This window comes from Mesoplodon bidens (assembly GCF_964165515.1).
Source record: "Mesoplodon bidens genome assembly, contig: HAP1_SCAFFOLD_231, whole genome shotgun sequence".
In the NCBI taxonomy this organism is placed as follows: Eukaryota; Metazoa; Chordata; class Mammalia; order Artiodactyla; family Ziphiidae; genus Mesoplodon; species Mesoplodon bidens.
Window position 1 is genome coordinate 414,792 of NW_027671346.1, and position 269,650 is coordinate 684,441.

The 269,650-nt window shown below is 39.7% G+C and overlaps 1 protein-coding gene, 1 long non-coding RNA gene and 1 pseudogene across 12 annotated transcripts; all 3 read right to left on the reverse strand.

Annotated features, from left to right (window-relative positions):
* Nucleotides 1-8,197: 8,197 nt before the first annotated feature.
* Nucleotides 8,198-10,219, reverse strand: LOC308611534 (spermatogenesis-associated protein 31A6-like). Its single transcript, XM_081260266.1, has one exon. The coding sequence runs from the start codon at nt 10,212-10,214 to the stop codon at nt 8,322-8,324; it is 1,893 nt and encodes a 630-aa protein (XP_081116392.1). The 5' UTR covers nt 10,215-10,219; the 3' UTR covers nt 8,198-8,321.
* A 12,615-nt stretch (nt 10,220-22,834) lies between these two features.
* LOC308611536 lies at nt 22,835-208,159 on the reverse strand. 10 transcript variants are annotated; one of them, XR_014014947.1, is made up of 6 exons: nt 207,781-208,159; nt 168,479-168,543; nt 62,096-62,201; nt 31,609-31,830; nt 26,132-26,399; nt 22,835-23,776 (listed from the first exon to the last, which is right to left on the reverse strand). It is a non-coding gene; the product is annotated as an uncharacterized lncRNA (long non-coding RNA). The 10 variants fall into 10 exon arrangements; XR_014014948.1 differs by lacking the exon at nt 22,835-23,776 and having other exon boundaries at nt 25,467-26,399; nt 31,609-31,827; nt 207,781-208,153; XR_014014949.1 differs by lacking the exon at nt 22,835-23,776 and having other exon boundaries at nt 25,467-26,399; nt 207,781-208,153.
* Nucleotides 176,608-177,868, reverse strand: LOC308611538 (3-hydroxyisobutyrate dehydrogenase, mitochondrial-like; annotated as a pseudogene). The gene has a single exon. The product of its transcript is annotated as a 3-hydroxyisobutyrate dehydrogenase, mitochondrial-like (transcript).
* Nucleotides 208,160-269,650: the final 61,491 nt, after the last annotated feature.

The window sequence follows — 269,650 nt, forward strand, 5'->3', positions numbered from 1 at the left end:
GAGAAAAATTATCTTTCAATAGAAACCAAAATACGTATTGTGGATATTAGATTCTAGTGCTATTAATTTTCCTTGAAGTTTTGTTAATTACCTGAAAACTGGACTGTATCCTGAATTTTTCTAGTTTCCTCCACTACCTGACTACAACTCTCCAAACTAGTGTTTCCAAATTTTCTCCCACCCTTTTGACTTGGAACCATTGAAACTAAAACTGCCTTTTTTTCTGAAGTCCTGCATACTGAAGGTAGATATCTTAATATAAACTTCAGAGAAATCTCCACAGCAGCTCATGTTTAGACAGTCTTCTTCGTTCCTGTTGCTATATGGACCACTCAGAAAGCTTACCTGAACATCTGATGGACATTCAAACTACAAAAGATGCTTTAACCCTGACATTTAGAGATCTTCTCAACTGTCTACCCTCAGAACTCAAAAACTGATATGAAATTTGCCTCAATTATTAACCATTGTTTTTTTGTCTCCATAGCAATGCCTCTTTTTAAATACCTGATTGCTTGTACAGTAAGCTTAACTTCTACTTGGAAATACTGCTTTGGAAGAGAAAATTAAGGTAAAATGATCATATGGATGGACTCTAATCCAATATGACTTGTATCTTTATAAGGAGGGAATATTAGAACACAGACATGCACAGACTGAGGGGCAACCATGTGAGGACACAGCGAGAAGGTAGCCATCAAAGGAGAGAGACCTCAAAGAAACTAAACTTGATACTTTGATCTTGGACTTCTAGCCTCTAGAGCTATGAGAAAATATGTTTTTGTTGTTTAAGCCACCTAGTAGCCAGTGCGGTATTTTGTTATGGAAGCCCTAGCAAACAAATACAATCACTATTAGGGAAAAAAAAATCATGTGCTTTGTTATTCCAGTAGAATGATTTTAACACTGATTACTTCTTACCTTGAGATTATAAAAGACAGTGATAAACATTACTGTAGAGTATATATGAGTTGTGCCCTATGAAACAAAGGAAGTTAACAAACACCTCTCAGCTGTAGATGATGCCATGTGTTCATCTGATCAGCAAGAGGACATGAGTGGAAGGGAGAACCTTTTCTGCTTCAGACAAGCAACTTCCTGGATTACCCTGAGTATGACAAAGAGGGCCATTGCTTGGGGACCAGGTCTCCAAGCAGTCACAACAGGCCTCAGGAACCCACAAGAAAATTGTGAAGGAAGAATATTACTAGCCAGGCCCATATGAATCTTTTCCTCCCATCACTGTTCTTTTGTGAAAAATTCTTCCAAATACACATTTTTGTCCCAAAATATCATGTTGGACACTCGCTACTAGGAGCAAATTTTTCTAGCATCTCTGTTGGATGAATTTTCACACTTGCAAAATCACTCAGAAAAGAGTTCATCCTCCCAACACCTCCCTTGCACCAGTGTCCCCCTAAACAGCATCTGACCACAATATGAAGGAACTTACCTCCCAGGTAAACAGGTGCTTGAATGTGATTTAATTATCTCTGCATCCTCTCCCTGGTCTCCCTGTGAAATCTAGTCACCTCTTTGCATTAAAGCATTTCTGTGAGAAGCCCTGTAAGGTGTTGGCTATTCTCAATTCTGTCCTGCTGGTTTCTCTGAAGTGCCCAGAAGCTGTCCTCTCCACACACAAACTGTTCTGACAAACTTCATTTGAATGATTTGGATTTTAATTCTCAATTTGCTTCTGTTCCTAAGCCTTAAGGCTTTTTTTTTTTTTTAACCAATTCAGAAAAAAGCATCATTAAAAAAAAGACAAGGTTGGGCTTCCCTTGTGTCGCAGTGGTTGAGAGTCTGCCTGCCGATGCAGGGGACACGGGTTCGTGCCCCGGTCCGGGAAGATCCCACATGCCGTGGAGCGGCTGGACCCGTGAGCCATGACCGCTGAGCTGGCGTGTCCGGAGCCTGTGCTCTGCAACGGGAGAGGCCACAACAGTGAGAGGCCAGCGTACCAAAAAAAAAAAAAAAAAAAAAAAAGACAAGGCTACTCGCAGATCTAACATGCTAAGGTTTAACTTAGTACGTTCTTAGGACTGATGTTTTCCAAGTAACAAACTTTCTTGTTTCCTGTGCAATAATAAAGGTTTGTTATAAAAGTTAAGTACAAAAAGTGAGAAAAAATAAAAATAGTGGTATCTTCACAGTTGAGTTCTTAACATATTTTCTGATACATGTAAAAAGAGAAAAATTGGCAAAATGAGTACCAACATTTTTAAAAATAAGAATTAAGCCTAAATCCCTGGATTTACCAATTTTATAAAATAAGAAAGTAACATTTTATAAAATATAATTTTATGAAATATGATTTTATAAAATTTGTTTAGCTAAGTAACAAATGATTTCCCCACAAAACAGATTTAGCTGGTGGAGTCCAGGGGGCACATTCTACAAAATAAATTTATTGACACTGTAAAGGGTTACTAGCATAAAATTGTGGTGGGAATAAAAAGGGCAGTGACCTTCGTCCTGAAGTTTAGGAGTGATCCCTGAATTGAGAGATATCTGAGTTGAAGTGGTCACTGGAAACAAATGGTAGAGACAAATCACAGAGAGCAGACTGTATCAATTCCAGCTTCTGGACTCAGAGAAGGAAGGAAGAGCTTCAGATTTCATTGCAGAGAATGAGGCTGAGAAACTTTAAAATCAGATGCTTTTTCCCAGATCCAGGGGGCCAGCTAATGCACAAAAATGCTTAAAGCCACATAGGTATGTCACCTTTATTTCCTAGAGAAGATGTTAGCATTTTCTAAATCCTCATCTACCGTGCCTGGCATGCATTATTTTATAGCTTTCTGGAAGTTTCATCAGCACCACTGGTATATCTGTAGTACGATGTGTCTGTGGAGAGTAGAGAATTCAGGTCCGGGCTGGGGGCAACGGACTTTTCTAGCTACCACAGTGAGTGGTGCCCCTGCAAACCTGAGTAAGGAAGACAACTTGCCTTTGGGTGGGTAGTGTTACAATCTGCATGTCTAGGGGCACAAATGTAAAGACCGACCCTGTTCTGGGAATGATTATGATTCTGACTGACCTCAAAGGGGTAATTATGAAACCCCTGGATCATCAGGATCTGGATGTTCCCTACTTTTTCCATGGTGTGATCATGACAGAAAGTGTGGCTGTAGATATCTGGGAACATTTCCAGAAATGTCCTCCTGTAGGAGTTAATTATAAAGTAAATGTGTATAAAACAGAAAATAATATTGAAACCTATCAAGGGGAGTAGATCTTAAGGGTTAATATTGTAGATGGACTACTTTGGAAACAATCTTTTTCCCTTGGAGTATTAAGAAGTCATCGCATAATTGCCATCTCTCCACATTTTGTTCTAGAGTGCCTGGTTTCTTGATATCAGTGTGAGACCTGTTTTAAATAAAAATCTATTTGTAAAAATCCAGATCTGTAATATGTTCTAAATATCATTGTAGTGTCTTTTAACTATAGATTAAAAATCACTTCATTTTCAACAAAATATTTTGATGTAAACATCAAATGTTTTGAAAACAAAGGGGATCTGTTTTTGTTGTTTTCTCTTTTATCTAATTTTTGTATCCATTTTGTCTGGGCATATTAAATGGTAAAAATATTTATAAGATTTGCACTAGGTGAATCTTCTTAAAAAGAAAATACGGAAGGTCACAGAGTCTGGGAATATTAATATCTTTTTAATAGATTGATCCCCGTTGATTTCTTATTCTGGAGTAAAGGTACAAGTTTTTCCATGAAAATTAGACACACAAATCATCTGACACAATGTATGACAGATGGAAAATGGTTGATGGGAATTTTGCTTTAATGCACATTGTTCATTGTAATTTTGCCCAGCTTAATGAACTGTGAATTAATAATGAGGAGCAACACATTCAACGTATTATAGTAATAAAGTGCTTTTATGGACATTTTTCATGTTTCCAGACTTTCTTGGCCACCCTGAACAATTTTAACTCAAAGGATTAAAAAATAATCGCTTATTTAACTGTGTTAAAATAGTCAACTTTGAAAAGGATACTTTCCTGTATGAACTTTTTCCTAATTGATCCCATTTGGTTCTGATCAGTAAACTTACCTGAGTAAGCTGCACTATTGAAACAAAAGTGATCTGATAGAGTCTTAGATGACATACGGGACCAGAGTCCATTGCTTTCTGATTCAACGACATAAAGGAGTAAAGGGAAAAATTAATAATTGTACATTGTTTAATTAGGAGAATAGAAAAACTAAATTTCTTGTAGAAATAAGCCCAAAGAGTCCTCGTGTCAGCCCTGTTCCTCTTAAAAGACCGTGACGCTGTAATACCAATGGATAATCTGGGAGACAACCAGCTGTCATTAAGATAGATTTTACCAAGGCAAGGGCAATAGGTTGCTTATTAGCAGTGAGAAATCAGTAGTCTTTTCGAAGTGTACCCTTTGGAAAGTGTGAGATATATAATAAATGAAAGCCTTTCATTATTCATTGTTATAAGCCAAATGTAGATTAAATGTACACTACCTTCAATTCAGATATTAAGATATCCTTACCTCAGTAATTTTATGAGGTAACATGTAGAATGTCAAGCATAGGCTAAGTCATATATTTTATAATCTTTCAAAAATTTTTTAAGCAATGTGTTAACCCTATAATGAATATAAAATGGATCCTAACTGCATGTCTTAGAAAATGTGCATTTCATAGAATTATTTAAGAATGAATCCTTAATAGCCCATCTTTTTAAGTATGTTAGCTGAACGTTATGATTGTGTAATATCATTTTAGGGCATTACCACATTTTAAGAAATAAAATAATATTCAGAAGCATAATTTTGCCAGAATGTAAAATTTAAAAGCAGAAATTTGACTTGTGAAAAATCCTCACATGATTATTGGCCTGTTAAAAAATAAAGCAAACCTCACAAACCTAATGCAAGCTATTATGTGCAAAATAATGTGCTAGTTACACAGCCCTCTGGGAAGTGAATGTGAGTCCGGATGCTTCTTTCTTGGTTTATTTCATTCCTAGAGTACCTTTGTTGCAGTTTTTTCTTATGTTCCCAAAGGAAACAAGTAAGCCATCTCAAGTTTAAGCTTTGTCCTCAATAAAGTAAAAAATGTGCCAGATACCATTTGACTGGATGATAACTAAAACTGGACAAATATTTTCTCTCACTGGAGACTGACAGTGTTTTAGTTGTGCTTAACATTTGTGATTCTCCTAAAAAAAGGGTACAAATGAAAACTTATGGTTACCAGGAGATAAGGGGGGAAGGATAAATTGGGAGATTGGGATTGACATATACACACGACTATATACAAAATAGATAATAATAACCTACTGTATAGCACGGGGAGCTCTACTCAATACTCTGTAATGGCCTCTATGGGGAAAGGATCTTTTAAAAAAGTGGACATATGTATATGTATAACTGGTTCTCTTTGCTGTACACCTGAAACTTACACAAATTTGTAACTCAACTATACTCCACTAAAAATCTTTTAAAATAAAAAAATAGAGTACTACATGCATTTCTAAGAAATAAACATTATTTTCTTCATTCTTCTAAAATAAATAAAAATAAAATAATGTAATATGTGATTTTCAAGCTAATGAACACCTAAGAATGAAATTTGAAAATCTACATTTGGAATGTATAATTCCTTTGTTCAGAGGAAGTGACATTACAAAAGAACAAAACTTCTCAAACATTTCCCCATTTAGAGTAATGCTGACAGTGAGTGTCTGGTGGATCTTAGAGGGGCACAACTGATAATATCTTTATCATGCTGCCAGTTTGCTAAGTGGTTTCATATTCACTAAGAAAGACTTGTCAATGGATACTGAAGAATAGATGTGAGGTCTCTGTGAGGTCTTTGTGCCAAGTCTCTGTGTGTTGTCTCTGGGTGAGATCTCTGTGTGAAGTCTCTGTATGCGGTCCCTTTGGAAGGTATCTCTGGGAAATCTGTTAAATCTGGGCTAGGTTTCTGTCTGAGGGTCTGTGAAGCAACATGAGGTCCCTGTGTGAGGTGTCAGTATGTGATCTCTGAGAAAGGTGTTTGCGTGAGAAGTCTCTCTTGGGAGGTGTGTCTGTGAAGTCTTTGTGTATTGTCTCTGGGTCTCTCCATTTCTTTTTTTCTTTTGGTCTCTCAATTTCTTGTCTTACTGTACCTTATGGAAGACGGAGCAGCAAGAGAAGGGCAAAGGGACTTGCTTCTTTCTGTTTTCTTGCTGTTCCATCAGCATCACCTGTCTGTGGCACCTTCCCAGCAGGAGCCAGAGGGGTCCAAGTCCAGCTTCCCCATATTCCCAGAACTCACTTCTGGGTGCCCCTGAGAGCACCCAGCAGCAGCCAGTCTCAGGTCCCAGCCCTGTCATCTCTTTCCTCTGGGTACCGACCCCTCCCACAAGTCCTGGCTCCACTCTCACTGCTCTGCCTATTCTGGAGGCTGCCTTGGGAATTGGGGCCCAGAGGTAGGGCCTGGCTCCAGGGAGAAACCAGGGGTGTGAGCAGTCCTGTGCTCACTCTGCCCCCTCCACCCCAGGTCACAGCAATTCCACGTGTTGAGGGGCCTGACAGGGATGGGAGATGGGGTCCATTTCTGTTGTCATCTGGATCAGGGGCATCAGCTAGAACAGAAATCTCCACAATGAGAAAGACACCACCTGGAGCTGTGTCCACCATGAGCCTTGCACATGGCAGGAAGCACCAAATCACTCTAGAGAAATTCTTCCTCGTCTCCCTGCTTTTCCATATGGATGGGGGTCAGGAGACAAGAAAAGCTGTGCCAGAAGCAGATCAGTGGAACACCCCTGGATTGCACCCTGCCCCATCCACTTTGCACAGGTCACCTCCACACCACCACAAATCCTGTCTGATTGCTTCTTCACCTGCCAGGCTCTGGGGTGATCAAGGACTGGGAGACAGGCAAGGCTTACTACACAATCACAGGCCAGTCCCCACCTCTCCCCTGGAGCAGTCCTTGGGCCATGTGTTTATGTGAAGGTCACCAGACTAGGAGTCACATCCCAAGTTCCCTAGTCCTGGCTTTTACACCTATTGTTAACTTATCCTTCCTAAAAGTCAAGAGGTGAGGATGTGTAAGCTTATTAAATATAGTGTTAAGAGATTAACCTTCCCTGATTTGCTTTACTTCTATAAGTTTGACCTTCTGTTTTGACCTAAAGGTGGTTTCTCTAGGTCTGTGATCTTAGAGTTGGAATAGGGTAGAGACCCTGGGGTGGGGCCATGATGAGCTACTGGACCCTTAACTTTTCCTCCCCTTTAGGCCTTTAGATGGTGGTTGTATGTCAGGGGGCTGCTCTTTCACAACTGCACATTTATGGGAATCTGGTACCACTTTGCCTCCTTCCTTCGATCCAGGGATTTTTCTACACCTACATCCCACCCTAAATTCACAGTGTTTGACCATCAGATAGTTACTACCCACAGTCACACCCCTATTCCATTCATCCAAAACTCCTTCTCTGGGGTTAACATAGAGTGGAAGGTAGGTGACCCATGAACATAGCCATTCATTTATATGGGACTGGACTCAACACAGCTCTCAGCAGCCTCCCTGATACTCCTCCCACCTACACACACAGAGCTGGAAATGCCATCCTTGTTGCTGCTCTAAAGTCTAGGAAAAACAGAGGTGGGGGAGGGTGATGCTGTACATTTTATTATGCCTAAGCTAAAAGGGGTTCATAGGGCATATCTCAATCCCAGCCTTCAGCAGAGAGAGAAGGAACTCTTAAGAGCAGATGTTGGATATTCCCTACCAAGAGATCCAGGGGCAAGATTTCTCCTGTTTCTGAACTCAGAGCCCATACTCTATTCCCCCCAAACTTCCATCCACTTGGCTCTGACACTTCCTGGAGCCTGAATTGCAATGTCCGGCCCTATCGTGTAAACCTATCCACTACAGTTGCATAAAGTTCAAAGTAGCATAGAAGAAGGAGAAAGACTGGTTGAACCAGGTCCTTGGGTGTGGGTTTCATAGGTTTTTTCCATCTCATTGTTAGAGTAATTTTGGTTTGTGTAATGACAGTATCATAAGGTGCAATGAAGGGACACGAGACAAGGAGCAAGCTTGTGATGCTACTGTCCACCTCCCTCCATGCCCCTCCCTTCTAGAAGACAAAGTGCACAGCACAGACAGCAGCCATTACACTATGTTTTTATTAGAAAAAAAAAATGTATATATATATATATATATATGTATTGGGGAACATTAAATATCTTGGATGTGCTAATGAGAAAATCATTTTCTCTACATGGACTGAATTTTTACTTGGAGATACGTTTTCCTACTAAAGGGAAGACTAAAGAAGGATTTTACTGTCGACCAGGCAAGACACCTCCCCAAAGATGACAATGCCTTGGACAGTGTTGATGGCGGGCTGGGGCACCTGGAATCTTTGGCCCATACTGGCAGGTACTAACTGGAAACAAACTCTTCTTGGGGGGCAAGGATGGGAGGCACCTTAGGCCCAGCTGCTCATCGTCGAACCTTACACTTTTCAAACTATGTTGGTGTCTGACTTCCCTTTCCCTGATAGAACAACTCTGGCCCTTGGAGGTGGCTTTATGACCACAGGCTGTAGAACCCATCATTCTCCCTTGCTCTGGGTAGGAGGTAAGCCTATGGTAGCAGAAGCACCCACATACTGGGACTTGGAATTCCAGTTTGTGTTCATTTAACTTTGTGGCATGAAGTCCATGGTGAATTGCTCTTTTTTCTTCTGGGATCTGTCCAACAGCTCTCATGCGTGCCTGACCCTCAGCAGTCTCACTCTTCAAGATTGATCTGCTTTTGACTGATCCGTGACTCTGGGCAGTGGCTGATATGGGCTTTTTTTTTTTTTGCAGAGCATCTCGACCATTGACTTTTTTCTTGGGGAAAATCCACTTTAAAAATAGCCTCATCCTTTTTCTGAAGAGGCTTTCTGTAGGGTTATGTTTCTTCTCTGGCATGAGCTGGAGACATCTGCTCCCAATAGAGTCTGTTATTCCCCTGACCTGGGCAGGGCGGCTCATACTTCCAGCTTGAGAGGTCCCTAATTCTTTAAACCTTTCTTCATGCTCTCCTGGTTTATGCCTCCTACAGTCCTCTCTTTTGTAAGTAGGGGCAATCATCTTGCTCTGGCTCTTCCATGAGTCTTGGAGTTTTGAAGTTTTGGGCTCCTGCTGCCCTAGGTGGCTCCTTTGGGCTTCCATAAGGCCACTTGGCTCCTGGGAAGCTAACCTGTCTCTGGTGGGGACTCTCTGGGGATGGCACTGAGGCACCTGAGAAGCCAAGTTGTCTGCAGCAAGGAACCTGTGTTTGGGAAAGTCCTGAAGCTGGTTGTCTGACTGTACCTTTACTTTGGAGTTAAACTCACTAGCAACCTCCATGTTAAGGCATGGCTCACCTGGATGTTGGAAAACAGACAGTCTAGGTAGTAGGAAACTTCTACTGGCCCCTGGCACCTCTAAACTCCTCATATGTACATTTGTGGTTTGGGATTTTGTCAACACTTTGGTTTCCAAGATAACACTAGACTGTGGTTGAAGAGCAGGAGACTCCTTGGCCTCCACAGCCTCCCTGGCCTCTTCACCTCTCAAAGATGGGGATCCTAAGTTCACCTCCATCACTGTTACCCTATGGCAGGGGTCTCGTGAGGCCTGACCACCACTCTCCTCTCTTGGCTCATTCCTGACCATTGCTGAACTTGGACCTGGCTCTAGGCTGTCCCTCTTGACCCCTTCCACACTCTCACTCTTCCAGGTTCTGCCCACAAGGCTGAGTGTGAGGGACTGAGAAGGTGGCCTGTCCTCCTGTCCAGTCAGAGAAGCCTTTGAGGGCCCATGGTAGTCAGCAGATGGAATCGCTCCCAGGGCACTCTGGATTTCCTTACACACAGCTGAGGGGGCAAGGAGAGGCCTCTTCACGGTAGGAACTGACTCTTCTGTTATCACCTTCTCTCCTGAATGAGCCTGAGGAGGTTTCTCCAGGAACTCAGCACACTTGACTTTTGAGTGGGACCCAGATACACAGGTGGCTGAAGGGGAAGTGGCAAACTGTAGAATGGTGGAGGGTTGGAACTTTTTCGACTTAAAGAGATTTATGGGCTTGAGGACCTTGAGGGGTCGGGTCCACCTGTGCTTTACCCAAAACCTTTTAATATGTGCTTCCAGTACCTCTCGAGTGTCTGGATCAGGGAAGGAAACCCTACAGGAGGTGTTCATGCAGGGTTCCCAACCCTTCAAGCAGTATCTTCCACAGGCTCCAGCAGGCACTGCTTTGCACGTCTCATCAGGAGGGTCTGGACATGAGAGCTGATGAAAGTTGCCCTTGCCAGGAAGCCTCCCCAGGCAGCTGTAGGAGAGCAGATGGGGCCAGGATGGCTGGACAGGACAGGCACGGGTGGGCACCTGCAGCCCAAGAACCCTCCTCTGCCCCCACACTGACTTCATAATGCCCCTGCTCTCCTTCACCCTAGGGCTTTAGCCACGCCCTCCCATGGCTCCCCCTTCCAGGGCTGGGGTCACATTAGAGGCTCGGGGAGGAAGGACGACCCAGGAGAGAAGGGGAAAGATTCTTTACCTTTGCAGAAGTGAAACCAGGTCGTGAGTCCCCTCCAGTTCTTCCAGGCAATCTCTGAAAGCTGGAAATCAGGAGACTGGGTCATGGTGGTGAAGGCAGAGGCCTAAGAGCCTTTCAGGAGGCTGAGTGCAATGGCCCTTTAAGGGAAATCTTTGGAGGATTAGACTCTGGAGCCCAAGTATCAGTGTCCAAGGCCACATGTCCCTGACAGTGATGCTAAGTCTCACTTGAAAAGGGTTTGTCCTTTGCAAAGTGCTTCCACGTTCATTAGGCTCTGTTAATTAGGCTCAGGCTCTGTTTCCTGAGGAATAAGCTCTGCCACTGGCATTCTCAGAGACCGTGAAGCTGGGGCCTCAGGACTAGGAGAGATGGAAGCTAACTCTCGGGTCACACAGGGCTGAATGGCAAAGGCTTACCTTTCAAAGATCCACTTTTCTTCCTACTCCTGCTCCTCCCCTTCAGCTTTACTTGATGCTGAGAGATAAGAAAAAGTGAGGGGCTAACACCCAACTCTCACTGTCCTCTATCTAGGCAAGCTGTGTTCATGAACAACATGACTTTCTACATTTAACTAAAACTCTGTGGGGTTTTTTCCCCTTTTACTTATTTTTAAAGTGGATAACAATCTTTTCAGTTTTTCTTCTTTGAGGAGTGCAAAGAAGGTTTTTTTTTTTTTTTTTTTTTTTTTGGGCAGGGGAGTATTCGGGCCTCTCACTGTTGTGGTCTCTCCCATTGCGGAGCACAGGCTCCGGACACACAGGCCCAGCGGCCATGGCTCACAGGCCCAGCCACTCCATGGCACGTGGGATCATCGCGGACCGGGACACGAACCTGCGTCCCCTGCATTGGCAGGGGGACTCTCAACCACTGCACCACCAGGGAAGCCCAAGAAGGATTTTTTAAGTTTTAATCACCATAGATTTCTTCTGTCACTGTTCCTCTGATCAAGAAACACACACATTCTCAGACCTAAATGCCCACGTGAGCTTTGTCAGATAGGATTCTGCTTCCCAAGGCCAGACCTCTAGTCCAGCCTCTTCTCTCAGGCTCTCAGGGGCTCAGCCCCAACACAGAGGAAGGTCTCACTTGAGACACCCGCTGTGGGAAGGTGGCTGGTGAACCAGGGCTCAGGGGTCAGCCTTCCTGCAGAGATTGAACTCTTCGTAATCCAGTCCTTAACCATTAGTCACTGCATTTGGGACTTGCCCTGGAGCCCTCTACCATACCTGAACTCCTGGTCTAAGATCTTAGGCTAGAAATCCTCATGCCCACTCTAACCCCTCTCTGGCCTGGCTTTTCCCTAGAAGGATGATGTTCTATACTTTTCTGAGAGTTCCCATCTCAGGAGTCTCTCTACGTGGTTTAGAAAAGTGGAAATAAGAATAAGAAAAAAAGAGAGAATCTCTGCTGGGATTAAGCCAAAGGTTTCTTACCTTCCTGATGTTTCTATGTTTCCTAGGTGGTGCTAAGAATAGATTACTCTGGAAGCAGTGGAGTAACATTAGGAAGAGCCCCAGTCCACACAGGAACCCAAGGATGATATCAATCACCCAGGAAGTTGGGCTGGATCTCAGCCAGATAGCAACAATGTCTTTCAACGAAAAGAGATTCTCCATCTTCTGAACTGCATTGCTGCCCTCAGGCAACAGAGCACTGGGAGTTCACTTGATGGCAGAACCCCAGGCCTGCATCACAGAGCTGTGGCCTTGTCACAAAGGGCTCCTGAGTGTGGGGGAGGGGCAATACGAGAAATAGGCTGAATCACTGCCCCTCCTTCCCATCCAGACCCACAGACACCTGCACCATCCTGGGGCTTCCAGATCCCTCCTTCCAACTACTCTCATCCTGTCAGAGAGACCTTAGCCAATTTTCTCTTCATTCCATCTGGAACCTGGTTCCTTCATCCATTAGAGACCTTTACTTGAGGCCCACCAACTTGATAACTCTTGAACATCTTAAGCTGACCCTGGAAGACTGGCTGTTTCACAGACATTTTTACTCAGGATTTCCTTTGTCCTCAGCTCCAACTTTCCCGCATCATGTTTGTGTCTTGTGTAAACCCAGGGATAGAACTTGAATTTCTTTTACACTTATTTAGTTTTGTGAATTTTGAATAGTGTATGTTTTGCCTCATTTTCTATCAGAGGGAACTACACACAAAAATTAAAATAATTTATTTTTCAAAATTCATAAGTATGAAAGAATTATAAATAACTATGTAATAGGGAAGAACAAATCTGCCTCCACATGAGATGTTTTTTACTTTAATCTTTATGCTTTGTTGCCTGAGCTAACTCTGTCCATCCCTGTGATCCAGGCTGGCTCTGCACTTTTTGTAAAACAATGTTGCCTAGAGCCTGAAATATACAGGATAGACTATTTCTAAGGCTCTGACTTTTAAGAGCCCATTCATGGAGATAAAAAGTTGCAGAACAGAGAATAATAATTGTTTTCTTGGAGGTTTACAGGAACACATGACCTGACCAGGATCTGACCCATCTGGCCAGCCTCTAGAACAAAGGATCCAACACCAAGATATTTGCAACAATTAGTCATGCCCCTCCCTCACCTTGCCTTTAAAAAGGCTTTGCTGAAAGCCTTCAGGGAGTTTGGGGTTTTTCCTGGGCATGAGCCACATGTCTTCTTGCATGGCACTGTGTAAACCTTTCTCTGCTTCAAACTCTGATGTTTCAGTATTTAGCCTCACTGTGCATCAGGCACACAGACTTGCATCTGGTAACAGTTAAACCTTCAAATGATGTTTTTGTAAGTTTGTAGTGTTTATAACTCTGGAGTTAGTAAATCTTTAAACTGCACAAAAACTTTTGGGACACACTGCAAACACGCACACACACACGTACTCATTTTCCTTAGCCAATCTAGTACTTTCAAATCCAATAATCCATACTTTTCTACTTAAAAAAAAATCTTTCATATGTTGTCTCAACCCAACTTCTTAGTTTGCAATGATAAGACAGTCCCCACTCTCCAGATAAATTTTGAAATATGTGGTCTTAATCCATTAGGGCTGCTATAACAATATACCATAGACTGGGTAGATTAAAAACAACAGACATTTATTACCACAGTTCTGGAGGCTGGGAAGCCCAAGATCAAGTCACCAGTATGGCCACCTCGTAGTGAGAGCTCTCTTCCTGGTTCACAGCTGGAGCCTTCTCTCTGTATCCTCATATGATGGGAGGAGGCTAGAGATATCTCTGGAGTCTCTTTTATAAGGCACTAATCCCATTCATGAAAGCTCATAAGCACTTTTGCACGGCCCCGCCTCCTATCTTTAAGAGGTAGGATTTCAACATGTAAATTTTGAGAGAACATTAACATTCAGACATGTGCACTCATTCTATACCCGGAAGCTAGGAATGGGTTAGGGTGAGCCAAGGTCCTGACCCTAAAGGGCTGTAGGGTGAAGAGTAGGACTAGGGGTCAACCCTTGGGGCTGAGCCAGGTCTTGAGCAGCCTCTTCAGATATTCCTAGTGTGTTATGGATGTATTCTCTTTTCTGAGTGTGCCTTGACTTTCCTGCCCCATCCTCCCAGGGCCCTGAAGCTTCAAGTCCAGCCTGAACCATATAGAAAGGGAGCTTTGAGTCTTACACAAAATCCCCTTATGACATCCCTTAGCAGTAACACAAGATTCACTGAAGGATTCACATGGTAAATATGTCTTAATGCCCCATGAGGGCTTTAAAATAATGTGTATTCTCTGCTTGTTGGTCATAATTTTATACAGTTTTAGTGGGAACGTGGGCATGTGAGGTTATTTGGCTATATTGCCATGAATGTGCACTTTCACAAACATATCTCCTACATCTACTATTTTTCCTACAGTCTTTTCCTCCCATATGATATTCTCACCTTAATTCAACCTTTTATCAAAATTTAGACTTAGGTCTGTCGCCATGTGGACATGCTTTGTAACAAAATAGCTTCAACCGAGGAGGTCAGTGGAAGGCCTGGACCAGCTATCTTGGTTCCATGATAGTAAGCAAAGGATCGCAAACTACCATGTTAAGCTTAAGCACAAAGCAAAGTTGATTTAAGCATAGGTACACTCTCAGAGAGGGAGAGAGAGAAGGAGAGAGAAAGAGCAGGCTGTTTCTGAGAACAGGCTATTTCAGCGAAGTGAAGCAAGCCCAAAGCAAAGTATATCGAAGCAAAGGTACACTCTCGGGATGGCGGGGGGTGATGGGTGTACTGTTTCTGCAAATTGAAAGCAGCATTCCTATAAAGGCTTACGAGCACTTTTTTTTTTTTTTTAAAGAAGATGTTGGGGGTAGGAGTTTTTATTAATTAATTAATTTATTTTTGCTGTGTTGCGTCTTCATTTCTGTGTGAGGGCTTTCTCTAGTTGTGGCAAGCGGGGGCCACTCTTCATCGCGGTGCGCGGGCCTCTCACTATCGCGGCCTCTTGTTGCGGAGCACAGGCTCCAGACGCGCAGGCTCAGTAGTCGTGGCTCACGGGCCTAGTTGCTCCGCGGCATGTGGGATCCTCCCAGACCAGGGCTCGAACCCGTGTCCCCTGCATTAGCAGGCAGATTCTCAACCACTGCGCCACCAGGGAAGCCCCTTACGAGCGCTTTTAAGGAGCATTTTGCAGAGAGGCGGGGGTGAGTGACAAGGATCATTATTTGACTGACAGTCCTGAGCTATGTAACAAGTTTCCTGCTGCGCATGCTCTTATCCTTGAATCCTCAAGAAATTCCTACTGGGTGGGGGGAGGGGCAAAACCACATGTAATTTATGGTAATTATGGTATAATGAGTTTGGATTTACTATAGGGTATACGCCTGTCTGGTCTGGGCATGCACAGCCTGGAGAAGTCCCCTTGTGTTACTGTGCCTCTCTTTATCAGGATAAGCTGCCCACCACCCGACCACAGTCTCTCCCGTTCTGGGTGGAGTCAAGGGAGAGTCCCCAGACGGCTGCGTGTGACTCAATTTCTTCTGCTTGTCTTTCTCACCACCGTCACCTCCTTGCTGCTAATGTCTGACTAACTACCTAACAGGTCTTCTTTGCATTCATATTTGCTCCCTAAATTTTCTCTATTACTTTATTTTCAGTATGTTTTGTTTGGTGGGGTTTTTTTTTGGAAATTTAAAAATCTTATGATAACATTTACCTTGATTTCTTTAATTATTGTTCTACTGTTATTGATTTCTGCCATCTTATTTTATGCTTTATTTTCTACATTTTCTTTATTGTTTCTTTTTTTCCCTTCTTTGGCATCTTCCATTGTACAGGTCAAGGGTACTTATGTTTGTTTGACATTTGGGAATTTTTAATATTGTAATGGTTTTATATCTTGAATTATGTTAATTTTCTCCTCAATTTCTTACCCGTGGATGAAAAATGTTCCCTGCCATATCAGTAGACAAAGGATGTTGCAGTCATCAAGTCAGATGTCAAAGCAGGAACCCTCAACTGTGCACCTTGAGGGGATTCGGGATGGAGAAAAACAGGGTACTGATCCTAGAGTTAAGGTGCATATCAAAGGAATGATTTCACGGAGCCCAGATTCTTTCATCTTCTCATACATAGAAAAGTGCTACAGTCCTTAACTTGAGATGTCTAGTTTTCTTTAATTAATAGTAACCTTTTGATGTTCTGACTACCTGGTTTTGGTTGACTCCTCCCTTAGGTCTTCTGAGCAGTTCCTCAGAGTGATCTGACAGGCTGTGTTCTGGGCTTAAGTCCTCAGAAAATCTGCCAAATAAAACATAATTCTCCTTTTGGGTTGTGCATAGTTTTCAGTCAGCAGTCTTGGCAACCAATGAAGGGGCCCAGAGCAGACTTTTCTTCTTTGCCTGAACTCTATGAGGATCCAGAGTCCTGGCACCAGCAGAGGCTTCTTGGGCCTGTCCGCTTTCTCAGAGAGTCCAGGCGAATTTGGGTGAGTATCTCCTGGTTCTTGGATCTCCAGTTTTGGTTGATGATCCTAAGTTTTATTCAGTGGTGTTCAACTCTTCTCTTGAGTAGTAGGTTATCCTTGAAACTTGGTTTCAAGAAGAAGTACTTGGGTCATCCTCAGTGAAAGACACTGGGAAGATTTTTACTCAGTTTAAACACTGAGAGCTTATCCTCAGTAGAAAAACACTGGGAAGACTTCTGCTCAAGTGGGTTAGCCTCACTTAAAAGACACTGGGAAGATCTTGCTCAGTGTAGACACTGTGGTTTATCCTCAGCTGAAAGACTGGGGAGACTTTGCTCAGGTGAAAGACACTGAGTAAAAGTTGGACTGGGTAATTAGGTGGAAGACTAACCTGTCTTCCTTGAATTGGCTACTTTAATAGAGTTTGTCAAAATAAAAGTGATCTTCACAAATTGAACTCAGAATGGGGAACTTAGCTTTCAATACAAAAGAAAAGGGAACAACAGATTTCCAGCCTCCAACGGATATCCTGGCCAGGTTTATGTCCATACAAAATTTACATTTACAAGTGCTTACTTACTTGGGACTTAAAGAAAATCTTGCCCTAAAAATGACTAAGATAGGACTCTTTTATTGCATATGCAGTTAAGTTAGAAAAAGCTGGCTCGATAAAAACATCTTTTCAGAATTCTGACTTCAAAAAAACAAAAGGCTTTCTAGGGGAAACTTGCATTTCTCTTCCTGTGTCTTTGAAATGTAAGTGTTCTGATATTCTTCTGTGTGTGTGTGTGTGTGTGTGTGTGTGTGTGTTTTGAGAACTTGGTCACTACCATCCAAAAGTACTTATATGGTGTACATTTGGCAGCCAGTCAAATAGACTGGGATTCTGAGCAGTCTTTTGTCTGACTGTACGACTCTCAGGGGCTTTTTGCCATCTTAACCTTCATTGTGTCAGCCTGTACAACAAAGACCATTACTTTCTTAAACTACTTTTGGGAGTAAACTTTCTGCATCTTATTTAGACAGCATCCTTTACACTCTTTTGTGGGGAAGCCTCTTGCGTCTTATTGGTTTGAGTCACTATTAAGGTATACCTCATTTATGGCCAGATGATGGATCCTTCAAATTGGAGAAACTTCTAAATTGGTAAATTTTTAGAGAGCTCTCATTATAAACAGCTGTTTCATTGGTTCCTATGGGGGGGCGGAAATGCTGGAAATTAGTCATATAATGGTTAACCTAAAAACTCCTTTAGTTTCAAACAAACCCAAAAAATTGGTTTGGGAAACCTTATTTGTGGTCTCTGCTTCCCCTAAATGGGTCTTACAGATGCTAATAAAAACATTAGAATAATTATTGTTAATTAGGTTAAGTAACAGGGAAAAAAACTGAAGGAAAAGCCTAAAAACTTTTTCCCAACAAGGTGGAAATTTTAAAGGGACTTCTCCTAAATGAATAAGAAATCTTTAGATGGTTATTTTAAAGTGGGATAAATAAAACAGACATTAATGAGATAAATCAAAGATTGGATACAATACTACCTAAGATTGGATGGGCCAAAGGGATCTCCTACTTGTCATCAACATTAAAGGGCCAGACCCAAACAAGTCTGCTCTATTTACCCCAGTTTAAAGTACGTATATTTTATTACATGTAAATTTTATACACGTAAAATTACACTGAGATACCTGACCAACAATTACTTGGGGCAAAAGTTAGACCAATTAATCAAGTTAAAAGATTGACAAAAGTGCCTGAGTCCCTTGGTTCAACCACTCTCTGGGGACCCCAGAGTCTTTATAAAAATTGGTATGTTTAATGGGCATTGTGTAAGATAATGACCTCTCTTTTGCCTAATTATATTGTGTGGGATAGACATGTTTCACTGGGGAATTCTTCCCCTGCCTGATATTATAAGACGGCATATGAAGGAAATATTAATTAAACATACTAAAGGAAACCAGTGGGATTACCTGAGCCTATACAATATAAAGTAAGAACTGACAGCTAATATTTAAGGGATAATAAAAATAAATAATGGAGACTTTACTCTGGGTCTAACCTGTGCACTCAGAAAGAGGGTCTTTGTTGAATGCCTTATGCAAGTTTAGAAGGTATGATCAATTAAACCATAAAGTTCTAGACTATAGAATTCTGAAATTTCAGTCTAGTTGGAAATCTTCTCACTGAGACAGAAAAGCAAGTTAAAGAAAACGTAGTTGGGCAAATCAATCTTTTAATATTATTTAGGTGACAGGCCAGTTCTTTGGGGAATTAAAAGCAACTGTCTTTGTCTCGCAAATCGGTACAAATCAGAAATGTAAATACAGACCACAATGACCTGAGACTGAGCCTAATTAGCTAAATTAGGTAGAACCTGAAACCAAGGTTAAAAAAGGGGAAAAAGTGGCCTTTTAAAACTCAAACTGCTGATTAGTCAGTCAAGAAGACGGAGGAGTAGGAAGATGTGGAGTTCATATCTCCCCACAAATGCATCAAGAATACATCTACAAATGGAACAATTCTCCCAGAGCACCTGATAAACACTAGCAGAGGACCTCAGGCACCTAAAAGGACAAGAAAGATCCCCACGTAAGCAGGTAGGACGAAAGAAAGAAGAAGGGAAAAGGAAGAGCAGATGAAGTGGGACGTGACCTGTGACCCTGGGTGGGGGAGCGGAGCTGAAGGTGAGAAGAGGTTCCCCGCATCTGGGGAAGCAGCGGGGAGAGAAGCTGGGGCAGAAGGAGAAATTTGGTGGCTCAGAGAACAGTGCAGCAACCAGTCTGTGGCAGGCAGGAGAGAGTGAGGCCTACACAAGTGGTCTGGCCACAGCTCTGCATGCCCCGGCCACTGGGGACCACTGGTGCACACGGGGGCTGAGTGTTGGAATGTGGGGTTTGAAGAGCAGACCCAGGAAGGGGAATGATGTTGGCTGTGAGGAGACAGCTCAAGGGGATAGGAGTGAGGAGCTCCACAACAAGGAATGCTCCTGGAGGAAGCCCAGACCAGCAGAGAAGCAAAGTGCCACTGCTGCGTGATGCACAAAGGGCGGGGCCCCCATTGCAGCCTCTCTCCTCACGCACTGGCCCCTGCCTCCACAGGCACTAGGAAGGGCTCCTGCCAGAGTGGCTCACGGGCCCCCAGCCATCATCACCTCAGCACTCTCCTGCTTGGGTGGCCCATTTGCCCAGCTTGCCACCTTGACTCCCTCCTGCCTGACAGGCTCGTACATCCCATAGCCACCCAGCACCCTCTCACCTGGGCAGCCTGCCTGCCCTGATTGCCGCTTCTACATCCTCCTGCCTGACAAGCTCGTGTGCTCCAGCAGCCTTGGGAGCAGACGCCAGTGGGTGGCCCACATGCAGAGATGGGGCTGAAGCCACAGCTGAGTTCCAGGGAACATGCAACTAAGGAAGAAGAGCTGAAATCTCTCCTCATGGCTGTGCAAATCATGGCATTACACTTCCTCTGATGGCTTCCTAAATTCAGCACCTGGGAACATCCCAATGGACAAGTGCTCCTGCAGCTGAGACAGGTCTGGCTTTAGCAGCTGTGGGTTTTGTGGGCACATACATGCTGGGGTTTGGCCAGGCCAGAGTCTGAGCTGCCTCCGTATCTCACATAGTGGGTCCAGGTACATAATTACTGCAGTCCTGGGACCTGACCTCAGTGGATCTGGGCCAGTGGCCTGGTGAAAATGATGCCTGAGTCACCAGGGCCAGTTGCCGCCATAACCATGGTTAAGGTGGGACTGAGAGCAGTACCAACAGCAGTGTACTTTGTAAGCCTACACAATGGGCGGAAAGGAGACAAAACAGAGCATACCCACAGGTGAACACCTCCAGAGGAGGAATACTCAATGGCTTCTATCCCAGTGGGGGTGCTCCAGTCCTCCCGACCTCACACCGCAGATCAGAAACACAGCTAAGAAACAGACCTGAGGGCCTCTGCTCCAACGACTAGGGATCAGAACCCAACCCTGACAAGGCAGTGACAGCCACAGAGGAAAGGGAAACTTCTGCTGAATAAAAATCAAAATTAAGAAAATCAACAGGAAAGATCAAACTTGGAAAAGGTTTGCAATATCAATATCTGGCAAAGAACTCATATACAGATTAAAGAATTTTTACACTTCAAAAATAAAAAGACAATCCAATGGGAGAAAATGGCAAAAATATATTTATGGATATGTTTTATATATATAAATGTAAAGTATATGTATCCATGAATATATGCCTATTGGCTATTTGCATGTCTTCCTTTTATTTTTAAGTGCCTAATTACATTTTATATATATATACACACACTATTACATATAAAATAGGTAACTAATAAGAACCTACTGTATAGCACAGGGAACTCTATTCAGTACTCTGTAATGACCTATATGGGAATAGAAACTAAAAAAGAGTGGATATATGTATAACAGACTCACTTTGCTGTACAGCAGAAACTAACACAACATTGTAAATCAACTATACTCCAAAAAATTAATTAAAATATTTACATATATTGTATACAACATATATATTAACTATATATTATTTATATATATTAGAGATTGCTCCATCAAAGACGTACAAATTATAATTATGATGAGATACCACTACGTACCACTATAATGTCTAAAATTTAAAAAACTGTTAATATCAAGTTTTGGTGTGGACCTAGAGAAACATGAATACATTGTTAATGGGCTTGTAGCATGAAAGCTTTAAAGTTAAATATACATTTACATATGACCAAGCAATTACCTAATAGTTCATACTTATCCAAGAGATATGAAGTCTTAGGTCACACAAATTTGTTCACAAAAATGTGTAACACCATTATTCATAATAGGTAAAACTGGATATGACCACAATATCCAAGATTTTTTTTTAAACATCTTTATTGGAGTATAATTGCTTTACAGTGGTGTGTTAGTTTCTGCTTTATAACAAAGTGAATCAGTTATACATATACATATGTTCCCATATCTCATCCCTCTTGCGTCTCCCTCCCTCCCACCCTCCCTATCCCGCCCCTCTAGGTGGTCACAAAGCACCAAGCTGATTTTCCTGTGCTATGCGGCTGCTTCCCACTAGCTATCTATTTAACGTTTGCTAGTGTATATATGTCCATGTCACTCTCTCACTTTGTCACAGCTTACCCTTCCCCCTCCCCATATCCTCAAGTCCATTCTCTAGTAGGTCTGTGTCTTTATTCCCATCTTACCTCTAGGTTCTTCATGACCTTTTTTTTTTTTTCTTAGATTCCATATATATGTGTTAGCATACGGTATTTGTTTTTCTCTTTCTGACTTACTTCACTCTGTATGACAGACTCTAGGTCCATCCACCTCACTACAAATACATCAATTTTGTTTCTTTTTATGGCTGAGTAATATTCCATTGTATATATGTGCCACAACTTCTTTATCCATTCATCCGATGATGGACACTTACGTTGCTTCCATGTCCTGGCCATTGTAAATAGAGCTGCAGTGAACATTTTGGTACATGACTCTTTTTGAATTATGGTTTTCTCAGGGTATAGGCCCAGTACTGGGATTGCGGGGTCATATGGTAGTTCTATTTTTAGTTTTTCAAGGAACCTCCATACAGTTCTCCATGGTGGCTGTATCAATTTACATCCCCACCAACAGTGCAATAGGGTTCCCTTTTCTCCACACCCTCTCCAGCATTTACATGGTACTGGCACAAAAACAGAAATATAGATCAATGGAACAGGATAGAAAGCCCAGAGATAACCCCACACACATATGGTCACCTTATCTTTGATAAAGGAGGCAAGAATATACAGTGGAGAAAAGACAGCCTCTTCAATAAGTGGTGCTGGGAAAACTGGACAGGTACATGTAAAAGTATGAAATTAGAACACTCCCTGACACCATACACAAAAATAAACTCAAAATGGATTAAAGTCCTAAATGTAAAGCCAGACACTATCAAACTCCTAGAGGAAAACATATGCAGAACACTCTATGACATAAATCACAGCAAGATCCTTTCGGACCCACCTCCTAGAGAAATAAAAACAAAAATAAACAAATGCGACCTAATGAAACTTAAAAGCTTTTGCACAGCAAAGGAAACCATAAACAAGACGAAAAGACAACCCTCAGAATGGGAGAAAATATTTGCAAATGAAGCAACTGACAAAGGATTTATCTCCCAAATTTAGAAGCAGCTCATGCAGCTCAATATCAAAGAAACAAACAACCCAATCTAAAAATGGGCAAAAGACCTAAATGGACATTTCTCCAAAGAAGATATACAGATTGCCAGCAAACACATGAAAGGATGCTCAACATCACTAATCATTAGAGAAATGCAAATCAGAACTACATTGAGGTGTCACCTCACACCGGTCAGAATGGCCATCATCAGAAAATCTCCAACAAGATTTATATGGGTGAACCAGTTGTGGTCTATCCATACAATGTCATATCATACAGCAGTAGAAGGATAGAATTATGAGGAATGCAAGAAGGATGAATCTCAGAAACACTATGCTGAGAAAAAAGCTAGACACACAAGAGTATGTACTTTATGTTTCTGTTTATATGACTTTCTAGAAAAGGAAAAATGAATCTATGGCGACAGAAAACATATCAGCAGTTGCCTGTATCAAATATGGAGTAGAGAGTGACTGCAAAGAGGAAAGGGAAAACTGCAAAGGGGGGTAATAGGAAAATTGTCTACCTTGATGGAAACAGAGTTACAAAATATTTACATTTGTCAAAATTCATTAAAGTGGACATTCAAGTTAGTATATTTTTTATATTATACCACAATATATTTCTTTTAATAAAATAATTATGAAGAGTAGGTAAGTGGGCAAAGGACCTGAACGCCAGCTTTAGCTATGTTAGAGCTGTCAAATCAAAAAAAGATCAAGTTGCCCCTAATTTAAAAACCAAGAAAATGCATAGAAGTTGAGGAAGAGAGATTTTAACTTATTTTAAGAGTGAGTTTTCTAACAATTCGAGCTTCCTAAAAATGAAACAAACTGATTTTGAGTTGGCAATTTCTTTCTCAGTGAGGACATTCAAGTACAAGATGACGATCATTTTTCAGGTATGTTGTAGAAGTGCCTTAGAGATTGAAATTTGCATTAACCAATATTTAAGATGATTCAATAACATCAGAAAATATGCTATATTTATATATGCTCTTTTATGGTAGAGTTCTGTCTATAATGTTTTCTAAAATATCCTTTGAATTAATATTTCAATAGTAGTCTCCAGTGCTGCAAATGTAGGCCAGAAGGTTAGATCTGTGCACAGTCTATTTTTTAAGAAGCTTGTAATCTGGAAGAGAAGATAGACAAAAACGTTGTAGCAAAATGCAGTAAGTTTCATAATAGAGATATCCTCATGCTCTTATATGACATGGAAGCAGTGTCACATTCTTAATATGTCATTTTTCTGAAATACTTCAGTATTAATTTCTAACAATGATAATAATTAATTAAGGCATAAATTATTTACGGAGAGATACTAGTTATTCCTAAAATATTTGGAGATTGTTTTAACATGAAGGTATTTCTTAGAATACCTCCAGTAAAGTTCCAAAACGTGTCTTTCAAAGCCTAAATGTGTTTGTACGATCCTGAAAACCTCAAGGAAAAATGTGAATGTTGCCGATTATCCACCATTTAAAGTTTTCTAGGCTTTGGCATTTTTCTGTAAGTATAAATAATTGACTATGAACTATGCAGAGAGTTGTTTTACCTGAATTTCTTTGAGATCCATCAGATGTGGCCATTAAAATGAGCCAATCTCCTCCATTACAACTACTCACTGTGCAGGCTTCTAGTCAAGCATTGGTGGAGATAGCGCAGCTCAATTTAAATGTAAAATTCAAGGTAATGTAACTAAACAAGTTAGTCCTATCCTTTTCCCCTTACTTTCCCTTAGAGAGTTTCTGAAGTTAGGGATTTGTAAAATGAAAGTATTAAACCAAATTTAATAGCAAAATGTCATTGATATCATGAGTGAAACCAAGCCCAGTTTCCATTTACCCCAAAGTATAAATTGCCTATCTGAGAAGCAGTTCAAATTTAAGTCATGTCAGATTGGTGGTCTTTCTGAGTTTCAGTTTGGAACTCTTATTTGAAGTCATTGTTTCATTCAAGAGCATCTCAATATCAATAGCAGGTTTTCTACTTCAGCAAAAGCCTTGATGTACATCAGTGCCATTGGGTCCAGAGGATAGCCTCTTTGTACGTTTTTTTCTCCCAGTCTCACTGCAATGTTAAAGTCACTGATATCACAGAGCACATTTCTAATCCTAACTATATGCCCTAATTTGGGCAGAAATCCACTCCTCCACTTTTATGCAATGTATTAACAACCAGAAATTTAATTGTATTTGTTGAGACTGTAATATCAACGTGAAGCATTCCTTTTTTGAAGCTCAAATTCTTAACACTTGCTTTCCCCTTTGCAAGAAATACTTACTCCTTTACTCCCTTGTCCCCTTAGGCTACCTATGTCATAGTTCAGTTAAGAAGACATTTCACAAGGGATGCCTTTCCTCATCCTTCCAGGTGAGAAAGGCTCCCTGTTCCATGGCTCACAGTACCCTGTCTATATTTACTACAATTAGTAATTCTTCTTTAGACTGCAGGCTCTAAGAAATATGGACAATGCTTGCTTTTCCACACCTTGTATTACCAGCACCTAATGCAGTGCCTGGGACCTAGTAGAAGTTCTATAAATATGTAATGATTGCTGAATGAATGAATGAATGAATGTGTTAGTAACAAGATAAATGCATAAATCGTATTTGTAAAGCACAATACAAAGTAATTTCATGAATATTCACCCACTTATTTGTACCTTTATACCCTTCTCTTCATTTATATATCTTAGAATTACTTTTATCAGCAGGGATACAGGATTTAATGATGAAATTTTGAGGAAATGTATTAGAAATATTTGTGAGTGAGTAAGCACTATGCCATGGTGAGAGAGAGAAAAAAATAAAAGCTATTGCTATATTCTTGACTCAAGTCATACTCAATATTATTTGTTACATATTATATTACACACACAAATGCATTCTCACTGGCATGGTATCACCTACATTATTATAATTTCCATTTCCTTCCCAATCCCTCTAAAGCCCATACCTGACCCTTAGACTTATTAAATTGCATTGTTTTAAACCACTTCTCCAATTTGTCAAGGTCATATTACGGTCATGTTGAATTTTGATCTTGACAAAGTATTAATCAGTCTTATCAACTAAAGAGAACTGTAAATGACTAAATCCACATGCTTTTCTATCATCCTAGACTTGATGAAAATATTAAATAGCCTCTGGCCCAGGATTGACCTCTACATATAAAACTTCTGTCCACTTTGGTTGAGGAGGAACTATAAATGAGTTTCATTGTTCTACCTACTTTGTTTCCAATAAATAGGTCTCTGGTGCTGATCTATTTTTATAAATTTGTGAATGAATTCCATTTGTAATATTTTTATAATATTAATATTTAATGTCTGATTTCAAGTCGTGGATGAAAAAATGCTAACATCAATGAAAACTACCACTTGCCCAAATAGATTAATAATAGTAAGAACAGGTAAAGTAGATTTAAAACCTACTGTCATCTTTATTTACTTTCCTGAATTGTTCCCACTGTGCCACTTCCTTACTTTCTGAATATGACAGGTTCATGCATGACGTCCTCCTCTAGATGCTGTGCCATTAAGAAATCTCCCTGATTATAATAGGTGATCATCTATGATGGATAATAAATATGCTTGTGCATTTTCAATCACAAATCCACGTCTTGCACACTGAAATGATTTTACTTGTTGCTTGATCACGGGGACTTCTTCCTCTGAATAAATAAGACTTGACTTTGCCTCTTTATGCAGTCATCTGTTCACAGTTCTGCCTCTCTCCAGTAGACTGTGTCTCCTTAAAGACAAATGAATATTCATTCATCTTTGATCCCCTTTGCTTAGCATGCATAGTAATTGTTCAACAAATATTTGTTTAATAAGTTAAACACCAATATGCCGTGAAGTAGGAAAATCTGGAGATGTGAGTGGTCAAGATGGGGGGTGTGATTAAAGGACCCCTCTGAATTCTAAGAACAACATACTTAGGAGGGAATGCATGAATAATCAACGGGGCTGACTACTTGACAACTAGTATGTATTCAACTTTCAAATTCTATATTATAAGCATCCCTGAGTGTAATTTGAAATGGATAGACAGGAATTTTTATTTTATTTTTTCTAATGAGGAAGCAGTGTAGGTCTCTATTCTCATGGCCTCTGTTGCTTCCTATGAATATTTCTCCAATATCTTGGCATAATCATTTTCAGGAAGCCAAGAGAGTCCAAAAGAAAATGACAAACAACAGAAATTGCTTTCATTTTCTAGTGTTTGGAAAAACATAAAAATAGGTTTAAGTTTTTCAAACATACTTAGATTTCATGAGATTTTACTTGGTTTATAATCAATATGATAAGATGCATATATATGTGTATAGAATCATCATTCATTTTAAATTGGAAATAATGTGTATCCCCATGGCTGATCTGCAAACTGTCCATAATAAGAACCAAGCTTATGTCCTCCTAAGTCTTTTGTAGCCCCATTTTAACACATTTTCTGAAAGTTATTTCACTTCAACCACTCTAGATACTTTCTAAAAAAACAATAGATGACTTTTTAAAATTTTCCTTTCAAAATGAAAATATTAAAATATGCTACAAATTGGTGCAATAATGGAAGCTACAACTTACCATGTAAGTTTGTTTGTAATTGAGCAAAATATGTTCCAATAATTTTTGCATTGTATTTGCCTTTCTCTCTGTAATTACTAACCCTTTTTCTTTCACTATGGAATGTGAATTTTGATTTCTCATCTTCAAATTTGCCTTTAAATACATTTCTACCCTTATTTTTCTTCCATCTGGAAGCTAAGTTTTCAAGAGAAAATTTGTTGCCACAAATATTGAATGTCTTCATATTAGGAATAATTCTAATGCAACTACTTTGTACTTGGAAATGTGCCACTGTGTTTAGGAAGGCTAAACACATACTTTTGGGTAAGTTCAAAAAAGATTACTCCAATGATTCAACCAAGTATATTTCAAGCATATTGATAAGAAATTTCAAACTAATTGTGTGTGATAGCCATCAATTAAAGACGTAAAATGAATGCCTGCTATTTTAAAACATAGTTAAGCCAAGGAAAAGCTGTGCATAACTAGCATGTTCTGTAAAGATAATTGGCTCACTAACTAAATTCTAACAGCCCATTCACATTTCTAGATTTTAATTGAAGAATGGATGGAAATAGTAAGGTGAGCTCATTGCCCAATACACATAAGCATGGGACAATTTTAATTTCTGCAGAGATGCCCATATTGTGTGAAATCTTATTAATATTGTGATGGAATACAGTGAATCATGCTGTGAAAGAAGCACACATTTGCTGTACGTGTGTTCACACACACACACACAAACACACAGATACACACACATTTCTTTTCTCTCCTCTCTATTCTCATTTCAGTCCCATTTTTCCTCTTCTTAGATAACTGGTATCATGAATTGAATATAAATACTTTGAATCCATGCTTGAACTTTTTACTATATGCAAATGAATCCATGAAAAACACATGATTGCTTTGAGTTTTAAAAATTTGTAGACATGTCATCATGCCAAATATGTAATCTTAAAAATCATTTATCATGTATATAATTAATTATTTCGAGTGAAGTATTGCATTGCATCTTAAAAATAGTTTATATATGTCTTTTGTAAGCAGCATAAACTGGAATTTTTAAATTTATTTTTATTGTCTCTGTGATCAAATGTATTGTGATTATTGATCTATTTCTCCTTTATTTTTCCATGTTTCATCCCTCCCGGTACTAACTTCGTTTAAACACATTTTTCATTCTCTTTTTATGGTCTACCTTTTTATGAATCATATATGAAGTATTCATTATTAGTGTTTTCTGAAAAATTTGACATATATTTCTAACTTGAAAAAGTCTAAAACTAATTATCTCATCTTCCTCCTAAGCAGTTCATGGACCCCTCAAATTTTAAATCTGATCTCCAGTATTTCAGTATATTATCTAGTGTTTTAGTTTTACTTTGTACATACCCCCATTGGCTATTATTTTTTACACTCAACCGTTATTCAGATTCATTCCAACATTACAAATTTCTTTGCTGGTCACTGTTCAGTGCACCTTCCTACTTCTTTTTATTATGCTTATTTTCTTTCTTACTGAAGAACATTCTTTGTACAATGGTCTCCAATCTTGCCTAAAACACATGAGAATTATGTGAGAACTTTTTAAAGCTCCCATTATTGAAACACCGCCTAGATCACTGGTTAAAAAAAAAAAAATCTCCAAGTATTGGCTTCAGGCATCAGAATATTTTTTAATGCCTTCAGACAATTCCAATAGCTGCTGCTACTGCTTTAGTCATTTTGTTGTTGTTGTTGTTACAGTTTGTGGGTGGTAATTCCTCTTTGTCTATGAATGAAAATTTCTTTACTTCTTGTTCTTGAGTAGTTTTTTAAAATGAGGTGTAGAATTTTAATTTGGACAGCTATATGTGCTCAGTACTTTGAAGATATTATTCTATTGTTTTCCAGCATCTACCTGTTTTCTGATAAGACAACAGCATCTACCTGTTTTCTGATAAGACAACAGATATTTAAAGCCAGCCCTCAAAAACAAGGCTTATTATTTCCAGGGCCCCCTTGAATTTCTTGGTTTCAACTCCTCCTCACTATTCTAATGTTGAATTTGTTTTTTCTCCTTAAATCCTGAGACTGGGGATCCCCCCCCCCATTTTTTGTAAGCTTGTTCATTTTCTTTTTATGTGTTGCTACATGTAAAAGCAACATATAAAAGAAAACACAAGTATAACAAACTGTGTGTTCAGATTGCAAGAAAGGATTCTCAATATCAGTTCAGCCTATCCTATTGACTGAAAGCATTTACCTTGTTTCTTTTACAACTAACTTGAATATTATGAGTCTTACATCTAATATACAGTACTCTTCACCCTTCTTGGAACGTCTATGCTCAATAAGGACATTAGTTGATTTGTCACTAATATTGCTTTCCCTACATGTGAGTGCATTCAGAGTTCTATCCTGTCCCATATACATAGCATAATCTTATAGTTTGTATCTAACTGGCATCAGTTTTCCTTTTTTTTTTTCGATTTACTTTTAAGGTTTACTTTTAGCAGGACTGTACTGAAACACTCTTACACCTTAATAGATCTAATTGTCTGGACTTAAAATAATAGATTTCTCTATCACAGGGGCATTTGTCTGTACAGATACTGATTTCTGTTCTCTGCACATGTTTTCATGTTATATGCCCAGTGTAATATGAAGCGAGTTAATTTATTGTGTTGCATATAGTAAAGAATCCAGCAGAATAATGTTATTTAGGGTTTTTTTTTCATTATTTCTATGAATAACAACAACATCAACAATAATAGTAATAGAAAAATAATTTCTACCTATAGCAAGTCTCAGTTTTTTCTTAAATGCAGTAGAAGGCCCTTCACACTCTATTTGTCAGCTTGGCTTCAGGTTTTCATATTGTTGGCTAGAAGACAGATAAAGGGGATTATGGACAGAACTGAGCCTGGTTTCTGCTAATCTCCAACTTGAATTCTTTCAAGGGTTGCAAAATATGTTTCAAGTATTTCACAGGCCTTTATAACCTTTGTCATCTGTCTGGTATATGTGCCATCATGGGTGGATTTGGAACTGACATTTTATATCTCTGATCTCAACTGTATAAATATTTGTTTAGACTGACTATCAACATAGAACACAGACATTCTCTTCTGATGTATGGATGATAGAATAGTCCTTAACTGGGCCCCTAAGGATGGGGCAGGCACAAACTAACAGAGGGCAATGAGGCAAATTTTCAATGAACTCAGATTTTATATTTTCCTTTAGGTAAAAGAGTGGTTGCTTCTATACCAAAAAACTATTTCTTATAATTTGGGTTACATTAAAAATATCTCAGATATACAACCATTTATCGGAATCTATAATAGTGACTTGGTTTTCTCAAATACATTATATATGGAGTCCTTTAGACTGGAATTAAATTAATCATGGTTGTTATTATTTTTTTTTCTATAGACTTCCCAGCTATTTTCCCCTAGGAAAACTCTCTTAAATAATCAAGAGAAATATTTTAGGCAACATTATGTAAATCATCACCCTTATTAGATGAATTAATATTCTTGAAGTTATAGCTCATTTCATGGAAATCAGATTAACCTGATGTTATGGGCATTGTCATTTATCAGTAAGTTATTTGTTAATATGCTCAGTATGTGACATAAAATATGTAACTTTAATAAGAGAATGGATCACCTCAAATAATTTAGCAAATCTTGAAAATGATAAGGATTAAAATTGTGGATGTATAAAGGACACAGAAGCTTGGAGAACTTTAAAACCATCTATTTCTCTCCTGTTTCCCTCACACAAGGAAATGAAGGCTGACACTTTAGCATGGTTTGGAAATCCTTCTAAAAATTATCTGACTTTCTCTTAGAATTAACAAGTAATTTAAAGTTTTAAGAACTGCAGAACTGATCACATGAATTACCATAATTTAGTCAAGAATGTTTTTGAATATCCACCTTTTGACAAACATTGTACATATATATATACCAGGTTGTAGAGATGAATAAAATCATCCTTAGTCTCAAATAACTGAAAGAAAAATCCCCCAGTATTAGTGAATACTGAGGAATTAAGGATGATGCTATGAGAAAATTTTTATAATGTGAAATTTATTAAGTTAAATAAAATATTGTGCTTTTGAGATTAGAATGACTTGGTTTTGTTCTAATGATACTGATGATAGACAGTGGTTGTATTTTGCAGAAGTTTTATGGGAGCAAAATAAAAACTTGATAATGTGATATAAATTTGGTCCCCCAAGGCGATTTTTATTGTTATTTCTATTGGTGTTGTTAATGAGAGAAATTTCTGTGAGCTATTAGAAAAAAAATGTGGATATCAATATCTAATCAAAAAGAAGGACAAAATAATGGATAATTAGAGAATATATATAACCAGTAAGTTAAAAATATACTCACATGCTAAGGAAGCACAGTGGTGGAAGTTTTGCTCATCATAAAGCTTTAACAGTGAGTAGAAGGTATCTTGGTGTCTTGGGTGTGGGAAGATATGCTAACAACCAGTGATAGATCCGTTGTAAAATTTGGAACTGTTCCTTTGGTATTAAATTTCACTTAAGACCTGTGCTTCTGGACAGGATGGAGTAACAGGAACTGGATTTACTCTCCTGGCTTAAACTGCTAAAAGTAAAAAAATATATATACATTAAACAATACTTTTAGACATTGAACAACAAACAGCACAAGACAACGGTTGTATAAAGCTGTTAATTATAATGATAACCCATAAAAACCAGTGGCATAATGTTTTGTGTAATACAGTTTAATGTTAGTGTTTGAACAAGTCCCTGGTCACCTGTGAAAAATAAAGGTGGATTCTCTTTTCATATTTATTAACAAAATGAATTTCATAGGGATGCAGTATTTAAATATGTTAAAATACTACAATTACTAGAAGAAAACATTTTTGTTTTATTTAATAAAAGTTAATTTTTAAAATTTTTTATATTTTTATGTGTTGCATTTATTGCTTTAAGATTATACAAATATGTTTTGATATAATTTAATACATGCAGCATCAACTAGAGTATTCAGTACACAGAGTATTCAATGGGTATAGGCTTAGTAGTGGGACCAAATTAGCCCTAGACTAAATTGTTTCACTTGCAGCCTAATAAGGCTTACAAGGAAGCCTCAAAATGATCAAACTATTTCTTAACTACCTCTTTGAGCAAAGTTACAAATATTTACAAAAATACAAATACGCCCTGCAACCAGTAAAGTAAAATTCACAATATCTGACATGCAATCTAGAATTACTAGGGATGCAAAGACGAAGGAAAATATAACCCATAACAAGGAGAAAAATTAATTAATGAAAACAAACTGAAAAAGGGTACAATCAGTAAACAAAGACATTCAAACAGTTATTATAACTAATTTTCATAGGTTCAAAAAGTTTAAAGGAAAGCGTCAACATCTTAAATAGACATACAGAGGATATAAAAATAACCCAAATTGAGTTCCTAGAGATGAAAAATATAGTTTCTGAGATGAAAAATAAACTGGATGGGATTAAAAGAGATGAGGCAATGCAGAAGCAAAGATTGACCTCCCTGCAAAAGCAAAATTTTGTTATTATAATCTGTCCCACTGAGTAGTCCAAATATAAAGTCTGAAATGCAAAATGCCAGCTTGGTCATCTTTTTCCATTTCAAGTTTGCTTTACCCTTTCTGGTTTGTGCTTCCAAAAATAATTAAAGTATAAAATTATGAAAATTGTATTCAATGGTATTAAAATTAAGCATCTATCCATTTTATGGATTGCCCTGCATAATGCAAATATCTAAAATCTAAATATTATGTGTATATAAACATATATGTATACATACATATATGGATATATATCTCACTAGCAGAATGAAAAGAAAATATCAAAGTACAACACAGGTTGTGGAGGAATATAGTAAAGGAAAGTAAAATGATAGTATTTTTGTTTTTAGATATAGTTGCCCTACGCAGTGGAAAAAGGATATACGGATTAGCATATTTTATTTTCTGAGAAGCATGAATCAATTTAAAAGATGAATTTAAAGAATCATTAATTTAAATACATAATCAGTCTTCAATTTTTTTGTTACTGACAACATCCCCTTTAAGATTTTCAAAATGCTGAAAGGTGGGATTCCAAGATTTTTAGTTGCTATAGAAGCAATTATTAGCAAATCCTTTCTTCTAATCTCATTACAGAAAATAGTGCCCTTTGTGCCCAGAGAACTCCCATTAGAACAGATAGCTAGTGGGAAGCAGCCACATAGCACAGGGAGATCAGCTGGGTGCTTTGTGACCACCTAGAGGGGTGGGATAGGGAGGGTGGGAGGGAGGGAGACGCAAGAGGGAAGTGATATGGGAACATGTGTATATGTATAACTGATTCACTTTGTTATAAAGCAGAAACTAACACACCACTGTAAAGCAAGTATACTCCAATAAAGATGTTAAAAAAAAAAAAAAAAGGAACTGCATTTCGGAGCAGCTCAGAACATAGGGTGTACCACTCTGGAGCTATCCGACATTTCCTGTGTCTGATTAAATATTGTGTATATATGCTATGTATTTATATCTCCATCTAAATATACATCTGTATCTCCTAAAATACTCTCTCACATATAATGAAGTCACAGTTTCCAGATAGTTGTTCTGGTAGTCATTAGACAAAATATAGTCTCATTTATTTAAAAAATGTGAAATGAGAGAAATGTATGAAAAACTTGATCCATCTTCTGACTGAATTTGTGGTATCGGTACCTTCAGAAGAGGAAATAATTAATTTATTGTAAATTATTTTATTCCTCATTTATTAGAGAGGAAATTTATAAACTGAAACTGTTAGGGCTTAAAGGGTTTTTTTCCAGAAGATAATATCTGTGGTTCTCACCTTACACTGAGCAGTATATCACTAGTAAACAATCAGACAAATAGGTACATTATTAAGTTATTTTATTTTCACCTGGCTTTTTAATACTATCATCTGATATACATCATATTAATTGACACTGCAATTTCTTCCTTGATTTGTATATTTTTTTCTACAAACACTTTGCATTCCAACTTCCACGTATCTGATTTACTCATCCCTGTGATGGTCTTCATCTTCAGACATCTTGCTGTCTGGGCTGTTCAACCCTGTGACTGTAAAAGCACACTCACTAGGGACTAGGAGTTTGAGAAGGACTTAGAAAATTGTTTGGAACCTGAAAAAAAGGGCTCCAGAATATGAAAACAAATCTGCAAAATGGAGATCAAAACTTGTGTAATTAATATTTTCAACTAATATTACTACAACAGCAATGTTACTCAGCTTTCATATAGTTATCTATAAATTATATTGGATATGTGACTTGGGCACATTTTAATGCATTTGATAACATTTAGGGTAAAGCTTCTAAAAGGGCAATTGCCTAGGACTGAGGAAGGTTTAAAAATGGCCCTGCACAGAATGAACTAGAAGTGACTTCAATGGGAGGCTGAGGCAGAGATGCTGGACCCGGAGAGTGACAGAGCAGGCGTACATTGGAGAGAGCTTTCCTATATAGGAGAGCCAAGAATGTGTTACTTATTGAGGGGGGAGCATGAGGGTAGTGGACCCTATAATGAGAATCCTAGGATTGCTCCTAGATTTCTAACTTGGATAAATGACAGGACGGTACTCTTTGGTGAATACTAAAGGAACAGCAACAGCAGCAAAAGTCTAAGAATGGAACTTTAACATATCACAATGCCACCTTTAAAGTAAATTTGGCATTCTTCCCTTTTTGAATGAATGAAAATACATTAATTAAAGACATACACGGGCTTCCCTGGTGGCGCAGTGGTTGAGAGTCCGCCTGCCGATGCAAGGGACACGGGTTTGTGCCCCGGTTTGGGAAGATCCCACATGCCGCGGAGCGGCTGGGTCCGTGCGCCATGGCCGCTGAGCCTGCGCATCCGGAGCCTGTGCTCCGCAACGGGAGAGGCCACAGCAGTGAGAAGCCCGCGTACCACACACACACAAAAAAGACATACACATTCACACACCTGCTAATATCTGCTCTTCTGCAATCGTGTTTTCTGTATAGTGTCTAAATATCTCTTCCAGTTGAAGTAGTGCTTAAACACTTCAATATGCCTCTTTTCAGCCAAAAAGAAAAACTGTCTATGACTGTTTCAACATATTTTAAATATATGTATAATCATTGCCAACTTGTCTGCTTTGCAGATTCTAGTTTCCTATACAATATTTAATATCTCCCTTTATTGAAAATGTCATTGCTCAGTATTATGATTGTTTTTCATTTTGATTATATGTCTGAATATTAGAATTATTGATTAATCTCTTTATTAATGGAATAATCTCAGCACAATGTTCAATACACTTCTTCTCTACCATTATTATATGTTATTTTAAAGATTTTCCATACAGTTACTTTAAATGGGATTTTCAGATTTTTCAGGCTTTTTGAAGTCAGTAGGATAGGCTCCAGTGAGTAAAAGAAATGCTGAAGAACAACAATATGAATTAAACAAATTTAAGTAGTTAAGAAAGCACTAATCTAGTCATTGGGAAATGTATACTAATATTTACATAGTATGTATATATAAATCAATAGTTTCTAAATGAGATAATCTACTGAACAAAATATCTTAAAATATGAATGAAAAGATGTTGTAAAATCTCTATATGATTAAAGTACAAAAATTTTTATAAGCTTGGAAGATAAATAATAAGTGCATTTTTGTCTGGGAGACAAGTTGTTATCTGGGAAACCTCAAGACATTTTGTAGATTATTGAAATCACTTTACTATCAATCTTGAGCATTTCTCCTATCAACTCTATAATTAGTATTGGAAATTACCATGATGACTCTATTTCACTATCAGGAACATTGAGGAAACTATTTCAAGTGCTAAACATTGGTTTTAACAAATAAAAAACAATTCATCTGAAGAAGATGTTACAATGAGCTGAGGAATTAAAAGATCTCAAAGTAGAGAAATTTCACTGACTGCAGTATAAACAACTTGAGGGTAGAGAGTGTCTGTTTTTCCTGTTTGCCCTCCAAATTTGGGAACAGTTTTATATGCACGGTGCAGGGTAATAAGCAAATGTTTAACAAATGAAAAGTAGTGAATTCATTACCTTGTGGTACAAATTAGGATTTCTTTTGTACTGTAACTAGAAGATTTTAACTTCAGCATTATGAATTATTAATGTCTTTATCTGATTCCCAGCTCTGTGTCAACCAAACTTATTTGAGTGATAATTAGAGGACTTCATGTTTATCCTATCTTCTAGGATTTCACTTCTGCATATCTGTTAATTCATAATTTTGACATTTTTATAGCACAACCAAAGACTATAAAAACACATAGAGCAAGCACTTGCCAAAGAACTCTAAATAAAACACATCTCAGATATGAAATTAGATCCATGCTTGGTTCTACTTCTAAGTGCTTCATCTAAAGAGAGACGTGCAACACTGCTGCATGAATTAATCACCTAGGGTGACTTTTAAACCTACCAACAGCTGGCCCCTCTATCATATCTGATTTTATTCAATAGTCTAAGTGATAATAATTTCTGGATCAAGAACTTTATTTTACTGGTTGTAAAGGTGGGCACATGCACACGCACACAATCCCCAGTGCTTTTAAAAATTGTGGGACAGAATTAATCATAACTATTGAGTTTAAATGCCATTTATCAACTTATTAAAGTGCAAGCATGCAGGGAAAATAAGCTAAAGACAAGACTTTCGTTTTTCAATTTATTTTTTAAAAGTCTTGTAGAAATCTTTATGAAATTAACACAAAATGGTGGTACCAAAAATCTTTTTGCTTTGTTTATTCCCTAGTCTGTGGCAATGTAAAGAGTGGAAGTTAACCCGGAATTTAAGTTAAGGAAAGCTATATTGTATTAAGTTTAACCAAAATTCTCTAACTTGCCATATTTTTTCAAATAAATAAACTTTCTATTCTCTTCCCTTTCTCCTCATCTCCCTTAAGGTATGTCAACTCTAACCCCGCCCCCCCATACACACACCTTGTTGCCTCTGATATTATCTCCTCTACTAGAGGCGCTTTTGTACTTATTGCTACACGATAGTTCAACAATAAAATGTGATAAATGCAGGCAAAGGTGTTTCAAGAAAGAAGGTAAATGTCCTTACACGTTTTCAACATAGAAACAAAAAGTTTACAAAACAGCAAAATTAAAAAAAAAATAGTTATAGATAAAGTTTGCAGATAATGTTGTCATCCCTCTTAAAAGAAGAGGGATAAGGCACAGAAGAAATGTAGTGTTGAGGACAATGAAAATCAGCAGTTATTGAAATCTATTTATGCTGCATTCAATGGATTTAGAAGACAGAGGCTTGAGTGCTGTCGTTATTACTTGTTTGCCATTTGATGGTGGGCAAAATATTTAATTTCATTGGGTTTCTCTTTCTATGCCTCTAAAATGTGGATTCCCAGGCTAAGAAAATATTTCAAATCTTTTCTAGGTCTAAAAGTCACAGACCTTAGTGTACCCTTTCTAAAGGCCACATTTTTACAAAAGATAGCATTCTTGTAAAACACCTTCATAGAAAGAAAAAGCTATAGTTAGAAAGCCCACTCAGTGTCCAGGGTTTTCTGAAGTCGTACTGCTGTTTGTAACCAGGTGTAGGCCAGTAGGACAACACATTTGCTTTAATAACTGTCCAGATTTCTTGGAGTTAAAGATAAGTCTTTCATTATTCTAAGTGTTGACCTAAGAAATTATTGAAAATAAGAATTGTTCTAATTTACTTCTTGAATTGCCCAGTTCTTACATGGCCTGACACGAAAGGCGATTTAAAAGATTGCATTTAAGTTTGGACATATAGCCTTCATCCTGCTATTTCATCACAGACCTCTTACAAGATAAACACGTGCAACCATTTTGAGTTTCTGAATGGGAGTGCTCCTTATAGTATTTTCCCCTTATAAATTTCTTGCCAACTTACTCCAATTTGAATGCAGGTAGAAATTTATAAATTTCTCCAAGAACTTATTTTTATTTTTATGAATCTTACTGATTTTGTGTTAATACCGAGGACTTTATCAAATTCATAGACATTTGATAGAATAAAAAGCAAAAGCATAATTCGGAAAAATCCAAAAACCTCAAATAGAAAATAAGATGCTATGTTGTTAGTAACAGAAATTAGCACAAATAGACTGAAAAACTGACCACCATTGTAAACTGAGCTTTTAACTATGGCAGTCGCCAGGAAAAGGAGGGTTACTCCTCTTTTTTTGGCCTTCTTTTAACAATCTCGAAAATTAAAGAAAGATTGAAATGACAATAAAAATAATTTATTTCCCAAACCATTTGAGAGTAGTTGCTAACACAATGCAATGTCTCCCCCAAATCCTCTAGTATTTCCTACAAACACATATCCAAATATAATCATGAAAATAAGGAAATTAACACTGACACATGACCACAGAGCTACTAATCCTCAGACCCCTTTCAAGTTTTGTCAATTATCCCCATCATGTCCTTCATAATAAAAGGATCAGCCCAGTGTCACATGTTGCATCTAGTTGTCCTGTCTCTTTAGTTTTTTAATCTGGAAAATTTACTCAGGCTTCCCTTGAATCTCATGAACTAGAAAGTTTTAAAGAATATGGATCAGTTATTTTGTAGGATTTAGCTGTTTGTATTTGTCTCATGATTATTCAGGATATGTGTAGTTGGCAGGAATAACACAGTGGTGAAGCTCTGTTCTTCTCACTGCTTCCTATCAAACAATTTTGGCAAACTTTTAACCTGTAACCTTACTGGAATATCATGTGACTCATTTGATTAAGGTGTATCACCCAGTCTTCTCCATTGTAAAGTTATTTTTTTCTCCTTCATCATTAATAATTTTTGTGGTAAGGCACTTTGTAATTATGTAAATATCCTGTTCCTCATCAAACATAATTTACTCAATTTAATTATTTAAATCAGTATGAACTCATAGACTCCTATTTTATTCAATTGAGTATAATACATTTCTGCCATTATTTATTTTGAGGCTGAGATTGTTCAAGATTTGTCCAGTGGAAACCCCTTCAGTTTGGCTTCTATATCCTTTGATGTTTCCCAATTATTCTGTGATAACTCCCTTCTTTTTTTTTTAACATCTTTATTGGAGTATACTTGTTTTACAATGGTGTGTTAGTTTCTGCTTTATAACAAAGTGAATCAGTTATACATGTATCCTCATATCTCTTCCATCTTGCATCGCTCTCCTTCCCACCATCCCAATCACACCCCTCTACGTCACAAAGCACCGAACTGATCTCCCTGTGCTATGCGGCTGCTTCCCACTAGCTATCTATTTTACGTTTGCTAGTGTATATATGTCCATGCCACTCTCTCACTTTGTCACAGCTTATCCTTCCCCCTCCCCATATCCTTAAGTCCATTCTCTAGTAGGTCTGTGTCTTTATTCCCGTCTTACCCCTAGGTTCTTCATGACATTTTTTTTTTTTTTAGATTCCATATATATGTGTTAGCATACGGTATTTGTCTTTCTCTTTCTGACTTACTTCACTCTGTATGACAGACTCTAGGTCCATCCACCTCACTACAAATAACTCAATTTCGCTTCTTTTTATGGCTGATCCCTTACTTCTTGAAACAATAATATGTTCTAGGGTCATCTTATATTTTCCCTGTAGCGGTTCTAGAATCAGCCATTTCTCCAAAGACCTTTAGTTCCTTCAGTTGGAGAGCTGTATTTAGAAACCAAGATCTGGACACTAGGTGTATTCATTGCTCTTGGGAAGCAGTGGTCCCAGGTACTCTCAATAGGCAGAGCTAGGGGATTTATGTACATATATACATACACACATATGAAAACACATATTCATAACCATTTACACATATTCACAAACACATTCATAAACATATGCATACATATAGTCTATGTTTTTTCTATAATGTCTCTATATTGAAAATCATGTGTTCACATTAACATCCTCCATTCCCTTTCAACACCCTTTCATTCTAGTTTTTGCCCTTTTCATATTTTAACTCCCTCCACAGATATTAAAATAACACTGATTACCATATTCTTAATATCCTTAATTATTTGATCAATCTTCCTGTATTTAAGTAAATTCTTGTAGCTGCCACTTTCCCACCCACACATTTTCTCCACCTGGCACGGGTTAGGACAATCTGTACACAGTGGTTGCCAAGGCCACTTCCTCATGTGGATGCCCTTTCACACGAATCAGACTTCAGCAGTCAACTCCAGGCTCCCTTATGCAGACATCCTCTCCCCTTTCGCAGACTCTGAGACCCAATGCCAAGTCATTTGGTTCCTTGAATGCCCACCTCCCCCATGCTGACAAAGGGTTATTTTACCTCACTTAATGGACTAATTTGTTCAAGAAGGGAAGGGATCACAACACTATAAAGCAGTTATACTCCAATAAAGATATAAAAAAAAAGGGAAGGGACAAGGAAGGGGATGAAGAAAGGGAGGTGGACAGGGATGAACAGGTATCTTTCCTTTCTAAACAATATTTGAAGAGGCCCTTCATTTAGAAGTTGCAAAGACATTATGAAGTAGCAGCTGAAGAACTGAAACAATGACATATATTTACACATCTGTATCCCTACATCTATGACACACAATGTACACCTAATTTTATAGCAACCAAAATATAATTTAACAAAACTTATGATGCTTAGCCATACACTTTAATACTCAGCAACTTAAAAAAATGTGCAGTGCCATTTGGCTGTTAACTATCATCCATTTATATGAATGGATGTGTAAAACTCCTAGCCAAGAGTGCTTGGGATAGCGTCTCTACTGATCCTTACTGGATCCTCTTCTTCTTTTGTCACTCTTTTCAGTCATTTGTTGATTCTCGATTGTATCTCATTGGTGACTTGCATGACCATTGGTAATCATATCTGGGCAAATACCCCAGCTTGGTGTCTCTCAAAGGGCTGACTGAAAACCACCTGCAACAGAATCAACTGTAGTACTAGATAAAATTCAGGTCCACAGGCCCTGTTCTGATTTCCTGCTCAGAAGCTCTTTAGAGAGTAATGAGTATTTGGAAAATACCTTAGCTAATTCTCACACATTAACACTGAAACCATGGTGGAGTTTGCATGTCTACAATTCCTCAAAGTTCACGGTTTAAAACACATAGGTCTCACCAACTACAGTTCTTTTATTTTAGCTTCATCAATTCACATTTGTTATTTAACCAACTTGGAAATTGCCAGATGTGTGAATAGCCGCCAAAGTAAAATGTATCTATCTTTTGCAAAAATGTCTTCTACCAAATGTCTCTACAAAATGAAATGTAAATATCTTCTAAGATCTTGCTTGGAGGAACCTTACAGATTTTTTAAATCTTCCAGGTTTTAGGGAATAGCAAGTGCAAAGGCCCTGATGTTGGGAAAGCCACTGCAGAAAGAAAATCTGGATGTGTGTGTGAGAGAAGAGTAGTAGTAAACGAGCTTGGAGAGTAGGGCAGAAGAAATACTGAATAAAGCATGTGGGACAGGTAAAAAGTTTAATTTTTATTCTAAAGTGATGGGAACAGGTTTTGGGAAATAATGTGATATGATTCATGTTTTTTTTTGTGATTATTCTGGCTATTGTATTGGTTATAGACTATAAGGATTGGGGCAAGAGGGGAGGAAGCAAGGAGGTTGTGGAAGAGGCTGCCTATTGCATTAGATGAGGCAAGCAATGATGGCTTGGAGTAAGTAAAGACGGCAAGAGTAAGGTGAGAGGTAGGTGGATTCAGGATGTATTTTCAAGTTAGACTGGCAAGAATTTCTGATGGACTGGACACAGGAATTGTGGGAAAGTGAGAGTTCAAGGATGAATCTAACATTTTTGGCCTGAGCAACTGGATGAGTTATGGAGCCAGGAAAAACGGGAGTGCAATGGATGGATCAAAGCAAAATATTGAGTTTTATTTGCTAAGTTTGAAATGTCTATTATGCATAGATTGGAGATATTTAGTGGGAAATTGGAATTAGGAGTCTGGAGGTTAGGTGAGTGCTTAGGGCTAGAAGTACGAATTGGGGAATCATAAGTCATCTTCCCATTCAAGTAATGGGACTAGATTAAAACTCATGAGTAGTTAAGGTAGATGGAGAGTGAAGGGGGCCAGGAATGAGCCTTAGGGCATTCTAAAAGACATTGAGGGATGGGAGGCATCACCAAGGGAGACTGCCAAGGAATGGTGAGTGAGGAGGGGAGAAATCTAGGAGAGGATGGTGTCCTGGTAGCCAGTGAAACAAAATATTCATTCTGGAAATGATGAGGTTCATTTCCCAAAGTTTCTTGAATTGATGATCATTTGAAACTTGGTATTTTAAAAAGAGCTTTAGCAAACAGAAAAGAGAATAATTTTCTATCATGAGTGATTGATTGCAGTAGCATGGGGAATGGAAAAGTTGTGAAAAGGGAATCAAGAATCTATGTAAAAGACAATTTTAAACAAAAGTATTCATTTAAAAAACAAGTACACAATATTTAGACATTATATTTTGTCTTTGTGTCAACAGCAGCTACAGCATGCTGTAAGTGAAAGATGAAGGATTATAGTTTAATATCAAATCAGGGAAAAAGGTGAAATAGTTGAATTCTTTGTAGATTTTTAATAGATTTCAAACCTCTATTGGTTTTGAATAATGCCATATTTCAAACATACTTTTCTAAATAATCATAACAATTTTAGAATCAGAATAAACCTTATATAACCTTATATAAAACTTATTTAAATGCACATATAGTTCATTTTTACGGGTAAAACTAGGACTCTGGTCTTCTGATTACCAGTACTATTTCTTATTGCAACACACTGTTTAAATGTATAGATGATTGAAAAAAAGAGCATACCAGTGATCTCTTAAATGTTTTACAAAATATTAAGTAATTACAATTAGGGGAAATAAAGCTCATGAGGATTAAATTACAGGAAGAGTTTATAAGAGGGCAAACAAGTAGGAGATGTTTTTCCACACAGATAAATATGAGGTTTTAGTAGAAAATGACCAAAACTGCATTTATAAGGTCATGATACTAGCTAAATGAAATAAAGACAACCATCATGTAAATAACATATAATTTTGAAGGTGAATTTTGAATATGGAGACTGGTACAGATTAACATCTGATTATAATAAAAATCAGACAGGCAGGGTAACAAGGTCTTCTTCATCCAATCACAGCTTATCAGGAATAAGGGAACCTCTTGATACTTTGGTATGTGCCATTTTAGGACAATGAACTTGGTACAAAGTGAACACCTGATACAAGAAATAGTTTAGAAACATAAATATGATTCAAGAAATTCATGGATGGTGAAAGCTATGTTGCATTATTTCAAAAAGTTTTAGACAAGAAATATGCTGTCATTGGAATTGGTGTTTCTCAATAAGTAATGCATCGTTTCTTCCTGTCCACTTTCGAGATTTTTTTTGTCTCTACTTTTCAGAAGTTTCGTTGTAACGTGTCTTGGCAAGGATATCTTTGCGTTTTTCCTCTTTGGGTTTGTTCAGATTCTTGAATTTGTGTTTATGTGTTCTAAAAAATTGGGAACTTTTTAGCCATGATTTCTTTGAATACTTTGTCAGTCCTACTTGCCCTCTGTTTTCATTCTGGAACTTTGATGATATGAATGTTAGTGCTTTTGTTACTGTTTACAGGTTCTTGAGATCCTGTTCTTTCTCCCATCTTTACCCCTCAGTCTATTTTTCTCTGTACATTTGGTACATTGTATTGATCTCTTCTAAGTTCATGATTCTATGCTTTGTAATCTCCAGTCTACTCTTGAGCAAAGTTTTTTTTTTTTTTTGAGCAAAGTTTTTTGATTGTTGTATTTTTTAGTTGTACTGTTCTCATTTGTTTTTATTGTTATAGCTTCTAGTTCTTTGTTTACATTTTCTATTTTTCCCATTTCTGTCAAGGAACACATAATTGCTAATTGAAGCATTTATGTGACAGCTTATTTAAAATCCTTGTCTGATCATTTGAATAGATGTTTTATCTCAGTGTTGGTGTATGTTTATTGTCTTTTCTCATTTATTCTGTGATTTCCTGGTTCTTGGTGTCATAAGTATTTTTCCATTGTATTCTAAACATTGTGAGTTATTATATGACTCTGTAACCCATTTAATTTTATTATTACTTTTTAGAAGGAAGTCATCCTATTTGAGGTGTAGTATGAGGACTGGGGGATTACGTACAGATTTCCATTGGGCCCTACTGACAATACCCCAGCAAAAGTGGGCACTTACATTGTCTCACTGCAGACAGATCAAGTAGAAGTGCAGCTATCCTACTGGCCCTTCTGACACCTTCCTCCCAAAAGTGGGAACATTAGTATCATTGTGTTGCCTTTTAGTAGGAGTGGAAGTTCATCTCCCCAGTAGATTTCTTTTTTTTTTTTTTTTGGCAGTACGCGGGCCGCTCACTGTTGTGGCCTCTCCCACTGCGGAGCACAGGCTGCAGACGCGCAGGCTCAGCGGCCATGGCTCACGGGCCCAGCCGCTCCGCGGCATGTGGGATCCTCCCGGACCGGGGCACGAACCCGCGTCCCCCGCATCGGCAGGCGGACTCTCAACCACCGCGCCACCAGGGAAGCCCTCCCCAGTAGATTTCTTGACATAGGGGAGGGGAGAAGTGAAGTGTTTGCTGTCCTTCCTCCCACTTCATTCCTTCTTGTTGATGCCGGGTGTGGGTAGAGGGTCAGCTACGTGCTGGCCCCACTGACACCAAGGTAAGAGGAAGAGAACTGCCAACTAGCCCTGCCTCAGGATGGTTATGGGGATTCAGCACCCCACTGGGTCTCACTGACATCATGTGTTGGGGGTTAGTGGGGTGCCTACTCCCTCCAACCTGTAACATCCTATTCTTATTGATGTCAGGGAGAGATGGACGCTATGTCCCACCATTGGACCCCACGACTGTGTGAGGGCAGCCCAGTGTTTACAAGCCTGTCAGGCACCACCTTTTTTTTTTTTTTAATAAGTAAATTTATTTATTTATTTGGCTGTGTTGGGTCTTCATTTCTGTGCAAGGGCTTTCTCTCGTTGCGGCGAGCGCGTGCCACTCTTCATCGTGGTGTGCGGGCCTCTCACTGTTGCGGCCTCTCTTCTTGCGGAGCGCAGGCTCAGTGGCTGTGGCTCATGGGCTCAGCTGCTCCGTGGCATGTGGGATCTTCCCAGACCAGGACTCGAACCTGTGTCCTCTGCATTGGCAGGCAGATTCTAAACCACTGCGCCACCAGGGAAGCCCAGGCACCACCTTTTAAAGTCTGTTTGCTAATGGAAAGGCATGGAGGCTCAGCTCACCACTGGACCACACTGAAACAACCCTGGTGGGGAATCAGAGCGCTGGCTCTTCTGGAGGGCAGGAGTGGGGTGGTGTGGAAGATCAAATCCTACCTTGGCCCAACTGAAACGACAGGACATAGGGGATGGGTGCAATATTCCACTGGCACTTGGCTCGAGTAGTGTGTATATTCCACTGGCACTTGGCTCGAGTAGTGTGTATATTATTGCCCAAATGGTCTTCTGTCTTTAGCAACCCCTTTCCTCATACTTTGGCTAGGGGGAACAGGGTTTTGTGTTTTTTTCGGAAGCTTTTTTGTCTGTTGTTCTGTTGGTGGTTATTGATTGGGGGTTCCTGTAATACCCTCTCCAGGATGTATGGGAAGCAACAGGAAACACAGGGGACTCATCACCATGTTATTCCTCAAGTCCCAAAGTCCCTAGTTAAGTCTGCCTTCTCATTTCCACCTTTCAGCGTCTTCCTATGTTTGTTTGTTGTTATGTTCAGGGTTTTAGTTTTTTTTTTTTTTTTTTTTTTTTTTTTTTTGCTGTACGCGGGCCTCTCACTGCTGTGGCCTCTCCCGTTGCGGAGCACAGGCTCCGGACACACAGGCTCCGCGGCCATGGCTCGCGGGCCCAGCCGCTGCGCGGCATGTGGGATCTTCCGGGATAGGGGCACGAACCCGTGTCCCCTGCATCGGCAAGCGGACTCTCAACCACTGCGCCACCAGGGAAGCCCAGGGTTTTAGTTTTAAGTGGGAGAACCTGGGAGAAATGGGCTACTTCATCTTCTTGGAAGCAGAGGTCTGGAGGCCTACTGATGTTAAAAAGTACTGCTGACTGTAAGTTAAAATTTGATGATATACACCTTGCCCTTTAAGAATTATTCTGCTAGATGATGTGGCTTCCCAAAGTTGCTACAATTTGATTTTCATACTTCTAAAAGCCAAGTGTTTTGCTGGAGTTGAAATTTAAAGATAAGCAAGAGATGAGGCTAAGATGATCTATGTGGTAACAGATTAAAGTTGGAAACATCAATATACGTTCATGTTTAGCTTAATATTGCTTCATATTACCTTAATACACATGGTTATGTAGAGAGATACTTATAGATATGTGCCTATACATGGGTCATGTACACACATATTATCTCTTTGCTCTGTCAGCTGAGAAGATCTAGAAGCAATGACATCCGAGCAGCAATTAGCACACCCCACACCCAGATCCTGCTGTCTAATACCGTTCTCCACTAAAAAGACCTAGTTATCCTTGAAGAAATAGCTGATTCTAGGACTAGGGCAGTAAATATACAAGATTTATAGACAAGACCATCTTATAGTGTCAGAAAGGAAGGAAGTTCCAAAAAAAAAAAAAATACAGGATGGGGATACCTCAGAGTGGCACAAGAGCCAACTGAAAAGAGTTCTCAAGGGTCAGGACTAGAGCAATTTGAGGAACTAATTCTACTAAAGTAGAATTAGATTATAACCCAAAGTATAAAATAAAAATCCATGAGTTCTTCTGATATAAATAAATAATTGGATACATAAATAAATGCAGGAGAACAGATAAATCTCCAGTGCAAAGGAATTCCAAATAGTTTATGTAGTACTCCATCTGAAGCATAACTCCCTATTCCTTAGTTGTGGGCTGAGCATATTGACTTCCTTCCAAAAAGTACAGCATGAAAATGGGAAAACAGTAATCTTACGATGGAGAAACCTGAAAAACACTACCTCAGCCTGGTGATCAAGGTCGACCTCAGCATTCAAAATGCATATTGATACTTTGTACACTTGATGTGATCTGACAGAACGACCCTTCTACTCTGTGGTCTTCCTCCCCAAAACACATAATCCCAATATTATCATGAAAAATGCATCAAGCAAATTCTAGTAGTGGGCATCCTACAAAAAACTAACTACTCAAAATTGTCAAGGTCATCCAAGGAAACTATGAGAAGCTATCAAACCCAAGAGGAGCCTAAGGAAACATGGCAACTAAAGGTAATGTGATGTTTTGGATGAAATCCTGGAATAGAAAAAGGACATTAGGTAAAAACTAAGGAACTGGACTAATGGATGGGCTATAATAAATGATAATGTATCAATATTTGTTAATTGATTGTAACAATGTAACATACTAATAGAAGTGGATCATCATAGAGGGAAATGGGTATAGTGTATATGGAAACACTTCTTCTCAATTTTTCTGTAAAATTAAAACATTTCTAAAAAATAAAGTCTATAAAAACATCGTGTTTCTTGTTTTATGAGTATGTGCCTGTACTTCCTAAAAAATATGTAAATTTGCTTTACCTTCCTTGATACTCATATTAAAGAAAATACTAAGTAACCCTGAAAGAATTTGTAACTCCAATTCAACAAGCAATAATTCTTGGTATTAACTTTTTGGAAGAACCCACTGAATAAATCAAAGCAAATTGTCTTTAAAGGCTGAATTTCTTTTCAGTGTTTAATCTTTTATATGATTAATGCATACCACAAGCATGATTCTGTTTCAAAGGGCAGAAAACGTTGATTGTAGGCAATGTCTAAAGTACAGTGAAATATTAACGCCTGATGCTATAACAACTTTAATGTATTTAATGTTTTCAAAATGATGAATTGTTATTTCAGTCAACAAAGTATTCACTTTTATACATTTCCTACCCACCTTTTCCGAAAACACCCACAAGAAATGATACTATCCTCTGACATTAGGTTCATCAAGTTAAATTAGCGTTTTTGGTAGCTGTGGTTGCCAATGGTACTGGAATGTGTGATACTTTTACAAAGCCTCTCCATGGCAAAATCTGATCTTCACAAGGTAAATCACAGTAGGTGCCTAAAGCCAAATGACATATAGCCAAATGACATATAGCTTTGTAGCTAGATTACCAAGCATTTTACTTAGAGGCACAATAGAATGTAGAAAAGGCCATTTCTCTTTCTGTCTTTTTCTGCTCAAAGGTCACTCACCATCTTACTTTTTATCAGCCATCTCAGAAGTTTTCCACAAAATTAGACTATATAATGTCACTTAATTCGAATGTAGCTCAACATTCTGTTTTAGTACAGCTAATCTCACATTATTTTATTGGTGCTAAATATGTAAATCATCAGCAAATTTTTGTACTTAACTTTTCTTTTGATGTGGACCACTTTTTAAAGTCTTTATTGAATTTGTTACAATACTCCTTCAGTTTTATGTTTTGGTATTTTGGCTGCGAGGCATGTGGGATCATAGCTCCCCGACTAGGGATTGAACACACACCCCCTGCATTGGAAGGCGAAGTCTTAACCACTGGACCGCCAGGGAAGTCCCTGTACTTAACTTTTAAAAATAATTAAAATAAGCTATTCAACACATTTTCCCTTAAAAAAAAAAAACGCAATTCTTCTTAGGCTGGCCCTGGGCACATATGTGACTTTGCCATTTTTTCCATGGACTATTTTCTTATCTGTTCTACTGTGTCACATTTCTTCTACCTTCTCAAAAAGAAGCATTTAAAAATTCATCTATGCATTCATGCATTCATACATTTATTAAATAAATCTATTGAACACCTACATACGGCACAGAAAAAAAGGCAGAAAACTAATCTGGGTTGCACAGAAAGTAATGAACTCAGTTAAAATTTTTGGTGAAAACAGGTGTTAATCTACTGGAAATTACGTTTCATTATGGGGACTCACAGACTCAAGGAAAATCAAGACCTAAATAATAATAAAGTGATAAAAGCACTAGCCATTTACTGAGTGCCTGCTTGTACCTGACTCTGAAACTCTAAAATCATTACGGATGTTTTGAGGATTGTCTGATATGATTATAATGTCCATTTTACAGATGAAAATAACAAGGTTCAGAGACATTAGGTTACTTGCCTAAAGTGAAGTGGCCCAGAAACTACAGAACTGGAAATTGAACCTTAGACTTCATAATGCCAAAGTCTGTGCTTTTAATCACTGTGTGTGTGTGTGTGTGTGTGTGAGAGTGAGAGTGAGAGAGAGAGAGAGAGAGAGAGAGAGAGAGAGAGAGAGAGAGAGAGAATGTGTTTAATAGAGAACTTCTGAGTAATGGCAAGAAAACTGCCAGGTATCCATAAAACAATAATTTAGGAGCTTCTTACTATACAAGTAATTGTTAATCATATGGCTGGATTAAGCATCTCTCACTTTTGAACTAAGAAATGAAAAGCTTCCAGAAGTTGAGTCTAAATTTTACACTTACATAAGATACTTCATACAGAATGCTCAAGTATAATAACTAAAGAGCTCTGAAAATACTGGAAGCATTCATATTAGTATGGTTTCATATTGTGGATAATAGAGGATTTAAGAAATTGGCAGAGGCAACTGCAGACTCATTGGTTATCATTTCTGTGAATAACTGAATAAAATGCCAAAAATGAAAAAAGAATGGCTAGCAATTTTAGGTAGTTTGCTTAATCTCCATACTAGGAAAGACTGAGCAAAAAAAAAAAAAAATTCTCGAAATTTTATTTTGAAAGCACCTACAAGTGTATATGGTCTTTTTAAACCAAATAACTTGGAATTATGAACTGTCAAATAAGTCTAATCTTCTCTGATGATAAAATTGCTGACTTTATTTGAAACTATGAAATGAAAAATGAGGTAATAATCAGAAATTCTTAAGAAAAGGAGTAGAAAAAACAAAATTATAAGAGTTATGTTAAAAAATATTTTGAAACAAACATAAAATCCCCATTACTGGTACAGAGCTTTTAAAACCTTATTTTGGTTTTAAGTTTTAATAAATATTTATATGTTTACATAATTACTGTCATAAGGAAGACACAATTTTAGGTCAGCTTTCTTCATTCTTTCTTTATTAAGCATTATTCTATTTGGCTCCATCATCTTGTAATTATACTATAGTAACTGTGTAATTTTCTACTAAGTGGATATAATTTCCTAAACTGTTTTCCTACTGTTAACAAGTAAAGGTGTTTCTAATTTTTTGTTATTGCAAATGACATGACAATGAGCATCTTTATATAATAATTTTCTGGATTATAAAGTATTTATTGGCATAAGCATCCAGAATTAGAATTAATGTGTAAAAACCTATTAACATTTTTATCTTGCTAGACATTGCCAAATTACTTGTCAAAAGATGGAACCAAATTATATTGCAAACATCTTTGCCAACAGAAGACATTATATAAAATTTTTCATTTTGCTAAATTAATAAGTGGGAAACCTATGTTCCATTTCTTTGAATTCTTTGATAACAGAGTGCTGCTGGAGGCTGGGAGGGCAGCCATGTCCATGAAGGCTCCCCAGAGTTGGAGCGGGGAAGTAGAAAAAGGTAAAAAAAATACTAATTGTATTTTCCCTCGATTGTTATCTCTCACTCTCTTCTGCCTCTGTGTAACTTATATCCAGGTAGCTGGAGAAAAATCATGTGGCAGGGCAAATTGGTATTCCAATAAATTAATAATCACCAGCTTCAAATGGATTTTCAAGACTGGAAATAGTGCTCTGACTTATAGTACGTTCTTTCTAATTCTCCTTAAGGACTATTTTCTGAGAAGCTTTACCTGCCCTCCTCAAATGTTCCTCCATCCTCTCTACTTCCTTCATTCTGAGCCGGTGAGGTGCTTCATAACTCATTAAGAACACAGAAGTCAGTAAATAGTCCACTGCCAAATCCATTAATCCATTAGCATTTGCATTGATCTTTGTATTCCCTTTTACTACAGGAGTTAAAGTTAAAAGGCCATGTGCACTACAGATAGCATTTCATTTCCTCTCATCTTCTCAAGTACTTCACAGCACTGCATTTTCTACAACCCATCTACTCCTTATGAATGATTCTTGCCAAAATTCAACCTCATTCTAGACTAGTAACTCCAACTTAAAATGTTAAAAACTATACGTGCAACATGAAAGCCTCCCTCCTCCCCTAATCCCTGCATATCTTCTTTAGCCAATTCATGTCTGAGCTTTTCAAAATTGTTATCTTCATATATTGTTTCCATTTCCTCACGTCCCATTTACTCTATAAGTTACATCCATCTGACTTCTCTCACCGTAATCTCTTTGCCCACTGTCCTGAAATTTTACTTATGGAGGTCACCAGCGATCTCCATGTCAGTATAGCCAACGAATAGTTTTTGTCCTATTTCTAGGCTTTTTCCTTCTTTAAAAAAGAAAAACAAAAACAAAAACCGTTTTTTTTTCTTCTATGCTTTTACACTCTCATCATCTTCTGTCTTGGTATATTTTACTGGCTTTCTGTGTTTAATCTGATTTCTAATATTCTATTAGTTTCCTTTATCTTGAGTGGAATAAACCAGTATATGAAGGATTATTCTCAACAGTTAGTTCTCATAATAACAGTACTAGTAGCAGCAGTCAATACTCTGTAATGCTTATCATGTGCCAGACACTATTCTAAGACACTGTTTAAATACATATATATAGACACACACAAATATATATGAGGTTTTCCTCCTCATAGGCCTATGAAATAAGCCTATTATTATACCCATGTTACAAATGAGAAAACTGAGGCAATGAGAGGCCAAGGTCCCATGATCAGTACATGGTGAAGCCCCGCCTGCGTTGATGCTGGAACTTTAGAGTAGACAGGATAAATAATGTCTCACAGATTGGCCTTAAAAGTGAGCAACATTCAATTAATGACTTGTTAAGTATCAGAAAAAAATGGAACATTTTAAATTGAATGGGAACTACTGAGTCATGTATCAGTAACTAAGAATGACTCTTATTGAATGAAATTATTTTTCATTATTCTTTTGAAAGAAGAATATTCTTGTGTAAGTGTTTCACACTTGTTTTTTCATTCACATATTTATTCATTTATTGGACCCACATTTCCTACACACCTTCTATGTGCCAGTGTCTGCTGCCAGCTGTTTTGCAAAATCAGAAGAAAAGGAAAGGTAATTCCTTCTCACCATTGCCTCAGCCAGTATTTCTTCTGTAATTAAAATTGAAAGCTTTCCCCAACAGGTTCTCAGAGGCTCTCCCAGAGGAACAGATTTCTCTTTTCCTGTATAATTAAGCACAAATTGTAAGGTGCAGGGCTTGGCCATAGAGGGATGGATGGTCAGAGGTGTTCCGTGCAAGGCTGGGGGACGCTTTTGTGTTTGGTTAGCTGTTAGGAAGTGCTAATTTCCTTTTCTCTTGCCATTAGGCACTAATTCCCTGCTGTGCCAGAATTTTTTTACAGGCTGGGGCCAGAAAGGTGAAGGGAGCTGTACAGCACAAATGCCAGAGAATCACCTGCACCAGGAAACTGCTGCTGGGCCAGGAAGGTGATTGTTCACCCAGCGTTTGTGCCAACAATGTACCTCAAAACTCCTTTTCTTCTCGTCCTTGGGAGCAGGCCTAAGAGTAGGTACTAAATTCGGTCTCTGACTGTCTCAGGTCGCTAAGCGTGTACCCTACACACGAGGTTCCAATAGCAATTAAGCACCTAATCAAAATCTCCTAGCTCAGGAACAAAAGCCAAGGCTTAACTCTTTCCTGGGCTGCTGACTGCAAGGAGATCCGTGTTGCCTGCCCGTCAGAGCCACGTGGCTGCGTCCCCACATCTACTGCTCTGAAGGGGAGACAGCCCACAGCAAGCTCCCAAGCCCTACAGCACAGATACCCTGAAAGCTCGGGGAGGCCAATGTGTGTTCCTTCTGCTTCTCACAAACACAAGGCAAAACGGGCTGCACCCACATCACCCTAACACCTCTGCCTCTGCAGGTCTCATCCCAGAAACGCCCTTTCCTTTTAAAGAACCAGGTGGCCAGAACTGTGACCACAGATGACAATTTTTCTGCCATTTTATTTTAGCCCTATGCAAAGAGCCTCTAGCGTGGCCCTATGACTCTGTTCGCCTGGTGTTGACACCTTGTATGATCACCACCTCCCTCTGAGCATAGACAGGACCTGTGACTTTTTTCTAAACAATTGAGTATGGCAAAGGTGAAGGGGTTTGGCAGATGTTATAAAGGTCCCAAGTCAAAAGGGTAAATCAAAAAGGAGATTATCCTGTGTGGCCTTAATCAGGTGAAAGCTCATAAAAGAGGCACCGGGCCTTCTACAGGCCAGAGACCCTCCTTGCTGGCTGAAGCAAGCAGCCACACCGAAGCAGCCCACAGGGAGGAACTGCATTGCCTCTAGGATCTGGGGTGGCCTCCAGTGACAATCAGCAAAAAGCTGGGGACCCCAGTCTTGGAGCAACCAGGATATGAATTCTGCCAACGACCTGAATGAGCATGGAAGTGCATTCCCCCCCAGGCTGATGTCCACATGAAAATGTGGTCCACCCAACACGTTTATCAGAGCCTGGTGAGACCCCAAGCAGAGGACCCAGTGCCTGGACTCCGGACCCATAAAACCTGGGTTGTTTTAAGCCACTCATTTGTTACTCAGCAAACAGATAACTAATACAATTCCTAAGCATTCAGATCCTACATTTTTAAATGACTGGTGACTCAGCTGTATTGCAGCCATGGTCTTCATCATTAATATCTTCAAATCACCAGCCAATTAATATATTCCTTCTATGCATTGCCCCTTGGGTCCATGGTGCATATTTTTTGAGACCATTGAGCTCTTGAGATCTTCTGTCAATCATTTCTCATTTCTTCTCAACCTTGCCTTTTTAGTCACTGAGAGCCCATATTGCAAAGAAAGATCTTAAAGTGAGTAGAAAACTACATTAAACAAAAAGATATGGATCCTATGCTTGACACACAAATATTACAAAAATATATTCTTTTTCTTTTAATCAAGCCTTCACATGCACAAAGAGAAAATCATATTTTATTCCTGCTTGTCTTAAGCCTCATGAAGCCTTCAGTTCATAAACTTCTAGAAAACTTTCAAAGTTCTCAACAAATATGTTTTGTAGTTCAGATCATTTTAGAAATCAACTGCCATAGACCAATAGGATTTTTTCCCCATGGAGTTTGACAAGCTGAACCTATTTATATGGAAGAGCGGGCCAAGAAAGGCTAGGATACGTCTAAAGACTCCAAACGCCAGATATGAAGAATTATTATAAAGTGATACTTTATAGTATATTATAAAGTATGATGTTGGCACAATGATTTAAAAAAATAATAAACCAACAGAATAAAAAGAGGTGCCCAACACAGGCCCATGCATGTATTGAAATCTGATATATGGAAGATGGGACATTACAAATCAGAGGGGAACAATGTTCTATATACTGAATGGTACCCCATGATAGTTTCCCAATATAGGGGTGGGGGATAAATAAAACGGAAGAAATCGTCATTTAGGAATTTAGTTAACTACCAAACAATGAAAAGAAAAAGAGGTAAAAAAAAAGGTATAAGCCAGTATTTTTAAACTATAACACAGTAAACAGTTATATAAATCATGTTATTCATTGTGTTTTGCAATCATTTATCATTTTAAAACAATCTAGGATTAAGAGAGGCTGACTGACCTTTTAAAATATATTAATTACTGACTATGATTCAGCTCTTAAAAATATATGCTTAATTTGTGATTGAGAAAGGGGATTCATTTTAAAAAATAGCTTTAACATGCCTTTGGCCTAACAAAAGCCAAACATGGGATGTATTTCAAAATCATAGGATTATGAAGATTGGACGCGAGCATGATGAAACAAGATTGGTCATGAATTGATAAGTACTAAAGCAAAATAATGGGCATCTAGGGATTTATTATGTATGTGTGTGTTTGACATTTTCCATAACTAAGAAAGTATTTTAAAAAAGGAAAGAAAAAGAGTGTTTGGTAAAGCATCTCAAGTAAGAAAGTTAAACAATAAGTCCCCTACATACAAATGAGTTCCATTCCGAGAACGCGTTCCTTAAGTCCAAATTGTTTGCAAATCCAACAAAGTTAGCCTAGGTACCCAACTAACAACTCGGCTATATAGTACGGGACTGAAATAGGTTTATAATACTTTTCACACAAATAATACATACAAAACAAACAGAAAAAATAAAGAAAACATTTTTAATCTTACAGTACAGTACTCTGAAAAGTACAGTAGTACCAGCTACTTTACCTATGCTTTTACGCTTGCTTCTGGACAGCCTGGGCTTGAAATAAAGATACTGTACTACTGTCCTCTATACAGTTCTGTAAACTACACAAAAGCACAACCACTCGTAGAAGATGCATGCACGTGACAATTTACCCCAGACACTTGAACTTACGTGATTGGACATGCGAATGCATGTTTGCATCTTTGAAAGTTCACAACTTGAAGGTCTGTATGTAGGGGACTTACTGTACAGAACTTGTGTGCTATTATTTTAAGAAAACACACATGTATATATGTGCATATATATGTGTATATATAGGCATAATAAAATGTGCATAAAAAGTTATGTTATATATATATATACACACACACACATATATATACGCATATATACATAATTAACATAACTTTTGGGGGCAGGCAAGTCTACATTCTTACACAGTCATGTTACAGGTGAGGATCCTGATCTCTCCTGGGTGGTTATCTTCTGTTTGCCCTCCCAGGTCCCCTCTCCACCCTTCTCTGGTGAACTGGAAGGGTGAGGTTGACAGGATCCCAGCCCCTGAGACTTCTAGCTGGGTCTGGGCCATGGAGAGTATCAGAGAGATGTGAGGGAGGGAGGGAGGAGGAAAGTGAAGGCAGGGGATTTGTTTCCCTGGCTTTCTCCCTGCTAGATAGCCTCCAAGTGGGCTAACTATGACCTTTTACTGAAGGTTACTGTACCTCTCAAGAAGACCAATTCTCCAGGGGTCCTTTTTCTGCTGGGGTCCTGAAACTGATCCCTCTCTTCTTCCCTTTGGACATAGAGATTGTCTCAGCTCAGCTGCTCCTAGCCCCAGATTCCTGCACAATCCCTCCTATGGGGCTGTACTCACACCCTTGTAACAGTTTTGTGTGCCATCTGTTATCTATTAGGACCCTAATTACCACCCTCTTCATTAAACAATAGATGGTACACAGTTATTATAAATAGAGATGGGGAGATTATTATTCTCTACATTTGCAAATCTTTCCAGTATTGCAGTTATGTCCTAGGTGATTCCCAAACTGGACACAGCAGACACAGGAATAAAGGAAAAGAGAGATGTGCAATTGGGGGTTATCAGCTAGATACTTACTGGTCCACAAACCAGTTCCTTTTGCTAATAGACATGGAGGCAACTGAGAAGACAGTCCTTTCTCTGAAAAGCCCCAATTGTGAGAGCAATTCAGCTCTTCTAACTTTCCCTATATCTGAACCTAGACTCAGTGCTATAGGACTATTAGAGCACATCAAATATTGCACTATAGTTACCTGGATACATGTATTTATCTCCTCCAGTAGGCTGTGAGCAATTCAAGGAAAAGAGTCCGTCTCATTCAACTTTATATCCTTGCCATCTAGCACAGTGTCTGGCATATAACAGACACAGTAAATGTTAATTGAATGAATAAATGCCTGCTTGAATAAATGAATGCCAGTGGGGCCAGTGTGTTCCATAGCAGGGCTCTAAACAGAGGCTCTTCTCACCTTCCAGTCGCCATCTGGCTTCCAAAAGCAGCACCAAATCCAAATGTGACCTTGGTACCATGGAATAAAGAATCTTTCTCATCTGAATCACGCTGGCTACATCTGCCTGGCTACAGTCAACATAAGGTCTTGAGGCTGAGACACACCTTCATTTGTTAAAAGGGGGAGGGGAGCAGATGGCAAATGAAGGTACTCAAGCTCATTAATTCCTAATGGAGTTGTCCTCCTGGATGTAATTAGAACAACAAGAAGAGCCAAAGGAGGAGGGTTTGGGGAATAAAGTAGGCAGCTGGAAGAGGTTTATGAACGGTATAAACCCTCAGGGAGCTTTCCATTAGAGAGAATAATAATGTCCACACTTCACAATGGCATAGTTCTCCTCAACCAGCAAAACACATCTGCATACATTATTTCAATAGCGTCTCAGGAAATGATTGTAAGACACAGAGGAGAGTTTTATTTTTCCAATTGTGTAAATTTAAAAAGTTAAACTTCTCCTCAGAGAAGTTAAGCCACCTGCCCTGAGTAACATGGCTAGAAAGTTATAGAATAAGGATGGATTTCAAACATTCTGACACTGAATTTGGTCTCCATCCGTTCCATGGCTATAAATGGAGAGAGTGACCTTCAGACCAATTCTAAAAAGCATGTGACACTCCACCCAGCCCAGCTATTCCACAGCATGCTCCTTTCTTCCATGCCCACTACCAATCACTTAAAGACAACCAGTTGCCTTCTATTTTTGATTGGCAAGTGGGACACAGAAGTTCTTATGAGCCTAGAGTTTTTATTTCTTTATGTCCCCATGGAAGACCTCAAGCCAAGAGAGAAGGGAACTCTTCCTATTAGACCTGGTTAACTGATTCCATTTCTTCCCACTGTTCCCAACACAAAATAAATTTATTCAAATATGTAGTTGCATTGAAATTGAGAATTACATATTGTACTTTGATCTTATAGGAAGTGTGCAGCATAAATCTGAGATATCAGCATTAAATGCAGAGACTTTATAACTAAGGGCTTGCTAGTAAGCCTGGGTTTTCATACTCAGGTCAGTCTACCCAAAAAGAAGTACGTTACTTGAAAATTGACTCTTTGCATTAAAGTAAACTTGCCCCTTAAAGTCTTCTTCTTCCTCTCTCAAAGACACACAGCTGACTTAGTTCAGAAGCAAGCTGAAAAGAGTAAGGAAGATGTTCTATTTAACCAGCATCAATTGCTTATAACTCTCCTGTTCTCAGCATCTTTTCCCCCCAAGGAAGCATTCAGCCAACATTTTTATTGGACTGATGCCCAGATTGCTCCATTAATTCATGCAACTACCTTTGTTGGAGTGCTCCAGGCATTATTACTCATGAATCCTACAGAGCACAAATATATCTCTAGAAATAATGTCATTTGTGTTACATATGACCTTAAAGCATCTTCATAAATTATACCTTCAAAGCAAACTAGAGAGCACTGAAGTCTTTTGCTATGTTAGTCATCTTAGTTTCACTAGACCCATTGTCTTTTCTTTACATATGCAATGTGACTAAATTGGTTTTACTGATCTGGGTCCTTCAGATTCATCAACTTTATCTTAAAGTGTATAAGATATATGATCTTTAAATCAGTAATGGTATCTTTCTGCTCTGTGGGTTTCATTGGTTCAAACTTATCTTCCAATTATGTCTTCCTGAGACGTATTCTAGCTATGATGGGGGCTTCTAGGCTGTGGTTTGTTTCTGGTACTGTATCTATTAAGTAATCAAACCAGAAAAACAACAAAAATTGTGCTTTGGCTTCATATACATTAGACCATTTAACATGAAACCTGTCCATTTTCAGAGATTTGGGCAACAAATATAGTCACTTAATTATTAGTTACCTTATCCTAAACAATTGTCAGTAGCCCACCATGGTAATAAGAAAGTTCTTTCTCAAAATAATTACCATTTGATTTCCAATTGCTTATAAAAGGAGCACTGTTTTCTACCCCAAATTTCCATGAAATCTTTTAATAAATATTCTTGTTTCATATTAGGAGTTTAAATGTATAAAGCATTATTCACATAAAAGAAATAAGTACTTTGATCTACTACATTATTTTCAAAAGGAAAGTAGAACCACAGTGTATGATGATATCCTGAACATGATCTGGGACACCAAAAAATCAGTATTATCCGTGAAACCCTGAGCAAAATTTCTCTCCTTTGCGGACAGAAAGCAACAATGTCATTCAGCTATTTACATATGGCCCAGATACTAATGAGGAACTGTTTCCTGCTTTCTGTGAAGGAAAAGTGAACTATGAATAAATATCACTGGGGTCATTATCACCTGCACACACAGGTAACTGGTGGCTTGCAACAAAAGAGTGTCAGAAGCAAAATGGATCTGTAGCAGGAAAATCTGTCTTAAGGCATGATTGGGGGTAAAAGACTAACTGTGGATAAATATTTGTGGTGCCTGGCAAAGCTCTCCAAGTTCCAAGATGACGAAAGACCTTTCACACATATATGGAACTTTCCATGAGAGTTCTAGAGCCTTTCAACCTCAGAATATATCTGGCCTATCCTCTTTTCAAAAGGTAAACTGACAGGATCTTGGAGAAATGGGAGTTGAACCTGCTCTTAGAGATCTTCAGAGAAGAGGAATTTCAGCTTCCTGGCTTAACTATGTTGCTTCTATCTAGTTTATTTTACATGGCACACTTATCATGCTTAAAAATCAGCCCAAGTCCACCTGTTATTTTTTTTTTAGCAGCATTCACTCATTTATTCAATAATTATATACTGAGCACCTCTTATAGTCCAGGCACAACTTTACTAGCTGGGATTCAAGAGAGAACAAAAGAGACCATAATTCTTCCTCTTGTCGTCTTTATTATTCTAGCAATAAACTGTTCAATTCCCAGTAACATCCTTATTTCTTGTATGAAATTGGGTCAACTTCTTTGACCAAAGCTAGTTTTGTTAGAATTTAATTCCTTTAACAAAAAATTCAGCGACATGAAAACCAACATTAGTTTTGTACTCACAATTTGACAGCATTTGGGGCTGGTTCTTTTTTATTATTTGTCATTCTCATGTTTCCTAGAGGTGTACCCTGAACTGAAGAACAGTTTCCCTCCATCCTGGAAGGATACCAGTTCAACCGCATACACATCCCTGAGGGACACAGGCGGAATGTGAAGAAAGAGGGGGCCTAGCCAGCCATATGGCCCATTCAACATTGGGGAAAAATGGAATTGCCTTTACATCAAGTTTCCTAGGGAGGATATAGGGAAAGCTTGTACAGAATTACTACTCCAGCTAATCTGTAGCTCTTGCTACTACTACCATTGTCCTTTGACCTCACGTACATTAGAATACTTGGTCCTCACAGCAACTCCATGAGGAACAGATGAGAAAACAGGTTGGCAAAGGTAAGTGACTTGTCTACAATTAACAGCTCTGACAAATGGCGGTGCTGAAATTCAAACTTATTTCAGGGGTCCGTCTCATGAAAAACCTATGATGTTAGTTATCTAATAAAACCATAGAAAGGGAGGAAAACCTAGGCAGAACACTCTATGACATAAATCACAGCAAGAACCTTTCTGACCCACCTCCTAGACAAATGGAAATAAAAACAAAAATAAACAAATGAGACCTAATGAAACTTAAAAGCTTTTGCACAGCAAAGGAAACCATAAACAAGATGAAAAGACAACCCTCAGAATGGGAGAAAATATTTGCCAATATTTGAAGCAACTGACAAAGGATTAATCTCCAAAGTTTACAAGCAGCTCATGCAGCTCAATATCAAAAAAACAACCCCATCCAAAAATGAGAAGACCTAAATAGACATTTCTCCAAAGAAGATATACAGATTGCCAACAAACACATGAAAGGATGCTCAACATCACTAATCATTAGAGAAATGCAAATCCAAACTACAATGATGTATCACCTCACACCAGTCAGAGGGGCCATCATCAAACAATCTAGAAACAAGAAATGCTGGAGAGGGTGTGGAGAAAAGGGAATCTTCTTGCACTGTTGGTGGGAATGTAAATTGATACAGCCACTATGGAGAACAGTATGGAGATTCCTTAAAAAACAAAAAATAGAACTACCATATGGCCCAGCAATCCCACTACTGGGCATATACCCTGAGAAAACCATAATTCAAAAAGAGTCATGTACCACAATGTTCATTGCAGCTCTATTTACAATAGCCAGGACATGGAAGTGACCTAAGTGTCCATCGACAGATGAGTGGATAAAGAAGATGTGGCACATATATACAATGGAATATTACTCAGCCATAAAAAGAAACGAAATTGAGTTATTTGTAGTGAGGTGGATGGACCTAGAGTCTGTCATACAGAGTGAAGTAAGTCAGAAAGAGAAAAACAAATACCATATGCTAACACATATATATGGAATCTAAAAAAAAAAAAAGGTTCTGAAGAACCTAGGAGCAGGACAGGAATAAAGACACAGACGTAGAGAATGGACTTGAGGACACAGGGAGGGAGAAGGGTAAGCTGGGTGAAGTGAGAGTGTGGCATGGACATATATACACTATCAAATGTCAAATAGAGAGCTAGTGGGAAGCAGCCGCATAGCACAGGGAGATCAGCTCAGTGCTTTGTGACCACCTAGAGGGGTGGGGAAGGGAGGGTGGGAGGGAGACGCAAGAGGGAGGAGATATGGGGATATATGTGTACGTATAGCTGATTCACTTTGTTATAGAGCAGAAACTAGCACACCACTGTGAAGCAATTATACTCCAATAAAGTTGTTAAAAAAAACATAGAAACGAATTAAACTTTAACCATCATTATTTCATCCTATAGAATGACATAACCCAAGAGAAAAAGATAGAGGTGTTGAATATCACTCATGCATTTTCAGTTCCTTCTGTGAATCTTAGCTACTGTAATAAAAGCATTGTTTTGAGCATTGTTTTATATGCATCCTCATATAAGACCACACATGCCTGTGTCGATTAAAATTTAAAAGAAACAAATATTAACTGCAGATATCTAGTTCACTTACCTTGAACAAAGTAGCTTCAGGTGCTTCCACTTTTGAAGCTGGATAAATATCAGACAGGAACGAAGTTCACTTTAGTTTGGTCCAGGAAGAAAAAAGATTCACAGCTCTGAGAATAAAGAAAGAATCAGACCTTGTCAGGGCATTTGGTTCTAATTAACTAGTGACAAAATGGTTCTACACTGCAACTATGTAAAAGTGGCTGAGTTATTTGAGCTAGGAAAGGTCAAAAACAATGATTATGATCAAGATGTTGTTATTGCATATACTTTTGATTATTGGGAGTGAATCTTCCTCTCTCTTTTCCTCATTAAAATTTTATGGTTTATCAATTTAAAGTTAAGTGAACAAGATAATTTAACATTATTTTGATAATGGAGCATATTCCTTGTAAAACATAAATCCCTGGAGGCTTTCTCAATTCCCCTTCTTCTATCCCCACAAAGCTGCCTCTGTCTAGTATTGAGCCATGGCTTTGCTCAAGAAAGCAAAACAAAACACAAATTATCTAGTGGTAGCAATCTGAATGAAGACCTGGCCCAGAGGACAAAAAATGTGATTTAACATAAAATAGGATGTCATGATCTAAACTACTCATTTGGCATTTACCATAAATCCCTGAGTACCATTAGTTGTCTTTTCAGATAAATTCAATAAAAATTTATTGACTATTTTCCATGTACAAGCACTTTGCTAGATATTAAGAAAAAGGAGGTGAATAGAAGACCAGGCTCTCTTCTCTGCAATCTATCTTTGAAGAAAGGAATATATGCAAACAATCCTGAATAATTTCAGGGATAGAGAGAAAAAATAGCATACTTTTGAAGAGTAATGCTAACTTGATATGATTCTATTTTATTCTTTCTGATCTATTGTAAACCCTTGGAAACCAGAAATTTGTATTTTTCAGAATCTTTGCACATGTGAGCATTTTAATCAGTAGTCCTTTTTAGTGAAGGACAGAAATTGTGTATGTTCTAAGGTACACGTGTAGCCTGATATCAGCTTCAGACACAGTTGGATCAGGCTTTTTTGTTTTTTGTTTTTTTGCTACGCGGGCCTCTCACTGTTGTGGCCTCTCCCGTTGCGGAGCACAGGCTCCGGACGCACGGGCTCAGTGGCCATGGCTCACGGGCCCAGCCGCTCCGCGGCATGTGGAATCCTCCCAGACCGGGGCACGAACCCATGTCCCCTGCATCGGCAGGCAGACTCTCAACCACTACGCCACCAGGGAAGCCCGGATCAGGCTTTTTAAAGGGACATAAGAATTTCTTTCTCCATTCCTTGGGTCTGGTTTTCTCTATATTGGCTTCCTTCTTCAAAGATCCTCTAATAGTGGGATTAAAGATAGCCCCAGAAATACTGCACCTGGTTAGTAACCCTGGGAGAAAGACAGCTTCTCTTCCCAACAGTTTTAGTCCAAAGTCATGGAATTCATTCCTAATGGACTGTTTCATGTCGTGTGCCCATCACCACACAATTCACTGGGGCCAGAGAAATGGACTACACTGATTGGCCAGTCTGAGTCATGTGCCCACTGCTGGAGCTCTGCTGCTTCCAAAGCACATGACTGAGAGATGTAGGGAGAGACGCCCCAAAGGGAAACCTAAATGTAGTTACCATAGGAAAGGCAATGTCTCCTGGGCAAGATAAATATCATGTGCCACCACAAAAAGAACTCAGCAAATATTTGTTAATTGATGTATTGATTAGTAAGTCTGGGATAAGTGAAATGATGATAAATACAATGTGTGAAGGGAAACACAGCCAAGATCAATTGTGAAATGGAGCTACAGAGGTGGGCAGTATCCTACGAGGCCTCTTGGAAACAAATCAACAAAAAGGAGCTGACCTTGACTGTTTGCACTGTTTGAGAAGAATTAACTGAGTCTATAATCAGTAAACAATCCTGAGGGCTTGGTAAGGTGAGTTCTGCCTTCTGTGATATGAAAATTGTGTCATAGGTATCAGAAGGTGAACATGGCTAACTGTCTGTGATTGCCACAAAACAAGAAAAATAAAATGAAATAGAAATCTTAAATCAGTCCTTGAATCACAACAGATACAATTATGAAAACTAGATTATATATTAATCAGATTTTCATGTATTACTTTAAAAGACTTCCCTAAAAAGCCATGAGGAAAAGGGACCTCTTATTTGAACTATGGAATGATCTGAATTGGCAACAATATACCAGTGCTTCAAAAGAAAGTCAATTAGTCCTATAAAAACAGTGTCTAGGGCTTCCCTGGTGGCGCAGTGGTTGGGAGTCCGCCTGCCGGTGCAGGGGACACGGGTTCGTGTCCCGGTCCGGGAAGATCCCACGTGCCGCGGAGCGGCTGGGCCCGTGAGCCATGGCCGCTGAGCTTGCGCGTCCGGAGCCTGTGCTCCGCAACGGGAGAGGCCACAACAGTGAGAGGCCCGCATACTGCAAAAAAAAAAAAGAAAAAGAAAGAAAACAGTGTCTATAAAATATGTGTAACCTTTGATAATTCATTATATTTGCAAGGCAGAGGAACCTTTAAAAATGCATCATTTTTTTCCTAAATGACTTAATTTTCATTATTATACTACTTTAAACAAATTTTAATGAATGCATTAAAAGCTTTGAGTAGTTCTTACTTTAACCAACCAGCAACTAGAACAAGTTTCAAGAAGACTTCAAGTCCAGCCACATGCCTCCAAGAAAAGCTACACCTACAGTATCACAGACATATGGCCTCATGTGTCCATCTTGGCATGTCAGAATTCATGTCACTTGCCCAACTCCTTGCAAAAGTCCGTTTTTACATGGTAATGATTCATTTAAGATCATTAGAAAGCCATAAGTTTTCACTTATTCATTCAGAAGCAATTTTTAGTTCCTACAAGCACTGTGCTAGGAAATAGGATACAAAAATGAATATGTCTCTTGCTCCTAAGGAACTCACAGACTGAAGACACCCAGGGGAGCCAAAATTTTCCATACAATCTCATGAGCATGGGGACAGGGGGACATGCAAGGTAAGAGGGGCTACAAACCTTATCTGTACCTGATCACACTATTTTAAAAGTTGGCCATTCCGAACTAATTCGGAGTACGTTATCTCCAAAAGTTTATATGTTCCTAATTTCTCCATCATTTCCACTCTTAGGCATTCCCTAATTGTACCAAAGGTAGAGTGTGTTTTATATGAAAAAAACTGCTACAGGGCAATCATTGACAGCGATGTACTAATATAATACCCGACCAGAGAAAGCACGCTTTGCCATGATAAATTGTTCAAACTATGAGGAGCAGTAGGGCTGAAATGAATCTAGTCGTGAACAAAAAAAAAGATTGAATGGAAACAGTTTGTATAAAAGGATACACTTGATATTTTCACTCTAGACATACAGATTAAGAGGCTGTCTATCAAGGTAAATCAATTTGCAATTTGAGACTGATTTTCTCCACCCTCAAGAAATGATTTGCAGGTATTTGTGGCTTTTCGTTTTGGTTTGACTATTATTTCATATTTTACTTGTAATTCTTCTTATGGAACACTAAGAACATTTATTGGTTCTTCGGTCAGGTTTATTGAGGTATAATTTACAGCCAGTAAAATTCACCCTTTCTAGCGTACAGTTCTAAGAGTTTTGACAAATGGATATAGTCTTACAACCTCCACCATAATGAAGATAGAGAATAGTTCCAGCATCCTGAAAATTTTTCCCTGCCCCTTGGAAGTCAACCTGTAGCCCCCTGACAATCACTAATAAGTTTTCTGTCCCCATAGTTTGACTTTGTCCAGAAAGTCATATAAATGTAATCAACAAGTATGTAACATTTTGAGTTTGGCTTCTTTCACTTAGCACAAGGTAAGTGAGATTATCCGTGTTGTGTGTGTCAGGAAATGTGGACTGGCATATTGTCCTTTAGAGTTTCCCTTATTTTTCCAAAGCCAAAGTCAATATGCAAAGCCTGGATCTCTTGCCATTTAGTTTGTCCATGGTTAGGAAGAAACCGAGTTTTTACTATGGCTGTTTGTTTTCAGCAGAGCAGGGAAAGAAGAAACACTCTCAGGGAATAATCATAATCTGTGGTTATTATAGGCACTAAGTCATATGTTTGTAAGACCCAAACTTTTGTTAGTCAAATGACTGGGCACTAAAATTAATTCGGAGACTCAAGGCAGAGTTTAAGTGTGGTTTTCCTTATCTTTTCATTATTGCAATAGCAACGGAATACATATTTGTGACTTAATGGTACAACACATTAGTTTTCTTATCTGACCCATCTTTAACAAAGTGGAATTACTGTAGAGGCAAAGGAATCAAGAAGGTAAATCTCTTACCAGGAGTAGGAGAGAACGGATAGAGGCCCCTGTGACCTAAACCTTAGTCATTCGAGTGCCACCTTCATAATTGTGCCTCTACCCACACGTTACCCATATCATTATTTATTTAACAATTATATGGGTCACAGTTTTACTTAGATAAATTTATTTTCAACAGGACATTCTTATTCCTTACTCTTTTAAATGGAAATCCCTTGCCATAAATAAAACTATGAAAAATATCCAACAGTATAAAACTCTACCTATATGAGTCAATGTACCTCCCCAAATCATCCTGAGTTCTTGAGTATCACTGGTGGAGCCCATGTACACACCCACACATGCTTTTGGAAACACAGCAACGAGAGTAGCTGTCCCATGCTTTAAATGCTTTCTCCTTGACCATGTATTCTGTGCACACCAAGGCAAAGAGTCTGCTCAGAGATAGAGTAAAGCATTAAAACCTGTTTAAAATAACAAAGTACGATATGTCTTTCTACCTATGTCAGGCATTGGAAGCCTGCAACTTATTTGCCAAACAGGTTACCAGGGCTGATTTTTATGGAAAGACGGACCAGATGCACCTTCTTCCTCATCTCTTCAAAGTGGCCCTTCTGAGCAAGGCCAAGGCCAGTGTGATTCAGCAACACCCACGTTTGTTAGGGTATCTCCTTACCCTAGACTAAAAAATGGAACAGAACCTTGGCCCCAAAAGACTTAAAGAATTTATTCACCAATTCATATCTTTATGCTAGTATAATCATGTATTTGATGGTTGCTATAGAAATCTATGTAGACAATCATCACATTTTTAAAGGAAATACATTACTGAAATTTCTTCTGACCCGTGGTCACTATGCTCTTTGACAAGACAGTTGACCTTCACGATGTTAATCATCTCATCTGTTTGAAAGGGACTAAAATGTTTGCTCTGCTTCCTGTTTAATAAAGCTATCAAGAGGATTAATGAGAGAAAACCTCTAGAATACTCCAAGCTCTTTCCAAAAAGGCAGCAGTAAAACAGCAGGTGCCTCTTGTGAACATACACTTGTCTTCTTCACGGAAACTCATCCTGAAGGACATCGGGCTTCCAGCTTATATTTAATTGGCTGATTATGTTGACACTCTAGAGCTCCTTGCCAAGTTACAGGGAAGAGTTTTCTTGGAAACCAGAGTTCCCCAACTTTCTCCAGCTATGCAGTTTAATTACATCTAGCAAAATGACAACAGAGCTCATAATTAGCCTGGAGATTAATTACTGCTGAATCAGTCCAAACACCACAGCTACCAAATTCAACACAGGTGCTTAGATGAAGAGAAAAGAGTTTTCTCAATACCCAACAGAAGGTGGATATGGAAGATGGGCTTTATGACTGTCTTCCCATGAGCTTAAACAACCTGTGCAAAATGCCTTGTGTCTTTACAGCCAGGATGCCCCTAAGTATTTTAAAAAGAACCAGACTCAAAAACATTTCAAATACTGATATCACATATCTTGAAATGTGCAGTGACTGGGGCATACTTTCTTTCTATGCAAATTTCTTCAACCTAGAGCTCCCTTTCCCCTTCTCCTTTTATTGAGGAGTCTAAAAAGCCTACATAATTCATCTACTGTTTCTAAACTATGAATGAAAGAGTGATATAGAGAAAATTATAAAGCAAGCGAAAAATCACGCTGTACCTCGTGTTCATCCTGTGACCTCTAAGAGTGACTATAAGCCTGTAGGGTGGGTACCACACTCCCAGAGAGTTATGAATGCATTGTCAGATCAAAGGCTTGAAAGCCAACAACCGCCCAAGGGAACCCCCTATTTTCTCTCTGAGAATCACCAAAAGAGGAAGAAGCTAGATTAGGTAGGTAGAAAAAGGAAGGAGTTGATCCCATTTAACAGATGTTATCCGTTTCTTACCCCCTCTATGTACAGGTCACTTAAGGTATGTTTAAATATATGCACACCTAGAATCCAACAAAGACAAATTCAACCCCCAAGTGATTCTAACGTGCAGCCAGAGTTGAGAACAGCTGGTCTGGAGTAACCAAAAGGTCGGCCAGATGGTATAATTGCATGAGACTCAGGGAATGGACAGAACCAGGTAAAGGAGAAGGAAGGAGGCGGCCAGAAAGAATGAAGTGACAGATCAGCACTCCAGAAGCTCATGTTCCAAAGAAGCTAAAGGTGTGGGGCAACAGACGAGCACTCAATTCTTAAACCGCGTAAGAAACAAGCACACCGTCCCCTAACTAGAGGCTGATGAGATTGTGTTGAAGAAGCACTTTTAATGGATTTGTAGGATGCGTCTGTTTGCTGGTTTGATTTTCTGTTGGCTTGTTTGTTTGTGTGTTTAGAGGAGTTAGGGGTTTTGCTGCAAATTTTTAAAAGTCATCCTAATATTGACTAAAAAGAAAAACCGTGTTCATACAACCCAAAGGGAAATCCATGGAAAGGAAGGAGAAAATTGACATCTAGGGAAGGCCTTGTGGAAAGATCCAAATAAGGGAAATGTATACAAAGGCACAGCCCTGATGCTTGTACCTTGCTTACACCAGGACTGAGGGGAGCCGCTGCAAAGCCATTTGCTTGCACAAGGCTGGAGGAGAGATTACATGGCTGCCAGGAGAGGAATGTTGTCAGAGCGAGTTCGGAACCAGCTCAGCCATGCTCTCCAGTGCTGGGAGGCCCGACCACTGTGCACGCAGCCGCACCACCATCTGTACAGGGCTGCTTCTCAGTGCTGGGCCAAAGCCGAGCTACACCCCCGCCCCCGCCCCACGAGAGGAGGAGCAGGCAACGTTCTAGAACACAGCTCTGTCCACTGGAGGGCAGGCGTATAAGAGCCACGAGGCGACCTCCTGGGACAGCCTCTGTGTGGGGGCACACGTGCCCACGTCCACACATGGTAGGAAATGGCTCTCAGAGAGATGTGTCCCCTTCACTCTCAGTTCTTGAGGTGGCATTGCTCAGGTTGGCTTGGTGCACCTGTGATTTGAAATCCTAAGACACGTGTTCAAGACTCAAGTCTACATCTCACTTCCTGGATGACCACTGGCAAATCATTTCTGTGAGCCTTAGTGTCACCATTTTGTAAGTGGAGGTAACAGAATTTTATTTTATTATTATTATTATTTTTTTGCGGTATGCGGGCCTCTCAGTGTTGTGGCCTCTCCCGTTGCGGAGCACAGGCTCCGGACGCGCAGGCTCAGCGGCCATGGCTCACGGGCCCAGCTGCTCCGCGGCATGTGGGATCTTCCCAGACCGGGGCACGAACCCGCGTCCCCTGCATCGGCAGGCAGACTCTCAACCACTGCGCCACCAGGGAAGCCCGGTAACAGAATTTTAGAGTTCATCTAGTCTAAGCATATCATTTTACAGTTGAAACTGAGAACCAGAGAATGTGAAGTGAATGCCCACCTTCAGCCAGCTAATGGATGGCTAAGCAGAATTCACACTCAAATTTCCCAGCTTAAGTTCAGTTTTCTCCCTAAGCACTGCAATCTTCTGCCTCAATACTTCCCCTGACTCATAGGATGGGTTTAAGAAAGGATGTTAGGAGGGTAAGAGCTTCTGATTCAAGATGACGGACTGAAGACACACATCACGTCCAATGCCTCCCGAAAAGCCCACGGAACTTATGGAAAAGATTTTTAAAAGAAGGAGAAAGGGGAAGAAGAGGATGAGAAGGGAGAAAAGGGTACCAGCAGTGAACTATGAACTGTGAACAAATCCTGGAAGATTGCGAGCACATTGGGATCCGATTGGTAGAGAAAATTTTTCAAAAATAAAAAACCAGTTTAAGTTAAAAAGGGTGCCTTCATCAATAAGAACATTATTAAATATATTATATTATAAATAGGATATATAATATTAAATTTAATATGAATGTATTAAATATATATTTATAAATAATATGTAATATTAAATATATTTTAATTCATATATATATAATAGACTACTACTATGCAGCCTTTGGAATTCCCAGAAGTAGGGAAGATCTTTATATACTGACATGGAAAGATATTAATTATGTAATGTCAAATGAACGAAAGATGTCAAAACGATACAAATACAAACCGATTTTACGTGTGCATGTCGTATGTTCCTATAGTAAAAATGGCAAATGCTTACAGTGCTTGTTATGTAAACAAGCTATAAGCACCATTTTGTACATAAGAAAGAGAAACATGAGAAACAGAGAGGTTAAGTAACTTGCCCAAAGTCACAAAGCTACAATTAAGTGGTGGGGCTGGGACAAATCAAGGCCATGTGGCTCCTGAGTTGATGTCTTTCCCAGCAACTCTCAGCCTGTCAGAACAGCATAGATAGCTCTGAAAGGATACACATCCAGGTATGAGTTAGGGAGGTGAGGAGTGAAGACTCCATTTTACTTTTACGCTTCCTATTGTTTAATAGTCTTCAATAAGAATGTATATTTTTTCACTTTGTTTTAAAACTTATCATACCGGGGCTTCCCTTGTGGCACAGTGGTTGAGAATCTGCCTGCTAATGCAGGGGACACGGGTTCGAGCCCTGGTCTGGGAGGATCCCACATGCCGCGGAGCAACTAGGCCTGTGAGCCACAACTACTGAGCCTGCGCGTCTGGAGCCTGTGCTCCCCAACAGGAGAGGCCGCGATAGTGAGAGGCCCGCGCACCGCGATGAAAAGTAGCCCCCGCTTGCCACAACTAGAGAAAGCCCTCGCACAGAAACGAAGACCCAACACAGCAAAAATAAATCAATTAATTAATTAAAAATTTTGTTAAAAAATTATGATACCATAAAATTGGCTCATTTTTGAGGTACACTTTTATAAATTATAGCACATGTATGGGTTCATGTAACCATCAGCACAGTCAGGATACAGAGCAGTTTCATTACACCCAAAAAAACTCCCCATTGCTCTCACTTTATAGTCACACACTCTCCTGGCCTCAAACCCCTAGCAACCACTGACCTACTCCCCATCACTATACGGATGACCCTTGAACAACATGGGTTTGAATGGCGCAGGTCCACTTATATAGGACTTTTTTTTCAATGGTAAATTCTACAGTACTACACGATCCAAGGTTGGTTGAATCTGCCAATGCAAAACCGTGGATGAGGAAGGCTAACTCTAAAGTCATATTCTGATTTTTGACTTGTGGGGGGTTGGCATTCCTAATTCCCATATTATTCAAGGGTCAACTGTAGTTCTGATTCCTTGAGAAAATCATGCTCTATGTAGTCTTTTGAGGTTAGCTTCTTTCACTCAGCATAGTGCCTTTGAGATTATCCAAGTTGTTATGTGCATCAAAAATTTGTTCTTTATACTGCTGAGTAGAATTCCATCACATGAATGCAGCAGTCTGTTTATTCACTTGCCCACTGAAGCCCACATTTAGGCTGTTTCTAGTTTAGGGTGATTATGAATAGAGCTACTCTAAGCATTTGTGTAGAGTTTTTATATCAACACGAATCTTCATCCCTCTTGGGCAAATACCTAGGAGTGTGCTTGCAGAGTCTTATGATAAGTATCTGTTTACCTTTATATGAAACTGTCAAGCCGTTTTCTAGTGTTGCTGTACAATTTTGCATTCTCACCAGCAATGGATGACAGTTCCTGTTGCTCTACATTCTCACCAGCATTTGGTATTTTTAATATTTTAATTTTAGCCATTCTCATAGGTGTGTAGTAAGAATATATCACTTAAATTGTTAAAAAAAGGAAAAGAATTGAACAACATTGGCAAGTATAAAACAAATAGGTTATCTCCTAAGCTGACGGTGAGAAGAAATACAAATAACTGTTTTGGAAAATTCCATTCATCCATTAAATATTTCTTGAGCACCCAATATATGTGTCTGCTGGTCTCCTCACAGGCATGTTTCAAAGCCTTAGGAATGTTCATGTACTTTATGAGTTTACTTTTCATTTTGTCATCCCTATTTTCTATTTACTTATAATACCCACAGTTTCTGTCACACAACACAAATGTAGTTTTAAAAAAGTAGAGATAAAAAAAGATAACATATTTAAATTAATTATTATTTATATTAATAATATGGCATTTGGGAAAACATCGTCCTCTAGAGTTACACAAGATAAAAGGAAGTCCAGATAGAGTGTACTCAGCTATAGAACTTTACCTGTTTGTTCCACCCTGAATCTACCTATGTCTTGTCATCTATCAAAAGCACCGTAACAGGTAGAAGAGTTAGTTTATTCCCTACAAATGCCTTGCGAATGCTTGGCAATGAGAAATTAATTAGAGAAGATATAAGGGCCAATTGATTTTCTGGCCGCCAACTGTCTACTTTGCGGATTATTTATGGAAGCCAGAAGATAGATAAAAGGCAAAGACGTGTGCCTGGGCTGGAAGGCAGCAAGGGGCTGCCCAGGAATTCAATTACAGTAATCCCTGCTGGCTCAGGACTTCCTTGCATCTTTGCCATGTCCTCCTCACCAAACCTGGGCCACCTGGGCCAAGAGACTGAGTGTAATGCATTAGCGTCCCAAAGACCTCTTTCTCCTGGTTTTGTATAGATTGTCAACATCTTCAGTAGTACAGAGAGAGATGTGAGAAAGTCCATTTTGAAAATAAAAATTCATATTACGAAAAGGCTGACCGGGCTTCCCTAGCGGCACAGTCTGCCTGCCGATGCAGGGGACACTGGTTCGTGCCCCGGTCCGGGAAGATCCCACATGCCGCGGAGCGGCTAGGCCCGTGAGCCATGGTCGCTGAGCCTGTGCTCTGCAACGGGAGAGGCCACAAGAGTGAGAGGCCCGCGTACCGCAAAAAAAAAAAAAAAAAAAAAAAAAGGCTGACCAACATGGCCCCAGACCGAAGGAAAAAAATCAAGAAAAGAAATTATTCTCAGAAATTACATTTACCCAAGTAAAGTATATTCAGGAAAAGACCTGCATGTCTCCCCAGGGTAGTCTCGTGTTGGTCCCTGACCCCAATTCTCCTAAACCAGGGGAAATTTAACTAATTGGTTAGAAATGCTTTTCATAATTCCTTTGTGTAGGGTCCTAATCACAGAGGCCTAGAATTGTAAGTTGGTTGAATATGTGATTTTATATTTTAGTTCAGATTTCATAGATGGGACACAGAGGCTTCGAGAAGGGGGCTGACAGCAACGTCAGAGCAGAACCACGACCAGAAGGAAAAGTTGTCAGATATCCGGTCTATAACATGGGTCAAACTTATTTACTTTCCATCACTGTCCTGCCTCTTCAAGGAGAGCTATTCACATGCATTGCTTTTGGAGATTCTTGCCATCACCTATGACAAATGGTGTTTATAATGACATTTCCTTGCAGAAATGCCCCTCAAGAAAGCAGAAGGAGCAGGAGAGGAAAATCTTCCAAATGCACGTGAAAAACCACTGCAAAGTAGTTGAGAAAAACATTTTTTCACTCAAGTAGGTTTTAAGCACAAATAGCTCATTCTTAATGAGATCCAGCTGATCCTAAACATTTTACAATTTCACTACATCATTTTCTAGCATTCCTGTCACCTGGATCAAGATGCATAATACAGCTACAAATTAAGTTCAATTCCTCAATTTTTAAAGGAGTGAAATTCAGCCACAATACTTCAGCTATCACTATTTATCCAAGAACTACTGGTATGGACTTGGCCTTCCATGTACTTTCTATGAGTAAGGATAGAAAGGACCCAAGAAAATGAAAGAGATTTCTGGAAGCAAAGGTAAGTAATGGATTTTCCATTTCCAGGGAGTTCATTCCTTAGGTATATAAGAATACATTTAAGTTATGACTACTCAAAATCCTATCTGATTTTTGTGTTATTATCCATATTTAAGGTCTGGAGCATCTAAAAATAGTATGTCTAACTGAGGTGACCTGTCCTAGCAGAGTGATTGCCAGTGCTGGTTAAATCCTCCTGGTTCAGCTGCCTCTCCTTAAGTATCTGAATGGATACTTTTATTTCAAGACTTTATAATAATCACAACTAATAATTATTAAGCCCTAACTAGATGTCAGGTGCTCTTTTAAGCAAATAACATGTACTAATTCATTTAACTCTCAAACAAACCTCTGAGGTGAGTACTACTGTTATCCCCATTTTAAAGCTGAAGAAACAGGCAAGTGAGGCTAAGATACAGGTGGTCAAAGTCACACGGCAGATAAAAGCTGGGAAATGAACCCACACTTGTGAAGAAACAAAACCTATTTACGAACAAGTTATGTAGAGTTTATTCAAGAGTTAATTTAAGTGCACATGGGAATAGATAAGGATATGCAGTAAATTACTAAGAATTAACGTGGATGACCATGGTCTGGGTTTATTGTTAACTCCACCTCACTACAAAAGCTATGAGCAAAAATTGATTAGAAGCAGATCTTTATCCTGGACCACACCCCTGTCTTGCTGCCTGGTGCTGAGTGTCCCTTCTGCTTCCAGTAGCTCCACGTCTCACACTCAGCCATGCTGCCCTTGTTTGGATCATTCGGTGCCTTTTTTCATAGCAAGTAAATATACTGCAAAGAGTTTTAACTCCTTTCTACTACTGCACCATTTCAGTCCTTAAATCAGAGAGCTTTCTTGCCTTAACTCTAAAAATTTCTTGTCCATGACACAAATGAACATATCTATGAAACAGAGACTCACAGACAGAGAACAGACTTGTGGTTGCCAAAGGGGAGTGGAGGTAGGGGAGGGAAGTATTGAGAGTTTAGGATTAGCAGGTACAAACTAGTATATACAGAATGGATAAACAACAAGGTCCTACTGTATAGCACAGGGAACTATATTCTATATCCTGTGATAGGGACTTCCCCGGTGGCACAGTGGTTAAGAATCCGCCTGGGGGATTCAATGCAGGGGACATGGGTTCGAGCCCTGGTCCAGGAAGATCCCACATGCCGCGGGGAAACTAAGCCCGTGCACCACAACTTCTGAGCCTGTGCTCTAGAGCCCGCGAGCCAGAACTACTGAGCCTGTGTGCCTAGAGCCTGTGCTCCACAACAAGCCACCACAATGAGAAGCCCATGCACCGCAACAAAGAGTAGCCCCTGCTCACCACAACTAGAGAAAGCCCGCACACAGCAACGAAGACTCAATGCAGCCAAAAATTTAAAAAAAACTAAATAAAATAAAATTTATTTTAAAAAATCCTGTGATAAACCATAATGGAAAAGAATAGATATATGTATAACTGAGTCACTGCTGTACAGCAGAAATTAACACAACATTGTAAGTCAACTACACTTAAATAAAATTTTAAAAATTAAAGATTTCCTGTGAATTTCTATTTCTCTAGCTATTTGTTGCTATCTTCACCAGCAATGAATGTGTAATTCCTTCCACTGGCATGCCCTCTGCAAATGCCTTCTGAGAAGCTGTGGATATCCTCTGAATTGTATAGGTCTCCCTGGCTTTGATAGCACTTAGATGGGCATCTATAGGGCTGCCCATAGATCAAGAGTTTTTTAAACTGGAATGTTCATATGAATCACCTGCAGATCACGTTAAAATGCAGACTCTGACTCAGTATTCTGGGGTAAGGCCTGAGATTCTGCATTTCTAACAGGTGATTTCTTCCAGGTGACATTTATGCTGCTTCAAAGACCACACTACAAGCAAGGACCTCACAGACTTTTCTCTTCTTTATCAGTTTCTTTTATCCCACTATTACTGCCCCAGTATCCTTCTTCCATCTCCTGCTTTAGCCGCAACAGCTGGGTTATAGTATTTTCACATGCAACAGATGTTGTCTCATCAGAGTTTTTTTTTCCTGTTTCTATGGTCACCAACATGTATGTTTCTCTGTTCCCCTAAGAATATAATTGACCAAATAATCTAGAAATTTTCTCAAGGTAGTAATTCAGGGCAACTGAGTGAGGGAAAACATCACCAGTATTACCCTTAGAAATATTTAATGCATAAATGGATAGGCTTTGAAGTTACCCTCTTCTTAGCTCATATTTATTCTCTTCTAGCAGCTGAAAGTCTAACTTAGGAGGAAATGGAAAAGAGATGAGGAGGGCTTTGCCCAAGAGAGCTTTCATCAGTAAAGTACCAAAGTAATTACTGCACCTGACAAATTTCTACTCCTTGTTTTAACCCAGTTTTAATAAAAGAAAGATTCAACAGTGGTTTATATTACCTGGCATTGCCTTTAATTTCATCAAGCTCCAATATGAAGACTTGCCACGTTTACACTAAACTGCTTTTTCTCCTGAAGTTCATTTGTGAAGGCAGCTGCTGGGGCTTTAATCAGCTTTTCTTCAATCTTTCATTTCTAACACACTGTGAGTGATAATGGCTCTCCCAGGCGCCCCCCTGCAAACTAGGCAAATTCTCCTTCACGTCACTCCCAGGTAGTCAGTGGTAGAGAAAGCATCTACTAATTAAGAACTGAAAGGCCATTTCAAATGATCTGGCTATGAAGACTTAGCATTTCACATTCACGGTGGGCCACATCCAAACGTAAGGTCCTCCGACCTGCTGGACCAGATTATATTTCTCCGAGCTTAGGAACAGCAGGCAAACTCTTGGCATTTCAGAAGTTCCGTTGAAATCTAGGGTAATAACATGCTGCTCATGTTTGAGAGCACAAAGCCCTTAGAATAACCTTGTCAGTATTAAGCAGATCACAGGAGTTCAAATCTCAATCATGGAGGCCCTACTGTGTCAAGGAGCACTTTGGAAAACCTTCACAATGTTTTACGCCGCCAGGATAATTCTTTTAGCATTGATACTACTTAAAAAGTTCCTTTCATGGGCTTCCCTGGTGGCGCAGTGGTTGGGAGTTCGCCTGCCGATGCAGAGGACGTGGGTTTGTGCCCCGGTCCGGGAGGATCCCACATGCTGCGGAGCGGCTGGGCCCGTGAGCCATGGCCGCTGAGCCTGCGCGTCCGGAGCCTGTGCTCCGCAACGGGAGAGGCCACAACAGTGAGAGGCCCGTGTATCGCAAAAAAAAAAAAAAAAGAAAGAAAGAAAACCTAAAGTCCAAGTCCGGCTGAATGACCACTACACATCTGGCAAACAAGAAGGAAACCACATGGAAACGGGCATACAATCTCGATATAAACGCCACCCCCAGCTCACCCCAGTGAGCCACAACCAGGAGAAAACTCAAAACCCGGAGCTTCTCCCCAAGAAGGAAAGAGTTTGAACCCCACATCGGACACCTCACCTTTTAGGACCTGCACCTGAGAGACGAGCCCCCAAAAGCCCTAACTTGGAAAACCAACAGGGCTCACATCTTCAGACGCAGAGCTGTAGCTATCTGAGAGCCAGCTCTTAAAGCGGCCCTGTGCTCAGATGTACCCGCCCCCGGGCCCAGCTCAGAGGCAGCCAATCAAGCCCTGATTTAACGTGAAGGAGGCTCACCTGCTTATATTAGTGTTGACCTGAGGGGCAGGCATCTAATTTAACACACACCTCTAGAAGCCTGCTGGAACAGTCTCCAGGGATGGAGACTGGTGGGGCCATCTTCGCACTCTCCCTTTGCTGTGCTCCAGAGCACCAGTATCTTCTCCCAGAAGGAGCTCTTTCCATGTGCCTGGTGCCCAGATCTCTGTGGCTGCCACTTGGGGCGGGGGATACCTGTTGACCACCTGGCTCTGGAGGCAAGTGGAGCTTGCATTCCTGGTCCCCTGGGGCTGTAAAAATCAGTGTCACCCAGAAAGGAGCTCATACCCCAATTTTTGCAGCTGATGCCAGAGTACACATCTCCATCACCTGCTCTGGCAGGCAGTGGCGCTTACACTTGTGGGTCTCACACAACCAAAGGAGAAAGAATTCTTCAGCAGCTACCACCCCCGGGGCACAGCAAGAGGCAACAGACCCAGAAGCCTATCTTTCTGTGAAGAAGACCTATTAGCTTATCATCATGGCTGTGGCCTGAGGGACAAGCTTCTAATTAAACACACATCTAGGGGTTGACTGTAATCCTTTTCAGAGGCCTTGGAGGGCAGGCACTGTCTTCATGCTCTCCCTCTGCTGCCCTCCAGAGAGCCGGTGTCTCCTGGAAGGAAGCTTTACACTTGGCTACTGCCTTGGTTTTTGTATCTGGCGCCCCAGTTTTTGCAGTTGCTGCCTAGGGGATGCCCCTTGATTGCCTGGCTCTGGTGGACAGGGGGACTTGCATTTGTGGATCCTACGGGATTGTAGCAAATCAGAGAGATGGTTCTTGGCAGGCTGCCAGCCCAGGGACTGAGCCGGAGGCAGACTGATGCACATACCCCAGTCATCTGTGAAGGAGGCTGCTTGGCTTATCCTGGAGCTCCAGCCTGAGGGGCAGGCTTCAGGTTCAGCACACATGTAGTGGATTACGGAGCTGCTCTCCGTAATTACGGAATGAGGAATGCAGGCTGTGGATGCCATCTGGGCACTCTCCCGCTGCCTCGTTCCAGTTCACCAGTATCTCCCAGAAAGAGCTTATATACTTGTTTGGAGCCCTGATTTTTGTGACTGCCAGGTCACCTGGCCAGCAGAGCTTACACTTATGGTCCTACAAAACATGTATCTGTGTACGTTTTCATACCTTAAAAAGCCACTGCCTGAGGGTCTGGCTTCTAAACAGCCTGAATCTAGGGGCTGAGATCCTCCCATTAGGGATGCTGACAGGTCTTGGCACATTCTCAATTACTGGGAGTTATTAAAAATGTAATGGGCTGCTTGCATAAGCACAAAGGTTTGAGAGACAAAAAAGCATTGGGGCAGGGTTGAACAACAAGCTTCATCTCCTACACAAGGCCACTCCTTCAAGGCTGAGAGAGGCGATTGTCTCATCTACTGTACAGAAACCAAAACAGAGGGTCAAGAAAATGAAGAAACAGAGGTGTATGTTCCAAATGAAAGAACAAGATAAAACCTCAGGAAAAAAAAAAAAGCCTTAATGAAATGGAGGTAATAGGAGAAGAACAACAGGATAAGCATCTCCAAATAAGGGGTGAAAGTGACAGTGGCCAGCTGATAAGAACCATCCTTCCTGACAATTTCCTCTTTATCCCCATCTGGAATGTGGGTAGTCAATGTCCTGGGAGAGAACTGGACCTGGGACAGGATTATAAGGGAGGATCCTGGGACAATGAAAAACACCGATCAAACTTCTACTTCTTTGAGACCAGCTTGAGGTATCATCTGGTCTGCTTTCCTGGGGGCTCTCTGGCTTCCACAAAGGAGAGCCAGGTGTGTCATAAGGCGGAGTGGAGGGGAGTTTTATAACGATAAAGGAGTCACTCCAACAAGAGGATATAACATATGTAAATATATATGCACCCAACACAGAAGCACTTAAATATATAAAGCAAACATTAACAGACCTAAAGAGAGAAACAGACAGCAATACCATAGTAGGGAATTTTAAAACCCCACTTACATCAATGGATAGATCATTCACACAGAAAATCGATAAGGGAACATCAGCCTTAAATGACACATTAGACCAAATGAACTTAAGAGGTATATATAGAAAATTCCATACAAAAGCAACACAAATACACACTCTTCTCAAGTACACATGAAACATTTTCCAGGATAGAGAATATGTTAGGCCAAAAAACAAGTCTTTTTTAATTTATTTATTTTATTTTATTTTATTTATTTATTTATTTTTGGCTGTGTTGGGTCTTCGTTTCTGTGCGAGGGCTTTCTCTAGTTGCGGCGAGCAGGGCCCACTCTTCATCGCGGTGCACAGGCCTCTCACTGTCGCGGCCCCTCTTGTTGCAGAGCACAGGCTCCAGACACGCAGGCTCGGTAGTTGTGGCTCACGGGCCTAGTTGCTCCGCGGCATGTGGGATCTTCCCAGAGCAGGGCTCGAACCCGTGTCCCCTGCATTGGCAGGCAGATTCTCAACCACTGTGCCACCAGGGAAGCCCCCCCAAAAACAAGTCTTAATAAATTTAAGAGGACTGGAATCATATCAAGTACCTTTTTTCCAGGTACAATGGTATGAAACCAAAATTAATTACATGAAGGAAGCTGGAAAATTCAAAACTATGTGGCGATTAAACAACATGCTACTAAAACACCAATGGGTCGGGGCTCCGGCTCCGCCTCCCGCTTCAGCTCCAGCTCCTGCTCAGCCCAAAGAGCCTCCACCGGCCTCTGCTTTAGGAAAATCAGCCCCTCCTTAAGCTTCAGCCTGCAAGGGACCAGAAGACCATAAAGGTTTAGGAATAAAAATGAAACCCAACACCCACAGGAATAAAAGTCTCAATGTCCATCCAGTCATAAAACCCAGTGGAGGTGCTGGGGAAACTGCCCAAAGGAGACAGCATTACAGACAGAAAAGAGAAGGACAACTAAAAAATCCACCTACTGGGAAACGCTTGTAAAAATCGGCTCTTTTTAGAGTTGCGAAAACTAGCCTAGTGCTAGTGAGAGAGGAGGCCACCAGCTGAGATGTCGGGCAAGTGCTACCAGACTCCAGCAGTCCACAGGTCTCTCCCCCAACACCCGCAGCAGGCAAGGTGCTTCTCCTCCCTCCTGCTTGGCCTGACTGAACCCCGTTTCTCTCAACGGTCATTTTGGGGGGTTGATTACAAAGCACACGTCATGGATTCTAGATTTTTAAACGTTAAAAACTTTCCCCTAAGAGAGAACAACAGACCTTAAAGATGATCTCTTGTCACTCTTTTGATTTAATCATATATACCTTTTGACATTTCTCAAGAAAGAGCCTACAGACCAGATATTGTGTCAGGCCTATCTTTCCACGTAGCGTCGAATTGGATTCAATCAGCAGCCGAGTTTGTCATCCTAACAACATCCTGTGGAGTTAGAAGCTCACAATTACAAAGTGCTTCCACATCAGTGATATCGTTTGCTTCTCACAGTAAACCTTAAGGAAGGGAAGGGAGGTAATGTTACCCCCACTTTACAGATCAGTAAATTGAGACCTACTGCCACTTTGTCTGGCTTATTGGACGAGACAGCAGCTTCCTTGGAAGGCACAGAGGGACTGACTCTGAGGGGGGTGCATAGGAAAGTTTCAGGTCGTGGCAGCAACGTGTCTCTGCAAAACAGGATCCTGAAAAGGGGGTTTTCGGGTAAGGATGTGGTAATGAAATACTAGAGCGGGAAGACAAACACGACTTAGGTCACGCTGTTGCCTACGGAGAGCTCTGGGTGAATGGCTTCCTTCCCTAACTCTCTGCTTTCTCAGTCCTATCCATTCTTCAAAGCCAAACCCAAGTCCCACAGATCCAGGAGCCGTTCTTGAGTATCTAGCACAGAGAAACCATAATAACGACACCTTAAGATTTCCATGTGCCTTAGCTCCTTACATCATGATAAGCTTTCGAGGTAGGCTTCGTAGTCCGTTTTACAAATGAGGAAAGTGAAGCTCAGAGGGGTTCAGTAACTTTTCAAGCTGACACAGCTAATAAGCAGCAAAGTCTGGATTTCAAACTCCATCACATCACAGCGGCCTCACCTTCCTGTACATGTATCACACCTTGTATATTGCCTGCCCACGTGTCCCTTAGTTCATCAGCCTTTTGTTGTAAGTTCTTTGAGGGCAGAGAGCAAGCCTTATACTTCTTTGTAACCACCCCCTCCCGTACTTAGCAGAGCCCCATGTACACAGTAGGTTCTCAAGAAGCATCATATGTTAAATATCTATTTGGTAGGAACAGTAGTTACGGGATTTTTTTGGTACTCTGAATGTCAGGGTCTCTGCTGTATATAATTAAAACAAGAGTGAACATGGGAAGAAAAGAAGAAAACAACCAATGGGTCAAAGAAGAAATCAAGAGAGAAATTTAAAAATACCTCGAGACAAACAAAAATGGAAATATGCCAAAATTTGGGGGATGCAGTAAAAGCAGTTGTAAGAGAGAAGTTCATAACAATAAATACCTACCTCAAGAAACTTTACACTTCAAGGAAGTAGAAAAAGAAGAACAAATGAAGCTCAAAGTTAGTAGAAGTAAGGAAATCACAAAGATTACAGCAGAAACAGAGACCAAAAAGACAATACAGAAGTTCAGTGAAACTTAGAGCTGGTTCTTTGAAACGATAAACAAAATTGACAAGTCTTTAGCTAGAGTTACCAAGAAAAAAAGGGAGGACTCAAATAAATAAAACAGAAGTAGAAGAGGAAATATCACAAATGGTACAACATAAATACAAAGGATCATAAGAGACTACTATGAAAAATTATACACCAAGAAATTGGACAACCTAGAAGAAATAAAAATTCCCAGAAATATACAACTATGAAGAGAGAATCATGATTAAGTAGAAAATAGGAACAGACCAATTACTAGTAAGAAGACTGAATCAGTAATCTAAAAGGAGGTCAACATCATGAGTCATCAGGGAAAGGCAAATCAAAACCACAATGTGATATCACTTCACACCTGTTAGGATGGCTATTATCAACAAGCCAAGAAATAACAAGTATTGGTGAGGATGTGGAGAAAAGGGAACCCTTGTGCACTGTTGGTAAGAATATAGACTGGTGCAGCCACTGTGGAAAACATTATGGAGGTTCTGCAAAAAATGAAAACTATAACTACCATATGAGCCAGTAATTCTACATCTGGGTATTTATCCAAAGAAAACAAAAACACTAACTCAAAAGTACATATGCACCCCCATATTCACTACAGCATTATTTTACAATAGCCAAGATATGGAAACAACAGAAGTGTCTATCAATGGATGAATGAATGAAGAATTTTATATACATTATATATACACACACACACATACACACACGATGGAATATTACTCAGCCATAAAAAGAATGAAATCTTGGGCTTCCCTGGTGGTGAAGTGGTTGAGAGTCTGCCTGCCGATGCAGGGGACATGGGTTCGTGCCCCGGTCCGGGAAGATCCCACATGCCGCAGAGCGCCTGGGCCCGTGGGCCACGGCTGCTGGGCCTGTGCATCCGGAGCCTGTGGTCTGCAACGGGAGAGGCCACAACGGTGAGAGGCCCCCGTACCACAAAAAAAAAAAAAAAAAAATCTTGCCATTTGCAACAACATGGGTGGGCAGCATGATGCTAAGTGAAATAAGTCAGAAAGAGAATGACAAATACCATTTGACCTCTCTTATATGTGGACCCTAAAACAAACAAACAAAACACAAAACAAGCTCAGATACAGGAAACAGATTAGTGATTGCCAGAGGCAGGGGGTGGGGTGGTAGGAGAAATGAGTGAAGGGAGTACACATTTATTTTTAAATGTTTTTACATTTAAGCAAAGAATCTGTGTTACAGGTCTATGACATAACTTCATTAAAGGAAAGGGGGGAAATTTATCTGAAAATGAGTAGACATTATAAGACTGAGGACTAAAGGAACTATATGAATAAGCACTCTTCTCTTGTTAATAAAGTGGTTTCCCTCACTTCTCAATTCTGATACCCTTATACACGTGTACTGGGTTTGAGCAAGTAATCAAAGAGATGATGAATAATGGTTAAAAAAAAAAAGAAGAGACAAATTTTTTAAAAATAAAATACTGTTAATTCTGGGGAGGTTTATTAATAAAAAATAATGTTTAAAGGGGGCAATGTTGCTCATTCTGGTTCTGAATGAGTCCTCCCTCTCTATAAAAAGCAACACACTTTGTGACTATATAGTGATTGCTCCCTGCCCCCAGGTGCCAGGGTTGGGGGCTGCAGGATTCAGGGCACTGCAGGCCTTTTCTTCTTTGTCACACAGCCTCTCTTGCATCTTCTCTTCCCTCAGTTTCCATTACCTCTCTCTTTCCTGGTTATCTTCACTTTTCTCTAACTGCTCTTTCTCAGGTCCTCTGCCGGCCCCTGGTCTGTTTCCCCAGAGCTTTGTCCTTCACTCTCCCATTGTGCAGATTCCCCAAGGGACATCTTCTAAACCCAAGACGCCCATGTCGTCCACCCTGTATGTTGAAGACCCCTACTTACATCTTCAGGCTGCCCTCTCTGCTGAGCTCCAGAACTGGACCCCAAATATATTTAATCACAGGTGTTTATAAAGTTTCTACTATGTATGACATAACTGGGTAGAGGATATCTCTACCTGTTTAGATAATTCAAATTTGACATATTAGAAACTGAACAGATCATCTTCTCTGTTTCTGAATGGCATCAACAATCACCCAAGCCAGAGAGGGAAAGAGAGAGAGAGAGAGAGAGAGAGAAGGAAGGAGAAGGAGGGAGATGGAGGGAGGGAGGAAGGGAGGAAAGAAGGAAGGAGGAAGGAGAGGAGGGAGGGAGTGAAGAAGGAAGGGGAAAGGGGGAGGGAGGGAGGGAAAGAAAGGAAGCAAGCTCAGTGCTCAGCCTAGTTCGTGGTCAAGAAGTTACAAAGTTTATACTGCGGAAGTATAAGTCAGTAATTGAAATGCAATTGAGATATGGCATCCGTGATGTCTATGGAATAAAAACACTCAAAAGTACCTAATTCCAAAAATGCTAGGACATTTCTAACATAGAAGTGTATTTTATATGTTCTCATAGGACTGCTTTAAGGATTGTGGCTAACTTAAGTCTTCTATACCAGGAAGCTGACCAGATTCCCCAAGGAAATGCCTTGGACCTCCACACCCAAAGCACTGGGTTCAGAGCACTGCACACTAAAGAAATGACTCCCACCAAATGCTCATTCCTGACCAGGCAAAAAATAACTCTCCCTATTCCTGAGGTCTGATAGCAGGTGTTTCAGTGAAATGCCAAAGAATGAGCCAGGAAAGAGACACATCATATTCAAAAAAGCCTGTGCCAGCAAGGAGAGCGGGGGCAGGAGATGGCAGTAAACTGGGGACTTAGAGGAACAAAGAACACAGAGACAGAGCAGGTGTGGTAGGGAGATGCTTTCCTGAGATCCGTGACCTTCCTTTGACCACACACATCAGAGAACTGTTCAGATGAGGTCAAGAAACTCAACAGTTGGTATTCAACGTACCAACTTGGCCAAATGCATCTGTCAGTGTGACCTGAATTGCCTTGGGTTTCACCTATTTGTGGGCGTAAATAGAGTTCGAGAAATGGTATCAAGCAAACATTTCCTGGTTTATAGTTCTGTCTTGTTGTAGCATTTTGGTCCCTAAGTACACACACACTGAGCATCCTCAGAGGTGTTTGCATGGGTTTCAAAAACATGTTCCATTTGTTCTTCCACTTTGGCAGCCACTGGAATGTCAGGTGTCAGCTAAGGTATCCGAGGATGGCTCTGTCACACTGACACTGCTGTGTGCCCTCCATGAAAGAGCCATATTTTCTAGTCTGCCAGGAAACCTGGAAGAGTGGTTCACACCCTGAAGATGGCAGGACAGCCCTGTGTGCCTTTCACTCTCCTTAGGGCCGTGCTCCATGTAGAAACACAGAGATGCTCCTCTTTCCTTGGGACACAAACCTAGTGCAAGGGGCTGAACAGAGGAATAATACCTTCTTGCCTCCTTCATTTCTCCATCTCTGCATCCAAGTATTTGAATCAAAATTATTCCAAAATTCAAACTATTTTGTGAAATGCTTATATGTCATGTTGGGCCTGATACTTATAAAGTGGATAAAAGGTCTCTTCTAAGAGCTTCAGGGTTGAGAGAGAGCACCAGAATGGTAAGTCAGCTATAGACGCAGCGACTACGTTTTCAAGGTTTAGTGGACAGTTCCTATTTCAAGTAGTCTGCTCTATAAATACACTTGTCTTCAGACAATGTGAAAATAAAATGACTGGAATACTGTGGAGCAAGGAGTACAGTAAGGCGCAGCAGGGTTTCATGAATTAACTATGCAGTAAGGACCTAGAGGTTTTTTTAACCATTTTTCTTTTCCTTTCCATATATGAAAATAAATTGCTAAAGAAGATGAACCTCTGGGACTTCCCTGGTGGCACAGTGTTTAAGAATCCACCTGCCAATGCAGGGTACATGGGCTCGAGCCCTGGTCCGGGAAGATCCCACATGCCACGGAGCAACTAAGCCCGTGTGTCATAACTGCTGAGCTTGTACTCTAGAGCCCGCGAGCCACAACTACTGAGCCTGCGTGCTGCAACTAATGAAGCCCGCACGCCTAGAGCCTGTGCTCTGCAACAAGAGAAGCCACCACAATGAGAAGCCCGTGTACCACAATGAAGAGTAGCCCCCACTCGCCGCAACTAAAGAAAAGCCCGCACGCAGCAATGGAAACCCAACGCAGCCAAAGATAAACAAACATTTTTTAAAAATCAAAAATAAATGTGAAAATGTTTTCTTTTGCTCTAATAGTAAAATAATGCATTTTCTCAATCTGCTGTTGTTCTTTTTAAAAAGTTGGTTTTGCTACTCTTTTTTTTTTTTTTTTTTACAAATAGAAGTTTCAAATTTTATGTAGTCTGAACAGTTGGTCTTTTGTTTTATGATTTCTTAAAAGGATTTTAAGCTTAGGAAGTCATCCTTGGTTTTAAATTCACAGATCTAATACCTTGTTTGAGCAGGCATTTGGAAAAGATGTTTTAAAAATATTTAACTTTTTAATATATCTGGGATTTATTTTGTTATACACTATGAAAGATGGGTCTAAATTAATTTTATTTCCCTTAAATTCCTACCCAGTTATTCCTGCACAAGTTAATGAATAGTTCTTCCTTTCTGGTGATGTCACTTTTGTTTCCTAGCCAATTCTTGTATGGAAAAAAATCAATTCTGGACTGTCTAGTGTGTGTTCTATATCTTTATATTTTTCCTTCTTTCTGTAGTGTCTTATTTTAATTATCATAGCCTTATTTTTTTTCACCATAGAGTGTTTATTTTCCATATAAAAGGGCAGAAGCTAACATGTGAACAAAAGGGTAAAAAGCGTGGAGCTCGTGTGGGAGACCATGACAGGTGACTTGAGGCTGAGGGTGGTGAAGGCTGGTCCAGGGGGAGAATTGGAGGTTGGGATGAAGAGATGGGGTCAGATCCAGGCCCTGTCCTTCAGGCAGACCATGAGACATGTTGATGCCAAAATTTATGGGATATAGCAAAAGCAGTTTTAAAAGAGACTTCTCACAAAAAATGCTTACTGGTCTTGGAGAGTTTCCCAGAGAGGCATGGGGTGAGGGATGGTGACGACTGCTGTTCACCCTGGGGACAGAGTCAACTGGCGGCAGCCACCGTTGGCGCTCTCCCCACCATGTGGACACTGGTGCTGGTGGGCACCACTCCCTCCAGCTCAGCTTTATGCTGTACTTAAATATCTAGTGTGGCTGCCGTTCATATTCTTCATTCAAAAATTTCTTTGATAAACTTATCAATTTTTTCTTCCTGAGAACATCAGAATCTAGTCAGATTCTCCAAATTTTCTTAGAATATTTATTGGACTTTGTAAATCATTATGAGGGTTGTCATGAGTTTGTGTATTATTTATGTATGAATTTACACCCATTTTCAATCAACTTTTGATGTTAGTGACGACAGAACACAGATTAGAGTCAATGAATTAGTCTAAAATAGTAACAAAGACATTTTATCTCAGTTGCCTCCTTCACTTGAGCAATTCATAGCCAAATTAAATTTAATCCCCTTTCATTTTTGCACCTAAATGTCTGGTGGAGACGTAATGCAACAATCAAGGATCCAGTGACTGGCCTCAGGGTGCAGAATAAAAGACACAATGATCAACATTGTCAGTGAATGGACTTGGAAACACTTGAAGGGTAATTCACGTTTCAACTTTTAACTTTCATTTGAATTCGTCAGTATTTCAAATGGAAACCCATGATCCCCTTCTGCAAGAATTTTCACCTTGGGTGTTTACAATTCTTTTCTCTTATTTCCTTTGCCCTCTTCATGCTTGTGGTATCTGTACAGCAAGTTCTCCTGGCCCTAATTCTTAGTACTCTTGAAACTCTCCTGACAGCAGAAAGCAGTGATCAGACAGGTTGAATGATTCAATGGAAATTTAATCGGATCTCATTTTAGCTACGTGTAAGAAGCAACCTGCTGTGAACTAGAATTGTAATGCTGGAAGTTATCTGATTCCTACAGGCCTCTCTTCCTTCTCTGCCCTGGTCAATGACTGCTAAAGGAAGTTAAAGCATGTAAAACATGATAAACATTGATTTCTTGCCTTGGCCATTGAACTGGACATCTTGCCTTCTTGCAGGTAAAACTGAAGAGGAGTATGATAGATTCTAAATTTTATTTATAAGGGTGAAGCTTTTAAATGTATTCACTTAAGTTGCTTCTTGAGGCAGTAATGTCCTATTTCCTTTACATTAGACTTCCAGCTTTGAACGCAGTTTATAAAGCAAAACAAGATGAAACAAAAACCTAGACAAAGCAACCTCTGTCAGTAGAACACTTTAACAAAGACTGATGACCTGAAGAAAAGGGTTGACAAGATGCGATTGGTCAGTTCACTGCTCTGAAGGAGAGGCATCCTTTATTTGTGGCTGCCTAGGGAAGGCCAGTTACAACGCAGAAAAGCTAAGAAATGGTAGGAGAAAGTGGAGAAACAAACAGGAAAAGAGTGAAAAACTGCACATAAGAAAAATGGAAGGTATAGAAGAAACAGCAACTTTTACAGTTGATTGTGCCACAGTTCAAGAAGAGTATAGCGACCACTGTTACATTGTTGGCCCCCCGTGATCTCCCAGTATTTGCCTCTGTGTAGTCCTCTTTCTTAGAACCTGAGTTGGGAGTATGACTTATTTTAATTAACTGGAAGTGGCAGAGTCATGCTCTATCAGTTCTTGTTCCAAGCCTTAAGAAGTTCTGCTTTTGTTCTCTTCAGAGCCATGATCTGCTTTATAAGAATTCGGTTAGCCTGCTACAGCTATGTGGAGAGGCTGTCAGAAAAGCCACATAAGAGGGAGAGGCCCTGAGAGACAAGCCTGGCCATCCCAGTGTCTCAGTCAAGCCCAGGCCCCTGCTGACCTGCCAGCTGGATGAATCCACGTGAGTAGCCATCAGTAAGATCAACAGAAGGGTCACCCAGCCAGGCCCAACCCAGATTGCAGAATTATGAGCAAATAAAATGTTCATTGTTTTAAGCCACTAATTTGTGGGGTGGTTTGTTATACAGCAAAATATAGCTCCTGGCATGTTAAAATGAAGTCAGTGATCAAGACGCAGTGACTCTACTCTCTGAGACAGTATTGTGTGGACTGAAGATGCACGTCTGGGACCAAAGCAAGCTTGGTTCAAATCCTTACTTTTTCACTTTTTAGCGCTTATGGCCTTGGGCAAGTTATTTAATCTTTCTGGGGCTCAGTCTTGTTATCTGTGAGTGAGAGAACTATTTCTTCTCTCACAAGATAGTTAAGAAATGAAATGAGTGAAAGTTTGGGGCACAAATTAAGTACCCACCAAATCTTATATTATTTGTTATATTCCATTTCCTTCCTGTCGTTCCCTCACCCCCTGAGGGGATAAAAGTGATCCAAACTACATTAACTCTTTAGGGTAGCCCCGTGACCTGCTAAAGGCAGTTCTGTCATAGGTCAGTTTTGCACTGCATATGTACATTTGGCAAACAATTCTTGTGTTTTTATGAAAAAGAGGTAAACTCCTAAAATACAGGTGATGGATTTTTAAAATGATAGCAGGTTTGTGGGGCACTGCTGGAGACAATGCACATTTGTGTCCATGTCCCAGACCGCCTACACCTGCTCCTCTGCAGTATCACAGCTGTTTATTAGACTAAGCTGGGGTCACCAAAGGATATTGAAGTTACATTCAGCTTATTTTATTGCAGAAGGCATGAAGGCACATGCTGTATTTCCAGTTGGTTTTCACAAAAATGCATTACTATCTCAATGGTTTGTGAAGTTCACTTAGGCAAAAATTGCAGATTTCGAGGTGGTACTGCATAAACTTTGGTGTTTGTTGAGTCCTTGTCTTCATACTGGAAAGAAGCAAGTCCTATATTGAGTGACTAAATTAGGTGCAGACACCAAGAGAAAACACACACATGCACACACATGAAAGAAAGGATTAAGGAAAAAAGAAATAAACCTGCTCTGGCCTCAGTTTCCAATTTGTAAAATGAGAAGGCCAGACTAGAAGGTTCTCCAAGGTCACTTCCAGCTCTGAGTTTTAGCAGACATCTCAAATTCTGTGCATTTATTAGCCCTTTGTGAGATGAAAAACACAGGTTGTTCTCCAGCAAAACTTTAATTGCAGAGCTTTAATTAGAAAAAAATCAAAATACTCTTTCAGATTATGCTTTTTTAATTTTAGTTTTAATTGTGTTTTTATTGTTTCCATATTATTTTAAAAGAGAGATGAAAGCTGCAGTTTGACAAATTGCTACATCCGTCTGCTTGCCGTACAACTGCCCTAGCAAGTTAACTTAAAACAACTTTCTAAAATGTACTTTTAATGAGAAACTTAGACCCCTGAAATTTGTATAAAACATTTTTTTCCTTCAGACTTCTTATAGGGCTGTAGAGTTTCCATACCTCAGTGCCAAGGGCATGGCAGAGGAATTTCGCTCAGCTTAGTAATTACCTTGTGTTAGTCTAGCTCAAAGTTGTTTTTCTCTTAATGGCTTAAGAGAGCCATTCAAATGCTTTGATTCTAGTAATACAAGTTTTAATGGGCAAGGCAGGTGAATGCCCATGTAATGTTTAGCCTATTAAACTGGCCATATCCAAAGCTTATGCAGAGTAAATTCTTACTAGGCACTCTGAATAAGGGCAGATCAACGTGGACAAAAGCTTGAGAAAATAAGAGAGCTAAAGTAAGTCTGCGAATGTCCTTCCTCTCTCCAACTAAGATCCCGATTATAGTGGACATTTATTTTTGCCTTCTTTCATGGTGAGGGGAGAAGAGCTCCCCAAAGTCTCCCTGTGTGCTTCCAGAATGTTGATTCACCCGCAGGCTTCACAGTGGACCATGTATATGAGACCACGGTTTCTCAGACTATCTGTGGTGAAGGACCAGTTTGCTTCATCTCCCACACCCCCATCCACTGTGGACTGGTACTTGTATAAAATATAGTAAAAATGAATCACTGGAAAAATGACACACGAACTATGACATACAAAATATAAGCCTCAGTTTTTATTATGAAATTTAATGACTCTCTCAAATTGCAGTACAAGTTTCTAACCATCCTCAGTTTCTATACTTACCTTTTTTTTTTAACATCTTTATTGGAGTATAATTGCTTTACAATGGCGTGTTAGTTTCTGCTGTATAACAAAGTGAATCAGCTATACATATACATATATCCCCATATCTCCTGCCTCTGGCATCTCCCTCCCACCCTCCCTATCCCAACCCTCTAGGTGGCCGCAAAGCACCGAGTCGATCTCCCTGTGCTATGCGGCTGTTTCCCACTAGCTATCTGTTTTACATTTGGTGGTGTATATATGTCCATGCCACTCTCTCACTTCATTCCAGCTTACCCTTCCCCCTCCCCGTGTCCTCAAGTCCATTCTCTGTGTCTTTATTCCTGTCCTGCCCCTAGGTTCTTCAGAACCATTTTTGTTTGTTTAGATTCCATATCTATGTGTTAGCATATGGTAATTGTTTTTCTGACTTACTTCACTCCGTATGACAGACTCTAGGTCCACCCACCTCACTACAAAGAACTCAATTTCGTTTATTTTTATGGCTGATTGTCTAAACTTATCTTGTTGTAGATGGTAACAAACATGTGGAAACAGGCATTGGTCCACGGACCACACTTTGAGTAGCACTGACCTAGACTAGGCCAGTAGTATTCTCTGGTTCCCAGTAATTATTTCATGGGTGTTCTTATGACCTGAGCTGGTCCCAGTCACTTGAATGTTGGGACTTTGGTTGAGAAACTGGGACAACAATTCTGTTTTTCCTGGCTGGATGCCACCTTGGGACTATAAGAGAAGTGGCTTGAGAATGAGTCAACACCAAGAAAGCAGAACCAAGAGGTAGCAAGTCAGAAACTGAATCTGCTCCTGTGTTATAGAGAAATAGAAGCCAATAAATTAAAAATTTTGCTCAAGCTAGAATTCATTAGGTTTTCTATCATCTGCAAGAGAAAGAGTCCTATGTCATATAATTTGCATGTTTCCCCCTAACTCTCAGTCACCCTGCCAGTCATCTTTCCAAAACAGAGATCTGGGAATGCCATTCTTCTGGTTATGAAAACCTTAGCTTCCCACTCCCTTGGTCCAGAGTTCAGGCTTCTTAAACTGTCATTCAAAGTCATTCACAGTTGAGTCCCCTTCTTTCTCAGCCTCATTTTTTTGGCTACTCTCATCCTCAGACACATGCCCAATGCTTTAGTGTGACCACACATGCACTTTTATATATGTAATAGGTTTGCTCATGTTCACTTTGGCTGGATTGCACTTTCTCTTCCCACACCCTCCTCTGATTTTCTAAGAATAGGAACTTGAGAACATAAGGTGTTCATTACTTTTAAATGTTAAGCATTATGCATCACCATCATTCCTGCTGACTCAAGGGCTAATTTTGAGAGTGTTGGCAGGAGGGCAAATTGATGCACCCAGACATTTGACAAAAACTGCATTTAGACTCCAAAGCTGTCATTTCACAGGGAGTCTGATATGGTTATATTACCCAAATCTCAGAAAACAACAAACTTAGACAAAGTGTGACTTTAAGTTATTGCAAAAATGAATAAGCAAGAAATGAAAACATATGTCTGCAGCAAAATGTGTACACAGATGTTCCTAGCAGCTTTATTCAAAATAGCTGAAAGTGGAAACAAACCAAATGTTCATCAGCTGATCAGTGTATAAACAAAATGTGGTATATCCATAAAATGAAATATTTCTTGCCATGCAAAGAAGTGAAGTGCTGATACATGGAACAACATGGACTAACCTTGAAAACATTATGCTAAGTGAAAGAAGCCAGATATAAAAGGCCACATATTGTATAATTCCATTTATATGCATGTCTGGAATTGACAAATCTATAGAGAAAGTCGATTTGTGGTAAGCTAGGGCTGGGGAGAGTGATGAGATTGAAGGGTGAAGGCTAGGGGGAACAGAGTTTCTTTTCTAGAGTGATGAAAATGTTCCCAAATTGATTGTAGTGATGGATGCACAACATTGTGAATATACTAACAGTCATTGAACTGTACACTTTTAATGGGTGAATTATATGGTATGTGAATTATGCCTCAACAACGTGTTTTTTTAAGAAAAAGAGTTTATAGGAGCTTTATTCATAGGTGCCAAAACTGGGAAGCAAGAAGATGTCTAAGGTGAATGGATAAATCAACTGTGGTACATCCAGACAACTGAATAGTATTTATTCAGCACTGAAAAAATGAGCTATTAAGCCATGAAAATACATGCAGGAACCTTAAATGCATATCACTAAGTGAAAGAAGCCAATCTGAAAAGGCTACCTACACACTGTATCATTTCAACTATATGACATTCTGGAAAAGGCAAAACACTGGAGACAGTAAAAAGATTGGTGGTTGCCAGGGGTTAGGGTGGAGGATGCAGTGAAGAGGCAGAGCACAGAGGATTTCCAGGGCAGTGAAACTACTCTGTGTGATACTACAATGGTGGAGACATGTCACTATACACTTGTCTAACTCACGTAAACTATGGGCTCTGGGTGATAATGATGTGTCCATGTAGGTATGATTGTAACAAATGTCCCACTCTGGTGCTGCATTTTTTTTTTAATTTCCTTCCTCCCTCCTTCCCTCCCTCCCTCCCTTCTTTCCTTTCCTTTCCTTTCCTTTCCTTTCCTTTCCTTCCTTTCTGCTGTGTTGGGTCTTCTTTGCTGCGCTCAGGCTTTCTCTAGTTGCAGTAAGCGGGGGCTACCCTTCGTTGCGGTGCATGGGCTTCTCATTGCAGTGGCTTCTCTTGTTGCAGAGCACGGGCTCTAGGTGTGTGGGCTCCAGTAGTTATGGCTTGCGGGCTCAGTAGTTGTGGCTCACAGGCTCTAGAGCACTGCCTCAGTAGTTGTGGTGCACAGGCTTAGCTGCTCCGTGGCATGTAGGGTCTTCTTGGTCCAGGGATCGAACCCATGTCCCCTGCATTGGCAGGCGTAACCACTGCACCACCAGGGAAGTCCTGGTGCTGGATGTTGATAGTGGGAGAGGTTGTGTGTGTGTGTGGAGGGGTGTTGGGGGGGGTCAGATGGCATATGGAAGCTCTGTGTTTTCTGCTCAGTTTTGTTGTGAACCTTAAACTGCTCTAAAAATTAAAGTCTAAAGAAAGAAGCAAAGGAGGGTGAGGAGGAAGGGGGTGAGGAACAGGAAGAGGGCCAGGGCAAGGACGGAGAGGAGGAGGAGGTGACCTCACAAGGCCCATCTCAGTTGGCACCACGTCTGAAATTTTCCCTGCCTCTCTCTCATCTCCCTCCTGGCGGAAGAATTAATTGCTCTTTCATCTGTATTTTCATTGTGTTCTTATTCCTACTTCTTTTATAGTTCATATCACTTTATTATACTTGTTTGCAGGCCTTACTTACTGAACTATGACCTGCCTGAGGGCAGAGGCAATGCCTTATTTTCTTGATATTTCTACTAGAAATACTACATGGTAGAGTTCAATGAAAGTGTGGTGTGTGTATGAACGAAAAACATCTTAAAGCGGCAGTGCTCAGTTCAGTTTTAAAGGATTCTACTCTAGAATCTGTTGTTCTTCAGGCTCTTTGGTAACCTAAAAAAAGCTCCCTCTACGTGGCTCATCCCTGGGACCGTGGCCAGGATGTGAGCGAGAGCACTGAGGACATGTGACAATCCTAGACGAACGACTTATCCCTACTGAGTCTCCTCCAATAGGCAGCGTACTATTCTAGTAGAGCTTTTGGAAAATACTCTTTCTTGGGGATAATCTAACCATGTGCAGCCTGAAATCTGGAACCAGACTTCTGTGTAGTGATGAAGGTCAACTGGGAAGATGTGATTGGGCGGAGAGGAGAAGCTCTCACTCTACTGAAAGCCACCACTGCCACCTCAGGATGGCTGCCTGAAATGCTCTGGTGAGAGCTTTATTACAAGGCTTTGGGGTTAGATATATGTAAAATGTGTGACATGTGTTCCTGGGAGGGATGACATTTTAAGCTTTTATTATTCATTTATACCTTACTGAGATTCATATGTAATAGAGTTCTTGAAAGTAGGTTTTAAGAGGGCAATAGAGAACACTTACCAAGATACTGGTGCTAAGAATGAAAAGGAAAAGGTACCTAAGAGGTGATAGGATGCCAAAAATAGCTTTTCTTTACTTCCCAAATTTGGCCTCACTTAATGGATAAAGTGAATATTCTCAATCACATAACCACTTTAATTTTAGTACCAGGGCATACTTTTTAAGAAGTCACTTATTTATATTGCTTAAAATAGTAGCATTGAGAATGTGGGGAATTTAGTAGGCAGGGCTCTACTACTTACTTGCTGAACCAAAGCTAAGGAAGTTTCTTCCCATCTCTGAACTTCAGTTTTATTTACTGATAAAATGGGCACAATAATACCTGTACTGTTTACATCACAGGATGTTTGTGAAAATGCACTGAGATCGCTGAAAGCAAAATGTTTTATAAATTAGACAAATAAATTTATAATTTATCATTGATGTTAGTCTAGGAAGGATAAGTGCTGTGAACTTCTGCTACTAAATACCAATGGAGTTTATTTGTGGTTGGTACAAAAAGAAAAAAAAAAGCAAAGAAAAGTGCTGTACATTTAGTCCTTTGTTTCTTTCAATTTTGAAGGAGCTCTACCAGGTTCTGAAAAGGAATCTTATTAACAGTTTGGGAAAAGCCTTTTTTATTGAAACTTCTTGTAAGTTTTACACGCAAGGCACACACATGTATGTAAGAATATCTAGCCAACATGTGCCCTTTTAAAAGAGAAAAGCTCTTCTATAACCATCTTCTCCAAGGATCGTTAATTTGTATCAGAAAATTGGAGAGGCATGCAGGGATACCTGCCTAAGGAGCATAAAATGTCTGAGCAGTTATCACCCATAGCATCTGTCCCTTCTCTGATCTATTCCAGAGATCACTTGCCAATTCACAAATGCCATGGGGACCTCTCCTGTGCGGTTATGTAACTCTTGACCTGTGTAGGGCTTGCCCCTAAAACTGCACCATGAGGTCCTTAAGGACAGAGCCTGCGACTTACAGGTACTGGTGTCTCCTAGTTTCCAGCAGGAAATATTTATTAAATGAAAACTTGGCTGAGGCTGCATATCAAGGTCAGGAGGAAGTGGTGCCTCTTGGCAGATTTTATCCTCAGGGTAGGTTACCTGTTCCTGCATAATTGAAAGAAGACTCTGTGGGTTTGAAGGCTGTCTAACCCTTTCACAGGAGATCAAGTAACTGTGCTAGGCCATGGGTGTCAAATAAAGGGCATCACACTTTAAGAAAGACATGAGAAATTAGGAGACAGTTCAGAGAACAGCTATCATGAAGATAAAGAGTTTAGAAAGGAAGATGTAGGAAGAGGGGAGGGAAATACTGGAATTATTTAAACCTGACAAGAGGAGCCTGAAAAAAAGCATGGCAGGTAGTTGATTTTCAAACATTTATGGGGATGATTATATAGAGCAGAGCTTCTCAACCTTTGTGGCAAGGCACACTTAAGAAAAGATGATATTTACAGGGCCCACAAGGATAATCAGGTAAGGCTGCTCAAGACTCGATTCTTCTCTAAGGCTTTGACATTCCTGGGTCCCACTGTGCCACCAGAGGACTTAGCACAGCCTTTGGGTAGTGTTATGGACAGAATATTTGTGTCCTACCAAACTCATATGTTGAAACCCTAAGGCCAACAATATGATATCATAGTATTAGGAGATGGGGCCTTTGGGAGGTGATTAGGTCACAACAGTGGAGCCTTCATGAATGGAATTAATGCTCTTATAGAAGAGACCTCACAGAGCTCTCTCACCCACTTTTTCTGCAGGGTTGCTGGGAGAAGACAGCTGTTGACGAACCAGGAAGTAGGTCTCACCAGACACAGAATCTGCTGTTGCCTTCATTTCGGACTTCCCAGCCTCCAGGACTATGAGAAATACGTGTTTGTTGTTTAAGCACCCAGTCTATGGTGTTTTGTTACGGCAGCCCAAACTGACTAGGACAGGGATTTGTGCACATGTTAGAAAATTGATGTCCCCTAGTCAGGGACTGTCTGTATTTTAGGTAGAGTAGGAAGAAGTAGGGTCAAAACAAAAGATGGAAGATTGGAATAAAATGAGAAAACACTTTATTCTTAGATTTGAAAATACCAGATTGGCCTTTTTGCAAGGAGCCCGCGAGGGGGGTTGGCGCGCGCTAAACGGGAGAAGCACTGGTTTGAGAAAAGCATGGGTCGCAAGTACACATTGGGACCCTGCCATTAATGGAGGGGAAAAGCGGGGAGACGCCAGCAGATTCCATCCTGTAAGCTGGTAGGAAGCCTGAAGGCTTGATGGGATTCCAGTGTGATAGGAGGCAAGGACATGCTTCAGGACCCCGGAGGAAGATGGCGGAAGAGTAAGACGCGGAGATCACCTTCCTCCCCACAGATACATCAGAAATTCATCTACACGTGGAACAACTCCTACAGAACACCTACTGAACGCTGACAGAAGACCTCAGACCCCCCAAAAGGCAAGAAGCTCCCCACATACCTGGGTAGGGCAAAAGAAAAAAAGAATAAACAGAGACAATAGGATAGGGACGGGACCTGCACCAGTGGGAGGGAGCCGTGAAGGGGGGAAGGTTTCTACACACTACAAGCCCCTTCGCGGGCGGAGACTGCAGGTGGCGGAGGGGGAAAGCTTCGGAGTAGCGGAGGAGAGCACAGCAACAGGGGTGCGGAGGGCAAAGCGGAGAGATTCTGGCACAGAGGACCGGTGCCCTCAGGCACACACCAGCCCGAGAGGCTTGTCTGCTCGGCCGCCGTGGCGGGCGGGGCTGGGAGCTGAGGCTCGGGTATCGGCTTTCAGTCAGAGCGCAGGGAGAGGACTGGGGCTGGCGGCAGGAAGAGAGCCTGAAGGGGTTAGTGCACCACGGCTAGCCCGGAGGGAGTCCGGGGAAAGGGTCTGGAGCTGCTGAAGAGGCAAGAGACTTTTTTTCCTTTTGTTTCCTGGTGCGCGAGGAGAGGGCATTAAGAGGGCTGCTTGGGGAAGCGCCGGTGACAGGCACGAGCCGCGGGTAAGGCACGGACCTCGGAGACGGGCGTGGGCCGCCGCCGCCGCCGCCGCCCGCCCGCCGCGGCCCGCCGCCGCCGCCGCCGCCGCCGCCGCCGCGGGGCCTGTGTGCGAGCGCGGGTCACTGTCCGCCCCGCCTTCCGGGGGGCCTGTGCACCCCGCCACTGCTGGGGTCCCCGAGACCCGGGGACGGCTTTCCCGGGAAAGCGCACGGAGCGCCACGGGCTGCTGCAACGTCACGCCGGCCTCTGCCGCCGCAGGCCCGCCCCACACTGCGCGCCCCTCCCTCCCCTCTGCCTGAGTGAGCCAGAGCCCCCGAATCAGCGGCTCCTTTAAACCCGTCCTGTCTGAGCGAAGAACGGACGCCCTCCGGCGACCTACGCGCAGAGGCGGGGCCAGGTCCAAGGCTGAGACCCGGGAGCTGTGAGAGCAGAGGCAGGGAAATCTCTCTGTGCAGCCTCGGAGGCAGCGGATTAAAGCTCCACGGTCCATTTGATGTGCCCTGCGTCTGTGGAGTGCATGAATGGACAGCGAATCATCCCAAATTGAGGAAGTGGACTTTGAGGACAAGATTTAAGACTTTCCCCCCTTTTCCTCTTTTTACAACGAATTATTCCAAATTAAGGAGGTGGACTTAGAGAGCAAGATTTCAGACTTCTCGCCCTTTTCCTCTTTTTACAACGAATTATCCCAAATTGAGGAGGTGGACTTGGAGAGCAAGATTTTTGATTTTTCCCCCTGCTCTCTTTTTGTGAATGTGTATGTGTAATCTTCTGTGTAAGATTCTCTCTGTATAGCTTTGCTTCCACCATATGTCTCAGGGTTCTATCGGTCCGTTTTTTTTTTTTTTTTTTTTTCAATAATTACTTTCTAATTTTAATAACGCTACTATATTTCATACTTTATTCTATTTTACTTTACCTGCTCTTTCTTTTTTTCCTACTCTCCCTTCCTCCCTCCCTCCCTCCGCTCCTCCTTTCCTTCTTTCTTTTTCTTTCCTCCCTCCGACCCTTCTTCTTTCCACTTTCTTTTTCTTTCCTTCCTCCCTCCCTCCTGTCTTTCTTCCTTTCCTTTCTCCCTCCCTCCCTCCTTTCTTTCCTTCTTTCTTTCCATCCTTCCTCCCTCCCTCCCTCCCTCCTTTCTTTCTTCCTTCCTTCCTTCCTTTCTTCCCTTCTTCCTTTCTTTCCCTCTCTCTTTCTTTCTTCTACTAATTCTTTCTTTCTACTTTTTCTCCCTGTTACTCTGAGCCGGGTGGATGAAAGGCTCTTGGTGCTGCAGCCAGGAGCCAGTGCTGTGCCTCTGAAGTGGGAGAGCCAACTTCAGGACACGGGTCCACAACAGACCTCCCAGCTCCACATAATATCAAGCAGCAAAAATCTCCCAGAGATCTCCATCCCAACACCAGCACCCAGCTTCAGTCAACGACCAGCAAGCTACAGTGCAGGTCACCCTATGCCAAGCAACTAGCAAGGCAGGAACACAACCCCACCCATTAGCAGAGAGGCTACCTAAAAACATAATAAGGCCATAGGCACCCCAAAACACACCACCAGACGTGGACCTGTCCACCAGAAAGACAAGATCGAGCCTCAACCACCAGAGCACAGGAATTAGTCCCCCCCACCAGGAAGCCTACACAACCTACTGAAACAACCTTAGCCACTGGGGTCAGACACCAAAAACAACGGGAACTACGAATCTGCAGCCGGCAAAAAGGAGACCCCAAACACAGTAACATAAGCAAAATGAGAAGGCAGAAAAACACACAGCAGGTGAAGGAGCAAGATAAACACCTACCAGACCTAACAAATGAAGAGGTAATAGGCAGTCTACCTGAAAAAGAATTCAGAATAATGATAGTAAAGCTGATCCAAGATTCTATTTCCATGATCCATAATCTTGGAAATAGAATAGACAACATGCAAGAAACAGTTAACAAGGACCTAGAATAACTAAAGATGAATCAAGCATCGATTAAAAACACAATAAATGAAATGAAAAATACTCTAGATGGGATCAATAGCAGAATAACTGAGGCAGAAGAACGGATAAGTGAGGTGGAAGATAAAATAGTGGAAATAACTGATGCAGAGCAAAATAAAGAAAAAAGAATGAAAAGAACAGAGGAGAGTCTCAGAGATCTCTGGGACAACATTAAACGCACCAACATTCGAATTATAGGGGTTCCAGAAGAAGAAGAGAAAAAGAAAGGGACTGAGAAAATATTTGAAGAGATTATAGTTGAAAACTTCCCTAATTTGGGAAAGGAAATAGTTAATCAAGTCCAGGAGGCACAGAGAGTCCCATACAGAATAAATCCAAGGAGAAATACACCAAGACACATATTAATCAAACTGTCAAAAATTAAACACAAAGAAATCATATTAAAAGCAGCAAGGCAAAAACAACAAATAACACACAAGGGAATCCCCATAAGGTTAACAGCTGATCTCTCAGCAGAAACCCTACAAGGCAGAAGGGAGTGGCAGGACATAATTAAAGTGATGAAGGAGAGAAACCTGCAACCTAGATTACTCTACCCAGCAAGGATCTCATTCAGATTTGATGGAGAAATTAAAACCTTTACAGACAAGCAAAAGCTGAGAGAGTTCAGCACCACCAAACCAGCTTTACAACAAATGCTAAAGGAACTTCTCTAGGCAAGAAACACAACAGAAGGAATATACCTACAATAACGAACCCAAAGCAATTAAGGAAATGGGAATAGGAACATACATATCAATAATTACCTTAAATGTAAATGGACTAAATGCTCCCACCAAAAGACACAGAGTGGCTGAATGGATACAAAAACAAGACCCATATATATGCTGTCTACAAGAGACCCACTTCAGACCTAGAGACACATACAGATTGAAAGTAAAGGGATGGAAAAAGATATTCCATGCAAATGGAAATCAAAAGAAAGCTGGAGTAGCAATTCTTATATCAGACAAAATAGACTTTAAAATAAAGACTATTAGAAGAGACAAGGAAGGACACTACATAACGATAAAGGGATCGATCCAAGAAGAAGATATAACAATTGTAAATATTTATGCACCCAACATAGGAGCACCTCAATACATAAGGCAAATACTAACAGCCATAAAAGGGGAAATCGACAGTAACACACTCATAGTAGGGGACTTTAACACCCCACTTTCACCAATGGACAGATCATCCAAAATGAAAATAAATAAGGAAACACAAGCTTTAAATGATACATTAAACGAGATGGACTTAGTTGATATTTATAGGACATTCCATCCAAAAACAACAGAATACACATTTTTCTCAAGTGCTCATGGAACATTCTCCAGGATAGATCATATCTTGGGTCACAAATCAAGCCTCGGTAATTTTAAGAAAATTGAAATTGTATCAAGTATCTTCTCCGACCACAATGCTATGAGACTAGACATCAATTACAGGAAAAGATGTGTAAAAAATACAAACACATGGAGGCTAAACAATACACTACTCAATAACGAAGTGATCACTGAAGAAATCAAAGAGGAAATTAAAAAATACCTAGAAACAAATGACAATGGAGACACGACGACCCAAAACCTATGGGACGCAGCAAAAGCAGTTCTAAGGGGGAAGTTTATAGCAATACAATCCCACCTTAAGAAACAGGAAGCATTTCGAGTAAACAACCTGACCCTGCACCTAAAGCAATTAGAGAAAGAAGAACAAAAATACCCCAAAGCTAGCAGAAGGAAAGAAATCATAAAGATCAGATCAGAAATAAATGAAAAAGAAATGAAGGAAACGATAGCAAAGATCAACCAAACTAAAAGCTGGTTCTTTGAGAAGATAAACAAAATTGACAAACCATTAGCCAGACTCATCAAGAAAAAAAGGGAGAAGACTCAAATCAATAGAATTAGAAATGAAAAAGGACAAGTAACAACTGACACTGCAGAAATACAAAAGATTATGAGAGATTACTATAAGCAACTCTATTCCAATAAAATGGACAACCTGGAATGGACAACCTGGAAGAAATGGACACATTCTTAGAAATGCACAACCTGCCAAGACTGACTCAGGAAGAAATAGAAAATATGAATAGGCCAATCACAAGCACTGAAATTGAAACTGTGATTAAAAATCTTCCATCAAACAAAAGCCCAGGACCAGATGGCTTCACAGGTGAATTCTATCAAACATTTAGAGAAGAGCTAACACCTATCCTTCTCAAACTCTTCCAAAATATAGCAGAGGGAGGAACACTCCCAAACTCATTCTACGAGGCCGACATCACCTTGATACCAAAACCAGGCAAGGATGTCACAAAGAAAGAAAACTACAGGCCAATATCACTGATGAACATAGATGCAAAAATCCTCAACAAAATACTAGCAAACAGAATCCAACAGCACATTAAAAGGATCATACACCATGATCAAGTGGGGTTTATCCCAGGAATGCAAGGATTCTTCAATATACGCAAATCAATCAATGTAATACACCATATTAACAAGTTGAAGGAGAAAAACCATATGATCATCTCAATAGATGCAGAGAAAGCTTTCGACAAAATTCAACACCCATTTATGATAAAAACCCTGCAGAAAGTAGGTATAGAGGGATCTTTCCTCAACATAATAAAGGCCATATATGACAAACCCACAGCCAACATTGTCCTCAATGGTGAAAAACTGAAACCATTTCCACTAAGATCAGGAACAAGACAAGGCTGCCCACTCTCACCACTCTTATTCAACCTAGTTTTGGAAGTTTTAGCCACAGCAATCAGAGAAGAAAAGGAAATAAAAGGAATCCAAATTGGAAAAGAAGAAGTAAAGCTGTCACTGTTTGCAGATGACATGATACTATACATAGAGAATCCTAAAGATGCTACCGAAAAACTACTAGAGCTAATCAATGAATTTGGTAAAGTAGCAGGATATAAAATTAATGTACAGAAATCTCTGGCATTCCTATACACTAATGATGAAAAATCTGAAAATGAAATCAAGAAAACACTCCCATTTACCATCGCAACAAAAAGAATAAAATATCTAGGAATAAACCTACCTAAGGAGACAAAAGACCTGTATGCAGAAAACTATAAGACACTGATGAAAGAAATTAAAGATGATACAAATAGATGGAGAGATATACCATGCTCCTGGATTGGAAGAATCAATATTGTGAAAATGACTCTACTACCGAAAGCAATCTACAGATTCAATGCAATCCCTATCAAACAACCAATGGCATTTTTCACAGAACTAGAACAAAAAATTTCAAAATTTGTTTGGAAAAACAAAAGGCCCCGAATAGCTAAAGCAATCTTGAGAACGAAAAACGGAGCTGGAGGAATCAGGCTCCCTGACTTCAGACTATACTACAAAGCTACAGTAATTAAGACAGTCTGGTACTGGCATAAAAACAGAAAGATAGATCAGTGGATCAGGATAGAAAGCCCAGAGATAAACCCACGCACATATGGCCAACTTATCTTTGATAAAGGAGGCAGGAATGTACAGTGGAGAAAGGACAGCCTCTTCAATAAGTGGTGCTGGGAAAACTGGACAGGGACATGTAAAAGTTTGAGATTAGATCATTCCCTAGCACCATACACAAAAATAAGCTCAAAATGGATTAAAGACTTAAATGTAAGGCCAGAAACTATCAAACTCTTAGAGGAAAACATAGGCAGAACACTCTATGACATAAATCACAGCAAGATCCTTTTGGACCCACCTCCTAGAGAAATGGAAATAAAAACAAAGATAAACAAATGGGACCTAATGAAACTTCAAAGCTTTTGCACAGCAAAGGAAACCATAAAGAAGACCAAAAGACAACCCTCAGAATGGGAGAAAATATTTGCAAATGAAGCAACTGACAAAGGATTAATCTCCAAAATTTATAAACAGCTCATGCAGCTCAATAGCAAAAAAACAGACAACCCAATCCAAAAATGGGCAGAAGACTTAAATAGGCATTTCTCCAAAGAAGATATACAGACTGCCAACAAACACATGAAAGAATGCTCAACATCATTAATCATTAGAGAAATGCAAATCAAAACTACAATGAGATATCATCTCACACCAGTCAGAATGGCCATCATCAAGGAATCTAGAAACAATAAATGCTGGAGAGGGTGTGGAGAAAAGGGAACACTCTTGCACTGCTGGTGGGAATGTGAATTGGTACAGCCACTATGGAGAACGGTATGGAGGTTCCTTAAAAAACTACAAATAGAACTACCATATGACCCAGCAATCCCACTACTGGGCATATACCCTGAGAAAACCATAATTCCAAAAGAGACATGTACCAAAATGTTCATTGCAGCTCTATTCACAATAGCCCGGAGCTGGAAACAACCTAAGTGTCCATCATCGGATGAATGGATAAAGAAGATGTGGCACATATATACAATGGAATATTACTCAGCCATAAAAAGAAATGAAACTGAGCTATTTGTAATGAGGTGGATAGACCTAGAGTCTGTCATACAGAGTGAAGTTAGTCAGAAAGAGAAAGACAAATACCGTATGCTAACACATATATACGGAATTAAAAAAAAAAATGTCATGAAGAACCTAGGGGCAAAACGGGAATGAAGACGCAGACCTACTTGAGAATGGACTTGAGGATATGGGGAGGGGGAAGGGTGGGCTGTGACAAGGCGAAAGAGAGGCATGGACGTGTATACACTACCAAACGTAAGGTAGATAGATAGTGGGAAGCAGCCGCAGAGCACAGGGAGATCAGCTCGGTGCTTTGTGACCGCCTGGAGGGGTGGGATGGGGAGGGTGGGAGGGAGGGAGATGCATGAGGGAAGGGATGTGGGAACAGATGTATATGTATGACTGATTCACTTTGTTATAAAGCAGAAACTAATTAAAAAAATAAATAAATAAACTTAAAAAAAAAAAAAAATACCAGATTGGTTTGTCAAAGGGTGCGTGTGTGTGTGTGTGTGTGTGTGTAGCATGTCCTAAAAGTCTTTATGCAGTTTAAGCTTCACTAACTTCAGAAAAATAAGTGCTACAGACTTATCCTCAAGATCTCGTGAAAGTTTAATTATTTACATTTATTTTATAGTAACTTTAGTTTTGTGAATGTTGAACAATGAATTCTTCATTTTAATTATTTGAGTCAGCCCCTCTGACTGAAGATGGTAACGGCTGACTGCAACAAAAAGCAAAATTCCCTATTCAACATTCACAAAACTGGATAAAAGAACTTTTAAGTTCTTTAGAACTGGGTTTGCGTAGTGAAAAGATTCTATAGGAAAGATGGATTTAAGGACATATATGATCCTGAGTATAAATGTGTGGGTACAAGCAAAAATTCCAGACAGTATTTCAGACACTTAAGGCAGTGGAATTGGTGAGACCCAAGTCAAGTTTCTACCAAACAGTAGAGGGGACCCAGGTAGTATCTGGGTTACCGATGGGACAAGCAGAAAATTTCATTACTGTAAATATATGAAACCATGAAAGGATGGAGTTGGAAAATAGGATGGCAGGGTAGGGCAGAGGGACCTGGAAGGCCCAGCAGGGGCGGAAGGGGTTGCTGGACTGGTGGGTGGGGGAGGGGCCGTGGACACACCCTCTCCATGTTGTCCCCTCCCCCACACCTCAGAAACCCTTTGTGACTCTTCAGTGCTCTGTGATGCAGGCCTGGGACTGCTCAATAAATTCAGTAACTTCAAGCAGCCTTGTGATTCAGAAAACGGAATTCAGAAAATGGAACGCTCTCTCATTTTTGAACAGCTTACTGACCCATGTCCGAGCTGTGACTCAACATCCTTGGATACTGACCAAAACCTCGTCGTCCTGTGCGGGTTGGGGTTGCTTCTTCTGTTCCTGTGGTACCTGGTGCGCTTGCCATTTTCATCTATCTTTAGTAAAACCAAAGACATCCGAAAGGTAAGCAGCCCTGGGTGAGCCCCCAACGGAGATTCTTTATTGTTGTTTCCATTTCTATTCCCACATTTTGTGTGTGTGTGTGTGCATTTTTTTTTATTAGTTTCTGCTTTATAACAAAGTGAATCAGTCATACATATACATCTGTTCCCACATCCCTTCCCTCAAGCATCTCCCTCCCTCCCACCCTCTCCATCCCACCCCTCCAGGCGGTCACAAAGCACCGACCTGGTCTCCCTGTGCTCTGCGGCTGCTTCCAGTGGAAGCCCATGTCCCATCTGAGTGTTTGGAGGACTCCAGGATAAAATCCCAAACAGTAATTCTGTGGCCCTGGGTTGGGTTATTTAGAGAGTTTGGGATCTCTGCAGGAGAACAGAGTTCCCCATTGCTTGATCATGCCTCACATTCTCATGTCAGGCATCACTCGACAAAGCCTTCCTTTGTGCTGGGCTGATCAGAGCAGCAATGCTGAGCCTCTGACCATAGGCTGGAGCCTGAGCTCCAGGATACAGGGTCCTATCTGAGGGACATGGACGTAACTGTTGGCCTCAGATGCTAGGCCCTCCTTGGGCAGATGACTTCTGACTGAGAATATCAAGTGTGGACCTCATAGTCGAAAGTCCTTCTTTGAGTTTGTCAAAGAAGAAAAAAATGGAAAGCATTTTAAACCTTTAAAATTGATAAAAAGAAGGAACATAAAGTTCTGTTAATTAAAAGAGAGTCATATTATTCATGGATAATGAAAATCTGAGTTTCCTAGAGAAGAGTGAGAGAAATGAGCCCCAGCCCTTCATTCTTTTCTTTTGTTCTCAGCATCAGGGCAGAGCCAAGAGGAGAAGGAAAGGTGGAACACCAAAAGGTAAGGTTCTGCCTATCCCACCTGAACTCTCCAAGGGTGACCCTTCCTGCCTTTTCCAGGAGATCCAAGGTCCCTGATCTCTGAGGATGTCAACTGCTAGGTACAGTTTCTCTCAGAGACCAGAGTTCTCAGAGGAGAGGCTTGTGGGAAGGCAGTCAGAGCCTGAGACACTTCTCAGATTCCCTGCTCTGCTCATCGCTGGGCATGAAGCAGTGATGGACCTGGGCAATGGGTGTTTCCCAACAGGTGGCCAGGTGAGATGTCAAGAGTCAGAACTTCTGTGTCCTGACTTTGTAAAAGTCCTTTGACTTCCTGGATGATCAGATCCCTCTCTAAGGCAACACTGATCTCTGGGCTTCACATGGTGGTTTTGAGCATCACATGAGATAAAATGCATGTGAAAGTACTTTACAAGAAGCAACATACACATGTTAATATCACTGACCATTTGACCTCATCTACTAATTCTTGGGTCTTTCAGAGTCTAATATCCCAAGGGTTTCCCATAAGGGGACTCCTTTATTATCCCTATGCTTCTACCTTCATTACATATAACCCACTCTCCTGGTTTCTCAGGTTGGAGATGTCACCAGACAGAAACAGAGGAGAAAACGCAGCTGATTTCTATTCTGAAAAGGTGACTCTTTCCCCTTCTTTCCTGATCCCCCCTTAGCATGTTCTATGCAATTCCAGGGATTCAGTGCAACCTGCTGTAGTCATGGCAGGGGGTAGCGTAGGAATGAGTATGTGATGAAGGCCTTGAGGTGAGGGCTACTGAGCATGTTGTGAACTCATGGATGTGGAGCAATGTGAAGGGGCAGCAGGCTTCCAGTGACCCCACCCCTGCCAGGCCAGCAGGTCCCCCTTTCCTTGTTCTGGTCCTGGTTGCACCTTTGTACTTCCTGTCTTCTGCAGCACCCTGGGCCGGCACGATGACACCAGCCGCTTGCGTCAACTCTTATGTCCAGACCCCTTCTGTGAGGTGTGTAATAATGCAACTGCTGAGGTCAGTCGGCTGCTACTCCCAGAGGCCCTGGAAGATTCTACTTCCTCTGTGTCCCCGTTGGCTTCCACAGCTTCTGTGACTGAGTCATCGTTTACTCTGTCCCCTGCCTTCTCAACAGTCCCTCCAAGGGACCTAACACCAGCCTCTCTGCTTGAGCCTACCACACTGCCCACCTCCGTTCTCTCCCCTAACCCAATGACCCCCTTAGTTGACTCTTTTTCACCCTCCCCAGTGGGTCATTCTCTGGCACCAGAGCCTTTTCCTTCCTTGGATTCCAAATTCCCTGTGGACTACTCCCCACCCCAACCCCTTGCCTTTCCCCGTCTCCTACCATGTGACACTCAGACAGCAGGTCCTGTTCTCCCACGAGAGGCCACTTTGTCTCCGGATACCGTTTTCTCTCTTGACCCCACCCTTTCCCAAGATATCAACCCCTTATCAGATTTGTCCCAGGCAATGAATCACCCCGATTCTTTTGCTTGTCATCATGCACCACCAGCTCTGTCTGTTTCACCACAGCCAGACTGCACTTTATCTGTCACTCAATCTAAATCAATTGCCATCTTACTGAAGCCTGTTCCTGAGAACTCACTTCCAGAAAGCCCTGGTGTAATGTTCCAGCTAGAGGAAGATGTGGGGAAAGATCTGGGACACAGCCTAGAGAATGGCCCAAAAGATCACCTGTTGAATGACCCAAAGAGCTCTTCAGGTAAGGATCTGGGGTATGACTCTGAGAAAGACCTAAACAGTCAGATGGTGAGTCTCTCAGAGAAAAATTCAAGGGTGTCAGCAAAGAGTCTAAGTCGGAGACAACTTGAAAATGTCCTAAAAGGACATTTGAGCAAGAAGTTGGAGGACATACATGAGGGTCGGCTCCCTGAGACTGTGCGTAATTCATGGCATGCTATCAAGCAAACCTTGCTTCTTTCTGTGAAATCCCACACCCGAACAAAACAGAGAAGTTTGCCATCATCAGTGGGTGAGGCCTACCCCCTGAATACCTTCCAGGACCTGACTTTTGTTGATTCCAGTACACAACAGATGCTGGAAGCCCATATTAAAAGGTTTCATATGAGGATGTTGTGGGCCCTTCCCCGCAAGGTCCTTGAATCCATCCAGATCTTTAAATTGAAAGATGCCTCATGCCAGTCCTTGTCTCAAGCCAACTTGCCCTCCTCAACCAATGTGATTTCTGAGGCAGACTCCAAATCTGGGAGCTTCAAGTCCTTGAGAGGAAGCTCTGCATCTCTCCATGGAGACAAAGTGGGAACAACAAATTCAGCCCCTGACCTGGATCGTTCTCCCCCTGCCACCTCACCTGTGGGCAAAGGAGGACAGAGGGTCCTGAGACAACCACGCTCTGATGTCAACCGTGGGCTGGCAGAGGGTGTTCAGAGAATTAAGGATGCCAGACAGACTCGTCTGCCTGTCTCCCTCTGCATCACAGGGAAAGCAGGTCATAGACAGACTCAACTGGCCAACAGATATCCCCAAAAGCTGCTTGCAAAGCAAGCTGGGGCCAGATATGAGCCGAAGCATAAGAGTGTGCGTTCCAGTGATAAAGGAGAAATGCAACGGGGCAAAAAGGTGGAGAAGTCAGAACCTGTTTCAATGCCCAGATGGTCTAGGGAGGTATTCACGGCTGAGGAGCTTGATACTCTTCAATTAAAAACTAGTGACATGTTGGCAAGTAGCAAGCCAGGGAGCTCCCAAATGATAAATGTGAATGAGAATAAAGTAGAAACTACCGTGACCACTGGAAGCCCCCCACCCAAATTACCAGTTCCCCAAGATCCTAAATCATTAGACCTTAAAGAACAACTGTTCAGTGAGTTGAACTTTAAACTGGAGAACAGGGAGCATAGCCAGGCTCAAGGCCAACCCACTGACACATCCCTTGCTTCAGATAACTTGACTTACGAGGCCTCACTGACTCATGCCCAGGGTGTCTCAGGTGGGGACATGGGAGCTTCCCAGGTGCTGCATGTCCATTTGGAGGACAGAGGAATCAGGATGGAGCAGCAGCAGGAACCTTGGGTCCCTAAGCATGCCTTAAGGAGGTGCCAGGATAAGAATTTCCCACCAACTGCAAAGAGAGTGAGCCCTCTGGAGCCCAAGGCAGAAGAGCTTGATCGAGGGGATAAAGGGTTCGGGACATCCCAACTTAGGAGGAAGCGTTTCCCTACTCAGGAGATGGTACTAGAGAAGACACTTGCGAGCAAGTCTTCCCAGATGCTATCACAGAAGGGACAGCCTCTTCCTGAAGGCCATATCAGAAAAAGAATGAAGCACTTCTTGCAATGGCTTTTTTCTGGGATAAAATACAAAAGGCAAGAAGATGCCCAGGAAAAGGGCAGCCCCATATCAACTGTGCAGAACAGAGGCCTAGTTAAAAGTAGAGCTGCCTTGACTGGGACAACTGAAGCTCAGAAAATCGCGACAGGCATCAGGAAGTTCCTAGATGAGAAACCGGGGTGTCAGTATGCAATGGATGTCACCTACTCTCAAGAGCCCCTTCCTTCCCCAGTGCAGTTTAGGAAAACTCAGCAAAAGGTGCAAGTGCAGGTCTGGACAGAGCCTGTCCAGGGGCATCCTTTCAACCACAGGGCTCCCTCCTGTAAACTGACAAATATCAAGTCCTGCCATCAAGAAGCTATCTTTGCTGGCCAGAGTTATCCTCCAAGTAGTACAAGACAGATCAGAGATAAGAAGAGACACCCCCAGAAAGTTGTGGCATTCAAGGACCAGCGACTGTGTCACAAACATCCCCCACCAGTGTCCCACAGGGAGCCTGTGCCCCAACCAAGCCCCACCCGCAGGCGTCAAGCTGGCCAGGCACCCACCACTGCGCTCAGCACTGCTGAAGGCCCTGTGTTCAGACATCTGTCTCTACTGTCTAGACAGAAAACACTGCCCCAGAATTTCCAGGGATGAAGACTTCCCATCCAGAAATAACTCCTTCCTTGTAGAGATTATTGATTCTCCCCAATAAATATTTATCTAATAATAGTGTATCTTTTCTGTGTACTGTGTACTGTGTTGGGGGCATGGGTTTTGGGTAACTCAGGGCTTATGTGTAAGGGAAAGGAAGGAGATAGTTCAGCTCTTACTGACTGCTTCCTTTGGCTTTGGCTAAAAGGTGACCAGTCCTCTGGAGTTCTTGCTAAGAAATAGATATTGTGCCCCTTCCACCCCCGCCACCACCCCCGCCCCACCCCAAAGCCCATTTCCTCCCTGATGAAATTTGAGGAGGTGGGCTTTGTCTTCTGCCGCGTAGCTTAGCCTTACTGAAAATGTATAGCAGCCCACATATCCCTCCTCACTGAATGTTTTATATCCTTTAGAGAAGTAGGGGAGATAGGTCTTTTATACCTGAGGAGCATTAAGTACAGGTATACTTTCTGAAAATAATGCTGAAGAAGAAATAACAGCTTAATCATTATTTAGAACTCAGTGACCAGAGGCTCCTAGAGGGGGCTGAACCCTGAATGGCACTATTTGGGCGGAGGTGCTGCTCTACTGGACCCTGGGCTACTTGCCGTAGGGTCCAGGAACAGCACAGCAGCTGCTTAAGAATCTGTTATGTGGGTCATGTTAATGTATCTGGAGAGCATACTTTAAACTTGACATGGAGGTTTCCTTACTAGAAAGGCACCCTGGGGAAGTGGTTCCCCTCCCGGGATATTTTTTCAGGCTGCTCAGTTGATGACTGGTTTTTTTTTGCAGAGGAAATACACCACTCAGCTGTCAGTGGTAGGAATGTTGACCAGGCAGCCACCTACCTCCCAGGGTAAAATACAGCTGAGAGTAAGCAAAAGATGTCTTAAAGTGAGTGGGAAAGAAAGAAAAAGTGAAGGGAAAGAATGTCCTTACTGGTGGAACAAAGTTCATGCCTCATCATTCCCATATTCTAACCCTGTCCTGCTCCCCCATTCCTCAATCTGATCCAAGCACCATGTCCTTGAGGCTGACCAGAGAACTGCACGGCACACTGATGCCTTATATCAAAAAGGCATGGGGGTGTCTTTGAGTACTAAAACAGTATCTCCAAGGATGTCATCAATATGGCATCCCCCTCTTTGGGGAAGGTGATCATGGTGCTTTCCTTCCATCTATGCTTGATGGGAATATACAAGATATTGCCCTTAGTGTGTACAGTTCACCAATCAAGATGAAGGTGCCACCACTGATATTAGTAGCCTTGGTGGAGCCGTGGTACACCTCCCCAGAATACCTGCAGCTCAGGAACCAGAGGTGAGTCCTAGACTATGCACTGGGGTTATCAGACATTTGGGGGCTTAGCATGGACCTCCTGTTTTTGGCCAAGGCTGCACACATACCCACCCTTACAGTGAGGTCTAGAGGGAAGGCAACTCTACTTGTACAGACTGGGACTCAAAAATAGGGTGAGTATCCTAGAGAGCACCTGAGGTAGTTTTTCCAGAAAGACTTATGGATACTGGGTGTTAAAACAAAAAAACAAAAATAGATGTCCACTACAGCCTTCTCTCACTACTTTTATTTTCTTATCCAGAGTTATGACATTGATCCTACAATATCTGAAGCTTATGGTCACACAGAGAAGGCAGATTCCGTGGAGCCCCCGGGAGAGGGACAAAAGGTGGGAGGGGGCCCAGGGTGGGGAACATGAAGAGGTGAGGAGTGGTGGAGGGCTCTAACCTCCATGTGGATAGACCTATCAGTAACCCAGCTTCCCTGTTCCTACATCATCTCATTTTTACTTCCATTCCAGTGCAGTCACTGCCACACTGTAGAGCTTATTACCAGGAACACTTCTGCCATCTGGAATAATACAGTCTGACATTCCACCCTTTGGCCTCATCCTCCATCCTCCCAGCTTATATACTACTTGTTAATTTTTCAACTTTAGGTCGTTTTTCCACTTACTCTTCCTCTATCCACCAAGCTCTTGTTTTCTTTTTCGCTCTCTCCAAGGTAGGCTTGGTGGTCTATCAGGTAAGCAACATTTAAAAAGCTCCACTACAAATAGGTCCCATCCAATCACCTTTAATCCTTCCCGTCTGGCAAAATCCCCTATCTCTGCCTTTTCCAGAAATACCTTCCCATAAGTAGCTGATGACTATTGGATTAAATCTCACAATCAAGTCTACTGATGCCATGATAAATTCAGCCCTCATGCTACCTGGAAATAATGCAGCCATTCCACAAATTCTTATTCCATGCTTACTAACATGTGAACAAAACAAATGGAACTTAGGTCACTGTTTCCTTAGTCCATTTTCTCTCCAGTGCTACTCAAATCTATTTCAAATCTCCTTCACTTTTCTCAAATTTAGGCCATCTCCACTTGCTCAGCAGATGTGCCAAACCACCATTCACAGAGGAACTAGAAGTCATGAGATGGGAAATTTTCATCAAAATCCTTAAAAAAAAATTTCCCATTCCTCCTTTCCTTCTTCCTTCCTGTTATATGGAAAGAAGTTTCTTTCCCAACGTCAAAGGAATTACACTTCCTGAAATTTCCTTATTGAGAGATAGCTAAACTCTAGTCTTGATGGACTGATCACCCTGGCCAGGTATCCTTTTGCTCCCTCCCTCTCCTTATGAGTCACTCTACATCTTTTATTATTTTTAAAGCTTTTTAGTAAAAAATGTTTAAACATGCACGAAAGCAGACAGAACAATGTAACCTCCCATACACCCCTCACCCAGCTTTCACAGTTATCATTTGGCATGTGTGCTACATCCCATCTTTTACACTATGATTAAAGTGCAAAAGCCCATTTAAACACCTTGTCATCTATCTCTTAAGACATATGCTATGTGCCCACGTCAGAGCTCTCACATTTCTTTGATACTTATCACCTGTGGTACACAGTTATTCACAACAGATGTACACAGCATTGGTGACAAAAAAGCATTGTGCTTTAGAGGCTCTGGCAATCAGTTCTGCTCTGCCTTTTAGTCAACCCTAAGGAGTCATTTGAATGAATTCCTCCCTCAACCCCATATAAGAAGTAATCTTACAGGTCAAATTCAGTGCACAATATTGCTTTCCCTTAATCACACAGTAACTATAACATGCAGAGAGCATAGAAGTAGTAAACTGGGCATGTTGATAAAGACTTGACATTACTATATGTGTTTTCAAATATTTACAAGAAAATATTTTTCCTGTCACATAGTTAAAATGAGCTATTGTGTTCCGAGTTAAACACAGTAGATAAAACACACTTGTTTATCTTCTCTCTTTCCCCAAATGGCATTAAAAGCAAGAGTAGATGAAAAAAAAAAAGTAAGAGTAGGTGAAAAGAGGTTCAACATCTCTGGCCATCAGGGAAATGAAAACCAAAGCCACTATGATATAACACTTCACACACACAAGAATGACGAGAAACACAAAGTCAGATTAAAACAAGTGTTGGTGAGAATGCGGAGAAACTGGAACCCTGATACACTGCTTGTGGGAATGAAAAATGGTGCAGCTGTTTTGGAAAACAGTCTGGCAGCGCTTCAAAATGTTCAACATAGAATTACTATGTGACCCAGCAACTCCACTTCTAGGTATGTACTCAAGAGAAATGAAAACATATGTCCACACAAAAACTTGTAAACAAATGTTCAAAGCAGTATTATTCATGAGTTAAAAGGCAGAAACAACCCAAATGTCCATCAACTGATAAATGGGTAAATAAAATATGGTATATCCATGCAGTGTAATACTTTTGGCGTTAAAAAGCACTGATACATCCTACAACATGGCTGAACCTTGAAAACATGCTAAGTGAAAGAAGCCAGTCACAAATAACCACGTATGATTCCATTCATGTGAAATATTCAGAATAGGGAAGCCAAGAGAGGACAGAAAGTAGATTAATGGTTGCTTAGAGCTGGGAGATGAAGGGTGGTGGGTTAAATAGCTAAAGGTTACGGGGTTCTTTCTGAAGTCATGAAAATGTTTTTAAAATTGTGATGCACATATCTGTGAGTATACTAAAAATCCTGGAATTACACACTTTCAATGAGTAAATTGTATGGTATGTGAACTATATCTCAATAAAACTATTCAAACAAAGGATTTAAAAAGAATAAGTGCTTAAGGATGACTAGAAGGAGAGAGGATACAACAAAAGATGTCAACACATTTTTGGAAGATGGAAATCTGGTGGAGGAATGGTAACTGGTGAGCAGAGCAGACGAAGTGCTGGCAAACCGATTCACACCACAAAACGCCAGAAGACGGATGACCTGGTGGCACCAGATCAGAAAAATTAGGGGTTCCATGCTGTAAACACGTTGATTTTTTTCCTTCTTTTTTTTTGTATTGTGTTTAATTAAAAAAAATTTGTTGGTGGGGAGGGTGTGGTGCTCTTCTTCAGCATTTTGTAAAATCCTGTTGAAATGTGCAGAGGGTCCCAGGTTTCTTGCCTGAGACAGAATGTGAGATAACTTTTGAAGCTGGCATTACACATTTCTGGGGTTTGGGTATGGTGATGGTGGTAGCTGCAAGAATCAAAGGCAGAAATCCCAAAGTTTAGGTAAAATCCAGGACAGCAGGCAATGGTCCATTTTTTAAATGTATTTATTTGAAAATAACTAAACTTGTGGAAAAGATGCATGGATGGTAAACACTATGTACCCTTTATCCAGACTTACCTACTAACATTTTGACCCATTTGAGATCTCTCTCCTCTCTCTGTCTCTGTTTCTGTCTCCTTCCCTTCCTGCCTCCACTCTCTCTATATATGAATACACACACACACACACACACATATATGAAAAATATGCATACATTTCTGAATATTTGAAAATACATTTCATGCACCATGCACCTTCTCCTTGAATATTTCATTGTGTATTTAAGAAAAAGAAGATTCTCTTACATACAGTACAGTTAGTTTTCCCCTTCAGTAAATTTAACAATGACATAAAACTTTTAACTAATCTCCCATTCATATTCCATTTTTGTCAATTTATTGAGTAATGTCCTTTGTGGCTTTTTTTCAAAACCTCCATTACAGGATTCAGAATCACAGACTGCATTTAGTTGTCATGTGTTTTTAGTCTCCTTTAATCTGGATCAGTGTTTCTCAGTCTTTCTTTTTTTATGACAAGGCCACTTTTTGAAGAATATATTTGATGTGTCATTTTTATGACCCCTTCTATCCTGGAAATTCTTTTGGTGGAGCTTATATTGCTCAGACTTTAGAGGATGTTTTTACAGTTGTGAATCCTAGGGACCTCAGGGACAGTCAGGACCAAACGTTCTATAAAAAAAAAAATACCAGAGATACAAAGATATGTGGAGGGGTTTTTCTGAACAGATACACCTCCTGCAGTCAAGGGAGGAAGGTATGTGAGATGGAGTGGGCTTGAAATGGACCCTCCTTTTGGGTACAGACAACAGTGGAGCTGTGGATGCAGGAGAAGACAGGTAAAGAAAGGAGCTGTCATTATTAGTATCCTCCTCATAGGGGAGGGAGAGAATTAGGTATCTGGGGTCAAGACTGATTCATCAGACTCAACGAGGGAATACAGGCAAGCAAAGTAAGGAAATGACACAGCTTAATTTCAGCAGTTTATAATCTAAATAATGAAGGCATAAGGGCTACAACTATTAAATGACTAGCACGGGGAGATAAAATAAATACATATACACATCAACAAAAATGACATCATTGTTTAAAAAGGTATGGAGATGCCAACAGGAATTTTGGTGGCAAGTAAGAAAGTAGATGGGGAAAAAATCATAAAACTTTTCATAGAAGAAGTAACCATGAGTGTGATTCCAAAAAGCTAAAACGTATTGCTAAATATTGTGCTCATTAGAAGTTATGTTAAAGAGAAGCCCACTCCTTAAATCAGGGTGTGTTTGGTCCTTCGGGTTGTGTTCTGTAAAATAAAGAAAAAAATTTTAAATGTTTTGAGAGGGATTTTTCAGAAGAGGGAGCAAGCAGCAGGATGAGACACTGTATGGCTGGAGGAGGCTAGATTTGAGAACCTTAGGGGGCTAAATAGCCGAAGAGGGATTTTAGGAAAAAAAGAACTACTAAAGCTTTTTAAGTTGTTTGCCATAGGTTCATGGGTGTGCCATGCCCTTGTTTCCCTTTTTGTCATGCTTCCTGTTCACTGGTACAGGCTACTCTGCACTCTTACACTTTTTGGTGAATGTGAATTCTTTTGAGGAGATATGGGGGCGTATATTTCTTCTGACTATGTTTCTGGCTTCATACAGGTGAAAACACATTATGTATGAGGGGAAGCTGTAGTTGAAGGCTTGGAGGTAAAAATCCCTTGGCATAGAAGAGTTTTAAATATTATGTGGGGTCCAAAGGTAGATCACCAAGCAGCAAAAGGGTCTCAGGTAATATCTGGGTAACGTGTGGTATAAATAGAAATTTTCACTAAGGTAAATATATGGTATGTAAATGTGTGGGTTGGAAGGTGGGTTAGAGGTATCTAAAGGGCCCTGGAGGGATGGATAGATCTGCTGGGTTGGATGGTGGGGGAAGGATTGTGGGTTTCTCTCTCTTGTGTTGTCCCCTCCCTCACCCTCAAGAACCTTTGGTGTTTACGCTTAACCTCTGTAATGTGGGCCTAGAACTCTAGTCTAGAATGTGCACTTTCAATGCCCAGATGCTTGAGGCAGCAACGCACTTCTGATGATCTGGACCATCTTCTTTGTCTGAGGAGCCTTACTGCACCATGGCTGAGCTCCAGCTCAACTTCCTAGGTTTTCCCATCCTTGCCTTTGTGTATTGGGTGGGGCTCCTTCTTCTGGCACTGTGCTACCTAAGGAGGAATTCATGTTTCCCAATATTTTGGAAACAGGGAGAAATCGATCAGGTCAGCAAACCAGAGTCCCTCAAAGATATTAAATCTTTTCAAATAGATGCATTCAATGGTATCAGTTTCCCTCTAAGTACTGCTTTTTCTGCAGCTCACAAATTTTGACAAGTTGTATTTTAATTTTCATTTAGTTTAAAATATTTTTTCTCTTGATATTTCTTCCTTGACCCATGTTTTAGTAGCATGTTGTTTACTCTCCAAACATTTTGGCATTTCCAGCTATTTTTCTGTAATTGATTTCTAGTTGAAGTCCATTATGGTCTGAAAATATACTTTGTATGATTTCTATTTTATATTTGTTAAGGTGTGTTTTGTGGCCCAAGACGTGGTTTATTTTGGTCAGTGCTCCATGTGTGCTTGAGAAGAATGCATATTCTGTTGTTGGATGAAGTATTCTACAAATGTCAATTAGATCAAGTTGATTGATGGTGCTGTTTAGGTCAACTATATCCTTACTGATTTTCCGCCTGCTGAACCTGTCCATTTCTCATAGAGGGGTGTTGAAGTCTCCAAAAATAACAGTGGATTCACCTAATTCTCCTTGCAGTTGGACCAGTTTTTGCCTCACATATTTTGACAGTCTGTTGTTAGACTGTACACGTTAAGGATTGTTGTGTCTTCTTGGAGAGTTGACCCCTTTGTTGTTATGTACTGCCCCGCTTTATCCCTCATAACTTTCCTTGTTCTGAAGCCTGCTTTGTCTGAAATTAATATAGATCCTCCTGCTTTCTTTCATCAGTGTTACCATGGTACAGTTTTCTCTTTCCCTTTACTTTTAATCATCTGTGTCTTTATATTTAAAGTGGGTGTTTTGTAGACAACAAATAATTGGATCTTGGTTTATCCACTGACAGTCTGTCTTTTAATTGGTGAATTTAGAACACTTACATTTAGTGATTTTTTTATATAGTTGGATTAATATCTGCCATATCTGTAACTGTTTAGTATTTATTATGTGTATTCTTTTTTTCTTCTTCTCTTTTTCTGCCTTTTCTGATTTTAAACAAGCACTTTATATGATTCCATTTCTCTCTTCTCTTAGCATGTCAAGTATTCTTCTTTAAAAAATATTTTCATGGTTGCCCATGAATTTGTAATATACATTTACAACTAATCTAAGGCCACTTTTATATAGAACATTATACCACTTCATAGGTAGTGCAGGTTCCATTATAACAGAGTTCCCAATTCCTCCCTCCTGTCCCTTGTAACACTGATGTCATTTATTTCACTTATCCATATACTATAATCACCCAATACACTATCATTAGTATTATTAGGTCAACTGAGAATAAGAAAAATAAAAGTTTTGTTTTACCTTCATTTATTCCTTCTTTGCCCTTCCTTTATGTAGAGCTGAGTTGTCCTTTTCCTTCTCCTTGAAGAACTTTTTAAACATTTATTCCAGGGCAAATCTGCTGCTGATGAGTATCTCAGTTTTTGTTTGAGAAAGTTTTTATTTCTCCTTCACTTTTGAAGGATAATTTCACTAGGCACAAAGTTCTAGGGTGATTTTTTTTTCTTGCAACACTTTAAATATTTCACTCAATTCTCTTCTTGCTTGCATGGTTTGTGATAAGCCCATAATTCTTATCCTTGTTCCTTTAGAGGCAGGATATTACTTTCTTCTGTATTCTTTCAAGATTTTATCTTTCAGCTTCCTACAGTTTTAATAAAATATGTCCAGGTATAGACTTTCTCCGTATTTACATGCTTGGTGTTCTCTGAGCTCCCACAATCTATGGTTAATCCGTCATTAATTTTGGAAAATCCTGGGCTGTTATTTCTTCAAATATTTCTTATTCTCTCTTCTCTCTTTCTTCTCCTTTTGGTATTTCAATTACATGTATATTACACATTTTGAAACTGTCTCACAGTTCTTGGATATTCTGAGTTAAAGTTTTTTTAAAAAATTCTTTTTCTCTTTGCATTTCAGTTTGCAAAGTTTCTACTGACAGACATATTTTCAAACTCACTTACTCTTTCCCTGGCCATAGGCAATATACAGATGAGCCAATTAAAAGCATTCTTTATTTCTGTTATAGTGTTTTTCGTTTCCAACATTTCCTTTTGATTCTTTCTTAGAGTTTCCCTCTCTCTGCTTATCGCTCATCTGTTCTTGCATGTTTCTGCTTTTTCCATTAGAGCCCTTAACATGAAACGATGGTTATTTTGGATTCCATGTATGACAATTCAAAAATCTCTGTCATATCTGAATGTGCATCTGATGCTTGCTTTATCTATTCAGACTGTTTTTTCTTGCCTTTTTATCATACCTTGTAATTTTTTGTTGAAAAGCCAGACATAATGTATTGGGTAATAGGAACTGAAGTAGATAGACCTTAGTGTGAAGTTTTATGTTAATCCAGGTAGGTGTTGGTTGTGTTTAATATTTACTGTAGCTGTATATGTCAGAGACTTCAATTTCCTATAGTGTCCTTGTTTTCATCTCCCTTGGTGTCTTCAGATTCCCCTAAGTCTCCTCCTTATATAGAGCCTATGCCTTGCAGCTCTTTCGGCTATGATCCTCTGTTACCATACTGGAGCCCTGTTGATGTGGTAGTAAGGAGCTGGGGGGGAGGGGATATGATTAAATCTGTCGTTTAGTGGTCCTGTGTCCCTGGGTTATTCACAGATGTTTCTAACTCTTTTCTCTCTTTCTTTCTTTTCACTTTTTAGAAGAGATAAGAAAGCTAGAGGGAACTGGAGTTGGATAACTTCCCTTCTCCCATGTGGGATAAGTCTCTGGTAGTCTTTTCCTCTGCGGAGTAAGCTTCTGTTATGGAGAACATTCAGGGGATATTTCAGAATGTTTTCAAAATTGTTACTTTTCTTCCCATTCCCACACTCCTCCACCAGAAACATCAGAATTTTTCATGGCTCTTCACCGTGACAACCTGGTGGGGTTCCCATAGGCGAAACCCATGAATAGGTGGAGGCCCCCCTAACATAATGACCCGAGGAGTTTCTCGCTCTCATGTTAGCCCATGTGCATCCTCTAGCAATTTGTCAAAGTGTCCTTTTAAGTGTTCCTATCAATTTATGGCTCCAGTGGCCTCTGCTTGAGGTAAGCTGACCTCAACTATGATTCTCTGCATTCACCCTCTATGAAGATTTTGGAGTGATTTGCCCTGTGACCTTAATTCTCTAATGCTACAAGAAAAGTCACTGACTTTCAACTGGTTCAGATTTTGCTTCTTCTAAAGACTGGAGTAATGACTCTCAAGCTCTTTAAGTGTTGGAGCTGGAACCAAAAGTTGCCTCTCAAAGAATGATTCTTTATTTTCTTGTTCCCCTGCTCACATTTCTCAGTGAGATTGGTTGGGTCAGAGAGACACCTAAGATAGGAAGTTCAAGGAGAGGATAGAACATCATAGGCCAGGCAGGGCCAGTAGTTCTGGGGGAACTAAGGCTTCCAGTTGAAGCCCATGGCCCATCTGAGTGTTTGGAGATCCCAGGATAAAATCCAAAGCATAACTTTGCGGCCCTGGGTTGGGTTATTTAGAGAGTTTCGGATCTCTGCAGGAGAACAGAGTTCTCCATTGCTTGATCATGCCTCACGTTCTCACGTCAGGCCTCACTCGACAGAGCCTTCCTTTATGCTGGGCTGATCAGAGCAGCAATGCTGAGCCTCTGAGAGCCTCTGAGCAGAGCCTGGAGCCTGAGCTCCAGGATACAGGGTCCTATCTGAGGGACATGGATGTGACTGTTGGCCTCAGATGCTAGGCCCTCCTTGGGCAGATGACTTCTGACTGAGAATATCAAGTGTGGATCTCATAGATAAAAGTCCTTCTTTGAGTTTGTCAAAGAAGAAAAAAATCGAAAGCATTTTAAACCTTTAAAATTGATAAAAGGAAGGAACATAAAGTTCTATTGGTTCCGGAAGATCCCACATACCACGGAGCAACTAAGCCCGTGTGCCGCAACTACTGAGCCTGCGCTCTAGAGCCTGTGCGCCACAACTACTGAAGGCCGCGCACCTAGAGCCCATGCTCCGCAACGAGAAGCCACCGCGATGAGAAGCCCGCACACTGCAACAAAGAGTAGCCCCCACTCTCCGCAACTAGAAAAAGCTCGCGTGCAGCAACGAAGACCCAACACAGAGCCAAAAATAATAAATAAATAAAAATTTTTTTAAAAAGTAAGCAGCTATGAGCTGCTATAAACCTACTGTTTCTTTACTTGATTTAAATGAATTTAATTCTTTAAATAACTGAGCAGGTAGAGAAGTTAGACTCAGCCATTATTAGAGGTACCTTATACAAACAAAGTGGTATAAAAACCCTGTAACATGAAAGTGTTGTGGAGGTCCTTCTGGTCTTCTGAGACCGGGACACCTGTACCTTTATGTCCCATTTATAAATGTTCCTGTATAATGTTTGGGATGCTGAAATATTCGATGAGATAGATACACCATGCCTATTACATGCCTTCCCTATATCTCTCTCAACTACATCCCTCTAATGAGTTGGTGCAGCTCCAAGGCTCTATCCAGTAACAAGGTAGTGTCAGGCAGTGCTTGTTGTACTCACTGGCTTTTAATCCTCCAACTGCCTTGTAATCTCCTCCTTCACACCTTGATGCTTAGAAATGGCATATTTCCTGAGGAAGAGGTTTCTAGGGAGTCCTGGATACTTGCTTGAAATGGGGACAGGAGGATGGAGGAACAGAAGGGAAGATATAGGGAAGATGAACGGATTTTTTTTATATAAATTTTTCTGCCATAAAAACTATAGGTACCAAGCAAAGCAATCAGGGAAATTTATATTCATGCATTAATTGACCACTTACAACGATGAGTAGATAGAGAACATTAGATAGATTAAGGAAGTATCTAGGAGGTAAAATGGATAAGATTGATAATGGATAGGATATAGTGGCTGATGTGAGAGGTTGAACTCAAGGATTATTGTTAGGTGCCTGGTTTATACAACTGGGTGAATGGTGTCACTACACACTAAGACAAATGAAAATGAAGGAGGAGAGATTCGGTAGTTTAGGGAGACCATGAGTATTTAGCTTTATGTATATTTTAAATGAACAGATTTAGATGTTAAATAGGCAACTGGATTTACAGAATTCAGATTAGAGGTCTCAGGTACACAAATGTCCAAACTTTATGGAGTTGGTAACTGAAGCTGTGTGTTTCTGTGAAATCATATTATGAGTTCTAGAGTGAGGGGACATAATGGCCTAGAACTGAATTTTGAAGAATTTCAACATTTCATGTCTGAGGAGAAGGATACGTACCTGCAAAGAAGATAGAGAATGAACTGCCGCAGAGATCAGAGGAAAACCAGAGGAGTTGTGGGTCAAGGAAAATCAAGTCTCAAAGACAGAAGCAAATCCTACTTACAGGTCAAGTAAGTAGGAGATAAAATTTTCACATCACATCCATGGATTTGGAAATAACTTATGAAGTACCTTTTTATTGGAGTAATAAAAGATGGATTCTATTGGGAGTGGGTTGAAGCATGAGAAGGAAGTAATAAAGTGAAGGTATCAAATATAGATAAACATTTTTAAACAGCTTTATGGAGGTACAACTGATGCACAAAAAATGGCACATGTTTAATGTATACTATTTGATGAGTTTGGACATATGCATAAACCCATGAGACAATTAACACAATCAAGGTAATAGACATATCTGTCCCCTCCAAAAGCTTGTGTCCCATTTTTTCTGTGTGTGGTAAGAACACTTAACATGAAATTGACCCTCTTAACTAATTTTAAGTGCTTAACACTATTGTTAACTACAGACACTATTTGTACAGCAGATTTCTCGAATTTATTCATCTTGTATAACTGAAAATTCATACCTGCTGAACAACAGCTCCCCATTTCTCCCTTTCCCCAGCCCCTGGCAACCAACATTCTATTCTCTGCTTCCATGAAATCTGATTATTTTAGGTACCTCATATAAATGGAATTATGCAGTATGTGTCCTTCTCTGACTGGCTTGTTTACTTAGCTTATTGTCCTCCAGGTTCATCCCTGTTGCCACAATGGTAGAACCTCCTTCTTCTTTTAAAGTTGAAAATATTCCATTGTAAATATATACTACATGTTTTGAACCATTCATCTGTCGATGGACAGTTTGGGAAAAGCTTCTTGACATTGATCTTGGCAATGATTTATTGGCTATGACACCAAAAGCACAGACCACAGAAGCAAAAATAGACAAGTAGAACTACATCAAAATAAAAAGCTCCTGCACAGCAAAGGAAACAATCAACAGAATGGAAAGGTAACCAATGGAATGGGAGAAAATATTTGAAAATCATATATCTGGTAAGAGGTAAATATCCAAAATTTATAAGGAATTCCCACAACTAAGTAGGAAATAAACCAAATAACTCGATTAAGAAATGGGCCAAGAACTTGAATATACATTTTCCAAAGAACACATATGAATGGCCAAAATGTATATGAAAAGGTACTCAGCATCGCTAATCATCAGGGCAATGCAAATCAAAATCACAAAGAGATATCACCTCACACCTGTTAGGATGCTTAGTTTCAAAAATACAAAGGTAACAAGCACCGGAGAGAATATGGAGAAATTGGATCTCTTGTACACTGTTGGTGGGAATACAAAACGGTATATAGTCACTATGGAAAACAGTATGGAGGCTTCTCGAAAAATTAAAAATAGAACTATCATATGATTTAGCAATCCCACTTCTGAATGGATATATGTATATATATATGTATATATATATGTGTGTGTGTGTGTGTGTGTATATGTATAAGAGAACTGAAATCAGGATCTCAAAAAGATTGCACTCTCATGTTCATTGAAGCATTATTCACAATTGCCAAGATATAGAAAAACATTTTCAAGAATTATTTTAAAAACTGTGCCTTTGAAGAAGAGATAGTGTGGTAATTAGTAATAGAAGTCAGGTGGAGAAAGGTGAGTTTGGCTTTGCTTTTCTTTTTTGCTTTACTCTTCTTTATTATTTTTCCCAATTTGGAAGATTTTAGAATGTTTCAAAAAGATAGTGGAAAAGATCCAGATTAGAGAAGGTATTGAACAAAATAAGGATCCTTAGAGAATGCAAGGTGATGCAATCCAAATCAGGAGTAAGGGAATTGGGTTTAGTAGGAATAGAGCTTCTGTTCTGTTAAATTACCAAAGGAGATAAAGATGGCAGCAGATGTAGTAACTCTATTATGTTAATGAACAGGAAAGTTCTCCTAATGTTTTTTCTTTTCTTTTCTGTGAATTAAAAGAGATTATCTCCTGATATTATAGCAAATGGTGGGGACATGCCATTTAAGAAGAGTGCACTAGCTGAATCACTTTGTTATACAGCAGAAACTAACACAACATTGTAAAGCAATTATACTCCAATAAAGATTTTTTTTAAAAAAACAAAGAATAGTGCAGAAAGAGAGAACAAACTGTAAAGAGTGGGAAATGATGGGTCCAGATTAATGTAGCAGAATTAAAGGGCAATATTAAAGGACCTTTTAGGTTAGTGATCATGAATTTATAAAGGAAACAATCTAAACTATTATACACTTTACTTGGGAAGACTTTGAAAGCTGGAGATCAAGAAAAGAGAAAGCAATGGTTTGGGTTGATCCAGCATAACTAAAAGACACTGGAACAGGGCTAGGGACAAACACACTATTAGATAATGGACACTGGAATGTAAGAGAGAGTAAGGAGAGATACAAAGGCAGTATCAGGAGAAAGCAAGGGAGTAAACAGACTTGCGTCAAAGTACTATCATAGTGGTGGGGTATTTGAACAAGTGAACTGGAATGTGAGAAGTTATTGTAAAGGGATGGCATATTTGTGTGAATAATTTTTAAAGACTATTTCTCTTTTTCCAGCTCTGATTTTTATTTTAGAGGACTGACTCTTGAAAACTCGGTTTCCCAGGATTCACTGACAACTAGCTTCCAATTAATTTTGAGTAAAGGAAGGACTGGTGAGAGTTTGGAAGAAGGGGATAGGGGAGAACCCAGAATGCCCTCTTTCTTTGAGTTGTATATACAACTGAGGCTTCGTCTCCCTCATGCGTCCAATTCCTGCTCAAGGGCTTCTCCCTCCATGTTCCCAGCACCCACCAGCAGTCTCTACATTCATTACCGTTCTGCTTAGGGGATTCAGTCTTTCCAAACTCTAGGTTGCCTTCCTATTTCATTTGACTCCAGCTTTTATAACTTTTGAAACAAGCTCCTTTTATTAAAATCTACTTTCTAAACTTCCTGAAGCAGATTTCCTGTCCTGCATGAGTAATCCCAGGAAAAAGATGCTCAAGATGGGACTCTGGAATAAGGTTTTGAGCTTGAATGTAGTAGTGACTCCACTGCCAATGCAAAGACAAGTGTTTCTTCCGAGTAGTGGAAGCAATAAATAAATTACCAGCAATATTTGCTTTGAACATATTGCCAGTTGAAGACAATACTTTTACATGTCAAGCGGCAGCTGATTTTGTCTATTACAGCAGTAGTAACTACAAGCTCCACGGGGACCATTAGCTGCTTCTTATAGCACCAGAGAGCTTACAAAATGAAAATGTTTACACTTAATGTTAAAAGGTGTTAGGTGTTTAAACTCTCAGATCCAGGCATGGGAAGACACAGAGAGCCACACTGAGGGCCTTAAAATTTTCTCATGTCTTATAGCCACACAGCAGACATGGCTGAGGATCAAGTTTCAAATCTAAAAGTGTGAGTTGCAGAATTAAAATCCAAGTTCAACGTACATCTGTGCTAAGTCTCACAGATGAATATCAGGACATTGATCAGGAAGAGCTGGGTATTAAGATAAGGATATATTGAGTATTCAGGATAAGTGCAGGTAGGCAGACTCAGATTAATTTGAAAATTTTTAACCCAAATCTTCCTGTGGTTTCCTCGCCAAAGGAAGCCACCCTTCTTCCTCCCCATTTGAGGAAACTAACCTTCCCTTACTTAACATATCTCTAAAGACCTCATCTAAATAGGTTAGTTTTCAAGGAAATTTCTACTTTTCTCAAGATGCACCCACATCAGCACTTACTGCATCCTAATAACTACAGTCAGATTCCACCAGGCCCCAGGAGGCAAGTATAATGTCCACCCTGGTAGGAGTTAGCATATACATCAAAAGAAACGCTATATCCTGCTAATGTCTATCAGCAGAAACCTGTAGAATGTGTGTGTGGCATATGGTTTTTTTGGTTTTTTTGTTTGTTGTTTTGCAGTACGCGGGGCTCTCACTGTTGTGGCCTCTCCCGTTGCGGAGCACAGGCTCCGGACACGCAGGCTCAGTGGCCATGGCTCACGGGCCCAGCCACTCCGTGGCATGTGGGATCCTCCTGGACCGGGGCATGAACCCGTGTCCCCTGCATCGACAGGTGGACTCTCAACCACTGTGCCACCAGGGAAGCCCTGGCTTATGTTTTATAAGTGCTAGACTGAGAAAGATGGAATATAAAGTTGGAAGGGGTTGAATTTATTATAAAGAACTTACCTGAGATTCAAAGTATTAGCTCTAGCTGATGGAATTGGCTCTAATCGTTGGCTTGTTTGGCTGACTGAAACATAGATTCAATAGTCAGCAACATTCAAAGAGGGCAAGATGCCATAATTTATCTGACAGAATGTAAACAAAGGAATCCATGTGCTTAAAATGAGAATGTTGGAGTGGATTAAGTATGTGAAACCCACTCAACTATCCCACAGTTATGCCCCCACAGAGGTCATCGATAACATTCTTCTTCAAGACATTAAGACATTCATTGATGAGAGAAATACAAGCATCCTTGAAAACCTCTGTGGCATCTGTCTTCTGGGGGCTAAAGATGACAATGTGGGATAGCACCAATGAAATGGCCGCCGTGCTTTTAACAGGAATATGGGGTTACAGAGTAGCAGAGGTTAAGTTGTAGCATTTAATATGAGAAACAAGGTGAGTGCAATTATCATAAAGGTCAGCAGGGCAGAGTGGCAGTATTTTGACCCAAAGTGACTTCCAGCAGTAACAGATTAATCACATTTACACTGGGAATTACATTGATGAGCAGGCTTGAACTGTATAAATGAAAATAAAATTCAAGCACAATGAGCAGAAACCTGCATTGATTTTCCAGGAGTGAAAATTACAGCCTCGCCCAGACCTAAACCAGAGATCAGGTGGCTACAATAGCTTCAGAAACTTTGCTGCAACACTGTCAAAAGTATAGAGTGTGATTTTTTTTTCTCCAAGTCTACCTCAAAGGGGTTTACAATTTTCCGGGGGGAATGTTTAGAAAGAAAAGTGGAAAACTCAGAATTTTTCAGAGATTATTAAGATAAATTTACACACCTGAGGTTCCAAAACATCACTGTGGTCTTCAGGTCATAATAGGGCTTATGGAAGCCATGTGATAATTGGAATTTTGACACAAGTTCACCTCACTAGAAATCCTGTGCAGTGACCTACACTATATTTCCCCATATCTGAATATATTTTTGGAGTACACATACTTGAAAAATGACAGAACTCTCAAACAACGTAAGTGCTATTAAGAACGGCTACTGCCTGACATCCATTAGGATAGCTATTATTAAAAACAATAATAAATAACAAGTATTGGCATGGATGTGTAGAAATCTGAACCCTTCTCCATTGCAGTTCCTCAAAAAATTAAACAGAATTACCATACGATCTAGCTATTCTACTTCAGAGTATATATCCAAAGGAATTAAAAGCAGGGACTTGAACAGATGTTTGTAATTTCATGTTCTTAGCAGCATTATTCACAATAGCCAAAAGATGGAAACAACCTAAATGTCCATCAACAGAGGAATGGATAAACAAAATGTAGTATATACATACAATGAAATATTAAATGACCTTTAAAAGGTAAAAATTCTGACACACACTACGATACGGATGAACTTTGAAGACATTATGCTAAATGAAATAAGCCAGAACCGAAAACACAAATACTGTGATTCCAGTCCTATGAGGTACTAGAGTAGTCAAATTTATATAGACAGATAATAGAATGGTGATTGCCAGGGTCTGGGTGCAGTGATGAATGGAGAGGTGTTGTTTAATGGGTAGAGAGTTTCAGTTTGGGAAGATGAACAAAGTCCGGGAGATGAATGGTAATGATGGTTGCACAACAACGTGAATGTACTTGAGGCCACTAAATGGTACACCTAAACATGGTTAAGATGGTAACTTTTATGTCATGCATATTTTGCCACAACTGGAAAAAAATACATAGGAAGGGCCAAGTGGAAGCTCCTGGAACTGTCCCTACATGCAAACAATACCAAAAAAATAGCAATAGCACATATCTGGGGAATTTGCAGAGACTAAAATAACCATGCAGAGGGTAATCTCCATCACCTGCCCCATTTAAATAATCTGTTTGGCCTGGAAAAAAGGCAAATAAGTCATGGACAATGATTGTTGATTATCATAAGATAATGAGGTACTAATTCTAATCAAAGCTGCTGGATTTTATGGGCCTTTTTTTCCTGGAACAAATCAAAACATCTCTAACTCCTGATATACAGCTATTGATCTGGCGAATAGTTGTCTCCACATCAAACAGCAAAGATAATGGAGCAGTTTACTTCTATCTGACAGAGACAGAAGTACACTCAAACTCTGTCTTACTTGAGTGCTATGCCAAGTCTCCCGATGTCTATAAGATTATAGCCCATAGGGAGATTAGTCATCTGGATATCACAAAAGCATTATGATAGTCCCTTGTATTGATGAGTTTATGGTGATTGGACATGAGAAAAAGTAGGAAGTACTCAAGTTGTGTCAGTAAGATACACAGATGTCAAAGAGTGGGAAATAAACTCCATGAAAATTTAGGATGTCAAATATATCACAGCCTAGGTATGATAATGCACACAAACAGAAACCAACCTCCAGAAAGCACTGAACATCGTGTTGATTTGTTTTAAAGATGGAGGCAGCACACAGCTAGGATTCCGAACGATTTGTTACACACTCCCTTTCCTAAATCCCATTCCTGATAGTGACTGCTCTTTCCTTTTACCCCTTCTCTCCTGTCCTCACCCTTCCTTTATTGTTCCCTATCCTTCTTCCCCTCTGCCCTCTTTCAGTCTTCCTCATAGAGAATAACCTGGGCTATTATTTGTATTCTTTACATTCTTTATATCTCTCTCCCGTCCACCCCCCACCTCAACAAAGGCCTTGTACCAACTAAGAAAGGAAACATTTCAAGTCCTCAGAGTATTGAGAGGAAAAAGTTATGGGGAAATAGCAAATCCTGACAATTTAAATATTCTCTATGTATCACAGAAGTATATTTATCGTAAATAAATTCATACATGCAATAATAGCACAAATAGAAAATATTCACAAGCTACCAGACTGCCAAATTCTGCGTGAGATACAAAATCACATACCCATACTATCTGCTTTCCAATTTATAATTAAAACCATGTTACTGCAGAATTTTAAAAATAGCATTTTGATAATTATAAAAGAAAAAATTATAACTACATCAAAATTGTAAATTTCTGCACTTTTAAAGACACCATTAGAAAATGAAAGGGAAAGCCAAAGATTGGAGAAAATATTCATGAGATATAGATATAGATATAGATATAGATATATACATAACATAGACTGGCATCCAGGATACGTAAGATGATCTTACAACTCAATAGTGAAGTAGTATTTGGGGGAAATATGACTTCAGAATTATAAGAAACAAATATTTGTGTTTAAGCCACCCAGCCTATAGTATTTTTTCTTGAGATATAGTTGAAATATAACATTATGTAAGTGCAAGGTGTACACTTGTTGGTTTGATACATTTGTATATTGCAGTATGATTACCACCAGTAGCATTAGCTAACACTCTATCATGTCCCGCAATTATCATTTTTTTGTGGTGAGAATAATTATGATCTAGTCTCTTAGCAACTTTGAAGTTTATAGTACAGTACTGTTGACTGTAATCACCATGCTGTGCATTAAATCTCCAGGGCTTATTTACCTATCAATACCAGTTGCAAGTTTATATCATTTGACCAACATTTTTCCAATTTCCCCACCCCCAGTCCTGGAAACCACCATTCTACTCTTTGCTTTTATGACTTTGGCTTTTTTAGATTCCATATATAAGTGATATAAGACAGAAAAAGACAGTCTATGGTATTTTTGTCATAGTAGACCAAACAAAGGAGTATTTGGGAGATGCCATATCATGTAAGCTTTTTAGTCAATGGTGAGAAATATTGATTTTATTCAATTACAATAGGATAGTGCAATGCAGAGTTGGGTTTGGAGGCTTAAACATGGGAGAAAAATGACCTAATTTTTTTTTTTAAGATTATCTGCGGTGGGGGCTTCCCTGGTGGCACAGTGGTTGAGAGTCCGCCTGCCGATGCAGGGTTCACAGGTTCGTGCCCCGGTCCGGGAAGATCCCACATGCTGCGCAGCGGCTGGGCCCGCGAGCCATGGCTGCTGAGCCTGCGGGTCCGGAGCCTGTGCTCAGCAATGGGAGAGGCCACAGCAGTGAGAGGCCCGCGTACCACAAAAAAAAAAAAAAAAGATTATCTATGGGGAGTTTCCTATAGACAAATAAACAAGGATTCAAGAAGAAACTTTAGAAGGCCCTTTTTAAGAATCCAGGTAAAGGATAGCAGATTAAGGTGGTAAAAAGAGAAAAACATTAACTAGCAATTAACTGAGAAATAGATTTTCAGGAACTAACCCCACACATTTAGATAATTCATCTGAAATACGCTATTTGAAAATATAGTTTCTTAGGATGCATCATATCTCTGAAGGAAATGCTAAAATACCAATGGATTGATAGTCCAAGCAATGAAGATTTACTGAGTGGTGTGTGTGTGTGTGTGTGTGTGTGTGTCGTCCTCAACTGTCCTAGGTTCAAGGAAAGGCAAATAGAAATAAAACCTTCATGTTGGAATACTGTCCCACAGTGAGTAAAGGTATCATGTACTTTTAAAATTATATTTATTTAAACAAAGCCTAATATAATGGGAAAAATAAACTAGACCTGGAATCAAAAGACCTGAGTTTGAATTGCAGCTTGTTTAATTACCAGAATATTAGGTTCGGGCAAGTTGTCCACATTTGATCAATTTCAGGTTCCTTATTTACAAAATGGTTGGCTGGATGGAGTGATCTCTAGGCTCCCTTCTTGCATGAGATTTTGTTATTCTACAACACCATATTGGTATTCTCATTAAAGTGAATTTCAAGTGTTTGGTCAAGAAGAGGCTCATTTATTTACTTCTTTTATTTCAAATTTAATAATAATGTAAGCCCTCATCCCATCAGGCAAAGAAGAAACTCTACCAGTTTTGTCATCATTCAAGAATCCATTTCTTTCATTAGGTCACATGAACATTCTAGAGGCTTAAAATAACCCTAGAAAGTGTGGTAGAGGCTCTGTATTTGGGCCTTAAACAAAAGATATATCTTGTTGAACTTTCATGGTGGCTTTAAATCTGCTGACTCTACTGCTTCACTGATAAACTGGAATAACAGGAAAGTTGGTGCCTGAACCCATATTAATTGCATGAAGTGCATAACCACTGTTTCTGAAATCTTTCTCTATCTCTGGAGACATGCCCTATTTTCACACTGCCATAGTGAATGTTTAAGTCTTCTGCTACACGAAGATATGTCCCTCTTTCCAGCCTCAGGGACATCTATCCCTCTTCCTTTGGAGTCTCAATGGCTCTCCTCTGTTTCCTCTCTCTCTCTCTCTCACCTAACATTATTCTTTCAAAGTATTTGTGCTTTTCAAAGAACAAAGGAAAATCTGTCAATTCCAGGAATCACCAGCTTTTCACCCTAACACAAATCTCCCCTGAAGTAATTAACAGCAAATGTTGACTACCATCTTGAAGTGGTGGTAATAGAGTTGTTGGGGAAAACAAACACAAATTAAAGTTTCAATAAATTATACTGCCATAACTACAAATAATTAGCTCTTCAAGAAAGCAGATTTATATATCGACAAAATCCTTGTTTTGGAGCCTTCTCACCAAATAGCCTTAGTCTTTAAGGGAACAATCAATGATCTGAAATTTATCCCTCACCAAGCATACTTTGAAAAGTTCATTCTACTATACAGCTCATTAGATCGAACTTGCAATAAATCTTAACAGACTCAGAGAAGAAAATGTTTATTTAAAGTGGTAAATTTTTCAAAACTTCACGTGGAGCCTGACCGTGTTTCCAAACATCTGATTCCTGCATTTCGCTTCAGATCATCCCCAATCATTAGAGAGATCTCTAACCAAAAGGTATGTAAATCTTCTATGTTCATGTTGCTATATCTGACTACATATATATTCTTATTTAACACACACAAAAACTCATGCACACACTGTCTCTCGCTCTCTCTCTCACATACATACACAAACACACACACACCCATCCCTTCAGTTCATATATTTGTAAACCTACATACTCTTTTTGTAACTGCAATTTATGTTCTAAATCCACATTATGTTATTATGATCCACCCATGTTAATACACACAAAAACATTTCATTCAATTTACCTATTGTATAATATTACTTTTGAAAACAAACCATAATTTATTTATCAATTCCCTTTAAGAAGGGAATTTAGGTAACATCCACCTTATTATAAACAGCACTACATTAAGATTCCAATGCACCTAGCTTCTAATGTAGATAAATAAGAACTTCCTTAACGATAGAGAGGCTGACCTTTCTATTATAATTTTCGTGGCCACCCAGATTTATTCTTTTGTGTTTTTATTTGTCCATTTGTCTATACTGCTGTGGAAATGTTTCAATATTAATGTCAAATAATCTGTTCAGCTTTTCTTCATACTTTGTGATTGTTTAAATGTTGTGTTTAAGACACCTTTCCCTAACCTGATTTCATAAAGCTATATCCATATTTTGCTTTTAAAGTATTAATGTTTTTTCTTTCATATTTAATTTTTGATTTGAACTGGAATTGATTTTCTCATTTCTTTAAGATAGGGGTCTAACCCTTTGTCCATATGAATTTCCAATAATCTCAACACCATTTATTAAAAGGTTCATCCTTTCTCCACAAATCTGTAATGTTACCACATTAGTCTTTTTTTTAATCTATCTATGTTCCTGGGCCCTATATTCTGTTCAATTTTGTTTGTCTTATACCTTTGCTGTGCCAGTACCACACTCTTTTAATTAATATGACTTTAAGTGTTTATATCAGGTAGCATAGGTTGCCCTTTCTTCATGTTTCTTAATGTTTTCATAACTTCTTCAAAAATTTTTGGCTACTTTCAACTCCCTACTTATACGTAATGGTCACCTTGGCTAAGACACGGTAACCAGACATTTGGTCAAACATTATTCATGATATTTGTGTGAAGAATTTTTTTAGATGAGATTAACATTTAACCCAATCAGTTGAAAGTCTTAATAGAAAGAAGACTGACGTCCCCTCAAAAAGAGGGAATTCTGCCAGCAGACTGCCTTTGGACTCACACCGCAATATCAGCTCTTCCCTGGCTCTCCAGCCTGTTGCCCTGCCCTGCAGATTTTTTGCACATACACATCTCCTATTGGCTCTGCTTCCGTTTCTCTGGAGAACTCTGCCTAATACACTTCTCTCCCATATAAACTTTAGATTTAGCTTGTCATGGCTTATGAAAATATCTATTGCAATTTTCATTGTAATAGCAATGCATACACAAGTTAGTGGCATGGTCAATTATAAGATATTGATTCATGTTTTCAAAGAATATTACAAAGTGTTCCATTTAATTTTTTACATCCTTTAAGAAAGCATCATTTTCTCCATGAATATTTGACTCACATTATTATATTTATTCTCAAATACCTGACATTTATTATTTTATTGTGAATGATATTTTTACTTAATAGTAAACGTATTAATGGAATAGTATTTAGTAATAGTAGTACATTTTCTTACTGGTTGTTGCTAATATTTTAAATTCTTATTGGTTTTTGTACATCAGTCTTGTATCCAGCAAGTTCAGAGATTACAGATTTTCTTGTATTTTGTACGCAGACATTTTCCACTTCTTTTTTTGTTTTCAAATGTATTTTCCACTGGCTTTTGCTTCTGTACATATAAATTAATCTTGTGTTAATATTTTATTTGGAATAGTTTTATTGATCTCTATAAACGGATGTGTTGTATATTTTATTTATTTATTTTGGTTTGGCTATTGTATATTGAAAAAGTGAGTATACCCTCTTGTTTCACTCTCTGAAAAATTTTATATAAGATAAAGGTTAATTTGAGTCCTGAAGGATTTGCAAAGTCACTTTTAAAATGTCTGGTCCTGGTGTCTTTGTTTGCTGATTTGTAGACATTTGACCAGACTATCCTATTCATGTAAAAGTTGTTAGTATACTATGTTTCTCTATTTCCTCTTAAGACAATTGTGCTAATTTTATTTTTTAATTCAATTTTTTATAAATTTTCATATTAATGGCATAATACTCTTTACTTTATTCCTATAATTAGTAAAACTCCAAATATATGTAAATAAAACCCCTTTTCTTTCATAGTTTTGTTTGTGCCTTCCTCTTCTATGAACATAAAAAAATACCATTCTTTATATTTTCAAAGAAACAAAATTGAAGTTTACTGATCCTCTCTACTGTCTATTTAGATCCCATTTTTTACTGACATATAATTCACATACCATCGAATTCACCTATTTATAGATTTCAGTGATTTTGAGTATATTCACATATAAGTGCAACCATCATTACAGTCAATTTTGAACATTTTTATCACTTCAAAAAACAAATCTAATATTCTTTAGGCATCACCTCCCTATATTCCCACCCTACTTCCCACAAGCTCTAAGCAACCACTAATCTATTTTCTGTCTCTGTAGATTTCACTATTCTGGACATTGCATAGAAAGAGAACCATACAATATAAGGTCTTTTGTGACTGACTTTTTTACTTAGCATAATATTTTGAAGGTTCATCTAGGTGATAGCATGCATCAGTATTTCATTCCTTTTTATAGCCAAGTAATATTTCATTGTATGGACATACCAATTCTGTTCATCCATTCCTCAGTGGATGGACATTTTGACTGTTTCCACTTGTTTGCTACTATGAAAAATGTTGCTATAAACATTCTCGTTCAGTTGGTGTGAACATATGTTTTCATTTCTCTTGGGTATACATCTAGGAGTAGAATTGCTGGGTCATATGGTAATTTCATGTTTAATTGTTGGAGGAACTGCTTAGATGGTTTTCAATTGAGTGATGCCATTTTGCTGTCCTACCACTATTTTTGGAAATAGTGTGAAGTGTGAGTCCTCCTACAAGTTGGTGATTATTGATACCCTCTATAGTTTGTTTTCTGTTTGTCCTACTTGTTTTATTAATTATCTCTTCTTCTATGGCACAATCTATTTAATTCTTATGTTGCAAACTTAGCTAATTAATTTCTAATAAGTTTCCTTTCAAATATGTGTGTGTGTGTGTGTGTGTGTGTGTGTGTGTGACACAGATTACAAGTATTGATTTACAGGTTCCCAGCAAGGGTTTTTTTTTTTTCAGTTCTAAATATTTAGTAAATTCTGACAGAAATTGTCATTAAATAATAAAATAGAGCTTACAGTTTCAAACTTAATAGAGTAAAAGTAGACTGCTATAAATATTTCATGATTCTAGAAGAAAAAGAAAAATATGAAAGAATTTAGACAAGTAGGAAAAAAAGGAAGATTTAAACCAAATTAGTAACTACATTTTTTTTTTTTTTTTTTTTGCGGTACGCGGGCCTCTCACTGTTGTGGCCTCTCCCCTTGCAGAGCACAGGCTCCGGACGCGCAGGCTCAGCGGCCATGGCTCACGGGCCCAGCCGCTCCGCGGCATGTGGGATCTTCCCAGACCGGGGCACGAACCCGTGTCCCCTGCATCGGCAGGCGGACTCCCAACCACTGCGCCACCAGGGAAGCCCTGTAACTACATTTAATGCAAATGGATTGGCTGCTCCAAATGAAAAGAAAATAAGTGTCAGATTGTATAAAATGACATGTAACTATGTGCTATCTTCAAGAGACATACCCAAAGAAAGTGGAAGAAGTAAATAATAAATGCAAGAGCAGAAATTAATGACATAGAAAATAAACAATACAAATTCAAAAGCTAACATTTGGCTGTTGAAAATACTAATAAAAATGGCTATCTACTTGAGAGTCTTCTCAAGACCAAAAAAGAATAAAAAAAAGATAGAAAGCACAAGAAACCAATATCAGAAAGGTAAAAGGGTCATATATCACATACATGTTACAGACTTTACAAAGGAAAAAGTGAACAAAGAGTTTTCAAATAAATTTTAAATTTTATAAAAATCACAGTCCTCTAGAAAAATATAACATCAAAATAGATTCAAACAGAAATAGAAATTTATACATACATTTATACATTACAGACATTGAATCAGCACTCACTACTCTCACCATGAAGAGAGCTGAAATCCAAGATTTTTCACTAGTGTGTTCTAAAGAAAGGAAGAATTCCAGTAGTACACAAACTCTTTGAGAATAGAAAGAGGGAACACTATTCAACTACTTTTTAATATTTTCTTCATTTCAAGACAGGAAAGGACAGGATAAGAAAGGATAATTAGAGGTGACCTTACCCAGGAAAACAGATGATAAATATAATATAAGCAAACTGAGTCCAACATAAAAGGCTAATTTCATGACAGACAACCAAAATTATTTTAGACAACAAAATTAATAATAAAATTAAACATACAAAAAAATTAAATCAAAAGTTTCTTATAATTTCAGCAGTCGTGTGTGATTTTACAAAAACCCGCAGCTAATCTTATCAAAGTAGAAACAGAAACTTTCTTAAATGAAAATTAGCTATCTACCATAGAGTAACATTATAGATACAGGTGAGATGATGAAAGATTTAAAGATCAGGAACAAGACAAGGATGCCCCCTGTCACCACTCTATTCAGTATTGTACTTGAGAGTTTAGCCAGTGGACAAAGTCAAGAAAAAGAACTAAGATGTCTAAGGATTAGAAAAGAAAACACACAACTTGTTCTATTTATATATGATATTGTTGTGTACAGAGAAAACACAAAATAATGTACAGGAAATTGCTAGGATTTGTAAGAGAGTTTCATAAGATTTCTAGATAAAAATCAATAAAAATAAATTGTATTTTTATATAATAGCATCAAACAGAAAGTGATATTAAAAAATCCTTTTAGATAGCACCAAAAAGCTGAAGTAGCAATAAATCCAATAAGATATACAAAACCTTTACAGACAACATTATAATACTTTTTCAAAGACCTTGAAGAAATCAGAAATGAATAGAGATATATTTTGTGTTTATAAGTTGGATATCTTAATAGTGAAAAGATGTTAAGTCTCTAAAGATTAAGTTATAGAGTAAGCAAAATCTAAGTGAAAATGCCAAAGATTTTGTTTTGGACCTGAAAAACTTCTTTAAAAATTTATACGGATTACAAAAGCCCACCACACACTTGAAGAATAATATAAATGTGGGAAAACTTGTTCTACTGAATATTTAGTGTTCTTATAAAGCTATAGTAACAAAGAGAGTGCAGTTTTGATATAGAGACAAACAAATGAACCAAAAGAAGACTTAATAGAGACACAGAAAAACAAACCAAAACATATATTATTAAAACAAAATCATATATATATGTATATGTACACACACACACACACACACACACACACATGGCAACTCTGCATAACAGAGGTATCACAGCACCTCAACAAAGACATAACAAACTTTTCGATTAAAAAATGCTGAGCACTAGGGTATCCATGAAGAAAAAATAATTAAAATTGTTTCATATTGTAAACAAAATTATTTCCAGATGGATTAATGACCTAAGTGTGAAACGGTACCAAATATATTTTAAAAGACAATATAGGAGGCTATCTTTAAGCTACAAAGTAGAAAGATGGAAAAAAGTATAAGCTTTAAAGGAAAAGATTGATGTATTTACCCACATTAAATTAAGAAATATTTTCCAACAAAAGAAAACACAAAGATAGTTAAAAGAGAGGTCATGCCACAGAGTTTGAAAAGATCACTGCAACATATAAAACCAATAGAGAGACTACTATTCCAAACGTGAAAAGAACTTAAAAAGAATAAAGCTGGAGGTATCTCACACCCTGACTTCAGACTATAGTACAAACCTACAGTAATCAAAACAGTATGGTACTGACACCAAAACAGACATATGGAACAGAATAGAGAGACCAGAAATAAACCTATACACTTATGGTCCATTAATCTAAGACAAAGGAGGCAAGAATGTTCAATAGGAAAAAGGTCTCTTCAATAAGTGGTGATGGGAAAACTGGACAGCTACTTGTGAAACAATTAAATTAGAACACTTTCTCACATCATATACAAAAATAAATTCAAAATGGATTAAAGACCTAAATACAAGATCAGAAACCATAAAACTCCTTGAAGAAAACATAGGCAAAACACTCTGACATAAATAATAGCAATATTATTTTGGATCTGTCTCCTAAGACAAAGGAAACCAAAACAAAAATAAACAAATGGGACCTAAATAAACTTAAAAGCTTTCGCACTGAAAAGGAAACCATTGACAAAATGAAAAGACAACCTACTAAATGGCAGAAAATATTTGCAAATGATATGACCTATAAGGGGTTAATATCTAAAATATATAAACAGCTCATAAAACTCAATATTAAAAAAAAAACAATTAAAAATGGGCAGAAGACCTGAATAGACATGTTTCCAAAGAATACATACAGGTGGCCAATAGGCACATGAAAAGATGCACATCACTAATCAACAAAGAAATGCAAATCAAAACCACAATGAGACATCACTTCATACCTGTCAGAATGGCTATCATCAAAAAGACTACAAATAACAAATGTTGGCAAGGATGTGGAGAAGAGGGAACCCTAGTACACTGCTGGTAGGAATATGAATTGGTGCAGCCACTATGGAAAACAGTATGAAGGTTTCTCAAAAACTAAAATTAGAACTACCATAAGATCCAGCAATTCCACTCCTGGGTATATATACAAAGAAAACGAAAATACTAATCCAAAAAGATGAATGCACCCAATGTTCACAGCAGCATTATGTACATTACTTACAAGAGCCAAGATATGGAAGAAACCTAAGTGCCTGCTACCAGCCAAATGAATAAATAACATGTGGTATGATACACACACACACACACACAAATTTTACTCAGCCATGAAAAAGAAAGAAATCCTGCCATTTGCAACAATATGGATGGACATGGAGGGTATTATGATTAGTGAAATAAGTCAGACAGAGAAAGACAAATACTGTATGTTATCATTTCTATGTGGAATCTAAAAAATAAAATGAATGAATATAACAAAACTGAAATAGACTCACAGTTATAGGGAACAGACTCGTGCTTACCAGTGGGGAAAGAGAAGGAGGAAGGGGCAAGATAGGGGTAGGGGATAAAGAGGTATAAAATGTGTAAAATAAATTAGCTACAAAGATATATTTACAGTTCAGGAAATATGGCCAATATTTTATAATAACTTTAAATGGAGTATAATCTATAAAAATATTGAATCACTATGTTCTATACCTGAACATAATATAATATTGTAAATCAACTATACTTCAATTACAAAAAGGAAATAAACTCTTAAAAGCAAGAATACAAAGGCAAATAACCCAATAGAAAAATAGGCCAAAAATTCAATAGACCCTTCAAAAAACAGCAAATCCCAAAAGCCAATAACTATATTTAAAATTGTAAAATATTTATATTTTCACTAGTAATCATGAAAACTAAAATTCACACCATAATGAGGTACCACTACACACAGATTAGATAGGAAATATTAAAATAAATGATAACAACTAATGTCAAGGAATTTAAATATGAATCACCACCACTGTTGGAAGTGTAAGTTGATTTGACCACTTGTCATTATCTTGTGGTTTAAGGACATATTTTCTCTGTGACTCAGCATCTCATTCCTGAAACTTCCCTGTAACCCAGTAGTTCACTCCCTAGAGAAATGTGTTCTCCTGTGTACTAGGATACATATATAAACATGTATCTTGTTCAGCACTGTTCATGACAGCCATAAATAGAAAACAACACAAATATCTATCAACAGTATTATAGGAATGTGCACATAAGTAATAAATCTACAAAGAAAAACAATGAATGGGTTAACATAAAAGTTAGGTAAGTGGTTATTGTTTGTGCTATGGGAGGAGGGTTTTGTGATGATGCAAGGCATGGAGGGGATTCTTGGTTGTTGCCAATGTTCCATTTCTTGACCTGTGTGATTGTAACAATTGTTATTGCTTCATAATTGTCATTAAATGTACATAGAGTCTATACATTTTCCATCTAAACTCACAAAGAAAAGCAGCTATTGTGCTTACCACCTACGGAGTTAAGTACACAGGAATGATGCTACAGATGAATACTTATGTCTCCATAGAGATGCTTGCTGGCCACAAAAGTTAAAGCACCAGGATAACTGCCTTTCCTTATTTTCAAATTCCAAGTCTCACATAAATGCACTGAGTTTGTGGAATTTCTTTTACATAAAGATCCCAAGCTGAAAGAGGGTCTCGGATATTTTTTTCTTAACTTCTAACCTCTGCCTTAGGAAGGTACACTAGAAAATGCAGTAGCCCCCTTATCCTCAGGGTATACGTTCCAAGACCCCAGTGGTTGCATGAAACAGCAGAAAGCATCGAATCCTATATGTACTGTGTTTTTTCCTATACTTACATACCTATGATAAAATTTATAAGATAGGCACAGTAAGAGGTTAACAACAACTAATAATAAAATGTAAAAATTATAGCAATATACTATAATAAAAGTTATGTGAATGTGGTCCCTTCCTCTCTCAAAATATCTTATTGTACAAATTTAATGCCTCTTCCATCTTAAGTAAGCACTTATCATGCACTGTGGCCATAACTTTTGCAATTTGAGGTGTGACCGCAAACCTAGCATGAATTTATTTTTCCTTCTTCACAATTTCACATACAGAAGATTCATTCTTACCATAGATCTTAGCAACCTCAGCATGTGATTTTTTCTTTCCTTATTAAACCAAGAACTTTCACCTTTTCACCTAAAGAAAGTACTTTACAGCTTCTCTTTGGCATATCCAAATTGCCAGCATCACTCCTCTTTTGCTTTGGGGCCATTATTAAATAAAATAAGGGTGACTTGGACACAAGCACTGTGATACGGAGACAGTCAGTTCTATAACCAAGATGGTTACTAGGTGACTAAGGGGTGAGATACGCCAGACAAAGGGATGGTCCATACCCCGGTGGGTGGACGGATGATACAAGATTTCATCACACTACTCAGAAATTTATGAATTGTTTATTTCTGGGAGTTTCTATTTAATACTTTTGGACTTCGATTGACCGTGGGTAACTGAAACAGCAGAAAATGAAACCTCGAGTAAAGGGAAATGACTATAGATCAAATAGATGCTGAATGCCAATCCACTTATTTCACTCTAGGAGTAATCTTGGATGAATCAATTATAATACCATCTGAACTCTCCAAATATCTTTAGTTCTTTCAGATTGGTAAGAAGTGGTCTTGTTAATGACATAAGTAATTCTTTTCCCCCTTGTCAATAAACAACATGGTGCACATATTCACTGAAGTGTCTCAAAACTCACACCTGTTAAATGACATTTTCAAATTAACTTCCTTAAGGTGATCTTGCCCTTAGAGAAGTAACTTTTCTTGCTTTTTCAGAGTCCTTAACTCCAAGAATCAAGTTTATTATTTAACTATACCTACACTCCCAAATACTCTCACCAATAGCCACTGTCCCCAAAGAGTTTAGACTCTAGTGTTACCCTGAAGCATTTTTTCAAAGGAAAAAAAATCTCCCTAGAAAAAAAGTATTTATATTCTCTTTAGGTTGTCTTCCTATGGGTATCAAATAATATTCACTCCTTCCTTAAATCTAACACAGACAAAAAAATTCCTGAATCTATACCATGCCAACTTCTGAATTCTGAATTTGGGATAGAGTAAATTAATGATTAATAGTTTCTTCTTCAACTTCCTTTAGTACAAACACACACACATCCTAACTTTCTTAGTCTTTTACAATACCATCACAATTGAATAAGATTACTAACTTCGATACTAAGATATCATAATATAGGATTTCCTACTATGGTACCATAAAACATTGATCTCTGATGGCTCAATCACACTGAAAAGCTCTACAAACTCTAGGGTTCTACAGCTGTAGTCCTCCTTTTGCACTGCTTATTGAGAGGAAAAATTTGTATTCATACCTTATAACTTCTCTTTAAACTTGCCTTCCATTCTTAGGTTACTTAAGATTTTGTATATTCAAATCTGTCCATAAATTGGAGTCAAATATTACTCTGATATTTGATTAGGTGCTAAAATCAGTGGAAAATATTGTTTAAGGGAGTAAAGTCAAAATTAACCTTGAAAATCTCTTAAATCCATCATAATATACACTGACCACTAAATAATTTCTATCAGTTCCTCTAAAGCTTATTTAATCAATTTCCCTTACCCATCCTCTCAATTAACTATTCAATGAATTATTTGAGAATGGCAGAGAATCATGAATTCCTAAATAATGCATTCTTCTTCTCACGTACCTACTGGCTGTCTTTTCACTAGTTTCAAGCCCTGTTTCAAATGTAGCTGGAGCCAAATACTGTATCAACTGCATTGCCCCCATCAATATTGCCATATCATTCAGGGACTTTTCCTCTGTCTTCAGAAACGATCTAATTTCCCTTCTATCATCCATTTTGGATGATGCAGATACACAAATGACCTTCCCCAGACTTCTTCCCTCTCTTCAGAGCCTGATAACAGCTGGTGAAATTTTCCTATGGGAAACTAATAAACTCACTAGAAAGTATTAACCTAGGCATTCATGTTAAACCATGCATTCTCAAACTTGACACTCAGCCAGTGCTTCCAGGCCAAGATTACTACTTTTCTCAAGTTACTCCCCTGCTGAAAGAGCATTCATTACATCAATATACAAAAGCTGTGAGCACTCCCCTTCCTCAGCAACAATCTGGTAGTTTAGATAAACGGTGGAGTATTTCTTGGCTAATTTCTATGGTAGTCTTAGATGGAGGCACAGCCATATGTTATGTCACAGTACAGTAATCTCAGACAAGACCACAAGTATATAAATCCTTATTTATGTAGACTTGAATATCTGGAAGAGCATGAAAGTGGGTCTGTTACTAGAAGAAAAGCCTACTTTACAATACAAAACACATAGAGAACAGTGGAGAGCATGGATAGTGTTTTCCTCTTTTCCATTTAAAGTCTATACAGGTTTCAGCTTAAAGCTGCATCTCTGTAGGTTCTCCCTAACTTTTCTCCTCTTCACCATGACCTTGGTTTTTTTTAGCTTTCTTCTTACTCTGCAAGGCTTGATTAGCAGTCAATAGGCTCCTTTCATCTTCTCAGCAAGATAGGCTGTGGGAGAGGTCAGGCACCTTGAAGGTCCTACGGAAATATGTTTTAATCTTTCAGTTAAACATCTACAATCAAAATTTCTCTTGCAAATGTTGATAGCCTTTATTTGGTGTTATGATAATAGAAACTTTCTTTTCTCATCTAAGCTAAGGCTCTCTTCTAGGAGGGGGAAATGACCAAAAAAAGGGAGGGGGGACTTGGAGAAAACAGATCTTGTCTTACTGCATAACACTGAAGACAGAGAACACAATTATATGGCACTTTTTCTTGAGGAATGATGACATTGCACTGTGGTATTCTTTTTTTCTTCTTTAATTAATTAATTTTTATTTATTTTTGGCTGCGTTGGATCTTCATTGCTGCACGTGGGCTTTCTCCAGTTGCGGCGAGTCGGGGTTACTCTTCATTGCGGTGTGTGGGTTTCCCACTGCGGTGTCTTCGCTTGCTGCGGAGCACGGGCTCTAGGCACGTGGGCTTCAGTAGTTGTGCCATGCAGGCTCAGTAGTTATGGCACACGGGCTTAGTTGCTCTGGGCATGTGGGATCTTCCTGGACCAGGGCTCGAACCCATGTCCCCTGCCTTGGCAGGCGGATTCTTAACCACTGCGCCACCACGGAAGTTCTGCACTGTGGTATTCTAATGAGAGAAGTGGAATTTTTTTAAATTGTTTTGCATAGAGGGAATTTACCACCATAGTGGTGATATCTGACTTCTCTTGTGTCTTAACTTCTGAGACCTAAAGCCATTCAGCAGTGTTTTCTTGGTAGCTCTTGAAATACCAGACTGTAGTAGAAGAAATTACAGACCTTTCTCCAATGTCTAAAGCCAGTTTATTAACCAGAAGCACAATTTAAGGACTCTGTACTTCAAATAAATCAAATCCTTATAGTCTCTAATTTATACATAATCTTTCAGTTCCATTATTTTTCATTTCCAAAGATCATTTTTTTAAAATCCACTAGGCTATATTTTCTACCTAAACTATATGTTCCATTAAAATAAAAGTATGGGGGTTGCTAAATGGGCCAAGATCCTCTCGTGTTCTATCATGTATGTCATTAAAAATAATTTAGAAGGGCTTCCCTGGTGGTGCAGTGGTTAAGAATCCGCCTGCCACTGCAGTGAACACGGGTTCGAGCCCTGGTCCGGGAAGATCCCATATGCCATGGAGCAACTAGGCCCGTGTGCCACAACTACTGAGCCTGCGCTCTAGATCCCGCAAGCCACAACTACTGAAGCCCGTGCTCCTAGAGCCCGTGCTCCGCAGCAAGAGAAGCCACCACAATGAGAAGCCCATGCACTGCAATTAAGAGTAGCCCCCGCTCGCCGCAACCAGAGAAAGCCCGCGTGCAGCAACGAAGACCCAACGCAGCCAAAAATAAATTAATTAATTTTAAAAAAATTTAGAAAACAATGCCATGTTTATTATCAGATTATGTGTCTGTTATAAAAGATACATTGGAAAGCCAGGTTAATCATATGTGGTTTGATTGAGAAATTCAATCTTGATGAAGTAAAAAAATTTAAATGTTTAATTTTTTTTCAGTAACTACTACAAGGGAAATTTAATGCTTTTGCAGTCTAGACCAAAAATTACATCTAATTTTAAAGAATTCATTTAAGTAAATATATGGACATTTCATGTACTACTATTATTATGTTATTATTTTTATTGGGGGGATATTTGTTCAAAGCAACAACTCCAAATAGCCAAAAAGCTTCCCACATGCTCTTCTCTAAATTCCTGTTTTGTTTAATTATAACCCTGAGTTTAGAATTAAAAGGAAAAAGGGGAAAAGAGGGAGACCCTCCTCTGACTACAAGCACAATTAGCTGCCCATTAGCAATTATGATCCTGGTCTTCTGCCTCTGATATCAGTGGCCTCTAATAACATGGGATGGGTTCACTCTGTGGCTTCAGCATGGGAAGAGTTTATGGTTCATCCTCATTCTTGCCTCTTTTACAATGGAAGACACCCCAAAGTGGAAGCCATGTCTTATTTTTGTCACTTCCAGCAATAACCCCCTCCAACTTATTCTCTGGGCTACTGTTTGACCACACTGAGTTCTCTTTTAAGCTCTCTGAGAGTGACAGTGAACTAACTGGAGGACTGGTATTTTCACCATCTCTTACCCAGAAACACTGTTTCTTCTACCAGGTCTGACTGGTAGAACAAATGAAAACAAATTTTCAAACAATAAAGTTTCAAACTCACAAAACCTATCAAATGATTTGTTTGTTGCTTTGTTTTAATCTCAATAACTGCACCTTTCATCTCTAGATGTTAAATTTGGTTCTTTTAGATATCTTCTATATTTCGACATAATTTTTTTTAACATGTGTGGTACAATTATAAAAGCTATTTTGACTTTCTTATCTTCTCATTCTAACATCTGTGCCAGTTTTGGGTCACTTTCAAGTGATTATTCTTATTCTAGTTCATCTTTTCCTGTCCCTTTGTATGCCTGGTAATCTTTGGTTGGATGCCATACTTATTAATTTTGCCTTGTAGTAGTGATGAATATTTTTGTATTTCTATAAATATTATTGAGTTTTGCTCTGGAACATAGTCAAGTTACTTGGAAAGGTTTTCACCTTTTTGTGTCTTGCCTTTAAGATTTGTTCTGCTCTCAAAAACTTCATTAGTTCAATGTTTTAGATCTATTGTTTAGATGATGAAAATGAAATTCCTAGAGAAAATGTAAAAGCCATGTACCTGGCTGTGGTAGGATCTCAAAAATTATCATTGAATAATTTGAATTCATATCCCTCGGATTCTAAAAACACCATGGTGCCACTCTTCACAACGTTTCTCTGTTTTTAATTAACTCACTTATTAGCTAGATGAAAAGTCCCTCAAAAGTTTCTTAAATATCAAATTTAAATACTGTGCTAAAAAATATATAATTATTTTCTTACCACTGGCTGTAACAATTTACTCATCTAATTCAGGTTTTTCAATTAACAGTAATTATATATGGTTATAATATGTGAGAATATGCAATGAGAACTTACGTTGGAAAAATATCTATTCTTACATTTCATATTATAAAAATGTTTTCACTGTACAGGAAAAGCCAGACATATTCTAAAATATTTATTTGCAGTAATGTCTTGGATATATATTTTCCTTTAATAAGTAATAAAACTAAGAACTGACAATAGCATTGATTGAGAAGGAGTATAATTTTGAGGTTCCTGCCTCAGAGATGATGTTAATCTTCATGTTCACATTTCATGTAGTTTAGTTCAGAAAAAAGTTTTCATTTTCCTCTTTGTAACTAAAAGGATCCCCATTCTGCATTCAGAACAGTAACAGTAAAAAACAAAGGCCTACTTTATATAAAGTCAGAATTTATAAAGACACACACACCCATATATACATATATGGATGTGTGTGTGTGTGTGTGTGTGTGTATAGATAGATAGATAGATAGATAGATAACTTCCTTATTCTTGTTTCCAAAATATTATTGTAAAGAAAATTATGACTTCTGTGGTATTTATTCATGAATAAACTCTAATGGAGAGTTCTACTCCTCGTTTTTGTCCAGTGTGTGAACCCATGTATAAGTTATGGAAATCCCCATCTTATGAGGAAGAATCTGTCTCTCGTTATAGAGATTGAAAATGCCAGCTACTTAATCTCTCAGTATCCTTTAAAGCCATAGGCTAGCATATGACCTTAGCTCTGACAATCAGTTATATCCATTCTGGAGACTGGACTAGAAGCTACTGACAAGAAGAAAAGACTGCTTAGAATATATTCTGGAAGTGGAAAGCACACACTGTTTTCAGTATCCAGAACAAATGTATCAGTGATTCATATTACTGTGTTTAGCATCCCCTATCATTGATATTTGTAGTTCTAGCTGAAGTGTCTCTGCCCAGTGACTCTTGCACTAGGTTGTTCCCTGGACCAATTCTACAGCATGATTCCTAGACATAAGTTTAAACTTCCAAACACCAATCCTGGTTGTTGAATCTTTTATTTAGAGATTCCATAAACTGTCCAATATCTTTTTAATAGTTTATTTTCTACGTAATTAACCCAGAGTAACTCACCGATTGCTCTAACATAAATATTGATATCAGGAGAGATCACAGACAACAGATCATTGAGGATATAGGGGAAATTGTCATCACTTATCTAGCCTGGTTGGCACTGAAGACAGTAAATCTCTAGTTGGCAATAAGAAACAAATTGAGAAAAAATTATCCTTCGAGTCTCCTGCAACTTAAAGCCTACTAGTGACCTGACTAGGGAAAATCAAGTAGTAACTCACATGTAAAAGTATGAAGGTCCTGGGACTTCCCTGGTGGTGCAGTGGTTAGGAATCCACCTGACAGTGCAAGGGACATGGGTTCGAGCCCTGGTCTGGGAAGCAACTAAGCCCATGAGCCACAACTACTGAGCCCGTGTGCCACAACTACTGAAGCCTATGAGCCTAGAGCCTGTGCTCTGCAACAAGAGAAGCCACGGCAATGAGAAGCCCACACACTGCAATGAAGAGTAGCCCTCACTCGCCACAACTAGAGAAACCCTGTGCATAGCAATGAAGACCCAATGGAGCCAAAAATAAATACATAAATTTATCTTTTCAAAAAGTATGAAGGCCCTGAGTATTCCAAATCTGTAGGGTGTCATGGTTACTTCTAAGGGCACTGGGAGAGCATCCTTTCCCAATTGTGTATTCTTAGCTCCCTTGTCAATGATCAGTTGGCTGTATATGCATATGTTTATTTCTAGTCTCTTTATTCTGTTCCATTAGTCTGTCTTTTTGCCAGTACCATGCTCTTTTGAGTACTGTAGGTTTGTAATTTATTTTTTGAAATCAGAAACTCTTATGCCTCCAACTTTGCTCTTTCTCAGAACTGACAAATGGTGTTGGTGAAATTGGATATCCACATGCAAAAGAATGAAACTGGACTCTTGTATCATACACAAATATCAACTCTAAATGGATTAAAGACTTAAACATAAGATCTGAAACTGTAAAACTCCTAGAAGAAAACATAGGGGAAAAGATCCTTGACACTAATTTTGGCAATGATGTCCTATCTATATGACACCAGAAGCACAGGCAACAAAGCAAAAATGGGCAAGTAGAACTACATCAAACTAAAAACCTTCTGAACAGCAAAGGAAACAATCAACAAAATGAAAAGGCAGCCTATGGAACAGAAGAAAACATTTGCAAACCCTGTGCTCGACATCACTAATCATCAGAAAAATGTAAATCAAAACCACAATGAGGGAATTCCCTGGTGGTCCAGTGGTTAAGACTCTGTGCTTTCACTGCTGAGGGTGCAAGTTCAAGCTCTGGTCAGGGAACTAAGATCCCACATACCGCACAGTGCAGACCAAAAAATCCCCCAAAAAACAAACAAAAAAAAACCCCACACACTGAGATATCATCCTGAACCTGTTAGGATGGCTATTATAAAAATAAAAAAAAAATAAAGTATTGGTAAGGATGTGGAGAAATTGGAACTACAGTATACTGTTGGTAAGAACGTAACATGGTACAGTTGCTACGGAAAATAGTATGGAGGGTCTTCAAAACCTTAAAAATAGAATTATCACATGACCCAGCAATGCCACTTCTGTGTAGATAGTCTAAAGATTTGAAAACAAGATCTAGAAGATATTTCTGCCCTACCATGCTCACTGCAGCATTATTCATGATAGCCAAGATATGGACAAAACCTAAATTTCCATTGATGAATGAATACATTTTAAAAATGTAATATATACATACAATAGAATATTGTCCAGCCTTAAAAAAGAAGGAAAATCTGCCATGTGCAGTAATGTAGATATATCTGAAGACGTTACGCTAAGTGAAATATGCCAGTCACAGAAGAACAAATACTGCATGATTCCACTTACATGAGATATCTAAAATAGTCAAACTCGTAGAAACAAAGAATAGAATGATAGTTGCCAGAGGCTGTATTATACACTTAAAAATTTGAGAGTAGATCGCATACTGTTTTCTTACCACAATAAAGTTTTTCATAAATTAATAAAATAAATTAAAAATAAAGACAACAGGATACACCAATGTAATAAGAATGTAATATTCCAGTCTTAAATTCCCAGCTCAAGGTAATGCCAAAATATCATTAACTTTCTGTGAATGTGATAAAAGTCTTACTTCTTGCATCCACAGGTTGAGATAGAATAACAGTAAAAATTTAATTCTGATGACTGCTTTATTATGAGAGTTTAATTGGCATCTTGGAATGGGGCATTGACTGAAAAAGAACTGGACTTCTTTGTAGTGGGATGAGGATATAATGGTAGATTCCAATAAAGAAAGGACTCTCCAACCCTCACTTGCCATCTTTCTAAGGAGAAGTCAAGTTTACAATATATAGTAACATTTTTTTCGCCATGATTGGAGACATGTAATGACTTAGCCAAGAAGAGTTACCTAGAAAATGGAAGTCAATTTTTCCCATCCCAACCTCTTTAGCCTTCACTGTATTGATTCTTGGTACTTGCAATACCACTATTCTCCACTAGTCAGGGTGGAGACATGAAGATGAAAGGATAAATGGCAGTTAGACTTAAGTCTGCCTCCCAGTAGGACTAGTAGGATGCCCCAAATGTCCATAAATATTTCATTAGTTTCTTAGTATATCATTAAAGTAGTACACTCAGCCACAAGCAGAATCACCATCTTGGCTGCATGTCTCAGGGAATAATATTTTTATTAGGAAGCCCACTAAAAGCCCCAAGAGCTTCCTCTATTTATTATAATAATATATCAAAAGCATGATGAAATCCCTAAGAGAATCACAGTGATTAGTTTCACTACTGAAGATTTTACAAATTCAGGGTTGGTGATTTCTATCATATTCCCTTTTAAAATTTCAATTTGTCTAGTGTAGAAGTCAGAGTATTCAGGAGTAAAACAGAAGACTGTTATAAATTTGATCAGCTAGAGACAGCAAATTGAGGCCGTTATTCTATATGTGGTCTCTTCACTAGAACAAATCAATAAGGTTCTAAGGAACCTGCTTTGCTTTCTAAGTAATCAATAGCTATTGATTAGGCACATGCTTTTATTCCTTTACTCTAAAAAGCTGAGAACATCAGAACAATTTGCTTGCAAATCGCAAGGCAGCAGTATTAATTTCACTGTATTGTCTCAACTTTTTCATTCTATATCACAGCTTAGCTCATAGGGACCTTGACCTTCTGGCATCACACTTATCCTCTATTTTATTGACATCATGCTCAGAGAACCTACAGATCAGTAAATAGACTATCCAAAGTGTCTTGGCAAGACCCATGTCTGCCTGAAAGTCAGAGATAAATTGCATGAACCTTGTCCATTCCCTATGTTTTAGGAATCTCCCTCTTTATGAGGCAAATCCACCTTTCACCATAGAAGCTAAAGATCTCAAGTACTTGTTTTCTCAGCCTCCTTTGAAACTAGGGCATTAGCACAAAAACGGAATTCTATCAGTTGGATGCATATGCCCCAGATTTGCAATTAAAAGCTGCCAGTGAGTGAGTGGAAAACAGCAATTGTAGAATCTATTCTGGTCACACAAAAGAACCCTAGTGGAAGCAATATCCTCTTTCCAGCAGCATCTAACGTTCTGTGTTTGTGAGCTCAGCATTACAATCTGCAGGGTAATCAAGTAATCCAGAAGTAGTGGCAATCTCATCTTCACCACATCAGACCATGAAATAAGTTTAGACATTTCTCCTGGCTGATAGTTTACACCCACGGTTCTCTGACTCTCCAAACCATTCTGTGAGCTACTCTATATCATTGTAATAAATTCATTTTCTTAAAGTTATCTAAGTTATATCATGTTGCTTAAAACCAAGAGTTCTGCTGATACACCAATTAGCATTTAGTAAGCATCTTCAACTGGCCTTATCAGACCCTAAAGGAAACTAGATAAATAGGATACAAACTCTGTTAGTGCATATGCTTGTGGGGGAAACTGTGATGGTGTTAGAGTACACACATATATAATAAACCATGGGAGTATACCTAAAATTTTGCTTTTCTTATGCTAATTGTGATTTCTACTTTGTGGATTATTTAAGTAAAATGCTTAATTCCTGAACATTTGGATCTATTTTTAAATAATTTTGGTTACTGATTTCTAATTCAACATCTCAATGGTCAGAAAGCATATTTTATTGTATTTCAGTCTTTGAAATATGTTGAGACTTGCTTTATGTACAACCATATAATTAATTTTGTAATATAGTCTATATATACTTGTTAAAACTGTGATTTCCATCATTGTTGCGTAGAGCGTTTTATATATTTCAAATTGATCAAGTTTGGTATTTGTGTTAAAAATCTTCCATGGACTTCTGGCTGGTTGTTCTACCTACTACTGAGAGAGTTGTGTTAAAATCTCCCACGATGATTGTGGATTTACATATTTATTCTTCTTTTCCTGTCAATTTTTGCTGTATGAATTTTTAAAAACATTATTGTTTGTATGAAATCTTAGATTTATTACATTGTTTTAGAGAATTGATCTTTTAATCATTATGGTATTTGAAACAAATTCTACAGGTAAGCCATTTGAATAAGATAATTTAACAAGGTTGCTGAATCCAAGGTCAGTATTTTTAAAAATCAATTGTATTTGTACAGACCAACAACAAATAGGATATTCAGAAAACGATGCTCTTGATGGTAATATCTAAAAAGCGAAACACATAAAAATAAATCTAATGAGAGATATGGAGATTTCTATATGCAAAATTATGAAACACTACTGAGAAAAATTAAAGAATACCTAAATAAAGGGATATAGCATGTTCATGGACTGAGGGAATCAACTTAATAGAGAAATCAATACTCCACATATTAATCTCAGTTTCAACATAGTCAAGTCCCATTAATTTGGGTTTTTTTATTTTTGTTTTTGTGTTTGGCTGTTATATTTGTTGCATATTTGTTTGTTTGGCTTTTGTTTCTTTGTGGAGATTAACAATGGTTTTAAAATCACTGGGAAGTGTGTTCTCCTACAATTTAATACTGCTACTCTCTTCCTCATTGATGCTTAAAATTTCATATTTACATATATATTCTATAACTTTACCTTTCTTTGCCCCTCTTAAATCTCACTCCTCACACTTCCCTGGGAGAGGCAGCACCTTAAGGCTTGTAAGCCATTTACATTTCAGTACAAGTTTGGTATAAGTTTCCTAGAAGAAGTTTTGGTAGGAGGAGGAGAGAACAGAGATAAGAGGCACCTAAAAGGGCAAAGAAAAAAGAAAAGGAGTTCAATAAAGACAACCACAGATTGGAGAAAGACCAGCCTTTTGCTATTTCTCAGTCCTTCTTAGAACAGCTCTGTTTATTGACATTCAGAAAAACAGATGACTGCAGTATTTCTGCTTATTGATTTACTTTATATTCCACTATAAGCCACTACCAATCAAGCAGTCATCATCTGCTTAATCCAAAGTTTTATTTTAAAATTGTTTTTTATGTTGCTTTTTAAGTTGATATGACATCTGGGTTCTAAAACATGACATTCTGTTCTCTTTTGGATACAGGAAAAAATATTTTGATGTTTGAGACTGTATGATTAATTTTCCAAATGGTGGAAAGAGTATTGGATTGAGAACAGAGATTTTAATACTTCTTAATATTTAATATGCAATCATCTATCTTTGGTAAATTGCTTAGCTAAGCAGGCTCATAGTTTTCTCATTTGTAAAATGAAGGGACTAAAATATCTCATGAACAACGTGTCCTCAACCCCTTTAAGGGTACATGACTCTTAGTCACATGTTCATTGGATTACTCCGGAAATTCTTTGTAAGAATAAGACAGTATAATTTTAGATGACACCTTTCTTTTAATAACATCAATTAATTTTTTCTCAAAAATTTCCAGTTAAGCAGTAGAGATAAATATCTTTTAGATATGGGGATATCAATAAAGTCTGAAGTTTTACTAAGCTTACAGAGTTGAAAGTAAAAGGATAAGTATTGTTAATATCAATATTATCATTTAGAAAATGGTTTTTACATCTTATAGGCTTACTTCAGAAACAAATAATGTTTTAAGTCATCTCCAAATGCTCAAAGGGCAAATAATCTATTCTATATATGACAACCATCATAACACAATACTTTGATTCCTTAAATATGATTTCTAATTCAAACTTACCCCTCATTTATTATTAAAAAAGTTTATTCCTTTGATCTAAATTAATTTACTAAAATAGGTATAAATTCTCTGTGCTAGATAATATTTTCAAATGTAACTTCCTTGTCTTACAATAACCTCATTTGAGACAGGAATATAATAGATGCATTATTAAAATGCCTGCTCTTTCTACAATCTACTGGTTTTCAAAATGACTTAGTCAATCAGTAAATACTTATATCAAAAGTTACTGAGACCAGGGACTTCCCTGCTGGTCCAGTGGGTAACACTCTGTGCTCCCCATGCAGGGGGCCCGGGTTCAATACCTGGTCAGGGAACTAGATCCTGCATGCATGCTGCAACTAAGAGTCCACATGCTGCAACTAAGATTCCGCATGCCACAACTAAGTAGTCTGCATGCCACAACTAAGACCCAGTGCAGCCAAATAAATAAATATTAACAAAAAAGTTACTGAGACCAGTGGTTTTTAAATTGTAGTTCTTGGAGTTTGGGGATTTTGTCAAGGACACTTATGAGTTTATGAAAGAGCAGAGGATACAAATAATCAAAGCTACACTTATTTTGTATTTCATAAAGTTATTGGGATTACATGTAAAATTTTGTTTGAAAGATGGGATATGTTGTATTAAACATTTGGATGTCACTGACTATACAGACGCTTTTCAAATGTAGAGGTTAGTAATAATAGTAATAATGCACATTGAGCATTCATTAAATACCAGGCACTGTTTGAGTGCTTAAGAGGAACTAAGTTATTTCATCCTAACATCAATCCAATGATCATTATCTCAATTTTACAGACGTAGAAATCAAGGCACAGAAAAATTAAATATCTGTCCCAGTTAGTAAATGAAAGAACAATAATCAAACTCAGGCTGTTTAACTCCAGTACGTTCACTCTTACCCACAACACTAATTCACTTTCTTAGGACCTCCTTAGAACAGAAAAATGGACAATCTTAAAAGTCAGAAAACAAGAGACAAAATAGACTAAATGAAGTTTCTGATCAGAAAAGCAGCAATACAAAAGTGGTATTAAAAATATTCATCTGGTAATTAAAGTAAAATAAATAATAGGAGAACCTAACTTTGGGTATTTGGGATCATTCATTTATTAATGAATATTAATTGAGCTAGTTATCATCCTTCATGATTAGGTTACATTAATGAACAAAGCATAAAGAAAATTCTGCCCCCTTGGACTTTCTAATGGATCCAGAAACTAGTTACCTTGGCCTAAAGACCTGGCCTAGGAGGATAGCAAGGAGCCTACAGAGTGTTGGTTGAAAAAACATTCAAATTTTTTTGTATCTAAAGGCTATGGGGGCTTCCCTGGTGGCGCAGTGGTTGAGAATCTGCCTGCTAATGCAGGGGACACGGGTTCGAGCCCTGGTCTGGGAGGATCCCACATGCCGCGGAGCAACTAGGCCCGTGAGCCACGACTACTGAGCCTGCGCGTCTGGAGCCTGTGCTCCGCAACAAGAGGCCACGATAGTGAGAGGCCCGCGCACCGCGATGAAGAGTGGCCCCCACTTGCCACAACTAGAGAAAGCCCTCACACAGAAATGAAGACGCAACACAGCAAAAATAAATTAATTAATTAATAAAAACTCCTACCCCCAACATCTTCTTTAAAAATAAAAAAAAATAAAAATAAAAAATAAAGGCTATGGGAGAGATAGAAGAATGAGAAAATCAGAAAGCGGGACTAGGCTTGGAGAGAAAAATTATTTTGAATAGCTATCTTTCAAGGAATAGCAAGACATCCATTTATGAATATTTAGAAGGCAATTAGCAATACAAAGTTGGGGCTTTAGTGAGAGTACATTACATGGATACCATAGCCATTTCCCACTGAGGTAATAGCCAATCCAATGACAGGTTTTAGCTGGAAACATAAAATTGAATCAATAGTCTGATAGAGGAGAACCAGCACACAAAATACAGAAGTATGGTGAATTCCCAAAATAATGGAATGGGAAAAATCAAAAAGAAGCACTCAAAGTAACAAACTGATTTGCTAAATATGTAAAAAGAGTAACAGGTAGTACATAGTCAACACAATTACAGCAAAAAGATAAGAGTCATCTGTGAGGAGCAAAAAATCAAAAGCAATTGAGATTTTAAAGTAAATGAGACAAGAAAAACCTTTGAATTTGGAAATTATAAAGCCACTACTGATGTGGAAAATAAAATCTTGGTGCAATGTGGAATGAAAGCAGGGTGAAAAGAGAACATAAAGAGTTCGTATATGTCATTTGTTTTGCACATATAGTACAAGGAAGGGGAGGAGTAGACCATTAGGAAGAAGGGCATGCTTCATTTTGGTGGTAACTGCATCAAGAACACTACAGGATTTTGAAACCACAAATCAGCTGATGATTAGAGAAAACTTTACTTAGCTTTGGAAAAGCTGTGCTTCAAATAGCTTACGGATAGCCCAACTAATTCCTTAGTCTTTCCACTACTATATGCTACTTCCAATAGAGTAATACAAACCTGTCACTTGTTTTTAATAATGCTTGCTCATTTCCCCAGCAGTTTTCTCTTAATCTTCTATCTTTGACTTCCTTGCCTTAGCTTACAGTAACATTATTTATTTATTTATTTATTTATTTTTTGCTGTACACGGGCCTCTCACTGTTGTGGCCTCTCCCGTTGCGGGGCACAGGCTCCGGACGCGCAGGCTCAGCGGCCGTGGCTCACAGGCCCAGCCACTCCGCGGCATGTAGGATCCTCCCGGACCGGGGCACGAACCCGCGTCCTCTGCATTAGCAGGCGGACTCTCAACCACTGCGCCTCCAGGGAAGCCCCGAAAATAAAGTTTTATATAGTCTAATTGTGTCCTTCGATACTGAAAACTATTATTAGTGACAACGTTGAATTTTACCTGAGCCCTCGAATCCTGGAAAACAGCAAAAGTTAAGATATCTCTCTGCCCTTTGTGTTGTGGAAAACAGCTTATTCCTAAGAACCACCACAGATGCCTCCTCTTGTTTACCTATGGCAATGCCAGACAAAGATATTCCAAATTGCCATTTTTTTGTCTCATAAATTATCATCTGAAGTTTTATTCCTACTAATCAATTGGAACAAACTGCTTATTAATCAAACTGTAAAGTTTCACTCCTTCCTCCAGGCTCCAGAACTCTGACACACTGTCAGACTGAGTCAACATATAATCTCTCCTAAGAACAGGCTGAGCTCAGGGTAAAATATTCTCTGATCTACCATCCACTCAAGCTACTCTTTTATCCCATTTTCCCTCACCCTACCCTTAATACCCCTGTTACTTCCTCGCAAGAGAAGAAAAACCCCTTTTGATTAACCACTGAGAGGCTTGCAGATCGTAGGGTCACAGCATTCTCCCTAATGCAATAGTTCTCCTCCCCCAATTGCAATACACCCCTCCTCACACTTACCCTTTAGAGTAAAGTTTCTCCTTACTATGCTGGTATTGTTTGGTTTTTTTTTAGTTGACATTGGCAACTGAGAGAAGAAGTAAATATTGCTGCATCTGGATATATGTGATAATGGGGGATTGAAAACTCTAAAATTTTTAATTGATTTTTATTGGAGTATAGTTCTTTTACAATGTTGTGTTAGTTTCTTGCTGTACAGCAAAGTGAATCAGTCATACATATACATATATCTGCTCTTTTTTAGATTTCCTTCCCATTTAGGTCACCACAGAGCACTGAGTAGAGTTCCCTGTGATATACAGTAGGTTCTCATTAGTTACCTATTTTATACATAGTAGTTATATATGTCAGTCCCAATCTCCCAATTCATCCCACCCACCCCTTCCCCCCTTGGTAACCGTAAGGTTGTTCTCTACATGTGTGACTCTATTTCTGCTTTGCAAATAAGTTAATCTCTACCATTTTTCTAGATTCCACACATAAATGGTACTATATACAATATTTGTTTTTCTCTGTCTGACTTACTTCACTCTGTATGACAATCTCTAGCTCCAACCACATCTCTGCAAATGGCACTATTTCATTCCTTTTTATGGCTGAGTAATATTCCATTGTATATATGTACCACAGCTTCTTTATCCATTCTTCTGCTGATGGACATTTAGGTTCCTTCCACGTGCTGGCTATTATAAATAGTGCTGCAGTGAACACTGGGGTGCATCCATCCTTTCGAATTATGGTTTTCTCTGGATATATGCCTAAGAGTGGGATTGCTAGGTCATATGGTAGCTCTATCTTTAGTTTTTTAAGGAACCTCCATACTGTTCTCCATAGTGGCTATACCAATTTACAGTTCCACCAGCAGTGTAGGAGGGTTCCCTTTTCTCCACACCCTCTCCAGCATTTATTGTCTGTAGATTTTTTGATGATGGCCATTCTGACTGGTATGAGGTGATACCTCACTGTCATTTTGATTTGCATTTCTCTAATGCTTAGTGATGTTGAGCATCTTTTCATGTGTTTGTTGGCCACCTGTATGTCTTCTTTGGAGAAATGTCTATTTAGGTCTTCCACCCATTTTTTGATTGGGTTGTTTGACTTTTTGATATTGAGCTGAATGAGCTGTTTGTATATTTTGGAGATTAATCCCTTGTCAGTTGCTTTGTTTGCAAATATTTTCTCCCATTCCGAGGGTTGTCTTTTCATTTTGTTTATGGTTTCCTTTGCTGTGCAAAAGCTTTTAAGTTTCATTAGGTCCCATTTATTTATTTTTGTTTTTATTTTCATTACTCTAGGTGGTGGGTCGAAAAAGATCTTGCTGTGGAAAACTGTAAATATTAAATGATTTGGTTCATTCAGTGAATTGTGAGTGTTAATGAATACATTAAACAGTCCACAAAGAGAGAGTCCTTTAAGCATCTGCTGTGTGCTAGGGTTTCCTCTACTAGGCCACAATTAGAAAAATCTGTTTGCTCAAAAAGCACATAGGTCAGTACAGAAGACTAACATAAAACCATCATCAGATGCACTGATAGAAATGTACACAAAGTGCTATGTTTACATTTGATAAAGTCATTTACTATGAGTGCCAAGGGCCTATGGCAGGAAAATGATGTGACCAGAAAACTTTTATAGTAAAGGTGGTATCTGAGAAGAGCATCAAAGAATAAACACGACTTTGTCAGATGAACAAACTGTGAAGAATCTGTATTTGGCACTGGGAACAAAGTGATCACAAAAAGCCCAAGTAATACCATGGTTCCTCTGGAGAGCAAAAGTAGTTGGAACTGACTCAACTGTAGCTCACATATGTAAGACAACTGAAGGGGAGCTGGAAAGATGAGCAGATACAAAGCAGCACAGCCTTTTACAACTATGAAGGTTGGGGGCTGCACAATTCCAGGGGGTACCATTCATAATAATGTCAATGTGAATGACACATGCTGGAGTTGTGTACAGCCCTGAGCAAGACCTCTGAGCAGGTACCAAATTAGTAGAGTATTTTTATGCCAAGTGTGTAAGTTAGGATGCTTTTGGTAGCCAAAAATGGAAACCAAATCTGTCTGTCCTCAACTTTAAGAGGATTTTGGAAAAAACATCAGGGCTCATGTAACAGAGGAGAACCCTATGGGGCCTTCCTAGGATAGACCCCTCCCCCATATCCTCTACTTTAGCTCCTCTCTGAAGTACATAGATCACAGTATTTGATGCACATTTCCTGCTTTACAGATGCTAAAATCCCCACCAAATGGAAGGTTAACTACTTACTGACCATGAGCACATAGCCCCCAGGCCTACTGGAGCCAAAGAATTGATGACCTTAACCCCTGGGACACTGTCCTGTAACCTCACCATCAACCAGAGAACTGTGCACAAACTGATCACATACCTTGGGACTCCCCTCCCTCACCTTGCCTTTAAAAACACTTTGCTGAAACCCATCAGGAAAATGAGGCTTTTTGAGTACTAGCTGTCCCGGACTCTTTGTATGGCGCCTTACAATAAAACACTGCACTTTCTTTCACCACAACCCAGTGTCAGTAGATTGGGTTTACTGCATGTGGATAAGTGGACCCAAGTTTGCTTCAGTGACACTCACAGTACTGCTATGGGGCTTTTGCACAGCAATGGAAACCATAAACAAGACGAAAAGACAACCCTCAGAATGGGAGAGAATATTTGCAAATGAAGCAACTGACAAAGGATTCATCTCCAAAATTTGCAAGTAGCTCACGCAGCTCAATATCAAAGAAACAAACAACCCAATCCAAAAATGGGCAGAAGACCTAAATAGACGTTTCTCCAAAGAAGACCTACAGATTGCCAACAAACACATGAAAGGATGTTCAGCATCACTAATCATTAGAGAAATGCAAATCAAAACCACAGTGAGGTATCACCTCACACCGGTCAGAATGGCCATCATCAAAAAATCTACAGACAATAAATGCTGGAGAGGGTGTGGAGAAAAGGGAACCTCCTACACTGTTGGTGGGACTGTAAATTGGTATAGCCACTATGGAGAACAGTATGGAGGTTCCTTAAAAAACTAAAAAAGAGAACTACCATACGACCCAGCAATCCCACTACTGGACATATACACTGAGAAAGCCATAATTCAAAAAGAATCACGGACCACAATGTTCATTGCAGGTGTATTTACAATAGCCAGGACATGGAAGCAACCTAAATGTCCATCAACAGATGAAATGGATAAAGAAGATGTGGCACATATATACAATGGAATATTACTCAGCCATAAAAAGAAACGAAATTGAGTTATTTGTAGTGAGGTGGATGGACCTAGAGTCTGTCATACAGAGTGAAGTACGTCAGAAAGAGAAAAACAAATACTGTATGCTAACACATATACATGGAATCTAAAAAAACCCAAAAGGTTCTGAGGAACGTAGGAGCAGGACAGGAATAAACACAAAGACATAGAGAATGGACTTGAGGACACAAGGAAGGGGGAAGGTTAGGCTGGGACGATGTGAGAGAGTAGCATGGACATATATACACTACCAAACATAAAAAACTAGAGAGCTAGTGGGAAGCAGCCGCATAGCACAGGGAGATCAGCTGGGTGCTTTGTGACCACCTAGAGGGGTGGAATAGGGAGGGTGGGAGGGAGAAGCAAGAGGGAGGGTATATGGGGATATATGTATACATATAGCTGATTCACTTTGTTATACAGCAGAAACTAACACACCATTGTAAAGCAATTATACTCCAATAAAGATGTTTAAAAAAAAGAAAAAGAAAAGAATGGAGGGTTTGTAAAGAAAAGGGAAAAGCCAGAAACTGCTGGATATAATTGAGGATTTCTGCATTAGAGATTCTGCAGCACTGAAGTACAAGAAAATTGAGTAGGGGGATGAAGATTTAAGAATGTTCAACTTTTTATGAATTTAATTCCTTTCTCCTTTTTTTTAATGAGTAATGGTTAAAATTTGAATTCCTTTATAAATTACTTTTGGGTGATTAACTGTGTTTTTTAAAATGCATCTCTGTACAAAGACTCTCTCTGAAATTTATTACGGTGGCCTAAATAAATTAATACATCTTGAAGGTCTTAGTGGTAAATCACCATGTTTAATTCCAAGAGAATTTAAAAGGTAAAGAAAATTAGTTTCAAAAATATTTTCAACAAGTTGAAATTTATGAAAAAAATTGAAAGATGAGCAGCTATGGGCATACCACCTTATTTTAGCTGATGAACTAATGAATATAGACTTCACACATTTTCAAAGTACTGAACTGCCTTTTCTTCTGTAGCAATCCTCAACCTATACCAGGTTAAAAAACCTAATAATCTTAAATCATGATTTCTTCCCTAAAATCCCCTTTCTACTCATTTATAAATCCTCCTTAACATTATTTTTTTCCTATTGTATTTCTTAGCATTGATTATTTCATGTATTTGATGTACAAATGTACTGAACACTTACAATATGTACAAGATACATTTTTTTAAAGCTACATGTTAGTTGACTCCTTTGTGCTTGGCACTGGAAGATACACTGTTGGAAGATTCAGCCCCTGCACTCAATTTTCTCACAGGTTAAAGAAGATTCAGACAAGTAAATCCACAATTCAACACTCTGTTATAAAAGGTATGAGAAAGGGTTGCCCAGGGGGTTTTGATTGTAAAGAGCACGAGAAACTATCTTTTCCTGGGTATGGGAGGATTCCTAGAGGAGATGTTACCTGAGAAAAGGAAGATGAAAAGAAATTGCCAGGTGAATAAGGGATATTTTTTAGCTTTTATTTCTATTCAATTCTCACACAAAAAGAAAAACTCAAAAAATAAATGAAGGTATATGACTCTCAGAGCTCCTTAGGCTCTTTGGTATCTATATTTGTAGCTGGAGATACATGTGCCACAATTATGTTCTAAGTTAAGGGAGTCTGCGTGTGTCATGCATCAAGCATGTAGCGCAAGCTCATGTTAATAAAAATAGCCAGTCAGGCATAATCAAGGTAGAAAAGCAACAACTCACTACATATTCACTGATAACTTTCCTCTAGTCCCCTCTCCTGTGTTCCTTTCACCCACCCAAATGTTTTGGTGTGTAAGCTTTCCTCTCAAGACAATGGAGTCCACAGCATGGCCATCACAAGTTTGAGTGTTGAACAAGAGGTGAGATCCCTAGTGAATAATTATACCCAGTTGGAGAAGACTGAACAGTGCTTCGAGCCAGGTGAGAGAAATAGCGTTTGGCTTATCTGCTCTGAAATAATATCTGAAAGACTCAATCCATAAAGCTTCCATATGGTTGAAAGCACGTTGAAGAGTGAACCCTGGGTCTTAACAGTGTGTGTGTGTGTGTGTGTGTGTGTGTGTGTGTGTGTGTGTGTGTGTGTGTGTGTGTGTGTGTGTGTGTGTGTGTGTGTGTGTGTGTGTGTGTGTGTGTGTGTGTGTGTGTGTGTGTGTGTGTGTGTGTGTGTGTGTGTGTGTGTGTGTGTGTGTGTGTGTGTGTGTGTGTGTGTGTGTGTGTGTGTGTGTGTGTGTTCTGATTCATCAAATGTTAGGGAGAAACATTTTATGATAGAAAGAGCATTGGCCCCAGAGGCATGGGTTTAAAGTTCTATATCTGTCACTCTCTTGCCAGGAGGCTTTTTTAAAAGCTCATTTAATGACTCAGTTAATGCTTTTTTACATTTGAAAAAGAATGAGGCTTTTTCCAACTTTAAAGTTTGATGATTTTATGGTCACTTTTAGTTGCAGCTTTTTAAGACTCCCCATCTAAATAAACTCTTAGGCTCCATGACGTGTGCCCAACCTAGACATGCCGAAGGGGCTTTGAAATCCTGGCCTGCTTTCAGCCAACTTTATCATTTATATCAGCTGATTTGTTACTTGATAAAAATGTTCAGGATAATACAGTCACTTTTTTAAATGCTGTAGAAAAGAACACTTCAGAAACAGATTAGAACAGCCATGATAATGGACCAGAGTCCTGAGCCATTGAGCTGAGAATTCTATCTCCCCCTGCATGAGAGAGGCAGGTCGTTACCCTCTACAGCATCTGAAGTTGGGGATTTGCTTCCTACCCCCCTAACTCTGGCTAACAGCTTCCCATCAGCTTACCATCTGTGAATGAATCTGGACCTGCAGATTTATAGTCTCAGTTGGTACCGTGTCTTAGGATGTGGAGGACAGCTTGCTTATTATTCCCTAATGCTGCTTCTTCTCAATCTTAAGAGCTAACTCAAGATTTAGTGAATAATCTATACACACGTTATATGAGCTACTCAGATTCCCTCCCACATCGTGTCTTCCAGACTGAGGAGTTCTTCCAACTGCCTATTCTCAAACCCCTAACCTCACCCTCACCCTCAGCTGAGGACCTGCTTCCTCAGTTGCAATGGAAGGGGGAGGCTTCTGGAAGCCTTCCAGTGCCAAAGGATGCAGGGGAGACGGGTTTGTGCTCTGGTCCAGGAGGATCCCACATGCCGTGGATCGGCTGGGCCCTTGAGCCATGGCTGCTGAGCCTGCACGTCTGGAGCCTGTGCTCCGCGGCGGGAGAGGCCACAACAGTGAGAGGCCCACGTACAGCAGAAAACAAAAACAAAAAGAAAAACAAAAACAAGAAAGTATTGGGGCAGTAAGACAGGCAGTGGACATGAACAGGCCCTTCATATAAAAACAGAAAGACACCAGTCTGAAAAGACCACAGAATGAAGGACTCCCAACTACGTGACATTCTGGAAAGGGCAAAAATACACAGACAGTAACAAGACCAGCAGCTGTTGGGGGCTTGGGGGCACTCGGCGGGTGAACAGGTGGCCCCCAGGGATGTTTCGGGCAGTGAAATGGTCCTGGGTGGCACTGCAGTGGTGGCTGCAGGTCATCACGCCTGTCCAAACCTGAACAGTAGGACACAGAGAGTGAGTCTTAATATAAACTACAGACTCCAGGGGAGAATTAGGTGTCAGTGCCGATCCATCACTGAGATGACGCGCCACACAGGCGAGACATGTTACCAAGGGAGGGAACCCAGAGGGACGGGTGTAGGAAAGTGCTGTCTGCTCGACTCTCCTGGAACCCTAAAACTGCTCTAAACACTGTCTACCAATTAAAAAGAAGAAACAGCTTCTAAGCACGTGAAAATACTCTCAACCTCATTCACGGGTCAGAAAACCCCAAGGGAACGTCCATACTGCTTACCGGGGCCTAGGATGAGCGGGAACACGCCACGGCCTCGCCCCTTCCTGTCGGGCATCGCGCTGGAGCCCAGAGTCCCCCTGACGTGACCCACCGCACCCCACCCCACGTTTCATGCCGTCCACAGTCTCCACACATGACATCTTTTGATCAGATGACTCACTGTCCCAATTACAAGGTTTCAGTTTCTCCACAGGAAGAAACCAAAACCAGCACAGAGGGGAGGCTCTTCAGTCAACCTCAGGGTCTGCCTGCCTTCACGTCCCGCTCTTCCTGACGGGAGGCCCACATCCTAAGGAGGGAGGTCCTTACCAGCACCTCAGGAGCCTCATCCAGTCCACCTCACGCTGCTCTGAGAGCCTCGCCAACCTCTGCAGCTACCCAAGTCCTGGTCACTTCAGGGCCGTCCCCCTTCCCCGAGTCACTGAGCCACGTGCTCTGACAATGCATTTAAAACCAGGCTCTCGGACTTCCCTGGTGGCACACTGGTTAAGAATCCGCCTGCCAATGGTGGGCACACGGGTTGGAACCCTGGTCCGGGAACATCCCACGTGCTGCAGAGCAACTAAGCTCGTGCGCCACAACTACTGAGCCTGCGCTCTAGAGCCTGCGCGCCACAACTACTGAGCCCGGGACCCGCAACTACTGAAGCCCGCATGCCTAGAAGCCATGCTCCGCAATAAGAGAAGCCACCGCAATGAGAAGCCCGCTCACCGCCACGAAGAGTAGCGCCCGCTCGCCGCAACTAGAGAACAAAGCCCGCGCGCAGCAACAGAGACCCAACACAGCCAAAACTGAATAAGTTAAATAGTAAACAAATAAAAAATTTAAATGAATAAATAAATAAATAAATAAATAAATAAATAAAAGCAGGCTCTGCTTTGTCAGCACTCTGGAGTTCCCTACGTATCGACGGGCAGGATTCCCGTCCTCTCCTGTAATTACGTCTGTGAAGTGCCTTTCCCGAGGAGAACAGAAGCTCCTGGAAGCAGGGAATTGCTTCTGAAGATCACATGCACAACCTGAAGACATTTGATGTTTATGTCAAAGATAAAAGACAGAACACTAGATGGTGTGAAGGGTCCTCGAGGCCAAGAGCCAGGCAAGCAGGACACTTCCTCTGGGGACCCTTCCATCAGCAAAGCAGAAAATGTCCGTGGCCAGAACTGGCACTCAATTCGCTTTGAACTGAGAAGCACCCATGTAATTACATAGGCTCCCCAAAGAGTAATTACTCCCACATTTAAGAAAGGAGATGGCTTTTCAGGCAGGGAAGGCAAGTACAGTCTTCCCAGCTGGCTGGACTGTGTGTGCTGATGGTCACGATGGAGCTGGGCCCCAGAGCTCTGCTCTCCCCTCAAACCCCCAACCTCACCCTCACCCTCAGCTGAGGAGCTGCTTCCCTGAGAACAGAGAAGCCATCGGAGGGCTTCCCCACCTGCAACCCAGCTCTGCCATCCCCTCCCCACTCCAGGACCCTGGCCCGCAGCTCTCCCCTCCCCCACACGCATCTACTGGATCATTCCCACTGTTATTTCTCCCATCACAACACAACACAACACAACACAACATCCTCCCCGGACCTCAGCTCCTACCCCAGCTACTGTCCAGTTTCTATTTTCCCCGTCACAGCAAAATGTCTTGAAAAAGTTGGGACCAGAACAAACCCAGTTCTCCCACTCCTCTCTCCTAAGCCTCTCCGATCAGGATTTCACCTCACAGATCCATCCAAACGCATCATCGGCGAGGTACGACCTCCCCCCAGTGCTGGGCTCGATGGTTAATGGCTCCGCGGAACGGCAACCTCGTTTGTCCAGTCACCCAGGGAACCTCTAAAGTGCTTCCCACATGCAGACAAAACGCTGTGATTAATATTTTAGGAGAAATACTCAGCGTGGAGAATACACTTGAGCTGCTGGAGGAAAGAGGTAGCGGCACAGAAAAAAAGTTTCTGTAACTACAGGAATGAACAGATAAGCTGTTTTAATGGTAACAAGTATGGGATGAAGGAGAACGAATAAAAACCATTTAGAAGACGACATTAACAAGCCTCACACTACAACGTGGTAACAGAGGATGGAGAAGGACTTTAGAAGGAACTCATTTTTCTGGGTAGGTGACAGGCTGGATGATGCAACGATGAGCCGCCAGGGACAACAGCTCAAGGCAAGGGGCAGGGGAGCTGTAAATAATCATTTCTGGATCTACTGGATCTAGTCATCCGAGGTGCCCTTTGGACAAACTCCATAGAGATGCTGGCAAGTGGCTGGACAGAGGCATCTATCTGGTCCAGGTGGGAGAACTGACAGAGTTGGAGGTGAAAAGCGCCAGAGGGTGAGATCAGACGGGGTGGAGAGTCATGGACCAAGGGTGAAACGACAACACACACAGAGGGCGGAGGAAAGAATCAGTCAGGAAGACAGCAAGGAGAGATCTGTCACAGAAACCCACAGAGCAGACTCTGCAGATGGCAAGGCGACAGTGGTCTGAGGTGACGACTGGCAAATCTCCACTGCTTTGTATGCTGGATGCCAGGTCACCTCAACCGGATCAGGTTCCGTGGAGGGGCAGAACCAAGACCGCAGGCTGCACGATACAATTCAGCTGGGAAACAAGGAATCTTTGCCAGAGACCTCACTGCATGGTGTGTAACGCGAACCTCTGAGATTGTAAGAGACACAGAGCGAAATTTACTGGAAGGGTGACAAGGCTGTTCTTCCAGATGATCCTCATTGCATCCCTCGACTGAGCACTGAAAACAATGTACCTATGTGACAACGGTGTTCTACTGAACCGACAAGTTATATGCACTGAGTGCTCCCTGGACAGCACGCTCTCGGCTTACAGGAAGCACAAGGAAGGCACCAATGTCAACACGTTAGGGGCTGTCGCTCAGGAAGGCTCACGGCCTACAGCGGGATCCTCAGGGAAACCTTTTAACGCCCGAGAACAAAAGTGCTTCGGCAGGACCATGTAAGTCGAGCAAGGGATGGTGTTTTGCCACCAATGTCAAGAACACGAGGCTTGTACTGTGGCTCTAAGAGGATCGTGGGATCTACACGTAGGACTTGCCAGAAACACTTGGTGCTGACCTGCTCCTCTACGCTTTGTCTAACCACATCTTTTACCTACTCCTACTTTCCCATTTTAACTTTTGAACTATTCGCCTCCCAAGGTGTTATCACAAAGGAACAGCAGCAGATAAATACGAAAACAGCAAAACTCACCAGAGGCTGATTCATTTTCCGCTGCTCTTGGAACAACGTGCAGGACTGTGACAGTGGAGGCGGACCTGGAGAAGGAAAACGCAGGCAGTGAAGATACGACTGAAGCGGCTCGGGGTGCACGAGCACCCGCCCCGCGCTCCACAGGAGACACCTGTGGGAGACCCGTCCTTTCACCTTCAGAAGGGCCTGTGAGAATAAGGAGGGAGCAACCACCCTCAGGTCTGTAACTCCCACGTGACTGTGGTACCTGAGGGGATACATTTTTTTCAGTAGCGAGTGTACACTGAATCCTATTAAAATAAACCTCCGTCATTAAATATGAAATTTAAAAACGCTTATAGTTTATCTCTTCCAAGTCTGTTAACAACTTAGATCAGAACATCCACAGGATACCCAGAATAAAGGGACACACTCAGGTGCCTTTCAGTCTTGCAATGATCTGTACAAACTTTACAAACTTAAGTGCGACGCTCAAAAACATCTTTTATTAAAACTGACTTTAAGTGGACAGAACACCTGCCCTAGGAGTTTGGAGTCCTGTGAGCGACCCCACGTGCACACCCGGTGAGGATCTAGGACAAGTCATCTCCCTCCTCAGGCCCCATCGCTTCCTTCCTCACCCGAGGCAGCAGGACAGAAGCCCTGCAGACTCATCCTGCACCGATTACACTGTGCAACTCCACAGGGCACAACCCAGGGGGGCAGCGGACGCTTACATTAGACAACCAAGGTGCTGACGCGCCTTGAGACACACGCGCGAGATGCCGAGACGGCGACAGGAGGCGAGGAGGAGGAGGATCGGGGTTGGACGGAGGGGAGGACGCGGCACGTCCCGGCCGAGCCTGGGGACCCTGCTCCCCCAGGACACCCGGAGCTCACAAGTCCCAGGGGAGCCCCATCAGGAGCAGCAGGCCCTGTCCTCCAGCCCGGCCCCTCCACCTCCGGGAAGCGGTCAAACCCTCCCGGTGGCTCTACTGCGGGCCCTGGGGCTGGCAAAGCCAAGCCCCGGGGAGGGCCAAGCCCCGTTCTCCAAGCCCCGCTCTCCAAGGGCCGCTGGCTCCACAACCGCCTGCAGGCCTGCAGACGCAACACCTACCCCGTGGGGACTCGCTCACCAGCCCCGGGCTCCCGAGGCTCCAGTCCGGGGGCTGCTCCTCGGGCGCGCTCCTCTCTCGGGGTCTCTATTTTTAAAATATTTATAAGTAACCCACTTTGTGGAAAACACCTATCTTTCATCATAAGAATTATTACACTTTATACTTTCATTCCAGCCTAACTTTTATACTCTATTTTCTACCATTTGGCAACTTATACCCTACGCTCTAGTCAAACAAAAATCTCCTTTACAATCACTGAAATATACTGTGTTGGTTCTCAAGTCCAGGATGTTCCTTCTGCCTAGTATGCCCCTGACCTTCTCTCCACGTGGAACATACCTACTGACATTCAAAACCTAATTCCAAGACCCCCTCATTGTTGGCATTCTCTTTAATATCCCCTAGAAGGGTTACTGACTCCGAGTTCTGTTTTACAAATTTATATTTTTATGATTTATTTAATAGCCTATCTCTATTCGATTGTAATGAGTTGTTCATGCATCTCTCACACTCTCTTTTGAGTTCCTCTGGCCTTTATTTTTTCTTTTATCTCTTACCCATAAGCATAGTGCTTGCCCCATAGTACGTGCTCAACGTGTTGGCTGAGTGAAAAAAGACACCTTTTAGCTCTAATCATTTGTGAAATTTCATTTAAAATGACATCAGATTACCCTTTGTTTCCTAACTTAATTTCTAGTACTATAGAATGTACACTCAGAACACGGTCAGTGGCCTACAGGAACAGTGTTCTCACTGGACTTCATGCATATAGTCAACCCCCTTATAACTTTCTCTGGCATACAACTGCCAGACATGTTATTAAGAAAAAAAAAACAAAAAAAGATGTACCAACCCCTCACCTATTAGAAAACTTCCAGAAGCTCTCCATTCCTTATGGTATCTTTTCTACTTGATTTTTCAAATACCTCTGTCTTACTTAATCTATTCAGGACTGCCTTTTCTACCTTTGGCTTTCATTTTCAATTTCATTCATATCATTATCTGCACTTACCCATAGAACCTAAGTTTCAGTTTCTTATGCAAGTTTCCTCACTAGAGGTCAAAGGGGCAAGGACTATTGTGATAAAATATTAAATAAATAGACGATAGAACTTTGTTCTATTCGTCTGGGAAAATTACTACCTGAAACAAAATAATTCTGGAAACTGAAGGGATCAGACCAGTCAGCTTTGTTTACTTCAGACTCAAGTCAATGTCTTGTCTTTACCTGAGCTCTGGTTACATTTAGAAAAAAGTACTGTAAATACAGTGAATGAGCAAGGCCACTATCTGAGACATGTCTGGGTCCTTAGTATAGTAACTGGGGGAATGGTAAGCGTTGGTCAATGTTTGCTGATTGATGACTCAATAGATCTGGTTAAGCCTCACCATCAGAATTCCAGATTTTTTAACAAGCTTCTCAGTCTTTTCAACCCAAAGAAAAAACTAAAGAAAACCAGATGACAAGCATTTCAAATTGTAAAATATCCTGGTTGTCAAATTTAAATAGGGATATCCTGTGCAATGGAGAGGCTGGCTGGTGCCAATTTCACATTTTGTTCTCTAGTGTCCGGACGAAGCCTGCTCTGCCAGTGAGCTGACAGGTCGAGAGCACTCCAGCTTCCACAGACACCCGAGAACTTTCTATTTTTCATGGTGTTCCTGCCTTACCTAAGGGAAGGACTGTATTCACAGTGAAAAGAGTTATGATTAATCACCAATAGAGAGATTCTTCCACTTTCTGGGTGCCCACGTTAAAAGTCTGGTATAGTCAACACTCCCTCTAACATAGGTCGTGTATTGAAATGAGAAAACTATCACCTAATATGGCCAGAGAGATGAAGGGACTTGGCCCAGCTGAGCCCAGGAGACACCTCTAATTCAAAACCTCAACCATTAACATAGTGATTGTGATCGAGGAGACTTGCAGCACGTAAGAGATTCAAAAAGCATATTAATCCACCTCCGGCAACACTGCCAGTTTAAAAGAACGATTAACCTTCTCTCCCACTTGATTCAACCTGGCTGTGTATTATACCACTCTAAATGCTAGCAGACTCTATGCTTATGGCTTCCATTAGGTAGCACTTAGTATACACGAAAACTTTCTTCAAGAAGTAATTACTTTTGAAACCATAAACATTTCAGTTGGGAAAAGAGAAAAAGAAAGGAGGTGCAAGTAAAGGGAACTAGGAAAAAATAAGAAAATACCCTCAAATATAAACATGTTGATTCAAAAAATAATTTAAAGGGGATTTAAATGATACTAGGTGAGCATTTATTCTGTTTCTGCTTTAAATAAAGCATTCTGTTCTATTTGTTAGGTGTTGTACTTGTTTAGTATCTAATGTCTGTTAAAAACCTCTCGAAAGAGATGTATTCATGCTGGTATGCTAAGCACCTATCTGGATGAACAGCACAAGCAATGGGAAGTCATGGGGCATAATGGACCTTGCAAAGGCTCTGGAATCCATCTCTTACTTATGGTCTTTGAGACTCAGGCTCCTCCTCTATGTAGTGTTCATAAAACTTAGTGGAGATCAACACTAGGGACACAGAAGGTCAAAACAGGTATTTACTACGACTTTTCAAATATCTTCCTTTAGGAAAACAAATATATTTTATTTGCAATGAGGCTTTCTTGTGAATTTTATTCTTCTAAAGAAAAATATTTTTAGTGAACAATTGATTCGTTTGCCTCCCTGTGCTACTTTATTGACAATACTCAGGTAGGGGTGGTTTTCTCTCAAGCAGTTAACTCCATGTGATTTGTATTTCAGACCTTCCTAAAAGCATGTTTTCCTGCTCTTTCTTTCCACCCCATCCCAGCTCTACTTAAAATATTGTGATCCTCTATTAAAATGCACAGAAATAAGGAGAAGCAAAATGTTTGTCACTGCCAGCTCTGGTATGCATATATCAGAGAATAAATTATAACTGATGAAGACAGAAATGGGACCCATATCTGTCTGACTTCAGAAACCAGAAGTGTAGCTACTACAAGCTGATGAATTGGAACTCAGATCAAGGCCTAGAGTGGAGAGGAGTCTTCTGATCAGAAGGGGAAAGTAAACAAAGGGCAGCGTTTAATTATTTAATAATAAGTAAGACAATGACTATGGTGTTTTTACAGAACAGGATATAATATTGAAATAAAACCCCCCAAAGTGACACAGAAACATAATGCAATCCTCTTAAGCTACAACCCTTCCTAAACCAAACCATACCATTCTCTTCACACAGCCTGGAAAGTCAAAAGAAAGGGGATACTGATCTGCATCACACTGGCATTAGAAGCAGATCTACTTTTAATGAAGTTTTACTTCATGGACTGAAGTTTCCCCCCCCAAAAGGGTAAGCTTTCTTCTCAAGAAACATTACTGTGTAATAATCAAGGAGCCAGGGATGGTGATATTAATTGTTCTAAGTACAGGGATTTGTTTTGCAGAGAAAAGTACCAATCAGAAGGAGAACTGACCAATAATTACTTAACAAAACTGCTTCAGAAGTAGATTTCTAAATCTACTTTTAGATTAATTGATAGTTAGAAAAATCTTACTAAGTTTATTCATTTTGAGGAAATCTGTGCAAGCCTCTGAAACCAAGAGGTATTGTATCAAAAGAGATAAGGTCACTAGACACTTATGTAAGAGCTACTTCTTCCTCAAATGGCCACCATATAGTCATTTCTATTACATTACCAAGAAGTAACAATGCACCTTTAGGAAACTAGTATGAAAGAAAAACATAATAAAATTTTTTGCAGGTGACTCTTTGATCTCATAGGTGTGTGTTAATTTTCCAAAGTTGGGACTGGATCCCGCCTTTACAAAATGCTCCTTGAAATATCGCATTGAAAATCTTCTCTTTTACTCCTTATTGTAAACACTGTATATGTTTTTAAGAAGACCAATAAAACATATGGACTATGGGGCTTCCCTGGTGGCGCAGTGGTTGAGAGTCCGCCTGCCGATGCAGGGGACACGGGTTCGTGCCCCGGTCCAGGAAGATCCCACATGCCACGGAGCGGCTGGGCCCGTGAGCCAGGGCCGCTGAGCCTGCACGTGCGGAGCCTGTGCTCTGCAACGGGAAGTGCTACAGCAGTGACAGGCACGCATACCGCAAAAAAAAAAAATATATATATATATATATGGACTATGAAATTATTTTTCCAGTAGTGAAATTATGGAGAATACGACTTGCATTTCTACTGTATTCCTGCAAAAAGAGGAAGTCCTTTTCCACAAAGACTGTCATCAATGTTAACTCTGGGAGAGAAGTATTTGTAGTTGTCTCATGCTTTGTGGTGACAGACTCTCACTTTTCCCCCATCTCTATTGTGGGTAACAGGGCACACTTTGGGCTGAGAATTCATGCTGTGGTCGGAAAAGAAAGAAACGAAAAATACCCTCATTAACACTGCTCTTTAACAAGTTCATCAAATGGGCCTCAGGCATTCTAAACAGCAGCAATTAAAAAATAACTTTAGATTTCATACATTTCTTCCAGTAGGATGAAAAGTTGAGGTATGTTAACTTTAATTTTATGGTTTGGGTGAATACAGAGTTCGATTACTCCCTGTCAAAGCAGAAATCAGCCTTTTACAGGGAATAAGTGCTAATTAAGCAAAACAGAGTAAGCATGTTACATGAAGTATATTTGTTTCTTTCCTGTGCACTTTGGCTGCACAAGCTCTAACCACAGTTTCTGGAGCGACCATCAGTGCTCCCTAAGAATGCCAATGCAGTGTTCCGTCCAGCTAGTGGGGTGCAGAGACCAGTCAGAATGCTGATGCTTTCCACAAAGGAGATGGGGCTAGGCAGGCAAATGCAATCAGGGAGTATTATCTCTGTCTTGTGTGCCTGCTACAAAACAGTGTCCTCTCAAGACTACTCTATCCCTTCTTTGCTTTATACGTGTATGTGTAAGTTTGTGTATGTAAGCTTTACAAGTCTCTCATAAGAGAAAACTAAAAATGCCCAGGAAAAAGACAAAACTGCTTCAACAGAGAAAGGTCTCTCTGTTCCAGTTGAAGAGGCTATAGAGTTAATAACAGGAAATATCCATCCCCTGAAACTGTATGAAACATGGATGCTTCCAAAATTTACTCAAGGTCTCACTGACCAGGCTGTAATTTTAATTATTATTTCTTATGATTATGGTAGATTAAAAGTCTCAGTAGTACGCTAAAACTCTTTAACACTTGTTGACCTTTTTTCTTGATAGCTTTCCTCCTGCCAGGCTCCAGCCAACAGTAGCAGTAACAGATATCCAGATCTTAAGAGGATAGAAGTATAACGGTGCACTGAATATGGAAAGGAAGAACCAGTAATGGTTCCTATACATTCATAACGCGAATCAGCATCAAACTAAGGGAAAAAGCTTCCCCAAGAAGAAGTTGACAGCAAATAGTTTCGCCTCTTAATGCATTGAGGAAACAACTTTGAAGTTATCCGTAGCCACCGCTTCTGAAGCGACCAGTAGCTTTGCAACTATTAGTTTACTTGTATTAGATTAATTTATATTAGAGTTTATTGAATGTAATTGCTCACAAATTTTAAACCATTTTGTATAGTGTTCTGTATCTGTTTAAATGAAATGCTTTCCTAAGCTCAAGATCAGTGTTTTTATGTTGTGTAAATTATGAAATTACTGTGGAATATCTGGTAAACTTGATAGGAAACCCCAGATGTCAGCACTTTGCTGGGCAAGATTTAAAGTGGCCCACACCATTAACCCTCATCAGGAGCAGTAGCAGTGGGCTAAGTCATAAGGGCACGCCCATCCATTACATTCACCCAGGATACTGTGAGTGAGAATCAAAGGGCAGTCAGACAGAGACCTCTATGCTCAGATTCCACTGCCAAGAAATGGCCTAAGTCAGCTCTTGTTGTTGAAGAAAATAACCCTTTAGGAATCAGACTGAATCCTATTTTAAGTTTTAGAGGAGGAAGGATACTATTTAAACATTGATGAAATGTGCCTCTCTTTTTTTATCAGCATAGAAATTTATTTGAATTCAAAATAATATGGTTATATTTAGCATAGTGTAATAATTATCTAAAGCACATATCATCGCTGGCTCTGAAACAGTTCTAAAGATGTCATTCTTTTGAAGTAAAAAATATGCAGTAAAAATGTACAAGGAAGCAAAAATATGAAAAAAACAGTTTGCTGAGTATGGGAAGTTGTTACAAGATGGGCACACCAAGATAATTGTAACAGAGTCCAAATTACATAACATGCAGCAAGGAGTTCTCTTGCTTTAACAACTCCTAGAAAATAAACCAGTAATCTCAATGCAAGAATATCACCACTGGGATAACAGGACACATTTTCTGAGGCACACAGGTAGTAATTCACTATACTTCCCCTTTCTCTAATACCTTTTCTCACACCAATTTCTTTTCTTTCCTCGAGGATAGATTTTATCCTGTTGAAAACAATTTTAGTTTTATTTGTAAAGTGGAGTAAATAATATCCTGAGTGAAGTAGGCAGCATTTTAGCTTAAGATGCTCAGGAATCAAACTTTTGAAAAAGGCCAATCAGCTAGCTAGTTAGCAGTTACCATCAGTGGCTTGCAGGAAAAAAAAAAATTACAGATGATATGTTTGTTAAATAGATAAAAAGAATAAGCAGTTTAAAATGGGTGAAAAATCCCAGGATCTATTGTGACCTAGACCGGAGGTGCCTAACCTTTTTGGAACCAGGGACCGGTTTCCTGGAAGCAAATTTTTCCAGGGAGGGGGGCGGGGTGTGTGGGGTTCAGGCGGTAATGTGAGCCATAGGGAGCGGCAGATGAAGCTTATAGCTGGCTTGCTTGCGACTCACCTCCTGCTGTGCAGCCCAGTTCCTAAGAGGCTGCGGACTGGTACCCATCCGAGGCCAAGGGGTTGGGGACCCCTGACCTGGACACTCAAAAGCAGACAGTTGACCTTTGATTAAGCCCATTTTCCTGTGGAGTGAGCCATAAGGGGCTCCAAGACACAGTTTGGTTTCAATGTTTCAGTGTTCACAGCCAGAGGGCAAACTCAGAATGTCTCCTCCTCTTGCAAAAACTGGACCGCGAATGAGAAGTCTTTTTTTGAGTAGCCCTTCACGCACAACATCCCTGCAGATCTGATGGGCTTGACTGCCCAGAAGGATTGGGCTCTTCGTGCTGGTAGCAGAGCCTCATGCTAATCCCAGATCCTTAGCCATGAGTGTTGCTCCAAATCCGCCCTGATAGTAATCAGCCAGGTGAACTCCATCCATCACCCCAGGTACAGGATTGTAAGTGTCACTTGACCAACATCGTCCTAAGCTCGTATTTAGGATTTTAGCCAAGAGTTTTGGGTCAAGCCCTAACCTGAGTCCCAGATTCATAGCTTCAGCAGCTCCAATCCTACGAACACCCAACAGCAAGTGTTTGCAGATCTGCGAAGCCTGGCCAGTCCCAACAGCTCCACGATGCACCACATGGGAGCCCATGCACCACAGCAGCTCAACCCCTCCCATCCTAAATGTATGGTTGCCAGACCGAGCCGTTCCCACACCACCAGAAACAGGGGCATCCGAGAAAACTGCTCCCATTTTCTCAACTTCTTTGGCCAATTCTCTCAAAACCATAGGATCAACAGTACTGGAATCTATTAATAGTCTTTCTTCACTTTTTTTTGAATTCCATTTGCTAGAGTATAAGCTTCTAGCACATTGATGCACTGTAATAATTCTGTCACCTTTTTCGGCTACATCCGCTGCAGAAGACACTACCGGGTTCACTTGCATCTAGAAGCTCTTTGCATGCATCAGGGAACACATCAGCAATAGTGAGTGGCTAGCCATGTTTCAAGAGCTCTTTTGCCATTGGATTCCCCACGTTGCCTACTCCAGTGAATCCAACTGGAGTCTTGGAAGCTACTGACCTAGAACACAGCGCTGCAAGGCTGGCCACCGACGGCTGCTGCAGACGACTCCCTGTACCAGAGGCCGGAGGTGGCTCCACGGAGACGGAAGGAGGCTGACACGTTGCCCGCGCCCCTCCTTCCCATGGTGACCTCCTCGACTCCCGGCTCACCCACTGGCTGCTATAGGGTGCGTGGTGCGGAGGGCCGGCTCGGCTGTGGCGATTCTTAATACCTCTTTGTTACTAGGTTACACATACAATTTCACCTAGTGAGCAATTTAACAGAAGGAATTTTTTTCTACGGCATTTTTGTGGCACAGCAGATAGAAGCGAGGTCACTATTTCTTTGAAAAACTGAACTAAAAATTTATAGAAAGTCATGATTCATTCTACAAATATGCTGAGTCAAAGAAATGTGGAAATTGGTGCGATGGAGGAAGAGCGCTAGACTTCCCTGATGTTCAACTGGGACCTTTCTTCTGGTGTCAGAACATGGTTGTGTAACTCCTTTAATCCCAGTGGATTTTCCAAAAATTCCAGAATCTTCAGATTTTGGTAGCCCCTGTTTACTGCCTTTGCCCCCCCATGCCAAACCCCCACCCCACCCCGCACGCATTTATTTTTTACCAGTTGTCCTCCGGGGTGCTTTTCTTTATATAGTTATTGCAACAGTTTGTTAGACTACTGACCCCCAGTGCAAATGCCCCTCCCCCCCCCGTTTTCTCACCCTGTGTAGTTTTGTTCCACCTTGACCTGGGTTTGGTCACATGACTTGCTTTGGCCCAATGGCATATCAAGAGCTGAAGCTTGGAGAGTACTCGTGCTTTAGGGCTTGTCCTCATGGAAACCTGACATGTTAGGAAGCCTGGCTAACCTAGTGGAGAATAGGTCCAGGCCACAGCCAGCACCAATGGCCAGACATGTGAAAGCAACCAGCCCCAGTCCAGCAACCAGAGGATGGCAGCCTCAGTAGTCACCTCAGGTGAAAGCAAGATAGATCCACCCAGGGGATCCCAGCCCATTCTGCTGATTCACAAATTGTGAGGAGATAAAGTGCCTGCTGTTTTAAACCACCAAGCATAGGAGTAGTTCATCACACAGGAAGAGATATAACTATCTTCACTGTTAGATTATCTTCCCATTTTATACCATGTTTCCCCTCAAACGACTGTTCCTTTATCCAAGATTCTAGAAAAGAAATAACAACTGATGAGGCGGATAGAGCCTTAACATTTTTTAAAAGCTTTATAAACTTTTAAAATAACTATGTTAATAAAATCAATATTTATTTGATCACAAAATTATTTTCTTCAGTTGCCTTAAGAAGTAATGCAGAATTGTACTAAGTTTATAAATCTGGAGGCTCTAAAAATGTGTTATTCCTTGGATTCAAGTCCTAGTGTACTTTATGTGGGCATTCACGTTTGCAAAGTGATTCCAGGAAATTTGCGATTTCATTTTACAACTTTGGCCTAAGGAGTCTTATGATATTTTACCTGAGAAAAATAATATATTAATTCCACTTTCAGCTATTAAACCCATGGCTTCCTGTATTTTCTAAATTCCCTATCAGTAAAGAAGACTACGTATAGCATACAAGACTGTCATGATTAGGAGGAAGGTAGTACAGAAAGAACCTGTCAAATTAGGCATTGCCCAGTCATGTCAGTATACTAACGTGGGGAGCCACAGGCAGCTTGAAGCCTGGAAAAAAGACAGATACAATGTAATGATTATCCTAAGGATCCGGATAATGATTCCTATGATTTTGTTGTAAATATTAATGGCAGAGGATTCTGGGGAAATGATGGTGGCTACAGAGAAGATTTTTATCCCTGAATATGCCACCCCTCCCCTAAATACACAAGCCCCCACCCCCACAAAGAAGAAAGAAAAGCATCTAGGATAGCAAGATCAAAAACCCACAGAAAACATCTACAACAAGGTGTCCACATTAACTGCAACATACAGCCAGGTAGGAACAAATCAACAACAGGAAAAAGACCTACATATGTGTATCCCAAGGTGTGTGGGAGGAAGACGAGGGAAGGACTCTCTCTCTCTTTCAGGAGAGCCAAAGGTTACTATGGTTCACGAACTCACTGAGATTGAAAAACTCACTGAGAACAGCGGCAGAAACTGGGAGTGAACGTTGCAGGCTCCACTTTGCAGCTGAGTGCAAGAACTTTGAAATGTTCTGAGGATGCCAAGTGTTCTGGGGTCTGTGAAACCTTGACACCTATCAAACCAAAGCACCATTCCAGAACAAATCCCCATACTCAACAAGGACAAGAAAGAGGAGCCCTGGGCAGAGGAGGGCCAAGGAGGAAGATTTTAGAAATTTTAAGGTCATTTTTTAAAAGTATGTTGTGAAAATAATAGAAGATAGTGAGCCCTGGAGTTCTGAAGCTAGAAATTATATTCTGATCTATGATTCCCTCCTAAAGTGGAAACTTATTTCATTTAAAAATGAGTGACAGAAGAGTATTCCACTCACATCCTGTAGAAAATCAGTGAGAAAAAAAAAAAAGAAAAAAGAAGGGTGAAAAGAAAGTTCCAGCAAATCCTGAAAACATGACAGAAAGACACGTCCACAGAACAAATGAAATTTATTGCCTGATATTGCGGAAAAAGTAAAAGAAAGTTTAAAAGGAATAGAAACTGGTTTTAAGAAAAACATAAAAGAAATTAGAAAAATTCAGAAATGAAGTGATTGGAGAATAGCAAGATTTGAAAAGGTGAAAAAATTCAGTAAGTAATTTGTTTAAAAAAAATCATGTCCCGAGAGAAGGTTAAACTAGAAGGAACACAAGTTTGAATAAACACAGTGGATAATGCCTCCTTGGAGAAATAGCTGATTTCAAATCCAGCATAAGAAACGAACAAGATGTTCCTGTTACACCTTGTCATACAAGAGAGCTGGGAAGACTTCAAAGACTACTGTGGTTGTGTGGAAAGGACTCAGGAGCCAACCTGAACAGGATCCGTGAACCTAAGAGGGGACAATCTCCGCATCGATATTTATAACAACCTCACTGAAAACAACAACAAAGAAAGAAAATACCTCATTAGTCATCTTCGGAAGCTACTTTGGAGTCAACCTTTCTCTCTCCTGTTTTTTCTTTTTTTGTAAAACTGGTAAATAAAATAAAAGAAACATTTATTCTTCCTTTCCTAATTAAACTGTAACTCAGGGCAACCAAGTAGTTGATGAAATCATCTTCTAGCTAGTAAATGAATAATAATCTAATTAGTAGAATATCACCATTTGGTACCCTTAATAAATTAATGGATCTAGACATTGATCATTAATGGCCGCAACGTCACAGTAAGACAGACACTTTATAGTTCCTTTTGGAATTCATCAATATTATCTATGAAGTAAACTTGACAAAAAATCACACCTGAATTATGTCAGTGCTCTAGATCTATCTACCAACTGACAGTAAATACATGGGCCAAAGGAGCATGATAAATATATAAGCATAAAGGGGATGCAATCCGCATAATCCAGACAGTTGGGAACCCTACTGGATGAATGCTTTGAATTCAATGACAAATACTTGCAAGAAAAATGAGCAAATTGAGTTCTTCTAAACCTATACTTTAAAAGAAATTGTGGGGCCTCCCTGGTGGCGCAGTGGTTGAGAGTCCGCCTGCCGATGCAGGGGACGCGGGTTCGTGCCCCGGTCTGGGAGGATCCCACATGCCGCGGAGCGGCTGGGCCCGTGAGCCATGGCCGCTGGGCCTGCGCGTCCGGAGCCTGTGCTCCGCAACGGGAGAGGCCACAGCAGTGAGAGGCCCACATACCGCAAAAAGAAAAAAAAAAAAAAAAAAAAAAAAGAAATTGTGTTTGGATCAGCAATCAAATAAATAATGGTTATTAAAATAAAAATACATTTATAGGACAATCAAGGAAACATGAACTGACTGGCTATTTGTTGATATTAAGGAATTATTATTATTTGCGGATGTGTGATAATGACATAGTTGAGCTTAAAAAGGGCAGTTCTTGCATTTTAGAAATATGTATACTGACGTTTTCACTGAGAAAAAGAAACCTGGGATTTGCTTTAAACTTGCTGGGGATGATGGTGGTAGTAGTAAGAGAGGGGACAGAGAAAATCTATTGGCCTGAAATGGACATGTGATGAGAACAATTGAGGAAAGTTTCTACTTCTTTCTTTTTACTCCTGTAGATGTTTGAAATGTTCCATACTAAAACATGTTTTATAAATGTAGATGGCTTGCAATTTGCTCTTCTGAGCTCTCAGAAGGCAAAAAGCCATTCTTAAATTAGGAGCTTTCTTCTCTAGCCAAGAATTCTAATGATAATTGTGTCCCAACTGGCCAGTGCACTCAGATTGCTCTGAGATCTGTTGGTGGAAAAAAATAAAGAGGCTCTTTAGTCTTAGAAGAAAACAACAAAGAGTAAAGGCTGCTGCTAGGTCTAGGGCAATAGTGTAGTATCAGTATAAGACAAAATATTAGTTTCTTCCAAAATCCACTTGTTACTACTGTGTATACTTTTGCAGCAAAATATCTTTTCTACATTGTCAGCATTAAAGTAAATTTACTATTTAGGGGGCATTTAAATTATCATATACTCAAAGCCTAGAAAGAATCCCCTAGGCTGAAATGACATTAAATCTTATTTTGGCCATTGTAGTGTATTCTCCAGTCCTACTTGCTTTGTCTATAACTGTCCTAAAAAGGTGTGAGGAGATCTGCCAATATTAATGCCAGGATTCAAAATGAGTTCTTTGCAGCTTGCTTCCTTCAGGATCTTCTGCCCTCAGACCCATGTATTTACTTAATGCCTCAGATTATTGTATATGTCACATCTTTCCAACTAGAAGACAAGCTCCTTTAAGGGCAGTGACCAGTCTCATCAACATCGAATTTACTCCAACACCAGTGCTTTCAAAATGTGTGTTGCTTAGTATATGTCTGACCGTAAGAAGTTATAGAAACAATTCTACTCTAACTAAATAATAATGATACTACTACTACTATTTCTACTACTACTGCTAATAAAATGTATGAAATAGAGTATAAATGAGAAAATAAAGATAACACTGGAAATCCCAGACTATAAAATGAATGATCCCAAAGCCACTTGCCAATCCATTGACTGTAAACAGTTACTTGTGAATTGGTCAACATTTAAATGCATAATTGAGAGAAGGGTTAAAACAAATTTTATTACCAAAAAACACAATTTTTATACCTACAATTTTTGAGCTCAACTAACCTGTATTTTTAACAGAAATAGATGAGATTCCAAGTATTCATTCAGGTTCCTAAATGATCCATTCCCTATCTTTCCTTATGAAACAATCAGTTATAACTCTAATCATTTGTCAAGGATTCACCAATCTCTACTTCCTTTATTTTCCAAGGTTTGGTATCATTACAAAATTAAGTCCTTTGGCAGAATTTAATAGTGTCAAAATCCCTCATCAATATTATTCACTGGGATAAAATAATATGAAAATTTTAAAAACACTGACTATGTGCTGAGAAATGATCCTTCAGTGATTCACTCAAGGTGGAGACTAGCATTCAGGCTACACCTGAGGTAGAACTTGAATTCCAAAGTGGACCTTTAAACCACAACTCATCTTCTCTTTTTAAAACCATCAGAAATAAGCCTGTTGCCTGACCTTTGACATTCTGCAAAGAGACCATATTTACATCTTTTGCCTCTTTTAACTCCCCTAGTCCCCTTCTCTACTTTCAGAATAGTGATTCCCAGATAAGTACAATGAGTTCAAACAGTGTGGTTAAAGGGGTAATTAGTCTGCTCTGCAGCCAAGTTACTCACAGAATAAATAAGTTGGCTTTCACAGTTGTTAGTTTCTTCCTGGGCTTTGTTTAGAGGGGTCTCAGCTCAAGCAAGCAGCCTGTCAGCAGCCTGAAATAACTCTGTGGAAATCTAATGGCATATATGTAAAATATGTCTATGAAACCTTTTATGCAATCTTAGATGCATAATTTTACTACTTCTTTAGGCCTGGAAAAGGATATTCAGCTACAAAAGGACAGAAAAGAAAATGTGTATAATGCCTCATGCCTGCCTCACACCCTAGAACCTTATTTTACCCCTGTTTCATCAGAAAATGATGTATACTGTAAGAAACATTTTTAAAATTATTTGATCAAATATTTAAGTGCACTAAGTCTCTGTATTTCTTAAAGCAAATATAGTTACCTTTCTGTCCCTTTCTAAAAGAAAGCAAAAGATACAGTTCTTTTTTCTTAAGACTCAGGGTTTATGGATATTAATTATTACACTATATTGACACCCAGACATGTTTATAGGAGGCTTTTGAGACATACAGAGCTATTTATTCCCATACCAAATGGCACTTCTTTTTCCTCTGCCTTCTGCTTGTATTTTTTCTGTTGTGATTATATCCTACTGAGGCTGCTACATGTCTTTGTTTGATTTGAGGTTCTAAAGGTAAGACTGTATAGTCTCCTTGCTACAGAAGAATAATGGGTTTTATGACTGTTTGCCTTCAGAAGCCTCCTTTTCCACTCATTCTCATTTCATATCTATGGTGAGGTGTCTAAAACAGATGAGTTAGTTCTGAACTGGTGACATATAAATCAATTATTATTTGATTCATATTCAAAGCAGCTCCTCCTAAAATAGTGGCCTTCCTGTCTGTGGGATGTAGTCTAACCTACTGCCTGGATCTACACCCACCAACACCCATATTTTGTCTATTGTTACCTTGGACACTTGTAGGAACTGAGTGGGTTTCTGTTTCTATAGTGTCCATTGACAGACAAATGAATAAAGAAAATATGGCACATATGTAGAATTGAATGTTATTCAGCCTTAAAAAATAAGGGAATCTTGCCATTTGCAACAACTTGGATGAACCTTGAGGGCATTATGCTAAGTGAAATACGTCAGAGAAAGACAAACGCTGCATAATCTCACTTTTACGTGGTGTAATCTAAAAAAGCTGCTCTCACAGAAACCGAGTAGAATGGTGGCCGTCAAGGGCTGGGGAGTGGAGGAAATGGGGAGTTGTTGGTCAAAGGGTATAACCTTCCAGTTATAAGATGAATAAATCCTGGGAGTCTGATGTACAGCATGGTGACTATAGTTAACAACACTCTATTGCATACTCAAAAGTTTCTGAGATAGTAGACCTTACATGTTCTCATCACACACACACACACACACACACACACACAAAACGTAATTAATTGTGTAAGGTCATGGATGTGTTAACTAACCTTATTGTGGTAATCATTTTGCAATATATACATGTATCAAATTACGATGCTGTACACCTTAAACTTATACAGTGTTATATGTCAATTACATCTCAATAAAACTGGAAAGAAGAAAAAGATTCAAATGGAGAAGGGTGAGGCTGGTAGAAAAAAGCCACTGCCTTGAGCAGTACCGAGGTGGGCAGAAAGCCATGGGGCTCTATTAGCACTGCTGGGGAGGCTCTGTTCCCACGTGTGGGGAGGGGGTAGGACAGCACAGCTGTGATCCTTATTGCAGACCCTAGGCAGCCTCAGGCAACTTTTCAAAGTTAGATGCTGAAAACCAATAAATGAAATTATAAGGAAGAATTACATAAATGTCTTTATTCTACTTCTGGTCCTCTTGGCAACTTTTTCCATCTAAAAGCTGCGCCCTGCAGTTCTCAAAGCAGGAACATTAACATGGATCAGAAGTTTCCAAACTTTTCATCATCAACCCCTACACCAAAAGAAAAGTTGAAATTTTATGACCCCTAGTATATGAAGTATCTTGTGTGTTTTTAATATTTATCAAGAGAACATTTAGCGGTTAGCTACTATGTGCCAAGAGAAAATAAAAATAAGACACAGACTTTAAATGCAGACTTTGTTCCGGTATTCTTCTTCCTTTTAACTTCAGTATAAGAACTATTGAGCTATTTGCTGTCCCAGTAAGGGGATAAGCAGACGATTACAGAATCCTGTGATCTCTTCCCAAGTTTGCAACTATAGGGTTGGTCCTAGAATTGCTCAATAACTTTGTATTTTGATTTAAGGGGAAACTAAAAGAACTTCCTGTCCCAAAGTAACTCTGCTTTGCGGAGACTGGAGGTGCCGTGCAACTGACTTAAGATACTGTTTATTTGTTTAAACAGTTAAATAAGTAGTTTCTATTTAACAAGTGAGCACAAATTTTCACAACAGTACCTACCCCATGACATAACTCAGACGAAAACTCTGAGGGAACGGAAAACTAGATGGGCAAAAAGTCCAGGTTCCATCCACTTTACATGGGATATTGATAGGCTTGTAAAACTTACAGAGGTACCTGGGGGTACCCAGGAACCCTGGGTATTTAGTATACAGATCAGCAAAGGATGGTGGAAAATAAGATGACACCAGGTCAGGGGACAAATTAAGCAGGTGAAGCTGGTCCTTTATATTCTTTTCCCTTCTGATACACCACTGCTCGTTCATGTCCAGAATATGTTCTGTATCCTCAGTAGACCTACACACACACACACACACACACACACACACGTGTGTAGCACATAAACATGCACGCATGCATGCATGTACACATACATGGAGTCCCCAGTCTTCTCAGTTAAAATTCAGCTTGTAGTAACTAAAGAAAATTTATAATGCCCTATATTTTATAGATTTTAAAAATACTTGCACTTTAATAGAAAACTTTTAATGTCTGAAAATCCCTTCTGACGAAGGAAGTTATTTCTGATATTGGAGGTTGACAGTTTCACAGAGAAAACTTCAGGAGCACAGAGACATGCCTGACCCTCTCCCCACGCACCATCTGGGGAGAATTCACCAACACAGAGGCTCAATCCCTCTGCTAAGTCAAAATCAAGTATACCAACATCATTATTTCACAGAGAATACCCTACCTCATGTTAGGCATTCATATGTATTTTATTTGTTGAAGAGAGGAAGAAGATATAAAGGAGGGAATCATCCAAAATTACAGAGTACACCATTTAAGTCAATATAGATATTTAAATTTAAGGTAAAATTAAATGATAATTTGAAATTATATGTGGAGTTTTATTTACTAAAGAATATTTTGCAAAGTTCAACTCCTATTTGAACTTATGTTTTCAGAGAAGGTATTTGGTCCAAATGAAGAATACCTTCAATTATTGTTCTTTTATTGCAAGCAAAAAAGGATTTATACTTCTTTTCATGAAATATGGTTGTTTGACAACAGAAGGATAAATATTTTATATTTTTAGAAACAACAGTCAGGCTACTGATATTCTTAGTTAGTTTTAATAAATCTGAATGCTTCTTATCATCTACTCTTTAGCTTGTACCTGAGGAGTTGAATACCTCCGGGAAGATATGTGCTCCAGACCCGTAAATATGCAGTTCACAGAGCCCACCACCAGAGGGCAATAAAGAAGTCAAATCTTGAAACCATGGAGTGAAAATAGTGGGAGTTTAAATAAAAGCAACATTTCACAGTATGCTTTTCTGACCAACGTTATATCTAATAACTTAATGGATTGTATGTACATGGATTCTGACACTTCACTGGTCAATTTCTATGATAAGGGGAACGTAATTGGAGTGTAGAAAAACAGTATACTTACATCTTAAAATTCCACCCCTACAGAATCTACTACTCACTATTGAAAAATGGTAAGAAGAATAGCTTTCTGTGTCTCAGTCACCAGTTAACATTTTCAAGAGTAGAATTTATCTTCCTATGATGCTCAAATACACAGGAAAAATGCATATCTAGGACAATGGATAAACTCTATATGACATGTGAAAATAATTCTTCAAATGGAAAAAGTAAAAGATCTAAAAGGAACAGTTTTATATGCATTAGTGTGGATATATACATAAAGAGGCTCTAAGAAACATAAAAATCACTTCCAGGAAGTAATTTTAGGTAGAAGAGAATTAACATGGATGAGGAAGGAAAGAGAGTTGGTTTTAAGATAGTTTCATTTACTTGGTTTTTTTGTGTGTTTATTTATTTGTTTTATTTATTTGGTCTTTGGAATATAAGGAAACACTGGCTTTCACATCCGTATCCCAGTGGAACAAAGGGACTGAGGTCTATACTGGAGCCCAGCCATTGTTTGACTATCTTGTAATAATACTGGTGAAATACAGCCAAATCATTTGAACTACAAGCATCCTCTCTGACAATAATCTTAAGACATCAACATTATAAATTAAAGAAAGGAAAGAGAGAATACTGTTTTCTTTAGAGAGAAAATACAGATTCTGGATCAAATCAATAATGTCAGCAAACCTCATGGGTATAAAATATTCTGCTGCCTATCATTTAGATCATGCCTCTAGAAGAGGGAAACTGGGTGATAATTTCCCCAGATTTTATATTTAATTCAAATATTTTAGGTAAGAGGCATCTCTAGTAAAACAATGTATCATTGATTTTTTCCAATAGGATAGCTCACAGGAGTTCCTCTTTCCTTCTCAAATACATATGGGGAAATGGAGGTGGGTGTGGGTTAGAGGAACTATCTAAATAGAGCATAGTAATCAACAGTTTGTTTTTTAAAAATAGAAATTTCTATTTAAATTGTTTCCAGAGACAGGAACACACAGAGACAATTCCATGTGACAACAGTGGAAGAGACCAGAGTGATGCAGCTGCAAGTCAAAAAACGCCAACACCAGTGATTGATGGCCACCACCAGAATCTGGTTAAGACAAAGAAGGATCCTCCCCTTGAGGCAGAAAGAACATGGCCCTCTCAACACTCTGAGTTTGATCTTCTGGCTTCTAGAGCTGTGATAAAATACATTTCTGTTCTTTTAAGCTAACAAGTTTGTGGTATCTTGTTATGGTAGCCCTAGAGATAACAGTATTTGATTCCGGAGATGGCAACTGTATTCTGACTATGTAATGACTATTCCAAGATGATCAACAGACACAAAGATAAAGAAAAGCAAAACTGAGACTAAGCCCAGTTCTTTTTATTCCCAGAATAATAAATGATTTTTTAATTAATTTAGATCTCTTTGTCTAACCCCTCTGCTTTTCAAAAGACTATGTGTGACCAATCAAGTATTAATATGTTATACTTTCATTTTAATTCATCTCAAATTATTTCTAATTCCCCTTATGAGTTCTTACTTGACCCATGAATTATTTAGGAATATATTGTTTAATTTCCATTTGTGATTTTCAACACATTTCTTTCTGTTAACAATTCCTTATTGCATTCTGTTGTCATCTGAAAGCACTCTTTGTATTGTTTATATCCTTTAAAATGTACTGAAATTTGTTTTATGGCCTAGCATATAGTATATCCATGTGCATTTGAAAAGAATGTATATTCTGATGCTGTTGGGTGGAATGTTTTATAGATGGCTGTTAGGTCTAGTTGATTGATAATGTTGTGCAAGTTTTTTATTTTCTTGTTGATTTTCTGTCTGTTCTGCTATTGAAAGAAAGGTATTAAAGTATCCAACTATTATTGTAGAACTGTCTGTTTCTCTTTTCCATTGTGTCGATTTTGCTTCATTGTATTTTGAAGTTCTGTTGTTAGGTGCATATAAGTTTATAATTATTATACATTCTAGATGGTATAATCATTTTATGAGTTTAAAATATCTTTGTCTCTAGTAAAAATTTTCGTCTTAAAATATATTTTTTTCTGATATTTTCTTAGCCACTCCAGTTTTGTTGTTGTCTTGGTTTGTTTTGTTGTTACTGTTATGGTATATCTATTCCAACCCTTTTACACTTCACCTATATATTTTCTTGACTCTAAAGTGGGTCACTTTCTTGTTGATGTTATATACATATGCAACTGTATATTACATTCAAAAATTACATATATAATAACAACTTATGGCAGACTTTGAACTGGACCTTTTTTTTTTTTTTGGTACGCGGGCCTCTCACTGTTGTGGCCTCTCCTGTTGAGGGGCACAGGCTCCGGACACGCAGGCTCAGCGGCCATGGCTCACGGGCCCAGCCGCTCCGCGGCATGTGGGATCTTCCCAAACTGGGGCACGAACCTGTGTCCTCTGCATCGGCAGGCAGACTCTCAGCCACTGCACCACCAGGGAAGCCCTGAACTTCACCTTTAAATGAGTATGATTTAGACAGTAGAGCTTCCCTACCAAATGCAAATAACTCACTTGAACTCTCTTTTTTGTAAAGGACAGACCAATTCTTCCAAGGGGAATTCTTGAACTCATTAGATATGTGATATTCATTATAATTAGTTGTATTTAACACCACAGAAAGGACTTGGCCAAAGGCTATTTTACTCTTCTTCCTCACTGGATGATTAGCTAGGTTCATTTTTAAATGGAAGATATACTCTAGATATTTAAATGTAGGGGATCTCTTCCTTTCAAATCTCAGAAAGAAAGGTGTGCTTCAGTTTCCCTGCAGAAAGCTCTAGTATCTTGCCCCCCTTTTGGAAGAGGAACAAATCCTTCTTTCTCTATTCTTCTGTCTTCTTCCCTTCATCAGCAATGAGCCTCTTTATCATTTTTGTCAGCCCAAAGAATAATTTTTCTCTTTCCAGGCCATTCAAAAATTGTACACTAAAAAGTAAACGGAAAGAGCTTTATTTATAAAAATAAAACAGCTATGGCATTAGTTCTTAAAGAGTATAAAACTTTGATCCCTCATTCCAACAAAAAGTCTTGTTAGCATTTAGGGTTCAATGAGAGGCAATACACAAAAATGTTTTGGTGACTCATTTGACATCTTTACTCATAGATTTGAATTCATAATGGTGAATATCAGACATGTTTGTGTTAGGCAATTAAAATTAAATTATATCTAGACGTATTTTAAATTACCACATTAACGATAGCAAGTAATCTTAGAACTCATCTTGAAAGTAAAAGGTACTTTTATACTTTATAATGAAAAAATCAATAAAATGTGCCTTTATGCAGAGAAAATGTAATTATAATACCAATTAATGTTAACTGGTCACTTTTTTTATTGAAGTATAGTTAACATACAATATTATGTTAGTTTCAAGTGTTCAACATAGTGATCCAACATCTAAATACATTTGAATTGGTCACCATGATAAGTCTAGTAACCATATATCACCATACAAAATTATTTCAGTATTATTGACTATATTCCTTATGCGGTAGATTGCATCCCCAAGACATTTATTTTATAACTGGAAATTTGTACCCCTTAATCCCCTTCACCTATTTCTCTCAGTCCCCTATCCCCCTTCCCCTCTAGTAATCACCAGTTTGTTCTCTGTATCTACAAGTTTGTTTCTCTTTTGTTTCCTTTGTTTTATTTTTTAGGTTTCACATATAAGTGAAATCATACAGTATTTGTTCTTATCTGTCTGACTTATTTCACTTAGCACACCTAGTACTCTAGGTCAATCCATGTTGTTGCAAGTGAAGATATTTCATTCTTTTTTAGGACTAAGTAATATTTCATTATATATATGTGTATATATACACCACATCTTCTTTATCCATTCATCTATTTATGGACACTAGTTTCTTCCATATCTTGGCTATTATAAGTAACGCTCAAATGAACAGAGGGGTGCATACATCCTTTCTTATTAGTGTTTTTCTTTTCTTTGGATAGATACTCAGAAGTTGAATTGTTGGATCATATGGTAATTCTATTTTTAACATTTGGGGGAACCTCTGTACTGTTTTCCATAGTGGCTGCACCAATTTACATTCCCACTAACAGTGCACAAGGGTTCCCTTTTTGATCAAGGCCATTCTGACAGGTGTAAGGTGATATCTCACTGTGGTTTTGATTTGCATTTCCCAGATGATTAGTGATATTGAGCATCTTTTCATGTGTCTTTTGGTCATTTGTATGTATTCCCAAAGCAATGTAACCCCTATCAAAATACCAATGGCATTTTTCACAGAATTAGAACAAATAATCCTAAAATTTGTATAGAATCATCCAAACAAACAAACAAACAACCTCCAATAACCAAAGCTATATTGAGAAAGGAAAACAAAGCTGGTGGTATGATATGCACTGATCTCAGACTATACTACAAAGCTATAGTAATCAAAACGTTATGGTATTAGCATAACAACAGACACATAGGTCAGTGGAATAGAATAGGGAGCCCAGAAATGAACCCACAGTTATGTGATCAATTAATCTACAACAAAGGAGGCAAGAACATACAATGAAATAAAGACAATAAATGGTGTTAGGAAAATTGGACAACTACTTGTAAAAGAGTGAAACTGAATTATTTCCTTATACCATACATAAAAATAAATTTAAAATGGATTAAAGACTCACATTTAAGACCTGAAACCATAAAACCCCTAGGAAAAATACATTGACATCGATCTTAGCAATATTTTTTTGGGGTCTATCTCCTCAGGCATGGCCAACAGAAGTAAAATTAAACAAGTGTCATTATATCAAACTGAAAAGCTTTTGCAGAGAGGAGAAAACCATCACAAAATGAAAAGGTAACTTACTGAATGGAAGATTTTTTCAAATGATATATCTGATAAGGAGTTAATATCCAAATTATCTAAAGAAATCATACAATTTAATATCAAAACCCCCCAGATATTCCAATTTAAAAATGGGCAGAGAACCTGAACTGGTTACTTTTTAAAGTGTTTGATACAGTACTTAGATGCATTCTTTTTTCATTAGCCTTGAATATCAATACTCTTAACATCTCCGTTTATAAATGAAGAAATTAAGGGATGGAGAGATAAATGACTTGTCTAAGGTACAAAGCTTATTACAAAAAAGATTATACTAAACCAGATCTCTGATTCAGATTCCTATACTTTAATCATTATGGCTTACTGCAGAAGATTAGAGACAGAATTTGACATTGAAAGCTTAGATTCCAGTTTTTAATGAGACTTCTTCACCATGCCTTTATGTCTAAGGGAAAAAATTCTGGTCTGTACTGCCATTAATGGTAATACTGCTTTAGAGAATTGTTCTGGAGGGAAAGGATATTATTCAAATTTATTTTTAAAGTTTTTTTTTTTTTGGTTTGACTTTGTTTCTTAATTTTCTCATGCTAGGATGGGAGGGCAAACAAAACCTAAACTAACAATACCAACTATACGTGTGTGTGTGAGTGTGCCTGTACTTATAAGTATGAAAATACAACTTACAAGAAAAGGCAAGGCCAGAATCTATAAGGCTAAGGATTTTGACTTTATCTTAGATGCAAGAGAAAGCAATTAAATGAAAAGATAGTTGTGTAGATACTAGGCTGTTCAAGTAGAGCAAAGGAGAAATGGTAGTGGCTAAGATGGTGGCAATGAAGATGAAGAGAAACATTATAAATGTGATGAGAGAGAGAGAGATGAGATTCCAGAGGACCTAATGATGCAGTCGATGCAGAAAGTGAAGAAAAGGAAGGAATTGAGGACCATTCCCAGGTTTTTGCATTGAGTTACTTTTTGTGTGAATCATGGTACCATTCACTGAGCAAGAAAAGATTTGCAGGATGGGACAGTTTGGAAGAAGGAATAATTGAAGTTTCATTTTAGACATCTTAGCTGTAGAGACGTCAAGCAGTGTTCCTCATATTTCTCCAATGAAAAGAATCACCTGGGGATCTTAGTGCACATATGGATTATCACCTTTTCTGCTAGAACTTCTGGTTTGGTAGTCTGAGTTGAACACAAAGTACTGGATTTTCTCACACTGCAGAAGAAAAAAAAACACACTGAAGGAGGTGGGAAAGAGCTAACCTAAGTAACTTTGGAAAATAGTATTTTAATATACTGTAATTAACCATGCACAATATATACTGAAAAGCTAAAGACAAAAAGAAATGTACACAAATACTGAACTTGTTAGTAAATTTATTTTTCACACGTGTACAGGTTAATGATTTTTAAATATTTTATGTGTATTCCAGAATTGAGCAAATGAATAAATAGACTGCAAATAATGAGAATCAGGTTTCTAATTGTTAAAGAAAAGAGCTACAAATAAGGAAAGGGTAAGGGAGGCTAGAATAAACCCTGTGGTGTTGGATTGGAATCAAGGTATCAATTTGAATTCATATATCAATTTGAAGTTATATATATATGTAGATAGACAGATGATAGATAATGTGTGTGTATACACACACACCCAGATAGATAATATGAAAATAGAGATACTTGTATATTTTTATGTATTCGTATATATATTTTTAGCTCTCTCTGCTGAAAACACAATGAGGTAGCTTGGATAGCGATAAATCCACCTCATACCAAGATTCTGGTTTCTGAATACCATTATTAATGCAAGAAACAAGAACTCCATGGAGAAATGACTGATTCAAGGCTGAGACAGAGGAAAGTACAAGATGGGTCTGGAGCATTTTGTGGTGTCAGAAAGTAAGATATTACTCCAAAAATTGTATGGCCATGTAGGAAAAATATAGGAGACAGCTGGAAGGAGTACCAGTGACCAAATATGGAACACTTTGAGAAACAAAACTATTAATGATAGTAATAAATTTTAACCCGTAGAATAAAATAAATATCCACAAGTTCACACTGATGTATGTATATATATAAACAAATAACCAGATAAATACATAAATGAAGAAGAAGAACAGCTCTTTCTTATACTCAAATTATAGTTAATAAATGTAGAGGGAATGATGGGAATAGAAAATGAACAATCATCAAACACCACAGTAAAGGATGGAGTCAAAAATTATTGATGGATGCTAAAATTAGTATGGGAAAATTAAACAAGAAGCAGAATATTTGAACAATCTCAAATAATTACAAAGGGAAAAATAGTGATTTTGCAGCTATCATTATAACTAAGTCATCAACGTTAGCATCCCCAGTAGTGAGACACACAGATTTGTTTGCACCTCTAATATGTACTGAAAATGGCATATCTCTCCTGAAGTGTTCTTGTCAAGAAATACATATCCTCAGTCTAACCATGAGAAAATATCAAACAAATCCTATTTGAGAAAAATTCTACAAAATGACTGGCTAGGATTTTCCATTAGTTCAAGGTCATAACAGACAAAAAAAGACTGAGGAACTATCCTAGATTAGAGAAGAATGGGGAGATAAGACAAGCAAATGCAATAAGGGATCCTAGATTTGAATCTGGACCACAAGACAATAGGCAATATTTGAATACGAGTCTATAAATCGTTAGTAGCATTGTGACAATGTAAACTTTCTGCTTTCAATAATTATACTCTAGTAATATAAAATGTTAACATTTGGGGAAGCTGAGTAAAGGGTATATGGGAACTCATACTGCTATGTTTGAAGTTTTTTGATAAATAAGATTTGATAACACAGTTTTATAAAACCTTAGTTTGGACATTTCTGAACCTCTTTTTTGTTTCCTTATGGAAGAAAGTTGCTTGTTTAGGGTTAATACTAATTCAGTGGGGGTAAGATTTACACAGGACCAACCCTAACAATAATAGTGTGTGGCACAGGAAACAACTTTGAATGGCCATTTCAAGGAACAATATACTTAAGTGTATACAATGAGTAAAATGGATGAACTACACAAATTAATGAGTTGAAAAACCATAGAATCATAGAATTTTCTCACTGTAAAGGCTCTTACTTTCATAACTTTTCAGAACTTTTCCGTTCCTATGGGTAAATACCAAAGAGCAGGATTACTAGGTCACTGTATGGTAAAAGTACGTTTATTTTGTAAGAAACTGCTAAGTATCCCGCTAGCCACAAATGAGAATTCCAATTGTTCTGCATCATCACCAACTTCAGTATTTCAGTTTTGGGATTTTAGCCATTTAAATAGGTGTGTAGTGGTATCTCATTATTGTTCTAATTCAAAATTCATTGATGACATGGAATGTGTAGCATCTTTTCATATGCTTATTTGCCATGTGTCTATTTTCTTTGTTTAACCATAGTAGTTTTGTTGTTTTTTTTTAACCAAGGCCTGCTAACTCTTGTCCTCCTGTGTCTATTTATGTTGTCTTTTTTCTCTCTTTCTTCTTTTTTTGAACTTTTGATCATTTAGTCTTTTTCCTGGTTATGTCCAATTATTTTTTATACTAAAATTGGGCTTAACTTATTTTAGGAAAGTATAAAGATACCTCCACATTCTGGATGTTGTTATCTTTCTCTTGAAAAGATTTACTTTGGCCCATGGCAGACAGTTACTATAGGGACTGGTAACCTTAGTCCATTCTCAGTTTGAGCTCATTCAAAGCCATTTTTCAGTCTGTGTGAAGGTTGGTCTATTTCTGTCTTGTCCTTCCCTACGGGTGTTGCCCTTTGGGATTACAATGTGAAAGTTTGGATTCTCCCTATTCCCAACTACCCTTGTATTTGTTACGCTTTAAATGTGATGGTTCCCACAGCCCTGTGAGACTAAAGATACACTTAGCTTGTCATTCCATTAGTTGTTGCCTTTAGCTTGAGCTGTTGCCCTTTGGCTTCTGTGGTTAGAGTCTTTTGAACTCCTTGGCTTTTCAGTTCCTAGGCTGTAAGATTTGAATCAGCAAATGCCCAGAGGAGAAAAGCTGCACCAAATGTCAAGCTTGCGTCTGTGTTTCCCTTCTCTCCACAACTTGGCCCACACGTCTTGGTGTCTCCCTGACGTTCAGATGCCAGCGAACAGATGTTTCCTTGCTTTGTCCAGCTTCGCTACAATTCCTGTAGACGTCGCCTGACCTTATGCGATTACTGAACTGTCGTCTCAACTACCCCCAGGAAGAAAATGTACAATTTTACGTTTTATTTTCTATATTACCTCAGGTTCTGTAGAGACCTTTTACCTCACTGCTTGGTCCAGTTCCTGTGTTAGCAGTAAGATGGAGATAAGGTGGAGGCTAAGAATACTGGGGGGAAATCACTGATGAATGATATGTCTCGTTCTGTTTGTTTTTCCTCTCCTTACTTATTACTCTGGCAGCCTACACCTGCCTTTCTTCATTTGACCCAGTTGCCCAAATAAGAAACCCACTCTGGTAAAGACCTGACTTTACTCTCATAAATGTCTGCATGTTAGGATTAGCTAGATGATGAACACCATGCCAGAGTTCTTTGTGTGAGACTTTTGCAGACTTTTGTGAGCCCTTTAGTTTGCCTCTTGCCAACGCTGCTCAGATTGTTGAGGTTTTCTAAGATTCTGTAGGTCAAACCTCTCTACCTGCATACCAGATGAGCCCTTCTCTCTTTCCTGACCTCACTTGCGGGAGGTTAGCCCTCGGTTCTTCTTTTTCCCCATCCAATCATAATTGTTCATGAATTCCAAAAGGCCCTCAAAGTATCTGTTGTCCCTTTCTCTCTTCTCTTTTCTATCAACACTGTTAAATATTAACCATATATTTGCATACCTCTTTCTTACTTACAGTGGAATATTGGAAGGCTCAATCATTAAGTGTGAGTCCCACCAAACTAGGACTCATACAACACTCTCCTCCAGGCCAAAACTTTTGATATCCACTGGCTTTTTCTTATACTATCTTATATGGAGCTAAATTTGTAATGATTTAGTTAATTCCTGAGTTATGTGACAATAAGAAATCAGTCAAATTAGCACTACAGAAGTGCAGCTTAGACCTAGGGACCAGAAACAAGGACCACAAAAACCTGTTAACCAATAAGTTTCACTTGTACTTCATGTTTAACAACTGCTGAGGGTGAATGGGAAGTGAGGGAAAAAGAGTTTAACTTCATATCACAGAAACTTGCGCTAAAATGAAGAGGAAAATGACCCAGTTCCTGGTTCAAGTCACTGTAATCTGCTTCAATAAATAGTAACAGCACACAAGGAAAACAAACACTGTATGATAGGAACAATGGATAATTAAATACCAGATCAGGGAGGACAGATTACACTTGCTATGGGATTTCATTAAAGAAGGATTCCAAAAAGTACTGGCTTCTTCTGAGAAGACTTCTCAGAACAGGTAGCATTTAAACTGAGTCTTGAACAAGTATATAGAGGGTAGGGAACAGGCCTTCCGGGCAGGGAACAGGCACAGTGTCAGGAATGGCACAAAGGGCTTATGGAATAGGGGACAAAACTGGCTGAACACAGGAGTGCTACGTGTTGGGGAATATGGGGGAAGGCTGGCTGAGGTTGGTTAAATGAAACATAATTAGACGGAAGAGAAAGGAGGTGGAAAGACACATGGAAGACTGTGGAAAGCCCCTGAAGATGGAGGTCAGCATAATAATATGAAGAACTCAGTGGTACTTTGACACTGTATGAATGTCTAGGTTTAAAAAATCAGGAAAACACAATAAAACAATAAACTACTGATAGAATGATATGTACCCAGAGGCCAGATACCAAAGAATACACACTGTGTCTTTCCATGTATGTCATATATGGTGATAGAGGTCAGCTTAGGTGTTGCCCTGGGAGAGTATGGAACACAAAGAAGTAACAGAGAACCGTGTAGGGTGTTAGAAATATTTTATAATATCTTGATCTGGTGTTGCATACATGGGTGCATAGAGATGTAAAAATTCAGTTATTAGCAATAAAGTTAACCTACTAGATTTTTTTTAATGTATGCGTACATTAAAAAAAAATCTAGTAGGTTAATTAGGCTGTCAGTTGTGTGAAGTAAATTTTGGTCAAGGAATAGCCAAGGTAGTAATGCAGTAATAAGTTATAAATGTACTCACTGTGCTCTAGAATGTCACAATTGGAATACAAGAAACATGTGTAAGAAAAAAGACAAATATTCAACATTGATGGTTGGATGAGCTGAATAAGTTAGATCACTCTACTTTCAATTTAAGAACTTGGCCAGTGTTTGGATACCTCTGAACAAAGAAAAAAAAGAAATACAATTTTTATTATGCATATGCTATGTATCAATCCCTGACGTATATTTTGACACATATAAACATGGGAAATATTACACCTTGTAACTGAGACAATGAAGATGAGTGAGGTAGCTGGTTTTGACACTAGAGGCTGAGAAAACCATCAGCTCATAATCGTAAGAAGTCTGAAGCCGGAGGAAAAGAATCAAGAGAAAATAGTGGTAAGTGCCAGGAGCCTCTGGAAACTACATCAGAGATGAAGACTCCAGGACTGTTGAGCTTTCTAAGAGTCCCAATAACTCAGGTAAAAACAGAGGGCTTAAAACTGAATCCTGGGGATATATGTATGCATATAGCTGATTCACTTTGTTATACAGCAGAAACTAACACAACACTGTAAAGCAATTAAACTCCAATAAAGATGTAAAAAAAAAAACAAAACCTGACTCCTGCAAAGTAACAATTGTTACGACAAACAGTAAAGAATTATAAGAAAAATAATCACATGCCTGTCCCAACAGAGAAATATCCTAAGCTCCATCTCACCATTTCTCCGATTGGCCTTTCACAAAATACAGTCCCATCAGCTGAATATAGGTTTGTCAAGTAACTGTGAGTAAGACTGAATTAAACAGAAATAAATCAATTCCTTCCTCCAAAACTTTTCAGAGTATGTAATGTAACAAAGTGAAACTTGAATTTCATGTCGGGATGTAGAGTACAGCTCTTCTCAAATGCTTCTGTCTTGTAACTACATTAACATCATCTAAAACCAGTGTTCTGCAGGACAGAGATTGTGAAACGCTGCTCTCATCATGTAAGATATCAAGTCTTTCTGAAAATCCATTCTTCCTTCTGCCCTTTCTCGTGTTGTCCCTGTTACCTGGAATGTCTGTCCTAAGCTCCATCTGCCAAAACCCTACCCATTTTTAGGATCCAAGAGATAATAAAAGGCTTACATTACTGAAAGGCAGAGAAAGAAATCCCTTCCTAGGGATCTACATTTCCTTACTAGGGAAAAGAAAAATTGTAAAGTATACCACAGTGACCTTAAGTCTATGAATGTAACTATGTTGTGTTACTTTGAGTTCTGTAAAAGTCAATGTGCTACAATATACATCTATATGAATGTTTGATCTCTTATAAGTAGAACTTGCTGATAACTTTCATCATGAGCAAGGTTAATGATTAAGGGAGCCATTGTATTTGGCTCAGCCCTTATAACTAGGGAATATTAAAATTGGAAAGGTCTCTAGATATCAGCAAATCTATCCACCTCATATTCTAAGTAAGGAAACTGAGACCTTCATAGATTGGATATTTATATTAACAAAGGAAAAGGATATAAGATTGGCAGAACTACCTTTTAGATTAAGAATTTTGAGATTTTTATACACTACTAGGACATAATGTCCACTGATACTGAGACAATGTGTTTCTTAGTCATCATTTTCTATTGCACTGACCAAGCGAGGTGGCAGTCAGTAGTTGTACAAAGGGAAAACGAAAACTTTAGAAACTCCCCATTTATATACACAGGGAAATTCATCATTCATGTTATTTAAGCTAACTGGATGCAGTTTATCAGCTACATTGAGGAATGGTGAAGTGAAGTGTCTATACAATTAACATGTTAGTTTGTGTCATGACCTCCCTGTTGTTCAAGTGAGTTAACGGTTAGCACTCAACTAGGCACTTAAGAGTCCACTATAAATCTGGACTAAACGTTTATTTGTGGCGTCTTTATTCTTCTTTGGTGCCCTTAGGCAGAATTAGCCCTCTTATGTTTTGATAAATTCAAGTATTAAACAGGGCTAAGGTTTCACAAGTTCTTTGGCCTAAACATGGGGGTAAGGGAGACCAATGAGCTGGAGTACTTCTAGATTTAAGAATGGTCAGATTAAGGAAGAAGAGTCTTATGCCAGAGGTGAAAGAAGACTGATTATAATTACCTATTTTTAAAAATTCCAACACTTTTCAATGTTCTAAAGTGACCAGGAAGTACATGGGTTTGCTAGGAAGTAACGGAGTCAAGCAAGAATATTCTGTAAGAGTTTGTGGATGGCAAAGAAGAGGAAAGGAAGACAGAGACAATCCTAGAAAAGGTTTTGGTTGGCCGTAATAATGAAGTCAGAAGGAGAAGAAGAAGAAGAAGAATGACACATGCAATGGGAAAGAGAAAGCAAGAATAGAGAAGCAAAAGGGAGAGTAGAAAAATGAGACAAATTTGGAGAAAGAAATGAGGAAGAAAACTGGGTGAAAGAAGGAAGCACTGATGGTAGACCACTTGACACTCAAACATTAACACGATGCACATTTAAGATGTGCCATCAATGGCCATGGTCATTACCCTCAAATAGTTTACAGTATGTGTTTCAGAGACATTTATAAATTGAAAATGCCATTAAAATAAGTGCCAGGGTATAAGTATTCATGGAATTGTATGGGAGAATAAAAAGTCCCCCGTCAAAGAGCCTTCTGAGACATCAGAAAAAAAGGAAAAACCTAAAAAGCATAAGACTCTTCCTATTTTCATTTCCAATGATACATCATCCCAATCTTGATGATCAATCAGCGATTTAAATATCAACTATAAACCCAGTATTTTATGAGCTGCTATGCAGTACACTATACTAGAGCAATAGAACAGAGAGGACCTCAAACCCTCTGTTCCCTCAAATTGAAAGACACGCTTCCTGACCCCTCCAGACCACTACTGGACACAGGGAACACACACTAATGTTTCAGGACCCCAACCAGCAGTCACCTGCTTTGTGATTACTTCCATGACACACCCCCACTAACACCACTGACTTTCCTGCTCCTACGGGACATGACACAGATTTCCTATTTTAACACATACCACAGTGCATTATGATTGCAGGTAGATGTTCTAACAACTTAAAAGAGAATGAAGACTTTTTTCTCTTTACATCTTGTTATTTCCCTACTCATAATATTTCTTGAAGAGAAACCATAAAAATATAAACAAACACAAAAAACAGATAATATACAAAACGTGTGCTTTGCACCTTAACACAAACTTAAGTAAAATTAGTTCTGACAGTATCCGGCATGACAAACTTCCATGGTACAAATGAGAATGGACCAAGGTTTGAGCAGGTACAGGAGACAATCCAGGCATGAACAACACCAAGGAAAGGTAGACAGGAAGTAACATGGTGTGTAGGAAATCACGAGACCAGTCTGATGGGAAGAGACTTAAACAAGACTAAAATTCACTTTCTAAACCTCCATCTCCAATTGGACAATTCACAAGACACAGGTGCACCAAAGTGGCCAAATATTCAATCCCTTTAAAGGGGAGGAACAGTTTAAAATTTTATAAATTTAGTTTGCCCAAAAGCAACTGTCAAATGTTGGCAGGACACAATGGAGGCTTACCTTTGTTAACATAGTTAAGTCTCTCTCACAACTAGACCACTTGGCTCCACGTTCCTTAGCGCACCTGACGCACTTACACAGCATTGATGAGCTTTACACAACTGGAAGGTCACATCTTTATTTCTTATTGCAGGAACACAACATCTGGAAACTTTATTTCTAACAGAAGCTAAAGCAAAATTATTGTAAAATGAGTCATTTAAACCATACATTTTATCACCTTTAAAAAGCATCTGCTCTGTGCTAAGGATTAGAAATGACTCCTGTCCTTAAAGCCTCATTAAGGAGGAAGATCTATAAAGTCAAAATTTCAATCACATGACATAAAGCACAGAAGTGCCTATGGAGGCCAAAAGTTATATCTAAGTGACGGCTTCATGATAACCCTGGAGTACAGTCTAGAAAGATGAGGCTATGCAGAGTTGGAGTAGGAGGTGCATTAACTGCACAGGGAGCACCTGTGCAAATACACTCAAGCCTGACACCTGCTGGGCACTGTAAATACTGCAGGTGGGGATGACTAAAGACCAGCGGTCCAAGTGTGAGAAGAGACAGAAATAAAAATAGAGATGTTGGCCCAAGCAAGCCTGGGAGAGAGCATGGCTTGTATCCCACAAGTGATGAGGCCCTGGGGCTACCACTGGCTGAGTAAGGGTGCCTCCGCTGATGAGAAAAAGGCGCCCCGCAGCTGAAGAACCAATTAGATAAAGAGAGTGATCACAAAAAGCTCCCCTTCCTCAGGGCAAAGAGCCCCAGGAGGCTTGGCAAAGCACAGTTCAGACTACAGGCCTCTGTGCAGAGCACACGCTGGGCGGCTAGTATGCACTGACTCTGTGTGGGCAAGCCATTAGCAGCATTATTTTAGGCATATCTTGTCATGTTAGAAGATCACTCAACCCGGGTAGGCAGATGAACTTAGAGGAACTGAGACCAGGGGCCGCGAAACCACCCAGGAGTTTCTACCATAGTCGGGGCAAAATGTAATGTGGATGAAGAAGCAAATTTAGGAGGAGGCCAAAATTTACAAGCTAGACCCACTGGATGAAAGTCATAAAGAAAGTTCAGTGAAGGAATTCTGAAGAGAATGGGCTCTGCATTTTTCTTACAATCAATGTAAAATATTAGGCAAAATTAAGTACAGTGGCTTTTAAGGTCCCTTCCAGCTCTAATTTCTTTTGATTTCTAACTTATTACTCTCGTTAAGTAAAGTCCCTTCAGAGGTACAGAACAGTTCCTACACCTGAATGGGATGCAAAGAATAATCTGACTTCTCTTCACCAGGGAATGAGTTGAACTGTCCTTGCAGAAGAGGTAACACATGGTGAGAACCCCAGATCCTAGAAAAGGGCCAGGCACACGATAAGTATTCAGCTTTTTGAAAACAAATGAACAATCATTTCCTCTCCTAGATCTTCACACCCTTTCTCTGCTGGCTGCTTTCTTTCAGCTTATAAACTTCCTCAGTATACCCACTTAAAAAGCCCTCAGACCTATGATTCTTTGGATCTTCTTGTGGGTAACCTAAGTCTCTCCCATGCCTTCAAACACCTCTCCTCCCCAAAAGCCCAGATCTGAACCTTGGGCCCAGACCTGTCTACCAGGCCCCTCTAAAGCACTGAAGATGAAGTGAGATCCTCTCCCAACCCCCAATACCTTCCTACTGTGCTCTATATCTCTCAAAAAGATGCAGCTGTAAACTGTCACCCACGCTTGCTGCCCTCCCTTTTCTAACTGGTCACCAGGCCCCACCCATTCTCTCTCAGATCTCCAAAATCCAGTCCAACCTTTTATAACTTAAGTGGAAACCTTAGATTACAATTCACCCTGCACCCAATCAAGTGCCTTGCACATGGAGGTCCAAGTGAGTCTCTAAACCAGAAGTCCATCTCACCGTTCTTTAGGGTTTCCCACAGCCTTCAGGATAAACATCTAAACTTCTGACAGGACAAACAAGGCCCCGTTCTGTTGGGCCCCACTAGGTTTCCAGTATCAACTCTCATTTCTTTCCCAAACCCTGAGTTCTAGTCCTATACCTTAGTTTTGCCATATTTTCTTATATTTCTCAAACTTTGACACACACTGCTCCCTCCTGCCACGCCAGGAGCTTCTACATATCCTTAGAAAGGATGGCACCTCCTCCAAGAAGCCTACCCTGAACTTTCCCTTCCAAGATTCTGTGCTCTGCAAAGGGGAAAGGTGGGGGGGGGAGGGATACATTAGGAGTTTGGGATTAACACAGACACACGACTCTGTATAAAACAGATAATCAACAAGGACCTACCGCATAGCACAGGGAAGTCTACTCCATAGCCTGGAACAAACTGTACGGGATAAGAATCTGAAAAGGAATGGATATATGGATAACTAAACCACTTTGCTGTACACCTGAAACTAACACAACATTGTACATCAACTAACCTCCAATATAAAATAATAATTAAATTTAAAAAAAGATTCTGTGCTCTGTAGCACCAGAACTCACTTCTTCCAGAGCACTGACTACTGTGCTTGTGTCTACCTGCCGCCCAGTAGAAGGGGAGATTACCTAGGGCGGAAGCATCGTCTCCAGCAGCCCTTGGTTCTGACAACTCATTCAAGTGCCAGGCTACTTGACACACATAACCTGCTTAATTAATTCTAAGAACCCACAGAAAGAGTGGTTTTTAATGTCATTTTACAAGCGTGGGGATTGCAGTTCAAAAGTAACCTGCCCAGGCCACAGACAGCATAAGCCCTGGAATTCAAATCCTAAGCTGCCTTCACACCAGTGCCCTTTCCACTATATGATACGACTACTGAAAAACAGAATTTTTTTTCCTGAGCCCTGTTTTAATGGAAAGGAAATGAAGCTGGGATATACCAATTTCCTAATCGCTTTGGCGTGTACCAGGCAAAGTCGTTCAACAGACCAGGTAATATCTGTGGAACAATTAACGATGCTCCAAACTGTCCTAAGTCCTACATTGTAGGGTCTACAAGCATTAACACAGTGAGACCTTGTAACCTCCAGAGAGAGTGAGTCCTGTTCAGCCCATGCTACAGATGAGAACACTGAGACCTAGAAGCCTTAGAGCACTCGGCCGGGGTCACCGAGCCGGCAGGAGTCCGAGGCCGCACGCCCCATCTAGCGCACGCACACCCGGGCACTGGGCACCTGTTCTAGTGCCCACCTTCCACCTTGCACCATCTAAAACCCCGCTTCGCAGCGCCCACACGAGAGCCCCTGGAAGCGGGAAGTACAAAGCTGTCTCAGCTGTCTCAAACAGATGAACCAGTTTGCAGGGCAGAAGCTGAGACACAGATGTAGAGAACAAACGTATGGACACCAAGGGAGGAAAGCCGCAGGGGGGTGGGGATGGTGGTGTGCTGAACTGGGCGACTCGGATTGACGTGTATACACTGATGTGTATAAAATTGATGACTAATAAGAACATGCTGTATAAAAAAATAAAATAAAATTCAAAAATCAAAAAAAAAAAAGAATACTGTCTACTGTCCTCCGCGCCCCCTGGAACACTCACTGTACATATCCAGGAGGTGCCTGCAGAATGAATGAATCCATGAACAAACAAGCTCACTCGTTTCAAACGTGCAGTCACATGCGAAATCTGACCTTCTGAGAAGTTAAGCTTCTGGAAGGAGCCCATTTTCTTAATGTATTCAGCATCGAGTCATCACATAATAGGAACTCTTATGAAGTACTGGCCCCCTCACTTCCCATGAGAAAGCAAAATTCCTCAGCAGGGAAATGGGAGGGTAGCAGACATTACCCGCAAAGCTTTAGGAAGGCTGCGGCTCGCTGAGCACGTCACTAGGGCCCCTGACCGCCTGCCTGGTAGTAGGACAGACACACCAGGAACGGCTGCTGACCGGCAGAAAGAGCGCCCGGCCAGGCAGGCAGCACACCCCGCACCCTGCCAAGCGAGGTCTGGCCAGCAAGGGAAAGACGCTCTCCACTTCAGAACTGCCCACCACCAGAAAGCCAGGTCCTGCCAGGACCTGGACACACGAGGCCTTCCTTACAAGGGTTACACATCTGTGGCCTCGCTCTGCCTCGAATAAAAGACAGTGACGGGGACAACGTGACCATCTCCAGATGAACGTTCAACTTCGTTTCAAGTGCCTGGGTGCTGGGTCACAGTGGATTTCTAAACTCTTCCAATATTCAAAAATACCAATTTCTAAGATGCAGAAGAGTTGTTAAACATACACTTAGCACAGACCCCAGTCCCACTCCTGAGTATTTTCTCAAGTGAGGTAAAAACCCAAGTTCACATGGAAACCTGCCCTGGGATGTTTACAGCAGCTTTATTCATGATCCCCTCAAAACTGGAAACATCCCACAAGTCCTGCCACCCGCAGGCGAATGGACAAACGGAAAATGGAATACAACACAGCAAGAAAAAGGAGTGGCTTCTCATACCCGCAACAACAGGGATGACGGACTTCCCTGGTGGTCCAGTGGCTAAGACTCCACACTCCCAATGCAGGGGGCCAGGGGTCCATCCCTGCTCAGGGAACTAGATCCCCCACGCCGCAACTAAAACATACTGCACACGGTAATAAAGATCCCATGTGCCGCAACTAAGACCCAGCACAGCCAAGTAAATAACTAACTAAATAAAGAGTTAAAACAACAACAACAAAAAAGCAAACCCGGGAGGAATATCGCATAGCTTTTGCTGAGCCAAAGCAGCCAGAATCAAAAAGCTACATGCTGTTGTTCCGTTTATCTGACTTTCTGGAAAAGCCAAAACCTTAGGGACGGAGAGGAGATTAGTGGCCAAGAGGCTAGAGGCACCCTGGCGCCAAAGGGCAGCAAATGGCATGACAGGATTGCTCTGCCGCCTGATGGCGATCAAAACTCCTACAACTGTGCACTACAAGTGAACTATGCTTCACGGCTACTAAGGAGACACAAATTATTACAGTTTGAAAAATGTGCCGGCCAGCCATCCCCTGCATGACAAATGCAGTAAGAGGGGCGGGGAGGTGAGGCAAGTGGATCAGCTGGAGTTCTTAAGGTTCTCCCCACTTTCAGTTTCCCTCCCCTGGCATGTCTCCCCGCCCGGCCCACTGCTGCTCAGGCCGCCCACCCGGGCCGCCTGGAGTTACCCAACCGGAAAAGCCAGAGCCCAGGCTCAGCCGCGCCTCCAGGCACAGGAAGGGCAAAAATAGAAAGCGCCAGTGCGCAGTGGAGGGCTGGAAACCCTCGGACCTCAGATAACTGCGGAGAACCTGGGCTCGGAGTCAACGTCGGCTCCAGGCGGTCCCAGCGTCCCGACCCCGGCCGCGACACACTTTCCACAAAACTGACACACACGCGCGGGTCGCGCGGGCTTCCCCGCCGGGTCGCCTGGAGGCCGGTCCCCCGCAAGCTGAGCGCACGAAAGGGCGCCCCAAAGGCGCCGGCCCAAGGCGCCCACTGCGCTTTCCCTCCGGAAGGTGGGCTGCGGGGCCCAAGCGTAAACCCTGAGACAAGGTACACGCGCACCACGCCGCCACAGGGGACGAGAGGCCGGACGCCCACCTGGCCGGACACCCTGCATTTCTGGAATCACCGGACTTGTGTGTAAATTTCCCTTTGGCGTGTCATTTTCCAAAGGCCACTCGAGATCAGGGGACAGCACGCCTCCTCTCCAAGTGTCCTGCCAGCCCACCCACTCAAGATCAGAGGGACAAAATGCCTAACTAAAACAAAACAAAACAGAAACACAAAAAACTGGAGAGAGGGAGGAAAGGGTGCCCTCAAAAATAAAATAAAAAAAACCTAAGCACGTTGACAGCGCTAAGAATAAACTACCAGGCAAAAGAAACCCTACATGTCAAATCCTAAAGTACAGAAGGGCAAGCCCGCCGGCAGTCCAGGCCCGGGGAGAACGGGGTCCCCAGCCCTGCAGAGCCAACCGCAGACCGGCTCGGGCGCCCCTCAGAAGCGCGGGGTCCCCGCGGCCGAGTCTGCGCCCCCGGCCGGCGCCGGCTCCCCTCTGCCCACCCTGCGCGCGGGGGCTGGAAACGGCCGCGGAGAACCACGGCGGGGCCGGAAGGGGGGCTCCAAAGGAGGTCTGGCGACTCGAGTCGCTCCGTTTCTCGGTGGGCTCAGCGCGCGCCGTGGGGGAAGAGAGGCGGGGGTCCGGGAGGAGGGGACGGGTGGCACTTACGTAGACCGGCAGCGGCCACGGGCAGACGGCGGGCTCGGCCCCCACGAGCGATTCCAGCCTCAGCTCCAGCTTCTCCCCCATGTCTTCGCGCGCCGCCCCCGCACCGTGCTAGTCTAGCGGTTGGGGGAGGGGCGCGGCGCCGCCGGCGGGGGCGGGGCAAACAGGCAGGCGGGCGGTGAGGGGAGGGGGCCTGGCCTGGGCCTCAGCCGCCGCCGCCACGCTCCCGTCCGGCCCCCGGCTCCCTCTTTGTGGTCACAGGCCCCGGGCCTCCAGCGCTGTTGCGAACTCAGGCCTGCGTGAGGCGAGCACAATGAGCCGGGGACCGGGCCGAACCACTCGCGGCGCGCGCGGCCCACCCTGTGGACACGCCCGCTCTCACGCACGCACGCACGCACGCACGTCTTCGGCTGCCCCCAGCCACACCCACTGGCCCGAAGTGGGGACCCGAGGAGACCCCTCGGGGCCTGGGGTGGCGGGTTCGACTCCCGCCCTTGACGTACCGTGACACCCCCCCCTCCCCCCCAATAAGAAGACTATAATTCCTCATTAAATATGACAGCTGGAATCCCGGCTTCTGTTCACAAAAATGCCGTGTATTTAGCCTATGCTAGGCACCAGACCGCGGACGCTCAGTACTGGCAAAAAAGGAAATGCCCTGCCCTCATGGCACTGCCATTTTAATTGGAATAGTAGGGACAATGTTCAAGGGAGAAAATAAAGTGTCATCATCGCCACGGGGATGGTTAATCTCATGTGCGCACTGCGTGGGGCCCCGGCAACCACAAACATTATTCCAGATGTGGCCAGGAAGGTATTTTTCAGAAGAGATTAACACTGAAATTGGTCCACTTTGCGTAAAGGAGACTGTCAATGCCGCGGCGTGGGTGGGCCTCGTCCATCAGTTGAAGGACTGGAGAGAAAAATGAGGTTCCCTAGAAAGAGGGAACTGTTCCTCCCATGGCCTTGGGACATCAGCTCTTCCCTGTGTCTCCAGCCCAGAGTCCTGCCCGGACTTGCTTGCCTCACAGCCACATGAGTCAACGCCTTAAAACAAAACTATATATGTAAAAATACTGAATATATACAAGCCTATTAATTTGTATATGTGTGTATACATATTATATATATGTATACACATGTTTATATGTGCGTGCGTTTGTATTATATGTGTAAGTACTATATACAGTATACATACAAGCCTATATATTTGTGTGTATATATTGTATACATGTATGTATGTGTATATATATAGTATACATATTATAAATGTGAACATGCTGTATATATACACACACCCATATATTGATATGTGGGTGTGTGTATATATACAGTATATGTACACTGTACGTATGTATGTATACAGTGTATATTTATATATAGGTGTGTATATATGTTGTATACCTGTATGTGTATATGTTGCATAGGTATTATATGTATATATGTATATACTATATATAGACACACTTGCATATGTATTTATATGTGTATGTACATGCGCATATTTACATATAGGTGTGTATGTGTGTGTATACATTGTGTATATGTATGTGTATGTATCTTATATATATGATATATATGTATATATACGATGAATTTATATGTACAGTACATATATATTTTTATGCTACATGCTTTTAGATGTAGGTGTATATATGTGTCTATATGTATGTACGTGTATTGCACATATTATATATGTATGTATACTGTATATATACACATCTAAATATCTTTGTATGTGTGTATATATGTATGATATATATGTACCTAGGTGTGTCTATTGCATATGTTATATGTATGTGTACATACTGTATATATACAAACTATGCATTTGATATGTGTGTATGTATAGTGTATATGTATACGTATATTGTATGTGTGTATACATACTGTATATATACAAACGATGCATTTTATATACGTGTGTATATATGTATGTGTGTATTGCATATACTATATGTGTATATGTCTGTATGCATACTGCATATATACACAGCTGTATATTTTTGTATGCATGTACATATGTATGTGTGTGTGTGTATATACACACACACACCCTATGGATTCTGTTTGTCTGGAGAAGCCTCACTGATACGGACACTTATGACAATTGAGCACCTGCTCTTTGCCAGCCAGGGAGCCAAACGCTTGTCTTTTCGGTGTCTCCCTTAAGTGTCACAAGTCCCGGGAGGGAAGGTGATGCCGCTCCTACCAGTTGAGGTGCCTCAGGGTCAGAGAGGCGCACAGGGCGGGGGGCTGGAGCCTGGTGGAGCCCAGGTGGAGTTCTAGCAGCAGAACAGCCTAGCAGAGCCACTTCCCCAGGTGCTTCTCACAAAGACGCCGAGGGAGAGACGGGGTCTGAAGGAGGGGATGAGGTAGCTTCCGTGAGTCCGCAAGCCCAGACCAAGGCTGACTCGTCAAGGGTGTTAGAGGTCAGGACTGTGGTTACCCTGGGGGAGGGGTTACACAGAGCCATTCCCATTCTGAAAAAGTATGCATTCTGCTCTTGTTTGTATATTTACCCCCCCAACCCCAAATCTTTTAAAAACAGATTCTCTTGGCTGCTGGGAGCACACACGGGGAAGTTGTGTGTGAGGGGGTGTGATCCAGTGGACAAGGAGGATAAGCCCCCCACTCGTAGGGCCAGGAGTGGCTCAGCTTTGTGAGCTAAGGATGGCCCGCGAGGTCCCAGAGAGAAGGGTCCCTACTCCGTCCCTGCTCCGTGCACCTCATTCCCAGCCTGAGAAACCCAGAGCTACCCACACACACACACACCAGGGAGGAGAGCCAGTCACCCTGGCTCACAGGCTGCGGCTCCAAGGCTCCGGGCACTAGGAGCTATTTTCAGTTTTCATGCCCTAGGACATGGCCAGAGCTATTGTCTCCGGAAACTCTCTGTCTGTCTCTCGCCCGCCCACCCTCCCTCCCTCCTCCGCCTCTTCCCCTCCCGCTCCAGCTGTCCTGCTCTCCACCCTGCATTTCTACACAGGATGGCTCACAGACAGCTGCTCCCTGTGTCCACCCGCCACCATTCGATGGATGTCAAAGCAAGCCCTGGGGACTTCCTTGGAGGTCCAGTGATTAAGACTCCGAATTTCCACTGCAGGGGGCGTGGGTTCGATCCCTGGTCAGGGAAATAAAATCCCACATGCCGCACGGCCCGGCCATAAAAATAAATGAATAAAAAATAAAGTTAGAGTGATGAAACAGCCCTAGTGGTGCAAGAATGGGACGTAAAGCTCTATGGTATAGAATAAAGGTCCAGAAAGAGATATATGAGAACTTGATATGACAGAAAGTGGGGAAATTAAGGAGTTTTAAATAAATGACATTTGGACAATTGCATACCCATGTGGGAAAAAGTAAACTAGAAAAAAAAAAAAAAGCAAGCCCTGGTCAGGTGTGACCTTGGGCCCAGGACTATTGGCACACATTGTCGTGTGGGATGTTCTTCCTTAGACTCCTCCCTCCCTCCTGTGTCACTTTCCCTGCCAGGTAAAGAACTCTGCCTGGTCAGTAAGACCCTAGAGGTCCTTGGCCATTGTTATTGCAGTTGGAATTGTTACTGTTTACATAGGGTGACCAACACCCACCCCCAGCTTGCCCAGGACCGCTCAGGTTTGAGCGCTGGAACTGTGGGGAAACCCTCATTCCTGGGGAACCCCAGAAGGCTGGTCAGCCTATTTAGGACGGATCTTTCACTTGATCTCCCAACCCCCGAGAGCCAGAAAGGGAATCTCCCCCCTCCTTCCATGGTAACCTTCATTCATTCATCCACTCATCCCTTATTCAACTCCTTTATTCAGCAAGTATTTATGAAGCATCTACTACACATCAGACACTCCTCTAGGTGCTGGGGACAGTAAACTGAGAAGGTGTGATTGATTACATGGGGATGATGTCTCGGAGACCACTGCAGGGCAGGGGAGGTGGGAGAGGGAAGGGGCAGTTCTAAATGCAGGCTCTGACGGGATTGGGGCAGACCTTGCCCTGGGCCAGGCTGGTTGCTTCAACACAGCTGTCCTCACCCAGGGCCATCCTGCCCCCGCCTCCCCCAGTTTTTTGGTGATGTCTGGGAAAATCTGTGGTGGTCACAACTGGGGTGGAGAGGCCCCTGGAATCAAATGAGTGGGGCCAGGGATGCTGCTGAAGCCCACACAGTGCCCAGGAGGGGCCCCCAGCAGAGGATGACCCGCCCCAAATAACCCCAGTGCCGTGGGGGAGACCCTGCACTAATATTATTCAGACCCGCTGGTGCCCCTAGATTCCTGCACAGGCAGGGACTCTAACCAGGTCACCTCTGTATCCCGAGGTGACCTAGAGTGGGGCAACCAGGAGGGCTGAGTATCAGGGGTGAAATGACAAATCTCTGTGCCCACGCTCCCCGCCACACCCCAGGGTCAATGGCCTCTATCTCCTCCCTGTGCAGGTAGCTTTTCCCTGAGCCATTTCTTCTTGTCAAGGTCCCTGTCACAGGTTGGGTTCCCCGAAGATGACATTGAGAGCAAGGATTGCAGTGCAGGTGGTTGATGTGAGACGTGCAGAGAACAGATACAGCTGCCATAGGGTCCCGCAATTCCACTCCTGGGCATAGACCCGGAGAAAACTCTAATTCAAAAATATACATACAACCCTGGGATTTCCCTAGTGGTCCAGTGGTTAAGACTCCGTACTTCCAGTGCAGGGAGCATAGGTTCCATCTCTGGCCAGGGAACTAAGATCCCACATGCCGTGTGACAAAAAAAAAAAAAGAAAGAAAGAAAGAGAAAGAAAGAAAGAAAGAAAAGATACATGCACCCCAATGTTCACTACAGCACTATTTACAATAGCCAAGACGTGGAAACTACCTAAATGTCCACTGATGGATGAATGGATAAAGAAGATGTGGTACATATATACAATGGAATATTATTCAGCCATAAAAAGAATGAAATAATGCTATTTGCAGCAACGTCGTGGATGGACCTAGAGATTATCACACTAAGTGAAGTAAGTCAGAAGAGAAAGACAAATATATGATCTCACTTATATGTGAAATCTAAAATACGGCACAAATGAACTTGTCTATGAAACAAAAACAGACTCACAGACACAGAGAACAGACTGATACGGGTTTGGGTCTCTCAGGGCCTTGGCTGTTTTATCAGTTTATCAAGCCTCTCATGAACCATGCTGAGTCTGAAGAGTTACTACGATACAATTTGATTTTACAGCACTATCCCCAAAATTTAAAAACAATCTCAAAAGCAAGCCAATCCCCCACTCCTAGAAGAGTGAAACTAGGCACATTTTTGTTCCCAGAATCCAGTACAGAATTTGACCAAAGAACATAGCAGAAACTCAATGGCATTTGAGAGAAAGAGAAAGTCTCTTTGGTTTTAGCCTCACTAGGATGTCCATTAGTCTATGCCATTTCTTTGAAATTTCTGACCTGCGAACTTCGAACCAGGAGGAATCTTTTAGCCTGACGTTGATTTGTCACTGTGAATTTGCCATGTGCAGTGCACAGCCCTGAGCATCTATCACACGTGGACTCTTGAGCTATCCTTCCTGTTTGATGACCTTGTGGTTCATACTGCAGTACTGAACTAATTATGGGTTCTGTCTAGTGACATTACACCTCCAGTTCTGAGGCATAGATTTGACAGTCCTATGCCGCCATGGCCATGTTCACTGCCTTCTGCTATGGAACTGCCTAGACCAAAGGCAGCTGCCTTTAAGAGAACATTTCTTTCTCCAACATAATTGACAAATCCAGTGTCAGCTTGGGTCCACATGTAAGGGGAGTCACTTGAGCCTACGGTAGACCATATGTGTCAATGCCGACAAGTTCTATAAAACATGTTTTCCTTACAATTGAGTCTTTGTCTCAGTCAAGCCTGCTTGGGAAAAACTGTACCTGAAGGGTACAGGTGGCTGTGGCTGCTATTGCAGCAGCTGGCTGATGGACAGCTGCCTGAGACTTTTCTGCCCTGTAAACTCCTGCACACTCTCAAGTCAAGTGCCAGGTATACTAAAGACCCTCCAGGTGCCTTATTCATTCCACTCCAGGTATTGCTCAGTCACCTGCAACTCCCTAATGCCCCTTTTCTTTATGTCAGACCTTTACTTAAGTGGCTCTAAAGAAACAGCCACTTTCCCACACCATAAACTGCAGCCATCAGCCAAAATCAAAGTATCTTACGGCTGTTATAGTGGGTTGGATGGTGGCCCCCAAAAGGATATATCCATGTCCTCATCCTTGACGGTTACCTCATTTGAAAAAAAATCTTTTTGCAAATGTCATTAAGGATCTTGAGATGGGATTTCCATCCTATATTATCTGGATGGGTCCTAAATAAAATGACAATTGTCCTTATTATATAAGAAGGGCAGAGGGACATTTGAGACACACAAAAGAGAAGATACAGACACCGAAAGGGGGTGATGTGAAGACAGAGACAAAAACTGAGTGATGTGGCCTCAAGCCAAGGAAGCTGGCAACCACCAGAAGCTGAAAGAGGCAAGGGATAGAATCTCCCCTAAAGCATCTGTAGGGAGAGCAGCCTTGCTGACACCTTGATATCAGACTTCTGACCTCTACAACTGTGAGATAGTAAATTTCTATTGTGTTAAGCGTCCAAGTTTGTGGTAGTCTGTTACAATAAGCACGGGAGAATAATACAGCATGTCTTAAACCTTTTCTAGGCTTCAGCAGTTTACTGCACAAACTTAAATATTTTCAAACAGTCAAAGGTCCCAACATCCCACCATACATTAAAGACCAAGGCACTGGAATACCTTCCTTGGCAGTACCAAAATATTTTCCACATGGACATTTTCCTCTCCAAAATGTCTGCTCCTTTTTATTTCTCAGTGTTCCCAGCTAATGCACCAAATGTTAGGGTCTTTTAATTACCTTTCATCAGCTACAATGCCTTAATTCCATTTGGTTTGGCATAACTTAGAAAATAAGAGAAAAGATGGAGGGCTGAATATTCCTGTTACTGTTGATAACCCTGGCTTGAGAATCCAGTTTGAATGAAATGATCACATAACTGAACCCCAGAATGGGGCAGATTTACTAACTAGTAATACACAGAATGAGAGAAACAGAAGACACTTACTCACACTCTCAAGGGAGAGAACAGAATTAGTCAAGGCAAGCATGCACGCTTAATTCTTTTCAAGCTTTCAATATAAGTCACTTGATCATCCTGGGGCAGAGTCAGTAAAGAAGCAGCGCTAATAGGACCCTACGAGCTCTCTTGACAGGACTAAAACATCAGGAGCAGGAAAGGAACATTCCCTCACTCCCCACCACCACCACCCCCAGCAGTAAAAAATGATCATCCACATTGACAAGGTAAAAGAAATCAGAAGCTACGTTAACTCTGATTTACTCTTAGTATACCAAAAGCTTATCAGGAGCCTTGTGCAAAAGCATCTTGATGGGGCTTCTCTGGTGGCGCAGTGGTCCGGGAAGATCCTACATGCCTCGGAGCGGCTGGGCCCGTGAGCCATGGTTGCTAAGCCTGCACGTCCGGAGCCTGTGCTCCGCAATGGGAGAGGCCACAACAGTGAGAGGTCCAAGTACCACAAAAAAAAAAAAAAAAAAAAAAAAAAAAAAAACCCATCTTGATTAGTTGCTAATAAAAGTCTTTAGAAGCAGAACCCTCCACATGCAGCAAAGGGAAGATGCAGACCTGTATGCTTCAGGATTTTCTCACCAAAACCCCCACACAATTTGTTTACTATTCCAGCCAAGTATGGCCTAGCCCTACCCTTATCCCTGTTTTTCTTGGTGTAGTAATAAAGAAACATAGATGGAAATAAAGAAGACATATCAGGTAGAAAGATATAAAATAGTGGGGAAAATAATATGTGAAGTCAAGTACCACCACCATTTACTAGCAGTGAACTTTCAGCACCAACATTAATATTTTTTCCTGTTATATCTGTAAATGATAATAACTAATATGTACATAACAATTTTCAATTTAATCAAATCTCATTTTTATAACTAACTACTTCACAACAAGTAACATGCTAAGGCAACATCAATAGATGAAAAAAGGTAGTCCCTGGCCCCAAGGAATGTTGCCCAGGAGAAGACAGAGATATGTAAAAAATACAATTATAATACAGTGTAGCGAGTGCAGCAATCAGGCACACAGAAGTGCAAGGGTAGCAAAAAGGAGCGTGTGATCACAACACTAAAAAGAAGACTGCACAAAAGACATAATATGTAAACTGAGGTTTGAAAACCGAAGTGGGTTTCCCAGGTGCCCCATAGGGAGAAAGGAATTCTTGGAGGAGGGAAAAGCATAAAAGAAGACAGTGAATTGTTCATACAATCCAGAAGTGAAGTAGGCAATGGCAGGAGAAATGATTGGACACAGGCGTCATGAAGACTTGCAGGTCTGCATTTTAGCAAGTCCATTCTAAAGGAAACTTTGAGGATCAACTCGGGGGCGGGGGACAGTGGGGGGACAGAGCTAGTCATTCCTACCAGAAACACTGGAACCAGTTTCTACCAACCCACCAATAGAATGACTTCAAAGGCAACATGGTATCACAGAAAGGGCTTGTTCTTTTGTTTGTTTGTTTTTAGTTCATTAGGCCTCACTTAAAATTCTGATTCCACAATGCCCTTGCTTTGGGATCTTGAACAATGCTCATAGCCTCTGCAAGTTTCAGTATAGTAAGTTTATGTGATTACCTTCATCTGTAATATCCCTGCGTTGCAATCTTAATGGAAACTCAAGTTCAGGTCAAAGACAAGTTTCTCTGTGACTTCTCCTCTGAATTGATTCAAAAGCCGTCTCTCCCATCCTCATATGGCTTCTCTTATGGAATCTCATAAAAACTTCTAAGACCTCTTTGGTTTTTTGTTGTTGTTGTTGTCTCTTTGTTTTTTAATTTAAGTATAGTTGATTTACAATGTTGTGTTACTTTCAGGTGTACAGCACAGTGATTCCTTTTTCACATTCTTTTCCCTTATAAGTTATTACAAAATATTGAGTAGAGTTCCCTGTGCCATAGAGGAGATCCTTGTTGTATCTATTCTATGCCTTCTTTGAATGACCGTAGCACTTGTTGTCTGTATCATTTTTATATCTCTGGTTTCTTTGTGACTGAAAATGAAAAATTTCTATTTGTTCATGTCCTGGCCCTTCCTTAAAAATGTGTTCATTTATGTATTTCATATTTATTGACTACATCTTAGACACCTTGTTAACTGCTGGTTCTAGATGTTAGTAAAATATAGACCTTCCTGCTCAAAAGGTCACAGTATTTGTGGGAAAACAAAAAAATGAACAACCTATGTCTCAAAGAGCTTTGTACTTCCCAAAGAGAACACACCTAGTAGGTACAATAAATACATGTATCATACATAAATGTATAAATAGTTAATGGGATTGAAAACTAGAGATAACTGCTTTTCGATTCTGAGGAAATGATGATTATATTTCACCAGGAGCTCAATACCACTCTGAGAATGAGGGCTTAACCCCCGTCCTGACTCACTGCATCGCTTTTCTGTATAAAAATACACAAGTCTGTATATACGCTCTAGAAAAAGGCTTATCTGGCATGAATTTCAGATAACAAGAAGAAAACTTCAAGAGGTTCAGAGAAGCATCCAGAAGCTCAGATGATTGGCACTAATACAACTTGCTTGACAGGAAAATAGAGCTGTAAATCTCACAAAATTAGATGATCTTTGAAGAATTTCAAAACCTCCTGCTATTAATTGGAAATCCCAGAAGAACCACTTCTTTTAAAGCATACTGATAATATGCTTTACAGCTTAATATTCAGAAGCCTATGTTTTGGCTAAGTGAGCTTCAGGAAAGAAGGAAACTTGTGGTTCAGTTCCATCTACTCTGGAACCTCTGGTCAAAACATTTACTTCTGTGCTCAGCCATCTTATCATCTGTAAAATGGAAGCAACTCTAAGAACACATAGTTACACAGATGTTGCACAGTTTCATGTGTCATTGTCTTCATTTGTTTCAGAAAACCAATAACATCTAAGCTACTACTGCAAAGAGTGCAATGTTACTTGGGGTCATCTAGTGCAGCTCTGTCAAAGGAAAGAAAAGGAAAAGGGCCTAGAATAACTATAATTTTCCCAAGAGGACACTATTATTTTATGGTAAATCTGAGTCAAGAATCCTGATCTCTTTGATGACATTCCATTGTTCTTTCGTTGGGTTCTGAACAACCCAGAGAAAGAAAGAGAAATAAAACTCGTATGTGCTGTGTCACTGGTACAGGATGTGGCAAGATTGGAATTGGAGAACTACATATTAACAGGTATTTGGGAAATTCTTCAAACTAATTAAGATATATACCAGGTCCATAAAAAACAGTATGTTTTCTCAAGATGATTCTGTGGAATAAACAGAACTGGTAACTGAAGGTGTCTGTGTGCTGCAGTTCCAAACAGGATGGGTGAATGCTTGTTTTCTGGCACCTTGAAGACTCCACCCCAACATACACATTAAAATAAAATTAACATTTCAACTGGGTCATAGTTAATTCTGCATGCTCTTGTAAGTCAGCAAAATATTCCATATATCATTTAAGTTGTCACTCACTTTTTTTTTTTTTTTTTTGCGGTACGCGGGCCTCTCCATGTTGTGGCCTCTCCCGTTGCGGATCACAGGCTCTGGATGCGCAGGCTCAGCGGCCATGGCTCATGGGTCTAGCCACTCCACGGCATGTGGGATCTTCCCGGACCGGGGCACGAACCTGTGTCCCCTACATCGGAAGGCGGACTCTCAACCACTGTGCCACCAGGGAAGCCCCATATCTGATTTTTGTATTAGGACTCTTCTAATTTTTTATATACATTGGAAAATAACTCATGTCTTTCTAAGGTGTATATCTTTGATTATATTTTCTATTTTCATAAAGCTTCTTGTATTCTCTACTCAAAACAGTTGTAAATAATGGCTGCATGTAACTAATCAATAATCAGCCATTTTGTCCAGATTTTCAAATGTGTTGGTATAAAGCTACCATAGTATTCTTTTGTAATTAAAAAAAAATCACTCTGTTTTATAGCTAGTCCCATCTCTATCATATTTGCCAAATATTGCTTATTGTATTGGTCTTTCTAAAGAACAAGCTTTTGGTTTTATTTGTCAAGTTTACTGCTTTTCTTCTCTATTTTTGACTTTTCTCTTGATTAATTTTGTCCTTCCACTCTTTGGGATTTACCTTGTTCTTTTTCTATGTCTACTGTCCATTTCCTATAGCTTCAAGAGCCATTTTCAACAACTCAACGAGTTCTGCTGGCTGTGTCATGGCCACTTCATCATATGCCATTAAAACTTAATCTCATACACTGGGTGAAGACTCGGCAGTCTTATTTTGCTTTCAAAATTGTTCTATAGCCTTGGATCCTTCTTCTTCTCCTAAATTAGCACTATCATCAGGGAAAATTCTAGTGGGCCTAGAATTCTAGGCTTGCCTCTCCTGTAGTTTCATAATCAAAGAAAAAACATTTCCACCCTTTTTTTGATGTTGATCGAAAATTTAGCAACACTTCTTTGCACTGTATTCAAATCCCAAAATATAAGCAAGCCTTCATGCACACAGGCTCACTGAAATGTCCTAATTTTAAACTTTATATGACCTGGAACAATGACCTTTCCAAATACTCCACACTCTTCTTAGGTGTTCAGACTTTTTCATTCCTACAACATCTTTTACACATGGTCGATTTGTGTCATAAGTTCTTCCTCACTCCCACTTCTGAGTATATATCCAAAGGAAACATCATCATGATTTGAAGAGATATCTGTACTCCCATGTTCATTGTAGCATTATGCACAAGAGCCAAGGTATGGAAACAACCTAAGTGTCCATAGTAGATTAATGGATAAAGGAAATATGGTATATATATATACAATAGAATATTATTCAACCTTAGAAAAGAAGAAAATCCTATCATTTAAGTCACCATGGATAAAACTGGAGGACACTATGCTAAGTGAAATAAGACAAAGACAAATAGTGCATGATGTCACTTATATGTGGACTCTAAAAAAATAATGAAATAAATCAACTCTTCCCTCCCTGGACATTTTCCTCAGCAGAATCTAGCAGCCTCTACTATGAGTGTTATCTTTTTTTTTTATTGTTGTACCAGATCACAACCCCAGGGAACCTATGTATTTACCGATGTATATCTACATTATAGTTTACCATTGTTATATTTCTTTGTAATTCATTCCTTCCACTTCTGGCATCAGAACCTCATTTTTACTTTGGAGAAGTTCTTGTGATTCAGGTAGGCTGTGTGTCTCCTTCCTAGGCTGTGTGACTTGGGGCTGGCTAGACACAGTGTTTTACATATACTCTATATGTCTTAAGTACTTATTTCTCTGTTTTCCATCATTTTCCCTCCAAATTTTTGTGTAGTTATTTTTTAATTGACATTTGTAATCCTTTCTTTTGTTTGACTAAGGTACTGTTCAACCGATCTTCTGAGTGTTTAATTTCAGCTTTTTTAATTCTAGAAGTTTCTTTTGGTTGCATTTCACAGATAATTTTTGCTTAAATTGTACATGTTGTCCTTTTCTTAATACATTAATCATAATTTTAAATAATAGTTTCATTGAGATATAATTTACTTTCCATATTATTTAAAGTGTACAATTTAATGTGTTATGCATCCACCACCACAATCAATTTTAGAACTTTCATCCACCCCCCAAAAGAAAAAGAATCTATTATAGGTCACTCACTCCCCCATTTCTCCAAACCCTAGGCAGCCACTAATATACTTTGTCTCTACAGATTTGTCTAGACTGGACATTGCATACAAATGGAATCATACAATTACTTAGCATGTTTTCAAGGTTCATCCATGTTGTAGCATGCATCAGTACTTGATGTCTTTTTATGGCTGAATAATATTCCATGGTGTGGATATTACTATGTTTCATTTACCCATTCACAGTAAATGGCCATTTGGGTTATTTCCACTTTGGGGCTCTTATGAATAATGCTGCTGTGGTTGGATTTACGTGCAAGTTTTGTATGCAGGTCTAGATTTGTTTTTTCAGTTAACAGACTATTTCGGAGCAGTTTCTGCTTTACAGAAAAATTAAACAGAAAGGACAGAGTTCTCATACCTCCTTACCTCTCTACCCAGTTTCTCCTATTATTAACATCTTACACTAGCGTAAGACATTTGTTATAGTTAATGAACCCATATTGATACATTATTACTAACTAATGTCCATGGTTTACTTTAAACTTCATTCTTTGTTTTGTACATTATATGATTTTTTGACAAATGTGCAATAACCTGTATCCACCATTACAGAACCATACACAGGAGTTTCTTTGCCTTTAAAATTCCGTGCTTCACCCATCCTTTTCTCCCTCCCCACAACCTCTGGCAACCACTGATCTTTTGACTGTCTCCACACTTTGGCCTTTTCCTAAAAGTTCATATAGCTGCAATCATATAATATGCATGTAGCCTTTGCAGATTGGCTTTTTTTCACTTAGCAATATGCATTTAAGCTTCTTCCATGTCTTTTCATGGCTTCATAGCCTTTTCTCTTTATTGCTCAATGCTATTCCTTTGGACCGATATACCATAGTTTGTTTATCCATTCCCCTATTGAAAAACATTTGGTTGATTTCAAGTTTTGGCAATTATGAAAGAAACTGTTATAAATATCCATGTGCAGGTTTTATGCGGACATAACTTTTCAGTTCCTATGGGTAAATACCAAAGAGCATGATTACTAGATCACTGTATGGTAAAAGTATGTTTAGTTTTGTAAGAAACTGCCAAGTATCCTGCTAGCAGCAAATGAGAATTTCAGTTGTTCTGCATCGTCAACAACTTTGGTATTTCAGTATTTGGATTTTAGCCATTTGAATAGGTGTGTAGTGGTATCTCATTATTGTTCTAATTTAAAATTCCCTGATGACATGGAATGTGTAGCATCTTTTCATATGCATATTTGCCGTGTGTCTATTTTCTTTGTTTAATCATAGTTTTTTGTTTTTTAACCAAAGCCTACTAACTCTTGTCCTCCTTGTCTATTTATATTGTCTTTTTTCTTTCTTTCTTTTATTTTTTTTTTGAGCTTTTGATCATTTAGTCTTTTTCCTGGTATGTCCAATTATTTTGTATATTAAAATTGGGCTTAACTTATTTTAGGAAACTATAAAGATACCTCCACATTCTGGATGTTGTTATTGTTCTCTTGAAAAGATTTCCTTTTGCCCATGGCAGACAGTTACTATAGGGACTGGAAACCTTAGTCCATTCTCAGTTTGAGCTCATTCAAAGCTGTTTTTCAGTCTGTGTGAAGGGTGCTCTATTTCTGTCTTGTCCTTCCTCTACGGTGTTGCCCTTTGGGATTACCATGTGAAAGTTTGTATTCTCCCTATTCCCAACTACCCTTGTATTTGTTACGCTTTAAATGTAATGGTTCCCCCAGCCCCGTGAGACTAAGGATACGTGTAGCTTGTCATTCCATTAGTTGTTGCTTTTAGCTTGAGCTCTTGCCGTTTGGCTTCTGTGGGTACAGTCTTTTGAACTCCTTGGCTTTTCAGCTCCTAGGCTGTATGAGTTGAATCAGCAAATGCCCCAAGGAGAAAAGCTGCACCAAATGTCAAGCTTGCGTCTGTGTTTCCCTTCTCTCCAGAACTTGGCCCACATGTCTTGGTGTCTCTCAAACATTCGGATGCTGGTGAACAGATGTTTTCTTACTTTATCCAAGTTTTCTAAAATTTCTTGAGACTTCCCCTGATCTTATATTATTATTGAAGTATCATCTCAATTATCCTTAGGAAGAAAATTTACAATTTTATATTTTATTTTTTTATTTTCTATATTACCTCAGTTTCTGTAGAGACCTTTTACCTGATAGTTCAGTCTAGTTCCTGTTTACCAGTAAGATGGAGATAGGTGGAGGCTAAGAATATTGGGGGGGAAATCACTGATGAATGATATGTCTCGTTCTTTTTGTTTTTCCTCTCCTTATTTACTCTGGCAGCCTACATTTGTCCTTCTTGATTGGACCCAGTTGCCCAAATAAGCAACCCACTCTGGCAAAGACCTGACTTTACTCTCAGAAATGTCTGCATGTTAGGATAAGCTAGATGATGAACACCATGCCAAAGTTCTTTGTGTGACCAGTCAGAATGGCCATCATCAAAAAATCTACAAACAATAAATGCTGGAGAGGCTGTGGAGAAAAGGGAACCCTCTTGCACTGTTGGTGGGAATGTACATTGATACAGCCACTATGGAGTACAGTATGGAGGTTCCCTAAAAAACTAAAAATAGAACTACTGTACGACCCAGCAATCCCACTACTGGGCATATACCCTTAAAAAAACGTAATTAGAAGAGACATGTACCACCATGTTCATTGCGGCAGTATTTACAATCGCCAGGACATGGAAACAACCTAAGTGTCCATCGACAGATGAATGCTAAAGATGTGGCACATATATACAATGGAATATTACTCAGCCATAAAAAGAAATGAAATTGAGTTATTTGCAGTGAGGTGGTTGGACCTAGAGACTGTCATACAGAATGAAGTAAGTCAGAAAGAGAAAAACAAATATCATATGCTAACACAGATATATAGAATCTAAGAAAAAATAATTGTTCTGAAGAACCTAGGGGCAGGACCGGAATAAAGACGCAGACGTAGACAATGGACTTAAGGACACGGGGAGGGGAAAGGGTAAGCTGGGGTGAAGTAACAGAGTGGCTTGGACATATATGTAAATGTAAAATAGATACCAGTGGGAAGCAGCTGCATAGCACAGGGGGATCAACTCGGTGCTTGGTGACCACCTAGAGGGGTGGGGTACGGAGGGTGGGAGGGAGACACAAGAGGGAGGAGATATGGGGATATATGTATATGCATAGCTGATTCACTTTGTTACAAAGCAGAAACTAACACAGCATTGTAAAGCAATTATACTCCAATAAAGATGTTAAAAAAACAATAAGTTAGAGAGTAAAAAAATTCAAAAGAATTGGCCACACTCCTCCAACAGATTCTCTAACCTTTAACAGAACAGAATTCACACTGAATCTGGTTTATGAGTAAAAGACAAGTCAACTTTAAAGTGGATCAGGGCTGACAACATTTCTTTCCATGTGCCTGCTTTGGAGCCATATTTATGCTGACCACTCAAAACCTTCCTCTTGAGTATTCTGTGATATATTAGAACCAGGAATAAGGGGTGTTAGTGCTGGAAGGGTCAGCCAGTGGTCTGCGATTTAACTCACATATCCTTTCTGCACCAGACTCTTTAAGATCATTGAGTTAGCCTAAGAATTTTGAAGCTGTAGAATTCAAGACAGTACATTACAATAGGCCAATATTACTATTCTCCTGCTCTGACATTCTCCACTGATGGACAGATGAAGGAGAAGGAAGGGCAGTCACCAGTAACTGAAAGTAAATGAAACTGGAATATTATAATTCAGTATCATTTGAGTGACTGAATTGGCTGGCAGAGTGTTCTCCAGTTAAGGGTGAGGGAAGATTAATTCTGCACATGACACCACTACTGTATTTATACAAGTCTACTGGGACAGTTGTTTGCCTTGAATTGGTTTCTTCGTTCATTTCAGTCAGACAGTTGTGTTGACTGATTTTCCTTTTTGATGTATGAAATGACAGTTTGACTGAATTTACCATTTAATTTACACTAATGCACTGTAAAAACGATACATTAGTCAAATTGGATTGGCAGGTATGGAAATGTTTACCCCAGAAATAGACAGAAATATAATATTGCCTTCTACAGAAATGTAAGTCACATGCCCTGGATTCTGGGGAAATGTTCCAATTTTAATGATTTTACCACGTTTCAAAAATGTAGGGTCACTGATCCCATAGTAAAAATAAGAAGATCTGTGAAGTCCAGAAAAACACAGTTTTGTGTGACTGACAGTCACATAACACAAAAGAAAAAACTATGATGAGATAAATTTTACTGAGTTTCATACTTATCAAGAGGTGTTTCTATGTTAAACTTCTGAGTCTTATTCTAGAAGTTCTTTAGGAACAAACACTTCAAATATATTCATAGAAAACCCTCTTTATTTGTAATTTCATTCTTCCAATATTTATAGTTACTATGACAGGCCATTTCTCCACGTCCCATCCCATGATTCTCTGCTCCTATTGAACATTTGGACATTCATGGCATGAGCAGGAAAGTGAAGCAGTTTTTGAGATTATTGAATAATGCTGATTTTATAAAGACTGCTTTATTCCATAGTTGACAAACTTATAATGGTACCGATGCTTGGATACTACTCTTAGAGATGAGAAAGCTCTTAAAGAACCTTCCGTATTCCATTCACCAATCTGTGTTCTTGTTCAAAGCAAAATGAATTCCTTTCAAAATTATCATATTACCTTAATTTTTAATCTTAAAATAAGATTAAAAATTAAAATAATTAAAAATTAAAAATCTTAATTTTTAATCTTAAAATAATCTATCGGTGAGAATGGGAAGTTTGGGTAGGAAAAAGTGACAGAAGATGGGACAAAAAGAGAATTCATAGAAAGACAAAACAGAATTTTTTAAATGGTGGGTACAAACTTCTGTTTCCAACTATATCAGTTTACCTTAGGAAAACGTACTAGAAAGGCCAAATAAATCATAAGCAACATTGGACTGTGAGCATTAGAAAGCTACTGAGGTAGCCATGACCTAGGAAAGTAAAATAGAGAAAGAAACTCACTGAAGTGAGAACAATATTCTGCACATGCTTTTCTAGCCCAGTCATTTAGAAACTACTGATGAAGAGCAAAAGTCTGAGAAACCAAATGTGGCTCCTAAGAGGTAGAAAAGCCAGTAGATCTTAGGACAATGTCATAGGACTAAGGAAACCAGAGTTGGAATTGAGAAATAACAAGGCAGCTAGAATTTTAAGGACCAAAATCACAGAGAGAGTAAAGATTCAGAGAACAGAGCTGGATTCAGCAACAGTGTTCCCTTGCAGTATTTTCCATGTATAATAGGTAGATAAGGCAAGATGCTAAGAAGTCAAACAAAAGCTAACTGAAGTCAAAGCAAAGACTTAGTTGGCTCATAATGCTGAAGAGACAAAATTGGGGTTCAGAACCTATGAAAGATTTGTGGCCCAATGGAAAACGAATGATATGAATTAGGACATTGAAAGTCTCTACATATGTGTGTGTGTGTGTGTGTGTGTGTGTCTCTGTTTGTCTCTCTGTGTGTGTGTGTGTGTCTGTGTGTTAGGAAGGTTGATGCAACATCTACACTGAACCTTATAAAGAAGGAAAATGAGTATGAAGTTGGTCCATTGACTGAGGTGATCTTCCCCTCTGCTCCCTACCTAAGAATAGGAAATTCTCTCCTCAAGAAAATATAGTTGACCCGTGAACAAGGTAAGGGTTAGAGACACTGACTCCCTGTACAGTCAAAAATCCACATATAACTTTATGGTCGGCCCTTCTTATCTGTGGTTCTGAATCTGAGGATTCAAACAACCACAGATCATGTAGTACTGTATTACTTATTGAAAAAAAATCCATGTATAAGTGGATCTGTGCAGTTCAAACCCAGGTTGTTCAAAGGGCAACTGTAACGTCATTCAGGTTCCCTACAACTTGTCATATCCCAAGTCTGGTATTCACTGAAGAACCACCAAGACTACCAAGAAAAGGAGAATTAGAATAAAAAACAAAACAGAATCAGAATCATAGATGACCTAAACATTAAAGTTCATACACATTTTGGTAAATATTATCAAGTTCAAGAAAATAGATGACAAGGTGGAGAACTTAACTTGACAACTAGAAACTATAAACTGATTGAAGTTGAACTGATAGAATTAAAAATTATACGAAATTTCAAACTCGGTAGTGGATTGGACACAGGTAAAGAGAGGTAAGTGAACTGGAAGATAGCGTAGTAACAATATTAAGACTAAAACATGGGAAACGAAAAGAATAAAAAGTACACAAAAGTGCATTTGAGACATATGGGCCACAGTAAACATTTTTATCATATGTGTAAACTGGAGTCCAAAGAAAAAAGGAGAGAGAGATTGGGATGAAAACAATATTTCAGAAATATTAACAGCTGAGAGTTCTCTAAAACTAAAAAGAATATGTGGAGCCATAAATTCAATAAGCACTAAAGAATGCAACAAGAACAAATACAAAGAAAAGCACACCTAAGATCACCACAGTACAATTCATGAATAGTAAAGAAAATCATGACATCTTAAAAGCAGCCCGAGGAAAAAGAGAGAGATTACTTTCAAAGGAACAATAGGATTAAGATTACAGCTTTCTTCTCAATGAAACTGGATACTAGAAAATAATGGAATAACACTTTTAAGTGCTAAAGAAAAGAACTGCCCATTGGGAATTCTAGAGGCAGAGAAAATGTTGTTTGGAAGGAAAGATGAAATAAGAAATTTGCAGATAAACAAAATTTAGAAAATATGTTCTCATCAGAACTGACTGAATTAAATTATAAAGGGAGACCTGCAGGTAGAAGGAAGATTATCACAGACGAAAATAAGGAATTTATAAAGAATTATGTATAACAGAAAGGATAAATAAGTGGATAAACCTAACTAAAATCTAACAGCACAAAAGAGTAATAATAAAATATATCAAAAATTAGAATGCATTAAAACAAATGGAAGAGGAAAAGTAGTAAAAGAAATTTAAGATCTCAGCATTGCTTGAGAAGCAGTAAAAGAGCTAATAAGTCATGGTACATGTGTAACTGCTACTTAGGTAAAAATAACAAGCTAATACAAAGGAAAATGGAATTTGAAGAAATCTAAAAGGAAGAAAGAAGAGCAAAAAGAACATAACAAGGTGGGACAAATAGTAAACGAGGAGTAAACGGTCTATAAGAAAATACATTAACTGTAAATACTCAAATTAAAGGACAAGGATTATTGAAACAAACAAAAAACCTAACTCTATGCCACCTACAAGAGACAAGAGTCAGATTGAAAATTAAGGATTCAAAACTTATGTCCTAACAACAATAAGTAAAATTGAAGAAGATTTTTTAATGTTAACATAGATTTGAAAGCAAAAAGTATCACTGGTGATAAGGCAGGATAATAAAACCCACTGTTACTTTACAAGGAATATATTATAAATCTAAACTTCAATGCAATAGATGAAGGGAAATTCCAAAAATCTAAGTAGAAATAGAAAAATCTAAATTACCTACATCAGTAACGTAGAACCACAAGAACAAATCAGCAGATTAGAGAAGATCTGAATACCATCATTAAAAACTTTGGCCTACATTTACATAAAACACTGCACCAACAATGATGGAATATATATATTACGCAGAAATTTTTAGGTGCACATGGCACATTTATAAAATTGACTATATTCCAGTTATAAAACAAGACTCCGAATAAGCAAGAAATTTTAAAATATATAACCAATATTTTACCAAATAGTTGGATATTAAAAACATACTTCTGATCATTATGTAGGTCAAAGATAAAGTCGCAATGGGAGTTAGAATTTTATTAATTGAATGATAATGAAAATATGCCATAACAAAACCTGTGGGTTGCAAATAAAGCTGTGGTCACAGAGAAGTTTATGTATTCAAATTATATTCTCTAAATGTAAAAGGGACAGGAATAAAGCAACTAGAAGATAACCTATCACCCTGAGGTAGGCAGCTCCTGAACTGTACCTGGTGGGGAAGGCAGGGCAGAACTTCAGGAGGCCAGCTAAGAGCACGGTGAACACCACGTCAGGAGCAGTCTCCAAGAAAGAGCACTTAATGTACAAAGGAATGACTAAAATATATTTAAGAGTTAGCACCTGACTCCTCTTAAGGATGACTTAACGTTGCTGGGGAAAAAATAAGAAGTGCTCGGTGTAGAAGGTGAATAGCTTTATAATTCCCAGGAGATTCTTGGTACCGGGACCACACAGTGAAGAACTTGGAGTCCCCGTGGCTAATCCAGCAGAGAGAAAAGGAGAAACAGAGATGCGAGAGAAACTAAAGGGAACTCTTGGTGCAATTTGGTGCTGCTGCAGGCCCAAGTCCAGGTATGTGCTCTCTAGCTCCCCATCTTAAATAAAAGCCACCATGTTCCTTAGTCTTTCAGGTACTTAGAATTTCTCTTTAGAACCTGAAAATGGGGTCAGGTTTCCTGTCTGCATTGCTACAGTCCAAAATAGAGGCAGGATGGTTGAAATAGTTCTCTAGCTGGCAGAGGAGGCCTTGAAGCTGTGAGCCACTCACTGCAAACCAGCAGGACATGAAGGATTCTTGAGCAGATCTGAAGCTACTGGGAGGCCTTTCAGGAGTTAAATCCCATAGTAAATACTGTACCTTCATTGGCCCCTTCTCCCTCTCTGTCCAGTCTTCCTCCACTCCCATGGGGGCCCTTTGGGGTTAAATGAGCACTCTTTGACTTGTACTTGGTGGTCCCAGAACTTGACTTGGGCCTGGAGACTTCCATGAAAAGTCTGCCTTCCACCTACTGGCTTGGGTTTCTTGGTCTCTGTGCTCCAGGCTAATCCCTTCAATCTGCTTTTTCCATTTCTGCCAATAATCCCCCTCTCCAGACCTTCCTAATGCTCTTCTGGGGTGGGAGGAGACTTACTGAGGGCAATGTTTATTTCTAGAGGGAGAGGTGACCACATGACTTCACAGTGGTCGTCCCCTTGATTATTCAGTTTCTGTCTAGATTAGTTGTGGGTATCTGTGCACCCCAGCCTCACCCCAGGAGGCTGTAGAACACTGTCCTTATCTCAGCCCTGAGCCACTCTCTATCCTCCTTCCCTCTCTCTCTTTACCCATCTTTACCCGCAGACTCGCAGGCTTTCTGGACCTCTGAGGAAGATAAGCGCTTCACCGAACCTCTGCTACAGAACCAAACATACTGAAATGACTCTTTACAAAGCTATTGAAACAACAGAAAAAGAATACATGAGGATTGTTTCTCCTGAGCGTTCAATTACCTAGGGGGCCTTTAGCAAACTTTGACTGATAAATCTAACCTTTCTTTCCTTGGCAATAGTTGATCACACTGTGAGGAAAACAAGTTAGGGAATGGAAAAATACTATTTGGATTTCAAGGAAATAATAAAGATGCAGGGACTATCTTTGACTTTTGCAAGGTGAGAAGAGAGTTTACATTTTGATTATTTGATGGCAGGAATCCCTTTTAAAACAGGGCCAGTCTGCATGATGCATTTAAAAAATCAACCTTTTCAAATATAGCCATAACCCCCACAAGGTTTCTTGATTTCTCTGGGGTCAGATACACCATCACATTTCACACTGGTGCCCTGTATATGAAAGTGATAAACATAATCTGGAAGCACGGCAGTGGCTAAAAATATGGAGCTGGCAGCCACACGTTGAAATGATTTTTTGCTTTTAATTCATTGCATAAAATGCTAATGTCCAAATTCAGGCAGGTAGACATTACCAACCATCAAGAGCTTCAACCCTGCTAACAGCTAAGTATGCACTTTTAAACCCTACTTTGACTGCTCCAGAAACTTACTGGGTTTCTTTAATGCCTCTGTTACTATTTCCTTTGTGTCATTTTGTTTTTCTTTAAAAACATAGCTGTGTGACTTTGGGGAAGTTATATTATTTCCTTGAGACTTGGTTGCCTTCTCTGTGAATATCTGGGTATAATTTTAGTATTGCTCAATAGAATTTTTAGTGATAATGAAAATATTCTATACCTGGACTATGCAAAGCAGTATGCAATAGCTACATGGAGCCAATAAACATCTTTGAAATATGGCAAATGCAACTGAGGAATTGAATTTTTAATCTTATTTTAAAATTTGTTTACATATAAATAATGCCACGTAGCTAGCATCTGTTGACAATACAGATCTACATAATATTTTAAGGACACTCCACTCAAAAACTCTACCATTCATTTACTCAATCTAAATATTTTTGCCCTCTGACAAACAGAAAATAATTTATGCTTCCCTTGAAATTATCTGTCAAGACCTTTATCAGTTTGGGGACATTATATTCTTAAAATTGACTTTGCTTTATGATACTTTAATAATGTTGGAGTTCCCTGCCCTTGGTATCACCTTTGTGATGATGGGAAATATTGTGGATGATCAAGGACCATTTCAAGAGATCATGGAGAGAAACCTCCTTCTGGATTTAATTTCATTATGAGGATGTCAAAATGCTTAACTACTTAAAATAAAACCCATACCGTTTTTATGCTGTTATATTCTATATGTAGCTGGAAAAATGTTAAAAATATTTTTAAAGAACTGCACAACTATTTTTGAAGCTGATTTGGCTGTTCAAGGCTTGCTAGCACTTTATCCATCTCAGTACTATTTCACGTAGTAAACAAATGCAGTTGCCATAATTGCTGCATATGTGCCTGTGTTCCTTTCTAGGTTATATGTTTTTGAAGTTAGAAACTATATTTATATCACAGCCCCTATGTATAGCACAATATCCATTGCTAATTCAGATTGTGTTTTAAGATATGAGACAAAATTTAAGACTTTTATTATAGTCATAAACATCTAGCAAACCAACCAGAAAATAAAAGCTAATTTTCAATTGGTTGGCCAAGAACAAAAAAGAGAGGAATACCTAGTGTAAAACCATATCTCTAATAACTACTGTTGGATTTAGAGCACACACATGCTAAACTTATTTTAAAATATCTTCTTATCAAAGATTTGAGGTTGGACCTGAAAAAATTATATCAGAAGTGAAAATAATCATGTGGTCTGACCAGCCTGGATCACACAAAGTAAGTGTATACTATATATAAAGTAGATAAACTACGAGGTCCTACTGTATAGCACAGGCAACTATGTTCAATACCTTGTAATAACCTATAATGGAAAAGGATCTGAAAAAGAAATATATATATCTGAATCACTTGGCTGTACACCTGAAACACAACATTGTCAATCAACTATACTTCAAGTAAAACAAAACAAAACAAAACAAAGTAAGTGTAAAGGGAAGTATAGTTTTATAAATTCACCTCTGATATCCAATGGACCAACTTAAAGACAACAGAAACTACAACTTTCTAGGAGACAGGACATGGCCAGCAAACCAGGCCGTTACCCTCGGTAACGGTCATACCTGCCAAAAAATATACAGACTAGCCTGCATTCATGAATACATAGGAATTCTTCATTTATCTGGCATTGTTAGGCAATGAGGTATTGTATGTTAGGAGGAGTTTTTTTAACATGACAAATTTAAGAGGAGTTATTTTAACCTTCACTTGGTAATTTTTTTCTAAAATTAAGAAATGTATCCACTGGTGTATCTAATGTTTCCGTGATAACTCGGGGTCATCAGTTCAATCAACATTTGCATGAATAATGCAAATGGAAAATGCTTACTGAAACTGAAAATGACATAGCACTGGCTGGAATAACTGATGAGAGAGCAAGAAAAAAACAAAAATGAAAACAAACCATGATCAAGAAAGAATCAGTCAAGTTCTGACTTTCTGTACTTAGTTTCAATAAGAGATACCACAAATCCCAGCGAGAGACTCCAGCATCATTAGCTGTCTTTCTCCTTTGTTTCCACCTTCCTTTCCTTTTCCTTCTACCCTAGATTGTTCCAGGAAATGTTTATAGCTGTTTTCAAGACAAATTCTAATACTTTCTCTCCCATAAACTTCACAATATGTCCATGTGATTAATAGTGTGGAGGTAAAAGACAATTCATCACAGGGACATCTCCTATGAAAATAAAATTAGAAACTAGCTTCTAAACATGCAGAGAGAAGGGTGTGGTGTCAGGCACTAATTTCCTTGCGAATTCCTCTCCATTTCTAATAGACGCTTTTATGTACCAAGATCCCTTTTTATTGGTGTCCTATTCCAGACTGTTCCACTCTGCCCATCCTCATCCTGTAAAATACATTCACACTCTTTTGTGACTCTACTTATTTGCCAAGTAAATAATCAATCATAGAACTGTCAGAATTAAATATAGAGTGAAATTAAAATACTGGAGTCACTTGGAGGGTTTAAGCAGCTCCACCAGAAAATACTGGGCATGGATTTAAAAAGGCTGTGCAGGACTTGCTCTTGTCCAAGTTCTTTCTCAACAAGTATGTGAAATAAGCCTAAATTCAGAGTTAATCAGATTGGCCTGCTTTCTCAGGTGGACTGGAATTCACTGCTCTTTCCCCTCAACTCCCTGATGTCAGTGGCACTTTCTGGAGATGAGGTGGACTTCTCTGCCTACTGCAGAAGCTCAGTTCCCCCCGGGCCCACTCCCTGTCTGAATCCCACACTTGAGGCCAGATGCCAGCCTTCCCAGAACATTCGTGGTCTCATTTCAGTTTTTGACCTGCTCAGATTGAGTCCCTGTAGACTCTTTCTCAGCTTGAAACCTGATCTTCAACCCCTTTCCCTGACCTCGATGGTTACCTTCCTACTTTAGGCCTCAGGTGCTTTAGCTATAAAATGATATAGTTGCCCTTAATTCTAAAGTCTTCTTTCTAAAGCTCTACAATGTGCTGGCTCCTTGAAAATGTTTCTCTTTGCTGGTTTTAATTTTGTAGAGAATTAAAAGCACAGCTACTCTAAGAGACAGTAAGTTACATTGGATAAGGAAAGTGTGCTTTTGTAGTTAGATTAACAGGGATGGAAGACGACTTAGTGTGTTTTAAGATACGCATGATCCATTCACGTGAGAGTCAGGGAATGAAGGGGAAGAGAGTTAATAAAATACCAAACGATTGTGACAAATTAAGTTAACCAAAATGTAACTGATTAGTTACTACTTGAATAAGCCACACATATCCAATTCAAGTTTTCCTTTATTTTTCTAAGAATGGATCCCAGTGAACTGAGTCCCATGTTCAGGAACTCCACATTCAATGGCTTAGTCTTTAAAAACTGTTATGTTGCTGGAAGGTGAAATATTGCCCATCAGTCCTAATTGATATTTAGCTATCACGCACATTTGAAATAAATTTATTACTTTGCCTGATCCCAATGTAATACATTCCAAAGGGTGCAAAGAGCACACGAAAATTTATGGAGTCTCCATCTTCTACACTAAAGTGTGCAATAAATTACATATTATTGGGCCGTGAAATACACAAGCCATAGAAACCACACCATTAGGAATGTACACAGTGGTAAACAGCAGGTAATGATAATGATATAAAACAAAATAGACACTGTGTAGGTTGGCACTGCTGCCAATAAAGCAATCGTTAAATGCATTCATATGCATCTACGCTAGGTAAGCTCTTTGAGGGCAATTGCTATGAATTCTACATACCTGTCAGGATATTATATATAGCCCAGTTTCTATGGCCTTTATTCAGAGACGCTGAGAATGGGTTACTGTGGGTAAATTCAGACCTTTTCTCAATATAGAATTTGGTCAACATGCATTCTGAACAGCAAAATTTCACACTGCTTTCAATTTTCCTACACTAATTGCCACCTCAACAAATGCAGGATTAAGATTATAAGAAGTTAGAAGGGAAAGGTGGAAGAAAAGAAGGAAGGTAGAAAAAAGGTGGGTATGGAGTACTTCAACATTTATGTAAAGAGTGGACCTAAAACTAACCTGAGGTTACCCTAAACTATTAGCATATGCTATAGAAACTTAAATGAAAAAAAAACAAAAACAAAAAACAAACCCAGCAAGGGAAACTCAAAGATTCTTTGTTTTTTCACTTTACTGCATATACACGTCCATCTTAAACAATCTACATGCTCATATCCAATAAGAGAGCATTGTTTTGCAAGGCTATTTGGGTTCTATCGGCATGTAAAGGTCGGACAACTCAACTTTAGCAGAGTTAGCCTTCAGGTGAATAATTGCTTCTTTCAGGTTGTAAGCATTTGAATTTTCCAGAAATGTTTCCCAAAAAAATGAAAACTAAAAGAGTCCTAGGACAGTGCCCTTTAGAAGTTTTATAGTATCAAGGTTTTTGGAGGAAGAGTATCCTTGTTGATTATCAACACAATGATTCCAAGCAGGTCAATTTATGCTGAGGATATTATATAACAGAACCCACTTCACCTCCATTATACTGACAATGATCTTCCTTACTTCAACCTTGTGCTTCTCAGTAAAGTTGAAAATACTGAGCCAAGAACAGACAGTGACAATGCCAGAGACTCAGATGTACCTATAGGTGCCTTCAGACAACATGAGCCACCCAGGCTAACATCCTGGTTTAAAACATCCCTACATGAATGAATCTCAAAAACCATACGCTGAGCAAGTGAAGCCAGATCAAAAGGGCACCTACTGTATTATTCAACTTACATTAAATTCTAAACTGGGCAAAATTCATCTCTAAAGATAAAAACCAGATCCGTCGTTGCCTTGGGGTGGGAGATGGGGATCTTTTGCAAAAGCCTAGGAGGAAACTCTCTAGGGTTGTAGAATTGTTACCGATCTTTATGGGGGTGGTAGTTATACAAATGTACACATTAATTAAAAGTCACTGAACCGTTGACTAAAAATGTCTGCATTTTATTGTATGTAAATGATACCTTAATAAGGTTGATTACAAAATGAACCAAAAACAAAACAAAGCAGAAGAAAAACCTCTCAAGACCTCAAAGGAAATACACTCTTTTCTTCCAGGTTACCAGATTGGAAATGAGGCACTGGTCTATTCTACCCTCAGATTATCCCGAGGATTATCTAGTCTATTTTAAAGCACTAGAGTCCCCTATCAGAAAAACTCACCCCATGTTTAATTACTTTGATTTCTTCTCTGCCTCTTCTGCCAACACGGTGAAGTCATTTACGGAAGAAAAACCAGCTTTTTCCAACTTTGCATCATCACATATTCTTTCCAAAGCTATTATTTATGGAATAAAATTTGGCTACAATTTGTAAAAATCTAGCTTTTTGAGTCTTACAAATCTTAACAGTTAACCTATTGCCTCCATTTGAATTTGGAAAAAACATCATTTTGAAAATGAATAGCTGAGATTTGACATTTTTGTCTTTTGTGATTTAATCTTCCCCTAAGAGAGAAGTGAGTAGGAAAGAGAAACACATACATAAAGAAAAAACAAATTATCTTGCTGCCTTTGCATGGTTATAATTTATAGGAGGCCCTTTTCAACAATAATCTATTATCAGAATCAATAAAATATAATCTCCATGAAGTCCAGGCCAGGATATTTGTCTCTTTCTCAGCAGATTGCAATACAAACCACATTCATGGATATGCTTCTTGATGATCTTTGTAATACTGTAACAGTTGACCATTTCCTCATGCCTCTTCACCTTAACGTAAACCTGGTTTTTCACTAATGACCTCACATTTCCTTCTCTATCACTGGATTGTCGGCCTCTTTTCCAACTCCAACTCCAACTCGCATTTCACCCTGGAACCAAAGGAAGAGTCACACCTTCCTGCTTTTTAGTGATACCTCAAGGTCATTACCATATTGTGATCACCCTGAAGAATAGCCAGGCAATTGTTATTTCGGAGCCTTCTGACAGTTTGTAGCTCTAAAAATTAACTAAGGACCGCATTTGTCTAAAATAGCCTAGTTTAAGATTTTGGTAATACAGCAACAGTAATTCCGAAGTCATTTATGACAATCAGTGTGGGAAGCACCCTCCTTCGGGAAGACCCTTTGCCATACAATACTCTTTCCCTGTCAAGTAATGAGGAAGCACGGCCGTGGAAAGTAACCTTTTGTGGAAAGAAATACTTGGCTTCGAGAAGACTTGAAGTTCATACATTTTTCTTGAATTAGATTCCCCATTAATTACTTTATCCACAAAGAGGTCATTATCAGAATTATGTAAGCAATTAAGGAGATGCTACTCCACATTCTTTCAGCTTGTTGACCTTTCTCACTTTATTTCATGTGGCTATCTGAAACATCACTGATTTACACGTCCTTCTTTTTTTTTTAACAGATTTCTTTGTGTGTGTGTCCCTATGATGAAAACATCATTAAAATAAAATATCATGAATAAACTCTTAAGAAGCAGAGTCTACTTAAAGTCCTGGAAAATATGCAAGCACTAATATTCATGGACAACACTACACTCTGAAAGTTCCAAATTTTGTTGATCTCTATTTTGTCTAGGAGTTTTCAAATTTCCTACCATGATCATTTGTTAGTTTTATAATTACATAATAAAGGCATTACATCATAGAATCTTTTGTTATCCATTGCAGTTTTAAAACTATTCCTTGTCCTCAGCAGATATGTCATAGATTATTAGTACAGAAGCAAAGACTTTCAACATAACAGTACTTTATAGTGAGAAGAACTATACTGAGCTATCTCTATCCTAAGACAATGCACTAGAAAAGCACTAGGAATTCTGAAGCACTAGGAATACAGAGACGATCAAGGGGCAAGTTCCTTGCCTTCGAGTATACATAATCATTATAGCAAATGCTTAAATAGCACTTAGTATATAACTCACCACAGCAGACTTATTATACTCCCTCTTAATAGGTGAGCAGAGGAAGCCACAGGAAAGTCAGAATTTGAACCTAGGTAGACTAGTACACTCTCCATGGCTTTAACTACTATGTTAAAATATATATATATAAAAGTTATATATATATAACTCGAAATATTCCAAAGTTACAAAACACTTATCTACCAAAACTCAAAAAGGAGCACACAAACTTGAATAGAAAATAAACATGTAAAAGTTCATAAATAAACCACAATATAACCTGTTCCACATAATATACTGACTGCAGTGTCCTGGGCCTCTCCCATCCTTAGGTAGCTGGAAATTACAACAAAATAATACTTTTCACCTTTGGAAGCCACACCATCTCTCATGCCAACCAACCAATTACTTCCTTAGAGAGAATAGGAAATTAACCTGAAGAGCATTATATATATATATATATATATATATAGCATTACTGATGTAGAATCTTTGTTCAAAGACAAAAACATCAATAATAGCAGAGGGAACTTTACCATTGCAGGCTTCAGATAACCTCTATATTTCTTGGATTTTATGCTAAATCATAAAATGCCATATTGTGTCTGAAGCTATTTTTTCAATAGTCCATTTTCTTAAATGGACTAGCAAAGCAGTAAATACTGAGGAACATTTTGGCTCTCAAATCCTAAAGCCATTCTGATTATGCCTGGGTCATCATGGGGACATCATCGGAACTACCAGAGGACTGGCTGAAATACCAGTGTTCTGGCCAGCTTATAAATTAGAAATTATACAGAATCCAATTTTATTTTTTTGTTAAGTAATTCCTATGAGGCTTTTGGGATGTCAATGTAAAGTCCTTTGATGTGTAATCTTTATCCATTAAATAGGGAACAATACCAATCCCCGTCATAAATACTTTCACAATCTGACACTGAAAATCCACTGTAGGGCATAGGACCTGCAAATAGGATATGAATCACACACATCCATCCACTCATTCAGACAATCCACAAATATTCATTTTTAAGTCTACTATATGCCAATAATGTACCGGGCTCGAAGATGCTAAACGATGCTAAATGCTGAAACAGACATACTCAGTTCTGGCCCTCCTGCAACTTATTACCTACAGAAGTGCCTTCATTCTAAATGGTCAGGTCTCAGCCAATGCTATTATCATCAGCAGGTGACCAAATGATAGAGCTTGCTTTCTAAACAAGCTCCACACTCTTTGCTTTCAACATTTTTGCTTTCCTTCAAGGCACATAATCCAGTGGTCAGTTTCTCCCAGTTAGTGAGGTTTGGGGAAAATGTACCCAGTGAACAATTCCTTGTGGCCTCACTCTTTCCTCACACTCTCCTCTGTGCTCTTGAGCTAAAGAGACCTGGATTCAAGTCACTTGCTCTAACCTGATTATTTTAAAATAGGGCTGCTCCTGCTTTGAGGATTTCCACTGGACCAACACAGTAGCAAAGCAGCACTGAATCAGAAGCAGGTAAATTTCAAAATGACAGCTCTAAAAATATCCACTCTCCTTTTGTTCTCCTCCTATCCCTTTGCTCTGAACACCTCTGCCCTGAGGCTTTGCCTTTACCCTTCTCTGATTACTGCTCCAAAAGGGTTTCCAAGAGCGGGGAGCATTTATGGTTTCATTTGCTCCCAAGTCCTTGGTGGAAAAGGATGCTTGCTTCCTGATTCCTACTAATTCCACACTCACATCGTTAACACAAAAATCATCATTTAAAAAAAAATTTCCTCAGCTTCATATTTCTTCTGGGCCAACACTGAAAGAATATTTTCAAAGAAACAATATCCTCTCTCCTTTGCTCTTCTGAGTTTCACGTTCTTACCTCCAGTCTCATTTTCAACCCTTATTATGGGATGCATCACAAAAACAGAAGAAAGTTCTTTGTGCTTTCCCTGTACCAGCCAATTACTCTAATTTCCTCCATCTCTAACGAACAGAATGCAAAATCAGCACGAAGCCTGATTATGTGACCTCTTCCAAGGGAAAGGTCTGAGAGTTGTCTATTTACTAATGAAGCTCAGTGTGTATTAAGGGTTGACTGAAGCAATCATCAGGAATTTTCATCCCTTAAATTAGTGTTTTCCACCAGATGCACATCTTTCATTTTGGATAATATAACTTTTAAGTTCAGGATACAACTGGACAAAATAAAAGAAAAAAAGGTCACCAACACAACATTTGCAGTAGTAACACAGTAACAGCTAGCATCCTTCCCTGAGGAATTCAGCCTACTTTATGGACACAATTTAGTACTAACTCATAAGAAAACTAACAAAGCCCAAAACCACTTCACAATAGCATAGAGAGGTAAAGGTCAAAACTTATTACTGCCAGGCCCAGCAGACAATGGCACCTACCGGAAAGAGCACAGGACAGGAAAACCTGGAAGCCTGTGTTCCAGTTTCGGTTATTCCTGTAAGCATTAGTATGATCTGAGTGAACTCAGCCTGCCCTGCTTTTGCCGTTTATAAAACCCTACATCATCCCCTCAGTAGAGTGAAATGCCACATCTGAAAAGTTGCAGATCTCTTTAGGAAATAAACAAAACTCATGCTTTCCAACCAAAATGGAATAATTCAGTCAATGGAGACAATAAAAATCTGCCATAAAGCAACTGTTTACTTGAAATCTATCTTTTGTGGTACATTTATTGGGGTAAGGAGGGTAAGGAAGTCATCATTAGAGTTACCAATTATTCCAGAAATCAAGGTCATTGAGTTCAGATTCCAACTTTGACATTGACCCAGGCTTACAGAGATGTAAGATGTCCCAATACCTCATATCCACCATACATGGGAGAAACAAGGTGTGCAGACAGATCCTCTTATGTAGTGGTTTTAATACAGGGTCTTAGATTCGTTGCCATTCTTCACATCCAGATGTGTGCATTTTCCCTTGAATTTAGGCAGGCTTTCCATGGCTTCAAACAATAGAGTAAATTATGGTCAGTAAATTATGGCTGGTGGGCCAAATCTAGGCCTCTACCGGCTTTTATAAATGAAGCTTTATTGGAACACAGCCATGTTCCTCAGTATATGTATTGTTTGTCTCTGTTTTCACATCACAGCAGCAGAGCTAAGTAGTTGCAAAAGAGACTGTACGGCTTGTAAAGCCTAAAATATTGAGTGTCTGACACTTTATGGAAAAAGGTCTCCAACGCCTGCATTAGTATGTAATGAAAGTGATGCTATGTAACATTTAAGACTAGGTTATAAAAGGTCATGCAGCTTTTGCATGAGTCTCGTGGAATGCTTGAACCCTGGACACTCATTCTTGGGATACTCTATCTTGAACCCTAACTACCACGTTATGAGAAGTCCAAGCCACATGGGCAGCCATCTATAGGCACTCCAGGCAACAGTCCTTGTTGGGCCCAGTCTTCAAGTCATCCCATCTCAAGGGCCAGACATGTGAATTAAATTATCTAGATGATTCCAGCCCAGCCATTTGAATCCTCATGAGCTGAGGTTTCAGACATCAGTCATGGAGTAGAGACAAGCCATCTCCTCTGTGTACTGTTTGAATTGCTGACCCACAGAATCTGGGCACATATTAAAATTTTTGTTTGTTTCACCACTAAGTTTGGACTTCTTTATTATGTAGCAGTAGATAACTATAGCACTGTGTCTGTACACAGGAGATCTACATTTCACAGAGCACATACTTTTAGGTGTGAATGTTGACGCTCAATTTTTAAGAAGAATGTATACACACATATAAGTACAAAATGTTTATGTATATGTAAATATTAGACCTATATAAACTAATCTCTATTATCCATAAAATGAGGGGCCCTTGATAACGGCTAACATTTCTTTTCAGTATTTATTGTGTTCCAAGAACTGATAAATTCTTGCATTGTATGAATTTTCTCTTTTTTTTTTTGCAGTATGCGGGCCTCTCACTGTTGTGGCCTCTCCCGTTGCAGAGCACAAGCTCCGGACGCGCAGGCTCAGCAGCCATGGCTCACGGGCCTAGCCGCTCCGCGGCATGTGGGATCTTCCCGGACCGTGGCACGAACCCGTGTCCCCTGCATCAGCAGGCGGACTCTCAACCACTGCGCCACCAGGGAAGCCCTGAATTTTCTCTTTTAACCCTCATAGCAACTCGCTGAGAGAAATAATGTTATCTCTATTTTATAGATGAGAAAACTGAGGCAAAAACAGATAACATGCTCAAGAGTACTCAACCAGTAAATTTGAGAGTCAAGATTTGAACCCAAGTTCTCAAGTTTTAGATCCCTTACTCATAGTCACCAAGCTATATACTGAGGAAGGGGATGAAAGCTGAAGCCATTATCTCATGCTCAAGAAGTTAGACAGAAACTTAGCAGGTACGGTTGAAAGATGACTGGACTTGCAGTCCTAAGTCCAGAGCCTGGGTTATGAAATGAATTCTCCTCTCATCTAGATATAGGTTTGTTTTTAGAAAATGAAAAAGATCACTGCATATTTTGATTGTTAATTTCTGTACTTAATGATTACCAAAGAATTGAATTTTACCAGGGAGCTATTTTGCAATGACATAAATTATTGATTCAAAATCAAACCTTTATTTTAAATTATTGATTCAAAATCAAATCTTTATTAAGTCTCCCTTGCATCAGAAGTCTTTCCCACTCTTCATTTCTTTTTAAACCCTTTCCTGTCTACTCTTGGCCAAAGCTTGAAGCCTAATTTAACATTTGGAAATCAAATAATGCAATAGTCCTAACACAGCAATTCCAATGCCTACTGAAATGGAAGCTCTAAATAATTTTTCAGATAATTTAGGAAATTAAAAATATTTACATCATAGATGCAAAGAGAGAAGTTACTTGTGTAATAAAATAAATGGTGAGACAAAAGGTTTCTGGTCAAGTAGATTTGTTTAAATAGGAACACTAATCTGAGTTCTACCCCTGTGCTAAAACCCAGTGACAGGTTGCATACAGCTTCTAAAGGGATAGTTCAGTGCACTGGGTCAAATTCATGCCCTAAAATGTGGTATTATTAGTAGTACTAGAAGACAGAGTGTGACTGTCTTCTTTGGGACATAGATGAAGACCCCAAGATAGACAATATCAAGGACAAGTTATGTAGAATAAGATATTATCTCAGTCCTTGGGACATGTCATCCAGGATAGAACAAGAAGTAGATTTATTATCAAGTACATGAAGCCAGAGACAGTAAGCAATGAGTGGTAGTTGGTTAAAATAGACAGGTTTTAGAAGTAGAGGCACGGATGTAGAAAACAAACTTAGGGTTACCAGGGGATTGTGGAGGGGAGGTTAAAATGGGAGATTGGGACTGAAATATACACACTACTCTACATAAAATAGATAACTAATAAGAACCTGCTCTTCTTATTAGCACAGGGAACTCCACTCAATACTCTGTAATGGGCTATTTGGAAACGACTCTAAAAAAAAATACAAGTGGGGCTTCCCTGGTGGCACAGTGGTTGAGAGTCCGCCTGCCGATGCAGGGGACACGGGTTTGTGCCCCAGTCCGGGAAGATCTCACATGCCGCGGAGCGGCTGGGCCCGTGAGCCATGGCCACCGAGCGTGCGCGTCCGGAGCCTGTGCTCCACAACAGGAGAGGCCACAACAGTGAGAGGCCCGCGTGCCACAAAAAAAAAAAAAAAAAAAAAAAAAAGTGGGTATATGTATATGTATAACTGTTTCACTTTTCTGCACACCTGAAACTAACACAACACTGTAAATCAACTATACTCCAATAATTTTTTTTTCAAAAATAGGTTTTAAGAACCATAGTCAGGGAGCAGTGTGGATTGGAAAGACCTGACAAGAAATATTTCTGCATCCTCAGACAGTGCTCCCCAAGCTGGCTATTGCAAGGGTGAGCACTTAAGAGATCTTTGACATAAGGAGGACATGAGATTAACAATCTATCCCAATGTGCATGAATTATTCTCCTCGGGGCTATCAGAAATCAGATGGCATCCTAGAGCAAGGGTCAGAAGATCTTTTCTGTAAAGGGTCAGATAGTAAATATTTTGGATTTTGTGTACCATACATATCCGTTGCAATTGCCTATCTGCGGCTGTAGCACAGAAACAGCCATGCACAATACCTTAATGAATGGGTGTGGCTGTGTTCAAGCAAAACGTTATGCACAAAACCAGGAGTCAAGCGAGATCTGATCAGTGGGCCAGAGTTTGCGGACCCCAGTTCTGGGTCAGTGTTCACAGCTGAATGAGTCATGAGGCCTTAAGTTCCAGTTCTCATTGTACTACTTTCTACCTGGGTGAACTTGGGTTCATCCTTTTATTTATATGGGCCACTATGTTAGTCAAGTTTCTCCAGAAAAACAGAACCAACAGCAGGTGTATACAATGTGCCCATATATATTGATAGATATAGATCTAGATATCAATATTGATACCTAGATCTATATCCATATCTATATAAAGATAGAGAAAGAGAGAGAGAGATTTTAAACAATTGGTTCACACAATAATAGAGGCTTGGTAAATTCATAATCTGCAGGTTAGGCTGTCTAGAGACTCTAGGAAGAGTTGCAGTTCAATTTCTGTAAGTCTTCTGGCAGAATTCCTTTTTGCCACAGGGAAGTCAGTCTTTGTTTTATTAGAACTTTAACTGATTGGATGAGGCCCACCCATATTATGGAGGATAATCTGCTTTACTCAAAGTCCACCACCAATTTAAATATGAATTTCATCCAAAAACACCATCACAGGGACTACCCTGGTGGCACAGTGGTTAAGGATCTGCCTGCAAATGCAGGGGACACGGGTTTGAGCCCTGGTCTGGGAAGATCCCACATGCCGTGGACCAACTAAGCCCATGCACCACAGCTACTGAGCCCGTGCACCTAGAGCCCATGCTCTGCAACAAGAGAAGGCACCGCAATGAGAAAACCGTGCACCACAACGAAGAGTAGCCCTCGCTTGCTGCAAATAGAGAAAGCCCACGGGCAGCAACGAAGACCCAATGCAGCCAAAAATATAAATAAATAAATACATACATACATACATACATACATACATACGTACATAATTTCAAAAACACAAACACGCCATCACAGAAATATCCAAAATAATATTTGACCAAATAACTGCACATGGTGGCCCAGACAAATTGACATGGAAAATTTACCACCTAAGCCATAGTTTTGTCATCTTTTACTGAGAAATTTGACTTATCTGAGCTATTTTCATACCTAGAAGATACCTTCTACAGGTAACATGATTTGGCGCCCAAAGCCATAAGCTAGAGCATTTCATTCCAGGTCCCTCCTCAAATATCCATGATAGGTAGAAATTTGACATCAGTACTTCTTGAAATCTCCCCAGTGAATAGAATATGCAACCAGGGCTGAGAATCTGGAGATGTAGAGAGAATTTAAATTGAACTTTAGTTAAACAGTAAAACAAGCTTTGACTCTACTGGCTGGAGCTAGACAAGGGATATGCATTTAGTGGGAGGAGAAGATAAAGAACACTAGGGAGTAAATCAAATGCTTTACACCTGTGCTTAGCTAATTGTTACTCAGATAATTCAGACAATCTTACAGCATCTGAACCCTGAAATTCCTTAGTTCTGTTTTAAAAAAAGTAACTCTTCAAGTACCTGAACTCTGAGAATCATGTAAATCATAAAGAAAAAGAAGAAATCTTATTTTCTGAATTAGTTGATTTCATATATACTGTTTCACTTTCATGATATTAACTAGTTATCTTTCTTTCCATTTTATGTTTGAGGAAAGTAAGGCTTTAAAAATCTCAGTCATTTTCTCAAGGTCACTTGTTAAGGGTGTGGTAGGCAGCATAATGGCTCCTAAAAATGCCCTCACCCTAATCCCTGGAACCTATTAATATGTTACCTTACATGGTGAAGAGGACTTTGCAGATATGACTGAAGTTATAGACCTTGAGATAGAAAGATTATCCTGGATTACCTCATGGAACAAATCTAATTGCATGAGTCCTTAAAAGCAGAAAACCATTCCCAATTGTAGAAAGAGAAAGATAGAGATGACTTAATAGAAGCAGAATCACAGAGATGCAACATTTGGGGTTTTGTAGGTGGAGAAAGGGGACTCTGAGTCAAAGAGTGTAAGTGACCGCTGGCAGCAGATAAAGTCCAGGGAACAGAAACACCCCTAAGAGCCTCCAGAAAAGAATGTAGCTCTGCCAACACTTTTTTTTTTCTTTTTTAACCATCTATATTGGAGTAGAATTGCTTTACAATGGTGTGTTAGTTTCTGCTTCATAACAAAGTCAATCAGCTATACATATACATATATCTCCACATCCTCTCCCTCTTGCATCTCCCTACCACCCTCCCTTCCCTATCTCACCCCTCTAGGTGGACACAAAGCATAGAGCTGATCTCCCTGTGCTTTGTGGCTGCTTCCCACTAGCTATCTATTTTACATTTGGTAGTGTATATATGTCCATGCCACTCTCTCACTTCATCCCAGATAACCCTTCCCCCTCCCTGTGTCCTCAAGTCCACTCTCTATGGCTGCATCTTTATTCCTGCCCTGCCCCTAGGTTCTTCATAACCATTTTTTCTTTTTTTTTATATTCCATATATATGTGTTAGCATATGGTATTTGTTTTTCCCTTTCTGACTTACTTCACTCTGTATGACAGTCTCTAGGTCAATCCACCTCACTACAAAAAACTCAATTTCATTTCTTTTTATGGCTGAGTAATATTCCATTGTATATATGGGCCACATTTTTTTCTTTTTTGTGGTAAGTGGGCTTCTCACTGTTGCGGCCTCTCCCGTTGCGGAGTACAGGCTCCGGACGCGCCGGCTCAGCAGCCATGGATTATGGGCTCAGCCACCCCGCAGCATGTGGTATCTTCCTGGAGCGGGGCATGACCCGTGTCCCCTGCATCAGCAGGCAGACTCCCAACCACTGCACCACCAGGGAATCCCTGTGCCACATCTTTATCCATTCGTCTGTCGATCCTGCCGACACTTTTACTTTACTCAATTGAAACCAATGTCAGACTTGTAAGGTAATAAATTTACCTTGTTTTGAGTCACTAAATTTGTGGTAATTTGTATGAAAGCAATAAAAAACAAATACAGAGGTTCTACAAGAGCCAGGCTATATATTTATACTTAAGTATTTCTGAAATGAATTTAACACTGTGATTGACAGCAACAGCAGCAGCTTCCATGGGATCCCATCACACACCGGAGGAAAAGCAGCCTAATACAAAGCAGTGACAGCAGCAGGTCATTGTCCCACACTTGGAGTAGAGGGGCCCTTGTTCTACTGTAGCAGCAGCATAGCCTGAATGGGAACCCATCCTCCTGTGGCACTAATCCCATCAACATTAGTGTAATCTGCTAGCATCTGCTGAGCCAACAGGCCCCACATATACAAACCCTCCAACTCAGCAGCATTAAGTGAGCCAGGCTCAGGGTTTCCTGAAACTCATATCCAATGGCACTGGAAAGACCAGATATCACCTACACTTATGAAAACATAAAAAAACAAAAACAGAACACTGGGAACTTCAGAAAGAAAAGGGGAACAATGGAATGGGTGAAAACAAATGGGGTAAATAGAAGAGACTATCATTAGTCTCATGAGTTTCTTAAATACTATATGATGGTCCAAGCAAAAATTAGGACACCATCTGATGTGGTACTCAATGTAGAGAAAGGAAATACTACAGAAAATCATACTTTAAAACTGGGGAATATTAAGAGACCTAAATGGAAGTAAAATTTTGAAACTTCACTTGAAGTAATAAAACACTGATTCCAGTAGACTATGATAAGTTACATACGTATACTGTAATGCCAAAAGCAACCACTAAGAAAACTATACACACAGTATACACAAATGATTATAAATAAATTAATTAAAATGGGCTTATTAAAAATGTTTAAGTAACCCACAAGAAGGCAAAATAAGAGAAACACAAGATTGAGAAACTAAGGTAAAAGACAAAACAAAAAATAAAATGGTAGACCTAATCTTTAACATAGCGATAATTACATTAACTGTAAATGATCTAAGTAACCAAGTCAAAGACAGAGATTGGAAGAGTAGATTAAAAAATCACAAGCATGATCCAAGTATATACTGTCTATAAGAAGCTTACTTTAAACATCATGATATAGGTAGTTCAGAGTAAAAGGATGAAAATGATATATCATGTGAACATTAATCAGAAAAAGCAGGAATGGATAAATTAATATCAGATAAAGTAGATTTCAGAGCAAAGGAAATTATTAGGGGCAAACAGGGTCATTACATAAAGATAACAGGAATAATCCACCTAGATGACCTAGGGATACTAAATGTGTGTGCACCAAACAACAGAACTTCAAAATACATGAAGCAAACACTGAAAAAGGTAGTAAAAGGAGAAAATTTTAAATCCACAATTATTATTTGAGACTTCAACACAGCAATTTATAGAACTACCAGACAGAAAAATCAGCAAGGATATGGAAGAACTGAAAACATCATCAATCAACAGGACATAACTGACATTTAAAGAACACACTCAATAAGAGCAGAATACATATTCAAGTGTCCGTGGAACATTCACTCATATACCATATACTGGGTGATAAAAAAACATTAGCAGATTTAAAAGAATTAAAATCATAGAGAGTATGTTCTCTAGCCATAATGCAATCAGACTAGGAATCAATAACAGAAAGACAACAGGAGAATCTTCAATCACATGAAAACTAAACATCACAATTCCAAATAACTCATGGGTAAAAAAGACAGCGTCAAGGAAAAAATTTTTAATGCATAGAATAAAAGAAAATGGTGATATAACAGATCCAAGTTTGTGGAATGAAGTGAAAGTAATGCTAAAAGGGAAGTTTATAGAACTAAACTGGGAAATAAAATATTTCAAAGCAATAATCTCATGTTCTATATTACAATAGTAAAAAAGGAAGAGGAAAAAACACTAAACAAGCAGAAAGAAGGAAATAATAAAGATGAAACAGAAATCCATGAAACTGAAAACAGGAAAATGGGGGGGGAAATCAATGAAACAAAAGGCTGGTTCTTGGAAATAAACAATTTAATCAATAAAGATCTAGCAAGACTGATAAAGGTAAAAACAGAGATGGCACAAATCACAGATATCAGATATGCAACCAGGGATACCATGACATATCCTGCAGGTTAATAAGGGACAAGTTATTATGAACAAGTCTACACTCTAAATTCAAAAATGTAGATGAAATGGGCCAATGCTTCTACACCCAAAACTACCAAAACTCAGCCAAGATGAAATAGATAATCTCAATTTTCCTGTAACCATTAGAAACACTGATTTTTCATATAAAAACTCCCAAAAGAAATATTCAGGCTTAGGTGTTTCACTTTTACCCAAGACTTAAAGAATTAAAACCAATTGTACATGATTTGATAAGAAATAGAAGTAGAGGGAACAGTTCCTAATTAATTTTATGAAGCCAGTATTACCTTGATACCAAAACCAGACAGGAATAGTATAAAAAGAAGAAGACTATAGACCAATATGTTTTATGAAATTGCCTGTAAAAATCTTCAGCCAGATATTAGCAAATTAAATCCAGAAATATATAAAAAGAATAATATATCATGACCAAGTGGTATTTATTCCAGTTATGCAAAGTTGGTTAAATATTTGAAAATCAAACAATGTAATCCACCATATCCAATAGATTAAGGGGGAAAAGTCATGTGATCCTATCCATTAATGCAGAGAAAGCATTTGACAAAATCCAATCCCATTCATGATTTGGCACATATATACAATGACATATTACTCAGCCATAAAAAGAAACAAAATTGAACTATTTGTAATGAGGTGGATAGACCTAGAGTCTGTCATACAGAGTGAAGTAAGTCAGAAAGAGAAAGCCAAATACCGTATGCTAACACATATATATGGAATCTAAGAAAAAATATGTCATGAAGAACCTAGGGGTAAAACAGGAATAAAGACACAGACCTACTTGAGAATGGACTTGAGAATATGGGGAGGGGAAAGGGTAAGCTGTGACAAAGCGAGAGAGAGGCATGGACATATATATACTACCAAACGTAAGGTAGATAGCTAGTGGGAAGCAGCCGCATAGCACAGGGAGATCAGCTCGGTGTTTTGTGACTGCCTGGAGGGGTGGGATAGGGAGGGTGGGAGGGAGGGAGATGCAAGAGGGAAGAGATATGGGAATATATGTATATGTATAAGTGATTCACTTTGTTATAAAACAGAAACTAACACACCATTGTGAAGCAATTATACTCCAATAAAGTTGTAAAATAATAATAATAAAATTAAAAAATTAAAAAAAAGAAGAAAAAAACCCCCAAGCAAACTAGGAATAGAAAAGGAACATACTGAAACTCATAAAGAGGATCTACAAACAACCTATACCGACATTATATTTAACTGTGAAAGACTGAATGCTTTCTCTGTAAGATCAGAAACAAGGCACTGATATCTGCCCTCACCACTTTTATTAAATATATTAATGGAGGTTCTAGTAAGAAAATAAAGCAAAAATAAATAAATACATAAATTTAAAAGTTAAATTTTTAGGGCCTCCCTGGTGGCGCAGTGGTTGAGAGTCCGCCTGCCGATGCAGGGGATACGGGTTCGTGCCCCGGTCTGGGAGGATCCCATATGCCGCGGAGCGGCTGGGCCCGTGAGCCATGGCCGCTGGGCCTGCGCATCCGGAGCCTGTGCTCCGCAACGGGAGAGGCCACAACAGTGAGAGGCCCGCATACCGCAAAAAGAAAAAAAAAAAAAAAAAAAATTAAAAAAAAAAAAGTTAAATTTTTAAAACACTTATTTAAAAGATAAAAGGACTATTCCTACTATGTTGAATAGGAAGGAATATATCCTACTGAATGTTGAATAGTAATATATACTATTATATTAAATAAGGAAAAGTAAAACGGTATCTGAAGAGGAGATGATAATCTAAATGGAGAAAATACCAAGGAATCCACAAAAAGCTTGAGAAATAATATTAGTTTGTAAATGTTTTAGAGTACAAATCAACACAGTTTTATCAAATTATATATTAACAACAAATGTGTAGAAGCTTAAATAAAAATATGTGATGCCATTTACAACTGACCTAAATAAATACTTAAATATAAGCCCAATAAGACATTTATAGGTCCTCTATACTGAAAATTACAAAATGCTGATGAAGAAAAATTTAAAAGTCCCAAACAAATAGTGAGACATACCTTGTTCATGGATTAGAAAACACAACATAATAAAGATGTCAATTCTCCCCAAGTTAAGAGGCTTAACAGAGTTACTCTTAAAATGCCCTCAAGGTTTTTGTGGATATAGACAAGCTTATTCTAAGATTTATATGGTAAGAAGAGGCTGAAGAATAGCTAAAACAATTTGTAAAGGAAGATTAAAATGGGAGGAATTAATCTACCCCATTTCAAGATTTTGCAGTAATGATGGAGGTTAGATACACAGATCAATGGAATGGAATAGAGAACCCAGAAATAGTCTGACATAAATACATTTAACTTGTTTTTGACAGCAGTGTGAAAGCTATCAAGGAACAACAGACTTTTCAAAAAATGGTACTGAAACAGTTGGACATCCCTCGACAAAAACAAACAAACAAAAAATGAACCTTGGGGTTTCCCTGGTGGCGCAGTGGTTGAGAGTCTGCCTGCCAATGCAGGGGACACGGGTTTGAGCCCTGGCCCGGGAAGATCCCACATGCCGCAGAGCAACTGGGCCCGTGAGCCACGGCTACTAAGCCTGCGCGTCTGGAGCCTGTGCTCCGCAACAAGACAGGCCGCGACAGTGAGAGGCCCGCGCACCGCGATGAAGAGTGGTCCCCGCTTGCCACAACTAGAGAAAGCCCTCACACAGAAACGAAGACCCAACACAGCCATAAATAAATAAATAAATAAAGGAAAACTGTCAAAAAAAATCTTTAAAAAAAAAAAAAAATGAACCTTAACCTAAACCTCCACACCTTACACAAAAATTAAATCAAAGTGGATCATATTCTTAAATGTAAAAGCAGGACATTTTTAGAAAAAAAATAGGAGAAAATCTTTGGCATCTAGAACTATGTGAATAATTCTTAGACTTGACACCGAAAGTATGATCAATAAAAGCAAAAATTGATAAATTGGATCTCATCAAAATGAGTTAAAAATGCTTCAGAGAAGATCATTTTAAGTGGATGAAAACTCAAATTACACAGTGGGAAAACATATTTGAAAATCCCACATGAGACAAATGACTTGTATCTATAATATACAAAGAACTCTCCAAACAACTTAAAAAAACCCAACTAGAAAATAGGCAAAAGACAGGAACAGACATTTCATGGAAGAGAATATACACATGGCAAAGAAGCACATGAAAAGATGCTCAACATCATTAGCCATTAGGGAAATGCAAATTCAGACCATAATGAGATATCAGAGAATAACGAAAATTAAAGTATAGTGACAACATCAAATGCTGGCGAGTACATAGAAAAATGATATCACACCACTGGTGGGAAAATAAAATGGTTTAGCCACTCTGAGAAACAGCTTGACCGTCTCTTTTCATCCTAAAAGTAGATTCACCCTACAACACAGTAATTGTACTCTTGAGCATTTATCCAAAAGAAACAAAAACTTAATTAAGTTCCCACAGAAACTTACACATAAATGTTCATAGCAGTTTTATTTATAACAGCCAAAAACTGGCCACTACCCAAATGTCTTTCAATGCATGAATGTTGAAACAAATTGTGATAAAATCTTATGATAGAATACTACCGAGCTACAAAAAGGAACAAATTATTAATATATGCAAAAATTGAAATGAACTTTAAGGGAATGATGCCGAGGGAAAAATTTTAAAAAGCCAATCTCCGAAGATTAAGTAATTCATGATGATATTTACATATTATTCTTAAAATAACAAAACTGTGGAGATGGAGAACAGATTAGAGGTTGCCAAGGGTTAGAGATGGGGGTAGAAAGTACAGTGGGGGATCTTTGTGAGGTTTTTGTGGTCCCAGTACAAATAATACAGCAATCTTGGTTTTAACCCCGAAAGATGTTTAAAAGCAATTCCTAATAAGAGGTGTCCAGATATTTAGCAATGGCAGCAGATTAGAGGTAGAGCTACCCAACGTGACAACTTCAAAACAGATGGTACTAATTCAATGCATATGTTAATTTTAAAAAGGCCAATCACAATACTTAAATGGTATATATCTTAACGATATTACTCTAAGGATCCAGCTATACCAGATGGACTAGCGGGATTTTCTGTACATTCAATCTTATTTAAGACAGTAAATCTTATAAGAAGACAGTTAAAAAAAAGAAAAAGAAAAAAAAAACCAAACCAACTACAGTTGGATATTCTCATTAGGAAGATGAGGTGAAAATATGTAGCAGCGGTTCAAAAGCTTAAGCAGTGGCACCTAAATTTGGCTGCACATTAGAATCATCTGAAGCACTTTTTAAAAACCCTCACACCAACAGTTGGTCATCCTAAACCAATAAAATCATTTTAAATCTCCTCAGACGACGCCATTGTCTAGCCAGAAGTGAGAACCAGCGGACTAAGCAGAAGGGGATGTTTCTACAAAGATTTCTTAACAATAAGTTCTTTCACCCAATCAGATTTACCTTCCTGCAAAGGGGTAAAGAAGGCTAGATGTTGTCCATACTTGCTTAGCTTTAATTAGCACTTGTGACTTGCCCTAAACCTAGATCATGTTTCCCCTAAATTTCATGTTTTTCAAATCCAGGGCTAAGGGGTTTGCCAGGATGAGATTTTAAGTGCTCACACAGGGGGAGTCCCTGGCAAACCAGGACAGAGGTCACTCTACATTGAAATGTAAAGCATCCGAAATAACCCTGCCACTGCCCCCAGATACTAGTCTGTGCCAACCAGTGGAGAAAAGGCATTCTCCATTACTACCACGGCAAATGCTGCTGTACTTGCCTTGGCTACTCCCTATCTTTTCCAGGCGTCTCTCCCCTTCACCTGCTGGTGGACGCTTTGGCAGCTGACAATGCAGATATTTTCAAACTTTAAGGTGAATAAAAATCATCTGGAGGGCCAGTTATAACAGAGATCACTGAGCCCCACTAGAGTTGCTGATTCCATAGGGCTGGGACAGGGCCCTAAAACTTGAATATCTGACACAGTATCAGGGGACGCTGGTAAAGCTGGTCAGGTTGTTACCGAATGCACGTTCGTGTGTCTGAAGCACAGTGAGGCCAAACAAACCGAAAGGTTGCAGTCTGGAGCAGAGAAAGGTTTATTGCAGGATCGAGCAAGGAGAGGGGTGGCCCGTGTTCCAAAAACCCTGAAATCTCCAAAGGATTTCAGCAAAGCATTTTTAAAGGCCACGTGAGGGAGGGACGTCCCAGGGAATGTGATCAGCTCGTGCACAATCATCTGACTGGCTGATGTTGAGGCCACAGGGCAGGTAACATTATCCATCCTTAGGTGCCATAAGGTCTGGGGGCTGTGTGCTCATGATCATCAAAGAGTTAATTTCTTCCATTGGGTGGTGGTTTTTAGCATCTGAAAACTCAAGAAATATGCCTGAGATACTATTATCTGAGTACTTCAGAGAGGAACTACAGCAGAGGCTATGGGGGATGGGTCTGTCCTAGGAAGGCCCCATAGGGTACTGCTTGGTTACAAGGTGACCATACTTTGAGAACCACTGCTCTAGTGGCTTGGAATGTTAAAGTAATGGAAGAATCCCTTCCCAGATCTAGATCCTAGTATCACCAGCTATTTTGGTGGGGGGAAGAGTAAGTTTTGTCCTTGCTTGGACTTCTTGTTCATTTATATCAAAGCCTATTTGAGGCAGTGCACTCGGCAGTCCTGCAGATCTGTCTTTGGCTTCAACAGTGTTTGGAATGAACAGACCCAGGGACACTCCTTGCTCCAGCCCCCGACCACCCTCCAACATTGCTTCCTGTCGCAACCTTTGGAATCAGCCACTCAGCTATCCTCAGCCTCCAGGACAGGCCAACACCGTTTTGGGAGCTTAGCTCCTTATCACTGATCAACCACGAGTTCCCAGGTTCGTCAGAATTATTCCATCGAGGTGGAGGCCGCCATCCACCGCCTGTTCAACATGCATCTGTGGACACTTACCTCTCTCTAAGCTTCTATTTCCACAGCAACAGTGGGACTCTGGACAATGGGGGCCACATTTTTCGCCAACTGGCTGAAGAGAAGTGTGAGGGCGCCCAGCGACTCTTGAAAATGCAAAACAAGTGCTGCGGCCGCGCCCTCTTCCAGGATGCGCGGAAGCCTTCTCAAGATGAGTGGGGTAAAACCCAGGACACTGTGCAAGCCGCCATTCTTAGGGAGAAGAACCTGAACCAGGCACTATCGGATCTGCGCGCCCTGCGTCCTGCCCGCGCAGACTCCCACCTCTGTGACTTCCTGGAGAGCCGCTTCCTGGAGGAGCAGCTGAAACTCATCAAGAAGATGGGCGACCACCTGACCAACCTCCGCAGGCTGGCTGGTCCGTAGGCTGTGCTGGGCGAGTATCTTTTCGAAAGGCTCACGCTCAAGCACAAACAGGAGTCTCTGAAGTCCAGCGGCCTCTGAGGAGCCCCTCTGGTGTCAGAGCTTCTGCCTGAAGCCCAGCTCTGCAGCCACTAGGCAGCTTTGCAACCGCCCTGGAGCCCTCTCCCAAGCCTTGGACCAAATGGAAACAATAACGCTTTCTGCAGAAGGAAAAAAAAAAGCCTATTTGAAACACAAACAGAATAAAGAGAAAAAAAGAAATATATATATATATATATATTCATGTTCTTTTAACATATGAATTGCCCCACTTTATCTGTGTGAAATACGTTTGTTCTCGTTATTGGGCTGGTTCTCAAGCTTTGCTGCTCATATGAATTACCTAAAGAGCTTTTTTTTTTTTTTTAGTATTAAATATTTTTTTAAATTGGTTTCTGCTTTACAACAAACTGAATCAGTTATACATATACATCTGTTCCCATATCCCTTCCCCTAAAGAGCTTTTAAGAGAAACTTTGGTGTCTGGGTCCCAGCCCCAGAGATTTTGATTCAGTAGGTCTAGGAAGGAGCCTGGGCACGGGGAGGTCTCAGAGTTCCCCAGGTGATTCTAACATGCAGCAACTTTGTGAACCACCTCTTGGCTTCAATCCAGCTAGTGATCAGATATTAAATCTAAGACACATGGGCTAGTGCGTGAGCTCTGCTGCTAGGTGTGTTCCATTTTCTTCCTCCTGGAAGATTCGTGCCAGGGAAAATGATTGATAGTTGTGTTACTTCTCTGAAATGGATAGAAATTTCCAATTAGCATGAACAGGGGAGGGTGAATGGGTGAATGCAATAAGGTGTATCATTTATGTATTTCCCTATGTGTATGGCTAGAAGCTTCTGCAACTCACGTCTGCCCTACTTTTCATGCGAATGGTAATGCTTGTCCTCCTAATGCAGCTGTAAACTTTATAAGCCCATAGGTAGACAGCATCACAAAATATTTACCCCTCCCCACTGGCCCACTCTCAAGCTTCACTCCCGTTCCCCAATACACAAATGTACATCAATGCGCTTGAGACCAATATCAACATACTGACCTTCAATTCTTCTACTTTGCAGCTTCCCTCTTATCAGGAGATGTCAGCATTTAGTGCCCAGAGGAGGCATTTCCAGTCATCTCAGCTTAGAGGTCAAATATCCAAATATTCAAATATCCAAAGTAAAAAAGGTTAAAGAAAAGAAGAAGAAGAAGAAGAAAGCAGGGAAGAAGAGAAGGAAACAATTTTCTTATCTCATAGTAATAAGGCAGTTTTCCTTAAAAAAAAATAAAGACTTAAGCCTTAAATTCTCTTTCCTGATCAAAATGTGCTTTTCCGTCTTTAGACTATTCCTCTTATATCCTGTATTATTCATGATGTTTAATTCTTGAAATAGCACATGGCTGAAAACAGAAGCTAACCTCTTGTCCACTATGAATTAAATCTTCTTTTCCTAGGACCTGTCTACAATGTACAATTTGGGGTTTGCCAACATAATTATTTTCTCTGAAATAAGGTACGGCATTTTGCCTTTTCAATATAGAGTTATACAATACATTGTTAACACAACATAGTTAATATAGTCAATATAGTCAATACAACTATAACACACATGATATGATGCCACTTTGGTGATTTTCTTCATCCATGTAATTCTGAAATTTGACAGTATAGTTTTCATATTCTAATGAGCTGAGTATTACCTTTGCAAGGATAGAAAAATCAAATAAATTCATAATATTCTTGTGTGGTTTGCCCCTGGGGTGGATTACCATAATGGGGGCATATTTGAGCCTTTCTCCAAGTCATTAAAAAACCTCCAGCGAGTAGCCCCTTGTCCTCTCCAGGAAATTGCGGGAAAGTATCTTTAATCACAATAATCCTGGGGGGAGAAATCTCGGAAATAAGACATCTGCTTCTGTGCCTTGTTGTTTTGCAGAATAGCAATGATTGCTTTAGCAGCTTCTATTGCCATATGTGTATAGTAAGTAAATGAACATAAAATTGAAGGAATGCATAAAAGAAGGATAAACCCACCCAGTTTAACAAATCCACTCTCTCACCTGCTGTGCCCTGAAACATGAAAGAAAGAATCACGGGATCATAAGGATTCATAAAATAACAGTCTCTGTTAACAATATTGACAGGAGGTATAAGGATGATTTGTCTGATGTGGGACCAACAGCTTAACTGCTTAATTCATTTTTTAAGGGCAAATCATTCATTTATTGTTTAAAGATTGCAAGACAACATCTGAATTTTTGTAGCACAATTTAAATGTTTTACTTTTTTGATAAAGCAGAGTATAATAGAAAAACAATTAGTTTCCAGTAATATCTATATCTCTATTCAGAATTAAGTCTTCCACAGACATGTAACCTGGAAACAAAAGCCTGTTACAATAAGCAAAGTTTCAACAGAGTGGCTACTTTTCGGACCAGGGAAAGGTTCATCCCTATAGGATGATGATGTGCTGTGTAAAATGGCTGCAAGGTCACAGCCTTGAGGGCGTTGGAAGTCTATTATCCCATTCCACATTAAGTAGTTTGGTGAACTTCAAAACGACCGTTCGTCTGCAACCAAGCTGCCAACCTTTAACTGATATTTCAAACAGGTAAAAAATAAATGAAAAGAAATCCCTACACTGATGTTCCTTGATTTACACTGTTAAATGGTTCATTAACATGTAATTCTGGCTAAGAATTACATTTGAGACTCCTTGCTCAGATTTTGGTTAACAGTACTAATCTTTAGAAATTCAAGTTCTTATTAATCAATAATTTGTCAGCTAGGATACATTCAGGCATCAGCTGCAACTACAGAATAGGTGCACTGCCTCAGCACTTTGGAAAGACATAATCTACAACACTACTAGCAGACAAAATATCTGTTACTAGACAGCATATGTGCAGTACAGCAAGACAAAAACATCTATTCATATGTGCCACGGACCAGCCGGAGAAAGAGGATTTCACCGCCCAGGGTCAGAAGGGACAGGGTAAGGAACTGAAGTAGCACCGACGAATGGGGTCAGAAGGACCAAGACAACTGATGGTTGCAAGGCAAGTTTTATTATGCTACGGTTGCAGATTATATAGACTAGAAATGGAAGGTTGCCAGATGGTGGTTTACATTATCTATAGACTGTCTCGGATCAAGGTTAACTTCCCTGGGAGAAAACCCATAAACCCAGAATCATCCAAAATAACCTGCATGTGCAGGGGGGAGACAGCTTTGCTTGTCTCATTTTACATTCTTTCTGATTTCTGGGCCCTGGTGATTTATCTCCCATGGAATGGAACAAGGAGGGGAACAAGTAGGGACAGTCCCTTCGAGCAGCGGCGGCATGCCTGGCATGTCCTTAGCCTGATCTCAAGGCTGACTGTTTCCCTCAGTTCCCCCTTGTTTATTTTTTAATTTTTGCTGCAAAATAATTCCATGAAGCGTAGTGCCGAGAGTAGTATATTGTTGCATGAGGATACGAAACAGACATGAGAAGATTATTATCAATAATAGGCAAATTATGGCCAGGGTAATAAATCCTGACAACCCTCCAGTAATCCACGACTGAGGGTTTAACCACTTTAAATGGTCCAGTAAAGTTTTAATTACATCTTCTTGCGAAATATCATCAAGATGTGCATTTTGTATATCCTGAATTTCAGCATTTAATTTCTTAAGATCAAGACTAATATTATTATCTGACCAAACACTCAGCAGATGCATTTTTACTTTTTCCCATTTCCAAATACAGTCATTGTACTTGTAAGGAGTAACACAAATCCATGTATACTTTTCATGACAAGCTAAACGCATCCTCAATTTTAATGCTGCCATCTGATCTCCAATCCCCCAAATGGCGTTTTTAAATTCATCTAACTTGTTATTCATCTGTAAATCTATGTGACTTTGTAAAGATAAAGCAAGACTGGTATTTTGAGATAATTGATTAGCAAAGTGAGCATGATTAATACTCTGTGAAAGAGCAAGACGGGCAGTAGCCGCGGTAGCAGACAGAGCAGCCAAGGCAAGTAAACTTACTATTAGCCACCCAATAAAGCGTCTCCTCTGCAAGGCTTTAGAGAGTTCCACCCATGCCTGTACTCCAGTATCTTCATACCAAGGTTCTCTCAGATATACAGGCACCATAACATATATGGGTTGCTTTAGTATAAGCACAGATTGTGTTCCTGCAGAAGGGAACATACAACTGTAAAAATACAATGAACACAGCTAGTATTATATCCTCCTTTGGAAGAATTACCAATGTTAATAGAACCAATCAAAAGTGTATATGGAGGAGCAACACAAGTTATAACAGGTGTATTGGAATAAGTTAGAGCTAGTTTCCATATATCCCAGTTCTTTTGAAATGCGATAAACCTATCTATGACGGGAACAGAAGAGATAAGAATTTACCCCTTGGTATAATCTATAGTACACCATATTTGGTTATTATTCCAAGATGCATTGCAACATTCAAAATTGGATCCAGGAAAGTTAATGGTCATAAAAGGAGGAAATTGATTTTTTGATTTTCTCTTAAGAACAGTAACCATATGTCCAGCCATAAGTATCCCTTGTCCTCCAAGTAAACGCTTCATACACAAATAATTTCCTGAATCTTCACCTGTAACCTTGGCTATAGTAATAGCGGAATCCCTAAGTGGTGAGGCATATGAGATTCAACCTCTAATATTAATAGGTTGCCCATTTTTATAGCAAATGATGGTATCCTTAAGATCCTCTCGTCGGCTCGTAGCCGGGCATGTAAGAGTAATGTTGGTTCCTGTAAAACGAAGGATGCCTGGAGAGCCTGACAAACTAATTCACTGATCCGTTCCCTCATAAACATCTGTATGCTCATAACTAATAGCCTTTACACATCCAGTTTCCAGATTCAATGGGCTAAGACAGACAGGATAGGTACTAAACCAGTTAGTATAATTTACAGACATATTGGTTTGTTTTATATTCCCAATAAGAGGCCCATAAAACAGTATCATTGTAAAATACAGGAAACTCTGCTTCAGACCAAGATATGGGTTGTAATAGTGGAGGATCAGGTACATAGGCCCAGTAAGTTGCTGCATTAACAGAGGGAACACACGAAATGGTTGCCAACATAGCCAAAAATAAAGTCACAGGTGTAACAGGATTATTCTGTTGTTTCACTAACCCTTGAGCTCGTGAAACCAATTGTTTAATTTGTCCCCAAGTTGGAACATCACTCCTTTGAGTCGTCCTGGCAAGTGGTCTCCTCTTCTTCTTCTTTTTCTGAATCAACACTGTCAAATTTTCGGGAGAGATGCAGAGCTTCTTCATCTTCTGAACTAGTTGTGAGCTGTGGCGAGCCATCTATTTGCTTGACTAAGCAAGCGCTCAGGAAGCCAGAGAGGTCCAGGAGCTGATCTGGGAAATATACACACGTGACCACGTCCCCAAATCAACACAGGATCAGGACCACGCCAAGTGCTGGTTAGCGGATCTTTCCCGAGGACCTCCAGAGATTGAAAGGCCAATCTTGGCTCAGCCACCAACCTTTCCCCTGTCAACGGTGAGAAAATTTAAAATAAACAGAGCACGATTTATAAGGTTATGTAGTGTTGTTCTATATAATTCCCCCATTTTTATTTTTTCAATAGTTAGCTTTAAAAATCTATTTGCACATTGTATAATACCTTGTCCTTGAGGGTTATATGGAATGCCTGTAATACTGGTAATTTGTAATGAATTACAAAATGTTGCAAAAGCAACACTAGTGTAAGTGGGCCCATTATCTGTTTTAATAATTTGGGGAAGGTTCATGAAAGCAAAACAGTGTAATAAATGAGTGATAACATGTTTAGTAGCTTCTCAGGTCTGTGCTGTAGCACAGAGGAAACCAGAATAAGTATCAATAGTGACATGAACAAACTGTAATTTCCCAAAAGACGGGATATGAGTAACATCCATTTGCCATAAATGACTAGGTAATAATCCACGAGGATTAACACCATAATGTGGAACAGGAAGGTGAGGTAAGCATTGTGGGCATTGCTTAACAATTTGTCGGGTGGCTTCATGAGTAAGGGAAAATTGTTTGCGTAATGTAGCCGCCGACTGATGGTGTAAAGCATGCGATTGTTGTGCTGCTTGTGAAGCAGTTTGATCATAACTTACCATAATATGAGGGTGTCCAGGACATGGACCATGAGTATCAACAGTATGAAGATAATGAATGCAATACCTTAGCCATTCTTGACAGCATGACGAACGGGAAAGGAGGAGGACAGTAAATTGGGATATGTCCTGCTTTAGGGAAAAGAGATTGAGGAGGAAGAGTAACTTTAACTTTATTTTGGGGAGGAAAATGCACAGGATAAAGATCACGTTTAGATCGAGTTAAAACATCTGCAGTCGCATTCATTTTAGACAATGGACCAGACAAGTTAGAATGAGCACGGATATGCAGAGCTGCAACAGGACCATCGTGGGAACGAATAAGCTGTTGAAGCAAACGAAAAGAGGATGATAATTCAGGGTCATTAGTATATCCTCTGGTCGCAGTCTCCAGAAGAAATAATAAGCTAATAAGATATTTACTATCAGAAAACAAATTAAAAGATATAGAAGGCAAATGTTTAGAAGCCATAATGACAGCATACAGTTCAACACGTTGAGCTGAAGTCAAGGAAGTTTGTTTAATGAGTTTTGTTCCGTCGTCAATGATTACAGTAGCCACTCCTGAAGAAGAACCATCTGTAAAAACCAAAGGTACATGAGGAATAGGCTGTTGCCTAATTATAGAAGGAAAGATATAAGAGTTAAGTTTGCTGAATTGGATCAATTTATCAGCAGGCTAATGGCATTCCAAGGTACCTGAAAATCCTGCAAGAACAAGACCCCATTCATTACTATGTTGAAAAAGCCAATTTTGTTGACTAACTGAATAAGGGATAATAAGTTGAGAAGGTTCTATACCTATAAGTTGTAAGCATCTAGTTCTACCTTGCATTATTAACTTAATAACAAGTTCATAATAAGGGTTAATAACTTTAGAGGATGTAGTTTTCATATGAATCCATTCAATAATTCCGACAGTTTGCCATAAGATGGCAGTAGGCACATGAGGTGTTGGACAAACAACTAAAGACATGGGCAGGTGAGTATGTATTCGAGTTAATTGTGCAGAGCTGATAGCTCTATTAACTATTTGGAAAGCTTGAAATCCTCTGGAGTCATAGATCGTGAAGTAGAAGGATCTGAGTCACCTTTAAGAATATCAAGTAAAGGCTCTAACTGAGCAGCAGTAAGTTCTAAGGAAGGCCTTAGCCAATTAATATCTCCAAGTAATTTTTGAAAATCATTTAATGTTTTTAAATTATCAACTCGAATTTGCAGTTTTTGAGGCCTAATGGTAGAGTTATCAATATATTTTCCCAAATAGAAAAATGGAGATTGTCTTTGAATTTTTTCTGAGGCAATGACCAAGCCAAATGATTGTAAGGATTGTTGTAAAAATTGAGAAGCAGTCTCTAATCAAGAAATATTATCAGTGGCTCAAAGTATATCATCCATATAATGTATGAATATAACGTTGGAAACCTTTTTCTCACAGGAGTTAAGGCCTGAGCCACATATATTTGGCATATGTAGGACTATTTGCCATGCCCTGAGGCAATACTTTCCATTGAAATCTCCTCATGGGTTCCTTAAAATTTAAGGAAGGCAAGCTAAAAGCAAAATGTTTTCTATCTTCAGGAAACAAAGGAATAGTGAAAAAACAATCTTTAAATCTATAACTAAAAGATGATAATTGTGTGGTATGGCTGTTGGAGAGGGTAGGCCTAGTTGAAGAGCTCCCATTATTAGCATAGTTTTATTAACAGCTCTTAGACCCTGTAATAACCTATATTTTCCAGACTTTTTCTTGATAATAAAAATAGGAGTATTCCAAGGACTATTGGAAATTTCTAAATGCCCTAATTGTTCCAGTACTAATTGTTCTGCAGCTTCTAATTTCTCCTTTGTGAGGGGCCATTGGTCCACCCATACAGGGTCATCACTCAGCCAAGTAATTGGATCAGCAGTGAGTGGAGGAGAATCCAAGGCCCCTAAGAAAAACCCAAACCTTGTCTATCACTTTTTATTTTCACATCAATAGGATAGACAGTTCCTTTTTGATTTGTTCCCAGCCCTTTTGTGGGAAGAAATCCTTGATCCAACACCATATTAGAGACTTGAGAATTTGGACTATAAAGTAATACTCCCATTTCTTTTAATATATCTTGGCCCAAGAGGTTTAAAGGCAGCCCAGGCAAAACATAAGGCTGGAAGTATCCTGAATGGCCCTCACTATCTTGCCATAATAATAACTGACTACTTTGCATAGGAGAAGAACGCTGTCCTATTCCTTGAAGTTCTGTAATAATAGGACTAACGGGCCAATGTTTAGGCCAGTACATCTGCGTCATAACAGAGACATCAGCTCCAGTGTCTAACAAACCGGAAAAAACCTTTCCATTCATGGTTCATTTCATTTCTGGACGTTCTTTCCCTATCTTCTGAATCCAGTAGGCAGCACTAGATGATCCAAAAGCCTTTGTTTCTCTCTTTTGATGTTGTAAAATTTGTCCACGAGGTACAAAGGGCAAAAGTAGCAATTGTGCAATTTTATCACCAGGAGAAATCGTTATTATATTTTTAATAGTTTGTGCCATGATTTTTATTTCTCCTTCGTAGTCAGAGTCTATGAGTCCTGGCATAATAGTTAAACCCTTCATGGCGACACTACTTCTTCCCAATAATAGTCCAATCAAATCCTTGGGTAAAGGTCCATAGATGCCCATAGAGAGGGCCTGAGGACCCATTTCAGGAGCTAATACATATCTGGCGGAGGTACTGAGGTCCAGTCCTGTGCTTCCTGCTGTTGCTCTGGAGAGCGAAGATATTGTATGTTTTTGTTTTTGGTTAATGTCTGATTGATAGTTTGAGGAGGATACACAGACGTTGCCCCTATTATTTGTTGGGGCCGGGGAAGGCCCCGGGAGGTGTTTCCCGACAGTGGTGTCCCATCCCTGTGGGCCACTGAGTGACAATCTCGTGCCCAACATTTTCCCCTATTGCATTTAGGGCATAAACCAGGGATTTTCTGACCATCTGGAGGTTTTTGAGTAGGGAAGGAAGGAGCAGGGTTACAATGAAAAGATCCACATTCTCCAGCAAAATGACCTGCCTTTCCGCATTGAAAACTAGTCTTTGTTCTCTTTTGATTGTTTTTAAACCTCACTTTAGTTAATGCTGCAGCCATAGCAGCACCCTGTATATAAGCAGGCCCAATGTCTGCACAAAGGCGAATATAATCCTCCAGTGTTCCCCGTTTTCTCCAAGGTCGAATCGCAGCCTGACATGCATTATTAGCATTTTCAAAAGCAAGTTGCTTCACTACAATTGTACCAGTGAGTCCATCCACAATGAGTCTCCCCACCGCCTGTAACAATCTATCTACAAAATCAGCATATGGTTCATCAGGTCCCTGTCTCATTTTTGAAAGATCCTCAGTTTTGTGTGTAGAAGGTAATTTCCTCCAGCCTTGTAATGCCAAATGATTTATTTGAGGATAAGCAACAAAGGTATAAGTTAATTGATCTTGTAAAGAAATATATGGTCCTTCCCCAATCAGCATATGATAATCCACTGGAATATCATGGGTAGCATTCTTTTCTGCTTGTTCAGCAGCCCGTTCATAAAAATCAAACTTCCATATTAAATAATCTCCACCATTTAAACAAGCTCGTGCAATAGACTTCCAATCAGCGGGGGAAAGAGCTTCTCCTGCAATAGTGTCAACCATAGCAGTAGTAAAAGGAGCAGTGGGCCCATAATGAGCACAAGCAGATTTCAAATCTTTCAAAACTTTAAAAGGAAGAGCCTGATGCTCCCTAATAGCCTGTTGAGGATTATTAGGATCAGGTCTTTCTATGACAGGACAACAGAAAATAGGATCTTCTCCTCATTTTATTGCTGCTTATACAGCACGTTGCAAGAGACTGAGCATTTTTACAGATGTAGATTTTTGAGGAAGACAGTCCTTACTAATGTGCAGCTTTTTCACTGACTTATCTATCATAGCCATTAGAAGATCATCCTCAGGATGATTCTCTCTTTTATGTTTTTTTTTCTCTCTCTTTTATGTTTAAAAGCCTCATCGGTTAAGTCAAAATGTTCCTCTTCATCTGAAATATTTAAATTAATTAGCTCTTTCGGTTTAGGAAGTGGCGACACAGTAGCTGATAATACAGTCTTGTCTTCTGTCAGAGGCTTATGTTTTTCTGACTTTACATTCAAATCAACACTATCATGAGAAGAACCTAAACATATTTTTATCAGATTCCACAAACTAAATGTAACAACAGCAGTATGAGTAGGCCCTCGAGACTCATAATAATTTTTTAAATCTTCTCCAACTTTCGGCCAGATTTCTATGTCACAGAGTCGCCATCAGGAAACCAGGGAGATACATCATGGATATGCTGCAAAAATTCAGTCAACTCTGAGGTAGAAACTTTATTACCCCGAGCTATAAGCATCGAAAGTAAAACCTGAGCAAATAATTCACGCTCCTTTGAGCCCTTTTGCCCCATCTTATTTTACTTCTGACTGTTGCCTTATGCCTCTATTAGTTTCACTTTTACTCGTGGCCACACATATTTTGCATAAGGGTTCTCTTACCTGCACTTTCTTTTCCTTTTAATTGACTTCACGCTTCAGGTCCCTGTTCGGGTGCCACTTGCCATGGACCAGCCTCAGAAAGAGGATTTCACCGCCCAGGGTCAGAAGGGACGGGGTAAGGAACTGAAGTAGCACCAACGAATGGGGTCAGAAGGACCAAGACAACTGATGGTTGCAAGGTAAGTTTCATTATGCTACAGGTGCAGATTATATAGACTAGAAAAGGGAAGGTTGCCAGACGGTGGTTTACATTATCTAATGACTGTCTCGGCTCAAGGTTAACTTCCCTGGGAGAAAACCCATAAACCCAGAATCATCCAAAATAACCTGCATGTGCAGCGGGGAGACAGCTTTGCTTGTCTCATTTTACTTTCTTTCTCATTTCTGGGCCCTGGTGATTTATCTCCCATGGATTGGAACAAGGAGGGGAACAAGTAGGGACAGTCCCTTCGAGCAGCAGCGGCATGCCTGGCATGTCCGAAGGTGCTCTCAAGGCTGACTGCTTCCCACACATATGTTGGCTTCTTTAAGCCTCAAGCCCTCGATCCTTTGTTGAAATACAATAATTTCATTCCTATGGTTTTCAATACCAAAAACTCAACCTCCAGGAGGGTTAAAGCCTAATTTGTACTCCAAACCAAGTAGCAGTGCAGTTCGCTACTACTGAGGCTGAATCCATAAAGACTTCAAGACCACGACCAGAAGACAAGTTATTATATATAATACCCTAGAAGGCCTGAAACATAATTATCATATACATAGCTGGTCCTTCAGAGCTTTTTACCTATAACATGTTTTTTGATGAAAGTTATTTAATGTACTGGAGATAACTGTGAATTACTGATCAAATATTTGAATACTTATACTTACCTGGAATTTCATTTCTGCTGAAAGAAAAAGGAAGAACAGGGCTCACCTAAAAAAAAAACAAACTTTAGAAATGAAAGTAAACATCTTATCACACACTATCACTTTTGGAAGCAACATAGAGGGGCAGTCAACAGTAAAACACTGGTGAAATAGGACAAAACTCTAGGCCAAAAATCCATTATTTTTATCATCAGTGACAGTACCACAACTGTGCCCTTCATAATTAATAAGCACTCCTAAGAATCTTCATTTGGCACCCGATGATGTGTTTAAGAGAAACACTCTGGGAGGTTTTGAATCAGACTTGGTTTTTTGTTAGCCAAGTTACAGGAGAATTTTTACAGTGGGGGGAAGGGAAGAAGGAAACGGACCAGAAAAAGAATTGAAGCCATCATCTACAAACCAAAAAAGCACTGAGAGTTCCAAACGTTATGTCAGACACTAAAATGACTGATATAGGCTCAAGCAGTTTATAAAACCTATAAAAAGACTACACCAGCAAAGTCCCCATTTATCTGTAGAGTTCAGAAACTAAAACAAGGAATAGTTCAGCTTAATATCTTATCTCAAGAGAATCATATACACTTCACATGAATAAAAATACCTGAAACCAAACATTTTTAAAAGCTCCCATACCCAAAATAGAAAGAAAAAAATTAATTCAGAAGACTCAATCAATCCATGATAATCACAAAACGGCTGGGCAATCTCCATCTCCCTTCCACACTAACCATCCATCCCCTGGAAGACCAAGGGAGATCAGACCTTCCAGACTTACCTTCCAGACCTTCCAGACACCTGGCTGCGGCAAAATTCGATGGAATCTCCTTGTGGAACAGCAGTTTCCCATCTCTTGTGTCTCTCCCTGTCATGATCATGCAGGAAGCAAGTCTGGCTGTGCTATTTCTTATCATTGTGTGTCACCCATCTGCAACATGATATTGAAAAAGTAGTTCCCTTTCCCCCAGAAGGTTGAGGCTCAGCTACAGGGGTAATTCTCCTGGGCACACAGTCATTATTTAGGCCGACTCAGTGACTTCAACAGGCTTAATCATGTGATCAGGTTTGTTGCCAGCTGCATAATGCTCCCACATCTGTAGATAGAGCCGCTCTAGTTCCATTGTGTATTGTTTGGTGTTGAACAGAGGGCTAGATGTTCTCTGCTTCCAGACTTTGCCACGAATTTTCTTCAGGTATTCTACATCAGTTCCCAGTTTCACAGCTATCTCTTCATATTCTCGTCTATTTTTAACAATCAGCTCAAGACAGCCTAAACAAGTGAGCTGGGAAGCTGCAACTCGGGAAGCAAGAGTCTCTCCTGGCATAGTCACCATGGGGGTCCCTGCCCAAAGGACGTCCATCCCTGTGGTGTGTCCATTACAGAGTGGAGTGTCCAAGCACACATCAGCCAGCTGGCCTCTCCGAACATGTTCCTCTTTAGGAGCAACAGGGGAAAAAATGATACGGTTCGGGGGAAGGCCCATATTTTGTGCGTACTGTTGAATATTAGCTTCTCCTGCTGCTGGAAAACGCAACAGCCACAGTACACTATTGGGAACACGCTTCAGAATATTTGCCCACATCTGCAAAGTAGATGGGTCAATTTTGTATAACTGATTAAAGTTACAGTACACAATGGCATCTTCCAGTAACCCGTACTGAGAACGTGTGGTTACAATAATGGTATGGGGAACCTCCTCTCCAGTGGCAGCCTTATTGTTGATCAGGGTAGTTGCCAGTCCATTGCTTATACTGAATCCATTAATTGTAATCTGAATTTGTCCTCTGTTAATCATTTCAATAACCGCTTCTGCAACAGTATTCATAGGAATGACAGGCATATTAAGAGTTGTATTACTGCTGCCTGCGTTGTCTTCTCCATCAGGACATTTCATCTTGACTATTTGCACATCTGATAGACTATCAAGAAATGCTTGGAGGTCGATGCCATTCAGCACAATCCGATTGTCATAAATGTGCCCATTGGACTTAAAATCGATGACGGCTTTTTTCTTCAGCTGAGGGAACATATTAGCATGATCACCAATAAAGAAAGTATGGGGCATATAAGCCAGTTTCTCAGAATACTGCTCAGCAACTTCAGCAGGTGAAGTTTCCTGATCAGTGATGATATAATCCATGAAAAGCACGCCACTAGTCCCAGGGTACCCCAGCCACATTGCCTGAATAGGAGCTGGCCTGAGAGCAAAGAGTTCATTTCAAGCACCCCTGGTATAACCATTCATATTTACAAGGATGTGTATACCATCTTGATGGATGCAATCAGCTGCTTTCCCATTGCATGGAATCTGAGAAAGATCAATGAAATGATTGGCTTCTGCCATCACCTTCGCTCGGAAGTTTGTGCCATCATGTGGGCTCAGGGCATAACAGAGTATCTCAAATTTATCAGGATTGTGCATGCCTGGAATAGACTGCATAAGATGAGAAGTAGGATGATTCCCAAAGTCAGAACTCATGTATCCTACACGCAGTCGACCATCACTGAGCTTCAAGTCTTTTGGATGTTCATACGGTGGTTTATGAAGGACACTTATATTAGCCAAGCAGAGGTTCCCATGCCTCTCAGCAATAGCCTTCCTGAAGCCATGAGAAAGAGGATAGAGCATACTATGATGAGGCTGCACAGAAGGCAACCTATTCTTCTACAACTGGTCAGCCACAATGCTGACCAACTTCTTCATTCGCTCATCATAGTCTGTCCAATCACAGACAACCTGCAGGCAATGAGCCAAATTACAATAAGCGTCAGAAAAATCAGGTTGAAGCTTCAGAACAGTGCGATAAGAAGCAATTGCTTCTGGAATATTCCCTGAATCGTGGTGAATGGAAGCCAGATTGCTGTGGGCATCCGCAAATGCAGGGCTGATCTGAACGGCACGAGTATAACACTGCAAGGCTCCCTGAACATCCTGCATCTCCCGTAGGGTGTTTCCCATATCACAGTAGGCATCAGCAAAGGTAGGACTGATTCGAATAGCCTCCTTATAATGCATCAGAGTTTTCTGAAGTTTTCCCTGCTGCTTCAATACACTTGCTAAATTTGAATGGGCATCAGCAAAGTCTGGGCAGAGTTCTAATGCTTTACGATACAAGCGAACTGCCTCTTCACTGTTTCCCTGTTCTCCTTTGATATTGGCTAGGTTATTCAGAGAGTCTGCATGGGTGGGACACAGCCGGAGAGCTGTATGATAACAATCTTCTGCTTCAGCAACACTGCCCTTCTCTTTGAGAGCGTTTCCTAGGTTGCAGTAAGCATCAG

Bases quoted from the DNA above. Each gene is read 5' to 3' on its own strand.
- LOC308611534 (XM_081260266.1), bottom strand. From the start codon at position 10,214: ATGAACACCTCCTGTAGGGTTTCCTTCCCTGATCCAGACACTCGAGAG.